Genomic DNA, 288358 nt, shown 5'->3' with positions numbered 1-288358 from the left:
ATATTATTAATAAGACCTTTTTTTCTTTACTTTTATAATGTACAGTAATACAATCTCCTGCAAATCTTCAGTCTACCACAGACATGACAGATCCGTTCTAATTCATGTTTGCCAAAGGATAGCTGCAGAAATGTAATGTGCTGTAATTTCCATAACATTCACTGGAGTATTATTCTCTCTCCCCACCCCCTATCTTCCCTCTTTTTCTCTTTTAGGAAAGGAAACAGGAGTGGACTGCTATCATTCCCAACTCCCAGCTTATTGTTATACCTTACCCACAGAATGAACCACGCAGGTACACACAAGCGCACACAAGTATCAGATCTCTAGTACAAACAGTATTTATGAATTTCCCCACAAATATAACATTTGTCAACACGTTGATTATCAATATCCACCAAACACCAGAGATGCAAATCCACAGATAACAAGCTAATGATAATAAACTTGTTAATTTAATTAAAAGCAGTTTCACACCAGCATAGCATCCATCACTAGACTTAATCAGGGCTGTGAGAAGGTGTTTCCTTAGGCATTAATATTTAATGTGTTTACCAGAGCTGGTGAAATGTATCTTAATGAAGCTGTCCACTAATCTTGATCATTAATATTTGAGCTGCTCACTTGATTTCTCGCTATTCCCCATGCACCATGCTCTGGCTTCGTCAGCTACCGTTTTGCTTTCAAACAATTCATAATCATGAACGGAGTATCTCTCCAGTAAATAAGAGAGCGTTCCATCTGTCTCATGCAATCTCTCCGTCTATTATTTTGTGAAGCTGCTCATTTTGATGTTCTGATGTTTCAGCTCGTTGGAGAGTGCGCGTCAGGGCTGATTATATTTAGCTGTCTCGGGTTCGTTGAGTCATCATATTAAAGCTCCCGAATGAAGTTACAATGTGCTAATAAGAGTTTTCTTCATTGCTGTAAAAACTCCATCTGTCGTTGTTTTGATAGTTTACACAGGTTCACTCAGTGTAATATCTTTATGTGCACTGTCAGATTTCATTTCAGAGTTTGGAGTGATGTTCAAAGTTTTCACTGAACTGAAGAGTCTGTTTTGTACATTTTTCCAAAAGTTGTGAATTATCTCTATTTTCTCTTTCTTTCTGTATCCCCTGCAGTTGGAGTGCAAAGCTCTACTTAACCCCCAGTAATATAGTATTATTGACCGCAATAGCATTGATTGGGGTGTGTGTCTTTATTCTCGTCATCATCGGGATACTGCACTGGCAGGAGAAGGTGAGATCTCTGATTTCTTTCATTTTTCCTTTTAATTTTCAGCTTTATATTCCTCTCACTCATCTTTTGGTTTCACTGATCTAACTAAGCCTAGCTTTCCATCACTCCTTCTACTACATCCCCTGTTTCATCTGTGGATCTGTTTGAAGCATGTATACTCCTGCATCTGTCAATCCTCTCTTCTTCCTCTGCGGCAAATGATTGTGACCTCACAGAGATGCACAAAAACACACACCTCAGTCTTTGCTGTGAACATGTGTGTGAAGATGTGAGCAGATGGGTGTGTCTGTGTGTGGCCCTGCCCTTGGGCTCTCGGAGGGTGCTCACACACACACACTGTTTCTAATTGCTTTGTTCTGTCCTTTCAGCATATCAAATCTGTTCCTCATTATCCCACACAACATGCACTCTAGGGTGTTAAGTGTGAATTTGTGTCTCTTTTTGTGAGAAGTTGACGGTTTCTTATATGCAATCCGTACCTCTGAATATGTGAAGTCTATACAGATCTACAAGTGTAACTAGGATTGCTCTGATACCAACGTTTTTGCTTCAGTACAATACCAGCCTTGGTACCTCTGTATCGATACTAAATCGATACTTTGGCAACAAATAAATAGCCTCAGGCTACTGATGAAATCACACAGAAAAGGACTTGATTCAAATAACTGCATAAAATTTAGCATTTTCCATAAAAAAAAAAAAATCAGTTAAATGTTATTATCAAAACAGTGTTCAAATGAATACAAAAATCTTTAAATCTTTAATCAAATAAAAATATAATAATTATTTTTCAACAAAAACATTTTCACAGTGTGCACTTTCAGTACACTTGTTTTGTGATATTGCTTACACGTAATAATAATAATTATTATTATTATTATAAATAAAAGTTATAATAATAATAAACCATTTGTTATTTTTGTTATTAGTAGAATTATTGCAATTTTTTGTCTTAATTTTTCTGTAATTTCACGCATTTGGTTAAACAGCGCTTTTATTTTGGTGGAACGTTTATTTTGAGTTTCTTTGAATTCTTTGAGTTCCTCTGGTGTGATTGTTTTTAATAGGGTTTTCATTCTAAATGAAATGCTGAAATACTGAAATATTTGCAAGCTGAGATCTCAGACCAGCACCGGAGGAGTTCATGTGAGTGTTCACAGCCGCTTATACACTAAACACGCCGCATTATGTGCATCACATGCAATCTGTTTATGCGTAGCAGCACCTCTCGTTAAATCTAAAGCATTCAGCGCATGCACACAGTATATTATTAAATTAAATTGCATCCTTTCACTGTTTAATGATTACACTTGGCCATATCAAGATTTTAATTTGATTAATTGTCAAATTGTTATTGATTTCATCTAATTAATGTCACATCTTGTAAAATTAGCAACAACAGGATGATATAGTACTGATGAATCTGAATTTATGTATTTTTCCCCGTTGTGAAGTCACGGAGCCTGAACCCAGTTACTGTGCCAAAAAACAACAAATGTATTTATTCTTTTAGTTATCAGACATCAGTGTTGGGTGTAATGTATTACTAAGTAATTCATTACTGTAAATTCTTTTTCATTGAAAAAGTAAAGTAAGGTGTGGCAGGGCGGAGGGCGGGGCCGGGTAGTGATTCTACACACCCGGTCCCTTATAAGGCTAATTAAGCCTCCGAGAGGGATAAAGGCCGACTGCGGAGGATTGTGCGGGAGAGAGACACAAACACACACATGACGGACAGCCCTGCCACATAAGGGATTACTCTTAATTTTTTAGTAATTTAATTGCAGTTACTTCTGACGTAATTGTGTTAAATGCTGTATAGACCATTCTATATAAAACAATAGTGAATTTAAAATCTAAATTTAACGTCTAATGTTAAAATGTACATTTTCTAATTTAGTGAAGCCCCCTTAAATTCGTTTATGGTAGACCTTTCTAGCATTTCAAAGTAAACTCTTTTGACCACAAGCCTGGACGGACTCATTCGATGCTAGCACAGACAACTCTAGGCGCATGCTCAGGTGACATGCCAGATGCACTCAGGTAAGGAAGGCTAAAAAACTGGGCTGCTTGCAGACAGTAAATGTGGACTGTGCTGATGGCGAAATTTGCGGCACCAGAAACTTAATAAAATGAGACGGTTCCCTTATATATTTATGAATTCGAGAAATAATATAGCTGAATATGGTGGCTGTAGGAATGGAAGTCCCACCTTACTGTTAAAAGAGCCAATTACTTTTTTGATGGAAACATTGCCTGTAATTATACTCAAGATCGCACATAGGCATTAACTGGACAAGCCTGAAATATAGCATTTTTTTTGGTGATCTTGGCTAAAGAAGTACAATTTATGAAACAGTTGTTTTCAGATTTGATTAATGATTTAAAATACATGATTTGATCTAGTGCTGCAAAAAGTAATCAATAAAATCGCTAATCGAAAATAATCTGCAAAAAATGTATTATCATTTGAAAATCTGATTAATTGATTGATCAAAGAAATAATCAAAGATTAATCAAATATCAAAATAATTGTTGAAGCCCAAATTTGATTGTGGTCTTGACCAACCGTTTTGGAGATTTCTGTCTTTCCCCATTCAAAGAGATGGAAGCTGTACTTTTATGAACAGAAAATAGCATCCCACAGGCTTTCAGGTGGCGTAGCAAACATGGCCACCGAGTGACCTAACCTTCTTTGAAGGGACTTTGGCAGTATGTGGGAAACCAAAGTATACTTCAGCCTTAAGTGGTACAACTTTACATTTGCATACAATGCATGTAAGGATTTACATCTGTCATTGGTTGCAAATGGCATTGTAATATGCAAATGGCCAAGACCTCCTTCAGGCATTTCCTATTTTTTCCTTTATATTCACTTTGTTAATAAATGCACCTATATATACTCACCAGCTCGCAACCACTCAAGTGTGCATGGAGTGATTTTTGTTTGTTTGTTTGGACACATTTGTGTACCTTTTAAGAGTAATTGTGTGTGTTCATCTCTTTGGAGGTCTCATGGCAGTCCTGGCTCTGCTCTTAGTGTGCATGTGTCTGTGAGAAGAGAAGAGCTGTTCTAGTGTTGGCGTCCTCTCAAAGCCATCTGCTGTGGGTGCCTGATTATGCGTGCTGAAAACCATAATTGCTCTCTGCTCAGGGAAGCGCTTCCCACTACACGACCTTCATTGGAGTTGACACTGCGTTAAAATATCATGCTGGCTCCATACCTCTCTTCTTCAGCTCTGCAATTATATGTTTGACAAAAGCGAAGAGAGAGGAAGAAAGAAAACATAGAGATGGAGCATTTTGCATCTTTGAAATTGATGTGGTTGATGGAGCATAGGGTTTCCTGGTGCACACATTCAGGTCTTGATTAGCATTGCTCACTTACTCTGTTATTAAAAGGTCAGGAAGCAGCTTCGTTCACCTCCGACTGTCTGAGAGGAACAACGCAGCTCTGACTCTCCTGAAGCCTTGAGCTGTGGAAGTTGCAGGAGGTCTAATATCGCAATACCAGACTGAAACACATTATCATTCTCCATTTCTCACAATCCACATGCAGCACAACTCGAAACATGCACTGCTTCTATTCATAGATACAGTTTGATTTGTGGAAATACTTATGCATGAAATTTCAAGATATCTATGACCATATTCCTTTACAAATCTGTGCTGTAGTAATGTCAGCCCCTTTTACACTGCATGACTTCCACACTCATGAGACCTCTCACGAAAATCCATGTTCTAATCAGACATGGCTTAAGACATCAGATATAACCAGTGCTTTCTGTTTCTTGGAGATGCCCTCCATCTTCATTGCTTTGTCCTACATTGTCAGCTTGTAATTGAAGTGGCTTTAGCAGATAAGAGAGGGCAACCTTTAGTGCCTGTGAAAATAGCATTTGGAGGGGACTCGGCAGATTGTTCCATCTTTCTGGACTGTTCCATTTGCATGTCAGCGAGAGGGGCACAATATTACAGAGAGATGAGACACAGTATTTCCTCTTTGCCCATTGATCCTCTATTCTACTTGCTCACAATGTCACAGACACAGGTAGGGTGTTCAACCATTTGCATGTTTGCATGAGGCAGGAACACACCGTGTCTAGCAGCTTACTTCCTGTAGACATCCTCAGTTCAGAAAAGGCATCAATGAAGAGATGAGGAGACTTGCTGCAACTGCTGCTACAACTCTGCACCTATCAACCGCCATTTTAAACCTGCAGCATAATGACAAACGAAATCGACTTTGTCTTTTTTGTTTTTTGTCAGAACATTAGAACAAGAATTAATTTAAGTGCTATTATAATATTATAAGCTTCACATTTCTGCCTTTAAACCTTCAAAAAATTTACACTATTCACTTCCATTGTAAATGCCTCACTGTAACCTCGATTTGTGAGGAGGAACGAATCAAAAAAAAGAATTTGTGCCGTTATGCCACAAATGCTGTCGAGCAAGCTTAACTTGCATTGAACCCGGAATATTCCTGCATAAAAACAATAAACAGTTCAATATTACATACATATAGTTACAGTCAGTTTGTTGTAAACAAACCTCAGCTTCATCATTAGATCAATATGACATCTCAAGCTCATCCTCAAACCGAGAATAAAGGAAAGCATGATTTTGACATGGAAAGGTCTGTTTGAAAATGCTTGAAAGTCAACATGACTGCATCTTATCTTCCATGCAGGAGACTGCGGATGCGTGCAGGTCATGTGAATGTCAGCTTGTCAGTTTATTGATGCTGTACTATAGGTTACCAACAGCTCCATCAGTACTTGAGTTGTGTGTATTCTTGAGCTTCTCAGAGCCTTGAGGTGTGCTTGTTGGAGAGCGTGTGGGCTGTGGGCTTCAGGTTGCATTGGTGCAACGCCACCAAACATCCCAACATAATATAAATGTCTTTTTGTCATCAACCCTGGAAACCGCCCTTTGGACTGTGCTAGAAAATATGTTATTATAAGATGCATCATTATATGTTATTGTTGACAGTCGATCTGACAAAGACCTTACTTATTAGATGCTCTGTGAAGAATTAAAATGTCCAACTGCTTTGAGTCTTGCTTTGTAGTAACAAAGTCCCTTTTAATGCAAGTCAGTCTACTCAGCAGCCATCTTAGGAATGCTCCCAGGCAGCTATTTTCTATGGATACAAGTGGCATAAAAGTACAGCTCCAAACTATTTGAATGGGAAAAGACCAAAATCTCCAAACTTGTTGGTCAAGATTATGATCAAAGGACATATTGCAAATCAGCAGTAAAATCTGACAACAATAAATTGTGTTTTTTTTTTTTGTTTTTTTTTAGCTTAGATTATGCTAAAGAATGCTACTTTTCAGTCTGGTCTAGCTTGAACACATTCTTGAGTTAAGCTCCACTTTGGGCTAAACAGTCTGGTAGTAATCCTGATCTTGAAGGAGCGTAAAAGCCTATTTTTGTCTTTTTGCAATTAAAGTCAAGCACTCATAACAGAAAAATCAATGAGTCTGGTACTTTGCCTAAGACTCAAAGAGTATGTTTCCCAGTTCTTCATGTGCACTAAAACCTCAATTCGCAATGAAAGCCTTCATCGGTGAATAATGATGTTGAAATGAGTCAGCACTGTAAAATATGCTAAATGAGACAAAGTATAGTGTTATACATCATAGAGTAGATATCATCTGGCCACTCAGTCAGTGCCTCGGGTTCCTTTTCCAAGGTCCTGATTCTCTGTGGACATTTAAAATCCCAGAGCACTTCTCATAAAGAGTAGGGGTGAAACCATTGGCCCTTATCAATCATGGCCTCCTTCCCCATCCATAAATTGGCTCTTTAGCTCTGTTCTCTTTTCTCCACCAATAGCTGGTGTGTGGTGGGAGTACTTGTGCACTATGGATGCCGTCGCATCATCTTGGATGCTGCACACTGGTGGTGGTTGAGGAGAGTCCCCTGAAGCGCTTTCAGTGTAGTGTCAGAAAAAGCACTATATAAATGTAACATTCATTCATTCATTCGACTGCTGTCAAATAATTCAAACATTTGTTCAGTAAGCCAGAACCAAAGAATCAAACCACAAGAAATTCCTTAATGTCCGTGTCAAATATGATCTTGCCTGACCCGTTTCAGAAGCTTATGTCACCTCTCTGTTGATTTTTTCTTTCTAAAATAGATATGCCAAAAACATCACCATTAATCTAAATTTAATATAATTTCCCAACAAAAAGTTATTTGTTATTTCTAAAAGTGAGGGGGACATGTTCCCCTCAGTTATAATGATTTCAACACCTCTGATTTTCACAGTTTCAAGGGAAGGAATACGCACCTTCCGCTAAAAATACATCCAGGTGACCCTTACGGAACAGGAGAGCCAATTCACAAGTGCCTCACAGAGGGACCCAGTGTGTGAGTCACTCATGCTAGCTGAGAATAGACACAATTTTTGCCATCACTGAGACTGATAATCACTGTGCACGCACACACTTTCCAGGCTTGGCAGTGTGTTATTATCAGTCTCAGGCAGCAAGTGTCTGGTGTTGGCTCTATCTGTGATCGCACACTGAGGTATTTTGCTGTGGTAAAGTGTGCCATTGTGTGTGTAATGAGATCTCTGTCTGTGTCTCTCTCGCTTTGTGTCTGTCCTTTCCTATAACAATGAATCAAACACCATTGTATTGTGTTGCCATTCAGCTCACCAGCAAGGTTAACATGTGAGACCCAGATTCTCGGGATTGTGAAATTACAGAGAGCATGTAGCCATATCTGATTGTTTCTCGGTTACAGAAAGCAGATGACCGGGAGAAGAGACAGGAGGCCCATCGCTTTCATTTTGATGCCATGTGAGAATTTGGAAAGCATCACAAGTAAACACGGAGAAGATCAGCCCTGCTTTCATTTCATCTAATGGTTACTTTAATTTGCTCCCACACTGGAGCTTTTTATGCATTTATAAATGCATGCAACCAGAGGAATCAAAATGAGTCATTTCTACTGGATGTGTTGATGTCTGAAGAGGTTTTCTTTTTTTTCTTTTTTATTGTCATGATGATGGTTTACATGAACCTAAACACATAAGGATGTTTGCACATTGAGAAGAGGGAAATAATTAGATGTACCTTTCAGTGCCATTTGTATAATTTGGTTTGGCATAAATATGTTGTTAGAATAGTCTTTCTTTTCCCACATTGTTAAAGTAACACTGGTAAATATTATAACGATCGTAAATAACATGTGGGCTGAAATAGAACTGGTTATTTCCTCTTCGTTTCATCTCATGTTTTGGATATGTATATGGTACATTTTGAAGGATTTAAGCACTTGTCTGTCTTTACGTGTAAGGATGTGCCTGTGTGTGATAGATTGTTTATTTCACTGAATTCCTTTACTAAATAAACACTTGGAATCTAGGTGCTACATGTGTAAATTGGCATATTTAGCTACATAGTACCAGGCCCTTTTCTGCATGTTCACAATGTTATTTGCTGTAAACTGATTTTATTTTAACATTTAACTTTAGGGTTTGAAAAAAAAACGCTTGAGATGATAAAAATGGCATCACTCTGCTTCCATAACGTATAGCATTTACAATCAACAGTTTGTGCCAACAACTTTTGAGTGTTTCCCCAGACAATTTAGTGTTAGCTCCTTGCTGTAGCAGCACAATTTACTCGGTTGCCATTAGATAACTAAGAAATGCAACACTCTAAAGCAAGTCAAGCCTAACCTAAGTAGTGTCCATTGCTCGTAGTCAACAAAGCAGGTTTCTCTGTTTCAGCATGAACTGTCCTCTATATTTACTTTCTAGTAATTCCCCTGTGTGTCGTTCATTCCTAGATTGTCTTCTTTCCATTTTATGGCACCATTTGCAATATTAAAACTGGGTTGTTGTTTTTTCCATCATCACTGATGCCTTCATTCAGGTATTTTCCTTGATTTCTAAGTTGTGTTATTTATTTCTTCCTGTTTTTTAAAACATGTGCTACTGAAAAATGTTCAGTGTGAAGCGTTTGTTCTTCCTGTATGTGAATATATCCGACAGATGCTCTGATCCATGCATTGATTTATGCTAATCTCTTTTACCTTTATATGGTGTTATTGTGTCGGAAATTCACGTTAAGTGATATCACTTTCCAAATCAATTGTCGAACCACCAATACCATACAGCTGCATACTAGATCTAGCATGCAATTCTTGCAGATGGTTTGCACAAATTGTTTCTGGTCAGGTGCATATTTGTCCTAACAGGTTCTGCATCTGTGCTCTGTTTTAATTATTAATGAATCACTCTCGACGTGTGTTGAATTGGATTGACATGCTGTTTGTCATTTGGTTCTCTTTAAAATTATGTGTTGAGAATAAACATGACCAAATGCTTTATTACCTTGACTGTTCGTCTCAAGTTGTGACCAGTCAGAAGGTGGTACTAGTCTTCATATGCAATGATTTCAAACCATGCGTTTTAATTCACATAGTTCATACCTTTCACGGTAGATGCTATTGTAAGTAGAATATCAACAGATTATTTATATAAAGTGGTGACTAAGGTAGGGGCTTTGCGAGGAGGAGGCTTCAGGGGCTTAAGCCCCTGATATATTGTCCCAAGCCCCTGATCATTTTTTAAAGATTGTTTCAGAATGTTTTATGACTTTTACTTTGTTCACGCAGTAGTCCGTCTGTCCGTAATTAAAAGCAGTGGGCGATAGCTGTGGTAGATTACAATTTGCTGCAGAAACGACTGTCAGCTGGGTTATAAAGCCCTCACATTTACAGTAAGCTGTTGAACACTACTTGTTCAGGCCATTATTTGGGACTGCTGTCACTCGGCAGGTTTCAAACCATCATTGTTTCAAACCAACAGAGTGTTTCAGACAGAGGGTGAAAAGGGGTGCTACAGCAATGTACCGTATGAGAAAAATAATGTGTTTTTTAACATTAAAGCATGTAAACCTATTCTAGTAGACCCCCAAAATAAAATTATGAACCTGTAAATGAGCAGAATATGGGCTCTTTAATGAAATACGTTATACATTTATAAGCCATATAAATTCCTGTACATCGCAATGGAACATTGTTCTTGTAAATTGTAAAGAGCTACTGTAAATATTTGAAATATTTTATCTAGGTTTGATTTAACCAGTTGGGTCGCTGTCTGATAACATCAGTTATTGTAACATTGTTGCGCAAATTGCATGTTCCTACTTGAGCTCAGCAAGCTAGCCAGATAAATAGATTTCATGAAGCCACAGATAAATCAGAGATTAGTTGGCTAGCTTATGGCACCACAGTTAATTAACCACTTTTCACATATTAATATGCTTGTAGGACATTGCTTGGAGTATGCTACATATATAGGTTGACATTTTAAACCATTTTATAAATTATATTTTCAGATGTGAAGACATACAGAAAATAAATACATTTTTCAAATGTATAACATAATGTAAGTTACGTTATGCAAGTATTCCTGTTAAAACGATTATTTCAGGCATTGTAAGGAAAAACAGTCCCTCGTGTTTTTCAATCCTAGCAATGCCCCTGGACTGAGGGTTGTCGTTTGTCACACATAATGGAAGTCAAAAAGTAGGCTATTCTGCCATATATATAACCCAACTATTCACATAAGTGTAAATTAATAGTTTTGCATCACTACCATCATCCTGATGCTGTCGCCGTAGTGAAACATGCACCTTAACCCTTAAATGGATACCTCAGGTCTTTAGTGTCCCGGGACCTCATTCCATCCCCTGTACCTCATAATTTTTTTGAAGTTGTGCCCACACTTCTTTAGTGTTCTTCAAGTTTACTTATAAGTTTACTAGTATCACATGATATCTATTTCTTTGTTTATTACAGGAAGAATTAGTATAATATTCATACACTCTAAAAAATGCTGGGTTATTTTTTCTACCATTTTGCTGGGTTATATTTTAGAGTATACAAATAAATACTATATCATACATACTATATGAAAATATTGCGAAAATGTTATCACTTTTTGGGCATTTTGTTGATCATTTTGTGATCTATATAAGTACCGGGTCTCTGTAAGTGTGCTTGGTGAGATTCTCAGGCATTTAAAGGTTAACATGACCGCGCGCGCTCTTTTCTCTCGCGCCGAACGGCAGTCGTCCACTCGTGAGTGTGCGCATGCGCACAGGCTGCTCATTCAAGCGAACAGCGCCCGAAGCTCAAATGAGGCTCGTTTAGTGGGATCTCTTCTGTTCAGCTCTAGACTCCCACAGACACGCTCCTCTCTTTGGACTATACGCGCGTTGTCTATTTAATGGCAATACATTGAATATGGATTAGAGCACATTTCTCAACAGGAACATTAAAAGCTCATTCATTTACAACCGCCCACAGGGCTTGAGGTGCGTGTTCTCTTTAAGGAATATAGAGGGTGTTTTTTTCTGCTTGAAGGATGGGATTAAAGAGATCGAGGAAAAGTTGGGATTTTTAAGTCTTGTCGTATTGGATGGCAACGATGGAGAGATAAAGCTCACCACCTACTGATCTCACGAAGGCGGACGCACTGTTAATTACACAGAGAAAGGAAATGCACAGAGGTGAGTTTAAAAAAAAATATTTGTTTATTTGTGTGTTAGACAACAAGGCATACAACGAACTGCAATTTCACTTTTTCTTTAGATAATTTCCCGTGGCAGCCTTGTATTGACATGTCTAACAAGTTGCAGTTTCAGGGCTTATCGTAAAATGCGTCGCCACCTACAGGTGTGTTTTTGTTTATTAGCTATTTAATGCGCGTGATGTGAAGACGAGCAAATCAGTGACAGTGTCCCTTGCATCGTTTGCTTTCTATTCATTAAACCTTTAGTCATTTTTAAAACGGGTAATGAATTTTGTGCTGGCCAGTCATCAAATAATGGGTTCATGGAAGCTATAGGCTGATTTAATACAACAAAAAGCGAGTTGCAGTAGATTTCTGCAGCGTCTCGTGCAGCGTGCATTAATGAGCTCGTGGCATTTGCAGGAGCGGCGCGAGAGTGCTGAAGTGACAGCTCCCGTGCGCGCGCTGCTGCTACTCAGCCTTCAATCCTCTGATGATCCACGTCATACACAATAGGTTTCATTACATGTTTCTTTATTAAATAAGGCCCGCAAAAATAATTGCCTAAGCCCAACCTTGCCATTTGAACATATTGGGTATACGAGAGAATGATGTCCACATTTCGCACAAACCTAAATGTATTCACATACAACTTACAATCCTTATAAGATGCTCTACTATAGTTTAATTACAAGCAAATAAATGTCTATGCCTGCAATGTCTACTGTTGCTACAGTCTTATACCGAGTCGATTAATCCAACTGTAGGTGTCTCGAGACGCGCTTTTAAAAGTTGACGTTCTTTTTTAACGTGACGTAAAGAACGCGGCGCTTCTGCGCGAGGCGCTGCTTTAGGGCATTTTTTGTGCCCTTGAAGAGCGCTTCGAGAAGGAGACGCCACTCGAATGGTCATTCCAAACAAAAGTAATTCTGTCACAAGATTTTAGTGACGGCTACTTTCAAGCTGTAATGTCATGCTCCCTTCAGATTGCACACGTCAAGCGCTTTGTCCTTCGTAGTGAGTAGGGCATAGGGGTGATAACTTTCGATAGGAATGGACTCAAAGCAGCGAGACACAGCACGTAAAAAAGACGGTCAAAGACGTCCGCGCGCATGTTTACTTTGAACAGCTCAGACTGCCGCAAAAACGGGTCTGGTGTGAAAGGCCCCTTCTGCGAACTCCTCCTGTCGTCGGTCGCATTAACATCGACGACATTAAAGCGCCGTTTCATTTAAATGACACTAAACTTTTTTTCTCCACTCTAGTGTATTTATAGGCAAATTTCTAGAAAATGATATTAAAACATGTTTATGTACAGCAGCCTTGCGTCCCATGGGACACATCCCAGATGTCTGTTCATCTGAAACCAGACAGCACGCTTCAGATCATTGAAATTCACAGGCCTTATGTGAGATGCATCTATTTTGAGTAAAATCTTGATTTAATTAGCCTATACGGCAGTAGTTCTCCACCAGGGGGTCGGGTCCCACTAGGGGGCCTCAACACACTTCAAATGACTTAAAATGAGGTAGATTAATATATCATTTTTATATAATTATTATAATTCAGCTTTGTAATGTAATAACTCCCTTTAACAGCTTGATTTTTATGAAGAACATACAGTTCTAGACATTTCTGGAATCACAAAATGTATCATGATTAATTATTTTAATCTATATATGCCAGTCATTTCTTACGTTAAAAAACGTCGAAAGTATGCTTTGTCATCTTTACAGTAGAAGTATCTGAGGAAATATCATATAATATGAATATCAGTAAGGGGCCTTCTTATTTGTTGTGCGACAACGCAGTGGGCCTTAGAGTCAGAAATAGGGCTGGGACGATTCATCGACGTCATCGATTACAGAAATACGTCGATTTGCATAACATGGAATAATTAAAATGGCAGCACCTGGTTTAAGCATGGATTTCCCAAAGAACAAACTGCAGCTAAACAAAACTTGCCCACGGTGATCTAAATCATGGGAGTATTTTAGCCGGCGACCCAACGATGTGATGCTGTGTAAGATATGCAAATTGGAAATGGCTTATCACAGCCGTACAACCGCCATGAACGAACACTTGAAGCAAAAGCATCCTGGAGCGCTTGTCATGACGGCAGCACCGTAAGTCCTGTTTACTTTAACGGCCATGTATGAGTGAGAAAACTGTTGCTCCAATTGCACTAATGTTACTGTAAGATGAGGGGGAGGGAAAGAAGGATTGTGTGTATGTGGTAAGTTGTCTGTTTGTATTACTGAGAGTTGATTACAAATGCACAAGTTTTAGTTATTCCTGTTAGAAAAACATAAAAAACACAAGTAAATGTAGATTTTCCTTTTACTCGACTTGAACAAGTTCTTACTTAAAATCACTCTAAAATAAAATTAAAGTAATCTACATTTAGCAATCCAACAACAAAATAAATTAAACAAATGGAATATCAAAACATTGTGGAACCTCGAGTTTAGCAGTCCAACATAAAATCTCTCCAAATAAAATTAATGTTGGACTGTAAAATGGAGATTACCAGTTAAAACAGGGCTATTTTTGTTGCAGAATAATGCCCTGCACCGCACGCTTTGTTTCTTGTACATTTGTTTGTGTTTAAGAGAAGATCATTTATTAAAATATTGAAATATTAATGAGACAAGTTTTTTATATTTATTTTGGGTTAATTGATTGTTATATTAATCAAGTAATAATAATTTAAAAAATCGTTAGAAAAATCGCCAAATTATTAGTTAGATTAATCGACTAATCGAAAACAAAATCGTTAGATTTATCGATAAAAAATAATCATTAGGTGCGGCCCTAGTCAGAAAGCTTGAGAACCGCTGCTGTACACTAAAAACATGTTTGCATTTTTCACTCGTTGTACATTTATGCTCAAGGGGTGGGATTTGTAAATCTCATAATGTACAGTATATCACATCAGCTATATAAATAATCATTTTTTATTTGTATTTGTCTGACATCAAGACGTATGAAGGAGCTGTTTAAACAAGAGCGTGGTGTTTTATCAGACAGGATTATATGTTCGCCTTTTCTTCACCAGACAGGCAGTTCAGTTTATCATAAACGGATTAATGTAAGCCAACGTCAATTTATTTAAAGTCGAGATAAAGTGAAAGTATAAATGTAAAAAAAGTGCCGTCTGTTAGCTGAGGAGCTGTCCTCGCCTTTATTTTATTATACTAAATGACTGGTAACTGCAAGGGTACCAGTAACTGTTGTGGATAGAAATTGTATTTACAGAATTCAGGTTACAGAAACAACTCATTATATCTTTCATAAATTTCCTTTTTGCTTGCTAGGTATTAAATGATCACTAAATGTGCTTGGTTATAAATATATATTGAATCCAAATTAAATCAATGATGTTTGTGGCTGATATTTTGTCAACTAATCACACATTTAGAGGCTGCCTTTCACCAACTGGCCTTATGTCAAAGAGGGGCGTCAAGTTCAAGACGTGTTATGACTTGACATGGATCGGAAAACAATTGATCAGTGTGTTAGATTTATTTCTGCCTTGGTACAGGGCCAGGAGAGAGATAGAGGAGTTTGGGGTGATCAATGTCCTAGTGTTTCCGAGCCCGCATCGCTCCTAGCCTTTGCCTCCATGCCATGAATCAGTGCTGGGCTAGTGCAGTCGTTTTCAGACAGAGAGAGGCTAGATTTATGGATTCTCCGTACTGCGCAATAGTTTCTAAGATTCGCACAAGCACACCAGTGTTATCTGAATCAGAGTTTACGGAGACCTTTTGTGGCCAACAGCAAATGCAATTTTGGGTGCATGCAAGCAACACTGCTGACAAGCATAGCCATGCTTTTCACCAGCAAAACTTAGCTGTTGAAGCTGATCGACCAGTATGGAGGTCCTACTGGTTCAGCTTGTCAAAAAGCCCTTTTGGAAAATGTTGTGGGCAAGCATTTAAAAGGCAAAATGTTCTTGTGACCATCTATGCAGGTTTGTGTTTTGTTTTTAGCAGAGATGTCATTCTAAACATGGTCATCTCTGGTATTTTAATTTTGTAGCTGCTTCTCATAGTGTTTTTTCCAGACTTTTATATCATCCCGAACATGGTGTCAAGTAAAGGACAGTTGCTGCAGGAATTTCATGTCACATGCCTATTTTTGTCCACTAACATTTGACATACTGTTGCTCACTCTTCATTGCAGCCTGGGTTCTCCTCATTGTAATAGAAGAGGGATTTGCCCTGGCGCAGAAAATTAAAGGTATGACTCACACATTTCAGTGCTCATATCTGATTTGTCAACTGTGACAGTTCTATGATATTCTGTATGCTTTTTAAGCACAGAGGGGTTCCCTTCAGTGCTGTTATGTGGCTCATGCAGCTTATTTTGCCTTCTGTCTTAATAGATTTTGTGGGTAATCTGGTCAAGATATTAGTTTTAAACAAAACAAAAATGCATAATCCCTCTTTCCATCTTTCTTAGTGAACACAAAATATGTCAAAAGTCTTACTTAAAGTGATAGTTTACCCAAAAATTTAATTTCTGTCATCATTTACTCACCCTCATGTCATTACAGATGTATGTGACTTTCTTCCTTTTGCAGAACACAAATGAAGATTTTTAGAAGAATATTTCAGCTTTGTAGGTCCAAAAAATACAAGTGAATGGTGACCAGATCCTTCAAGCTCCAAAAATCACATAAAGGCAGCATAAAAGTAAGCCATACAAATCCAGTGTTTAAATCTATGTATTCAGAAGCATGTGGGTAGGAAACAGATCAATGTTTAAGTCATTTTTACTATAAATCCCTGTAAAAATGTAAAGAACTTAAATATTGATCTGTTTCTCACCCAAAATGATAACATCGCTTCAGAAGGCATATTAAATCACTGGAGTTATATGGATTAATTTTATGCTGCCTTTATATGCTTTTTTGTGCTTCAAAGGTTTGAAAGGACTTACAGAGCTGAGCATAGGTGGAGCATGTGTAAGGCTGGGCAATGCTTAGACTTCCCTTGGCCATGGGCATGATATATGTATTAATGCTTATCAGGTATTGATCGGAATTACAAATGGCCACTCTAGGATAACACTGCGCATAGCTGCACCAGTAAACTGTCTAGGATCAGTTTCCCCACCTCATATACAAACTTACTAGTTACTAGTGGGAAGGGAAAGCTGAATCTAGATCAGTGGCTATGGCCAAATTCATTTTAAAATGAAAATCTCTGGATCTCTTGTTACGTTAAATGAGATCAAACGACTATTAATAATTTTTTTAATGACTCCACACAGTTTTTCATGATTTCTATGAATTAGAATTCGGGCCACAGAAAAAATAGTGAAGTGGAACGTGTGTCTGGATGAGGGGAAACGCAGTCTCACGCCGTTCTTGAATAGCTGTCTCTACCAGCATGCGGAACTGACTAGAGAGAAGGATAATGAACTTGAAAAGTTTCTGAGCATGTATACTTGTGACATGGAGCCAGAAAGTGTAAAATGTGTCAAACTAAAGCAGTGTCAGAACATAAAATAAACAGAATATATTTACAAACTAGGAAAGGTGCCGGACCGTTGCAGCCCAATTTAAGCCCTGTCTGAATATGGTTCCAGATGGCAATAACTGTATTTAAATAAAGTAAGCCTATAACTCTATTATATTATTATTATTATTATTATTTTTACCCTCCGCCTCTTTGTTTTTATACAGCAGAAGAAATAAACAAAACCAAAAAAATCTGGTATGACATGAAAGTGAGTAAATGATTAGAGAATTTTCATTTTGGGTGAACTATCCCTTTTAAACCATTATCCGATTGTATTGTCAAGGACATTGTTCAAGCACTGGTGACTCAGTCTCCTCACTCTTGTTTGTTGAGATTCAGTTTTTGTTCTGCTTTAGTTTATTTCAGTCACAAGTTCTCTTAAAGGTGCACTCAAAATTAAAGGCAATTTTTTTGGTTTATGTTGTCTTGGACAGTGATACACAGAGGTTTGGATGCAGCATGATTCAAACAAAAGAGTTTTAAGTTAAATTAATCTGAGATTAATCGAGTAGTATTTGGCTGGTCATGTGATCATAACATGATCATAGAGGGGATCCTCTATTGTACAAGAAAACAGCTTTTATTGAAGATATGCTGATATGTTACTGATATAACTGTAGTCTTAAACTCATGTGAGTGGTCTTGATTTTATACATATATTTCAAAATTAGAAATAATTTATAGAGGAGTCAAATTTAAAAACAGTCAAATTACTGAGTGCACCTTTAAATGTCAGTTTTTAATTTCCTCTATGTAATTTTTATGTCCTTTAGCCTCTATTTCATCTATTTCCTGTCACAGAGATTCAGAATGAGGGCGAATCTCCATCTCCTACAGAGCAGTGCGGCCAGTGGACCCGGAATATCAACGGAGGGCTGTTTACATCTCCAAACTACCCAAACACTTATCCACCCAACAAGGAGTGTATGTACATCCTGGAAGGTAACTTACCTAAAAATACAAAGAAACCAAGTTTCCAAGTGTACGATTTTCTGGCCATTGTTCAGCTAATAGATGACAGCGTGACAGAAACAGTTAATGACAACGTGATTGATGTCTGCCTCAAGTAAACGATGGTTACTAATATAAGAGTGTCACATCTTCTTGCCTCTAAGTGCTTTTTCCTATTATGATAGTTGATGAAAACTAATTATCCTTATATTCTCCAAACCACATAAAATAGATGCCATCTCTTACCAGAATAGCACTTTAAAAGTCTGTTTTCCCATAGCAGTATTTCAAGAAGTACAATAGCGCCCCCTGTGGGGAAAAGACATACTTGAAAATATGAAAATGCCTCGAAAAAAATGAAAGACATAAAATCATCTTCCCTTGAAATATAATTATCATCTGATATATTTTTTATCGTATAATAAGTGTTTATCTTTTTGATTGACAGAACTGAATATCTGGATAACAATTATAAGCCTTTGCACTCGTATGTGAAGAACACAAAAAGCTTTTCTTCTTGATAAATGATTTTAGAATGTGCAGAGTCTGTGGTTTTGATGCAAGCTGCAGGAAATACAGCTGATGAAATGGATTCAATAGAACAAACCTAAATCACCAGTGACATCATGTTTGTTTCATAGACTGACGTGATTAAGGTTGTTGTGCCTCAAGCAGGTGACCTAAATTCACTCAATATATACTGTGTATAATTTAGTTTTATTGTACTACAAGCTTGTGTGTTTGCTGTGCATCAGAGGTTGGATATTAATTTGGACATGTCAGCATTCTTTTTGTTATAAATAAAAATAAACATGAAATTAACTCTGCAATGTAATGGTCTATTAAGTACCTACAACATTGCATATTTCCTTTGTGTGTGTATGTAAGGAGTCAAAAACGAGTTTTATTTTTGCAGCATAGACAATGAGTTTCCTCAGCACATGTTACCATTCATCATTCTGTACAGTTATAAACTAAAAATAACTTTCACTCCTTCAACAAGTAAAGAAGCATATTCTTGATTCCCTTTCCCCTGCAGCTCTCCCTCGCCAGAGAATTCAGCTGGCCTTTGACAAAACCTACTATATTGAGCCATCCTTCGAGTGCCGCTTTGACCACATTGAGATAAGAGATGGTCCCTTTGGTTTCTCCCCTCTTATTGATCGCTTCTGTGGGCCAAAGAGTCCAGGTGTGGTCACCTCCACAGGCCGCTTCATGTGGATCAAATTCATCAGTGACGAAGAGCTTGAAGGCTTAGGTTTCCGTGTCAAGTACACTTTTATAGCAGGTAACCTTCGCAATTGCATAAAATACAGTATGTGCAGGCAATTTGGTATTTTAAAATTGATATCTAAACTCAATGCATTCTGAATTTAAAAAGATGTCCTTGGTGTTGTAGACCTTCACAAAAAAGTGATTTTTGTAGTGAAATAAATACAGTATAGCAGAAAAATTAAGTACATTCTACATTGAATAAGTTAAAGCGTGAACTTGAAAATATTGATTAAATACTACATTTGTTTTTAATTCAAACATTTAAAAAATAAGTAAATATTATTTATGATTATTTGTTACTTTACAAATGTGTCACCTTGTATCAACCCTAAAGTAGAAAACCTTGTCATATTTATTTGCTAATTTGAATGCATTTCAGTAGAAAATATATGTAAAGGTTTACTTAACCTTTTGAAGCTGTTGTTTCCAGCATTCACCGGGCCTGAATCACTAATGAGCTTGCATGGTTTCACTGTTAAGTGTACCACCATCCTTTTTTGTGCACCAAGTGTTGAGGTCTGCATGCACAGCTCTGGATCTTGTCTCTATCACCATTAAAGTAAGGTGATGTTGTATCATAGATTACATAGCATGCATGGAGCTTTCCTGTGTAAAGCCTCTGTATGTCATGTGGTACATTATTTAACGTGTTAATAATAATAATAAGGTATTTAAATAATAAGACTATTTAAATACCATGTACATCAGATTTGTAAGTGACAGTTATTGAGATGTTGAAATTTGATTTACTCTTCCACCTCAATTGATATTATGTCATGACTTTAAGTACATTTTACTCTTAATTTTTCTTCAGTGTTGTAAAGAGTGAGAATAAGTCCTTGGTTGTCTCTTGAAACTTAATACTTGAAATACACTTCTAGTTGATTCAGTGGATTTTCAGGCATGAAAATGTACTGCTCAGATGTTGTGGCTTCATGCGTTTCTCAATGTTTTTCTTGTTCTTTGTGTTTAAGAGGTCAAATAAGACAAACACTAAATGCTGCCTATTAGATCAAACAGCAGACCTTCACTCTGCAGCACCCACGGCTCTTTAAACTTGAGCATGGGTTTTCCACCTGCGCACTATCTGGGCAATGTGATACCTGTCTTATCATTTCAGACCCAGATTTTCATTTGCACGTCGGTGGATTGCTCAATCCAATTCCAGGTAAGCAATTCAATATTTCGCCCCCCCACTTCAATTCCATCTCAAGTGCTTTCTATCTCTGCGGCAGACTGCAGGCTATCTTTTACTGGCACCCTCCATTCCTCCCTCTATCTGTTGGCCTCATGCTTTCCTCTTTTTTTTCTCAAAAACATGTTTCTTCATCTCACCACTCCTGTATTTGTGTCCAATTTGCACTCAGTGCTTCATATTCCATCCTTTTTGTTTTCCTAATTTTACTTTCCCAATGTATTTTCCTGCTTCCAACCTACTCGTCCCGCAGATTGCCAGTTTGAGATCAGTGGTTCAGACGGAATCATCCGCTCCAGTCAAGTGGATGAGGAGGATAAGATCAAAAATGGAGACGCACTGGACTGCATCTGGACCATCCGTGCACCTCCTCAGTCCAAGGTGACCCTCTTTCCCACAGTTCATCAAATGAGATTACCCTGCTATTCTGCCATGGGCAGATATATGACTACCTAAAACCAGGGCTCGATGAGACCACTGGAGGCTATCGGGGCCTGACCCTTTTACTGCTGAGAAAACTTTTCAAGGAGAGCTCAAATTAGCAATGCAGCAAGTATTAGGCCAATGATGCAGAAATGGCTATAGAGCAGAATCAGCAGTACTAGGAATAAGACTGAGGGAGGAAAACGGCATTAAGTTGGCCCAGGGATTACACGCTCACCTGCACTAAGCAGACTGGAACACTTAGCATGCTAAAAAAAACATCCCTAAAGAACTACGCAAAAAAAATATCTGTTTACGAAGCATAAAGATAAGTAAATAGAGTTGTGAGAGTAGCTCTTTAGTTTTTCATGGATTTCTTACCTTCCATTTTTAAAGAATTTGAATGCATTCCCAGAAGAGTTCTTTTTTGTTTTGTTTTGCAAATTGCTGTATTCTTCCTGTTACTGTTCAAATCAGCATTTTGCTGAATCAAGTTAATGCATTTGTTGTTTTATCCCTGCAGATATACCTTCGCTTCCTGGAGTACCAAATGGAACACTCAAATGAGTGTAAGAAGAACTTTGTGGCTGTGTATGACGGGAGCAGTGCCATAGAGAACCTGAAAGCCAAGTTCTGCAGCACTGTAGCTAATGATGTGATGCTGGATACTGGCGTTGGTGTCGTCCGCATGTGGGCTGATGAGAACAGCAGACTCAGCCGTTTCCGAATGCTCTTCACATCATTTGTGGATCGTGAGTATAGAAATAAAGTGTTACTACTTCTAAGGCCTTGTTGCATGTCCCCAAGCCTGTTTAGGAAAAAGCATCTGTAATACATTATTTATTTCTGAGATTGTGTGGGTTTGTTTTGTGTGGGCATACGGTATTCATTTTATATGTTCAGGTCTTAAAAAAATCTTAACTTTGATAATTTTGTTTTTTGTCCCTAATTTGGAATGCTCAATTCCCAATGGGCTCTAAGTCCTCATGGTGGCGCAGTGACTCGCCTCAATCTGGGTGGCGGAGGACAAATCTCAGTTGCCTCCGTGTCTGAGACCGTCAATCCGAGCATTTTATCACATGGCTTGTTGAGCGAGTTACCGCAGAGACCACGCACGTGTGGAGGCTTCACACTATTCTCCGCGGCATCCACACACAACTCACCACACGCACCCCACCACTTTATAGTGACCATGAGGAGGTTACCCCATCTGTCTCTACCCTCCCTAGCAACTGGGCCAATTTGGTTGCTTAGGAGACCTGGCTGGAATCACTCAGCACGCCCTGGATTCAAACTCGCAACTCCAGGGGTGGTAGTCAGCGTCAAAACTCGCTGAGCTACCCAGGCCCCCCTTAACTTTGATTTTAAAAACTCAGAGTGAACCCTAGGTAACCACAAGAGGCTCTGCGTAAAATTTGAGAACATTTTTTTTTTTACAAAATATATTTTTATAGGGGGCAGTTAAAGTTTACTTGTTAACTTGAGATATTATATAAATGTTTATTTAACGTTTGAATGTACATTTACAGAATTTGACAATATCTCTGTTTCATTTTGCTTTATAAAGACTGGTCAATAATCATTAGATTAATCTTGATTTGTTTGTTTTACCAAATATGCATATAGCTGTGCTGTTTATGGAGCAATATTTATTGTGAAAAAGGCTATAAAAATAATTTAGAAAATATCACTTTTCAGGTCTGTACATCAAAAATGACTCTTAAAGTGGGTGGAATAAAGAAAAAAAAATTATTTAAAAAAGTAAAGATTTTCCAGATAATATTTTCTTTTAATTAGCTTTTGCTTTAGTACAATGACAATATAAAAGCTAACTAGTTAATTATGCAAACAACATGTTTTCTTTATAATATCATGTTTACTTCTTTTCTTAAACAGCATTTATAGGTCTTTCTTAAACAGCATTTATAGGTCTTATATATGAAAATAAATCGTTTCCTCGCAACGGCATTGGCATCAAACAGATTGAAAACCCCTGCACTATCATAACTTAATAACAAAAGCAAGTACTTTACAACAGATCATTACAACACATAACAGTGAAAGAACATTATTAGTGCCAACTTGTATTATTGTATTAAGAAGCCACTAGTCCCATTTATATTTCTTGGCCAAATACGTGGCAAGAAAATTTGTATGTATGGATGTGACCTTTGGAGAAGGCAATGCCATGTCAGCTCACAAAAAAAAAAAAAAAAGCAAAAAAGCAAAAGCCAGCAGGCTGGGCAAAAACTTCATTTATATTTCATTTTGTAATGTGCTTTAGGCTGAGTCTGCCTTTCCAGGATAGCATGTCTACTGCAGTATGAAAAAAGCACAAACAAAGTTGGCAGGACAGTTTCCCAGATTATGATGTGCCAAATTTCATTAAGGAAATTTATAAAACATATTAGATGCCATTAAGATGACTTATACTGCGAGAAAATGAAGTATTTAAGCAATATCACACGAGCAAGTGCGATATTGTGCGATATTGCCCTACATCAGTGCATAAAGTTGGCACTGCTGTGATTCATTTGTAATCTGGTAAGCTGATTTAGGGCCATATCGCGCTCTTGCTCGTGTGATATTGCTTATATACAACAGTTCAATGAACAAGTAAATAAAAAAGTACGGTCATAAAAACGCATTTGTGCATGAAACTACTTTCTTATGTGATGATCAGAATCTGCCGTTGCTGGTTCAAACCAAATCATGCGTCCAAGCATTCATTAGTAATTAAAAAATGTCACTTCAGAAACAGTATCACGGCTTGTAGTGTTTCGAACAAGTTATTGGATAAACAAGAATGGATGTGTGTGTTTGTGAGAGAGAGCGAGAGAAAGAGAGACGGAGTATGTGCAATCATGTGTTGCCACACCCAAGCAGAGATGCTGTCATCTTTCTGAAGATCAGCATTCTCAGTGGAAAAATAACCGGCCAAGCGGGGGTATTCCTCTCTATTCCATGGTAGCCTTTGCGCAAGAGTCATTCACTAAAGAAACTGCAATGTCCTCCATTTTAAACAGTGTGTCCGCTCCAATGTGGAAAGTCTGATAAGAAGTAAGCGCCTTCAGTTTGTGTAATTAATCAGTCTGTTGTGTCTCTCTGCTGTAAAAGCTCTTCGTTTATAGCTATTTCCTAGCTTTAGTAGTAGTAATACATGCGATCACGAAGAGCTGTTGTATGTAAACGGCTGAAGCAGATTCACTTCACGTCACATAACTGGCTCTTATTACACACAAAAAAAAGATCTTTTGCCACCACCTGCTGGCTCACATATTTAATGTCAAAAAAGAAAATACATGTAAAATCTGCAAAGATCTGCACTGCTCTTACACTTTAGTTTAGGATGACAAACACAAGTGGAGTGATACACACACATTGAAGCGTCGGAGTGCAAATGGTGTCAGACCATCAGTGCTCATGGAACGTCTCTCGTCCAGTCAGATTCGAGGACCCGAACTAACTGTTGTATATTGTTATCTATCGGCACTCGTAGTCTTCAAATTTGAAATCTAAGGAGGTTTCACCTTTTTATCCAATATACATTTTGAATACAGAAAAGGAATTCTGCTCTTTTGAGGCTTGTAACTTTATCACAAATGTTGTTTAAAATGTCTGGGAAAAAATATGTTGAATAATAAAATGAAATACACTATGATCCATGTGAACTGACTCAAAGAACCTGGCATTTATTTAAAAAGTGTGAAGTTAATTAAAGTAATCTCTGTAGAAAGCAGCAATATCAAAAAGCCAATTACTCCCCACAGCCTTTGCATAGGAAATCAAATAGCAGAACAACTTAATAAGATGACTATAGTGTTGCACATTTTCCGTGCTAATGGGTCAGTCATAAAAAAAAAATTAGAATGTATTGTGTGCTGCTGTAATGAAAAGGAAAAAAACTAAATGAGGCTGTACTTTGTGAGTTAGACTTTGGTATGTGAACAAAATATCCCATTTTCTCTCCCTTTAGCTTTTCAGGACAGTTTAAAGGTTGTATGCAAATTGCTGATAATTACCATGGAGCAAACAGTCTTTCTTTCTCTAGTCTGTAATACTTTATTAATAAATGGAAGAATAATCAGAGGTATTAATTGCAGCATTCAGTGTCAACTCCATGTGAATACTAATCTTACTCACACGGCAAAAGACAAAAATGCAAATGGGTTTTCATCCCAGTTCCAGTGGAGCACACCTAGAACAGGTTGACATAGCCTTTTTGTGTTTGGTTTTGTTGGTTAATGTATTGATTTCACTGATCAAACTGGCTATGAACACACTCAGAATATCATAGTAGCTCTCACCAATGGATATCAGATTTGTCCTTTTCCCATCTGAATATTAACTAACCATTAATATTTTGTTACTTTACAATTATAGATATTTTAGTCAGAAGTTGAGCTAACCAACATGTGTTTGTCAGTTACCAAATTTTACACTTTAAAATCTAATTAGTTGACCTTACTTAGATTTTTTAAGGCAATTGATTTGCATGCTTTTTCTAAGTACAGAAAATTTAACTCATCTGTGATTAAATGATCAACATTTAATAATTAAAATTCAGTTATAAGATGTCTTAAACACAGTATAAGGGAAATTATGACTGGAAACTAGGTTACCCATATGACACATTGGATTCACGTCAGTACTTCTTAATGCACATCAATTTACAATTTTGTAAAGTACAATTTAATAGAGAAGAACGACTTAATTTACCAAAATCTACGTTCACCACAGGTATCATCTTAATGGTGACTTCACACAAATTACAACTATCAGCCAGCTACAACAACAACTATAGTCATACAAATTAAAACTATATTAATTTTTAAATAAAAATAATTATTTTCCTACATAAATTCCCTTGTCTTGACCAAACAGTTTATTCAAGTGCAAGGGTTTATGGGTATCCCGCATAGCTGCAATTTTGTACTTGTAATTTTGAGTTAGTAGTACTCGAAGCTTAAGTTGAAAGAACGTATATATTCGAGTTATGATTCAAATATTTAACATTTCTTGTACTATTTATTTAGGACAACTTAAGGGTTTATAGAGTAATGGTAACTTAATTAAAACTAGTAAGAATAGTATAAAATAAAGCTTAAATTGAGTCAACTCTTTTTATTATTATTATTATTATTATTTGAGATAACTACTAGTATTTACAGTGTACAAACATTTGACGGAGAATTCAAAATTCTTTCCATCATTTGGACAGGTAAAAAATATTGGGAGGACAAACTAGAGATTTCAAGTGTAGTCAAGTGGAATAATTCATGGGTTATTGTTCATTACATCAGGTCACTAGATCACTGTTATCTTTTTAAAAAAAATTGCAAGAGCAAAATATAATGAAAAAGACAAAAACCTGCAACACAGTACTTGGTAAGATTAAAGGTTCTTGTGATAATGTCTAAAAATATATTGTACTGAAAAATGGCATGGTAACATGAAGTCTGTTATTAGTTTATGGTGCATATAGTTTAATGTAACAATGTTGTGCAGTTTCAGATGCAAACATTTATGCTTTTTTAACTTTCAAATCAAATGTTTTTGTGATTGAATTAGTAAATAATAAAGAAATCAATTTCACTGAATTCGTGCTTTTATGAAATTAGTCATTTAAATGTTTTTTTTCAAATTCAGGTCAGTATAGACCTAAACTGTTTATTTATTTATAAATTTTTTGGGAAAATGTGAACAATGATGGATAAAACAGAGCATAATGGATAAAGTAAAAACCAGTCCATCAAAGTGAGAAAAAATGATCATATATACCGCAACCACTGGTGGTAGCTTGTTGGACCAGGACTTAGATTTGAGACGTGTTTCACTGCATTTGGGTTTTCTCTGCGATGGGAGCCAAGTCCAGTCAGAGCATGGCACTTTCTTTGTACAGCTGTGCAGCAGTGCATCCTGTCCTGGATTGTCATTTTGAATGTGTCTCCCCTAACCAGAAAGGAAACACATGCAATTGGCATATCACTCTGTTTTTTACCCTCCTCTAATGAGTGATAATCTGTCAGGAGTTGTTTGGCAGCCATCAGTGCAGCACTCGCCGTTGTTGGAAGGCAAGAAATGTCTAACAATTTTGGAAATGAACAAAGACTAGTGGGAGCATGACAGTGTTGCCAGGAAATGTAGTCACAACCTCTTCAACCCCCCCCCCCACCACAAGAAGCACTTAGCACCAGAGAATGTTCCCTCCCTCGCAGGTTTTAGCATTGCAGATGTACTGAGGGCGGCAGTTGGGAACGGTTTGCAAAGAATGGTGAAAGAGGGATGAAGTTGCTTTCAGGCTTATCAGGGAATTTTAAAATGGTGTTTGCCAGGACTGAAAAAGTCATGGAATTAATTAAAATCTTATAGGGCATAGTTCTTATAAGGCACCCAAAAATTAAAATTCTGTCTCATTTACTCATCCTCATGTTGTTCCAAACCCATTTTCTACACAAAAGTAGAATGTGCAGTCTCGGTCACCATTCACTTTCATTGAATGTAAACAAAGATCAATGACCAGTCACTAATTGGATGGTCACTGAGACTTAAGCCTAGTGTACACTACATGACTCAAGCTCGTATCCTTTGATGTTTTGAATCAGTGACTGGTCTGCGACGAGAAGACTGAGATCTCACAACCAACAGTCTTATAGTATGCGCACTCCTGCGACAATCCCCATTGGAGACGTTATGACAGATATGAAACCATCTTAATATCTAAATATCTTGTCGTCAGGTGTGTGTAGAGTCCCGACAAGCAAGAGACCCACAATGAGCCGCCAGTGAAATACGGAAAGAGCAAGAGAGCAAAATTAGAAAAGAAAATAAAGCATCACCCATATCTCCCTGCACACTGTCTTTATTATAATTCAGCTGTTTTGTTTTTTCTTTCTTTTTTCCTTTGCAAATCCTAAGCACAAAAACTGGCATGAGCTGGTCTTTCATGTTTGTTGATTTTGCTCCACAAAAGAAGGTTGTATGGTTTTGAAACAACATAGAGGTCAGTAAATGACTTATAAGTCATGGAAATTTCTAAAATGAATGTACATCTTTCCAAGTATGTTCTACTCAGGCTGAATATTGCTCTTGTGTACAGCAAAACTTGCTCACAAGCCATAGTGATGTCTGATTTGTGAGCGATAGCTGAACAAGACAGAGGAGGGGATGAGTGTCAGGGTTTGTAGGAGCAGCCTGAAGGATTCACCCCTAGAGATCAGCACTTACTTTAAATTAATAGCTTATCTCCCCCTCTCCCTCTCTTTCCATTGTGCATTACCCTCTGCTCTCACTAGCACGCTAAGCGTTTGCTCAGTCAAGAGCTTTGTAGCCACCTGGACAGATGGGCATGGCGATGGCTGTTAGATTTGATATATAGTGTTGTGCTCGACACCCACTACACAGCCCCTGGCATGAGCATGAGGCGCACCTATCTACAGACAGCTGCTATGAATATGAAGAGCTCTGTTTTTACAAGATTTTATATATATATTTTCTATCTGTTGTGTGTTTTTCAGCTCCATGCTCCAGCAACACCTTTTTCTGTCATAGCAACATGTGCATCAACAACTCATTGGTGTGCAACGGCATTCAAAACTGTGTCTACCCCTGGGATGAGAACCACTGCAAGGGTGAGTAAGAGCATAACCACTAGTTTCCTGAGTCACCTATGACTGGAACAGGATGAACCAGGACTTGTAACGAAGGTTTTCCCCAAGCTAAATAATGCTACACATGAAATGGTTCTAACTACGTACTAAAATAAAAAAAATACTATTTTCGTAACATATTTGAATGTTTATTGAAATAATATTTATTACAACAAAACTATTTTGAATATGTATCTTTAGCTTCAGATATAGTAGTACAGTAACCCTCTATCATTACTCAGCAAGTAACTAGTTAGACTGATTTAAACTGATAACTTGTGAGAGTCTTTTTGACTGATTCATTAAAAAAACAGGCTCAGAATCATTTCCTGGTGAATTGGACTTCACTGGTTGGGCTGTATGTTTGTTGTTGTAACCTGTGAACACAAAGCAGTAGAGTAATGTCTAGTTTATTAATGGTCTTGACTCTTTCTAACACATTCACTTCTATGGAAGCCCATTTCCGCCATGTCAAATTAAAATCCAGCACAAAAGTCATTATTTTGAGTTAGCATATCTTTATTTTGAGATTTCTGAACCCTAGTCTGAAGTAGACCTTGATGATTATACTCATTGTCACACAGGAGATACAACCCCTTTATACTAATTCAATAATTTGAGATATTATGTCATTATATTCCAAAACAGTCTGTTCCAAAACGTAGCTGTCTTCTGTGGCAGCATCCTAACTGATAATGAGCCTCATAAGAGAGCAATCTGGATTGCTCTACAAAGGCAGCAACTCCATGTGTCACACGCGCAGCACACGGGACACTCAACTCGCTACTGATTTCAAAACAGGTGACTCAAGAGGAACGACGCGATACTCTAATGAGCATAAATAAACATAGCACACACACATTTTGGGACAAATAGTCAATTTTCTACCACATTAAACAATTTTTTATTGCTACCTTTCAGTATTAAATTATAAGTGTGAATAATTAAATTGTCTCTCGCTTCGTCCACCATCTTGGTTTTATTTTTCCACCAAGCTCATCATGGTGCATTATGGGATTGCCTAAATGGGGAAGGATACATGATAATACCTTACAATTTGACCAAAATAAGGCATCTTAGGAGATAGCATAATTGAGATATATATTACATTTTAGAACAGCCTTCATGTCAGGTGCGCACCTATGATACATACCTACAAGGTTTTGGAACAGACCCAATATTTCAAAATAATGAGATACTAACTAAAAAATTTAATAGTATCTCAAAATAATGAGATACTAACTTAAAAAAACAAAATTATATTTACTAAAAATAATTAGAGACCATCGTAAAATAATGAGTGTAATGGGATTAATGGAAAGGAGGAGGCGAGAACCGGCTTGAAAATATAAATTATATTTAATTAAGAAACCAAACGAAAAGACTCAAACACACACATATGATGGACAGCTGCCCGTAAACGCTCTCTCTCTCTGTCGCACCACTGTCCGCAGTTGGCCTTTATCCCTCTCGGAGGCTTGATTAGCCTGATAAGGGACCGGGTGTGTAGAATCACGATCCGGCCTCGCCCTCTGCCCTGTCACAATGAGATACTAACTAAATTTGTTCCCTTCTCACTCAAAGTGCTCGTGCTTGTTAAAGAGTGGTGTGCTGTCATAGCAACCATAAGTTCTGTTTCCCTTTTGTCCTACGAAGGACTTCTCGTTTAAACCAGACTTGTTTAAAGTAGGACACTCTGTATACCGCAGCCTTCAAAGGACGCATCCTAGCTAGCACGCAGTCTTCCAAAGGAGACACCGATATTGCTGGCGCCATGCTCTACCAGTTGAGCTACAGGAACTACAAACAATGAGATACTAACTCAAAATAATGAGATATTGCAATAATAATTTGAGTATCTTTTTTTCTCTCCCCTTTTCTCCTCAATTTGGAATGCCCAATTCCCAATGGGCTCTAAGTCCTCGTGGTGGCGTAGTGACTCGCCTCAATCCGGGTGGCGGAGAATAAACCTCTGTTGCCTCAGTGTCTGAGGCCGTCAATCTGCGCAACTGATCACGTGGCTTGTTCAGCGTGTTACCGCGGAGACATTCTTCACAATATTCTCTGTGGCATCCACACACAACTCACCACACACTCTACTGTGATCGAACCACATTATAGCAACAATGAGGAGGTTAAACCATGTGACTCTACCCTCCCTAGCAACCGGGCACTTTTGGCTGCTTAGGAGACCTGGCTAGTCACTCAGAATTAGAGAATATCTTAAAATAATGAGATATTCAAAATAATAATTTGCGTGCTTAGTTTCTTTATAATTATTTTATTTGATGTAGCAGAAAACAGGGTTCCATACAATTCAGATGGCTCACAACTTACTGTGGCGCTGTAGATTCAGCATGAATGTCTTTATGCCTAATTATGGTTTAAAATGTGTTTGGTTAAAAAATCATTCCCTTATGTCTTTACATCAGAGAGGAAATCCAAGGGACTCTTTCACCAAATCACAAAGACGCACGGCACCGTGATCGGCATTTCTGCCGGTGTGGTTCTGGCTTTGCTAATCATCTCCATCCTGGTGCAAATAAAGCAACCTCGCAAGAAGGTAGTGGCCCGTCGACCAGCTGTCATCAATAAAGGTGGCTTCCAAGAGGTCTTCGACCCTCCAAACTATGAGCTCTTCTCCCTTCGCGACAAGGAGATGTCATCAGACCTGGCTGAGCTGTCAGATGAGCTAGACGGATACCACAAGCTGCGGCGTTCCTCTACCATGTCTCGATGCATCCATGAGCACCACTGCGGTACCCAAGCCTCCTCTGGAGGCAGCATGAAGCAGAGCCGCACCACACTCAGCTCAATGGAGCTCTCATACCACAATGATTTCTCCAAGCCACCTCCCATGAAGACCTTCAATAGCAGCAGCAGCAGCACCGGCACCTACAAGAAGAGCTGCTATGGCTACAAACAGACTCATGACTGTGCTGAGCAGGTGATCGAGGATCGCGTCATGGAGGAGATCCCCTGTGAGATCTATGTGAGGGGTGGGAGTGTAGGAGGGGCTGCAGGCAGCATTGGCAGCGGTTGCGGGAGCATTACCATCCGTAACCATGGCTGCGCTCGCAGCAACAACACCACCACCACCACTGTAGTGGACACGGGACCGCGTTCCATATCCATGGACTTCTGAAATAAAGAGGAAGGAAAAGGGAGAACAAGAGCCCTGATTTTTACCACTTTTTTCAGTGTCCTTCATTACTGATTTTCATGCACAGGGGTTTCAGTGCAATATAGAGAAACGTGGAGCACACTAATTGGATAGACTTACGTTTACAGGAAGATAACATGTGGGTGGCTATTTTAATCTATGTATACTAAAAAAGAAAGAGTATGTAGGTTTTGTGTTGTTGCTTGGCATTAACTTACTTTTTGCATCATTTGACTCTGTGGATAACTCAAATTATACTGAAATGAAATTACTTTCATGGTTATAAATTTAAATCATGTAGTGATCTCAGCGATCCCCTTCAATACACTTGCAGTGTCCGAACTAGGTGACTTTTCTGTCCTAAATTGGTGCGTGATGCAACAAAATCAGCCAGTCAGATAATTGATGATTTAAACAGCATTATATAACATACAATATAGATATGCAGCAGGATTTTGGATTGTGGGTGGGGCTTCCCAATACAGCAGAAAAGAAAACTAAGCGACTGGCAAAAAGTGTTGCTTCTCATCATTTTGCACTGTCATGACTGGTTAGAAGAAAAACTTAACATGGAAGACAAAGGATTGATCGCTTGTGGCTGTATCACATTGTGCATGCTTAGGGCACGGTGTTAAGAGGGACACACATTTGGATTGGAAAGGCTACTAGATCAAATATTCCCACAGCATACATAAACACTGACCTGATTTTTTTTTAACATTTTGTCATTGGTTTTAATAGTTGGTTTTTAACTGAGATTTGTCTTAAAAGATTACTATGTAGGCAGTATGCATCATTGCATCTGAGTGGCCATAAAAGGCCACAAAACATACATATTGATATTATGTTTTTTTAACCTATAAACATAAAAGTGTTTGCATTTTTTGAGGAGCAACCAGTCCATTATAAGCTTCAAATAAAGACAATTGTAAATTATGCTTACACTTTTTGTATAGAAATTAATAATTTTTGTTGTTAAATAAGTCAAAATTAACAGGAATATATTTTCTAATCAATATATGTTGTATAATAAATTATACTGCGCTTCCATTTTAGTCATGACATGAATAATTATAAAGATATTGATGTAAGAAATGTCCTATTACATTTGAATAAAATGATGTCACCTTAAGTATTTTTGAATGATGTATTACTTAACAAATAATAAGGTAGGATTGTTTTTGTTGTTTTGATTGTTTATCTTATGAACCACAAAAATCATCCAGCATGCATGTTTGATCTTATGTCCATTAACGTCTAGATTACTCTACTTTATTCAGTTAAGTAAAGCAAAAAAATATTTTATTATTGTCATAACTTGACACTAACTAGCAACAATGCACTCTCTTAAGCTGCTCCCTTGCTTTCATCTTCACTGTCATTTCATTTTCTGTTCACCACTTATTTTCCTCTAGTCCTCTCGGATTGTCCATCTCACTGATCTGTCGTGTTGAATTAGACCACGGAAGTGCTCAAGGCCTCATATGTCTTGAAAAGACAGAGGGCAGACTCATTGCAGGTCACAGCCTCCATAAAACCCAGAGGCCTCAGCCACCCCAGGTGCTTGTCACTGAGGTTAAAGTCAACATGAAATCAAATTGACCCTATTTAGGCAAAGTCCACATTAATCCAGATATTATTCATTTTTTAAACGCTTTCCATCCACATTGCCGTTTTCAAGCATTTTTAGCAAAAGTTGCTCATTCACACTGAAATGTGGTCTGTAACACTGTTGTCCTCGTGTTCCATCACCGGACAGCAATTTCAAGTAAACATCCCATCACCTTTGAAGGAATATTATGTGAAGGTTACAAAGTAACATTTATCTTTAACATTGCTCTTAAAGCAGGCACAACAACGGCACCACAATATGGGCTGCCATCTTGATTGTTTTGGGTTGAATGGATCACATGACTACATCACATGACATCTTTTTTAAATATCTCTGTTTCCCCTATCCTCACTACAATGCAAAGACGCCATTTTCATATTTATCCAGTTGGGAGAGCGCTTATAAAAATCTCTGTTTACTCTATCCAAAAGGTGTCTCAGTGTGGACGGAAGGCCAAAACTTAGGGAAAGATGCGTTTTCAAACGAAAAATAGTAGTGTGCAGTAAAGTTTCACCAACATAAAGTGAATTCACAATAAAATAAAATTAAAAAAAAATATTTTCAAATATATTTTTTAGCTCACAAACACAACTCTGTCCAGCATGTATTTGTGGATCGCTTCCTGTGCATTTGCGGATCACTACATGCATTTTAAACAAATCTAACATCAAGATGTGCACACAGATCTATAAATAGGTGGACTCCAACCATTGTCTACTCAAGCCAATCAGATAATGGCCACATTACTCTGACCAATCGTAGCATGTTCTATCTTCAACCAATCATGCTTCGTTTTACTATCAGGGCGGGATCAGAGTCACAGCGCTCTCATGAGCGTGGAATAACGATACCTCTATTAAATTGAATTTTTAAGAAATTTGATTGTTTTGATGACACAGTTCAGTCAAGAAACTTGGTTAAAATAACAGACTCATACAGTCAGCCAGGTTAGCTATAAAGTTAATGATCATAACTCTACAAATGGGCAATTTTCATCTGTCGACATTTAACAAAACACTACAAGCGTTTATTACAGAGAGAAAATTATACAAACCTTAAATCACAGTATTCCTCTGATGACGTCCGTTTCTTTAAAAGTTTGTGGCCTTGGAGCTTATCTGTATGTGCTTGATTCCATGCTCATGAGAGCGCTGTGACTCTGGACCCACTCTGATGTGATAGTAAAACAATTGCTATTGTTTGAACTTTAATCAAATTCAATTAACTCTATTAACAACAGCAGAAATAACAATATTTAAATAGCAAATCTGAGTTAAAATCTACTTACATCTAGTTACCTTAACCAAAATAGTTAAGTTAATTCTATATGAACACCAAGTTAAGTGAACTTAATTACATAAGTTTTGGAGATGCCATTACTCAATTCAATTGAGAGAACAAGTTTACTCAATCAAATGAGTAGTCAACTTATTAGGGTTTTCAATGTACTAACTGGGGTGTCATACAGTTATCATATGTGTCAATAGATTGTATGCTATATCAAACTAATACTGGTTATTTATTATGTATTTACATTTCACATAATATGCTTCTTTTTGCAACTTATGTTCACCAACAGTAGCGTAGCTGTCAGGTTAACCATAAAATACCTGCTTAGATATAACCCCCCATGAACTTATCATATTAAATATTTTATTAAAATTAAAAAAATGTTTTACATGTAAAGAAATTAAAGCCCTTTGACAAAGTATGATTAAAATAGTAGTTTACCCAAGAATGACAGTTCTGTCATTATTTACTCACCCCAAGTTTGACCGTCAAGTCATTTTTATTTGTATAACACTTTTCACAACACACATCGTTTCAAAGCAGCTTTATAGAAAATCATGCATTAACAAAAAAATTAAATTGTAATATCTATAAAGTCTTAGAGTGATCATTGTGTAGTTTGAGTAAATATGATTGTAAAATGTGTATAAAAATGTAATAATTAAATAATAATTGCATTTATAACCCCAGTGAGCAAGCTGTAGGCGACTGTGGCAAAGAACACGAAACTCCATAAGATGTTTGTTAATAGAGAAAAATAACCTTGGAATATAGCATGTCAAAAAGTCACTTAAGGACTGTGGAGCTTGACCATTCAAAGCTTTGTATATAGTTAACAGATTTTTTTAATTAATATGAAATTTTACAGGTAACTGCCAATGTAATGATGATAAAATGGGGCTAATATGATCACATTTCTTGGTTCTAGTCAGCACTCTGGCAGCTGCATTTTGAACTATTTGAACTTGCTGGACATCCTCCCAGTAATGCATTACAATAATCTAGTCTTGAGGTCATGAACGCATTAATTAGTTTTTCGGCATCAGCAACAGAGAGCATGAGTCGTAACTTCTGAGGTGGAAGAAACATTGGAAATTTGATTTTCAAAGGAAAACTGGTATCAAATGAAACACTCAAGTTCTTCGACGTAGAAGACAACGTGACAGTACATCCATCAAGAGTCAAATAATATTTTAGAGTCTTATTTTTAGAGGTTTTTGGTCCAATAATTAGTACCTCTGTTTTGTTGGAACTGAGTAGAATTACATTTCTGTATCGTCGGCATAACATTGGAAACTTATTCCATGATTCCTGATCATATCTCCCAGGGGAAGCATGTATAAGGAGAAAACCAAAGGCCCTAAAACTGATCCCTGTGGCACTCCATACTTTTGTTTAATTTGACAATTCCTTGTTTACACATACAAAGTGGTAGCGGTCTGATAAATAGGACATAAACCATGCTAATGCAAATCCACTAATGCCAACATAATTCTACAGCCAATTCAAGAGAATGTCGTGATCTATGGTGTCAAATGCAGCACTAAGATCTAAAAGCACTAGAAGTGAAATGCAGCCGCTATCAGATGATAAGAGCAAGTAATTTGTAACTCAGATAGGTGCAGTCTCTGTTCTGTGATTGGGCCTAAATCCTGACTGAAATTGTTCATATATACTATTTCTCTGTAGAAATTAACATAGTTTGGAGGACAATACTTTTTCTTGTATTTTCGTCATAAATGGAAGATTTGAAATCGGTCTGTAATTAGCCAATTCTCTAGGATCAAGCTGTGGCTTCTTAATAAGCTTTTTGGTAAGTATATCCCAAGTATAGTGAGGAGTTAATAGTATTAAGAAGAGGTTCTGAGATTACAGGGAACACCTCTTTTAAGATCTTAGTTGGTACTGGATCTAACATACACTACCGTTCAATAGTTTAGGGTCACTTACTCATTCTTTATTTACATTTTTTTTCACATTTTAGAATAATAGTAAAGTCATCACAACTATGGAATAATAGAAATGGAAATATGGGAATTATGTTGTGACTAAAAAAAAAATCTAAATTAAATCAAAACTATCAATTTCAAAAATGTTTTTTTAAATAACCTTTAATGTAATTAAATAAAATAATATGTTGGCACAATTATATTTTTGTCTACAAAACAAATTTCAAACATTTAAGCATTCACCTTCAGATCAAAAGATTTTTAAGATCATGAGAAACTTTTCAGGCAAGTGACCCTGTACATGTTGTGGCTTTTGATTTTTTTTAAATAATTTTGTTAGCACTTCATGACCTATTACAGTGAAGTTGCTTGTGAGGGAAATTAGGATACTGTTTTCTGAGGTGCTGTGACTGTTGATTCATAGTTCCCATTTTATTTCTGATAATTTTATCAGTAAATAAATTAATTAAGTCATTACTATTGTGCTGCAATGGAATATCTAGTTCAGTCAATGCTTTATTCCTAGCCACAGTACTGAATTAGGATTGTTGTTGTTATTTTCTAAGAGTTTGCTAAAATATGCTGACCTGGCAGATTTTAGTGCCTGTCTGTAGCTACAGACACTATCCTTCCATGCACTGCGAAATACCTCTAATTTTGTATTTTTCCACTTGCGCTCCATTTTCCGAGCTGTTCTCTTGAGAGCATGAGTGAGATCATTGTACCATGGTGTGGGGCTTTTTTATTTAATTGTCTTTAATCGAAGGGGTGAACACTATCAACAGTGCTAGAGAACACTGTATTTATATTTTCTGCTATTACATACAAGTTCTTCTAGGCATTTTGGCTTACTGAGTATGTGAGACAATTCTGGAAGATTATTAGTGAAGCTATCTTTAGTGGTCGAAAGAATAGTTCCTCCTGAATAATATCGTGGTGTAGATTGAGTGACATTAGCTGATTGCAGCAAACAAGAGGTAATGATCTGAGATGTCATCGCTCTGTGGAAGAATTTCTATAGGATCAACAAATAAATCTAGCATATGATTAAGGTGATGAGTTGGTACCGTCACATTTTGTATGACTCCAAGAGAGTTGAGAATATTGATAAATGCTAATCCAAATGAGTTATTTTCACTATCTATATGTTGAAGTCACTAACAACTAAAGCACTATCTACATTAACTACTATATCTGATAGAAAATTTGCAAATTCACCAAGGAAATCAGAATAAGGCCCGGGTGATCTATACATTGTTGCAAGGACAAAAGACGACAGAGATTTTTTATTTATATCTGACGGTGTCACATGAAGCATAATTAGTTCAAAATACTTAAATTTATATTCTGTCCTCTGATTAACACCAAAAACTTCATTGTAAAATTTAGCAACACCTCCTTCTCGACCCTTCAGGTAAGGCTCATGTTTATAATGATAACCTAAAGGGAGTAGAATCATTTAAACTAATATATTCGGTTTAAGACAGGTTTCAGTCAAACAGAGTGCATCCAAACTATGATCTGTAATCATTTCATTTACAATTTGTGTTTTGGTAGAAAGAGATCTAATGTTTAATAGCCCTAAATTTATATTATGTTTATCTTAATTTTTTTTTCAGGTTTGACTTTAATAAAAAAAATTCTAAATGATTTAGTGAGGGGTTTGTTTTAGGTAGTTTGGGGAACAGTCTCTATATGTTGTAGTTTATATGACCTGTGTGACATCTCAAGGCAGCTAGTGGAAGAACCAGTTTGTCTGCTTCCGGACATGGGTCCCAGTTAGTCAAATATTATCTTTATTAAGACTATGAGAGGAGAGTGGAACTTTCCCTGGAGGGATGGAGTCCATCTCTCTTTAGCAGGTCAGGTCTACCCCAAAAACTCTTCCAATTGTCTATACCGTAAATCCTATGCTATTCACCGGACACCACTCATACATCCAGCCATTCAGTGACACTAATCTACTATAAACCTCATCACCACGATGAGCAGGGAGGGGGTTAGAGCATATTAAAGTGTCTGACATCATTTTGGCAAGTTCACACACCTCTGTAATATTATATTTAGCGATCTCTGACTGGCGAAGATGGACATCGTATGTCTAAGAAGACCAGCACTGGTAAATCTAATGTCAGATGCTCGAGCCTCACAAATGCATTTAACAATGGTGGCTGGAGTCCATATTTCCACATTCCTTACAATAAACTCACCAATTATTAAGGCTCTTTCAACACGATTCACAGGGAGTGCATCACTGTGTGGAGAGAATAAACTGGAAAGCCTTACAGGAACAGGAGAGTGGTGTCTCTTTGCTGAGCAAGTATGCCACCAAGACATCACCCAAATGGCCTGCTGAGGGGTCTCTACAGCTTGAACCAAAGTGTGTGTGTTGCTTGCTGTACTGCCCTCATCCGAAACAGTATCTACTGGCTTCTCATTCTCTCTGTCTTCCACTAGCATTCGGATGCGTGTCTCTAATTCTTTAACCTTCTCCATCAGCCTTACTAATTCCTTACCTTTAACACATGTAAATGCCTCACTGCTGACGGTAAGCTATAGTAAACTTGTGGCATCTAATGCAGGAAGAAATACATGAGAGGATACCATGACTTACCGCAATTGTTTGTTGTTGTTGTTATGGTTGTTCTTGAGTGGCGAGGGTTTGAGATCGATGTGGTTCCTGATCAGTAGATGTTTGAGATTTATGCGATAATCCGTGTAAAACTGTGGAATAATGAAGGCCTCTTTTAAACTTCTTTTGTTGGTGTAGCTGCAGCTGCTCCTTGTTCAAAAGATGTTTCTATAGGAATGTGTTTCCTGTCTCTACTCTCACGTTTCACACATAGCTCAGACATGTATTTCACCCCCATATAAGGTGGGGGTCCAGTGGAATGTGGTTTTTCTGGACCATATAACGAAGTGCTGAACAATAAACTTGGAAGAAGGATTTGATAGCATTGGGTCTCTGTGTCATTTCTTTCTTCCCTCAGCTGAGCCGCATCGAGACGGGGATTGCAGATCAAGAAAATAAATTAAATACATTGAATGACAAAATTATCTAACAAAAACACAGTGAAGAAAACGAATCCACGCAGTCAAGACGCGAAATGTAGACAAGCGAGAAAAGAAAAAAAGAGAGAAAACCAGGTGCGTGTGGTAAAATACACTCAGTTGAAACAGTAGAAAAGAGGAAAAACCTGAAGCATATGGTAAAATGGCAAAGGATAAAACATTGACCGTATAAGAATAAGCAACGCTAAGCAGGCTAGCAAGCTAAAAACAGTCGTGCCGCGTGCCGGCAATACCGCCAATTAGGTAGCTGGTGAGGTAGTAGAGTAGTTCTAGAAATAGATTAAATACATGTAAGAATAGAACAGTTGAGGGAACAAATAATACCACAAAGTCGGAGTGGGAATGTATACTCCATATGCAGAGAGCATATGGATGTTTAAAAAGATCTAGCAGCTTAAAGAATGAGCATTGTGGGTCAGGGACAGATAAATACAACACTGCTAAACCAAAGACAAAAAAGTGCAGACATCATAACAAACAACATAAACAGAAAACTGTCATCTTTCAAGCTGATGTTATGTTGAAGAAATGAAAATATCTGTTCAGAGGCTGTGCAGTCAATGACACACTTGTAAAACATGAGGGGGATAGAAGTGGAGACATTGCTGTGCTTTTTCTGTGGTCTGATGTGAAATGCACGGCCAGAAACGGTGTTATACCACCATTGTCATTTGCTGCCATCCAGTGGTGGTACACAGTATGTGACGTATCTTTCTGCTAATAAAGAACCGAAGTCAGAGGAATTTTTCTGTTATGAAAAGCACAAGTCCAAAGATATCAATGGATTTCTCACTGGTAAAATTATAACACTGCTACGGCCAGTTCACACTGCACCAACAGACACCGACCAACGCCAACAGACACGTGTTAACCCTGTCGGCAGGGCTGGGCTGGTAATCTGGCATACTGGGCATTTTCCCGGTGGGCCGACGCACTTTGGGGCCGATCAGGGGAGGACTGGCCATTGGGAGAACCGAGCGGGCCGGTGGGTCGGCCGCGAAAGGGGCTGCGATAGGCAGAAAAGGACAGCGAACCCCCCCTGTTCAACCCTGTTCAATCATGTTCAATCGGTGGTTGTCGGGTCGTGGAATGTCTGAGCAGTGTGGTATGATTTTATGTGGTATACAAACTGATGTAATCTGACATGGCCATGGCCGTTGCCATGACGATGAAGGAAGCATCACTGAAAATTCCATGGAAAGAAAGCGTGTGAGCTAGGTGCTAGCAGGCGTTCTAAATCGCTGTTGTTTTGTTCCCAAACACATAATATGTCAACTGTAAAATTGTGTTAATAGCACAAAGGAATGAACCTTTTGGTTACAGCATTTGGAACTATGGCGCCCTTTCTTGCCAAGTGTACAGCTGACATTTCTTTCTTATGAAGTCCTTATGGCGATATCGCGTGTAATCACATATTTCTGTGCGTAGAATAGCACAAACACTATTATTAAACTAGATAGTGCTGAAAGCTTTGACCTTGTTTATTTGAGAAAAGGTCATTAGGCCTATGTATCAATGTGTTATTTAAATAAATGTGTTTATTTTGGCCCCTGGTGAAAATCGTCTACCCTTGCGTTTTGGTATCAATCGGGATCTTCCACTTAACCGTATGCCATTTTTAGTGTTCTGTTGTATGAAGTAAGAAACATGTTCTCGGAGAACATAGTAGACGGCTCTACATGTTTCGGGAATAAGCTCAGTTAAAGTTGAGCATCCCATTGGAAACAAATAGTGCAGGTTACAAAAAGTTTCTTCTTTCTTCTAAATTAATTTGGTGTTAAATGTTGCTAATATGCATGTTGTGAAAACATGCCATAATAAAATACTTAGAGGAGTGTCAAATTAGGTGTTATTATTATTATTATTTATTATACTCCTAAAATTCCAATATCATCAGATTTTTGTAATGGCTCTTGGGTGAACAAATGAATATTTACTGACATACTACAGCAGGTTCCCATTGAGACATCTTAACCCACAGTGTTTCAACATGCCATGCTTATTAAAAGAAATGTATATTTTTTTTTGGGGGCAATAAAAGTCTAAATGTTCAGTTGCTTCTTTGTAGTCAAGATATCAAAGTATGTATTCATACAGATATTGACTTTCAGAAATATGAAATATTTGAGCCAGACCTCTCTAATACAGTTTTGGCTATATATATATATATATATATATATATATATATATATATATATATATAGAATATATCACACTATCGCAATCGTGCTATATGGCCCTACATCAGCACTGCTCTGATTTGGCCACAGGCACGAGGCCGCAGGTAATTACAGCAGTGCTGATGTAGGGCCATATAGCACGATTGCGAGTGTGATATTGCTTAAATACAAATTTATTGTATTTAAGAATCTGCCGTTGCTGGTTCAAAACAAATGATGCGTCCAAGCCTCCGTTAGTAATTCAAAATGTTCACTTCAGAAATAGTATCAGGGCTTGTAGTGTTTCTAACAAGTCATTGGATAAACAAGGATGGATGGATGGATGTGTGTGTTTGAAAAAAATAAAGACATTGCAAAATATAACATATGCAGAAGCTACCCGTAAGAAACAAAGGCAAAGCAGAAACAAAGAATAAATGTGCAAGGAATCAATGTGGAATGGGTGTGCACATGTATTAAAGAAAGCCCAGCCAATAGTAATGTAGAATACATAGAAATAATGGGAATGAATGAAGTAATCAGAATTATACATTTGTATAATCCATGTAAAGAAATAAGTAATACTTTTCTAAAAGAGGTGATGGGTGACACACAGGGCAAAATTATTATCTGTGGGGATTTGAATTCACGTAATGGTTTAAGGGGTAGTAAAAACACTGATAATAATGGGGAAATGATAGAAGAATTTATAGAAGAGCATTCACTGGTTTGTTTGAATGATGGGAAGCCAACGGATATAACAAGAGGTAGCACTTCATGCTTAGATCACACAAAAGAGATTTAAACAGGCAAAATGGAAGGAATTTTATATGTTGTGTGAAGAAAATTTCAATAATATGAAATTGGAAGGAAGTGTTGAGGAAAAATATAATAAAATAGTAGAAGGAATTATCTTTGCAGCAAAACAGTCAATTCCTTTAATAAGAGATAATGGAAAGAAAAAGAAAAGTGTACCATGGTGGTCAGTGGCACAGTGGCAATTAGAGAAAGAAATAAGGCATTTCGAAGTCTAAAAAGATTAATAAATCAAGATACAATCGTAGACTATCAGAAGAAAAGTGCGATTGCAAGAAGGGTAATTAAAAATGCAGAAAGAAAAGCGTGGCAAGAGTTCCGCAGTACAATTGGGAGAGAGACTGAAATGCATGTGGTTTGGAGAATGATTAGGAAAATGAATGGTATTAATAACTATAAGCAGATCCCTGTAATAGAAGAGAAAGGGAAAATGGCCATTACAAATAAGGAATAAGAAGAATTCTTAGCTACAACCTTTGCTAAAATCCACAGTTTTTAAAGTTTTTTTTAAAAAAAGACAAGAAATAAGCATAATATATATGAATGTCCGTATGAAAGGAGTAGATTGCAATATGGATTAAGATTTTAATTATTTTGAGTTAAAAATATCTATTAACAATTCAAAGAATACAACACCAGGGAGAGACATGATCAGTTACAGTAAAAAAAACTTACCAGAGATAGCAATAAAGCATTATTTAATTTTATAATCATGTATGAAAGTACTTTACCTAAAGATTGGAAAAGTGCAATAGAGATACCAATAGTTAAACCTGGGAAAGATGCAACAAAATCTAACAGCTATAGACCAATTGCACTCACATCTACATTGTGCAAAATAATGGAGAAACATATAGTTAGAAGAATATTTCAAGAAATGAAATATTATCACCAGATCAGAGGGGTTTTAGGAAAAAGAGATCTACAATGGATGCTCTGATCTTATTTGAAAATGATGCAAAGAAATCACTTCTAATGAGAGAATATCTTGTTGCTTTGATATTGAAAAAGCATATGACACTTTATGGAGGGAAGGACTTTTAAATAAATGAAATAAACTTGGAATAGTAAATGTCTATTTGTATCTAATGTATAATTGGATATTAGATTTCCTATTTGAACGTACATTCCAGGTAAGAATAGGGGAAGAAATGTCAGCACTGTATGATATTATGAATGGGACTCCACAAGGAAGTGTCATCAGTCCAATTTGATTTCATTTAATGATTAATGATATATATGAAAAAGTTAATCCAAATATTGGAAAGGCATTATATGCTGATGACGGAGCAGTATGGAAAATAGAAATGTAGTTAAAGGAATACAAGAAACAATAAGTGAAGTTGAAGAATGGTCAATATATTGGGGATTCAAATTTTCAGTACCAAAGACTCAATATCTGATTTTTACAAAGAAATAGAAAAAGAAACAAATGATTCTGAAATTATATGATCAACCACTAGAAAGAGTGACAGAATTCAAGTATCTAGGATTAATCTTTGATGAGAAATTTACATGGAAGAGACATATTAAGAAAATTGAAAACAATAAATAGTATGTATTCAATAGCCAAGTATGGATGGGGAGCCAGCAAGAGTTCACTGTTACATGTATATCAAGCTTTAATATGTTCTTGTATAGACTATGGATGTGTATGGGGCTGGATCTAAATCAGAACTGAATAAATTGGATAATTGACAGTCTAGAGCACTTAGAATCTGTTGTGGAGCAATAAGATCAACCCCTTTAGATGCCATCAGTGTATTATGTATTGGGTTAACTTGCAAGGAAGCGACAACAATCATCGCACACGCAGTTTTAAAAGAGTGCTGGGAATATAAAAATAATGGAGGAAATAGCTTTGGATGAACGGTGGGTCAAGGATTGTTGTCTGGAGAGTGAAGTCATCTGCCCTAATATGCCAATACATGGAAATTTCCTGAACCTATTGTTGAAAAGAGATTATTAACAAACTGCATCACAGTGTGGTATGGCAACTGCACTGTCTCAGATCAGAAGGCACTCCAGCGGGTGGTGAAAACCGCCCAATACATCACTGGTGTCAGCTACCCTCCATCAATGACATTCACAATAAACGCTGCCTATTAGGAGGGTGAGAAGCATTATCAAATACACCTCTCACCCCAGCCATGGTCTGTTTACTCCTCTCCCATCTGGGAGACACTATAGGAGTCTTTGCTGTCGCACCAGCAGACTCAGGAACAGTTTCTTTCCCTCAGCTGTCAGCCTACTGAACTCTAAACTCAGGCGCTGAACACTACATCCCACCCGAACTTCATATTTTTATTTTTATTTTATTAATTTATATATATTTATATAATTTTTAATTGTTTGCACATTTCTTGCATCGACCTCCTGATGCTGCTTGCACTGTTATGGCCACCGGCCATATACATATATTTACTAATTTACATACTTATACTTCATTCTGTACAATGCACCTTCAGTTTATGCTTCTTCATTTGCACCTTGTACTGTATTATAGACATTTGCATTGAGCTGGTCTCTGCTCCTCTACATCATAACTTTGCACTCAAAAACCCATATTGTATATACTTATATATATATATACAGGTGAAACTCGAAAAATTAGAATATCGTGCAAAAGTTCATTAATTTCAGTAATTCAACTTAAAAGGTGAAACTAATATATTATATAGACTCATTACAAGCAAAGTAAGATATTTCAAGCCTTTATTTGATATAATTTTGATGATTATGGCTTACAGCTTATGAAAACCCCAAATTCAGAATCTCAGAAAATTAGAATATTGTGAAAATGTTCAGTATTGTAGGCTCAAAGTGTCACACTCTAATCATCTAAACACCTGCAAAGGGTTCCTGAGCCTTTAAATGGTCTCTCAGTCTGGTTCAGTTGAATTCACAATCATGGGGAAGACTGCTGACCTGACAGTTGTGCAGAAAACATCACTGACACTCTCCACAAGGAGGGAAAGCCTCAAAAGGTAATTGCAAAAGAAGTTGGATGTTCTCAAAGTGCTGTATCAAAGCACATTAATAGAAAGTTAAGTGGAAGGGAAAAGTGTGGAAGAAAAAGGTGCACAAGCAGCAGGGATGACCGTAGCCTGGAGAGGATTGTCAGGAAAAGGCCATTCAAATGTGTGGGGAGCTTCACAAGGAGTGGACTGAGGCTGGAGTTACTGCATCAAGAGCCACCACACACAGACGGGTCCTGGACATGGGCTTCAAATGTCAAACGTCTTACCTGGGCTAAAGAAAAGAAGAACTGGTCTGTTGCTCAGTGGTCCAAAGTCCTCTTTTCTGATGAGAGCAAATTTTGCATCTCATTTGGAAACCAAGGTCCCAGAGTCTGGAGGAAGAATGGAGAGGCACACAATCCAAGATGCTTGAAGTCCAGTGTGAAGTTTCCACAGTCTGTGTTGGTTTGGGGAGCCATGTCATCGGCTGGTGTTGGTCCACTGTGCTTTATTAAGTCCAGAGTCAACGCAGCCGTCTACCGGACATTTTAGAGCACTTCATGCTTCCTTCAGCAGACAAACTTTATGGAGATGCTGACTTCATTTTCCAGCAGGACTTGGCACCTGCCCACACTGCCAAAAGTACCAAAACCTGGTTCAATGACCATGGTATTACTGTGCTTGATTGGCCAGCAAACTCGCCTGACCTGAACCCCATAGAGAATCTATGGGGCATTGCCAAGAGAAAGATGAGAGACATGAGACCAAACAATGCAGAAGAGCTGAAGGCCGCTATTGAAGCATCTTGGTCTTCCATAACACCTCAGCAGTGCCACAGGCTGATAGCATCCATGCCACGCGCATTGAGGCACTAATTAATGCAAAAGGGCCCAAACCAAGTACTGAGCACATATGCATGATTATAATTTTCAGAGGGCCGACATTTCTGTATTTAAAATCCTTTTTTTTATTGATTTCATGTAATATTCTAATTTTCTGAGATTCTGAATTTGGGGTTTTCATAAGCTGTAAGCCATAATCATCAAAATGATATCAAATAAAGGCTTGAAATATCTTACTTTGCTTGTAATGAGTCTATATAATATATTAGTTTCACCTTTTAAGTTGAATTACTGAAATTAATGAACTTTTGCACAATATTCTAATTTTTCGAGTTTCACCTGTATATATATTGCTATTTGCACTTCTGGTTAGATGCTAACTGCATTACATTGGCTCTGTACTTGTATTTTGCACAATGACAATAAAGTTGAATCTAATCTAATCTAAATTAGAGGCCCAGGAAAAAGCAGAAGAAGGGTATAATAGAAGTAATGACATCAATGTGTTTATGAGAGAAACATTTACTCTTTTATGCAGATGTTTACAAAGAAGCATGTTTAAAGCATGTTTACAGATGGATCTAAAGATCCATTTAATCGAAAAGTTGGTATAGGAGTATATATTCAGAGTTTTAAAACAAAAAATAATTCTTAGAATAACTGATAAATTGTCTGTATATTCCACAGAGTTAATTGCTACCATAGTAGGGCTACAAAGGATCAAACAGACTAAACCAATTAGGACTGTAATTTGTTCAGATTCGTCATCAGCTCTTAAAAGTATAATGTATACAAGAACTGACAGAGAAGATCTACTGATGGAAATCTATACATTATTGTACAGATTGAAAGCAGAGGGTATAACAGTGTAGCCTACTTTTATTGGATACCGGCAAACATTGGGATAGCAGGGAATGAAATAGCTGATAAGTTAGCAAAAAAAGCATTAAAGAAAAACTTGGTGGATATTAAAGTACCCCTGGGGAGAAGTGAGGTAAAATCAGTGATTAAATAGAAACTAGTAAACTTATGGCAACAAAGATGGGAAAATAGCAGCACATGGAGATGGTATTATAATATTGCAAAATTAGTAGGAAAAGAACAATTTTATGGAAGGAATAGAAAGGAAGAAGTAATGATTTCTAGATTAAGACTGGGACACACAGGATTCAATTCAACACTTGTAATAATGGGGAAGCATGAAAATGGTATGTGTGATGAATGTGATGTTTTAGAAACTGTAGAGCATGTATACTTTAAATGTAACAAATATGATGTTCAACGCAGTAGTCTTTTTAATAACATAAAGGATAGACCAGTTAATGTCACGGACCTCTTGGGAAAGGGTTTGAGAGATTCTCAGACATATAGGTCTGTTTTAACCTTTTTAAAGAATACAGGACTAGAGCACAGGATATAATGTATGGGGATTGTGGTGCTTCTGCCCATCCTGGTGGTTGGGGAGCCCAGCGTGGAAGCTGGAGGAGCTGAACATGCAGTGCCAGCTGAAGCGTGGGCTCTGATCCTCTGGGGTGGGAAGGGTATTACATCCTGGTGTATGTATATGTGCATATGTATATAGGGTAGTATATATGTGTGTGTGAATAATAATAAAAACAAAACAATAGAAATACAGATGCATCACCCATATAAGCTATACAGTAGGTGGCGGTAATACTCCTAAAGAGTGAACGGCCATTAACAAGTAGAAGAAGAAGAATCATGATGACACGTGCTCGTCCTGTGAGAGGAGGCGCATGTTGGAGAGGTTAAAGTTGACACTTCCGGCCGGTTTCTCCCTTCAGCTCTCTCCGCTTCCCCGCAGACAGTCCTTCACTCAGCACAGCCATGTCCAACGTCGCCGATACCAAACTATACGACATTCTCGGGGTCTCCCCCTCGGCCTCAGAAAACGAACTGAAAAAGGTAACGATTTATTTGCCTCGTCTTTAAATAAAGAGGATGGTCTCGCTGTTCGAGCGTGTAAACCTGGTGGGTTTTGAGTGTGTGTGAATCAGGAAGAGGGAGAGAGAGGATTAGCACTGAGCTAAAGCTCGTCGTGAGGTTGGCCTACTGACTAAATCACCAGATAAACGGGCGAAACGGCTCAAATGGAGGTCTGTTTTGAGGGGATTAATAAAGCATGTCCGCTGTCTCTTTCCCCATCCATTTACCTCTTAATCCGGGTAATTTATTCTGTGGACAAGGACACTAAATGGAGTCATCATGTGTCATGTAGTAGCTGAAAACACAGTTAGCATCAGCTCATCGTGTGGCCGGTGTCAAGGCCTTGGTTCTGGACTTGTTTCCTTTATATGTCATAGTGCCAAGGAGCACTATGACATACGTATCTAAATACGGACTTTGGCATATGACTGTGCTGTAGTAGTTTTATATACAAGGTGTATCGCCATTAGTCATGCTGTGTATTATGTGTTTGGCACAGAGGGGCTTCCGCTCAGGCGCAGAACAGACAGGATCTCGTCTGATAACTGTTTAAAGTGACCATTATCTCTTGTTTAATCAGGGTCAGTAGTGTTCGGTAGTTGCGCTGTTCAAGGCCACACGGGGTTCATATGAATATGACGCACAAGGCTCCATGTTAAACACAAGTTGAGCTCAGTAGAAAGTGTTTGTGGCATAATGTTTGATTACAGCAGAAAATGAATTCGACTCGTCCCTCGTTCATTTAACAACAACACCACACAAAAAAGGCAGCAAAAATGCTGGTTATTGTAAGGCAGTTACATAAACACTGAAATACACAAAAGCATAGACGTAAACAATTTATGCGTTAACAGTAATTTAGTGGCATTAACTCAGGGATTTGACAGCGCTGACAACATTACAAGGTGTTTTACGTCGTCATGACAACTACGTTGTAATATTGTATATAACGTCACCCAGCTGAGGTTCAAAAAGTGATTTTATCACACTATAAGTGTTCACATTATTTTAATTGCATGTTCTGGCTATACTTTTGTGTATTGGTGTTTATGGATTGGCCCCATTCACTTCCATTGTAAATGCCTCACTGGAACCACCAGTTTTGCTGCTGTTCATGCCAAAATTATTTGTGGTAATTGGCAAGTTGTCACACATGCTCCCGATTCAGATAGTTCTCAAATCATATCTTGGTTCATCTTGAGAGACCGGTTAGTCAGTCCTGTTTTACATAAAAAGGCTCATGTTCCTTTGGTAAGGGAATATTTTATGTTATCTGAAGCAAGTATGGTCTGATGACACTAATCTTTCAATACCCTACATATTTATATTTCAGGCTTATCGAAAATTAGCAAAGGAATATCACCCTGACAAAAACCCAAATGCTGGAGACAAGGTAAGAACTGTATTTTTGTTTTGCATGTGTCCGAATATTGAGCATGTTAATATGTCAAGTCACTTTTTTTAGAAAGTTGGAAGGCTGTATTTCTTGTTGTGGGACTGTTATGTCTGTGAACACTTTTTTTTTTTTTTTTTTTTTTTCAGGTTGAAATTATTCAAATTACATTTTTATCCCTTTTCTCCACAATTGGGGAATGCCCAATTCTCGCTACTTACTAATTCCTCGTGGTTGCGTGGTTTACTTAAAAGTCTCAGTTGCATCCACTTCTGAGACCGTCAATCCATGCATCTTTTCACGTAGCTCATTGTGCATGACACCGCGGAGACCCTGCATGTGGAGGCTCATGCTACTCTCCGCGATTCACGCACAACTTCCCACGTGGCCCACCAAGAGCAATCCACATTATAGCGACCACGAGGAGGTTACCCCATGTGACTAACCCTCCCTAGCAACAGGTCCAATTTTGGTTGCTTAGGAGACCTGGCTGGAGTCACTCGGCACACCCTGGATTCGAACTCGCAAATCCAGGGGTGGTAGTCGGTGTCAATACTCGCTGAGTATTTAACAGCATAATCCAAATTAAAACTGTTGTGGTGGTGTAGTGGTCTAAGTACATAACTGATAATCTGGTAATCAGAAGGACGTTTTTTCAAGCCCCACAGCCACCATCATTGTGTCCTTGAGCAAGGCACTTAAATCCAGGTTGCTCCAGGGGGATTGTCCCTGTAATAAGGGATCTGTAAGTCGCTTTGGATAAAAGCATCTGCCAAATGCATAAATGTAAATGTAAAACATTGGAGTTATTTTTGTCAAATAAAGTGCTGAACAACAGAGCATCACAGATGTGAGATATTGCTTACAAATAAGAAATTATTGATTTTTTGTTTATTTATTATTTTTATTGGTAGTAGTAGCAGCATTACAGTGAATATTACATGACTATATAAAGTAGTGATATTTCAGTTGTAAACTTTTTTTCATTGAGCTTATTTATTTATTTTTTTTATTAAATCCCTTTTTCGTTTCTGTGTGTTCTTGGTGGAAGCTTCTCGACTCTGGAAAAGCAGGTCGCTACATGACCCAGTGTTATAATTTAACCGCAAAAGGCTACTATTTAATTGAATAAATATTTAGCCTGTATGTGCTGCACGCTACAAACAATGTGATTTAGTGCTCCGCTCGCTGTCATTTGCTACAAACTGTGCATGTGATGCTCATGATGGTGTTTCAGATCTCCTGGGTACGAGCAGCCAGCATCACATACATAATGTACAAGTACATGAGCACAGTATCGGACCCAGAACTGGCATCATGACATCCCTAGTTCAAATGAAATATTTGGAAGATTTAATGAATACTTTTTACATTATTCATGTTTAAAAGGACAATATTTTTCAGAGGTCAAATTTGACTTCTCCGTTGTATCTACTTGAAGCACACTATTATTATTATTTTTTTTTTATTCTTTTCAGTTCAAAGAGATTAGCTTTGCATATGAAGTACTAACTAACCCAGAGAAGAAGGAATTGTACGATCGTTATGGGGAGCAGGGTCTGCGAGAAGGGGGCTGTGGAGGAAGTGGGATGGATGACATCTTTTCCCATATCTTTGGTGGAGGCCTATTTGGCTTCATGGGTGGACAGAGCCGGAGCAGGAATGGAGGACGGCGGAGAGGGGAGGATATGGTCCACCCCCTAAAGTGAGTGAAGTTCACAAGGCTTGTGGTTTGAGGAATTTCCTTATGTAAAGAGATGTGTGTAGAAATGGTGTTTGTACTGTTCTCAGCTGTCACTAAATGGTCACACTGATCTCATTCTATTTCATTACTGTCCTCGAGTCCTATTTTCTGTCACTGTTGCTAAGCATGTATAAAGTCATATTTTGAAGATAAACTTTAAATATCTGCATTTACAGTTTTAACCAGGATTGCATCAAATAAAACATGGATTAACAGTTTTAATTTTTGAATATTCTGGAAGAACTTTTGTAACTACTTTGTTCCTCATAGGGTGTCTCTTGAAGACTTGTACAATGGAAAAACAACCAAATTACAACTGAGCAAGAATGTTCTGTGTAGCGCTTGTAATGGGTGAGTAATATTTCTTTATACTTCTTAAGTGTAAGGGTGGTTTCATGACAATTAAAGAAAATTTGCTTGGTAATTGTGAGTATTCTCTCTCCGTCCAACCACACCCTATCAATTCAGTGTAATCATGCTTTTATAAGCCTGGTATCAGTCTGGCATTGTGGTTATTTTTAAATGATCTGAACTGACCACCAAGGCTTTTATATTTTTTGAAACTTTCCCCTGGGTTAATAAGCCTATATGTGTTCATGCTTTCTGCTGTTTTTCCGTCTCTTCAGCCAGGGAGGAAAGTCCGGTGCAGTCCAGAAGTGTACAGCCTGCAAGGGGCGTGGTATGCGCATAATGATCAGACAGCTTGCACCTGGTATGGTCCAACAGATGCAGTCAGTGTGTACTGATTGTAATGGTGAAGGTAAGCCACTAGACTCTCTGCATCCGAATGTACTCTGATGATTAGTAGTAGTAGTTATTATATCAGTTCTGAACAGCTGCAGGTTAATTATGTAGAGAAAACCCCTCAATAGAAACATCTCTTTGATCCAGGTGAGGTGATCAGTGAGAAGGACCGCTGCAAAAAGTGTGAGGGCAAAAAGGTGATTAAAGAGGTGAAGATTCTGGAAGTGCACGTGGATAAAGGTATGAAGCATGGACAAAAGATCACCTTTGGTGGAGAGGCTGACCAGGCACCTGGTGTAGAACCTGGAGACATTGTCTTGGTCCTGCAAGAAAAGGAGCATGAGGTGAGCAGCTAAATTTCTAGCTGGCCAAAAGCTTTAGCCTGTATTTTTAAGCCCAAATTCATTCACAATGGCCTTTGCCACTTGAGCTTTATTTCCGCAGTATTTGCTTTCTTCGCAATATATGAACTATGATGTTAATTGTTAGTAATATTAAGTTGTAATCATCTGCTTTGAGATTCAAAATGAATATAAGAAATGTCTTGTACCCAGAGTGTTTAGAGTTTAAATGGCCTTCAATTTAAGGCTATTTAAGAAGATTAATTATCAGCGACAGAGCATGTTTTTGGTGCAGTGAGCCAAAGTTCTCATTCTCTAGTGCTGCGGTTTGTCATACAAATGGCCTGGCTTTGGTGCTCTCTTGAATGCTAAGCTGCTGCAGGACAATGAAGCAGATTGCAGTGACTGTGTGTCATAAACATTCTGTTGTACAGGTTCTGGATTCAACCATTTCTCTATCCTTCAGATGCCCTCAAGTGTGTACAAGGCCTTCTGGATTTGTAAAAAAAAAAAAAAGGAACATGTTAGATTTGAGAAGGGAAATATTTAAGAATGTAAAGGTGCACTCAGTAATTTATTGCTCTAAGATAATTTTAACTTCTGAAGAGTTTAAATTAATTTTGTAATGTGGGATAATAATGAGCACTCACATTAAAATGAAGACTCCAGTCATATCAGTAACTTTATTCTACATGGCAGCCCCCATGTGTGGACCCTCCATGTTAGAATCACATGACTAGCCAAATACTACTCAATCTCGGTAACCGTCCCGTTATTTAACACTTTCACTCATTTATTAACATAATTATGGCTGACTCTAAATACAAAAGTTCTTCAATGACATCTGACACTGAAATCCATTTTTTTTTTTTATTATGCTGCATCCAAGCCACTACAGGTGTCACTGTATGTCCAAGATGACACTTAAGACAAGTTACTGGGTGCACCTTTAACAATCCCAATTTTGATTCCTTATGTTTACATTTAATGATTAATTATTTTGGGAATTAAATATTTAGAAGTGCCTTTTTTTTTTTTATTGCAGTTACTGCCAAATGTTGAGATCATTTCAGATTTCATCAGAGTAGATGCATCAAATTAGGGCTGATTATACAATCAAATATCGAGATGTATAGCAATACTTTTTCTTACGATATCATATCGATACTTTAGATCCATGTATCGATATTTATATTCAGGTTGTCTAAAGTGTAAACTCAAAGCGTCCTCAATATGAGACAGAAAACATGCACTTTTCTCCCATGGACACGCTGGGACACACTCATGCATTTGGCTCTAGGGCCAGGCAAAAATATATATTTTCCACCTGATTGCCATCTTCATTTGAAGGATCTGTTTATTCTTAAAATCCCAAGATCGCCCTTTCTTTCTGTCCACAACCCTCACCCTAAATCACTTGCATATGCAACAAAAATGTGTGATTAGCCACTGACCCCAGGTCTCCTAAGTAACCAAATTGGCCCGGTTGAATGGAGGGTAGAGTCACATGGGGTAACCTCTTCATAGTCGCTATAATGTGGTTCTCGCTCTCGGTGGGGCACGTGGGGAGTTGTGCGTGGATGCTGCAAAGAATAGCGTGAAGCCTCTACACGCACTATGTCTCCGTGGTAACAAGCCACGTGATAGTCAATCCACAAATCTTATCTCGGATGTGGAGGCAACTGTGATTCGTCCTCCGCCACCCAGATTGAGGCGAGTCAAGGACTTGGAGCGCAATGGGAATTGGAAATTCCAAATCGGGGAGAAAATAAAAAATTAATAATTGTATGTTAAATGTGACATGATGGAAAAACGAATGGTGAAATAAAAAATAAATAATATTTCCATAATTTAAAGTTAGAAGATCCTCTGTATAATTAATAAAAGCATTAGCTGAAAGACCATTTCTTTCATACCTAAAATGATCCTTATAACTATAAAATATACCCAAATGAATTGAAAGCTTGTGAATCGGATTCAAATCATGGTATCGCAATGTGTCATGATGTATCTGGTTGTGACATGTATCGCAATGCGTATTGTGAGGTGGCTGGCAAGACCCAGCCCTACATCAATTTAATACAATTATTGCTAACATGACTTTAAATTTCTTTTCAAAATCAATTTTAGAGGCATAAATGCAGTATCCAATATCCAAATATCCGAAAACATATTAAATTCTAAAACCAAAAATGACATTTTTATTTTAAAGTTCCACTAATGATAACACATGTAATGTGTAAGTCTTTAACTACCAATGGTCGTATGAACAAACCATAAAAGCATGGCTTGATTTATGTGTCAGGAGCTCAAAGTAAAAAAATTACATAACACTTTCAGTTCTTGGTTTATTTTTGAGGTGGACATGTTGGAAGTCAGATCACTAAAAATAACCGGCTCATGGAGGTGTGTGTGTGTGTGTGTGTGTGTGTGTGTGTGTGTGTGTGTGTGTGTGTGTGTGTGTGTGTGTGTGTGTGTGTGTGTGTGTGTGTGTGTGTGTGAGCGTGTATTTATCACTTTGTGGGGACCAAATGTCCCCATAAGGATAGTAAAACCCGAAATTTTTGACCTTGTGGGGACATTTTGTCGGTCCCCATGAGGAAAACAGCTTATAAATCATACTAAATTATGTTTTTTGAAAAGATAAAAATGCAGAAAGTTTTCTGTGAGGTTTAGGGGTAGGGTTAGGTTTAGGGGATAGAATATAAAGTTTGTACAGTATAAAAACCATTATGTCTATGGAAAGTCCCCATAAAACATGGAAACACAACATGTGTGTGTGTGTGTGTGTGTGTGTGTGAGCGTGTGTGTGTGAGCGTGTATTTATCACTTTGTGGGGACCAAATGTCCCCATAAGGATAGTAAAACCCGAAATTTTTGACCTTGTGGGGACATATTGTCGGTCCCCATGAGGAAAACAGCTTATAAATCATACTAAATTATGTTTATTGAAAATGTAAAAAGCAGAAAGTTTAATGTGAGGTTTAGGTTTAGGGGTAGGGTTAGGTTTAGGGGATAGAATATATAGTTTGTACAGTATAAAAACCATTATGTCTATGGAAAGTCCCCATAAAACATGGAAACACAACGTGTGTGTGTGTGTGTGTGTGTGTGTGTGTGTGTGTTTTTTTTTGTTTAAACTGCTCTTAAGAACTTCAGTAGAGGCTCAGCGCTGCGGAGTAGCAAAAAAATGCACATTCAAGAACATTTAACGGAACCGAAATTCATAAAAATCAGACAGTTTCTTTTCTTTCTTTTTGTTGGTTTGCAGTGGAACCAGTTTACTGTTCTTATCCCTAGTCAGATTTTGACTGCTGAGATCAAGAAAGCATCAGCTGAATGAGTTGTTTGTTCAAATGTATAATTTCAGGAAAGCTAAAGCTTAACCTCTTTCAACAGACGTACAGAAGAGAGGCCAATGACTTGCACATGACCCATAAGATTGGCCTTGTTGAATCACTTTGTGGATTCCATTTCACGTTGAAGCACTTAGATGATAGACAGATTGTGGTGAAGTACCCAGCTGGCAAAGTCATTGAACCAGGTGAGTCCTCTCTAAATGAAATCTACATTTTTATATAGAGGTTTTAATGATTAATTCATTGACTGGCTGAAAATGTTGTCCTGTGCAGGATCAATCAGAGTTGTTAGAGGAGAGGGCATGCCACAGTACCGTAACCCCTTTGAGAAAGGAGATTTGTTCATCAAATTTGATGTGAAGTTCCCAGACAACAACTGGTTAAGCCTAGAGAGACTGTCGGTAAGGTTTGCACACAAGATTCAATGCAGTGATCCTTAAAGGGATAGTTCACCAAAAAAGGAACGGTGTCATTACTTACACTCTTAACCTCATGCTGTTTCCAAATATTTCCAAAATGTTTTAACTTATTGAAATGTTTTATTATAAAGGTTTTTATTTATCCTTTGGTGCTGAAATGTATGAATTTATTTAGTCCTTGCAAAACAAAAAGAGATGTAAGGCAGAAGTTTAGCCTTAGCTACCATTCACTTTCATTATGGAAAAAAGATTCAATGAAAGTGAATGGTGACTGAGGCTAACATTCTGCCTTACATCTCCTTTTGTGTCTCATGGTAAAAAAGTAATCTTGGTTTTGAACATCATGGTGATTGTGATCATTGAGCACATACATCATCATCATCCTAATGTCTCCCTTTCTATTTTGCAGGAATTGGAGGACTTGCTGCCTACACGGGCTGATGCGCCAGTAATATCTGGAGATGCAGAAGAGGTAGACCTGCAGGATTTTGACATAAGCACGAGCTCTTCTGGTGGCCACCGCCGCGAGGCATACAACGACAGCTCGGATGACGAAGGAGGACACCACGGCCCAGGAGTGCAGTGTGCCCACCAGTAAACCTGGCTACTACATGCATCTTTCCAGCTCCCAACAATGAGGATAACACATTTTTTTCTAGTTGCACAACAAATAAACGTGTGTTTCAGAATCTGATTCGGGGCTGCCTTAAATGAAATTATGAATGGCAATTCCTCACCACCTGATTCCCTTGTAGTAAACGCACAGATGAACCTGCATCTAGTAATCCTTTCTTGGCCCTCCTCTCCCAGCCTGCCCCGCTAGAGGCAACCCCAGTTCTAAGAGAAAAGGGTAATTGCTCCGTACTCTGTGTAACTTGCATTTTTTGTTGTTGTTGTTGTCGTCATAGTATTCACAAGTTTAAAACTCAATGTAAAATGCTGTTTTGACCCTGTACTCAAGACTTTTGGTTGGAGAGGTGTGACTAACGGAGTTAGGAGAGACCATCCTAAAACAAAAAAGCAAGAAAAATAGAAATTCCACAATGGGACTTCATCACAATCCATTTTTAGGTTTGTTTGTTTGTATGTATCTGTGCTCAGTTTTTACCACTTTATTTTATTTGTAGATTTGTTTTTTCCTTTCTTTTGATATTTTAAGATTTGGAACAAGAGACTATAACATGTATAAAATGAAAGTGATTGTCATTTAAGCTTTGTATCAGCTACTGTCACATTTGAGCGTGTGATTTGTTTTGAACTAGTTGAAATAAAATCTTTGATTGCCTATATTTGTCAGTAATCCAGGTGCATGTTAAGATCATTTTGGTCCCTTCTCTTAGTGAAACATCTGTATTCAAGAAACAATGAAATATGAGGAAAATTAAGCATCTTTAGGCTTGCATCTTCTGTGAAAAGTTTGAGTTAAATAAAATGTGCTTCAGTATCTCTTAAAAATATTAAAAAGTCTGCTTTATTTGATGCTTGTCATTACATGGCAATGGTTACAGAGTTTTAATACATCGTTTTTGGAAAGCTGAAGTTGAAGCCATTTAGGATTGCTTGCACTCAGGACTAGGTTAAAGGAATAGTTCACCCAAAAATGAAAATGTCTCATTTACTCATCCTCATGCCATTCCAGATACGTTTTACTTTCTTCTGCTGAACACCAAGATTTTTAAAGGATGTTTCAGCTCTGTAGGTCAATACAATGCAAGTGAATGATGATCAGGCCTTTGAAACTCAAATGCACAAAGGCGTTAAAGTGATCTTTGTGACTCCAGTGGTTAAATCCATGTCTTTAGAAGCGATGTGATGGATGTATGTGAGAAACGGGTCAATATTTAAGTCCTGAAGATATGGATTACTTTTATGCTGCCTTTATGTGCTTTTTGGACCGTCACTTGCATTGTAAGGACCTACAGAGCTGAGATATTCTAAAAAGTTTGTGTTCAGCAGAAGAAAGACAAACACATCTGGATTAGCATGAGTGATTAAATAATGAGAGCATTTTCATTTTTGGGTGAACTATCCCTTTAACTATTCAGAATTTCACTAAAACTGGTTCATAAACCAATTATATATTTGCAGAGAAGCTGAGTAAAGTGCAAGAATCTTAAAAAGGAGTGGCCTGGGTAGCTCAGCGAGTATTGACGCTGACTACCGCCCCATGAGTCGCAAGTTTGAATCAAGGATGTGCTGAGTGACTCTAGCCAGGTCTTCTATGCAACCAAAATTGGCCCGGTTGCTAGGGAGGGTAGTTTCACATGGGGTAACCTCCTCCTGGTCACAATTAGTGGTTCTAGCTCTCAATGGGTATTGTGCTAAGTTGATCGTGGGGAGTAGCTTTAGCCTCCACATGCTGCGAGTCTCTGCGGTGTCATGCACGACGAGTATAAGATGTGCGGATTGATGTCTCAAAGAGGAGGCAACTGAAACTTGTCCTCCGCAACCTGGATTGATGCAACCATGAGGACCTACAAAGTAGTGGAAATTGGGCATTCCAAAATGGGGAGAAAGGAGGATATAAGACTCTTCAAAAGCTTAAAGCTGACCTGAAGCATAAAACTATTATGGCAAGTACGCGTGCTAGAGAAAACAATTGTGGGAATATACACTGCCATAGAGCAGACTCACTTGGGTTAACAAAAGTCTACATTACCATCTAGAGTACACAAATATAGTTTTACATGCCATTTTACTCATGATCACTTTGAAACAGTTTATTAGCATATATAAATTGTTTAATCAGGGTTCCCACATCTTTTTCCAATCAGTTTCAATGACTTTCCCAGTTCAGGATTTGTAATATTTACATAGTTGCATTCAAAAAGAGCAACTTCTTGCCAGTGAATGCTGAATAGAAATTTCAGACTTTTCCTACATGAAAATCAATTTTAAAATTCTCTTGTATTCCCAAGTTTTTCGTGACTGAGAACCCTGTTGCATACTGACTGAATTGAACTGTAGGGCTAAATAAAAGCATTGCTGTTGATTGATTAAAAATACTTTGTAAATCCCCACAGAAAAACTGTTTGGCAAACATGGACAAATTATACACAAAAGTGATTAATGACCCAATTGTGTCATCTTTATTAAAAACAAAAGGTCAAAACTTAACTTTGAACAGATGCAACCAATTTAATTAGTGCAACTGCAATTAGTATTTACATTTTGTAAACACTGGGCCAGTTCTCAAAAACCTGTAAACAAAAACTATATTTAGAAAAATCTTTACATTTTTACAAGCTATGTTACTGCACATAGAGAAAAAGAAATCAATTCATTAAAACTCACAGGCATGAGTGAAGGCACCTCACATGAAGTGACATGATGATCACTTGATTAAGCTTAAAAGAACAGTGCTGCATTAACAATATTCATTCACCATTAATGGCTTTGATATAAAAGTGCAATGACAGATGAGGAGACTTTGACACAAATATATCTGGCCTAATGGCTTGCGTTTAAATTGTAAATATTGAAGAAAAGAAAAAAAGGAAATTAACTGGTTTCTTTCAAAGAGGTCTGCAGTGATTATTTTCACATTTCTTTCATGGCTAAAGCAGTGTCATAAATACAGGCATAAACATTAATTATACACCAGAACCTGGACTTTTTATGTTATCCACAAGCCATACTGCCAAACATCTACAGCGTTCACCATAAATCATGTTATTCACAATCTTCAACAGAAGCTTCTCTTTCATTTAAACAATGTAATATTATTTTAAATAAAAAGTTTGGCATGTACTTTGCATGCCAATGAGTACAACTATGGTCAGGGCAACATAAAAAATCAAATAATACCCTCCTTGTAAACTGTCCAGAACTATAACATGTACCTTCACAAAACAACCCCTTCCCCTCTTAAATATACAATGGCAAAGGTGAAAAATGCAAATTTGCATCAGCCAAAATAGTTTTGTATAATTCATAAATGTGCAAATACAAATGACAGGAATATGTTTTCAGGGGCTGTATTTTGGTGCAAATAACAGCCAAAGTGTCCTGGATTTGGAAACTTTTAAATATTTTTTGTTGAATCTCATTTATGATAAAGGGTGTCTGATCAGGTTGATTGTGCACCCTGTTTAAGAATTGATGATTTAAATGTAACATAAACACCTCCCAAAAACAGATCGACCAAATGTATCAGTAAACAAGGCAGTAGTTTCTATAAATCCCTTAAATCAAGTTTTAAAATGAAGATTAAAAACCCAGCAAGATATTTACCACTATCTTTACAGTTTTAATGAAGGGTTAGTGTGTTAAGTAGCCATGTGCTGGAGCTGGCAAGCTTATGCTTTCCAGATCAGGGCAGATCTCATCTCTGTAGCTGCTCCAGAGCAGAGTATTCTTTCAGGAACTTGATATGGAAATCTTGCACTTTGCCAAGCAGTACCTTTAGCTTCTCTGTAGGTGGTAGGATTGTCATTCTGAAACAAAGACAATGACACCAAACATTAAAAAATGTTAGAATGTTTCTCATTGCTTAACCATGTAAAGTATAAAATACAGATGACTGTTTCATGTGGTCAGATCTACTGTTCATGTTCCCCACATATTTATTAACAAGGCACGTTACATAGTTACAAGGCAAGAAGCAGATCCCAAAATACATCATATGTATATAGTGCTATTATATCTGAGGGTAATGCCAGTTAGTGCTGAGGTTTAATGCTGAAGTAAGCGTGTGAGAGCCATGAATTGCCAAGATATAAATATTTGTTATTTCTTTATATAGATTTCTATAGATTTAGATTTAGAGAACTAAAACCACTAATCATGACCACAAGAAAGTTACACCATGTGATTCTTCACTCTCTAGCAACTGGACCAAATTTGGTTACTTAGGAGACCTGACTGGAGTCACTCAGCACGCCCTGGATTTTAACACACGACTCCAGGGGTGGTAGTCAGCGTCAATAATCGCTGAGCTACCAGCCCCCAATAATTTGATATTAAAGTATAAATATGTTTACATAAACAGAATATAGGCATTTAAATTTGAATGTTAAAGAACTGAATAATGAATTATATATTTAATATATATTTCATATATTTTCTGTCCAATGTTGGTGCGCTACTTTCAATAAAAATGTGATCACTTTATTGGTTTGTAGTTTTTCAATTCAGATTAATTAAATTCATGAAATTAATTAAAAAGTACAATATTAATACAATTTAATATTAATACAATTACAAAAAAAAAAAGTAATTTTTGGTTTCGGCCCAGAATTTTCATTTCGGTGCATCACTAGTTAAAATGTGAATTAAAAACTTTTTAACATGATGGGAAAAATCACTATATGCATATTTAAGCAGCCTCTGAACTTCGACCTTAAAAAATATTTCCCACAACTTTTTGTATTTAACAAACTATTAAAACATAAAAAAGGTTTTAACACTGATAACACCAATGCCATGAAATCAAGGGACAAATATTATTTTTAAATCATTAATAATAATTTTGTTTTGTTTGCACACTTGTTTGGCCTCGCATTTATACCTGTGTTAAATATAAGAATAAACACATAAATAACTTAACCTTTCGTAGAAGTGGTGTACCAGATGAAGGGAACAAGGATTTTATTTCAGGCAATTGACAATTTCAAATATATTTTCTAAATGTGCAGAACAGAGTCAAGCCATTTCATATCATTAAAGTTTAGGTTATAGAAGGATACTTTTTGTGGCTATTTGAAAACTTCTTCAGCATTGGTAGATATTTTTCACTTGTTTTGACTATAAAAAACTGCCAGTACAGTTAGACAAAATACACATGTTAAAAATGCATTCTCTTTTTACAGGAAAACAATACAAAAATTATCATCAAGAATATGATTTGAGTAAGGTCTTACTCGAAAAAAGAAATTATGATCCAACGTGAATTTTCTTGATATAAAATATGATTGTGTCTGGCTATAAAATAGCATTTTAGCTTAGCGTAAAGCTGACAATTTACAGAAGGTTTATTTCTATTTCTTCTGCTCCAAACTTACTTCAAACTTACTCTCTGTCTGCTCGTATGAATGTAACACATCATAAGAAAATGTTTCACTGCTGTTCAGATGCACTTTGAATCGCATCATTTATATCAGGGGTGCCCAATACGTCGATCGCGATCTACCAGTCGATCGCAAAGGCAATGCTGGTAGATCGCACAAAATGTAAATGTACTTTCGTTAAATTTTAATACAAATAAATATAATGTCTTTCCTTCTTTTAGTTTCTGTCTGACTTGCACTTGACAAGTAAATATTGACCAGGCAAGGTTTTGTTTATTCAGTAGACATGACAACTAGGTTTGCGCATACGCGCCTTCCAAGGACTTCTGAGAACAGAGCGCGAAATTGCGATGTTACCGCCCGGATTAGGCAAAACTGTCTGATTCCATTCAGTGCAAGTCATCAGAATAAGGTAAATGCCCTGTCTATTGTAATCTATTGTGCTGTAGGTGTTTTGGGTTTAGTTTTAAAACTGAATGATATCAACATTGAACATTATTATATATTTTTATATTAATTAGAAGATGAATTCCATGTAGGGATACATGAAGTAGTCCCAACAAGCATTTTCTTATTTTAAATGAAACTGTGTTTTTTTTAGTTGGTAGATCTTATTGAGTTGGTCATTTAAAAGTAGATCATCACACAAAAAAGTGTGGGCACCCCTGGTTTATATGTATAAATGTTTTCATCTGAAAGGAATAAATATTAAATTAAACAAATGACAATAAAATGTAAAGTAATCTCTTCAGTAATCAAAATATATGTTGAATGTAACTGTATTCTAAATATCAATGATTTAAATTGTAACTGTAGTGGAATACAGTTACTTATATTTTAAATACGTAATCCCATTACATGTATTCCGTTAATCCCCAAATTTGTATATAAAATATATATTTTTTAAATCCTGCAGTAACACTTGATTGTGATTGGCCCATTCTGTACAGCGCTGCCAAAAGTAACAGGTGCCACATGACAGCGCCGTCTATGTGCTGCTTCAGCAGTGGTCTAGTGGCCTGTCGTCGTGTTTTTCCAAAAATAAATAAATATATTTAATTTATTAAATGATTTAAGCATCATATTTTCCGATTTTCTATAATTCAAGAACTTTTAAGCACATCTTGGTAAAAATAGCTCTTTCATTTTCAAGGGTTTTCCAGGACTTACATTTGAAAAAGCACTTCTCCAGAACTTCAAGCACTTGTACGAACCCTGATATTATGTGTAATATACTATGCACATTTGTACATTTTCACTTTTAAATTTGAACGTCATCTCTAGAGGACTGATGTGTGCAAGACAACATTTTCTAGAACTGTTTGCTTAAATAAATGTTCTTAAAATAAGTTTTTGGACTTCTGTCACTCGCATGCTTGCAATCCAATGTGGTACACAAGGAAGTAGAAGAATTAGATGGAGATATTCCACAAAGTTTTTGATTGCAAATTCAACTGTTGTTTAATATGCAGATAAAAGCTGAAAGGTGACTTGTCCGTGTTAAAATATGCCGACACAAAGATAAGTTAGCCATCTGTGAAGTTTAAACACTGTAGCACTAGCAAAACATTGCTCTGTTTGTTTTGGTATCCCAACCAGTCTGAAATGTAGGAAAGGCATTTGAGTAATTTTGTTGTCGAAGACTCTAACTTTTCTTTTTTTTTTTTTTTTTATTAATTACGTCAATTAAAAATATATTGTATAACACGTGCGTGCAATTTATATTTTGTTTTACACACAAACATTACCAAGAACGATTTCAAAATAAGCTAGCTTCAACAAACTATGCTTTCATTTTGAAAGAAATTAAATGAATATGCATAATATTTTTTAATTAATAATAAATAAATAAATAAAAAAATGTGCACTCACCAGGAGTTTACTTAAAACAATAACAATACTGATGGCATTAGGGTAATGCACATAAACTCTGAATCTACATATAGGCTAAAGTTTCTCGTACCGCTTTGTATTTACATTCCACCAGAAAAAACAGATCCTTGTCCATTTGTATGCTTGACTCTAACAAGAACCCAATTTTAATAGATTAGAATTGAATAAGAATCTAAATATTACAAGCATTGCCAGACTTGGCTTTGCTTAAAAACACACAAAGATGGCATCAATTCTCCATCTCATTTCCATCACCTCGACAACACACATCCACAGCTCCCTCCAATGGACCTAGTGTTGTTTTATATAGTCGACTAGCTGAATGATTAGTCCATTACTCGTGCACATCCCTATCTGAAATAGCAACATTGGCTCAACCAATGGTGTGCGTTTACGCCGGGACTACCCGTTTTGATGGGAGGGAATGTTCAAAAAATCTGTTGAAAATAGTCATTATTTTGGCAATTTCATGCTTCAAAACTTGTGCAAAGAAATCATCTGAAATCAAATGAAAATGGTTTACGTTTGTTTGATAATCAACAAGAGCAGGTTTACCTGAAATGGTATGTGCCATCTTTCTGCCCAAAGCCACTACCAGGTATGACACAGATTCCTGTCTCCTCCAGCAACCTCAGGCAGTAGAGCATGTCAGGCTGCATTCCTAGGGCCTGCCTAGCCAAAACAGTCAAATCAATCAACATTTTGAGTTGTAAAATACAAAGGTTTGAAGACTTTTGAAAGGATAGTTAATAATTAAAGATAGTTAATTATCATTTCTGAAAACGAATATAGATTAAATTCTGAACAGCTTTAGGATTTATTTGAGCAGGAATATCAGTGTATGTTTGAAATGGCTTTTCATTCATGAAATCAAGTAGCGGAAATGTCTGCGCTTCATGGCTAACATCAAAAGAGATTTTCATTTGGGTTAGGAGATAAAGTAAACTGGTTTTACTGGATACACCTTGTCAGCAAGGACGTAACAAGCTATGAGGTAACCGAGGTCCGGACCTTGGTCAATTTTTCATATTCAAAAGTACAATTTGAAGCTAAAACTGAACAACACAACACACCTATGGTCTGGTCTGGTCATATCTGATAGGTTCACAATACAGTGCTTTAAGTCAATATTTATTCAAATAGTTGAAGGTTCAAAAAAGCACATAAAGGCAGAATAACAGTAATCCATATGACTCTAGTGGTTAAATCTATATCATCAGAAGCAATATGAAAGGTGTGGATATTTTTTTTAATATATTTTTTTACAATAAATCTCCACTCTCCCTTTCACATTCTGAAAGTGGAAGTGAAAATGGAGATTTAAAATGGATTTAAACATTGATCTGTTACTCACTCAAAATTATTGCATTGCTTCAGAAGACATTTATTAAACCACTGGAGTCATATGCGTTCATTTTATGCTGCCTTTATGTGCTTTTTGGACCTTCAAACGGCTGGTCAACCTTTACTTGCATTGTAAGGACCTACAGAGTTGAGATATTCTTCTAAAAATCTTTTGTGTTCTGCAGAAGAAAGAAAGTCATGCACATCTGGGATGACATGAGTGTGAATGAATGATGAGAATTTTCATTTTTGGGTGATCTATCCCTATAACTTTTTGGAGGATTCAGTTTTGAGACGTCAAGTACCAATGAAAACAGTTTTGTAATTTCGGTTCGTTCCTCACACACACAGCCATTGTATGACTTTAGAAAACATGGAAAATATCACACGAGTCACTGATGAAAAAAACAAATGTCTTATATCTTCTATAAGAAAACTGAAATATCTTCATGCCCAGGGGAACTAAGGCATCTTAATCTGGCATCTTATCTTTAAAACAGTAGCACACTACACTAGTAAACCATCTTTAGTACAGACTCCAGTATGAAATATGTCAAATATGCAAACACTGGCCATGGCTAGGCAGTTTCATAAATTTTAGTAGCTAACGTTTCACAACAGCATTGGTAAAAACATAACTGTCATTTTGGTACAATTCTTAGCACCCCACCCTAGACCTCACTAATTTTCAAACCCTGGCTACCAAATGCAATAGGACTACACAAGCAAGCCGAAGTAGGAGCACTTGCATTGGCTTTCTCCACTGCCTTAGGAGGGATAAAGATGTGGGGGAAGGCGTACATGGCCCCCTGGACAGGATTACATTTGATTCCTGGAACTGCATTCAGGATTTGCTCAGTTAGCTTTGCTTTCTCTGCTAAAGCACCCAGCACAGCGGATTTCTCCTACGAGAGATCAAACAAACACAAACACGCCCAGTTAAAGCCAAAGTATGCTTCTGGAATGCCTAAATGATTCCAATTACATTTACATACCAAAAAACGCAAAACAATGAAGTTGTTGTCCCATGCATTGTTATAGGACTGCTCTAGAAACTACACTACATGACTGACCTGGTGGAATTGGTTGAACGAGGGCTCTTCTGGTTGCGGAGGGTTGACAATGACATCCATTGCAACCTGTCCAGCCAAGGGTGGACATAGTCTCACTGATAAAAGTTTCTCCAGCTGGACCTTGATTTCAGGATCCAAGTTGACCACCTCCATATATCCACCCCTGAAGCCACACCTTGTGGAAGGACATGTAGAATTAGTTCTCCGAATCGTAGGTGATGTTTCCATAGCCATATTCAATAGCCAAAGGCCTAATTCTTTGGGCTCGTCACAGAAACAATGACAGACGTTTTTATACCAATCAGAACACATTCTGCATGGTGTTACAACTTTATTAAACCCTGTTGAAATGGATGAACCATACTTTGAATTGTCTTGAACAGAGGAATTGTAGTTACTCTTTTAACAAATATTGGATTTAATGTCTTAAGTTCCTGGGCTGCTTCTAAAATTGCCTTACAAATGGCAATAACCAGACTGTTATTCGTACATTACAAAGCCAGATGACTTCTAAATATATTTCAGGATATTGTGGTTATGCCATGTGAATATGTCCCAGTGAAAGTTGATCTTGTAGAGGCCATATCGGATTAATCAGGCATATGCGGACCTCAGCAAAGGGTCATAGATAGGGATACTCACTCTCCTGTGTACCCTTTGGAGGTGGAATGGAAGGAGACGAGCTCCACACTGTTAAAGTACTCCGCACCCATCTCATATAGCACCTTCTTGAAGGAGTGAAACTGACAGTCAGGAGCGTACACATTGTCCTGATACACCTGCCAGTAACAGCACAACAAACACAGAGAACATGGTGGTCATGTAGAAGTCATGCATTTCAAATTAGAGCAGAATTTAGGTAGTTGAGGCACGTGTACATTAAATGTGTTTGAAGAGAAGTATGACTAAGAGCAGAGCTGGGGGATATAGCAAAAAATGCTCAATATTGTCCTCCCTTTTGATTAGGGATACAAGAAACTAAATTTGTGTTCAGAGAGCAATAGTTCGTGGTTCTTCTTTTCTATACCAATCAGCCACAACATTAAAACCACCTGCCTAATATTGTGTAGGTCCCCCTCATGCTGCCAAATCAGCACCAACCATCATCTCAGAATAGCATTCAAAGATGATTCTCTTTTCACCCCAATTGTACTTATCGGAGTTACCATAGACTGGGACAGTTTGAACCAGTCTGGCCATTCTCTGTTGACCTCTCTCATCAACAAGGCATTTCCATCCACAGAACTGCTACTCACTGTTTGTTTTAGGCACCATTCAGCTTAAATTCTAGAGATGTGTGTGAAAATCCCAGGAGATCAGCAGTTACAGAAATACTCAAAACAGCCCATCTAGCACCAACAATCATCCATGCAATTATCTAATCAGCCAATCGTGTGGCAGAAGTGCAGTGCATAAAATCATGCAGATATGGCATGATTGTTGTTGTCAGATGGGCTGGTTTGAGTATTTCTGTAACTGCTGATCTCCTGGGATTTTCACACACATCTCTAGAATTTACTCAGAATGGTACAAAAATCATACAGTAAGCGGCAGTTCTGTGGATGGAAACGCCTTGTTGATGAGAGGTCAACAGAAAATGGTCAGACTGGTTCGAACTGACAAAGTCTACAGTAACTCAGATAACCGCTCTGTACAATTGTAGTGAGAAGAATATCATCACAGAATGCTATTCTGAGGTACGGGTTGGCACTGTTTTGGCAGGACAAGGGGGACCTACACAATATTAGGCAGGTGGTTTTAATGTTGTTGCTGATTGGTGTATGCTACTTTAATGCAAATGACTGATAATTAATAAACCAACTTCAAAAGAAATGTAAATAAATGTATTCTCTTTCTCTCTACATGTCTTCCATGTTTCAGAGTAAGCGGTCTCAGTTAAAAGCAAAACACTCAAAATAAAAGCACATTATTAGCTCACATTAACTGAATTCTCAACCGTCTCCTATCAGACTCACATTAAATTGATTAGAATTCTGAATGTTCTTAACTAACATTAAATTAATATTGGAAGTTGTGTTAAAAGTTTTAACAGTAGTTCCACCTGAAATTCTAGCAGTGCAAAGCTTCCAAATTGCAATTCTGCTGTCATTTTCACCCAATCCAAAGTAATTCCACACAAGAGACATTTTCTTTCACACACTGCTCAAGTTGTGGGTCAATTTTCTGACTGGTTTTTCAGCCACTCTTTTGACAGGAAATAAACGGTCCTGATCATTGACTGTTTTTAAACAATCGACGGATGTAAGTAATTAATGTAAGCAACTAAAATAAATAAAAAATGTAGTTATGCATAATAACTAAAGTTTTCCACACGGTTTAAAACTAAATGAACTAAAGAAAGAATATTTATTCATTTTAATTTATATGCTCCAATATAACAGTACTAAACTGCAACATACTATATTTTATATTAAACATTTTAATAGATGAAAAATGCCACATTGAGACTTCCGTGTACATTTTTAGAGTGCTGACACAAACAAATCACTAAATCAGAAATCTGAATCAATTAATTGTAAATGGACAGAACCGATTCACAGAGATCAAACTTTGAAAAATCACTTACTGGGATTGAGGTTTACTGGCATTGCATCATCATAAACATGGAGTTGGAAATAACTTTACACAGATAAGATTTTCAATACATCACCCAGCCCTGAATAAGAGCAATATGTAATAAAGCTCAGTTGTTAAATACAAAAGAGCACAGATGGTGATTACCTCATCTGACATAACAAAGAGATTCTCCTCATAGGCAAAGTGCAAGACTTCTTCAATGCACTTTTTACTCTGGACCTGACCTGTGAAAGGTTAAAGAGGGGTGGAAGGAAAAAGGGCAACAGAAATTTAACACCTTCACCAGTCTGCCTGCACTACACTGTATTATGACGAGATACAGCATTCTCTAAACCAGTGTTTCCCAACCTTTTTTCTGCCACGGCACACTTTTTACGACTAAAAATGTATACGGCACACCACTATCCCACATAGGCTAACCATTGTCAATAGTTTTCCTATTCAAGAACTTGTCCATGTTTTCTGTCCATCTTAGTAGTGTGTTTACTTGTAATGTTTGAAATTCGGCTATGCAAAAAACAAAACAAGTCACATAGGTAGGCTATGCTGTGTGAGGTCACAGGTGGAAGAGCGCTAAGTGGGTAATAAAAAAACAACAAATTTGCTTCTTTTATAATCTGTAAATTTGTTCTTGCAATGCCACAACAAATTACAGGGATGCAAACTCATGAGGGTGAAAAAGTTAAGACAATCACTGGTCCACAAAAAACAAATTCTGGGGATATTTCTTTTAAAAGAATAAGCTAAAAGCACCAATTCCAGCTATTTTAGTGATTCAAGTTTATTCAAGTTTACAATTGTGCAGAATTAGCAGCAAAATAAAGAGTATTTTGGTGAGGCTTGCTTCTGTTTCACAAATGTGTTCAATTTTGTTAACTGATAAGTTCAGTGAGTGACCCCTTCAGGAAATATCACTAGGTGGCAACAAATGAGCGTCTTATGTGCTATGAGTGAGTCAATGAATCATTTTGAGTCGTTCATGACCGAAATCTACCAAAGGACTTTATTGTGTTTAAGCATTAAAAGAACAAAGCAGATATATAGTCTTCCTTCAGTCTGAGCATTATTTTTCAACCAAAAAGACAACAATAATGGTCTAATAATAGTGAGTTTCAATAACGTCCTTACCTTCTCCTTTATTAAAACTTGCATGAAGCTACTGACTTCAGTATAAGAATTATGAACAGAAAGCTGATCTACGGTATCATTTTCCTACAGTAGCATATTTAAACTGCTGAGCATGGCTTTTATCAGAACAGACCATAATAATAGACAAATAATAATCATTTTGAGTTTCAATAATGTTATTTCGTCATTGTAAAGTGCATTTCACGTGAGTTGTGTCGAGGCATCAATGCTCCGTTCAACACCAGCATCAAGCGCCACATTGCCCTCCATGTGACAAGAGTTGCAGAAAGCATCACAGAGGGGCAATTTTACGAGTTTGCCACGTAAAAAGCGGGAGGTGTGCACAATAAACTTTGAAAACATGTATTTGGAAGAGCGAAAAAAAGCTTGCAGTTGCTTTGATAGCAGAAAGTAATAAAAGGACTCGTTTATGTTTAGGTCGAAGCATTTTCTTGGTGAATTTAAATTAGTTCAATAACACTCTGATATTCGTAAACAATAAGGTAATATTTAGTTAATACTTATTATGAGACATTCAATGTCTCTTCAAAAATCTGGAAAGTTTTTAAATAGTTCTTGTTGCTTAGTTCTCTCAAAGACATTATTGGTGAAGCAGAAACGTGTGTGTGAAAAACACTTGTGTAAAGTCACTTCATAGACTTCAATGTATTCTGCAGCGCTGACAGCGCAGACCCTTAAACAGCGTATAAATATCACTCACTTTTGCACATTAATCATTGCTCGTAACAATCACAAAAGTGACCGATAAAGCTTTCAGAATTTCTCCGAAAGTTGAGGACTTTGGATCCCTGAAATATTTTTTTTTAATGCATTTATTTATTTTGTGGAATTTTATAGTTTTCCACGACACACGTGACAATCTTTCAGCACAGTGGTTGGGAAACACCGCTCTAAACACCACCAAATGATCATTTATAATTACGCATAGGGTCAAAGATCTGGCACTTGCATAACAAATTTCAGAGAAAGTTCTTGATTGCATGACCCAAAGTCTTTCAAAATCAGTTGACGCATTTGAATCTTTCCAGTGCACATGCTATTGGATCTAAATAACCATGTGGTATAATCTTTCCAAGCACACATGATTAGAAAGAGTAATAATGTTCCTACCAGTAGGGTTGCCAGGGTTGATGATGCAAATGACTCGTGGCTGGCAGTGCTGTTTGGCAGCCTGATAGGCTCTATGAAGTTCAGTGATGTCCAGAGCCCAGCAGTTGTCCTCATCCAAGTAGTAGTTGATCTGTACGGAGTTGATCTCTGAGATGGCAGCGGAGTAGAGAGGGTACTGAGGGATGGGGATCATTACACCAGTCCGAGAAGAGCCTTTCCCAGACACCAGCAGTCGCAGAATAGTCTTCAAAATAAAATCAACATACATCTATGCAGACCTAATCACCCTAGTGAAAAGTAATATACCAAATTATATTTTAAATACATTTATTTCATGATAGGTATACTTCAAATACATTAACATATATATGTACTAACTGAAAGTACCATGTAGTTGCACTTATTTCATGCTTTCTTCATATGCACACAGAGAAACTTTGATCATTACAAATTAAGTGGTAAAGTAGTATAGCTTTTACAAATGCACATTACACTAATGCTGCGTTCCATTCAAGTCGGATGTGGGATATTCTTGCTTGATATCTCCGATCTTCAACCATAAATGCATTCCAGATGCTCGCAAGATGGCGTTTAAGGAAACAAAACTGTAATGATCCCGTTATCTTAGCAGGTGTTTGACCAGAGCCATTCTAAAGGGGAGCCTACAAGGTTAGCATTAAAACGCATAATGCTGCGGTACACAGGCGAGGAGACAAGAGGCCGTTTTTTAAATGGATGTCTTTGGAGGAGATGCTTCAGTGTGCTGAATAAACTGCTTTTGTGAGGAAACAGCTCACCACTTATTGAACAGACCGCCCGTCCACTAATCTTCAACATGTTTTACTCTAAATTATCATTTTGAGCGAAAATTTGTGTGGAGTTTACTATGATATAATAGCTGTTTTATAAGAGAAGTCTTGTATGACTTGTATGACGCGAAATGTATGACTAATTTACAGCAATAACACCAGCCTACAGAGATTCTTTTATGTACTGTCTCAAGCTCGCAAAATGATTATCGATGAATTAAAAAAAGTGTTTAGTATTAAAATATGATACATTTTGAACAAAATTGTATATTATCTAATAAAAAGAAAAATTATTTGATATATGTCTGTTAATTCCTTTGGCTTTTAGGATTCAACAATTAAATTAGACTTAATCTTTACTGATTAATATACTATATATGTAATTATATAATTGTAATGACTATTATGACAGCTGTGTGTGCCCAATGATGCTGGTATAAAATCATATATATAAATAGATTAAGACTCTCATGCCGAAATCTGCTGCAGAAAAAGCACACTCTTTTTCCCTGCTCACTGAAAAATATTCCTCAAAAATTACATTTCCAAAAACCTGTTAACTAACATAGATATATCTGAAAATTTACCACATGAAAAAGTGCAATGAAAACTGTAAAAAAAAAAAAAAAAAGTCGTAAAACCACGATCCATTGACATCAGCCGTTATACGATTGCCAGAGAAGACTCATGTGATCCAAGTTGACGTTACACTCTCTACAATGGTAAAAGCGTGGAGGTTGATATCTGTCACAATTCCCTGGTTGTCTGCCCCGTGTTTTCCGTGTCACCGTCACCATGTTTCTCCGTCACGATTCCCTGGTTGTCTGCCCCGTGTTTTTCATGTCACCGTCACCATTCCCTGGTACTCTGCCCCGTGTTTTTCATGTCACCGTCACCATGGTTCCCGATCCTCACATTGTGTTATTGTTCGCACCTGTTTGTTATTTGTGTTCATCCTGTGTGTGTATATTAACCCTGTTTGTTCTCCACTCCTTGTCTTTCGTTGAATGTTGATGAAGGTTAATGTTTCCACTGTTCCTATGTTTGCTTCGTTGCCTGTCCTGCCGTGTTTTCTTAGTTCCGTGTTCCTCCGTGGTTGTTTCTTATGTTTACATTTTTGTTATCCCCTCGTGGATGTTTTGTTTGTTCCCAGTGTTTTGTTTTATTCTGTGTTTTCTTGTTTATTTAATAAAAGAACCCACATTTAGATCCCACTTCTTGTCTGCCCTCGTCTGCACTCACAACAGAACGATCGACCACAATGGATCTAGCTGTTCAACAGGCAAACTTCAAACTCCTCTGCCTCAAACAAGAGGACCGTCCGGTGGAAGAACACATCCGCGATTTCCTCGAGCTGGCGAGTGTCGCGGACTTCCCGGACTCCTCCCTGGTGGTCTTTTTCCGGGGCAACCTGACCAGTTCACTCATGGAGCGGTTGCCACCGGCGACGCGCGGCTGGAAGCTCCACGATTTTGTGGAGGAGACGCTTCTGGCATGTGGCTCGCCGTTCACTGTGGGTGTTGTTGAGGAGGATCCTGCCTCTCCTCCCACAGTGGTGACCCTCCAGTCGTCCATGGCTCGTCCTGTTTCGCCTGCCCCACCTGCCAGCAGGCCAACCCCCACGCCTGTCTTGATCAACGAGCCAGCGCTGCCAACTTCCTCCGCCCGGAGGAAGAGGAGGAGAAGAAAGGCGTCCGCTTCCCAGCCTACGCCTGCCGCGGTCAGCGAGCCAGCGCCTACGCCTGCCACAGTCAGCGAGCCAGCGCCTGCAACTCCTACCGTCAGCGAGCCAGCGCCTGCAGCCCCTACCGTCAGCGAGCCAGCGCCTGCAGCCTCGACCGTCCCAGAGCCAGCGCCTGCAGCCTCGACCGTCCCAGAGCCAGCGCCTGCAGCCTCGACCGTCCCAGAGCCAGCGCCTGTAGCCTCGACTGTCCCAGAGCCTGTAGCCATGACCGTCCAAGACCCAGCGCCTCCCGAGCCTCCCAGGGCTCCGCCTCTCGAGCCTCCCAGGGCTACGTCTCTCGAGCCTCCCAGGGCTCCACCTCTCAAGCCACCTGAGCCTCCCAGGGCTCCGCCTCTCGAGCCACCCAAGCCTCCCAGGGCTCTGCCTCTCGAGCCACCCGAGCCTCCCAGGGCTCCGCCTCCCAGGGCTCTGCCTCCCGAGCCTCCTACGGCTCCGCCTCCCAAGCTTCCTACGGCTCCACTTCTAGAGCCTCCTACGGCGCCACCTCCCTCGGCTCCATCTCCAGAGCCTTCTAGGCCTCCGCCTCTAGAACCTCCTACGGCGCCACCTCCCTCGGCTCCGCCTCCAGAGCCTTCCAGGCCTCCGCCTCTAGAGCCTCCTACGGCGCTTCCTCCCTCGGCTCCGCCTCCAGAGCCTCATCCAGCTCCGCCTCCAGAGCCATCCAGGGCTCCGCCTCTAGAGCTTCCTACTGCTCCACCTCCCTCGGCTCTGCCTCCCGAGCCTTCGCCTTCCACGGCTCTGTCCCCTGAGCCTCCCTCAGCTGTAGCCATGTGGTCTTTTTCCGCATGGCTACAGCTGAGCCTCCCTCAGCTCCGCCTCCCGAGCCTCCCTCAGCTCTGTCTCCACAGCCTCCCTCAGCTCTGCCTCCTGAGCCTCCCAGGACTCCGAATCCAGAGCCTTCTACGGTTCCACCTCCTGAGCCACCCATGGCTCTGCCACCTGGGTCTTCCACGGCTCCGCCCTCCATGGCTCCGCTACCAGAAACTTCCATGGCCCCGCCTACCTCGGCTCCGCCCTCGGAGTTCCCCATGGCTGTGGTCCTGAGGCCGACTCCCAGGCCTCCTGAACCTGTCCCTGTCCTGTGGCCAGCTCCCAGGCCACCTGACCCAGTCCCCGTCTTTTGCTCCCCGGGGACTGCCAGTCTGCTCCCTGTACCCCCTTGGACTTCCTGTCTGCCCCCTGTGGCCCCTTGGACTGTCTGTCTGCCCCTTGTGCCCCCTTGGACTGTCTGCCTGCCCTCGGTGCCCCCTTAGACTGCCTTCTTGCCCTCTGTACCCCCTTGGACTGCCTGTCTGCCCCTTCGTGCCCCTTGGCCTGTCTCTTTGTTTGTCTCTTTTTTTTTAGGATCATCTGGAATCCGATCCTTTTGAGGGGGGATTCTGTCACGATTCCCTGGTTGTCTGCCCCGTGTTTTCCGTGTCACCGTCACCATGTTTCTCTGTCACGATTCCCTGGTAGTCTGCCCGTGTTTTTCATGTCACCGTCACCATGGTTCCCGATCCTCAAATTGTGTTATTGTTCGCACCTGTTTGTTATTTGTGTTCATCCTGTGTGTATATATTAACCCTGTTTGTTCTCCACTCCTTGTCGTTCGTTGAATGTTGATGAAGGTTAATGTTTCCACTGTTCCTATGTTTGCTTCGTTGCCTGTCCTGCCGTGTTTTCTTAGTTCAGTGTTCCTCCGTGGTTGTTTCTTATGTTTACATTTTTGTTATCCCCTCGTGGATGTTTTGTTTGTTCCCAGTGTTTTGTTTTATTCTGTGTTTTCTTGTTTATTTAATAAAAGAACCCGCATTTAGATCCCACTCCTTGTCTGCCCTCGTCTGCACTCACAACAATATCTCTGTATAGAATAATTCTGGTTTGACTGTCACTAGAGATGTCTCCTAGTAACCCAATTCATTAACAATTCTGCAACACTAGCATTTGTGCTAGGTGTACGATTGTCAAAAGATAGTATCATTGACCATGTTTTTAGCACCTGTCTTTGCTGATGTTTGTTAAACAAGCTTTAATATCATGTAATGTGAGAACTTTGACTCGTTTATAGATATTATTTAATAAAAGTGAATGTTTACCACTTATTTTGTACATCTTCCAACATGTTTGTGTTAAGTGTGTCGCACCAGCATCTCCGACTTCGACTTCAATTGGCATTCCATTGCACTTTTATTAGTAGGAAGTTGGAATATCCTACTTTCCCAGTTGAATGGAACACAGCATAAGTTCAAATATAGTGTACTTAAAGAAAGTACACTGGTCAGGTGCTTGTTACCATCTACAATGCAACTGTCATAATAATGTTCTTCAAGCACAAAAAATATTAGTGATATGAGTTAGAAATATTTTCCTAATATATAATATACTGTATACTCTATATTTTAAATAATGCCATGTCTGTTCAAGGAACTTTTAAGAGTGCATATTTAATTTGCATTTCAACATCCTGTTATCAGAACAAACTCTTTGTCTGTCTTATAACTCGGATGTCTTATAACAAGTCTACTTACGCTGGAAACGTACTAATTTATAAAATGATAATTCAAAAATTATTTTGAGTACGTTTTTTAATTGCACAATGCACATTCCTTAAAACACAAGAGTGATTCTAAATTTACATGTGCTGCAGTCACCACACCATAACCAGGGTTGAAATAGGAGGCCACAAGCTGGCTGATTGTGACATCATCACAACAACATTAAGTAGTATTCAATATACACAGTGTGTTGTACACCCAATTTATACCAGACCAGCTTCCAAGATTGTCAAAAGCATGGTGATTAGTTATTTATCTACACAGTTCCAATGTTGACGGAATCTAACTAAAAATATCTAAATCCAAATTAACATGTATTTATGCTAAAGTAATAAAAAAATTACAACAAAAGATTTAGAAGTGAGTAGTTTTTCAAGATTTACGATTATATTGTAAATCACTTTCATGAATCAGCCCCCAAATATATGTTTTCGCTATACTGTCCTTGGTAGCGGCGTTCAAAGTCCAGTATATCCTGATGGAAGCGCTCGCCTTGCTCTTCTGAGTACGCTCCCATGTTCTCCTTGAATTTATCAAGATGAGCATCAAGGATATGGACTTTGAGGGATTTCAGAGGTGGAGCTGAGGAGATAAACCCACACTACCCCAACCAAAAAGACTTCAACGGCTTGATTAGAGATCTTGGTCTCACCAAGTCCAATGCCTAGCTTTTGACATCTAGGCTCAAGCAGTGGAACTTGTTGGATGAAAGTGTGCAAGTTGCAGATCAAAGGACGTGTCACCAACATTTTTCCAGCTTCTTCACCCGTCAAGATGGGCTCTGCTTCTGATACAATGTGACCAGTCTGTTTGAGGCAATCAGAATCACTTGTAACCAGAATGAGTAGTGCCTCTACATTGACAGCTCATCCAGGAGCCTCAAAGCCGTGCTGCTCCATAATGGTAACAAGTAACAAGATGGTCCCCTGGCTCAATCGGTGCACCTCAAAGAGGATTGCAACAGCATCAAGACCTTGCTGGATGCCTTGAAGTATGATGTGTATGGCTGAGGTCATTGGAGACTTCAAAATGGTGGCATTCCTGATGGGTCTCTAAGGTGGTTTTACCAAGTTTCCCTGCTATCTTTGCCTTTGGGACAGCAGGGACATAGGACCAAGGCATAACTCCATAGGAGGTTCTGGCCACAGCGGACCAAGTGTGGGGAGGAACAACGTCAAGTGGGAGCCACTGGTGGACCCCCGGAAGGTGCGGATGCCACCACTGCTCATCAAATTGGTTAAAATTAGTGGTTAAAATTAGTAAACTAAGTAAGTGTTGTGGGTCATTGATTAAACAAAATTATTTTATATGAAATATAAGTGTTAGTGTTAAAGTCCTTGAAGTCATCCCGAATGAATCGAAGAAATATACATAGATGCATTGTCCTTTGATTTTGGCTGACAAAGGCTTTTGTTAGTGGTTAATTCATTTTCTATGCAGTGTTATCCCTCCTCTGTGAAGTCTGTCTTAGTAGACTGAAGAAAAATGTGGCTGGCACATGCAGCAGTTGGTCATCATCACTCAGCACTAACTATCTAACTATCTATCTATCTACTTGTAACGTGTAAGGATGGGCAAGGAGGCGGGAACCAGCAGAACAGTCAACAGTCAACTTAACGTAAACAACATAAAACTTGAGACACACACACTCACTTACAGTGGCTGCATGTGTCTATCTCTCTCTCGAACTGTTGTCTCCAGCTCCCCTTTATCTCACCCTACTGCTGATCTGCGCCGGCCATGCACCCTCACGGCCCGGCCATGCCCTCATCCTCGTCACACTCCTTCCCTGCCCGATTCAGGCCGGGTACCACCTGGACTGACCATTTTCAGTGTTATCATTGTTGATTAACAGTGGTTTAAGACTCACAATGCTTGTTCCCCCAACTTCCTTCCCAGAAATATCCACACGCTATAATACTATAAATGCTAGAAGTAGATATATTAATGCCAGGCGAAATTCAGTTGTGGTGTGGGAAAGCAGTATATTATCAGTATAACATTTATGTATATCCAGCACTTTTCCAGTGTAATGGATTTGCAGTTGTAATGGCACCAAAATACATTATAAGTTAGCGTGAGTAAATTATGTGTATTTCAAAAATTAAATACAAGGGTAGATATTTAAAGTGTGCTGAAGTATACTTGTAATAGTTCCATTTCAGCACAAACTAAAGTGCATTAAGTACAAAATTAGTTGTTCTAATTTAGCAGACTTTAAGTATACCAATTTATAGTCTGCCATTAATACACTTTAGTACACTGAAGCACCAAAGATTAAGGTGTGATTAAGTATATCATTTTTTTCCACTAGGGCAGCCAAGTAACCTGGCTGGATCAAGTCTCCGTTTGCAAATATAATGGCCCCAAAAAGTATTGGCCAATTTTGAGCACATAAGCCACACGTAAATCATTTCTGACTGTCATTGCATTTGATCCAAAATATCCATGCAAGTGGCCTCTGCAAACATAAAATGGAATGATGGATCTTTTCTCAGAACTACTTCTGAAACATTGTTTACAAATACTTTTAATCAACTGGTCCCAAAGTGATTTTTATTGGACGTATAAAATCAGGTACCCTCAAGTTGACACAGGTGCTCTAGCAGAGTAACCACAGGATCTATGGTAAATCACGTTAACTATGGACATGTCATACAAAATTTGACTTTTATAAAAGGTTTATTCCTGTTTCATTGCCATGTCATGTGATCCTGTTTCCCTCCATGTTCATGTGTATTGTTTTCATTGGTTTATTGTCTTGTTTTAGAATTTCAAGCCACACAAACTTTGTTCTGTGATGTGTTTTTTTAATGTAAATACATGTTTAAGTGTGGTTTAAGTGTCAAAATACTTTTTGGGTCCACTGAATACCATAACTTACCATAATGCCATCACTTGCTCCAGTGGTGAGGTAAATGTTTTCCCAGTTAGAAGGCACTCCCTCATCTCTTTGTTCAATGTAAGCAGCAATATCTTTGCGTATGTACTCTACGCCTGGGCTTGTACTATATGACCCTGTGACCGAAACATGAGTTAGCACTCATAAAGCACTTACATAAACGTATTTGTTACAGTTCTTTTGTCCTCCAGCTTCCTGAGAGTTGTGCGATTTTCATCACTACAAAGCCATGCAGAAAATATTATTTATATTTTATTTCTAATTTATACTCAAACTAAAAAGCTACATAGCAAACCATTTAATGTAATAACAAGGTCTTCACTAGTTTTAACAATACATCCTCAGGAGCAAATGCACACACCAAGACTGTGTCCCCCGCAGCCCTGCAGGATACGCCGTGCTCTCCATTTCGCATCCTCTGGGAAACTGGGGCTGTCCATCAGCTCTGGGAAAATGCAGAGTGCCACCACCTGAAATGAAATGGCAATGGTGAATCAGTAACAAATAAATTCATTGTAAACATACTGTATTGTTCCATTGACCCCAAAGAGGCATGGGTATAATGTGTGCTTCTGTAAATGTCTGTGCACATGGAAGGGGGAGTGATCCGAACTTGGAGAAGGAATTTTGTTTCCTAGCAAAACAGACAGCAGATGTCAGGTCGAATTTATTTCACCTCTCAAGTTTCTGAATAAACCATGCAGGCCAGAGACTACTTCCCTTTACAGTCACACATTGGTCACACTGACTATAGACTATTACAACCATGCTAGCATGCAAAGCAAAGTCACATTGCAAATGTATTTCCATGACACAAGCTGCTGCTACATTGGCGCAGAGACAGGATCGGTCCATCACACAAGCTTTTGTTCAGCTCATAATAAAAAGCTAGATCAACTCTGACTAAACTAGGCCAATCATATGATGCCATTTTCCACAGTAATTTGCAGTGTTTCAAATTTGTAAGGGGTTAACTAAAGCTTATTTCATGACATACTATGAGAACAACCTTCAATTGTAAACATGGACTGAGAAATTTAATTTAGATATTGCATTAACCAGAAACAACTATTCATGCTTAAAGAAGGCTAAGATTTTCTTTTACCTTGTTTCCAGGATACCAATGTTTTTTTTACAGGCTAATGATAGCCCTGTCATTTTAGACAAAATTAGTTGAATAATCTGTTCTACAGTTGCAGATGATTAAAATAAAACAATGATTTGTTTACACAATTTGACTCGGGCAATAAACAGTTCAGGGAAATTTGCATGTTGGAGATTTTTCATTACCTGTCTGAGGAAAGTGATTGGTTGCTGTCCCATGGCGTGTGCATCACCAATATTGGCTTTGATGACCTCTGAGAAAGGTTTTGTGCCACCCTGTATGACAAAGAGAGATGTGTCCAATATATGATTAACAATATCATGTTCCACAGAACACAGCAAATATTTTGCACGCATTACACTGCTGTAGGAAAACAAATTATTATGTCCACCTATTTGAGCCAAACCAGACATTTGTCTGAATCCACATTAATAGGTTTTTGTAACTAAATACAGGTGTATCAGCTTAGATGTTACTATCATATTTAATTGTGATGTTAGGAAACAGGATATATGTTAGGATATATTTCTCAAATTATTTTGTGGACGTTCAGGACATACCATCCTGTCATGTGCTGAGGGCATGACAGTGCTCAGTCCCACCATCACTGAAGGTCAGTTTATGACCACACTAAAGGGGTTCAAAGAAGGTCCAGAAGGCACCTGTTCATGGGCTATATTTAAAGCTTTTTTCTAAGTGCTTAACTGTCAAGACAAAGTCTGCAAGCTCAATCAATCTTCTATGTCATGGTAATGAGAGTTATATAACATTACTGCTGAATGGTCAGTTTTGTAGGAATTAGACTATTATGTTGAATTGCTTTGATAATGGCACTGAAAGCAGGTCAAAACCAGCAATTACTTTCCCATGGACCAAGTCAACTGTTCACATTCTATACCCTTTTGGAAGGGTAAAAAAAAGAGAGAGAGAGAGAAATGTGTGAGGTAATCGTTTTGATATTACTTCCAACAGTAGGCACAGCAGAATGTCATCTAACGCAACAAACAATAACTACGTTATTTTAGAGTATGTTTGAATATTTCTGTAGTTATTCAATTAGTTATTATCTCTTTTAGTTTGGATTGGCCCTCCAGAACAATAATGATCATTATTTGAATAACTACATTCTTGACCAACACAAAATAGGTATTGTTTTAAAGCATAGAGGCTGTACTTTCCAATGCATACAGGCATCAGGAACAAAACTGAACAAGTACTTTGAAAAAAGTGTTCGGTTTTGATAATTTATTAAACATTTTGCACTGTATATATTATTGTAATTAGTAAAAACATCAACTGATCAAATACCCATGTGTAATATACATTTAAAAGCTCTCAAAGAAAATAGTAAAGAAACTATTTGTTTTACTCACCGACAAAAATATAGAATAGCAAAGTATATGTCTTTGGCATACATATTACATATAAACAGGTGTTGCTTATAAGCAGGGGCATAGATTTCTGGTCATTATTGAAAACAATATTGTCCAATAATCAAAACAATATTTATACCATGATCAATAGAAACATGTAAATGCTTCATGCTGCATCTACACCCTTCTAGCCAAATCTACACCCTTGCTTATAAGCCACAATTTTTGCTTATAACATCACGAAAAATAAACAGAGCATAACCTATATGTACAATGTAATTGTATGCATAGATCATTAGATAATCCACACAGAGGATGGAAATGGAAACAGAGCTGAGAAATTCTTCTAAAAATCTTCATCTGAGTTCAGCAGATGAAAGTCATACACATCTGGGGTTGCATGAGGGTGAGTAAATAATGAGAATTAAAATTTTGCGGTGAACTAACCCTTTAAGGGCTCTTGTCAGATCTGGATGAATTTGTCTATAAGAAGAGAGGTTTGGAAACATTTCTAGTAATTATTATGGAGAAAATGTGAAAATGTCCCACAAGGTTATTATATATAATGCTGAAATATAAACCAAAGCCACGTCATTTTTTATTAATGCCTACTTTTGCTATTTCATAGCTTTTAAAGTCCTGTGTGGATCCTTATTTCAGTGAAGTTACAGTTTTCAGTGTTGAAAGAATTTAGATCATTAGTTCTGTACAGCAGTACTGCCGCTCTCTGAATGTAGAATATGCAGCCTGCGTAGGGCACCAACCCCGGTCGTGGAACACTCGCTGTGTCTGAAACCGCCCCATCCACTATATAGTGCACTATTTCGGGTGCACTATTTCGGGTGTCTGCCATTTTGTAGGAGTGTCTGAATTCTGAGTGAGCCACTCGTTCCCTACGTTTGTTCACTCAATATTACCCACAATGCACTTTAATTTTGAGTGTACATTTGATGTACAGAATGAAGATTTACTGTATGTATTAATATATTACTTAATAAGAATAACAAATAAGGCCCAAGTATTTTAATATTTCATATGTGATGTTGTTTCTGAGACAGCCCCAGAGCTCCGACTCTCGGTGGACACATCAGCGTCCGAATTAGAGGATGGATACCCAAACCGAGCCCGACGGGACCCGACGGGCCGGGTTCGGACACATATTTTGAAATGACGTTCGGGTTCGGTCACGTCGGCGCGATAAGGCATTGAACATTTGAAATTTAAAACAGCTTATTATAATGTTTAACTGGATGCAAATGTTTATTTTTGTGATTAAAATAAATTTAAAATATTACCCTAACATCCATCTTCATGTGTGCGGAAATTTGTTTATGTTGCTGTGACAACGCGCAACACGTGCGTGCATAATATTGCATATTTGGCTACATGTGGCTGGCAGCGCAACGATGGAAGACGTTAAAAAGAGGTTGATGGATTATGTGAATAGATCCCATGTTACAGTTTTATTAGCCACACAGTTTTCGAGAAAAATGGTAAGAGTGATTTTCATTTCAATAAGCTGCATTTGTTTTACGTTAATGTTTTGTTCTGTTAGCTTGGGCAATTTTTGGTAGACCTAGCTTTGTTCATTTAATTTCAATTGGCTATTTTTTTGGGCCTCTTGTGCACGCCTGTGTTAACATGCGCTTTGTTGGCCGTGTGCGGCGCACGCTGATGCGTTGCGCACATCTGTAAACATTACCGAATGCCTTCCAGTTGCTAAATAAAAGCGGGCTTTCTACACAAACAAACGTACGTGTCATTAGTATGAGAAAAAAAACGAGATTTTTAACTGTGTCGGGCTCGGACATATATCTTAATGATGTTCGGGTTTGGGTCGGGTTCGGTTACTGCCCTGTCGGACGCGGGCCGGGCTCGGACAGAAAAATGCGGCCCGATCCGCACTCTAGTCCGAATCACTTATTTCGTTCACTAACTGCCATTCACTATATAGGAACTAGTGAATGAGTGAACGATTTCAGACACAGTCATTCTTCACCATATGATAGCCTTGTGCCCGCACATATCTCATGCTCTAATGTCTTCTAGTATCTAATGAATAAGTTCTAGTATCTAATGAATAAGTTCTAGTATCTAATGAATAGGGCTGGGATAAACGATTATTTTTTAAACGATTAATCTAGCGATTATTTTTTCGATGCATCGATTAATCTAACGATTCATTTTTTTCAGTCCGATTCGATTTCGATTCGATTAATCGACTTGTGACAACACCGGTAATACCCGTTTCATCGGGGGTAGGGGTGTATAAAATGTAAAAAAAAAAAAAACATTTGCCGGGAGTTTGATTGACTGGCGATCTGATCAATCAATCATAATACGCCATTTTTGTCCGACAAAGTAGTCAGGAGAGAGAAGATTAACGTCGGTGGATTTGAATTTGAATAATGGATTGTAGGCTACTGTACTGACATCTTTCCGCGGTTAAAACAACAGTCCTTCTGATGTAGGCTACATTCATGTTTAGCCTGATTTGATGCTATAAATTAACCAAGGAAAAGATGATCGGTTCACGAGCAGCTTTAACTGAGGCAATCTGTCACGACACATTAAAGAGCCACAAAATAGTAGGCCTATTTATGGTTTAATTTTCTTTGAATGACCAAATTTGAAAGTTGAGACTTTATTAAATGTTACCTGCTTGGACCTGTCTGTCAGCGCGTTGTCAGTGTCCTCTATGTATTTTTCACGACATTCATAGCTATAAGCGCATTATTAATAGCTATAGGCTGAAAACTTTAGGTGTCGACAACGTATTATAGCCTACTCCAACATCGAGTGCAAAGTGGGGAGTTGAAAAAAACTTACGGTGCTCTGTCATCTGCGGCTGCTCCCGGTGGCGCTAGAATGGAAGGCCATCTCCATTTTGCAAAGATGACATATCACGGAATTTTTTCCTTTTAAATTAAATAATTCCCATACTTTAGAGGAACGAGTGCATGCCGCCTTGCACTTCTGATAGTCTGAGGAGCCACTCGTGTTGGCGTCGGCGCCGCCATCTTTGTTTTGGGTCTGACAATTCGACGCGCATATTTTGCGTCGACGTATTTTTTGCGTCAACGTCATCCCAGCCCTAGTGCTGGTGCATTGCCGTGGTGCTAGAATGGAAAGCCATCTCCATTTTGCAAAGACGATATATCACATAATTTTTTCCTTTTAAATTAAAGAATTCCCACACTTTAGATGAACGAGTGCGTGCCGCCTTGCACTTCTGGTAGTCTGAGGAGCCACTCGTTTTGCTTCTTCTTCTTCTTCTTCTTCTTCTAGTGTTTAATGGCGGATTGGCAGACCAACATAAATGGTGCATTCCCGCCACCTACTGATCTGGAGTGTGGAGTATACTTGGCTTTGAAAGAAACGAGAGGAGAGAGAAAAAAAAATAATAATAATTTAAATTCTATTTATTATTCCTGTTTTATTTAAATATCTAAATATTAATTCGTGAATTCTTGATTGTCTTGACCCATTTCCTAACAATACTCTTATTGAAATTGTATCAACTCCCATCCATTGTAGCTCTTGAATTAACTGTTGTCTCTCCCATTCGTATGCAGCACATTCTAAAAGAATATGCTGCACTGTTTCTAAATCCCCACACTTATCACAGTTTCCTGTATCATGCTTCCCTATTTTATAAAGACTATAATTCAATGCAGTGTGACCAATTCTTAACCTTGTAATAATGACATCTTTTTTCCTATTTCCATATCTTTTCCTCTCATTTCCAACCTGTTCTTGAATTTGATAAAGATGTCTTCCTTTAGAGTCACTATTCCATATCTTTTGCCATCTTTTATTAATTTCAATTGCTATTAATCTCTTGATTTCTGATTTACTTAATGATACATTCATTTCTATTTGTGCATGATTTAATGCTTTCTTTGCCAACCGGTCTACCTCCTCATTACCATCCACACCCACATGTGCAGGCACCCAGAGAAAAAATACCAGTATCCCTAACTGCCTTGCTCTAAATAAACATTGCAAAACTTCAAATATTAAATCTTGCCAAGATTCAGATTTTCCACTCATAAGACTAGTAAGAGCAGCCATTGAATCCGTACATATCACGGTTCTAGCTGGTTGAACTTCTTCAATCCACTGTAGTGCTAATATGATAGCAATTAATTCAGTAGTAAATACCGATACATGATCCGATATTCTTTTTGTAATTTTTAAATTAAATGTAGGAATGAATACTGCTGCTGCAGTTCTTCCAGACTCTGGTTCCTTTGACCCATCTGTAAATACCTGTAATACTGAATAGTACTCTCGATTTACATACTGTTTAACTACTAATTCAGTTGATATGCTAATTGGTTTATTTATTTCTTTATGTATTTGTAAGTCAATTAATGGCATGGGATACATCCAAGGAGGAATTGCTGGTATTGGAACAGAGGGGCTATTAAATAATCTTTCAATCCCAAGCTGTTTGCCTCCTTCCCTACTAACCAACCAAAGCTTGCTATTTCTTTGTATTCATACTCCCAACATTCCTTCAACAATATTTTTACTGGATGACTTTCCAGATGTCCACATACACCTGACCAGTATCTCATCCTCAATTGAAGTCTGCGTTGTTCCAACGGTAATTCTCCCAATTCAACTTGTAGTGATACTACCGGAGAAGATTTAAATGCTCCACAACAAATTCGTAAGGCCTGATTTTGTATAACTTGTATTTTTTAAGTAAAGTTTTCTTCGCAGAACTGTATACCATACTTCCATAGTCTATATTTGACCTGATCACTGCATAATAAATTATTTTCAGTGACTGGCAACTTGCCCCCAATCAGCACCTGACAAGCATCTTAAAACATTTATTCCTTTTTACACTTTTCTATCAATTTCTGAATATGGACTCCAAAATTTAATTTAGAATCCATCCACATACCTAGAAATCTCACTACTTTAACTTGTTCCAGCTGATGACCATACATTTTAATATTTAACTTAGGAATATTTTTCTTATTAGAAAAACAAATTACTTGTGTCTTTACCACAGAAAACCGAAAACCCCAACTATTCGCCCATTTCTCCACCTCCTTCACTGCTTTTTGCATTTTATTTTCTACAAACAGCATATTACGTCCCCTTTTCCACAATGCCCCGTCGTCTGCATACAATGATCTTCCTATTCCAGTTTCAATATTACTAAATATGTCACTAATCATTAAGTTAAAAAGAATAGGGCTGCTCACACTTCCCTGAGGAGTTCCATTCTCAATTGAGAGAATCCTAGAGTATTCAGACCCCACTCTAACTTGAATCGTTCTTCCAAACAAAAAACTTGAAATCCAGTTATACATTTTTCCCTCAATTCCCAAACTTTCTAATTTCATTAACAGCCCTTCTTTCCACAACATATCATAAGCCTTTTCAACATCGAAAAATACTCCCATCAACATTTCTTTATTAATTTGAGCTTTTCGAATTTCCGCCTCCAAACTCAGAATTGAGTCCATCATATTTCTCCCTTTTCTAAATCCGCTTTGACATGCTGACAGAATGTTTTTACTCTCCATTTCATACGTTAACCTATTCATAACCATCCGTTCCATAAGTTTGCATAAATTAGATGTCAACGCAATGGGTCTATAACTAACTGGCTGAGAATCGTCTTCTCCAGGTTTAGCGATTGGAACTATTACTCCATGTTTCCAATTCACAGGAATATTCCCTAAATCCCAAATTTTATTAAAAAGTCTTAAAATTATATTCAATGATATATTTGACAATTGCGTAATCATCTCATAACATATTTCATCCTTTCCTGGTGAAGTATGTTTAACCCCTACAAGTGCTCTCTTTAACTCATATAAGGTAAATTTTGAGTCTAACCTACTTCCTGATGTAATCTTCTTTTCATATATATGCTCATTCTCTTTCACTTTCTGTTCCCTATACTTCTTCATATTATCTGTAATATTATCATTACTATGCACCTTAACAAATGCTTCCACTATCTTTTATCGCTATTTTCCCCTTTCCTACTAAAACTGGAATATTATTATTTCTCTGGATCCCTCCCATCTTTCTAATCATGTTCCAAACTTCATTTATTTCAATGTCTTCCCCTATTCTATTACAGTATTCCCTCCAGAACATTCTTTTTGCTATTCTTATTTCTCTCCTTACCATAGCCTGAGCTCTCTTAAAAATAATGTAATCAGTAAACAATATCGATTTTCTGGCTTTCTTCATTGCTTTATTTCTTTCCCTTACTGCCTTACTACATTTTTCGTTCCACCATGGGACTTCTTTTCTACTACTTTTAGTTTTCTTTTTTCCTATTACTTCCTCTGCCGTATTTCTTAACGCTTTAGTTATTTCCATACTTAACTCTTCTATTTCTTCAATTTCTCCCATTTCATTCATTTTGTTATTACACAGTTCTTTAAAAAGCTCCCAATTAGCTGCCTTAAATTTCCATCTTGGCATTCTCTCCACCACAGTTTGTACAATATCCATACCAATTTGACAACATACTGGATAGTGATCACTTCCCAATGAACTTTTCTTGTTTACATTCCATTCACATTTTCTAGCTAGATTTTCTGAAACTAGCGTTATATCTAACGCTGAATTACGCCCATTACTCACATCTATTCTTGTTATATTTCCATTATTAATACATACTAACCGTCCCCAATCTAGCATTTCTTCCACTATCCTCCCATTATAATCTGTTTTAACACTCCCCCATAATGTATTAGGCTATGTGCATTACAAAATCTCCACACCATACTACCTTCTGATTAGGATTACCTCTTATTTTTTCCATCTCATTCTTACATAACCTTTCACATGGATTATAAAAATTTATTATTTTAATACTTTGATTCCCTTCCCATACCTCCATCATCAACACCTCTTGATCCTCACTCACTTCTATATTCCTGTATCCCACCCCATGTTTTATAAATGTTGCTACTCCACCTCCATTACCTTTTTTCCTATCTTTCCTAATTAATTGATATCATGTAAAAACAAAATTCAACTGAGGTTTGAGCCAAGTCTCCTGTATACATATAATATCTGGTCTTTTCTCCAGATCAGAGATGAATTTTTTAAACTCTTGTCCATTAGCAATTAGGCTTCTCGTATTCCACTGGAAAATTAAAAACACCATTATGAACCACCACATCCTGCTTGCGTATTTGTTAACTGCACCTTTAACTTCTCATTAATCATTTCCACAGATATTCCCTCAATCTCTAGGTATTTTTCAGCTGCTTTTATTATTATTCTAATTCTTTCAGTCTGGCTTTCTGTTTGTGCAGAACAATTTACCACTTCAGCTATAAAGGTAACAAATGCCACATTACTCTTAATCCCGAAGTTCTCTTTAGTTTTTTCCTGAGCCGTTTCCATCTTTTGTTGAGGAATTCCTTTACCATTATCCCCTGATTCTAAAGTCTTTCCTACTTTCTTTACCGCCGCCGAATATGACAATCCTTCTTTTATTCTTACATTTTGCACTTGAACTGCATTTTTCCTCACCTCACATCCTCCATATCCCGCACTATGTTCCCCTCCACAATTACAACACATGGGATCCACTCCTTGCTCACATTTGCCATATTCATGCTCTCCTCCGCATCTCACGCACCTTTGTTTACCTCTGCATACAGCCGCTACATGTCCAAACTTTTGGCATTTGTAACATCTTAGAGGAGGGGGTACGTAAAGCCTAACCGGAAAACTCATAAATCCTAAGAAGACTTTACTTGGCAGTTTATCTTCATTAAAATGAATCATCACCGAGAGGCTATCTCCCCTTTCATTGTTTCTATTACATTTCAGTCTTTTTACGCCAATTACTTCGCCTCCGTAAGGCCTTTCTTAATCTTTTCCTCAGTTACATCAGTGGGGATCCCTGTAATTACTCCTTTAACCCATTTCTTTTCTTCTTGAACTGAACAAGTCACACCTTGTCCCATGATCGTTTTAATTTCTAGAGCCTTTTTCTGTTGTCTACTGTCCTTACAAAAAATAATCAATCTACCATCCCTCAACTTCTTCACACTTTCAACCAGTCCAATTTTTTCTTTAATCGCTTTCGATAATTTCAATGGGTTAATGACACTGAAAGATCCAGCAACAAATGTCAACAATATCTTAAACTCTTCTTTCTTTCTCCTTGTCACTTGTAATCCATTCTCACTTTCAGTTTCAGATTCATTACCTCTATTTTTCTTCCTTTTCCGATTTCCTACTGTACTCCATTCACTATTTCCAATCCCTCCACGTCAAAATTTTCATCCTCCATTTCCGGATCGCTTCCGGTTCCACTTCCTGCCATGCACACTCCAGTCACAGATCAGCTGTCTCCCAATCCGCCTCCCCAGAGTACCCAGCCCGTTTTTTTTTTCGTCGAGCGCATATTTTGCGTCGACGTATTTTTTGCGTCGACGTCATCGATTACGTCGACGCGTCGTCCCAGCCCTACTAATGAATAAGTACTAGTATCTAATGTAATAGTTACTAGTCACTAAACAAAATAAGTACTAGTAACATAAAAATAGATACTAGTCAATTTTAAGGAATAAATGTCAAAACAGCTTGCCATAGATATGCTCTATCACAGCCAACACTCCATTGATATAGCCTCGCGCTTCAGTCAGACTTTACTATCTAAGCCAAAGCGCCTCGTGATTCAAATAATTGCAGCATTGGCTGCAGCTGTTTAAAACACTTATGTGCTTATTGCAATGTAACATATTTTAAGGGGGGCAGATGCCCTCTTCAAAAGAGTCTAGTAACACCGACGATGACTTTCAGAAATAAATGACAAAATGGTATAACTATCTTGTGATGCAGGTACACTGTTAGACAAATTAAACTAGTGAGATTGTGAAATGTTTTAAAGAGACTTTACTTTCCAAAAGTCTACAATGCTGTGCGAAGTTTAAGAAACATCATCTATAAAACTGTTGGTTATTTCTACTTAAATGACCCCATGTGATTTTCTCACCTCCTTTAAGTATCTCTCTATTTCTCCAGCTTTGGTGACGATGGGTCCTCTCACGGCGTACTCCACAGCCTTCACCTGCGGGTTCAGTGTGTTCATAGTCAGAGTCTTCTCCCTTATTTTACCAGTCAGACGCCCAGCAGCCACTTTCGCCTCGGCGGAGCTGAAGCGCTTCTGCCCGTACTTCTCTACGGACGGACCATGAGATTTGTGTCTCACCCCGGTCAGCGTCAAGGCGGTGTATTGATCAAGAGCCCCAGCGATCAATGGCCGAGCTGCAAACGATTGCATGCGATGCATATCGGTACAGTGAGGAAGTACAGGTATGATGAACCTGTCAAAAAGCCGAAACAAGGATGCGCGTGAAGATACTGTAGTTCAATCCCGCGTTTGATCGCTGGTTAGTCACGTCAGAAATGTCCTCTTCTGTAGGAGGCCGATCGGCATGATAGTGTTTGACAGAATCGCTCTCAAGAGAGCCACCTCATCATCGCCTACTATCATCCACCCGCCAATTCTCTCTCTCTCTCTCTCTCTCTCTTCAGTTCGCGATGGGTATTGTTGTTCTCACGCAGCCGCCCGATTCAATGTCACCATTCGACGCTTAAATGATAAAACTACAATATCCAGCGAGTAGGCGTTTTCGCAGGGTGTGTGTGTGTGTGTGTGTGTGTGTGTGTGTGTGTGTGTGTGTGTGTGTGGAGGAGATTTGGCGACAGTGTCACAGCCGGCTAGAATTCCATCAGAACAGAAGTCATATTCAAGGCTGATTGAAAGTAGCAGCAAGACGTTGTGTTAATGTTTGAGGTCTCTGAATGTTTGAGCAGAGCTCAAAGGTACTGACTCTGACTTGGTTGTCACAGGTGTTTTCTACAAATCATAATACTCATTTTGTAACAATACATTTAGTTAAGCAAACATAAACCATTGAATCCAGCGTCCCCATCACTTACCTATTTTTAAAGCACACAAACAGCAGCTCATTAGTCATTTGAAATGAATATAGATAGAAAAATCAGCAAACTGCTATTTGCCTTACAAAACAAACAACAACAAAAACAAACAAAAAAACAAAACAAAAATTTACTAAAAATTATACAGCTTTTGGAGAAACACACTTTAGGCCAAAAGTTTGGAATAATGTACAGATTTTGCTGTTTCGGAAGGAAATTGGTACTTTAATTCACCAAAGTGACATTCAACTGATCACAAAGTATAGTCAGGACATTACTGATGTAAAAACATCATCACTATTTGAAAAATGTCATTTTTGATCAAATCTAGACAGGTCCCATTTCCATCAGCATCACTCCAACACCATATCCTTTTTTTTTTTTTTTTCTTCAATTAATTTTTTTTATTGATTCAAACAAAATAACACAAAAGAGAAAAACACAACACATACACACCGAATCAACATTTAACATTTAACCCTCACTAATACACCTCCCCAAACACCAACCCCACCCTACCCCCAACGAACACACCCATGGTCACATAAAATAACAAACAAGCCAAAAATAAAGCAATAAATAAAATGTATAATAAACATACATAATTAAAATTAACTTACCATCCAATTAATATACCAAATATAACAAAACCACCAAATACCTACCCCACTTCCTAAAATACAAGCCCCCCAACCCCACCCTTCTGCTTGACATCTCCTCAAAAGCCACCATCCTCCCCATCTCCGCACACCACTCCGGAAATGGTGGCGCCCCGTCCGACTTCCAACCCCTGAAAATAATTTGTCTGCCAATCATAATGTTAGTCAGGATCCAATTTTTTATATGTTTGTCTCCCAAATTTAAAACTGCCCCATCGCCCATAATACAAAGTCTGGGACAAAGTAAAATTTGTGCCCAAAACGTCACGCAAATAATTCTGAACCTTTAACCAAAAATCTTGGATCTTAACACACCCCCAAAAGACATGGGTTGTCACCAACTTCTGATTGGCATTGCCAGCAAGTGGGTGTGTCTTTAAGACCAACATTATACAATCTATACGGGGTCCAATAAAATCTATGTAAAATCTTAAATTGCGTAAGGCGCACCCTTAAATCTGTAGATGCAGACTTGATATTTTTTAGAATCCTAGCCCAAACTCTCTCCTCCAATAATAAGTTCAACTCTTTCTCCCATAATATCTTGATAGAAGTTAAAGCTTCATCCCCCAGACACTGAATTAGCAGGGAGTAATACACTGATGCCTCTCCCAAAATGATGACCCAAAATCTCAAAAGATCTCAACACTCCATTCTCATACAGGTCGCCGAGTGTAGTAACCCCCTCACAATCCACTCTGACTTGTTGATACATAATTTGGTGTTCAGCCATATGCTTGAGGCAACAATTAAATAAATGTCTGAATTAAATACTCTGGTCAAAATCACATGCAAATGTGAAATAACGGGGTGTGACTTAACTGCTCTGGTTAGTTTGATAGAAAGGCTTTGCAATGGCAAAATAAGGGCAAGGACTTCCTGTTTAATAGAAAACCAGGTAGGGGCTCTTTCAGGTGGAAGCGACCAATGAGCTAAATGTCTGAGACCGAATGCATAATAATAAAACAAGATCTTGGGTAGGCCTAGCCCACCTTTGTGAATCGGCCTATGTTATTTATTGAAATGTAGTCTGGGACGTTTGCCATTCCAAATGAAGGACTTCACTATGCTATCATATTGCTTGAAATAAGAGAGGGGGAAATCTACAGGGAGTGACTGTAGCAGGTAGTTGAATTTTGGAATACAGTTAATTTTAATAACATTAATGTGACAACGGAGTGTGGGGCCGGATCGTGATGCTACACACACAGTCCCTAATCAGGCTAATCAAGCCTCAGAGAGGGATAAAGGTTGACTGGAGACTGCAGTGGGATGGAAAGAGAGATTTATGGGCAGCTGTCCAACACTTTGTGTGTTTGTCTTTTTGTTTCGTTTTTCATTAAAATATTATTTCTATCTTCAAGCCGGTTCTCGCCTCCTCCTTTCCATTAATCCCTTCAGAATTACCCTTCCCAATCATCGATAAATGTAATGAAGCCCACCTGCCCACATCACTCGAAAAGCTTTTTATTAAAGGGTCAAAATTAGCTCTGACTAAATCAGACAAATTTGCTGGGAATAAAATGCCCAAATACTTAATGCCCTATTTGGGCCACTGGAAGGTGCCCAGCTGGAAAGCTGTTACTAGACAGTATGCTGTTAGAGTCAAAGCTTCAGATTTAGACCAATTGACTTTCTATCCTGAGAACTTGGAAAAGGAATTAATAATTCTGTGGAGGCAAGACCTAGATCTAGTGGGGTCAGAGACGAATAATAAAATATCATCTGCGTGAAGCAAAAGCTTATGCGCCACACCAACTGCAATCACTCCTGGAAAATCATCCTCCTTTCTTATCGCAGCAGCTAATGGTTACAGGGAAAGACAGAACAATAACTGGGAAAGACGGCAACCCTGCCTGGTGCCCTTATTCAGAGTAAAATAATCTGAAATTAATCCATTTTTTGTACTGCTGCTATCGATCCTGTGAAGCATCAGTGTTGCTTTAGGGGACTTACACACTTTTGCTTCACTGTGATCAAGGACTGAGTCCATCAATAGATTAAAGTCTTCTCCCAGTATTATATCATGAGAGGTGCCAGTGGCTTGCAACATCCCTTCAAGATCAATAAAAAACCCTGATCATCAATGTTAGGCACGTAAATATTAGTCAAAATAAGTCTCTCTACAATCTCTCTAAACTCAAAAGATCCATGTACACCTACGAGAGCCCAAGCGACAAATTTGTCATCGGATTGCTCAAGATTGCTTCTGCACAAATTTTGTGAGGCAAAACGACTTAACAAAAAAATACTCCACAAAACAATCTCCATCCAACAGGAGGCATAAGCACAAGGAACGATCAGATTCATCCACAACTGTCCCGAAGCGGTGTTATTCCACAAACTCCAGACGATAGGTGGAACCAGCACCAAAACAAACAAAACAGGTGTCAAAGAGTCAAATTAACTTGGATGTCGCATGATAAAATACACCTACATACAGGTACAACAGATAATTGGAAAAGAGTGTTATGGATCTTAACCCCATTGAGCTTTTGTGGGATCAGCTAGACTCCTAGAAACAGCTAGACTAAGGTGCGTGAGAAGTGCTCGACAAGACAGACACATCTATGGCAAGTGCTACAGGAAGTGTGGGGTGAAATGTCACCTGAGTATCTGGACAAACTGACAACTAGAATGCCAAAGATCTGCAAAGCTGTCATTGCTGAATGTGGAGGTGTATTTGATGAGACCTTTTTGAAGTAGTTTAAATTTTCAAATTGTAAAAGTAATTTTTGACATCAGTAATGTCCTGACTATATATTGTGATCAGTTGAATGCCACTTTGGTGAATAAAAGTACCAATTTCTTTCCATAAGAGCAAAATCTGTACATTATTCCAAACTTTTGGAATGGTCACTTTCAGTTTTTATTAAACACTTTTATTTTGGGGACATTTTATATTCATAAATGTAAGTGTATTTTGCAAGGAGATCCTGCTACATATTTATATATTTATTTGTATATGGGATCTAGTTTTGGGAATATTTATTTTTGTAGTGCCATATTGTAATTGTGGTTTAGGAGTAAATTAAAGTAATCAATAAAAAACATAAATATGGGGAATATGCTACATGTTAAACCATGTTTAAAATAATAATAAAACAAGAACAGAAGGGTCTGCATTCAGTTTGGGCTTTTGGCAAGATCAGCTGTGTAGACTTCTCCATATAATTTGAATCATGAAGGCATTCTGTCAATATAAATAATCTGAATGAAATGCTGCCATCTGTTGGAAACAAGTCTGTAGAATCCCATTTTATAAAGGACACACTTCAGAAATATGTAGAATGCCCAACAAAATCTATCACTGGCACCACAGTATTTGTTTTTCAGGTTTACTTTTTATTTAAAAGCTAAGGCAAAAACATTGAATTGAGGTTGTCATATTGCAAATGCTGGCAAGAAAGTGAAATATATTCACACATATATCAACGAAAATTCATCCAGAAAATATACTCTTTCAGTCAGGCCAAATTCAAATTTTCTCTGAAAGACTCATTAACACTTTATGTGCCAACAGGTTTGGGGAGTAACAGATTACATGTAACAGGATTAAGTATTTAAAATACAAAATATAAGTAACTGTATTTCACTACAGTTACAATTTAAATCATTGCTAATTAGAATACAGTTACATTAAAAAAGTATTTTGATTACTGAAGAGATTATTTTGCATTTTATTGTGATTTGTTTAATTTAATATTTATTCCTTTCAGATGAAAACATTTATACATATAAATGATGTGATTCAAAGTGCATCTGAACAGTGGTGAAACACTTTCTTATGATGTTACATTCATGAGCAGACAGAGAAGTGAGTTTGAAGTAAGTTTGGAGCAACAGAAATAGAAATAAATCTTGTCTAAATTGTCAGCTTTACGCTAATCTAAAATGCTATTTCTAGCCACTTTACATTCACATGTTACCAGTCATGTCCTTTTATAGTAAGACCTTTGATATTAGGGCAAAAATCATATTCTTGATCATTTTTGTATTTTTTTTCATGTAAAATATCTAATAATCCTTAAATTGATTGATATTGTTTTAGAAACAACACTATTTAGTTTTTTAGTAAATGTATTTGTAACATGTGTATTTTGTCCTACTGTACTGTCAGAGTTTTTATAGAAAAAAACAAATCTGCCAGTGCTGAAGAAGTAATCATAAGCATTTATTTTTGTGAAACTACTTACATGTTGTTTCACAATTTATTTGTGAACCAACATTCTATTTGTGAATCTTTTACTATTTGTATGTTAATATGCAACCATTCTATCTCCATAGGGTCGTGTCCTAACCAGATGCGACAAGATGCCGCGACACATGATAAAAGATATCTTTTCAATGCTAAACAGAGGTTTTGTCCTAACCAGTCGTGACACACTACAAGCGACATGTCTTTCTATTTTTGGAATGGTTTCTATTTCTGCAATGTCACCAGCCAGTGCTGTCAACAAATGGTCTAAAATTATTCTAATTGCAGTATATTAAGGTCGGCATCTCACTAGATGTTCAGAACAACTTGATTTTGGCCGAGGGTGTCACACAACTACAAAATGTTGTGCTTGAGGTCTCGCTTCAGCCGGAGCTCTGACACACACACACACCGGTTCAGAATGGCAGTGGGGAGACATACCAGTGTTCTGAAAATCTGCGCTACCTGCTCAGGATGTGCTATCAGCAGTAAAAACAGTGATCTGTAAAGTTAAAACATGGGTAGCACATGTCGGGAGGCATGGGAGAACCTGTCGGTATGTGCTAAAACAGCAATAAATGTGTTAAAAACCTATGTAGCACATCTTGACCTATCAGGATGTGCTACCAGCATACCTATCAGATGTGTGATATGGTGTGAGGCTGTACTAAGCCATTACCCTAACCCCAACCCTAAAACTATGTGAATATTGGTCGAGTATCCTGATAGATAGCATATATTTTCAGGACACCGGCTCGTTCTTACTTTCTCTTGGCTTCCCTGTTACGTTGAGATCTGCGAAATAACAACATATTCATGAACATAAATAATCGTAACAGACTGAATAAGGATGCGATTCAATTTATAAAGTAACTTTGCAATGTGTGTGTGTGTGTGTGTGTGTGTGATTTATCCCTTCTGGGTTTGCGGTACATTTTATTGTCAATTATCCTCTTTTTAGTGTATTAATATTGCGGTGTCACATCGCGCCTGGTGTGGACAGACAGATTGAGTGTTGCTGGAATCTTATTGTGTTGTGTCTGGTTAGGAAAAGGTGTAAGAGGAGCTGAGTTTAAACAAAGGATAAATGCAGAACTAGTTACTGCAGCATAAAAGGAAGTAGGGGAAATGTAAGAAAATGTCAGTAAAGCAAATCAATGCAGAGATCTTTTAAGGCAAGCTTGTCAGAAACAGTCTAAAAATTGACACAATACAAAACCTGTTCAAATGAGACAGATGTGACAAAGCACATATCTTTGTCTTAATAAGCATATGATGAAGAGAGGTCAGAGCCTAAGTATTGATTCAATATAATATGAGAAACATTTAATGCAAAGTCCAGAATACTCCTGCCAAATATTTCATTATTAGCAGGGATCAGTTTGCCAGGTGGTTGGGAATATTGTTTAGAAGAATTTTAGTTTTTACTTTAGTAATTAAAGGGTAATCAGATCCTTTTGCTGCACATTAACTTTACTCAGCGTGCTAAAATGCTTATTATGCGAATTCTGATGCACTTTGTAGAGGTTATTACATAAAAAAGTGGCACTATTATGCAACTTACAGAACTGGGCTTATGAAACACCATTCTCACTAAAGTATCTAGTGCTCTCTCTTCGCTAACACACACACAAACATTAACCAATACAGCTGCAGACTTACATAACAGCCTTAATGTTATTATAAAGGGTACATTTAAATTCCATTTATTTCACATGGTGCCATCCAGTAGAATTTTTGTATGAGGGAATCATATTACTAGACATATTATTCATATAAACCGTTATTTTTCCTCACATCACACATCAGCTATTCAATTTCAAATATTAATTTGAACAACATTAAAATGTGATGGCAGTTTCTCGATCAGCAGCATATCTATTTCACCTACATCAGCAGTTATTGTTCTTCAGCCATGTGTCTGTCGTGCTGTACAGCGCATGCTCCGTAGTGCGGAATAGATAGAGAACATATCGTTACTCCTATATTTATCGTTGCCGCTCATTCTGTCAAAGCGGCTTGACGCATAATGTATAAATTTATAGTGTATACACAAAAAAATCGACCCATTCTCTTTATGGATGGCAGCAGCTCACGTGATCTGCGAGCCAGGGAAAGAGGCTCGTGTTTAGAAAGGAACCCTCGATCTGGAGAAGTCTCGCGAGAGTCATAGTTGCTGTTAATACGGTTAGGTTTATGGTTAGATTTAGTGGTACGGATGACGTTAGAGCAACGTTTGTGGGTAGGAGTTGGTGTATGGTGTCTGTGGGACTCCAAATAAACATAGTTTGTGAACGTCGTGTACGGCTCTCGCGAGACTTTCGGCAGCCGGGGTGTTACCTTCCAGAACTCTAAATCGCGCATGCGTACTGTGCGTAGTGTGATTGTCCGCTGGCGCGTGTGTGCTTGAGCTCCCGCGAACCCAATCAGCTGCACTTCTAGCCAGTGTGTGTGTTAGTTAGTGCAGCTAGACGTTTCATCGCCGAGGTCGACGGATATCATATTAATAAGGCTCCGCGTTATAATAAAAATGTCTACAAATAAAGTGAAGAAAGTAAAAATGGCTACCAAATCATGCCCCGAGTGTGACCAACAGGTGAGGTGTTGTTTAAGATGCATTGATAAATATGCGTGTCTTTCTGAAGTTCTCAGTCGTTGCCTTGTTTTGTTTAGTACGCTGTGTTTCAATGAGACAAAGTTATTTCATGATTGCGAGTTAAAAACAACGTTGGGCTACGTGATCTAAAATATGCTGGGAAGCTTTTCACATATTTGTGGGTTGAAGTGATATTATCGATATTATTCATCGTATCAAATGATAAGCAACTGAACTTAGTTTTGAGAGATTACCCTTTTCTTAACGGATTTAGTTTATTTGTTGTTGCAATAAATACTTGTTGGGAATTCCAGCTTGCTGTATTTAAACAATGCACTTCTTCATAGGATTCACGCGGTTTGTGTTCACCCTATTAAACATCAAGGAGAGACCTGATATCTGAGATTACACTGCTTAGGCATAATAGCTAACACTTCTAATGATGGAGGCATTATATGCTCGCGCCGATTATGATAATACTATTGCCATTATAAATGACGAGGTATCGATGTTTATTTTGCCCTTGGACGTACAGGATTCACGTCATTGCGAATCATTTCACAAGAATGCATTTAGAGATGTGATGTTGATAAAGGCAATATTTACCCCCTCTGAATGCTAAACATCGAAGAGTTTTTCTTTGTCAGTCATTTTTTCTATTAATGTCTGTGTATATTGAAGACACACACTCAGTTCTGCCTCTCTGTTTCTCTCAGATCCCTGTGGCTTGTAAATCCTGTCCTTGTGGTTATGTCTTCATCAGCCGAAAGCTTCTCAATGCTAAATTAAATGAGAGGTCAAATCCAGTGATGGGTAAATTGTGCATTTTATATATTTTATGCCCATAAATATCCCATACATCTACACCTATGCCACATTGTTTAATTATGTTTTGCAATGTTGTTTATCAAGTTGCATTTGTGAATCTAATTTATTTTAATTTGTTGTAATATTTGCCTATTGACTTTGCAAATGTGTCCCTTTTCCTCTGGTTTTAATCATGAATCACAATTTTTTTTATTTTATTTTTTTTAACTGCCGGTTTGTGTTTGACTCGATGGGGCTAGTGAATGGAAATAAATAGCTGACAAGTTTCCTATCGGTGGGATGCGTTGCGAATTCTGAAATGTGTTGCAGTGGTTGGTGGCTGTTTGCTTGAATGAGTAGTGCTAAGAGGAATGGAGGGGTTGGGCAAACTAGCCTAATTCCTGTCTAAAAAGCTTGTTCCTGCTGCCTCTCCACCCCCTTCCCTGTACTACTACCGTCTTATTAACTAGAAACTAGTCACAATATATCAATTGACACTTTTTCAAAATGCATAAGATTCAAATGAATGAAACAATCATTAAGATTATCAAATTAACCTATATGGATTCTTCAGCTTTTAACTGGAATTTTGATGGAATTTTAACAGTGAAAGTTTAGGAAGTGATGCCTCAAATAAAACCCTTGGAAAATTAAAAAAGCATGTTATATAAGGGATAAGAGGCCAGCTTGGGTTAGTGATTTACTTTGTGAATTTTTCTGGCCATTCTCCATTAACCTCTCACATCAACAAGGCGTTTCCTTCCACAGACCTGCTGCTCACTGGAGCTTTTGTTTGTTTGTTTTTGGCACCATTCAGAGAAAATCTAGAGGCTGTTGTGTATGAAAATCCCAGGAGATCAGCAGTTACAGAAATACTCAAACCAGCCCGTCTGTCACCAACAATCATGCCACAGTTGAAATCACTTCCCCATTCTGATGGTTGATGTGAACATTAACTGAAGCTCCTGACCCATATCTGCATGATTTTATGGACTACTGCCACACGATTGGCTGATTAGATAACTGCATGGATGATTGTGAATTTATTCTGAATGGTGCCAATAAACAAAAAACATCCAGTGAGCGGCAGTTCTGCAGAAGGAAACGCCCTGTTGATAAGAGAGGTCAACAGAAAATGTCCAGACTGGTTTGAACTGACAAAGTCTATGTTAACTCCGATAACCTCTCCGTACAATTGAACGGGTTGGTGCTGATTTGGCGGCACGAGGGGGACCTACACAATATTAGGCAGGTGGTTTTAATGTGTCTGAGCAGTGTATATTATATTATGTCTATTTATACTCTTACCCTTTTTTATGCTCTCTGTGCACTTGTTTCTCCTATCACCAAAAACAATTCCTTGTGTACTTGATAACACTTGGCAGTAAAGCTCATTCTGATTATATATTTTTATCGTAAACATAAATTAAAGGCTTAAAATGAACACTTTTGTTTTTTTGCATTAATTTGTTTATCTGCTTTGCATCAAATGATCACGAGCTTAAGAGTAAGTTGTAGGTCAGCTTAGAGCACTATTGATATTAAAAAAAAAATAGTCTGGTTCACCCACAAATTGTAAATTCTCTCATTATTTACTCACTCTCATGTCATCCCAGATGTGTATGACTTTTTTTCTTCTGCAGAACACAAAAGATTTTTAGGATAATATTTTAGCACTGTAGGCTCATTCAATGTAAGTGAATGGTGACCAAAACATTGAAGCTGCAAAAATGGAGCCTGAAAGTAATCTATAAGACTAATGGGTTACTCTATTTTGGGTGAGAATGGACCAAAACGTAACTCCTTTTTCAAATTTGCCATTGCAGTCCTAGTTGCATCCTAGTGCTTGACACATGTACAGAGCGCTAGATGGTGCTAGGAAATGTAATTAAGCTTGAAATCATGATCACTAAGGAGACTGCTGATGTCAAGATTTATTGTGAAAATTTTGATGCATTCTGTTCTGTTCTCACGCAAAATTGATTAGATCACTTCAGAAAACATTGATTAAACCATAGGAGTCATATAGATCACTTTTATGTTGCCTTTATATGTTTTTTTGGGAGCTTCTTAGTTTTGAACCCCATTGACTTGCATTGTATGGACCTACAAAGCTGAAATATTCTTCTAAAAATATTTGTGTTCAGCAGAAGAAATTAAGTCATACACATCTGGGATGACATGAGGGTGAGTAAATGATGAGACAATTTTCATATTTGGGTGAACTATTCCTTTAACAGTTGTGAAACCTAGTAAACAGCCACTCATTCTGAACACATTTGTGATTTGTGTTGTTCAAAGCCCAGCTGGCTTGTGCATTGCATTTTTCTGGCAGTGCAGACTCATGTGTGATTGTTGCATTGCTTTCAGTTATGATTGGAATGCTCTGCACAAATATTGTATATTAATGTTTCATAGTTGGATGAAGTATACATTTGATATAACCACTTCTTTCTGTACAAAATAAATTAGAGCTTTCATAAGGCCCTCGAAAGTCACATAAGGAATTTGTTAATGTGGGGGTCATGTGAGATCTTACCTATATGATGTTTAATGTTGGGTGGGGTCATTTTTCCTTTGGTAAATGGCTGAATATGTGTCTTCTAAAATGTCTCTTCCCTTGCATCATTCTGCTTCCATTTTAGTCTCTTGTCTCAACCTGTTTTTATTTTTATTTTTTTCTTCTCAGGGTTTACTATTAACTCTGCTATGAATAATGAGCCTCAATTTGAAACTGCCTCTGCTGGGTAAATTTGACTGGCATTGTAATTCAAGCGAAATGTCGAATGAAATCTTAAATTATATGTGTGTGGGTTCTTTTAGTTGTATGAAATGTATTTTACAGCCAGATATTGTGCAGTAATATTTACACAGGATGCCCCTATCCCAAACTTATGAATTTGTTATTGTTCTAGAGAAGTACAGTTGCTCATTCTTAATTGGTTGTAGAACTGAGCTCTTCTTGTTAGGGCAGGTTATTGACAGGGCCTGGATTCCTGAGTTAATATTATTGCAGTCGTATAGCAGGGCTGTGAAGGGAAGGAACAGACGAATATCTTTACACAGCGTTGAGAATTGAATGGCTGCTGTGGAAATGCTGGCTTCTATAAATATTTAGACAGAAATATTAAAGATGAACAGAATTCTGTTACACTGCTAAGGTGATTGAAACTATTTAATAAAGATTTATAGATTGTTTTAAATATTTTTTTTACATTTAACTCAATTAGATCCTTGACCAGTGGTAGGTCAGCAGATAAGGCTCTGGGTTACTTGACCCTATCTGCTCCAGGGGTGCTGTTTCATGGCTAACCCTGCACTCTGACCCCAGCTTAGTTGGGATATGCAAAAACAACTGCATTTCATTGGCTCTGTACCTTTACTCTGCACAATGACAATAAAGTTGAATCTTAATCTTGACAAATTATCTTGCTTATTCAAAACTTGATAATTTCTCTTAAAGATTTACATTTCTAAGATAGTCTCTTATTATTATAGTCTTCACTCAGATGAGGTCTCTTTGCACAAGTTTGTGAGAACCTGTTTTCCAGGATGTATATTTGAAGGGGAAGAGCCCTATAAATAAACTCCCTTTGAGAAATGCAGGCCTACTTCCTGTAGTAATTAGTCCTTAATGGTCTGATTGTAGTGATTTCTTATGACTGTGTTTTCTAACCATATTTGCATGATGATTGACAGTTTCTCTTTGGGGGGGGCCCTAATGCGGATGTGTTTGAGACTACTACCAACCCCAATAATGTACACACTGTCTATTATTTTATTACTCTGTAGAATTTTAATTGAATCTTTTGTATACATCTTATTTCATTGTGTTTCAGACAAATTGGATCCCAAGAGAAGACGAACAGAAAGAATCAGAAAAGAGAAGATAAACTTAACGTCTGCCAATGATATGGAAAATAGGAGACAATCCCGTTCAAACAGTCAATCAGATCCAATTCGTAGAGGGCGTGGTAGACCAAAAACTGTTGGTCTGAAGAAGCAGGAGGAAGAAAAAGGTATCTGAGGGCATTATAATGTAATTATAAATTGAAAACGGTTAATCACATTTATAAAAAATCGAAACAAAATTGTCTTATTCAAGAGATGGGAAAAGTAGTCTCCTTTAAATAGAATTGGTGTTTTGGCATGTCCTTTTCTCAATTAGCCTAATTAAATGATTCTGAATGAATGTGCTTTAGATAGTTCTTGTGGATAATGCTTGACTACAGGGGGTTTCCCCCCTTTGCAAACAACTTTTATGGGGATTATCAGTGTGACATTTCTCCTTAAATTTCGTTGCCATTTTAGTCATTGTTTTCTCCATTCTGAGTCATCCAAAAGAGGACTCTGCTCTTTTTCATTTCCTACCTCAGTTTTATAATGACTCCTCTTTTGGGTCAAAGCACTTTAGGAGTCATTTCAAGATTGAAAGAGATACAAGGGCTTTTGTGTGTTACATTTAGAAAGCTTTTATCAAGTTCTCGGGCATTCATTTCTAAAAATTGCTCTGAAACATATGGCTACTCATTGGAAAGCAACCTTGTTCTGATGTTTAATGAGGTCCCACGTTTGAACCTCATTGGAAATCTGGGCCCGTATTCATAAATATTTTTGTTTTACTAGGATTACTCCAAAAAGTTCCTACCTAGGAGTGTGTGTATGTATGTATGTATATATATATGTATGTGTATGTATATATATATATGTATATATATATATATATATATATATATATATATTATTATTATTATTATTATTATTATTATTATTATTAAAAATACTCATTTCACACATACTCACATAATGCTTGTTATAGATGGATAGTTTTTTCAAAACCGAACGAAGGTCTCTCCAGGAATCAAATGCCCTGCCGATGTTCACTCATGTTCCCGCTTAGTCAGATGGGATTCAGTAGATAAATGTCTTTTTTTTTGGCTTACTCTGAGTTTGTGTAGGAGTCGGTGTTGTGCTGGGAGCTGGTCGTTTGCTGGATTCCATCTCTTAAGATAACGTTACCTAGTGTTGCAGACTGTTGTCTCTGTTGAATAGCGGAAGATAAGCTATTACTGTCTGAGGCAAGGCTCTCAGGAGAGCGTATAAACGTCACATCCTTTGGATTTTCCTGACAAAAGTGACCCACTCCCTTCGCATGAAAATCAGTCTACAGGCTTTAATAGGCAACCATAGGAAGTCGAGGAAGGGCTCATTTTTTAAGTTGCATTACAAGCTGTTCACACATTGGCAAAAAAAAATTACATATTGGACCTTTTAAGCATAAAATATGATTTGTAATTATAACATTGTTTTAGTTTATAAAAGTGCAGAAGCATTTTTACTAGTGGTCTTAGACTTTTGGTCCCTACTGTTTTTGACAAAGGATCCATCTCTTCCCAAAATATCATCAGCTATCCCTCCTTTATCTGCCCCATGTCCAAACTCACTGCAGGACTGTGCAGCCAAGAGGAGTATGACAATATTGGCTATGTGTGGTGATGCTAATTGTGTCCTTGAGTTCAATGTTGCAAACAGCCGCTAATACAATGACTGGACCTACCTACCACCCCTCTCCTTTAAACTGACCTTCATACCCACCATGCCATTCTCTGATTTCACTGTCTAACTAGAGAATTCTCTTTTTTTTATTTGAGAAGAAAATCCTCTCTCTGGCATGTCACCCCTGATCCAACTGCATATGTCTCATTCTCTGCCACACCTAGCTTTAAAACAAAGTGTTTTCTTTTCATTTAAGCCCTCTGTTGAGAAATCCAGTATGTTGCAAGTAAAGCTTTATTTAATAAAGTTTTAAATAAAAATTATTTAAAATGAAGAATTCTGCACTTTTCAAGGCTACTAATTTAACAAATGCATTACATTTATCATGTTACCTCCTTTGTACAAAAATTATGATTTAAAACTATGACATTTTTTAAATTCTGCACTTTTTCTAGGTTAATAATTAAGCAATTTTATAACATTCAGAATCACGCTGAGAAAACCTGGATTATCATGTTTTGTGCAAATTGTTGAGATCATGCCAGCTTTAGTTCATGCTGTCATTTAAACTAAATGTGACATACCAAGCACTTAATTGAAATGTTTTCATGTTATGCTAATAATGTAATTTGTTATAAAAATATGAATTTGAAAAATGAAAATGGAAGCATTATCACAAATGCATTGAACGGCACTGCATCTCCCGAAGCAAAATGTAGGGGGGGAAATCTTCAGTATTCAACTGTCATCGGGCTGGCATGCGGTTCATTGTGCACAGGTTCCAAATGCAAGGCTTTTGTATTGTGGTTTAATGATTTACGTACACGGTCCTTTCTTTGCTCTCTGCTGAATAAATCATTGTTGTGTCGGAAGCATCTATGCATTATCAGCTTTTTCACAGAGGAGTGACCTTTTTTTATTTTTTTTCTGTTCACTGCAGATCTGCTGTGCTTCTTATTTTTAAAGGATAACCTGTTTATTACTAACAGGTCTAACGTAGTTGTTTTTTTTTTTGTTTTGTTTTTTTGCAGAAAAACAGGAAAAGGAGATTGACATTTATGCCAACCTCTCAGATGAGAAGGCTTTTGTGTTCTCTGTGGCCTTGGCTGAGATTAACCGCAAAATTCTGGGCCAGAGACTCATCCTATAGCAGGGGGTGGTGGAAACAATTGCAGCTGAAACTCAGGACTCTCAGGACTCTCACGACGTGGGTGTGCGGGTGTCCCATATATCTGATGGAAAAGAGGGTGTAAAACTGTGACCCAGAAATGCTTATGACTGTGGCTTAAACCTGCATTTGTGGCCAAAGCCCAGTGGTGCTACCTCAGATAGGTGGGAATTCAGACACCTGCTCTGCAGATCTGTATGAGGGAAAAATGACTGTTGCTCTACAAGAGTGTAAAACTAGTAAATGTTAGTGATGTAGGATTCTATTTATATTTTAATCAATTTTATGAAATGTATGAAGTGTTGCTTAAGTAATTTCCTAAAAAAATGAAGCTGTTTCTTGGTGAACAGTGAGGGCATTGTGCACATTAAAAGAGCAATATATGTGCATTATATGGTACCATTGAGTAAAACGTGTAAGCTGATATATAACACTGTTTATTTAGGTGCCAGTGAGCCATATGAAATTAAGTAATCTAGTAGGTTTTAAACCCAGGGAATGCTTAATAAATGGTTATTTATTATGTCTCTACCATGCAAATTTAAGTGCATATTTTATTTTTCCCTTTTGTTATTATTTCACAAATGGTAACAATGTGTAACATTCACCCTGTATGTAAATGTATTAAAATCAAGTGAGAATTCTCTGTATTTTTAACTGCTTTTTTTGAAGAAGTAAATTACAACCATTCCTTCTCTTACATAGTTCCCCTCTTTAAAAATGGATTTGGGGCAAGAAAAAAATGCCTGGGGTTACTCTCAGTAGAGCTCATATTTCAGTTGTGCTCTGCATCAGTTTGTTACAAGCAATGTTTCACAGTAGAAAAAAGGGACTGGATGCTATTTAGCTAAATAAATAAAATACATGAGGATTTAAAAAAAAAAAGCTAAGACAGAAACGTATATAAAACGAGTGTAGGCATGGTATTTATCATTTTGACCATGATCCTTTTGATATCTCTATAGTTTTGTCACCAGTTTGGAACTTGTTACTTTCCCTAGGAGACAGCTGCAGCAGCCTGTCTTTTACTTTTATTTTTTTACTTTCGAAAAGCTTGATCACCAAGCAACAAGCTTACCTCAGATAATCCTGTGTGCTTTGGTTTCCACAGAGATGATGGATCTCTGGGACCGTATTCCATTTTACAGTAACTGACTTGATTCTGAAAGGGCATATTAATGAATTATTCACAATGTCAACATGTCTACCTAAAACAATGATACAGTTTGCTTCTGCAGTCAATATATTCTACCTTCGTATAGCTATCAGGGTGCAGTGGATGTAAAATACTTCTATCAGTAATGGATATTTAAATAGGCCATTGTGTCTGAGGGGATTATCAGTCATCCAGGTCAATGCAAAATGTCTGGTAGAAATGTATTTAGCTTAAGTTGTAGTCTGGTGGACCTGAATTTAGTTTTTTTTTGGTAATATGCTTTCCAGAAGCTTGGCTTGGTGTACCTCTGTGGATCTCCTTTTGTTTGCAGGTTACAGTGTCTACCGAGGGATGCCATGTTCTTCCTCTCTTGGATTAAAAATGTATGCAGCTCCTTTTATAGATGTCATAACCTGTCCAGATGCTCCTAAATTAATTTCATAGTGAATCACAAGTCATTTTACATGAGCCGTTATGTTCACATTAATGAAAATGTGTTCTCAAAGTGTGACCAATGACTAGATTTAGCCTCCCAATGCATTTTTTGCACAAGAAAAACATGGTTGCAAAGCAATTACTTCTGTGTATGCGGTGGCTTGGTAGCTCTTCATAAAAACAAGGAAATGAAGGTGTATGAGAAGAAAAAGGGCCAAAGTAGAGTTGTTGCGAAAATTTAAAAACAAAGTGGAAATTTGTGTCAATGATCCTATTCTACATGCAAAATTATTACCTCTTTATAAAATTTGGGATGAGAGATGAAACAAAGACATGTTAAAATCTAAATGCAAATGCAAACATTGAAATGCAAACCAAAGTGTCAATACTTTAAAGTGGCCAATAAAGTAGAAACAAGTCAAGAATAAAATGAAAGGGCAGTTGTTTCGTTACACAAGGGCATTTTCCAATTTATGCATTGTTTTATTTGCATTTGGTTGCCACCAGCAGCACTAGAACGGTAGGCTGTTACAGCACCTTTTGTTCTTGATAATGTGACTGAGCAATTTTCTAAACATGCCCTTTGCCAAAACCAATGGCTATATATATCTGTGCAATTATTTTAAAAACTGAAACTGTTTTTGTGGCACAGGGAAGTGATGACTGTAAACTATGCCATGAGGATGAGTCACTGGACAGTTGGCTTCTGAAGAGGTTTTTAGTTGAAATGTTTGTAAGGTCAAAGGCAGATGGAATATCTGATGATCAGGTGCTGATCTTGTCTGGCTCTTGCCTAACCTCCCATTAGAACCTTCCTCTGTGTGAATCACAGGCTCTGGCGCTTTGCCTGGAGGTTAGGAAAGAAATGTTCCTGCCTTAATATCTTCGGTAACAGGAAATGGAGAAGCTGAATGGTAACATGCGGAAATACCACAATTCTGTCTAAAGAAAAACAGTATTTGTATGCATTTACATTTATTCATTTGGCAGATTTTGAATGCTTTGAATTCATAAATAATAATACACATTTCCTCACATTATCACATCTTGAGACATTTTGGAAAATGAAAATCAAATAGGACATAACACAAAAAGCATTAATGAAAGAAAAACCAGAGTGACAAAGCAACTACATTTGTGCACCAGACTGTCAGGCCTAAAGTCTAAGAGCCTCTTTGTATTTTGCCGCATACAAAACTCACAGAAGTTGACAGATGTCTACAGTACATTGACATTTATAAAATGATGCCGCCTTAAAAAGAGCACATGTTCTTTTTAAACATATGAAACCAAAATGTGCATAGTCATTGAAAAGCAATGTACCCTGATATAATTTTATGTGCTCCTGTCCTTCAGTTTATTGAAATGAACTGTGCAAGTTGTGCTTTATATCAGATGAGCTTGTGATGCTTAAAAGAAACCCATGAATAACTTTAACCTTTAACACTGGAGTGCGCATGACCCCTTGTGCCCTTGATAGTGCATGCATCATTTAAAATGTTATTTGCTGTGTGCAGATGTTATTGTCAGCCATGGAAAACCATTTAGGTAGCTAATGGAAACTCCTCAGTGTGAATCACAGGCCCTGGCTCTTTGCCTGAGGCTGTGGAATAAAACAGATTAGTGCTTATATATATATATAAAAGTATGTGAACCCTTTGGAATTAGCTGGTTTTCTGCATTAATTGATCATAAAATGTGATCATCTTTATCAAAGTCACAAGTATAGACAAACACAATGTGCTTAAGCTAACAACATACAAACAATTATAATCTTTCATGGCTTTATTGATCACATCCCTATAAATATTCACAGTGCTGTGGGAAAAGTAAGTGAATCCTTGGATTTTATAACTGGTCAATCCTCTTTTGGCAGCCATTACCTCAACCAAGCATTTCCAGAAGGTGCAGCTTAGACCTGCACAATGTTGTACCATTCTTCCTTACAGAACTGCTTCAGCTCTGCCATATTTTGAGGATGTCTGGTGTAAACGGCTCTCGAGGTCATTCCACAGCATCTCTTTTGGGTTAAGGTCTGGGCTCTGACTGGGCCTCTCCAAAAGGTGGATTTCTTTTTTTGAAGCCATTCTGTATTGGATTTACTTCAGTGTTTATGGTCATTGTCCTGCTGCATCACCCAACCTCTACTGAGCTTCAGCTGGCACACAGCAACCCTGACATTATCCTGTAGGATATCTTGATAAACTTGGAATTAAAATTTTCCCACGATGATAGCAAGCGGTCCAGGTCCCGAAGCAGCAAAGCAGCTCCAAATCATGATGCTCCCTCCACCGTACTTTACATTTGGGATGATGTTTTCATGTTGGTATGCAGTGCCGTTTTTACGTAGAGCTGCTTGTTCTTCCCAAATAATTCAACCTTAGTTTTTGTCAGTCCAAAACATTTTCTCAGTGTTGTGGAGTGTCATGGTGATCTTTGGCCAACTTCAGGCACAGATCAATGTTTTTGTTGGAAAACAGCGGCTTCCTTCATGGTGTTTTGCCATGGACAGTTTGTTTAATGTTTTCCATATAGTAGACTCATGAACAGAGATGTTCACCAGTTCCAATGATTCCTTCAAGTCTTTAGCTGTCATTCTAGGGTTCCTTTTTCTTTTAGCATTCTGCATTTTGAGTAATTTGGCTGGACAGCCTCTTCTAGTGAGAGTAGCCCAAGGAATTACTGTCCATATATGCAAGGTAAGCAGTGCTTATCTAACAGATGGGTGAAAAGAAAAAATACACTATGAAATATAATTCACTATAAATATAATATGAAGTAAATATAATTCTTAATATAAACTACTGTTTTCTTTTTTTCAAAATATGAGCAATATTACTGTCCTGAATTTCAAACAACTTGATCAAAAAGTTTGCCACTGTAACATAGTTGTTTCCATTGACTGGTGGGTTTTAGGGCAACAATTTACATCAATAAATTTCTGCGATATTACACTCACCCGAACAATGTGTTTTGGGCACAGTGTTTAATAAAGTGTATTAAAAATCTTTGGTGCTTGCCAGTTTCAAAGCTCACAGCACTTGCCTGGAGTAGCCACAAAACTAAATCGTCTCCATTAATAGACAATTTCTGTAATTGTGGACAGATGATTATTGAAGCTCTTCAAGATAACTTAACCCTTTCCAGCTTTATGCAAAGCAACAATTATTGATCGTCATCTTAGATCTCTTTTTTGCGAGGCATAGTCCACGTCAGCAGATGCTTCTTGTGAATAACAAACTCCAAATGTTTGATTGCTTTTTGTAATTCAAAGTAGATCTAACCCACACCTCCAATCTCGTTTCATTAATTGGATGCCAGGGTTGCAAACTCATCACTCTTATTAGCTTTTGTTGATTTCATTAACCTAGGGGGTCACATGGTTTTTCCAATCTACACTGTGAATATGTGAATGATGTATTCAATATGTACAAGAACAATACAATAATTTGTGTTATTAGTTTAAACAGATTGTGTTTGTTCATTATTGTAACTAGATGAATCAAACCAGATATTAAGGCAAATTTATACATAAATGCAGGTAATTTCCAAAGGTTTACATAACTTTTCTTGCCACTGTATGCATGTATGTAAGTGTGTATATATATATATATATATATATATATAGACATGAAACTACCCCACACACACAGATAGTTTCATGTCTGTTTTTCGAGGGGGTAGTTTGATTGTTAGGTCTTTTTATATCCTGAGAGGGGGCTATTTTGTCAATTATACATTGGGATTTCTTTGAGAACCACTAGATGGCAGTGAAACACAATGCTCCACTATAAATACAACTGGAGTTTTCAAACAAGAATTACAGAAGCTTACTGCGTCTGCTGTATGTTCCAAGATGATTGAGGAAGCAATATCGCTTTTTAAAATGTTTAAATTCACACTTCAGAAAGAAAATATTGAAAAATGCTCATTCAAATGTTGTCATAGCTTTGTGAAAGTGTTTCCTAAAGTTCAATGTTTTACATTATACCACACTTTCCCTTGTAAGAATGGATCATGGTTCCTGACAAATAGTTCCTAGTTATTGCTACTACTCTTTCATGCTTGATTTTCTTTTTTTTAAAGATAGTGGTAGCCAATGCCAGCATTTTAGTGTTTTTGCTTATACAACTGGTCAGCCCAGGCTAGTCAGTTGTCTGGATTTACAGCGTTCTACACCTTTAAGCTGGTCAGGATATGGGACACACTTAAACCATATAAAACCAGTCAACAAGCTTACCAATTTTAGAAGCTATGCTATTTTGGAAGATATAATGATAACATTTTGACACATATATATAACACACAGTATTTCCCTCTCTGTTTAACATTACCTATTACGTCATTTACATGTAGTTTGTTTAGAAGTCATGTTGATGAAGGTCAGTATAGGCTGTGGTGTGGTGCATATTGAGTCAATGAAGTCATATAATAGAGCATTGCGATGACAAAAGTGTGTGTGAGTCATGTTAGATGCCATGCTTGATGCCACCTGTCCCGTTACTAACAGGAACAACAGCCCCGTCACAGAATCACATTATTGTTTTAACATTCAAGCATTTTCAGTACCATCTGGAGCACCACCCAAATAATTCAACATGCCCTTTGCACAAATCATAGGATGACGATGTTTGGTCAGCCTCTAATAACAATTTAGAGCATTTTGACTTTTTCTAGTGAAGCCTGCAGTGAAAACTGAAGCTTATATCATGTTTATGCAGAGAAGTTAGATCACAATATTTTTTTTCTCCAGAATATCCTTTATTAGCATCATATTATCAACCATTGACATTTTCTTTTACATAAACTTCACTGATATGCTTATAATGGCCCAGTCTTACTGGTGTTACTAGCAATAGTAGCCATATCCCCAGATAATCCTTTACAGACTTGGAATAATGCCACCAATCAGAGTTGCATTTTCTTCCATCAGCCTCCTGAGGCTTTATTTCTTTCTAAAACCAGAGCCAGCTTACAAAATATCCAGCATGGTGGACTTGTACTTTGGATTGCCATATGGTCTGGCACTGGGCTGTTACAAACCCAGATGGATGTATACTCACTTTCTCTCCCTGCTTGGACTCTTAAATTCCTTATCAGGAAAGACTTAAGCTAGCTACTCAGTGCCCGTTGCCACATCTGAGTGTGACTGACTCACTCATCTCAAATTGGGTCAGTGCATGAGATCAGGGCCCGTAATCACAAAGATTTTTATCTTACCACTAGGAGATATCCAAAGAGTTCCTAGCTAGGAGATTTTGCTTAAAACCTATTCACAAAACTACTAAGAGCAAGTTTGAGTAAGGAAACCATAAGATAAGTGTAAGGCGGAGTTGACCTTATTGCTATTGATGACGTTCGTCCACAGTTTCTGTGTTAGGAGCTACTTTTAGCCTTAAGATATTCTTGTGAATATTGGCCCAGATCCCTCACAGGTTTAAGCACACAAAATCTTTCGTTCCTGTATTTTATATCAGTAAAAGGGAGACAGAACTCTTGCAAGACCCCAGGATACTCATCATATCACCATCCATCCATTCTGGCTGTGTAGCGAGGAGGCCAGATTGGGGCCTCCCATGGGGACCTTCCCAAAACAAAAAGACAAATCTGAGCCCTATTAATAAAACAGGACACTCACATTTCCAGCATACTGGTACTAATCTAGGGCAGCTGCTATCTTGTGCTTTCTGGGCCCACTGCCGTGCTGACGGGGCTCCACAATCAGGAGGGGCGCGTACCCAGTAAACGAGCTAAAAGAGATAAGATAGTTAGTGTTTAAGGGGCAATCAGTCCACTCCTGAATGTTACAGAACCCCGAGAGTCCAGGTCTGCGGAATAATAGTTTGCTTGTGGCAGCACACTTTGCGAATGGAGTACACTGAATCCTACTAATCCAGAGGGCAATGATGATGGGGACCTCACTGTACAGATCTTCTCTTCTCAACACAGGTGGCTTCAGTGTGTCTGATTACATTCGCAAGTTCACGGTAAGGTCCTGATTTCTTGCAGAGTTGAAACTCCAGAGATGGGATGTAGACAAGGAAAGAGAGTAGTTGTAGCATCCGTGTGTAAAAGCCATGGAACTATGATTGCAAAAACTTGCTAATATGTTTTAATTTGAGAATATACTGTATGTAGAAAACAGCAGACATCTTAAGTGGCGTGAAACATTTTTGGTATGCCGTTTCTTCTGAGGCTATTGGGACGTTGCATATTTGAATAAACTTCAAGGAGCTAAATTAATCTTTTGATTCCAACTGCACTTATCTAAGTGAATATGAATTAAACAGCAGGTTCCAAATCACGATAAATATAATTTTTGTTTTAGTCACTTTGGTGTAGGAATGCCTCAAGTTGAAGCACTTTGTGATCTGAGAAGGTGGTGCAACTTATCAAAATTATGTGTCGAGTTCATCAATAATTTGATTACTTTAATAACTTTAACTGCTTTGATCTTTTATTAGCTTCATTCCAGTGCTACTGTCAAAATGGTGTTCTCTTAGTCTTATACTTTTCCTTCTTTTGGTACATTTTCACAGCATTTTGTTTTTATTAATGAATGTGTTCTTGAAATGTAATGTCTTTTGGGCAAACTTTGGTCATTTGGCCCATTGTCTATAACATTTTCAAGATTTTCTACAATAGTCTGCACAATCTCATGTCTTTTCTCTTAACAAAGAAGAAACATGAATTGCAATTAGCTTGTGTGGGAGAGTGAAAGAGAGAAACAATTTATATTTAGAGGAAGCATAAACACAATTTCAGTTATTATGTCTATTGAAGTCATGTGATTAATCATTCATCCCCACACTTCATAACACTCAAAGTGAATATATATTGGGAAAAGTCCGATTGTTGGTCAAATTTGTAAACCTTCACCCTGAATCCACACCGAATGCTTTTGTCAAAGAGAAAAGTGGGAAACACTATTTTGCTTTTTCAGCCTTTAAATTCAAGAGTCCCTGCCATGTCAAACAGGGTGCAGAAGGGTCTGCACAATGACACTACAATTTAAACAATCCCTTCGCATAGGGCAAAGCTAAACAGCACTTTAAATAACAGAATGCACCGATCAGCCACAACATTAAAACCACCTGCCTAATATTGTGTAGGTCCCCCTCGTGCCGCCAAAACAGCACCAACCCGTACCTCAGAATAGCATTCTGTGATGATATTCTTCTCACCACAATTGTACAGAGCGGTTATCTGAGTTACTGTAGACTTTGTCAGTTTAAACCATTTTAGCCATTCTCTGTTGTCCTCTCTCATCAACAAGACATTTCCATCCGCAGAACTGCCGCTTACTGGATGATTTTTGTTTTTGCACCATTCTGAGTAAATTCTAGAGATGTGTGTGAAAATCCCAGGAGATCAGCAGTTACAGAAATACTCAAACCAGCCCATCTGACAACAATCATGCCATGGTCCAAATCACTGAGATCACATTTTTCCCTATTCTGATGGTTGATGTGAACATTAACTGAAGCTCCTGACCCATATCTGCCTGATTTTATGCACTGCTATAGGGAATACACAATGTGAATTTCTGATGGTACGATTATTGTCTGATAAAAAAATAAATAAATCACGATTTCGTGATTTCTACGATTATCTGCAAATTTACCTATTATGCAACAATAAAAACCTCCACAAACATATCACAACTTAAGGTTTATTGCAGTATTCATTAGGACATGCAGTGAATTACAGTGAATTCATTCAATTCAAGTGCAAGTTATACATAAAAAAAAAAAAAAAAACTGTAAAATTCATTCACAGAATGTTCTTCCAGAGGACAGACAGACATACAACAGGTGATATTTTATAATATTAAGTATATTATTTTAGAACATATTCACCAAAATTATGTTTTCTCATTTTAAAGGCTGTGGTAACTTCCCTGATGATATATGAACTTACTTACAGGCAAATTATTACAGTATAATCAAATATAAGTACAGTAATCAATTATTTTATAGGGAAAAAATCTAAAAAATTCACAAAAATTATATTTTCTCATTTTAAAGGCTGTGAATTTTTTTCATCTTTTTTTTTTAATTTTAGTGATTAAGTAGTAGGTCCTTCTATCCTCTAAAATTGATTACTTATATAATTTGTCTGTCTGTCCTCTGGAAAGTTATAATAACATTCTGAATGTGAAAATATATTTTACAGTTTTTAATTATAATTTTTTTATCTCCTATGTTTTAGCATAGTGAGTAAAGTTTTCAGATGGTCCCTTGCACCTGCGAAAACGAATAAAATCTAAATCAGTGAGGCCAACTACATCCAGCTGGATTGTGAGTATGGCGCGAAAAGAGTAGGAGAGACGGAAGAGAAAGCTGGCGGCAGCGTCATTGTCGCATAATATTGAACATATGTTCAAAAAGACTGCCAAACAGAGTACGATGTTTTACTTGGTAAGCAATTTGACAATATTGTAGTAAATATTTTCAGTGCATCAAAAAGCGTGCTCGTTAAGATACTAGCAGACAAGATAATCCAGCACAAATGAGTGAATACAAATTCACCAAAAGGAAGTATTTGACCCTCATAATTAAATACAAAATGAGGGGAAAAACTGCAAAAAGTTCCACTTTTTGAAAAAAGCCTGATGCACACTGTGTACTTGATGTGTTTGTGTGAGATTTTAACTGCATATCAGAGATCAAAGAGTTTTCAAAACATTTAGTGGTGATAAAGTTACACTTATCTCTGCCAAGCAGATATTATTTTCCAATTATGTTAGCTATGTTACTGGCCCAAGTCCTGTTGTGGACTTAATATTCAGTTGCTTCTGCCAGCTTGTAATAACAGATCCCCCCACTGTCACCCTCCAAATAGTCAGCATGGAGCCACATTCCTGTGGCTGGACTGACCCTGGGTCTGATTGTTTCGCTATTGCATAATAAGGTTATACCGTATACCTTGTAAATATTGTGTTTTGACATTTGATCATAGCAGAAAGCCATATTTTGGAGAACGATTTAGACAAAAAAACAACAACCCAGGCTTACATATGGGAGCCCATTACACACTGAGGCCTTTAGGGATAGCAAATCCAGTGAGGCCTCCATTACGTTTCACCTCTAGACCTTTCTAGATGCCTCTCTTGTTATACAGAGGAAACATTTGGCATGTTACATTTACATGTGCACCTGTAGATTTCTGTTTTGATAGTCTTTTTCCATTAAAGGAATGTTCCTGGTTTCATACAAGTTAAGCTCAATCGACAGCATTTGTGCCATAATGTTGATTACCACAAAAATTAATTTGGACTTGTCTCTTGTTTATTTAAAATAGCAAAAATTGTGGTTGAGATAAGGCTCTTGCAGTGGTAGAGAATAGGCCAGTCCATAGACATTAAAATACATGCTCAAATGTAAAGCCACAAGACGCAAACATAATATGTTTATATGATTTTAGTGTAATAAAATTGCTTGCTAACATTATCTGTGTAATGTTAAATCCAATATTTTAACTTCGTAGTCATGAAGGCAGAAAAATGGTGAATCTTGTAATCTGGTAAAATGCGGGAAGCTGGTAAATCCCTGATTTTATCACACAAGAAACATTTTATGGTTATTCACCTTTTGCGCCAGAGAAACTAGCATGCAGCCATCTTGAAAATGTTGTCTTTGAACTTCCGTTCTAGTAGTTGCTATATAGATATCTATGGTGTTGATGTTAAAGTGTAATTAGCTAGTGAAGTGTATTTATAGGTTATAGATTTGCAAAAAGTTACCATGAGTATTTTAAAGTGTTCAGGGGATGTCATAACAACTGGAAGCAGACCAGGGAGATTTTAAAACAACAGTACTTTATTCATAAGCACACAAGATCCTACCTTCACGCTGTGTGACTATGTGCTCATTAAACTCCAAGAGACAACACAAAGTCATTAAAATATCTCTGCACAACACCTCTGGCCATCTTCTTGTGTCATTCATCCATCGAGTCGTGGTTAAGGTAAACAGTTTGTTTGAGCGTTAAACCGGGACGGGGGAAGAAATGCCACCATATTCATACCCACACACACACACACACACACATATGCATGTGAAAGTGTAGGCCTACGTTTTGCTTTATTTTCCATTTACAAATATTTTTATCACATTGAACCCTTTTAAAAATGTGGGGTGACAAATACATTTAGTAAAATACAAATGTAATTGCCTTTAAAGTCATGAACTTGCATGTGAAATAATACAAGCTGTCACTGTTTGAAATCTCATGTCAACTACACATTTTAACAATTATACAAAAAAATAAGCAGCATTACACTTATAACAATTAAACACTTGTTTCGTGATAAAGCACATCTCATCGCTGTCTGAATGTGATCTGCTAGGTCCAATTTACCTCTGTGTGTGTTGGAAAAACATTTACAGTGACAGCAAAACATCATTCTAACATGTTCATAGTAAAGGATGCTGTAGACTCACACCATCATTGGTGAAAAATACTTTCTGTGCTCCCACACTTTATCCATTTTGATCAACTCTTCAAACTGGAGGTTAAGAGACGATAGATCATAGATTTATGTTATATTTTGCATGCATGCATTGTTTTAGGAGTTGGTCTGGGCATCTGTCTCTAAATAATTTCCTGATGCCATTTTGGTTGTAAAGAATCAACCCATGGCTTGAAAAAAAAAAGCCAAACAGGACTAAACAGTTTCCCTATCACGCTTTCTTAGCAAATATTTCCTGGCATTAAAGAGCATGTTTGGATTCCTGATGAGTAGAGAGAGAGGACAGTTGTAGCATAACATTCATCATCATACCAGCGTCTACGAAGGTTTATTTTTACTTAAAATGTCAGCCAATGTCATGTCACATTCTGCCCAATAAGGAGGTCATTATATGTGTTTATAGTTATAATAGGTTGCATCCATTGGAGGAAAATGGATGCTTCTGAGCAGCAACAAATAAAAAAAGGAAACAAGACAAAACAAAGGAACATGAAAGAGTGAGTCCTCATCTTTCTTTTCTCTGCTTAATGACTGGCCATTGGGAAAGGTCATTCCTTGCGTTCCTGCCTGTCAGCAGCATCTGCTATTGGAGAGTTTGAATGTTTTAGTGACGTCAAGAGACCCCTGGAACTTTGGCAATCACCAAGGCCTGCTAGGTATTATAAAAGGCCTGTGTAGAGAAGGTAGGAGAGAGAACAGGGAGGGGGAGGAAAAATAGACTGGAGAGATAAGATACCCAATGGAAGTGTTTATTTAAGTGGTGTCATGTCTCTGGCACATACCAACAACAGGGTTGTCGGAGCTGCCTTGTGGGAGGCACACAATAGCGTAGAGACCAGGGGGGATTGGAAGAACTCAAATAGTCGCTTATGTACTCTTGTTCAGTGTCCATACAAAAAGTCCAGACAAAGGGATTATTGGGGCTTCCACTTTTTCTCACCCCTGTGCCACTGTCCTGATTGAGACCAGGGCAAGCCATGAGTAAACAGGAGACTCTGGCAACCTGTATTGCCAGAATGTATGAGGGTGGCAGACTGGAGAACTCTGGAACGCCATCCGGAACAATTAAGAAGTCGAGCACTACTTTGATAGGTAGCCTGAGCAAAGTGGAGGTCAAGTTGAACGTCCTGGAGGGGAAAATGGAACAAATTGAGCATACACAGACAGAGGTGCTCCAAAAGCTGAGCTCACTGTGTCATGGAATGGAATCGTTGGAGAAGAGCCTTATGCAACACAAGCAGGGCAGCCAAGAATCAAATCTGGTCAAAAATGGCCAAGTAGAGGGCAACAAGCTCCCCTTGCTTACTGAGGTCAGATCGCTTTGTGGAGAAACTGTGGATCTGCTTCATAATCTCAAGCAGGAGAGTCAGCAGCAGACGAAGAAAATCAGTGGTATTGAAAGTTCTCTGTCCACACTCGATAAAGTACTAGGGTATGTGGGAGATGCTTTCCGCAACTCAAAGATTGTAGAGTTTATCCTCAGTGGTGTGGTGCCATGGAGGAAGCAAGGCCTTCTGGACACTGTAGAGGAAGAGGTCAGTAAGCTCCCCAATGATAATCAGAGATCTCAGTGCAACTACAAGCTAAACACAAATACAACAAAGGAAACATAACCTCTGGGTATATAAGGTTAAAGGGATTGTTCACCCAAAAATGAAATTTTTTTCATTATTTACTCACATTCATCGTGGTGCACTCCAAACCAGAATGACACAAAAGGAGATGTTATTCAGAATGTTAGCCTCAAACATAATTTCATTTTATTGGATGTTTTTTCATTACATTGAATGTGAATAGTGACTAACATTCTAACTAACCATACGGCCATACAGGTTTAAAATGATGTGAAGGTGAGTAATTGATGTAAGAATTTTTATTTTTGGGTAAACAATCCCTTTAAATCAGAACTGTTTTCAACTTTTATTCTTGTATCTTCTGAAAGCTACTCATGTACGAGTCAACCTGTTGGTTATGAATGCTAAATTCCCAATGCGCTCTAAGTCCTCGTGTTGGCGTTGTGATTTGCCTCAATCTGGGTAGCAGAGGACGAATCTCAGTTGCCTCCGTGTCTGAGACGTGACTTGTGGAGCGCGTCACCACAGAGACATAGCGCGTGTGGAGGCTTCACGCCACGGCATCCATGCTCAACTCACCACGCACCCCACCGAGAGCGAGAACCACATTATAGTGACCACGAAGAGGTTACCCCATGTGACTCTACCCTCCTTAGCAACCGGGCCAATTTGGTTGCTTAGGAGACCTGGATGGAGTCACTCAGCACACCGTGGATTCGAACTCACGACTCCATGAGTGGTAGTCAGCGTCAATGCCCCAAAGCTTTGGGTTGTGTGGGGTTTTAAGGCTTGAAAAGTATCCTCCAGTGTCTTATGGTGCGAATTATCATATTTATGAGTTCAATACACACGAACTACAAAGTCGTGATTACGAGTGGGAACCTCAGAATGTTTTTCGAATCCTGTATTTTCATGGTGGAAGCAAATTCCTATTTTTAATCATTGAGATTTACTTTAGGATTTTGACTGTGCAATTTAGTTTGTTAGCATTTTTTGTACTGTTAATGAACAATAAGGATAAAACTTGCCAGATAATAAGACTCGTTAATGCAGCGAAATACATTTGCAACAAAACTACATTATTCCCATCATTATACAGTATGTGGCCACACAAGAATGATAAAATTAATAGATAAAGCTTTACCAGAAAAAAATCTAGAGTTCTGACATACTGCTGTAAATTTCCCAATCATTATTTTCACATACAAATGAGCTTGCGATTAGCTGCAAATGTTTGCTATAAGTTTTCCGCTATTCACCAGTAGTGGTGAACCTGCTGCAAACCTTTGGCGGCAATGCATGAGCAAATAATGGGTGACAAGTTTGTAGCAAGATATTTAAGGGTAATTATGCACCTAATGCATGGCTTTGATCTTTATTTTGTAACAAAAAGCTTTCTGTATTCTGTAGTAAGTGAAAAAGAGAGAAGGAAATATTACATTACAAAACAGGTTAAAATCACTTTAACGCACTCCACGTTGTACTTCCCAGGAGGACCTGAATGCACCATTTTGTTCATTTAATTTTAAGGTTGATACGCATTCATGCTAGTGAGCATGTTAAATTTATGGGCAAGCTAACCTTTTACCAAGGTTGCTATTTTATCTATGATGTGGCTGAATGGGCCTCATGCTTCAAATTCCTAGACGGGTTATGTGACCAAGCTGATGGTCACTGAGAATTCAGCTGTGAATACATTTACCCTGCTTTTCAATTAGCATAACCAAACACAAACCCAACCCTACTTTTACATATCATTACTAAAAGTAATTGTAATTTTTCCTCTAAAATGCTCTTCCATTTTAGCTGTTTAGTAACATACTGCTGTCCCTCAGGCAAGTTCCATTACTTTTTAATTTTTTAAAAAGTATTTTTACATAGACCAAATCCACACTTATCCACACACACAAGTTTGAAAGCTCTATTTTAAACATTATCATTTTCCAAAGTATGCGCCGTTATGGAGAGTGCTTAGCACTCATAGCAAACATAGCAAAATGAATACAAATTTCAAAAAATAAGTTGGGTGCACGTGCCAATAGACAGCTACATTGTTAAAAATGGTGGAGGGTAAAATAAAATGAAAAGGTATAGTTTTGGTCCTGGATGCTGAATGGTCAATACAGAGTTCCAGCCATGATAAAAACCACAATTAACCCTTGTGGTCAGTGTGAGTGCTCTGGCATATTGAGCTGTAATGCTCATGGGAAACCTGGGACCAGTCTGACCTTGCCATGTTTCCATTCCATTGTCCTCTCTCCCACCCCTTGATTTCCTGTCTCTCTACTAATAATATGCATCATGAAAATGTGGGGAAAAAACACAATATTGTAACTAGAGGCAGACTGATATATCGGGTTTACCAATTATTCAATGCCAATAGTTGGCTTTTGGAACTATCGGTTATCTGCAGAAATCTACTCTGATAGTTTTTTATTACTCCATGTTTCTCTTTGGCTGGCGCTATTTTGATGAGATAATTAAGTAATCTAAATCGAAGTGAAGGCATGCAAAGTAAAATGAGAGTATATGAAAATGTGCCCCATACATTGTGTCTCCAACTTCATATCTTGTGAATAATTATAAACCTTATTCCTAATTAGATGTCATCTAGTGAAATATAGAAACAAAACTTTTCATCTGATGAATATATAGGATATAAAAAAACACTAACACTATATATATTGGTAAACACTAAAATATAGAGCATTGTAATGGAGCCAAGTCTCCGTCATTTCAAAATAAGAGCCCGTTGTGTGTTTCAGACTTGTTTACAGTTAAAAGTCATGCATTATGCACCAAATCTGAATTTTTTATGTTATTATTGGTATTTTGGTGATCTTGAATAAAAAAAAGCGCTTTTTCAATATTGTGCTTAATGCTTCTGAGCATGGTGTGCATCTCTTCCAGAAGCATTTCCACTTGAGCTCGGTTCGGTGTGGCACAATTACAAACCTTGATTTCTCAGCATGGTTCACTATCTATATACAGGAATCTTTAAGGGGATAGTTCACCCAAAAATAACAAATTTGTAAATATTTACTCACGTCATGTTCCAAACCAACTGGAAGTGAGCCTCAGTCACCATTCACTTTCATTGTATGAATAAAGATGCAATAAAAGTGCATGGTGACTGAGCCTCACATTCTGCCTAACATCTATTTTTGAGTTCAGAAGAAGACAGAAGGTAATACAGGTTTGGAACAACATGAGAGTGAATTAATGAAGTGAATTATTTTTTTTATATGACAATTTTTGGGTGAACTATCCCTTTTATTTCTGATATACTATATTAAGATTATGATATAAAAAATGATTAATACTTGAAATGAAAGATACATGTTTTGGGTCACAATTTCTCATTGCAAGAAACACACACACACACACACACACACACACACACACACACACACACACACACACACACACACACACACACACACACACACACACACACAAAGTGTAATATAATTGCATTTGATTCTACAGAAAAACAAAACAGATGACAACAGTATTAAGCCCAAAGACAGTGTGTGCCACCAGAGCACACAGACTTCAGAGGAGGTTCAAGAAGTTTCAGGTATGATTCTTATGAATCACTGCTTCTAGTATATTTTTGTATATCTTTGGTTATCAGCAGATAATGGTCTATAAATATTTATTATCAATGAGTTGTAGCTTATGGTTAAAGTGATTTGTTAGAGCAGTTTCATGTATGAACTTATCAATCTACAGTTTAGCAAGATTCTTTTAAAGGGATGGTTCACCCCAAAATGAAACATTTAAATTTACTCACCCTCATGTTATTCTAAACCCATATCACTTTCTTTCTTCTGTGGACCACAAAGAAGATGTTATGCAAATAAATGTTTGCAAAATGTATTAGGGACAGACAGTCCCCATTTACTTTGATTGCATCTTTTTTCCATAAATGAATGTGAATGATGACTGAGGCTTCTTCCTGATATCTCCTATTATGTTCAGCAAAAGAAAGACATATGAGACAAATGACAGAATTTGCCATTGTGGGTGACATGTCCCTTACGCACCACAGGCATTAGCCTGATTATGTTTTTGTCCACAGTTAAGACTGAGCTCCAGCGGCCAGAGGTCACTGTTTCCACTTTCCCCAGTCTACCTACTCCTGAAACCCTGACAGGATCATCTGAACCTCTGCACACTGTTAGTGGAGGAGAATGGTCCAATAAAGCTTTACGTAAGGCCAAGGAGGTCACCGGGAAAAGCAGAGAGCCGGCACGTGTCCAGACATTTGCTCCTGAAGTCCATCTTGAAGTTGAGGAGACTGAGGTGCATGATGTACCCACACAGGAGACAGATAGACCGGCTGCATTGCCAATTAAAACAGAAGGTGTCACAGTTACAACAGCTAAAGTGGAAGAAGATGTGGCTTTTCAGCCAGAGAGGTGAGATATTGCACAAATTGCTGTCTCATTGATAGTTACAGAACAAAATGCTCTAGAATTGGCACATTTTTGCTTGTCTCGGCTTTTAGAAAGGATTATTTCAATATGTTGCCTTTTGTAAGACTGCAGCAGCATTTGTCAAGAATTACTCTTAGTTTGAAAGGAAATAGATTATAACAGAAGACTGAACAATGTCTCTTCACTTACCACTGGCCACCTTTGTCCTCCGTAATAGTTCTGCAGTAATATTTGATCCTCAGTTTGATTTGAATGGATATAATTACACAGCAGCTGATGTCAGTGAGGAGCACTAATGGTCTTTTATACACTATTATCCAGCAGATGTGAACTAACATAGAAGATTATAGTCTTTATTATCTTACAACGAACTATAATTAACCCTAAGAACAGCTGCAATATGAAATAATTCTTTGATGAAATCCAGTGTTTTATTTGTAAGAATTTCTGAATAAACCAGAAAACCGCTCTATATCAAATAAATGTCACAGTCATCGAGAACATCAATCCACCACTCCTGGTTGAAACTAATCTACATCATATTGAATATATTCTTAAGGCACAATCATGTTTGAAAGGTGGAGTGTTGATAATGCAATTGCAAGAGAAGTGTATTTTCAATGCGTTAACTGTGTGTTCTGTATAGAGGCACAAAAGACCATTTCCTGTAAATAATAGACTGTTTTGCTCACGTGAAAGCATAATTCATCAGACTAATGGCCAATGTCTTGAATTTAGACTACCTCTATCTTATTTTTGTACTATGCAGTGTGGTAACTAGTGACTGAATGCATGTTGCAATGCATTATGGGATTTAGGCCATTGAGGTAATTATAATCACAACACTCCAATTACAGTTAAATTAACAATTAAACATGCTGTTATTGGATTTACAGTTTTTTATATTAGACTTGCATGTGCTGCCCCATAATATATCATTGACCAAACACCCAGTATAATGATGTGTTCCATATGTCTCGGAAGTCGGAGCTCGGGACTCGGATCGATGTCATATCCGTTAAAAAAAAACAAGAAATCCAAGTTGGATGCGTTCCATTTACACACAACATGACAACTTGGAAAAAAGGTGGATGCCTCCAGCTAAGTAATTGTTGCACTAGCTCTTTCGGAGTATAGAGAGCATAAGTATGCCCCTCACCTCAGAGACCTCGAGGAAGATGCCAGAAACTGGAGAAGGTATGTTAATGTTTAATGTAATGTAAACACATTCGCAGGTCCTAACAGCTGTTCTAAACTTTTTAAAAACATTACAATTGTTTTACATTACAATTTCTTTGTAAAAGTTTGTAACTTTGGGAAGTGGGTTTGTAGCAACATCGACCATTGTTCTTGTAGCAGCAGTGACCATTGTTGATGTTAGCAGCAGCGACCTAGCCAAATTTAGCTGTACCATTTTATAAACAACACATTATGCGGTAATTCGCATAACAGGATCATAGCAACATGCCTATAGGCAATGGAAATACAGTATTGTGTATATGGCACAAAAAAGACAAAAGTGCTAAAAAAACCTTTAAACCCACAGCATACTTACAGTCGATGCTCTTTGCAGCCATCTTGCTTTCTGAACTCGGTGTCCTCTGAGTTCGTCAGAGTTTCCAAGTAGGAATTCCGACATCAGGGGGTGTTCCATTTGTCAGTCTCGGAACTCAGAAAATAACTCTGAGCTCCGACTTCTGAGACAAATGGAACACACGATAATGGTGCGTTCCATTTGTACTAGGATGTCGGAAATTCCGAAATCCCAGTAGGAACTTTTAACTGGAATGCCCCTCAAGTCGGAGTTCTGACTCGGAAACTCAGAGGAACCACAACTCAACTTCAGAAATTAAAATGGCTGCTCGGCACATCAACTGTAAGTGAAACAGTGGTAATATATTGTTTATTAGCACTTCTGTTTGTCTGTGTCTCAATTATACTCAATTAATTAATTAATTAATTATCTAATTAACACTTCGGCATTATCTGCGCAAAATAGTGCTTTTTTTATGTGATTTTATCAACTGGTATTGCTAACAATGGCTACTTACCCACCCCGTTTGAATTCTGCAAGTGCAAACACAACAAAGGTTTGCCTGGATGCGTCCATCTTGGTTTTCCAACTTGTGTACTGGAACGCGGTCAACTCGGATGTGATGTCATTCGAGCGAGGTAAATAGAACGCACCATTAATTCACTTACATGGCCTATTATGTAGTAGGGATGTGTGTTACAACTAATTTTACTGTCATTTAAACTGAAGTTTTGTAACTGACTAGTCGACTAGTCTAAAAGTAAGAAAGCCCCAGAAGACAGTTAGAAAATGTTGTGTTTGTATATATGATCCATTTGAAATAATTTATCTATGAATCAAACAGTCAAATCCCATAATTTATGCCGTTAAAATTAGGCCATAAATATGCAGTGCGTTTGCATTGCATTATGATCATTTAACATTTATGCCGGTGTAAAAAAAACAAGCATACACTCAGAGTTAGCCAATATAGGCATATTTATTCAAATCAGTGCAGGACCAATAAGTAAAAAAAATATGAATAGCCTATTATTAACAGAATTCTTCAAATGACGTACTAGCCAACATATTACATCAACATATGTCAAAAACAATTAACAGGTGACTGTTATTCTGTTCAGAATCTTAACAATCATGGAACAGCATAAAATCGGCCTTTGAAAAACGTCATTCATATAGGCTATATATATTGTCCAAAAAAGACAACCATTCTCAGAATAAAAATGTATATGCATTGTATATTAATCAATTTAATAGTGAATTTATTAGCACTTTGTTGAAAGAACTAACTGTAAAAAATTATGTGGAACTGATATTCATATCCACATGGGATTTTTAAAGTCATTAAATTGAGTCTTTTGTAGAAAAAGTTTTAAATGTTTTTCAAAAAATTGGACTCAAAGATTAAATTTGTACGAACTTGACAAATAGACTCTTGTTAACGATGTCCAACAATCCGTTGTTATTGCTACATACTCTATCTTCTCCATGGCCTCTTTCATATTTGCGAGCATGTTCTGATGCACCAGCTCCAAACTTGACGTGATAATTTTCCGCCCTGGTATTGTGTATTCAGGCTCGATGAAGTCTTTCCCTCAACAAAACTGAGTGGTAGCATGTCTCTTGCTGTCATCTCTGAGATAAGCTCAGTTATTTTTTCAGGGTGGACGCGATCGGGATCACAGTGGCGGCAAGTTGAAGTGAATGACGTGATGGTCATTTGCTTGCTTTTGCTAGTCTCTCCAATGCTAACACCTATGTGCTGTGCTGAATATGGTTACGCATGGCTCCATTGGAATTATTATATGCCAGTTTGACATGACATAGCTTACATAAAGTCAAAATACTCCCACAACTTCATCTTTCGAGTCATTTCTGACTCCGCTGCAATCTGAAATATTATAAAAGAACAAAATATATATATACACCTTTCCATTTACCGTCAAGCAATAATCCGTCTAAACATGTAGCCTAGGCGGAAAATTACTTACACAAAAACGAAGACATAAAAACAATTATAAATGAAAAAAATTATAGTTATAATGATGATAATAATCACTGAAATATAAATCATGGTTCGAGGTGAACGTGTTTTTGTATTATTTTATATAGTTTGTATTATTTTACAGGCTGCAGAGTTGCGTTCACAATAAACTGCTCTGTGGAAATAAAGTGAACTGAACTCAAAGCACCTCCTGAACTGAACTGTCATTTACAGTACTCATAGACGATACTGTTCTTGCAAAAAATAAATAAATCAGAGGACAGAAACAAAGGATGAGTGAGTGAGTAAAGAGAGTGTCCTTTTACATGCACGTGTTCCACGAGACTGCACGCCTCAGTGTGCACGCCAAACAGCGTGTCATACACGCGTATCTGTTCTTAATAATATAATAAACTGTGTTAAATTTACACATACTAGTCAACAAGGAAAATCTTTGGTCGGGGGCAGCCCTAGTTACCTGAATACTACTATGTTTGAATGATGCTGCATCAATGCTGCTAGATGTCCAAAACAACATATTTTTTTAACTGATTACAAATGATCTCACATACATGGTTATTTTTGAAAAGTGAACAAATTATATTATGAAGATAAGTCATATTATAGTTATACTGTAGTGAAGCAATATCACATGAGATGAGCAAGAGTGCTGTTGTACTGAACAGGGCCATTTCAAGGCATACATGGTAGAAGAGGCCACTTATGGCCCCTAAGCTATTTTTCAAGCTATTGGTCTATTTCTGTTTCAAACGGGGACCCCCCACTAATTAGAATAGTTGCAAAAATGCAAGTTTTGAATGCTGCAAACAAAGACCTGCGATGTAATACAAACAGTGAAACATTCCAGTGAAATGTTCACAACTAACTATTATATAATATCTCATAGACCACAAACCCGGTACAAAACAAATTACAGTACATGTACCATTGTGCAGTTTTTCTGTTTTTACAATTATTTGTTATTATTATTTAATTGATTGCACATAGCAAAATCTCACATACATTATTACATTTGAATATTGAGCACTTTACCTTTAAAACAAATGACACTGCAGTCATTTCAGTAAGACTTTCTATGAAGCCCATATTTATAATCCATTGTAAAGGCATATTCACCTATAAATGCATTATAATTCATTTGTAATGTCTCATAATACTCCTTTTATAAAATTTTATAATTGATCATAAATAATTGTAACCACAATAATAATACTGAAATTAAAATGCTTACCTATTCATATTTATATTTTATTTTATAAAAAATATTGAATTATATGTAACAAATATTAACATACTTATATTTTTATTGCATTATAACATGACCAACATCAAATTATATCTGCAGAAGTTATAATGTATTACATATATTTTTATTATATACAGTATATTAGGGATGTTTTAAGTATAATGGCAAAAGCAGTGTCTCCTTATAAACAAACTATATTTTTAAGTGATTATAAAACAATGACAGTTATATACCAATGCACAGAACACAAAGTATCACGAATTCTATGTAAAATTTGAGATATTAACCTCCTGAGACATGAGCGTGACTGCTGAGTGCATTTTCCATTTCCTTTTTTAACTAAATATAGTAAATATAGGATTTCTAATGTAAACCTTGTGCTATTGGACACATTAGTGTACATTGTGTTTAGCAGCGGGGCGTTTCACGATAAATCGCTCAAATTGTAAAAATGGCATATCTGATGAAACGAAATCTTTTGACTCAAACAGTCAAAAGCCAAAATAAAACGTGAGAAAAACTTGTGAAGCTACAAACTAAAACATCTCAGTAGGTCTCAAAGAATATGTGTGCTCCTTTGTATATAATTCATTTTCATATAATGTCCATTATATAAGCTTGAATTGTAATGTATTGTGTTACAAGTTATGTTATGGCTTTTTAAAAGACATTGATTTTGTAACTTTACTGTAAATTTACTTGCAGACCACTTATAATGGTATATGATCATGTCATAAAGCCTTATGACTGTTTACACTATGTTGATTTTGCATGACTGCACTTATTAGATATCTAATGCATACTGTATATTACATTACAACTTCTGAGGAAAAAAGAAAATTCTATGTTTCAATAATGCATTGTACTCTTTAAGTTATAACTATGAAGAGGTTAGGTGTAACAGTGTATTATAAATAGTTACAAATGTTAATGAGATGTTGTAATACATTATAAGGCGTATTATGAGACATTGATCATTTACAACGCATTATAATATAGGCTTAATAGAAAGTGTTACAGTGATTTCTATAGTAATGCTTTGGTTATTCCATTAATTAATTTAATGGTTGATTGGATTTCTCTGTAAACACAGGGATCTTGAACAGGCAGGAGTTTCACAGGTTGGTGTGGAGGTTTCAATCAAGCCAACATTTCTTGTAGAGGAAGTTAAGCGGAAGTTGGAGGTTCCTCAAAAACAGACAAAATGTTCACTGTTTGGTGAGAAGGCCTCACCCAAGACAACAGTTATTGGACAACAGCAACTGGAGCAGAATATTTTGGTTCCTCAAAAACAGACAGAACATTCACTAGTTGGTGAGAAGGCCTCACTCAAGACAACAGTTTCTAGAGAAATAGAGAAAAAGTTGGAAGTTCATCAAGAACCTCAGCTTTGCACCAAAGATCTTGTCAACAAGGATTCAGAGACTAAGTCACCACATAAAAAGTCAGCAGAGGTGGTGACACCTGTACCAAAACATAATGAGAACAAGCTGGAAACTGATCCACTTGTGAAGAACTGTGCAGCTCCTAGTCCACAAACAACAGACCATGTTGAAGGAGGAAATGCAACATCAGGACCTCTGAGAAAAGCTGAGTCACATCTGATCATTGGTGAGTTTAAAGGCACAGTACACCCAAAATCTGTCATCATTTACTCACCCTCATTTTGCCGCAAGCCCATATGACATTCTTTCTTCTGTGCAACAATAAAGCAGATGTTAGGCAGAATGACAGCCTCAGACAACATTCACTTTCATTATTTTGAATGAAGATGCAATGAAAGTGAATGGTGACTGAGGCTGTCATTCTGCCTAACATCTGCTGTTGTGTTTCACAAAAAAAAGTGCTCATAAGTTTGGAATAACATGAGGCTGAGTAAATGATGACAGAATTCTAATTTTTGGGTGTACTGTCCTTTTAAGGCTTTAACCATAAATCAATTCATTTCATGTGGTGATGTTGAGTTGATCAATTCTCACTAATAAAACTGGAAATTGGCACATGCATAGGAAACTACAGAATGTATGCATGCATGCCTTGTATTGTGAGCAGTCATGTGACGTGAGCAAATTCGATAACTAAAATGAACAATGGCTTGGCAACCTGTAGACAGCATGTGGCAAAAATACCCTGCCTGTCAACTGCAACACCTAGAAAGTAATGTAGTTGTGGACTAGCACTTCAGTTCAATCAATCACTTGTAATTAAAACTGCAGCCTATAATTTGTCAAAGTCCTTAAGTTCAATGTGAAAACTTACAACTTTGCAAATTGAGTCTCAGATGTCAGCGTTTATCAAATCAGCAAGTCACAATGTTCCAGCTTGTATTTGGCTGGCAGGGAATGTCTCTCACCATGCTGATATTTGTTTTTCCAGATGACAGTCCACCACTTCCAGCCCCATTTGAGCATCGCATCGTCAGTGCCAAGCAGGTTCCCATGAGTTCATATTATGCAGTCAACCCAAATGTGCTGCTGGGCGGGTAAGCCAAAGTGTTAAAAACCTGACACTGACATTTCATTTAATGCTACTCACTTCATTTAACCTATAGGACAAGGTTAATATTCTGAGTGTGTATACAGGCTTCTGTCTTTCTTTCCTATATTGATAATGTTATAGATAAAAGGAATTTTGTCTGCAGGGACTAGTGCCCATTTTGCCCAAAATATAATCAGGTCTACCTTCAGCAACAAGAGGCTACTGACTAACATTTTTATCTTGGTACTATCCATACACTGTCAGCCTTGTATTTACCCAATTACATATGACAATCTGACAACAGTGAACCAGATAAGAATGGAAGTTGGTAACTTTGGCAGATACTGTAAGTACGAGGCCACTGGCTGTGGAACATATAGAATGCACATATTGACCCAATCCATAAACACTCCTCCCCTCCCTCCACAAAGACGCACTGGCTTGTTTTTGACTCATCATGGACAGAGTTTATTTTGGGCAGGTGTTGAGCAGGTCTGTTTGCATGGGACTTATTTTAAGCCAACAGCAGCAACCATCTTGACACAAACAATCTATCTCAACCCATTGAGTAAATAAACAGTAAGGAAGCATTCAAGGAAAAATAGCAAATAGTCAAGGAAAATGTAGCTGCAGTGTGTACATGGACATAGATATCTTTCATATAGGTTTAAATTACTGAATACCCTTTCCACATAAATTAAATGAATGGGAATGGTTCGGATCCCGCAATGAAACCAGGAAGTAATCGTGTTCGCATAATCAGCGACGAGCATGTTTCGGAGGTTGCATTTTTCCCTCTAACGTTACATGTTTACTCTGCTGATGGTCAGGGTAAAGTTTGGGGTTTGGGTTGTGGATAACAGTTTATAAACTATGCATTTCTGTATTACATCCTTTTGAAAGCAACTTGCTTTACAACTCGCTTTTGGCACCTCTCTGAGGACATTAAACCTGGAAAATAGAGCTCCAATGTGGTCATATGCATAGCAACACTTGCTGCTTTGGCCACTGGGGGCAGTGTTTCGAAAATCAGCACAGACTCTCTAAAGAAAGGTCAACCTATTGTTTCCGATTTCACTGTGATAGTAGTCCGGAAATCAACCCTGTGTCTCAGTCAGCTCCCTAGCTCCCTATGTCATGAATCAGTATATCATGAACATGAAATCAGGCACTGGTAAGGGTACTGATCCACTGAACATTGGGACACATACAACTCAATCACCTTTGAGCGCATTGAAGATGTACCATTGCTGTATAAATGACATATCATTAATTTTCCTTGAAGGCATTCAAACGTACAGTGTTATTATAACTGATAAATGCTGTAAATAAAGAAATAAAAATATATAGGAGTGTATTCTTTTAACAAGTTAAAAATGTTTCACTTTCATGGTAATTATGAATACATTTTTTTTTGTTCGGGTTCAGAAGTTCCGCAGCCTCCTTTCCAAAAGGTTACCGGTTAGAACAAAATAAATGAACTGTTAATAACGTTCTTTTAAAAATGACATTACTCTCTGCTAAGGGGTGGGTGAAATACCTATTGCAGTGTTGCCAGATCTCACAAGAGAAACAAGCAACATGTTCTGGAAAAACAAGCACAAAATTAATCACTTGCCTCACCAAAATAAGCCAAAAAAAAGCAATAATTTTTTTTTTTCTGATGTGGTGGATTTATCGGCATAGAAATCACAACAGGCAGTTAATTAAGTAATGTTTTATTTACAGATCTGCTTTCGAGTTAAAACCTGGCAGATTCAAATCTATATTAATGCATCATATCTAACAATAATTCAGTGAATACTTGGAAACAACTGAGAAATGTAATTTTTACCTGTAATAATGTTTTCCTTGTGTCTGGGTTAGCCATGCATGTATTTGCAGTATTTATACCAGTGCAAGTAAGTACAAGTACTAGTTACTTTATGAAAATTATATTTTATATAAAGTATATACGCTTCCATTTTGTACATTTTTGTTCTTGAAAGAAATTGATGCTTCCTTTCACCAAAGATGCATTAAATTGATAAAAAATACTGTAAAAGTCATTCATTGAAAATTATTATTACAGTTTGAAATAATTGTTTTAAGTGGTATTTATTACATTTTTTCTTTACCTGTGATGGCTAACATTTACTGTGTGACCTATTCCTTATAAAAGCGTTCTAAAGAGCTAATTTGGTACTCCAGAAAATGTTCTTATTATTAGAACAATTGAAAATGGTTGCGCTGACATGTGGCAATCACAATACAGTGTTGTTTTTCCCCCATTTGCTGTAAGTTGCTTTACACTTGCAAGTCAGAGTAAATAGGCAAAATCACATTTCTCCTGAAATTCTATTTTCTCCTAAAGTCTACTGTTTTATAGAGATTAAGGCTTTTCCATGCAATACTGTTTTGAAAAAAGAATCTCTAACCATCATAGAGAGGAAAGTGGACGGCCCAGATGTGCAACAAAAAGACAAGTAAATCACAGTCTCTAGCTTGACAAACCGACTCCTCACAGCATTTGGTTACATTGTTTTGTGATTTCTCAAACCTTCTTTATATAACATCCATCCCTTGCACACTTTTGGCCTAGCGGGTGAGACAGGGCAGGGAAATACAGTACAGCACCGTGAGAGTGTGTTACCTGCCAGGACAGTTTTTTTTTAACAAGAGGGGTGAACATTTAAGGAATTTAATGAGGGAGTAAAATACCGAACTGATGCGGATTGATAGAAGCGGAGAGCCTGTCTGTGCACACGATGGTGCAGGAACCGGACGGCAGGAAATAAATAATGTTCAGTGAAAAGTCAGAAGAAGATCGCAATGTATGTAATTGTTACTATATCAGATATTATTAATAAAACACGGGAACACGTTGCATGGGCATTTTTTGCCTCCATATTTTGAATTTCTGGGATAGTTTTGTTAATTTTCCCAGAGTCCCCGTTACTTTCCGGCACTATTGGCATTGTATCTTTCTAAGGTATTTTAAAGTTTGTTTTAGACATATTGTAGCAAGAAAACAAGATATCAGTTAAAGGATAGGCAAGGAGGAGGCAGGAACCGCTGAACAGTCAACATAAATGTTTAATGACAAACTTAACTTAAAGCATAAACACAGACGCACATGCAACGCGGCCGCGTGCGTCTCTCTCACTCTCTCTCAAACTGGCACCTCTTGCTCCCCTTTATCTCGCTCTCCCGCTGATCAGCTGATTCAGCACCAGCTGTACACCATCACGGCCCGGCCACGCATTTCTCCTCATCACATATCCCCTTAAAAACAAATGAAGTTTGATCAGTGGTTAAACATGTTCAGACACTTCCCTTGTACCTGAATGAACGTCTCCTTTCCAGATAAAATGAAATATGCAGAAAATCACCATATTACTGTTCTTGTATAGTGACAGGGCAGAACGTCTTAAAGAAGCTAGAGAAGAGAGGGCAATGGCGGCAGTTTATGCAAGTGCACAGTGCGTTTTAGCTAAACAGGTTTAGCTCTTATAACTTTCTTCTTCCCACAAATTCAGAGATGTTATCTATTTTTTGGTACTTTGTTATTGTGGTGAAAAATAATTGTAGCAAAGTTGAATACTCAAGTACTGTAATGAGAGTACTTGTAATTCGTTTCTTTTCACCTCTGATTTCTACATAGTTCTACAGGTCTTCATTCATAGAATGTGACATGCAGAGTGAGCAATTTGACAATGAAATGTGTGATGCAGCAGTTTCCTTCAGGATCAAAGCACATGTTTAATTTTTGGGGGGCAACAAGAAGTGTTGTAATTCCAAAAATCTACTGTGATAAACATACTTCTGCATTTTGTCATTTAACTTACTGAGAAGATTTGATCAAAATTGATAAAGTGTGGGAGCACAGAAAGTATTTTTCACCAATGATGGTGTGAGTCTACAGCATCCTTTACTATGTGAACATGTTAGTGTGATGTTTTTTTCTGGCACTTTAAATGTGACAGAAAAAAGTTTGAACTCAAACTTTCTCTCTGTTCTCTCAGTTTGAACAGCCCCTTTTCATATGACATAGCACTAGCTGATGTTTCTCAAAATTACCTCTCAAAGTCTTTTTTGTTTCAGTTGATTGTAGGTAAATTTCACTGTATATCCAGCGCTGTTTGTTCTCTGTATTGGTAAATATCCCAATATTGTTTTACTGTGTGAGAAACTGCTCCAAATGATTCAAATGATTCCGCTACAAATGATTCAGTGAGAGAACGCTCTGAACAAATTGTACTGAATCACAAATTGATTCAGACAATTTTGCAAGCCCGTTTGGCCAATTCACTGAAAAGAAACGACTGCAAATAATTATTTATTTGCGAAGTGGTCATCGCTAAAGAAATACGGAACACACTTTATGATTGGTGAAATATTCGGAGATTAAATGTTTCTCATGTCAGCCGGAGTGCTCATGGTATGCACAGTGCGTATGGCCGTAGAGCTGCAGGGGCCACTGTATGTATGTGAGTGTGTATAAATATAGTTGCACCCCTTCCCCCCATCCCGGTTTAACTCTCAAAATATCTTCTCACCTTAACTACGACTAGATGGATGAATGACACAAGAAGATGGCCAGAGGTGTTGTGCAGAGATATTTTAATGACTTTGTGTTGTCTCTTGGAGTTTAATGAGCACATAGTCACACAGCGTGAAGGTAGGATCTTGTGTGCTTATGAATAAAGTACTGTTGTTTTAAAATCTCCCTGGTCTGCTTCCAGTTGTTATGACATCCCCTGAACACTTTAAAATACTCATGGTAACTTTATAACTTATACATTTGTAATTGCACTTTGACATCAACACCATAGATGTCAACACTATATACAACACTGTTCATTTGTGTTTGTGTGTGTGTTTTTTTGTTTTTGCAGAGGCCGTTTTGGACAAGTACATAAGTGCGCTGAGTTGTCATCGGGTCTTACTCTGGCTAGTAAGATGATAAAAGTACGGGGAATGAAAGAGAGGGTAAGTACAAAAAACACATAAACCATTAGCGTCTCTCAATTTCATACATGCACATCAATATGTTTACCCCCTTCTGTCCCTCTCTCTCTCTCTCTCTCTCTCTCTCTCTCTCTCCCTCCTACTCCAATCTGCCCATCACTCTGTTCCTGTTAGATTGTTTATGAGAACATTTCCTTGACAACAGCTGACAGTTCAGCTCATATGAGCATATAAAATATATGCACACACTCACATGAGCTCTACTACACTTGCAAATAACATGTAAGCAGATGTTGTTTCTAGTATCCACATTTTAAAAGAAAGCATTGATTTAAGCATTCAGCCTTTTTCTAAGAGTCTAATTTTGTCATATAGTGAGGAACATTACAAAAACATCTGTGGTACAGATTGAGAAATGCGCAAAGGTATTCAGGCCTCTCTTTCTGTGAACCTCACACAGCCTGCTTCATCAAGTGCCTCTAATTACATCTAATGACAGCTCTCCTGTCAAGAACACTTTCCTGCAATGTAATACAATTCTGAAAGTATGATTATATCACTTTTCTGACACTACACTCAAAGCGCTTTACACATTAAACAGAGGACTCTCCTCAACCACCACCAGTGTGCAGCATTCACCTGGAAGATGCAACGGCAGCTATAGTGCACTCACCACACACCAGTTATTGGTGGAGAAGAGAGAACAGAGTTATAGAGCCAGTTCATGGATGGGGATTATTAGGAGGCCATGATTGAAAAGGGCCAATGGGGGGAATTTGGCTAGGACACCATGGTTACACTCCTACTCTTTACGAGATGTGCCCTGGGATTTTTAATGACCACAGCGAGTCAGGACCTTGGTTTAACGTGTCATCCGAAGGACGGTGTCTTTTTACAGCATAAAGTCCCCGTCACTATACTGGGGCATTAGAACCCACACAAACCACAGGGTGAGCAACCTCTGCTGGCCTTAGTGATAAGGTCTTCTTCAGCAACCTTAGTTTTCACAGGAGGTCTCCCATCCAGGTTCAACCAGGCTCAAACCTGCTTATCTTCAGAGGGTAACCGGTCTAGAGCTACAAGGTGATATGGCTGCTTTGTGATATAAACCACATTTATAGCATAATACCCTTGTAATTACCAGTATGTGACTTAAAAAATGTTCCCAGTAAACCACAAAAACCTGCCCACACACATGTTTGTTTTTTATATTATGGTGGGGACCAAAACCATCCCCCTAACCAGTGTCAGAAATGTACTTCTACATTAAGGGGCAATATTTACCCACTGGATTGGATTTTCATGGACTTTTTTTTTTTTTTATCTTTATGAAGGCGTTTTTTTCTAACCATTTAAAACAAAAGCAGTGTCTCATTCGTGTCAAATACTTCAATTTAATCAGTTCATTTATACAAAGGCACAAGATTGAGAAATTAATACCTCTCACCCTTAAAATTAAATCAACATCAACTCTTTATGTGATGGTGTGAATAACTAGGACTATAATAGAATATTAAGAGCTGAATTGGATCTTACAAATAAATAACAGAAAAATTCATTTCCGGGGCATTTTTTGCCCTCACACTTTGAATTTCAAGGGCATTGAAGATTCCTCCTTATTTTCTGATCCTGTCTCTAACCCTATCCCTACATCTAAACAAAAAAAAATATATTTTTATAATTTATGTAGTATGTTTGTCAAGTTATACAGGGATACTCAGCCTCAATGGCTGCCCAAACTTGAAAAAAGCTTCAATCAACTTCAGAGGACACATGGAATAACTCAAAACATCTGATTCTTCATCACCGAAACAATTTGTTGAATTTTCTTTAGCAATAACTTGATCTTCTTTTGCTTAATTTCAGTGCTTAATTCAGATGTTTAGCTTAATAACCTTTACAGAGAAAACCCAAACCATATATAAATATATATGAGTCACTACACACAGCAATGAGTTCATTTAACCTACAATGTTACTAAAATACTCACAAAAAAAGTATATAATTACATAGCGGTTCAAAAGAAATACTAAATAACTTACCGCACATGGCCAGTTAGCATATTAGATGCTTTGTTAATCCTGCTAGCATTAACAAACAACTTGCAAGACGTACACAACTATCTTTTAAACAGTCTGTAGTCACTAAAGAAATTAGTCTTTATCCTACAGAACACATTGTGGTTTTTCCCAGCTGAGTGAACAAACTCAGCATGTGGATTACTCCAAACTCAATGGCTACAACCATAAAGGTTTTTAGCAATCTTTTTCCTTTGGTTTTATAACCAGCAACAACACCAACTTGGGTAGGAGAAGCACATCCACTTTGCAAACAAAGATCCCTCTGCACGCTGGTAATCACACACACACCTGGTTCTATGTGACATGTGTAGTTTCAATAGTCTTATCAGCTTCCTTGTTTCTTCCAGGTTGCTATGTGACCAATAGTCTCCATTCATTTTGATCTCAAATCTTAACTAATTTGATCTGATGAATCTAATAATTTTATTTCATCCAATTTCAAGTTTAGCTTAACACCTCCCACTTGAGCTCCTGGTCAACTGACCCAAGGTCACACACACTTCTTGGCTGAAATTCGTTTCTCAATGGGAATCAAAAATAGTAGCTGGGATATTGTCACAAAGCTTTTTCATTGGTTTGACATCCCATGCTGTTTCTACTTGGTTAGGTTTAACCATTGAGACAGGATAACTGGGGAATACTCTGACCCTTACATCTCTTACTGTTCCTTTCTTGTCTGCATTTACACTGATGACACTGGTCAACTTGTATTGACCTCTTAGAGCATTCTGGTCAGCCAACCATACCACACCTCCCATGGCAACATTCTGCTCTTTAGTATGCCACTTGTTTCTTACAAATGGGTTAGGACCTGCCAGCTGACACAATCTTTTCCAGAACTTGTTCATTCTTCCTGGATGAATCTTAGTCTTTTTTATAGATAGCCGTCAAACTCAAAACTTCCTTGATCCCCTTTTTTCCAGTACGTTCCAGAAGAAGTGAGACGTATTCCATGCAGTCTTCCCAACTTTGTGTCCTGGCATTGATTGGTCTTTCATTGACCAAATTAGCTGCAGTGTAAAGAAAGGTTTGGAATTTCCCCCATGACATAACTCCATTAAAACCCAGATTCTGAAAGGCTCACTTAACCAGATGAACAGCTGCTTCTGCTGCTCCATTTTTGTGAGGGGAATCTGCAGGATGAATTTTCCAAGACCACTCTGTGCCATACTTCGCTGCTTCAATTTCTAACTTCACCCTGAGTTGTCATTCTAGGAACTTGTGAAGATCTTCAAGAACAGACTTTACCCCTATAAAATTTGATCCTGAGTCTGACCACAATCCTTGGATGTCCCCTTAAAGTTGTAAATCTTTGGTATGCTGGCAGAAATCCTTCAGTTGATAGGTTACTGACAATATCAGTATGGATAGCTCTTGATGCCATACAACAGAAATTCCCCAAACTTTAAGTCCTACCCTCTTCTTTACCTCATCTTTTACCACATAAGGTCCAAACAAATCCAGGGTTGTGAATTCAAATGGTGCAGCTGGTTCAGACCGCTCTGGTGGAAGGTCTCCCATAATCTGTTGGCATTGCTTCACCCTTGCCTTTCTGCAAGTCACACAGCAGTCTACGGCTTTCTTAGCTAGTCTGTGGCCTTTTACCACCCAAGCTTTTCTTCTGATTCTCAACAAAGTTCCATCCACTCCTTTATGGTTTACTTGATGAGCTTCCTGAGCCAGCAGCATAGACACATTTGCATTATATGGTAAGATTGTAACTGCAGTTTTGTCCTCATTGAAAATTTGAATTCTACCTCCACAAAAAACAGTCCAGAATTTTCATCCTTGTACACTGCCAACAGTCATCTGCCTTTGGTTAGACTTCTGGTTAGTACTACAGAGAATGCTTTTCTCTGGAGTTTGTTAATACTTTCTCTTTCAGCAGTTGCAACCTCAGCAGCTGACTTTATTGGCCAAACCTCCACTGGCAACTTTAAGAAAACTGTCCCTCTCTACCATGCAGAATCTTCATTTAGGCCTTCTGGACTACCTCCCCTTGTGATAATATCAGCAATGTTTAAGTCGCCTGGGATCCACCACCTTTCTTTAATAGGCATAGTTCTCTGGATCTCTCCCTGATGGAACCATTCTCCACTTGGCAATATTTCTTAATGTACTTTCTAAGCCTGGCTGCATAAACTGCACCACATATTTCAGTCTTGACTGCTTCCCCTTTTTGAGCCAAATGAGTCAATTTGGCCTTTGATTCAACTAGCCTCACCTCAATGCCTTGGTCTGTTTCCCACCTGAAATATGTTACAGCTCCATAGGTCTTATCACTTCCATAAGAGAATGTTATTCCCAATGGTTTTCCTTTCCAGCCTGCAGGTGTTAAGCATCTGAGAAGCTGCTCCTCAAACACTTTAATGGCTTCTTCTCTGAGGTTATCTGACAGTGGTTTATTCCATGTATCTTTGGTCAAATTTCCACGTCCTGGCTCCTGAAATGCCTTTCGTACAAGGATAGCTCTTTTTTGCTTAACAGGTGTGACCAGGCCAATTGGATCATACAGTCCAGCCACCTGACTCAGTAGCTCTCTTCTAGTCAGAGGATTAGGAGTCTTGGCCCTGACCTCCACTTTAAGGAGGTTTTGTCCTACTCTCATTTATTTTTCAGCTTGGAAATATTTACTGATGTCATAATGTAAAGTTTATCCTCTTCTGCCAGATACCCAACTCCAAGGGCCTTGTAGTCTTTATCCTTCAACTGGTTTGGAAGTTTCAGGATTCTGTCTTCTACGATGACTTTACTGAATCACCATCACCAGGCTTCCAACTTTGTTCTGACCGAACCTAGTGCTTCAAGAAAAACCCTCTTAGGTTCTCCTAGTTCTTAGGATCTCTTCAGCACCTTCGGTTATTTTATTCAGCCTTTTCTGATATAATGGGAAGTTTGAATATCATCTACATAACTATCCTTTTCGATAACTTTGCACTCTTCATGTAGATGAGAGAACTTTGTCAGTTTTGCAGTTTCTCACATGGCTTACTGTGCAGTGCATCCTGCTGGTCGGTCACAGATGTTAACTTTGGTGATTGCATATTCTTCAATTTCTTTATTCTGATCATCTCTCCATAGAAACCTATGTAGATGCATTTTTCTTTCCTCCTGCCATACAGTGTTATACATCTTCCTGATATCTCCTAGGACAGCATAAACTCCTCTAATCAACATCTGGGCCTTTCAGAAGAAGATCATTCATACTCACTCCTTTAAATTTCTGACTGCTGTTCCATACCAAGCGCACTGGAGTAGTAACTGAATGAGGATTTGGTGCAATTAGGTGACTCACATACCACACTGGTCCATTCCAGCAATTAATTATATCCGCAGTGAGCTTTATTGCTGCTCCTCGCTCCACCATTTCATGAATTTGAGGTGCATAAGCGACTTGACACTCTGGCTCCCTCTTGAGCTGCTTTTCTGTTCTCAGAAATATTGCCTCTACTCCACTTCTATTATTAGGAAAGGAAGCTGGATCTTCAGTCCAGGATATTTTGCATGCCAATGAGGAGACTTGCTGTGAACATCTTCTTCTACATAGACACTCTTTTATAATCTCGAGTACTCTTTCCTCTGCCAATGTCATCTCCTTACCAACTGACTTACAGTTTCCACCGCAACAGGCTCCACACATCGGTTCATAAGCTGCCCAGATGCTATCCCATTTCCACCATTCCAAGAACTCACGGTTGCTAGCAGCTGCAATGTTTGTCTCAGCTCTAATTTCTTGAAGTAGTTGGACTGACTTAGACATCACTTGCATTTCAACTTTATCTTCATATTTTGCTGCGGCTGTTCTCATTGAGCGAGCAAAATGTGTTTTGAACTCATATGCAGCTATGTTTTTTTCTTCAAATATGTCTGGATGAGCTGTGCCTACTGTCTTTCCCAAAGGACTGTCCTATAAGACAAGATCCCCCACAATCTTCAAGCTTTGTGGGGCTAATCTCCCTTTTTGTTGGCTAATTAGAAATTCAATCTTTTTAGGTCTTACCAGCTCTTCAGGTTTGATATCTGGGACGAATCTCTGCAATTTCTTAGGTTTAATGACTTTATGCACTTTAGCAATTTCATCCAAGCCATAACAGAGAAGGTCATGTGCTCTCTCTTTGTCCTCATCAGTCTTGACTCTGACTCTAAGAAGATATCATTTAGTTTTCATCTTGATGGTCATTCCAGCAACTCCATGCCACTATCAGAGTGACATCTTTAATCCAAAACCTTAATCTTTCTGCAGCCTTATGGGTTATATAGTTGGTATCTGACGCAAGGTCTACTAAAGATCCAATCTTCTGCCCTGCATTAGCTGTAACCATGAGCATCTTGATGACAGGTAGTTCTTGTACCCCACTTTCCTTTAAAAGTACAACTTGGGTTTTTCCAGTGCAAGTCACTGTTGCTGCTTTGTTAGTGAAGGCATTTCTGCATCGCTCAGCCAACTCTGGGGAAAGTTCAGCTAAATAAAATTCCTCTTGCTCTGCTGTTAGCACATTTACCTTCCTACTATCCTTTAGATACCTTTTCTCACTGCCATTCGTGGATTCTCTTCTTGGACAGAGAAAATAATGATGATAGGTGCATTTTCTTTTCTGCAGTCTCTATTTTTACACAAGAATGTGTCTCTGCAGTCGGTGTCACCCTCATGACGTCCAATACACTTTTTACATGCCCCAATCTTTCTCACAGCAGCTTTCATTTCAGCTAGCTTTAACTCCTTAAACTTCCAAGCTCCACACACAGCACACCCACCGTCAGTATCTTTCTTTGTGGTCCCTGTAGATGCATGCCTCTTTTCAAATCTATTTTCCGATTTATCTAGTCTTTCTACCTTGTCAGTGATTCTGAGCTGTTCGAGTTTATCAAGAACATCTTCCTGTTTCCTTAAAAATTTCAGCAGGAAGTCAAAGTGATTATCTGGAGTTACACCATTATCAGGGTCAATCATGAAGATAAGCCAGCCTCTTTTGACAAATTCAGGCAGTTTACTCTCAGTAGACCTCATTACGAGGGGTGTTGCACCAGTGTTCCCAAGATCTGTCAGGTCAGATAGAGCTTTCTCAACAGTTTGGATCAAGTCTATAACTTTTCTGGGTTGATTGCCTTTACAGCAGGAATTCTTTCCAGTTCTTCAATAATTTCCATGGCGATTGTTACCTTATCAATTTTCCAACACATCCTCAGCAGTGCTATAACATGACAGCCTCAGGTCCTTAACAATTCTGTCATCCAAGCTGTCCAGGAGCTGGATTTTCTTGACCTCTGCTGATCCAGTTGGTTCCCCTTGTTTTCTCTTTATTTAACAATTATGTAATTGTATTTTTTTTTTTTTTCAATTTTAAGTTTAGCTTAACAATGTTTATTAAGTTTTTTTCCTTGTGGGGATCGTTGGCTGGCCCCCACTATGTAGATTATTTCAGGTTTTGCTATTCTTGTGGGTACCATACCACTTACAAACTTAAAGAAATAGTTCACCCAAAAATGAAAATTCTCTCATCACTTACTCACCCTCATGCCATCCAGATGTGGAGGACTTTCTGTTTTCTGCAGAACACAAACAAAGATTATTTTTTTAATGTCTCAGCTCTGAGGGTTCATACAATGCAAGTGAATGGTGTCCAGAAATCTGAAGGTTCAAATAGCACATAAAGGCAGCATAAAAATAAGTCAAAAAAAATCTCCACTTTTTCAGATGTGAAAGTGAAATTGAAAATGGAGATTTATAGCAAAAAAGGACTTAAATATTGATCTGTTTCTCATCCACACTTATTATACCACTATTGGATTTAACCACTGGAGTCTTATTGATTACTTTTATGGTGCTTTTATCAGCTTTTTGGACCTTCAGATTTCTGACCATCATTCACTTGGATTGTGTGGACCAACAGAGCTTAAATATTTTAAAACTCTTCATTTGTGTCTAGAAGATCAAAGAAAGTCATACACTTCTGGGATGGTATGAGGGTGAGTAAGTGATGAGACATTTTTCATTTTTGTGTAAACTATCCCTTTAACTTCTCTGAGCTCCATTTCTGTAATATAACATTTTGAAATGCTGCTTTTCTAGTGACAGCACATAGGGGATATTGTGCCATTCTTGCTACATGCGCTATCTAGTGAAAAATATGCCAGAGAGAGAGAGAAAGATAGAGAGAGATCTTCATATGGTATAACTGAACACATTTCCTGGGTCAGTAGAGAAAATAGCAGATGGGAAGAGCCAGAATGAGTAGGGTAGATAGTTACATGGTTGGCTGTCAAGCCCCCATTTCTGAATCTGTTTAAACTGTTGTTTTTGCTGCCCTGTGCAATCATTGTAAATCCATTTCCAACTATTTAACTGTGTAATCTGAAATAGCCTCTCTCTGTTTTTCAAATGATCTCATTTAATGTTCCTGCCTTTATTCTTTAACGGCTTTAACAACAGCCTTTAAAATATTAAAATATAGGCTTTAGGTATGTCTTTGAAAAGGACTGCATTGTACATGATGATTTACTTGCTCTGGCATTGTTTCTTTTAATTCTAGGATGAAGTTAAGAATGAAATTGGAGTTATGAACCAGTTAAACCACGTGAATCTGATTCAGCTGTATGATGCCTTTGAGTCTCGGACTAACCTCACTCTCATTATGGAATAGTGAGTACACTACCAACTGAGAGAGACTTGACTTTGTATCAGTACCAGAAAGATTATTTTAAAATAAAATGCATTCATTTATCTAAAATAAACAAGTGTAGGAAATGACACAATTAGTGATTACTGTTCAAATGTCTTTTTTTCTGGCTGATTATGACACAGTGGCTTTGGACAGTATTCATCAGGCCTAATTTGCAAAGCAAATTTTCTCTTCTGGCCTGATCGTCACATTCTGTCGCAAGAACACAGAATTCCCACACATGCTACTTTACACTGCCATGATGGTGTGTCATCATCCTGTTCTGTCCACAGATTTAATTCACCATTTTTTGATGGTGTAGAATTGACAACAAAAGCATTCAAGTGAATGATTTAGAAACAGTTAGTAAATGTTTTTATAATATGTGACATAAGTAAAAATGAAAGAGTACATTTCAGTCAACACTGATTCTTTACTTATATACTGTATGTGAAGCGAACACTTACAAGGAAAGAATCCAAGAGAATACAGGCACCCACATGGCCCAACCCAATTAATGTCCTTATAAAAGTCCAAATAAACTGAACTAAAAAAAGAGGAGTTAATTTGTGATGGTTAATTTTAAAATATCTTCCCATGGTTTGTCATTTCAGTGTGGAGGGAGGTGAATTATTTGAACGAATTGTTGATGAGAATTACCAGCTGACGGAGCTGGATGCCATCGTGTTTACCAGGCAGATTTGTGAGGGGGTACAGTACCTTCACCAGCAGTACATTCTTCATTTAGATCTTAAGGTAAAACCCCACGCACTGCACTGAATGTTATAATGTGATACTGACGGGATTAGCAGTACATAGTGTAAGGTGTCTCCATGGAAAAAGCAACTAATGAATCACCCAAGGATGTCAACATTAGCAGCTGTATGCCATATATATTAATTAGCTTACTACCAAGAGACTTGTGTCTTGCTTTGCTGATAACATGTTGAGTAGCATATGATCATAATAAATGGATACGATGCAATAGTAACAACATACCAAATAGCTTTCATTGGTAGATCCATAGTCAAAAATCACTAGCCTGTCAACTATCCTTCATAATAAACAATAAACTCTGGATTGTGGATTCATTTTCAAATTCTTTTAAGTAGGACACTGTTATGCATGTTGTTATTATTATTTATGTGTGCATCAATCACATATTCATCATGCTCAAATATCTGTTTAATTTTTATTATCTGCAATTTAGCCAGAAAACATATTATGTGTGAACAGCACTGGGAATCAGATCAAGATCATTGACTTTGGACTCGCCAGAAAGTAAGTGAAAAAAACTCATTAAGTTCTATTTTAATTAAATGTATAGAAACAAATACTGACATCTTTTCATATTATTAAGGGTATGAAAGAAAGAGCTTTCAATTTTTCCTAGTCTGTGGTAATGTTGTCTCCTCTCAAGGTTTGGGAGAGTTACTTTTTAAAAGTATTTCACTACAGATTACAGATTACATGCTGAAAAATGTAATTTGTAACATATTTCATTAGATTACTCAAGATCATTAACATATTCTAAATACTTTGGATTACTTCTGCAGCAATGTTTTAAGAATTTTAGATATTTTTACAGGAAACAAATACATGAATTATTAAGAAAACAATTTTTGCCCTAATATCAAAGGTCTTACTAGAAAAAATAAATTATGTAAATTAACATAAATGTTCTTGATAAAAATTATGATCGTGTCTGGAAACATGTGATTGTAAAATGGCTATAAATAGCATTTTAGCTTAGCATAAAGATGACAATTTACACAAGGTTTATTTCTATTTCTTCTGCTCCAAACTTCAAACTCAATTCTCTGTCTGCTCGTATGAATGTAACACATCATCAGAAAGTGTTTCACTGCTGTTCAGATGCACTTTGGATCGCATCTTTTATATGTATAAATGTTTTCCATCTGAAAGGACTAAATATTAAATGAAACAAATGACAATAAAATGCAAATTAATCTCTTCAGTAATCAAAATACTTTTTGAATGTAACTTTATTCTGATTACCAATGATTTGTATACAGATAATAATATTTTGTATTTTTTAAATGTTATACCGTTACTCCCCAACCCTGTCCCCTCTTCCACACATAATGTACAATGAAAGAACGTGTTTTTAGCTGACATCTACCACATGTTGGCTTATTCACACCATTGACACAAGCTCTCTCTCAGTGCACATGGTCTCCATGACAACAGTCATGTCAAAAAAGTTGTTATTTCTCAGGATCTTGGTTCCCTTTGTGCCCTTTAAAAACATTTCAACCATCCAAAGTCATTACACAGTCATCAACATGTACAGTAACTGGTAGTCACATATGAAACTTGATTTAGCTAAGTTAAGGTAAGAGGCTTTATGTCTGAGTTTAAAGCACTGGTGTGGGATTTAGGGTTTATATTTACATTACTTATTCAGCAGACACTATTATCCAAAGTGCCTTACAAAGGAGGAATACTACAACAAGTGATTAATCCTAGGGAGTCAGTAAAGTGCTGCAATACAAAGTTCCAGAATTGCTCAGAATTGTATTAATATACAGGCTAGTACGAAGATGTAGGTGAGGCACTGTGGAACAACAACTAAAAAGAGAAAAGAAGAAATTTTTACTTTTTCTTTTTTATAAAGAGTAAGTGCATTTACAGTTGTTAGGCAAGTGCTATCAAGAGAGTTGTGTCTTTAGGCATTTGTTTTTTTTTTTTTTTTTTTAATGGTAAAGAGAGATTTTGCTGTTCTGATGGAGTAGGGAAGATCATTCTACCATCAAAGTACACTGAATGTGAAGGTTCGGAAAACTGATTTTGATCCGTGAGGCACCACTTACTAAATTTCTTTGACATTTCTGGAGTGAATGTACATTTTCAAAAGTGAGATAAGGTAGGAGGGTACAGATCCGGTGACTGTTTAGTATGCAAGCATCAGTGCCTTAAACTTGATGCAGTCAGGGCACTGGCAGCCAGTGGACTGAGATAAAGTGAGGTTTAACTGGCCATTTCAAAGGTTTTAGTGAGGTAAAGTGAGGTGTAACTGGCCATTTCAAAGGTTTTAGTGAGATAAAGTGAGGTGTAACTGGCCATTTCTAAGGTTTTAGTGAGATAAAGTGAAGTGTAACTGGCCATTTCTAAGGTTTTAGTGAGATAAATTGAGGTGTAACTGGCCATTTCTAAGGTTTTAGTGAGATAAAGTGAGGTTTAACTGGCCATTTCTAAGGTTTTAGTGAGATAAAGTGAGGTGTAACTGGCCATTTCTAAGGTTTTAGTGAGATAAAGTGAGGTTTAACTGGCCATTTCTAAAGTTTTAGTGAGATAAAGTGAGGTGTAACTGGCCATTTCTAAGGTTTTCGTGAGATAAAGTGAGGTGTAACTGGCCATTTCTAAGGTTTTAGTGAGATAAAGTGAGGTTTAACTGGCCATTTCTAAGGTTTTAGTGAGATAAAGTGAGGTGTAACTGGCCATTTCTAAGGTTTTAGTGAGATAAAGTGAGGTTTAACTGGCCATTTCTAAGGTTTCTGGGTGACGACCTAATGTGCCGATGCATTCTGAATCAGTTGCAGATCAGTTGACAGCTGGAGCATTGTAGCAGTCCAGGTTAGAGATAACAAGAGCCTGGATAAGGATTTGTGCAGTATGCACCAAGAGGAAGGGTGTGATTTTCATGATGCTGTAGAGCAAAATTATTATTTGCATAACTGGCATTATCTTTGACAAGCCTAGCTGAATAGGTTCAAATTTGGTAGTTAGAAAGGGTCTGTTTTTTCATATAGACTATTTTACAGACATAAATACCAAAATATACAGGTGAAACTCGAAAAATTAGAATATCGTGCAAAAGTTCATTAATTTCAGTAATTCAACTTAAAAGGTGAAACTAATATATTATATAGACTCATTACAAGCAAAGTAAGATATTTCAAGCCTTTATTTGATATAATTTTTATGATTATGGCTTACAGCTTATGAAAACCCCAAAAAGAATCTCAGAAAATTAGAATATTGTGAAAAGGTTCAGTATTGTAGGCTCAAAGTGTCACACTCTAATCAGCTAAACACCTGCAAAGGGTTCCTGAGCCTTTAAATGGTCTCTCAGTCTGGTTCAGTTGAATTCACAATCATGGGGAAGACTGCTGACCTGACAGTTGTGCAGAAAACCATCATTGACACCCTCCACAAGGAGGGAAAGCCTCAAAAGGTAATTGCAAAAGAAGTTGGATGTTCTCAAAGTGCTGTATCAAAGCACATTAATAGAAAGTTAAGTGGAAGGGAAAAGTGTGGAAGAAAAAGCTGCACAAGCAGCAGGGATGACCGTAGCCTGGAGAGGATTGTCAGGAAAAGGCCATTCAAATGTGTGGGGAGCTTCACAAGGAGTGGACTGAGGCTGGAGTTACTGCATCAAGAGCCACCACACACAGACGGGTCCTGGACATGGGCTTCAAATGTCAAGCGTCTTACCTGGGCTAAAGAAAAAAAGAACTGGTCTGTTGCTCAGTGGTCCAAAGTCCTCTTTTCTGATGAGAGCAAATTTTGCATCTCATTTGGAAACCAAGGTCCCAGAGTCTGGAGGAAGAATGGAGAGGCACACAATCCAAGATGCTTGAAGTCCAGTGTGAAGTTTCCACAGTCTGTGTTGGTTTGGGGAGCCATGTCATCGGCTGGTGTTGGTCCACTGTGCTTTATTAAGTCCAGAGTCAACGCAGCCGTCTACCGGGACATTTTAGAGCACTTCATGCTTCCTTCAGCAGACAAGCTTTATGGAGATGCTGACTTTATTTTCCAGCAGGACTTGGCACCTGCCCACACTGCCAAAAGTACCAAAACCTGGTTCAATGACCATGGTATTACTGTGCTTGATTGGCCAGCAAACTCGCTTGACCTGAACCCCATAGAGAATCTATGGGGCATTGCCAAGAGAAAGATGAGAGACATGAGACCAAACAATGCAGAAGAGCTGAAGGCCGCTATTGAAGCATCTTGGTCTTCCATAACACCTCAGCAGTGCCACAGGCTGATAGCATCCATGCCACGCCGCATTGAGGCAGTAATTAATGCAAAAGGGGCCCAAACCAAGTACCGAGTACATATGCATGATTATACTTTTCAGAGGGCCGACATTTCTGTATTTAAAATCCTTTTTTTTTTATTGATTTCATGTAATATTCTAATTTTCTGAGATTCTGAATTTGGGGTTTTCATAAGCTGTAAGCCATAATCATCAAAATGATATCAAATAAAGGCTTGAAATATCTTACTTTGCTTGTAATGAGTCTATATAATATATTAGTTTCACCTTTTAAGTTGAATTACTGAAAATAATGAACTTTTGCACGATATTCTAATTTTTCGAGTTTCACCTGTATTTATATAACCCAGAACTGCCAGAGCAAAATGACTAACATGTTATTTTTGAATCTAGCTAAAACATAACAAATCATATATATACAAAAACAATGAAGTGTCATTACGGATCCTTTAAATAAGACTTTGAGGCAACAACTTTTCTCAAAGGATGTTAAAAGTTTACCTGAAGTGGTGTATCTAGATGTGTACCATTATCTTGTTGACACTGAGTGCATCTACACGACTGAGCTGATTAAAGCGCATCGTAGTGCTTAAGTTATTTCTTCAACGAAAAGGTCTGGAATTTTTAATCTCTCCCACTATAATCAATGAAGCTGTTATCACTGCAAGTGCATGATTTGCAGCTTCATTTATAGTGCTGGTTAGATTACTTCTGAATTGCAATCTAGTACTGATTACAAATTACAAATTTTAAATTGCAATCAGTAATCTAAATTCTTAGGTAATGCAATTTGATTTCTTTTGAAATGATCAAATTCTTGCTTATTTGATCATATGTATTTGAGTATGATAGTCTAAACCATTTTAACATAATGCTTGTTTTAATGCATTAAAAAAAACTTAATGAATAAAAAAATTAGAATTAAATAATTTTTTTCATCCATTAACACCATGCCCTCAGAAATTTGTCTTTTACTGAGTAAATTAAAAAAGGCACTTAAAGCTTAAAGTGTTATTAAACAATTTTTTTTGTTTTGTTTTAGTTATATTTATGTTTTGTCCAAGATGGCAGAAAAAGATGGTGTAAATTGTTCTTATTAAGAAGGGAAAAAATTACATTTTCTTAAACTATTGTCTTCCAGGTTTTATTTTTTGTCCAGACTACCATCATCAATAAAGAGTGAAGGTCACTGGATATAGACATGTAGTATTTCACACCTTTACATCAGCAGTGTTTAGTTACTTGCATAATTATTTGGTATGAGAAGGCACGATCTAATCGTTGGAGTGGTGCATTTTTCTACAAATTCAAAATATATTTGCATGATGTAAAAAATACGAAGTTGCATGTTTTATCCCGTGATGCTGATAGACCTCTAGCACTCCATTAATGACAGACTCATAGCAACACATGTTTATATGGCACAGTGATAATTCAAATAATCTTCAAATGTATTTGCCAGGAGTTTGTTAGATATGCAATGTAAAGTTGAGAAAACATACCTCCAAATGCCTCTTTTGATTTGATGTGGAATCGTTTGCAATGGAAAGGATATTACGTTTTGAAAGGATTGATCTGGCTTGGATGCTTCTGTATCTTTCTCCAGAAGGTTGTGAAGAAAATAATCTACGTAAGGGATGGGAGGGGTGATGGGCAATACTGGTAGCTTTGCGAATGCAGTGTTTCTGGTAGAGATCATGGATTGTGGGGAGAGGTTCTGATGATGAGCACAGATGTCTTGATTATACGTTGCAGGGATCTGCGATCTGAGGCTTTGCAGTTTCCATACCATGTATTTATGCAGCTGGTCAGCACACTCTCTGTGGTGTCCCTGAAAAAATGATTTTCCCTTCTTCCAGGTATAGGCCCAGAGAAAAGCTGAAGGTCAACTTTGGGACCCCAGAGTTCCTGGCACCAGAAGTTGTCAACTATGACTTTGTGTCATTTCCTACAGATATGTGGAGCGTTGGTGTCATTACATACATGCTGTGAGTACACAACTAGAGCAATAAGGCAAGTGTGATCAAACGATAAGACTGTTGGGCACAAAGCGGGGCACATTTCTGTAAATGGTGTGATACCCTAATAGGTATATAGAAGCAATATACATACAGTAGCTCACACATCGCAAAAATGAGTCCCTAAATATTTATTTCATGATTTAAAAGATTAAAATACTTAAAACAAGCTACATTTATTTAGAAGCAACTCTGCATAAAACACATACCTGTATTTAGACTTAATATTTAGTCATTTATGGTTTTTTGACATCACATCGTCATGGCAACAAAGTTATAAAATTGGATATAACTTTATGCAGAAAAGGTTAGTGTAAATGTGTTCAATGGAAAGGAAGAGGCGAGAACCGGCTTGACAATATAAATAATATTTTAATGAAGAAATAAACCTAAAGACACAAACACACACATAGCACATTATTGTGGACAGTTGTTTGTACACATAATAATAATAATAATAATAATAATAATAATAATAATAATGTACACATAGTTACATTATTGTGGATTATTATGGACAGCTGCCCATAAACGTTCTTCTGCAGTCGGCCTTTATCCCTATTGGAGGCTTGATTAGCCTGATAAGAGACCAGGTGTGTAAAATCAGGATCCGGCAGACCTATGCCCTATCACACTAAAATCATGACATATTTTTTATTTCTTGTGGCTATACTTTTGAAATATTTTAACATTTACAGATTGGCCCCCATTCAGTTCCATTGTAAGTGCATCAAAATAAATGTGTTGCTTTTTTATTTTTAAGAAAAGGAGGGGCAATTCGAAATACATTTTTGTGGTAATCAACATTATAAAATAAATACGGTCTTTCCAGCTTAACTTGTATTGAACCCGTAATATTGCTTTAAGCTAAGTTGTGGAAAAAGTGATAAAAAAATCTGCCAGTGCAGGTAGAAAAAAGGTGCATCCCATACCGCACACTTCTGCGCTATTCTACGCCATTTTGAGTGCAAGTAGTGCGAGCAGTATGTTTATACTGAAAATGCATCAAAAAGAAGTGTAATTTAAGTACATGGATGATGCACTTTTTCACGCGGCTTGCTGTACATAGTGGAAGGGGCGGAGTTACCTGGCTGCTCTGATAAAACAATTGTAAGAAATGGAGAAATGTAGCACAGGTGAAACCTCAGTAGAGACAGCACCATACAAATGTAAGTTGAATGTTTTGTCATCACGCCACACTGTGTGAATATGTGTGTTGTTTGAGATACAAGTGTTGAACTGAGGTTGGCTGAGGCGCTTAAGTTAGCAGCAACACATCGCGTGCGTTTGAAATGTCACTTCCATCAGCTGTTAAAAGGCGAACGCTTCCTTGTAATAAAGAGTGTTAATTGTAACATTTGGGACAGTACAACACTTTGAAAATTCATACACTACATGGCTGAGTGCATAGTACATTTTGTAAGTGCATAATGTATAGTGTGTCGTTTGGGACACAGCTTAACACATTCTATGCCATGTCTTATGCCGTCTGCTTCTCAAGAAAATGTTGCTTTTTTTTAGGATTTTATCTACTGAAAAACATGACAAAAAGAATTTTTTTTTTCATTGCACATATACTGTGTAAATCAGTAATTTGTACTTTTTTTATCAACAATTTTTGGTATTGAAAAAGTTAGAAATATATTTATTATCAACGTTTCTCATTCACAACCTCGGATATATGTTTTTCACTGAGCTTGTCCCAATGCGTTTGGGATTGCATTTTATGTAAAGGATACTTGCAATGCTGCCTTAGAATTTGGCCAAAACAAGGGATCTTATTGGGAAACATAAATAAGTTGCCTATGATGTCCTAAAAATGCTGCCTGTACAGGAAGCTCACTAGGTTTTGAAACAGCACGAATATTTCTCAAATAATAGTAATGGCGTTATGCTGACTTGCAAAAGTTTATGACAAAAGTCATAAAACAGTCAACCATTCAAAAAGTATTTATTAATGTATTTATGTGCATATACATTCTTGATTTATGCCTTAAATGGAGAACAGTTCCTACTTTCTTCCTACACTAAATTGCATAGTGGACTTTGTGACTGTCATATCAGAGAGATCATAAGCAAAATGCAAATGTGATGCTCATTTAAAGGGCTCAGCAAAGAGCATTAAATAAAGCCCTGATTAAAGGGCTTCAGCCCCTTACAACACAGAAAGCATGCTACTAAGTCTTCTTTGGTGCAGTCAACACAACAACAACAACAACCAGTATGCACACACTGTGCCCAGAGATGGCCCCAGATGACCCACTGTGGTGACCGGACCTCAATGATTAAATCAATGCTAATTGCCTGACAGCTGTTGGTGTAGATTTAGGAGGGCTTGCCCATTTATAGAATGTGTTTCACCTACTTCACGCTTCGCTCAGAACAGAATGTCCCACACGATTCCAGGCTTCAAGTGCATTAATTCGGTTTCTGCTTTCTATTTAAAATACACACCATCACAAATGTGTAATTGTGTTAGCGATCATTTCTGCTGCCATGTTGCCCTCACTTTAACTGCTGTTATGGTTGCATATTCATGTACATTTACATATATTCAATTAGAAGATGCTTTTATCCAAAGTGACTAACAAATGTGGAACAATGCAAACACAAATGCTTAATCACGAAAAGCAGTCAATGTGATTTCTGTGATTTCTTTTTCAGTTTGAGTGGCCTTTCTCCATTCCTGGGTGACAACGACACAGAGACAATGAACAACATTCTGCATGCCCAGTGGTACTTTGACACAGAGGCATTTGAGAACGTGTCCGAGGAAGCCAAAGACTTTATCACCAGACTTCTTATACCTGCCAAATGGTATTCATCCACCCAACTAACCAATGCAACACCTTAGAATACAGATTATAAGCCATGCTTACTATTGCACATACATCAGTATCGCCTATTATTTCTCCAGCTTTCTGGCCACCTGTTTTATAGATGAAAGAGCCTCACTTTTCCATTCCATCTTTCAGTCATAGCCCTACATTGACCTGAACACATTCCCTTAATGCATCCTGATGTCAAAACTAAAACCTCTGAAAATGATGTGCTCTACACCAAAAATGGGACAAATGACATATATAATTGGCCTGTTACGTATTACATCCTGGGGCATTGCATTTAGAGCATTTGGCGGTCGCCCTCACATCACAACGCTTTTAGACAGATAACCTCTCCCACACAAAGGCTGGCCTGCTCAGCTGGCATGACATAATAGCAGGCTGACATAGTACGTGGCATGAGAGGGCACATTGTCTTTTGCTCACCATATTACCACTGTGTGCGCAGTAAACATGATGATTAATGATCCAGTGGGCTTTGACAAGGTGCATTTAAATGCAGCATGACACCCACCCTGGCCTTTATCTCTTCCCTGTAACTGTGGTGACAAAATGTAGTGTCACCCCTTCACATTCATGCTTTTAGCTGATATATACTAATTAATTATTGGGATGATGATGTATCATAATCAGCTGGATTACATATTCTTTCCTACTGGTGAAGATGCACACATGCATGCAGAACCCGTTGGTGACAGAAGAGGTGATTAGTGTCACCGCTTTGTCCATTTGTTGCATTTTACTTCTTTTAAAGAAATAGTTCACCCAAGAATGAAAATTCTCTCATTATTTACTCACCCTCATCCCACCCCAGATGTGTATGACTTTCTTTCTTCTGCTGAACACAAACAAAGATTTTTAGAAAATATTTCAGCTCTGTTTGTCCATACATTGCAAGTGAATGGTGGCCAGAAATTTGAAGCTCCAACAATCACATAAAGGAAACATAAAAGTAATTCTTAAGACTCTAGTTGTTGAATCTATGTCTTCAGAAGCGATATGATAGGTGTGGGTGAGAAACAGATCAAAAGTGAAGCCCTTTTTTTACCCTAAATCTCCACATTCACTTTCACTTCTGAAAGTCACATGTGGTGCCCGTTTAGTTTCACTTTCACAACTGAAGTGAATGTAAAAGTAGAGATTTATAGTAAAAAAAATATTGATCTGTTTCTCACCCACACTTATATCTCTTCTGAAGATTTAACCACTGGAGTCTTTTGGGTTACATTTATGTGCTTTGTGGAGCTCAAGTTCTGGCCATCATTCACTTGCATTGTACGGTCAAACAGAGTTAAAATATTCTTCTAAAAATCTTTGCTTATCAGCAGAATAAAGAAAGTCATGCACATCAGGGATGGTATTAGGGTGAGTAAATGATGAGAATTTTCATTTTTGGGTGAACTATCCCTTTAACTTCTCTCCTCAGTTATTTGAAAAGATTTGTTTTGTTTGCTTAGTTTTACCTTTTACCTGTATTACTAAACCCAATCAGCTTTCTGTAAAAGGGTTGAAAACAACCTTCCTAGATTATTACACAAAAGATATTGAACTTCGTACTGCACCTTTAAAAAATATTTAATGGACCTGTTTGTTCCCTTGAGGACAGGATGTTTTTAAAACCTTTGTTTGTGTGTGTGGTCTTCATGGCAGTAGCCGTCTGAGTGCATCAGGGTGTATGAAGCATAGCTGGTTGAATAACCTGGAGGACAAGGCAAAAATGTACAAAGTTCGCCTAAAGTCTCAACTGAGTCTGCAGCGTTACCTCACCGCTCACCGTCAGTGGAAGGTATGGAATCTGAAATCAGTGCATGAGTTTGATTCTAAATGTAATTATGACATATGGTGTTCTAAGACTCTGCTGCATGCCAGCATAATAAGTGATCATACACTTATGGTAACTGTTTGTTTTTTCAGAAACACTTCTATGCAGTTGCAGCCGCTAACAGGTTGAAGAGATTTCAGAAGAACAGATCAGTCAGTACGCCAAATTAGCTATTAACCTAGAGGGTAATGTCAGTAGCAAATACATCACACATTGGGAAAGCATCCTGTTATTTATCAGTTTCTGATGTAAAGAATTTGTATAAAGCGTTTTATCTCGCCTTGTTTGTAGTCAGTTTCCTTTTTTGCTTTTTTAAGTATCTCGTTTAAAAATGTCACATTTCTTAATTTACCTTGTTTGGAACACCATTGCATTTAATTTACACTTCGTTATCATGCTTTCACACCAAGAGTGTAGAGCATGGATTACAGGGTTTGCTTTTGAATCACATGAAAAAGATTTTGTCCCTTCTGTGAAGGTTTTTCTTGGGCTCTACTGCCTTGTCCTAGTACAAACCCTAGCAAAAAAATGTTTACTTCATAGCAAATAAACAAATCACAGATATGACACAAAAAATTGTTAAATAGCTGAAAATGAAATTGCTTTGTGAAACATTCCTCAAACTAATTAAATTACATTATTTTAATTAATTGCATATTTGTTAGTAGAGGAAAAAATTATGGAATCATCATAAAAAAAAAATCACAATTAGAAATGTGTTGCTCCTCCTCTGGCTTTTATGACAGCCTGAATTATTTGAGGCATGGACTTCAACACAATATTCTCCATCAAGCTGGTTCCAACTTTCTCAAGTAGCGGTTGACAGATCAGCTTTACATGAAGTCTTGTCATGAACCAATTTTTTCAATTTCCACCATACATTTTAAATCGGATTTCCTGAAGAAAAGCTTTAACACTCTTTGCTCTGTGGCAAGATGCATTATCATCCTGAAAAATGACTTCTAACTTATTTTCTATCGATGAAATGAGAAAAGTGTCCAAAAGTTCAATGTACACCGTGCATTGTCTGTTGAGGTAGTGATTGCCATCTCCCATGGTCCTTTACCTGATATGCAACCCCATATCATAAATGACTGGGGAAATTTGATTTGTTTTTTCAAGCATCTTTATTATTAGAACGGTACCAGACAAAAGTTCCAGCATCATCGCCTTGGCCAGTGCAGATTCGTGATTCATAGCTGAATATCACTTTCACCCAATCATCCACACTCCATGATTGCTTCTCTTTAGCCAACTGTTGCCTTGTTTTCTTCCATTCAGGTGTTAGTGCTGTTTTTTGTTTGGCTTTTCTTTATGTAAATCCCATTTCATTCAGCCGATTTCTTACAATTCTGTCACAAACACTGACTTCTGTTTCCACCCATTTGTTTTTAAATTTGTTTTGTTGAACATTTTCTATTTTCACGGCATATTGCTTTGAGTTTTCTATCCTGATGCTTTGACGTCTTCCTTGATCTACCCGTATGTTTTCCTTTTATAACCTCCCGATTTTGTTTATACTCTATATTATATGCACACTCCATATTATATTTCCTATATATATATATTTCCATATTTAATTTTCCATTTTTACCTTCTACTTGATCTGGGAAAAAAATATGCCATTAATTAAAAACAATGCAATTTCATTTGTTTGAGGAATGTTACATGAAGCCAGATGTTCGGCTATTAAACAAACTAACATTGTGTCATATCTGTGATTTTTATTTGCTACGAAGTAAAAAAAGCTGGGTGAACATCTTAATTTTTGCCAGGGGTTGTTTTTGAAAGAACATTTTCTTTCATATTGTTTGAAAGTATTTTTTATTAGTAAAAACTTAGAAGCAGGATTTTATATAGAGACACAGCGGACATCCAACATTGCTAACCTTTATTGAGCATTTAGTTAACAGGAAAACTCAAATCAAAAACTCAATAGGAGATTGACTAGCATGATATATCATTTTCTTTTTTCCAAATTCTCATTTAAAACAATTTCACTGCTTGTTCTGGGATTTTTTTGTAATATTAATACTGTGACAAAGAATTCATTGCATTGATCTTCATTTGCATTTCGTAGCATAAATGACAAGATGTAAACATTCATATGGTGAGAGCATAAATCACAAATATATGCACATATGGTTCTGCTGTTGGCATGGTAACTGGCATATAAGGGCACAGACATTAGGACTCTTTATAGGGCAGTTCTGTTTGGCTATTTCTCTGTTAGAGATTGTTTGTAGAGTGTGCTTGTACAAAAACCTTTTTCAATTGCAATATTGATGGTCACAAACATCTGTACTTTGCTTCTGTTGTAAATGCATGCATGTATGTTTTTGAAGACATTTATAAATGTGCCCGAACACAATAGTAATACAATAAAATTTTGTCATGACTACATAAACACTCATGAGACATGTCTTACTGAAACAAATGGATAACACATCAGAAGCTCTTGAATACTTGACATCAATACACTAACATTTTTGTTAAGGTGATTCAAACCCACGTCACAAAAACTGTTAAATTAAGTCACATTGTCACTAGACATAATTATCTAATCATGATGCATTAAACAGATGACTGATTTAACACAAGTTCAAAGTTCATTCACACGTACTGTATACCAACCCCACAACTAAATGAACAATTATAAAATCCTGCCATTACAAGACATTTAAGTTAGGGACTCAAAATGGTATGGTAATGAACTGATTCATTAAATCTGTCACTTCACTGGCAAAAAGTAATAAAGTGACCAAAGTGCTTTTAAAATGTCCATATTTCAATGGAAGTGAATTTAAAAAAAAGAAGCTAAAAGGGGGCAGACGACTAGTCTTGGTAACAACATATCAAATCCTCCCACAAGTAGGGTCCAGCCGACATAATACAGAAGCATAATTAAATAAAATGGAGACATCATAACAGAGTTTATGAATCTACAGCCTTTGCTTTTAGTGCATTTTCAAGGATTTTTCTTTTCCACTTCATAATTTTGTGTCTTCTCAATACACAGTTCCTTAGGGGGTAGAAAATTATCTTTGTCATTGAATATGACAGATATGATAGAGTGTGGTGGTGGCGGCGTAGTGGGCTAAAGCACTATACTGTTAAGCAGAAGGTTGTTGGTTCGACCCCCACAGCCACCACCATTGTGTCCTTGAGCAAGGTACTTAACTCCACAGGGGATTGTCCCTGTAATAAGGGCTCTGTAAGTCGCTTTCGATAAAAGCATCTGCTAAATGCATATGCTTTGTCCCTTATTAGATTAAACAGCTAGAAGTAGGGCTGCACGATATGTAGGAAAAATGCGATAAGTTGTTGGAAAACGTGATACGATAATCCTATCATGACATCATCGGAGCATTCGGAACATCAGAACCCCCACCGCCCAAATAAACTGAAGTACATTTTACAAGCCCTTGTAAAATGCATATGTACATTTGCGATATTTCAATAAATTTGATGTATCCTGCAGCCCTAATTAGAAGTATTACTTATGTTAGTATTTGGAGGAAATGTTCATTCCTACAGCTTGGAGACAGACTAAAGGATAGTTCACCCAAAAATTATACCATAAATTTACTCACCCTCATGTCCTTTCAAATCTATATAACTTTCTTCCGTGGAACTTAATAGGAGATGTAAGGCAGAATGTTTAGCTTCAGTCACCATGCACCTTCATTGTATGGAATAATGATGAAGGCCAACAAACGTAACATCTCCTTTAGTGTTTTACAGAAGAGAGATGTCATGTTGATGACAATGATGATACAATTTTTATATTTGGGGAAACTATTCCTATAAGAACAGAAAAGCTTACAATGAGATTAAATTCTTAAGAACTTGCATTGTTTAGAAGTACATTGATATAAAATTATAGTTACATATATTCATCTACTGTAGCAAGTAATTGTAGCTAGAAGTAGAAGATATAATTTACCATTATTGTTTTGTATTTTTTGTAAGTAGTTTTTTGTCTTACCATCGTCTTCCATTTCAGTAAGAGTCTTCAGCCTCTTTTGAGCTTTTTTGATTGGATCCTCCATAGAGGATGCCTCATCTGAAGGGAGACGGAGAGATTCAAGAAAATTAATCTGCTTGAGCAGAAAAACCTGCTGGTCTTTGATGTTCAACTAAACACAAAATATACATTGTCTAATTGTGATATGTCTGTATCCATGGTAACCAGTGAAAACTCTCTCTTTGAAGTAAAGTTTTTCTTCTTCAATTACAACATCTTTGTTAAACTTCAAAGTCTGTCCAAGACCAAAACTTCCCACACTTAATGCTTTTATGCCTTTATTCATGTTAATGAAGCAAACTGTCATATTCAAAAAAGTTCTTGTTTGAAGGATTTATACTCACGGCAGATCTGCGGTCCAAATTTTCTGTCAGTTCTGATTTTCATGCACCTTCAAACAGAAGGACATAACCTATTTTTAGTTGATAACTGTAAACCAGGTGCTGTTTTATTAGAGGATCCTGTGGCTTGTTGGCATGCTTAAAATCATTCGGACACATCTGGGGGCCCAAGCTGTTTATTTTTGTATATTGAATTTGGTTGGTCAACAGCTGCGAGTCTCACAGTGTAGAAATCTGCTTAAATCACACAAGAAAAACTGATTTAGTCCCTTTTCTTATTTGCATATAGCCAGTCATACACCATCACTATTTCCTTGTGCACGCATTACTTGTTCATGTGTTATTACAGCAGAAATCTGAGCTTAAAAAAAACACTTACTTGAACGCTGTATATAGGGCGGCTGTGGTAAAGAGAGGTTTTGATAAATCAAGTTTGAGCTGCAGGTAAGCGGTCCTCATACCTTAAATAAATACATAGGTTTACATCATGATATTCCTTTTCAGCACGTATTCAAGGTTATTACACTGTCATGATGCAAAGACATGCAACTCACTGCTGAAGGATCAGAGAAGCCGGATTCCAAACAGCCATAGTGCACTGCAAGATCTCTGAGACCCAGGTTCGACTGCGGGCCCAGCATGCACTCCATAGCTTTCAAATTACTCTGGTAAACCTTAGAACTCAGTCCAGATAGTTCTATGGGATACTCCTATTCAGAAGACATTTTTAATAATAAAAGTACATCCCATAATCACAATAAGTTTATAATTGTACACACATAAGGTGTATACACTTACATGACACATTTGCAATACTGTAATTATTCATGTGTAACATATTGCACACACACACACACACACACACACACACACACACACACACACACACACACACACATATATATAAAAAAAACACAAGTCGATCACATTTGAGCAAATGGTTCTGTCAGTACGTTCAGATGGACACCAGAATAGCGGGTTATTGTGAGAATGTTGCTTACTGTGCAAAAGCCGGGTTCCTGTCTAAATATACTGGATCATACACTTTGCTTTCGTAATCTCCGCAACGTAATCTCCGCAGTGCTTCTGTAAACAACAATGGCATCCGAGATAGACTTTGCTAGCTGAGGTAAGAGACATCCCATCATTTAAACTGGTGTGTATAAATGAGTAATTTACTCAGCACGTGAGAAAAACATGATAGAATATAAACATAACTACTATATGTACTATAGGTGATGCAACCTTTATGACTACAAAAAAAATATTTTACGACATCTCTCATTAATTACCTTCATTTAAATAGTTTGAGCTTAAATATTCGAATAGCAAATTATTGATGAATGCCCATCCATACATATACAGTTGAAGATAGAAGTTTACATACACCTTAGCCAAATACATTTAACCTGTTAACCTGCACCCCCACTCAGGGGCTCACAGCTGAAAATGACATACCTGAATTAAAATAAATATAGCTCCTGAGAACAGTGTACCACAGGCACAATTAAGGTCTCTTTGGAAAGAAGACACTTGGCACTCTACTAACAATAAATCAGAGTTGATAATGCTCAAACAAATAAAAAGTTATAAAAGTTGAAGTGCCTCATAAATAATGTGAACTTCAAAAAATGTTTTATTATTTCATGTACAAATATATAAAAATAGACCTGGAGGAATCCAATTAGGTAAAGGATTGAAAGCCACAAGTCTCATCAGTTTATATTTCAAATTTGAGGAAGATATAATGAAAAATGGGGTTCCTGCAAGCTTTTTTCCAAGACTATGTCAGTTCCCTTTCTCCCTCCCCTGCCCGAGGCACATCCCCAGAAATGACATCCCCAAACTAAAATAATTGTAGTTACTGAACAATTTGCTCTACATGCACAATTTAGACATATTTAAAAAGAAGACACTTTGGAGTTTATTACCCAAATGTAAAAGTTGAAAAAACTTACACCGAAAAACATTTATAGAATTTAAAGTGTCTTGAAGATAATTTGTACTGCAAGTAACATTGCATTATTTTATGAAAAAATAAATGAAAACAAACCTGGAGGAATCCAGTTAGGTAATTGATTGAAAGCCACAAGTCTCATCAGTTTATATTTCACATTTGAGGAAGATATTATGAAAAATGAGATTTCTGCAATATTTTTCCAAGACTATGTCCAGGTACCAAGAAGCCTCCTTGGATACCTCAAAAAGCAACCTAATGACCAAATGTTATGAAGGGTACTGCAAGCTATTTTAGTCATCATATACACTGTTCCATGCTTTTTCAGTTATAAAATAATCCACACAGCTGTTGCATGGGAAAGAATGGAAAGATAATTAGCACCGCATGTCAAGTAAATAATTCTGTATAGTTTTTATGTGGCTGGCCATTCAATCAACAATCAAACTGATGGGCAGTCGTTTAGACAGCATTCATACTAAAGGTCGTCCATACAATCAAACTGATGGGCAGTCGTTTAGACAGCATTCATACTAAAGGTCGTCCATACAATCAAACTGATGGGCAGTCGTTTAGACAGCATTCATACTAAAGGTCGTCCATACAATCAAACTGATGGGCAGTCGTTTAGACAGCATTCATACTAAAGGTCGTCCATACAATCAAACTGATGGGCAGTCGTTTAGACACGTATAATGTGTGCATGTTACATAGCAACTCACCGATGTAAAATTGGACCATCTTTTCCGTCCTCAAGCATATCACCCTCGACGCTGTCTTCACTCTCCTCAATTTCGTCATCGCTGCTTCGAGTGATCGCAAATAAAACATCTTCAGCAGAAAAAACTTCTTTTGACGATCCATTTGATGAGATAATCCGTCCAGTAAGTAAGACGCGAAAACAGATGTTGACTGGGGAACCGTCTTTTTACTATGGCTTGTTTGTTGTCAAATGACGGGGTGTGGTCACAGCCTACGTCGCAGGTTAGCTCCTCAATAGAGAGTGGCTGATTCAAATAAATAAAAAACATCTTGTTCGCGAGGAATTTAGACTTCCGGGTATCGTTGGAATCGTGCACTGCTTGGCTACATTTTCTATCAGTCATATAATTTCAATTCTTTCATTGGCTTTCGTTGTAAAGACAAAATAATAGGATCAGCATATCATGACATCAAAAAAACTGACCGCAGTGTTTGGATATTTTGACCTATATATTGCCTATCTTTGTATTTGTGTGTGTGTGTGCGGTCTTAATTTGTTCATTACACTCTAAGCAACACACCCATATAACGTTCGGCTACCGGAGTCTGTTTTTATGCATAATTTTATTGCATAACCGACAAGTATGATACTTCACCCTGAAGAAACTTCGATGTAAACAAAGGAATAACCATCGATGTTACAACGTTATTGTTTCTTTGGACTAAAAATGCTCTATGGGATGTTATTCAGTGGACCCTCACCTTTCCATTCAATCTGGAACTTTTAGCAGTGGATGCGTGTGTGGCTCGTTATTACGACACTACTGGTATGTACTCCGTTTTTGATTACGTGTGTTTTGATCTGTACTGCTTACATAAATGCAAGAAATACATTCGTTATAAGCTTTTCATCGAAAAACAGAGCTCTATCATCGATGCTTGAGGCTTACACCTTTAAAATGATATATAGTTTGCCAAGATTAATGATGTTCTTTCACGTTAAATCTATTCATAAACATTAAACTTGTGGGGGGAAAAAACTCTTCCGTGCGCTGGCGCTCTGGCAAAGGTTAACAGGTTAAACAAAGTTTTTCACAATTCCCTGACATTTAATCGTAGAAAACATTCCCTGTCTTCGGTCAGTTAGAATCAAAGCTTTATTTTAAGAATGTGAAATGTCAGAATAATAGTAGAGAGAATGATTTATTTAAGCTTTTATTTATTTCATCACATTCCTAGTGGGTCAGAAGTTTACATACACTTTGTTAGTATTTAGTAGCATTGCCTTTACATTGATTAACTTGGGTCAAATGTTTTGGGTAGCCTTCCACAAGCTTCTCACAATACGTTTTTTTGGCCCATTCCTCCAGACAGAACTGGTGTGACTGAGTCAGGTTTGTAGGACTCCTTGTTTGCACATGTTTTTTCAGTTCTGCCCACAAATCAGATTGAGGTCAGGGCTTTGTTTGATCGCCACTCCAGTACCTTGACTTTGTTGTCCTTAAGCCATTTTTCCACAAATTTGGAGGTATGCTTGTGGTCATTCTCCATTTTGAAGACCCATTTGTGATCGAGCTTGTCTTGGCTGATGTCTTGAGAAGTTCCTTCAATATATACACATAATTTTCCTTCCTCATGATGCCATCTATTTTGTGAAGTGCACCAGTCCCTCCTGCAGCAGAACATCCCCACAACATGATGTTGCCACCCCCATGCTTCTCGGTTGGGATGGTGTTCTTCGGCGTGCAAGACTCACCCTTTTCCCTCCAAACATAACAATGGTCATTATGGCCAAACAGTAAAATTTTTGTTTCATCAGACCAGAGGACATTTCTCCAAAAAGATCTTTGTCCCCACTTGCAAACTGTAGTCTGACTTTTTTTTATGGCGGTTTTGGAGAAAGCAAACAACAGAATGCATCACCTTCCTGAGCGGTATGATGGTTGCGTGGTCCCATGGTGTTTATACTTCCATACAATTGTTTGTACAGATGAATGTGGTTCCTTCAGGCATTTGGAAATTGCTCCCAAGGATGAATCAGACTTGTGGAGGTCCACAATTGTTTTCTGAGGTCTTGGCTGATTTGTTTGATTATCTCATGGTTTCAAGAAGAGGCACTGAGTTTGAAGGTTGGCCTTAAAATACATCTACATGTACACCTCCAAATAACTCCAATTAGCCTATCAGAAGCTAATTGGATAATTGCCTAAAGGCTTGACATAATTCTGGAATTTTAAAGGTACAGTTAACTTGATGTAAAATGTAAAATTCTGACCCACTGGAATTGTGATAGTCAATTAAAAGTGAAACAATCTTTCTGTAATCAATTGTTGGAAAAATTATATGAAAAATATATATATATATATATTAGTGTATATATGTGCACATGTATGTGTATATACATACATGCATGCATGCATGCATGCATACACACACGTATGTGAACCCTTTGTAATTAGCTGGTTTTCAGCATCAATTGGTGATAAAATGTGATATCTTCATCAGTCACAAGTATTAACAAACAACAATCTGCTTACGCCAAAACCACAATTATAATAGTTGATGTCTTTATGAACACATCCCATTAAACATTCACAGTGCTGTAGAAAACAAACCATAGGCTAATGATGTCAACAAAAGCTAATTGGAGTCAGGAGTTGGAAAACCTGTTCTCCAATTACTCCAATGATATGAGATTGGAGATTTACTCCAATGATATGAGATTGGAGATGTGGGTTAGACCTTCTTTGAGTTATAATAAGCACTCAAACATTGAGTTTGCTATTAACAAGAAGCACCTGCTGACGTTGGGGGGGAAAAAAAAAGATCTCATAAATAATGATGGGCATTAATCAATTTGGTATTCCAATATTTAAGCTCGAAAAAACTAATATTCGGATATTCTATTATTTAAATGAAGGTAATTAATGAGAGAGACTTTGTAAAATATTTTTTTTTGTCATAAAGATTGCATCACCATTAAAAAAAAAAAACAAGCATCTAATTATAATCAAAACAAGCTAATCTCATGTCCAGTGTTTTGTTTTTTATATTTACAGGACGCAAATAAACACTCGGCATATAATAGTTATCATGTTTATATTGTATCTCACATCATGTTTTTGTTGAGAAAAACAAGCATATCCATGTGCTCAGCAACTCAGCTAGCAAAGTCTTCTAACAGTTCTCGGATGCCATGTTTGTTGTTTACAGAAGAGTCTGAACGACTGACAGAACCATTTGCTCAACCAATGTGATCAACTTGTGTCCACACTCAACTTGCTTACATTTCTGTCCATAAGTCTACTATCCAGTAAATATTAAACATGCAGGACACCATGAAGGAAGCTGCTTTCAAACAAAAAAAAATTGCAGTTTTAGTGGTTTGATTGAGTGAACCACACTTTTGTATCCAGTTTCCTTTTCAAAAGAGTTTATAGAAAGTACATGTTACATCCAGCTTAAATGTCCCTGATTGTTTGGACAATCTTATTTTCATGAAAATGTGTATGTTCTTATTTACTGTTCTATTTTATTTAGGTGTAATATTGAGAAGATATTATTGAATTTTGTAAAAATATTTTAATTTGAAAACACTGCATTTATAGTTGTTGTTGTTGCTAGTTTGTATGTTTGAGTTGTAAAATACACATTTCAGCATTATCAGTAATCTATTTGTGCATTTTCCTTGATAACCAAGCAAGTTGACTCATGATACTATTTGTTTATTTTATCGCGAAATCGCATATCGCAATATTACTTTTTTCCCAAATCGTGCATTCCTAATTAAACACACACACACACACACACACAGTATTCAGAAAATATTCCAACTCCTTCCTTTTGTTGCAGCCTTATGCTAAAATATTTTTCACATCAGTCTATACTCCATATCCCATAATAACAACACAAATAATTTTACAAATCTATATCTAATATAAGAAATATCATACTGACGCAAGTATTCAGACCCTTAACTCTGTACTTAGTTGAAGTACCTTTGGCATTGATTACAGCCTCAAGTATTTTTGGGTATGATGCGACAATCTTTGCACAACTTGATCGAAGGACTTTCTTCCATTTGTCTCTGCAGATCCTCTCAAGCTCTGTCAGGTGTGATGGGGACTGTCAGTGAACAGCCATTTTCAGATCTCTCCAGAGATGTTTGATTGGGTTCAAGTCCAGGCTCTGGCTGGGCCATTCACATAGTTGTCCCATAGCCACTTGCATTGTCTTGGCTGTGTGCATAGGGTCATTGTCCTTTCTGAAAAACACACCCACAACATGATGCTAACACCACCATTGCTTCACCGTTGGGATGATATTGAACTGGTGATGGGCGGTGCCTGGTTTCCTCCAGACATGATGCTTGGAATTGAGGCCAAACAGTTCAATCTTCAATTCCTCAGACTGTGAGAAACAAGTGATGCGAAGAGCAAAAGGAACATAATGGAACAGATTTATTATCGTGCTTTAGAAGCAGACAACAGGAGATTCAATATCTGTACTGCCAAAGTAGTGAAAAAGGTCAGAAGCAAGAAGACAGAAAGACCAACAAAGGCAAGACACTAGAGTAATAATCTGTATGGCATTCACAAGGTGGAATGCTTTGATGACGGAGAAAAACACGAGTAGTGATGAGCGAGTAGTCTTTTTTGTTGGACAGTGAGATGCAAATAATTGTTTAGACCACTGTCTAAAATAGTATCTGTGGAATTTACAGAAAACTGTTTTCAGTGGTGTTTATAAACGCAACATGTCATTTTATTTTCTTTATCACAGCTGTAGTAAGGCCCCCCCCCCCCCATCTACCTCCACCTCTATGAATGTCTTCATTCGTTTAGTAGCTTGACACAGTGATTGTTGTGGATTTGATGTAAAGCATGACTTTGGTTGCTTGGAAACAACATGAGCACATTTAAATACAGTATTCATGAACACGCTAAATTTGATAAATATAATTTTTTTTTTCATGCTAAGCAGTTCTTTGTCTGATAAGAATGCTGCATGTCAAAGCGTCGGCATACAGTCAAAAATTCACGTGTGATCACGTTTATTTCAAGCTAAGCGATACAAAAGTGTGGTTCACTCAATCAAACCACTAAATAAAGGTGATAAATGTCTTAAAAAATAATGTGAAATGTAGACGGTCTCCAAAGATTGTTGATATGAGGGACAATAATGATTTGTTCTTAACAGTTGAAGCATGTTCGCTTGATTTCTGATGTTTGTTTTTAGGCAAATCAATTATATTGTAGTAGTAATAAATAACTTTAAAAATTACTTCGAACTACGACATTTTACAGATGCAAATGATATTCCAGAGCTGGCGGGACAGCAGAGACATTAATGCTTATCCACATTGATAGATGGCAGTACAGCGTCCAACACAACTACCATATCAGTACTTAAAAGTACACGAAGAAGAGCAATGCTAATGCTAGCTAGAGAACTACTGAATGTCCCTTTAAGGATTATGGAGGCCACTGTGCTCTTGAGAACCTTCAATACAGCCGACATTGTTTGTAGCCTTCCCCAGATCTGTGCCTCGACACAATCCTGTCTCTGAGCGCTACAGGCAGTTCCTTTGACCTCATGGCTTGGTTTTTGCTCTGATATGCAGTGAGATCTTATATAGACAGGTGTGTGCCTTTCCAAATCATGTCCAATCAATTGAATTTGTCACAGGTGAACTCCAATCAAAGTATAGAAACATCTCAAAGATGATCCAGAGAAATGGGATGCACCTGAGCTAAATTTCAAGCGTCATAGCAAAGGGTCTGAATACTTATATCAAAGTGATTTTTCACATTTCTTTTTGATAAATTTGCAAAGTTATCCAAAATCTTTTTTGCTTTGTCATTATGGTGGTATTGAGTATAGATTCATGTGATTTAAAAAAAAAAAAACTGCATTTTAACATAAGGCTGCAACATAAAATGTGAAATAAAGGTGTCTGAATGCACTGCATGTACTCGCACACACTTAAATACATGTAAAGTGTGTGTGTACATACACACACAATATACGTGTGTGTGTGTTTATTAATTTGTTAGATAAATAGAATGATATAATGACACATTTCAAATATATATGAAAAAATACCTTGTCTAAAGAAAATGTCATTGTTGTCGCTGCCTTGCTGGTGGCTGTCACAGAGCCCAGTCCAACACACTTCACTTGGGATAATCGCATGTACTCCTCGACTTGGCTGAAAATAAATATTCAGAGACATCAGTTCTGTTGTTCAGCCATGTCGAAACTGGCTATGATCTCGAAACTATTTGAAAACACTCACCTCAATATTTTAATCGATGCTATCACAATCTTCGACGCAAGCTTGCGAAATAACTCTTTATCCATTTGTAAAGCGGTTCCATTCCTCGTTCAACCTGCTACACACTGACAAGTGTCACACCCGAAATAAACGTCCCGCCCTGTGATTGGTGGAGCTAAAAATGGGCGTAAATACGGCAAAAAATATACGTAAACATTTATCAAATTCTGACAAAATATATATTTATTAAAATCATGGAATTATAGAAGTACTAAAATAGTTCGATGGAATTATAAATTATTAAAATATTCAGTGCAATAAAAAGTGGTTCAGGAGAAGAGAAAATTGATAAATGGATGTTTCTTAATAAATAGAATGTTGTGCGGAGAAGTCTCTACAACTTATCACTGTCTATCGGTGTAAATACATTTGTAATGTTATTTCTACTGAGTTGTATAAGTCAAAAAAGCTTTCAATCTCGTCGTGAGGCGGAACAGCAGCAGCAGTCACATGACTGGATACATTCACAGGGGGTGATCCAGTGTTTCCTCTAACATACCTGATAATCATGGTGAGATATTACAATAATCGTACTCATACAATGTGCGATACATGCTTTATATATGGTGTTTTAAAGCGTTTACAGTTGTAATGGTGGCAGTTGGGCAGCGAGAGCTCCTGTTTTGCCTATGGGCAAGGTAGCCATTAGCATTAGCATAAGAGATGCGGAGGCCGAACTACTACATTATTATTTGTATTTGATCAGTTTTGTTTTATTCCTCAATTGCTTAACATTCAGCCTGCTGTTTTTCGTCAATTATATTCAGTGGGGTTTACTGTCATTAAGATTCACAGGTCTTGAGTAAAATGCAAATTCAGCTAGCGTTGGCTTTATTCAATTTACAGGTATATTTATTTAAGCGGTTATGATTTATATTAATCCAATTGCTAAAATACGCTTGTATGCTGTTCTTGATTACATGGGCATTATATTAATTTGATATAAAAATAATTTGTATTGAAAGCATAGTGTATGTGGAACAGCTGATGGTTCATATCACTCACTTACTGTCTTGAGTTATATAAACTAACGGGTTCATTCATTTTAGTTGAAACCAGGTTTCAATCTCTTAGGATTTCTGTTCACTTTAACAGTCTTTAATGTGAGTTGTGACCGTTTATTATTGACAAAAGGGTTCATTTGGAGGAGGGGGTATTTACATCTGTCAAGCCCCTTCAATTCCCAGCCTGCAGAACACTGATACTTCTATTATATTTACTCATAATTTAATATTTACTGAACACAGTCACTGGTAATATCTGTGAACATATACTCTCAATTACTTTAAGTAAGCAGTGACATTACTTTTAACTGTAAAAGTGTAGATGACATGGCATTTCAAGCAGTGACATTGTGATGCATAAAGTGCAACATGCCATACAGTCTAAAACTATTTTAAAAAATTTTCAATTTGAAAATGCATTTGTCACCCTGCAGGACCATTTTATGAACTGCAAAACGGCTAAGTGATTAGAAATATTGAAAGAAAACTTAGTTTCACCTGTCACAGGGAGAGTGTTTGAAAATACACTTTCCTGTGTACATGCATACACATTTTAAGCAAAAAAACATAACACACGAGTTGACAATGTGGCCATGAACAATTTTTGTTTTTATTAACATTAAGATTTGAGGTTAAAATGTATATTAATGTATAAGCAATAATTGTATATAATATATTAGGTCCTGTAACTTTTCACCATTTACACAAGGGTTTTCACACTACCAAGCTTTCAGTAGTCAGTATCGATACACATGATTCTGTAGATCAATTTCGATACCAGAGCAAAAATACATAATATTCTATGCTGTTGAGCACGCTTTTTTTAGTCTATTTAAAAAGTTAAATATCAATGTAAATAATAAAGTAAAACAAATCGAAATCTTTTTTTTGTTTTCCCCCAAATCCCATGTTTTCTGTTTTAGTTTTTCTGATTTCCATGTTTTAAAGTTTAATTTCATCATCAAAATGGTGTCTAATTAAATTAATTGAGAGAACTTTGAACAAATGAAAATAGAACAATTACTGTTTCCTCTAACCTACCTTCAACATACCATTGCATTTTGTACCAAGTGAAGTGCTTCAGTAAATATCCTCACTGCATAATCTATAACACAACATTTATTTCTTATTTTGGCTTTTATTTTGACATCAAGGCTTTTTGGTTTCTGGGTGTTTTTGATGGAAATGTGGTTGATTATGTTGCCAAGTGAGATTATTAAATGCTTCAATTTAATTAGATAAATATACACTCACCGAGCACTTTATTAGAAACATTATAAAGTGCCCGACACGGTCTTCTGCTGTTTTAGCCCATCTGCCTCAAGGTCCGACGTGGTTATCTTAGTTACTGTAGCGTTTTCTTGAACCAGTCTGGCCATTCTCCATTAACCACTCTTATCAACAAGGCATTTCCATCCGCAGAACTGACGCTTTCTGGATGTTTTTTTGTTTTTGGCACAATTCTGAATAAACCCTTGAGACTGTTCTGCGTGAAGATCAGTAGTCAAAGAAATATTATACCATCCCATCTGGCACGAACAATCATGTCAAATTTGTGTGTGAGCATTTGAAAGTAGTTGTGTGTCAGTCAGACAGTGCGTGGATATCGAAATTAGTTGGTATACTGGCTTTACTGAAGAAACAGTGGTATCATGACATCCATTGTGTGTTTTTTTTATTTATTTTTTTTATTATATTTTTTACTAATTAATAGTAATTTGTCACATAAGATCCTGTTTTGTTTGTCTGAGTCCACTGTGTTCTCATTTTCCCAGCCTACCACACAGCAAACCCCCCAGGATGAGCAGGAGAAGCTTTTGGATGAAGCTGTGCAGGCTGTGAAGGTTCAGTCATTTCAAATGAAGCGCTGTTTGGTGAGTTGAGTACATGCATGTTTTCAGTGTTGTGCTGCTAACCTACACCCTGAGGCCTTATAAAGATGTTAATATTCATAGCAATGTGATGCCTCTTGCTTTGAACATTCTGGAAGATAAGTTGTGTTTTTTATTTTTGGCCATCACTTTATTCTCATGGTACTGTGTAAGCTTGATTTTACTTTTATGTTCTCCATCCAGGACAAGAGTAAGCTGATGGATGCCCTGAAACATGCCTCAAATATGTTGGGGGAGTTGAGGACTTCTATGCTTTCTCCCAAGAGCTACTATGAACTCTGTATGTGTTTTATTTAATATCATAGACTTTATGTATAAAAAAATACAAAATAACACCAAATATATGTTTAAGGGTAAAAATGCATTAAAAATAATTAAGTCATGTTTGAAAATGAAAGCACAATTAATTAATTAATTAATTCTTCGGTGCTATAAAAAAAGGATTCCAGAACTGCCTTTAGCCATGTTATCTGTATTATTTTATTTATGTATTTTATTTGACTAAATTCCTGTTGTAGACATGGCCATCTCAGATGAGCTGCATTACCTGGAGGTCTATTTGACCGATGAGTTTACGAAAGGCCGTAAGGTGGCTGACCTCTATGAGCTTGTTCAGTATGCAGGGAACATCATTCCTAGACTGTGAGTATCTCAGCAATCTCTTGAGACAATAAGAAACTTTCAAGAGGTTGGAATGTATTGAATTGACACATTTTGAACATTAAATATAACATTAGATCTAGAAAAAATAGTTTAAAAGAGAAACTGCTTTGAAAACATTAAGTGCATTTTCTTTCAACTTTTATGTCTTTTGTTTCTGTTTAATACTAAAAAAGGGTTTTATTGAAAACAGACAATTACAACATAATCTGCATTTATTCTGCTAAATGTTACTGTTTTGTTGAATAATAAAAGAAGGCAAGCTGCATCATTGAAGAAAAGTTGCAAATACTTTTTACACACTTTTTATATTTAAAGTTTTTGGGGGTCTTCTGTGGAACAGTTTTGTCCCTGAAAAAGAACAAGTAAAATCAAACAAGTAAAAAGTTGTGTAAATGGTCGGAAAGGCGTTTTTATGTAAATTTTCGGATTCATGGAAGTTTTTTGTTTTGCTTTTTAAATGTTAGTTGGTACCAACAACTTTTTGTACAGCTTTTTTTATTTGATATGAACTCTATAATTTAGGTTTCATAATTGAATAGGCATCGGTAAATCGTGTTCAGTTAATTAAGTATGGTTAATGCTAATGCTGTTAAACCCATAAATATACACATCGCGGGCAGGTGTGTACACAATACAATGGGTAAAATAAAAAAAAAAAATAGCTAATCTGTAATATCTTACAGTGTTTCGGTCAAAGATCTTTTTCAGGCATTCTATTAATATCTCTGAAGATTCTTCCAGTTGCAAGTATATCAGAGTTATCATCAGGGTTTCGAGAAGTTTCACATATGATGCTGGGGATGTGCTGCGAACTGAACCACAGAAGGTTAATGATGGTGGACATTCTCCTGCTGGCATGAACTGAATTTATTTTACACTCATGTCAAACCATTTCTATTGACTTCTTGCACTGTTTGATTCACAAAAGAGCCTCAGATGGCAGCAAAAACATGTGATGACCGTAACTGTCTATCTTTGAGACTCTGTTGTGCTTGCTAAATCAAAATACATTTTATGATGTGAATGCACTTAATTCATAATGATTTCATTACTGGAAGATGTTAACAGCATTTACTAGCGAGTCTGGCACCTTCTTATATGGTGTTTTCATATATATATATATATTTACGAATGTTTCATGAATGAGGCCCAAAGAGCTTGAGATCACTGCATCATATATAAATCCATCCATCACTTTTGATTGGTTTTAAAGTTTGCTGATCTGTCCTTAAAGGTGTATTCAGTAACTTTTGTCTTTGTGTCATCTTGGACTTGCACTGACACCTAGTGCTGTGGATGCAGCATCATTTAAAATCAATAGTCTTCAGTTTCAGATGTTATTGTAGAAATTTAATATTCACAGTCAGTCACGATTACTTTAATCAGTGAGTGAAAGTGTCAAATAACAGGATGGTTGCTGAAATTGAGCGAGTTGTATTCAGCTGGTCATGTGATTCTAACTTTTTTAAACAATTTCAGTAGATTGATTTATAACAATATTGGCCAAAGAAACCTTTATCAGCTCCAAAAACTTATTATTGATATCAGCAAAATCCACTATGAATCGACCTGTAATTTGTATGTATTAATATATTGGTACTAGTGTTGTCAAAATTACAAGTACTTCGGAACCAAGTCGATACTGAAATAAAAAAGATGTCACAAGATCAGTGTTTCTGCATTACCGCGCGTATGACTGACACACGATTGCTTTCAAATGCTCACATGCTTATTTTGAACGTGTGCTCTGTTAGTCCTTTTACACTGAAATGCACAATGAATCAAATAAAAATCGTGATATGTTCAGTGTGATTATTACACCACTGAGCTGCATGAGCTTTAGATTAATGTGTGAAGTTATAGATAAAAAATAAAAAACATATTTTTTGAGATAAAAAACAGAGCACTAATCCAATGTGAAGCACATGTAGACTATATATTTATATAATTAAATCACAGCATTGGGCCATGTAGTGAACTGTTTATCCGTCAGAAGAAGAAAGTTACGCTACCGGCAAACCACACGTCAAAATAAAAGCACGATTAAAAATAAAAACTAGACGCCTGAAATTGAAACCAAAATATATTACAACTGTATTGTAAAATGTAATATTCATTGTAGTAATATTAATAATAAGTAACAGTGATAATAATAATTAATCATTATATCACAAACGAGTACTATTGTACTGAATAATTTTTTTTTTTAAATGTAATTGTTCTGTTTTACTTTTTAAAAGTTTTTAACATGTAAAAATTTTATTAGACACCATTTTGATGATTCAACTTTCTAGTTCTAGAATAATAAAGGAATAATTTGGGAACATTTTTTAAACAAATCTTAAAAACACAATGAGAAACACTTGAAGAAACTTTCATTTATTATTTACATTGAAATTAAACTTTAAATAGGCTAAAGGATTGTGTTTAAAAGCATGTTACCATAATAGCATATTTTTGTTGTGGTATTGAAATTGGTATTGAGAATCGTGAAATTTCACTGGTATCGGTACAGACTACTGAAATTTTGGTATCTTGACAACACTAATTGGAAATTAAATCACATATATATTAGGGCTGCCCCCTGATAGTCGACCAAAGGTTAGTCGATCAGAAGAGTCTTGGTCGAACAAGTTTTGATTTGTCGGTTGATCACAGAAAAAAAAAAAACTCCAAGAAGCCGATGAACACCGGTATTAGCACTGGTTGGATGCTAGGATACAATGGAGTAATTTTTGTTAAGTGGTATATATATTTTACAATTAGCCCAACAAATGTTTACAGTCAGATTGTTTCACTTTTAATTGACTATATCACAATTAAAGTGGGTCAGAAGTTTACATTCACTAAGTTAACTGGACCTTTAAGCAGCTTGGAAAATTCCAGAAAATGATATCAAGCCTTTGGGCAAGTCTGTCTTATCCTTGGGAGCAATTTTGAAATGACTGAAAGTACCACATTCATCTGCACAAACAATAGTATGCAAGTATATATTGCTCAGGAAGGAGATGCATTCTGTCTATTAGAGATGGATGCAGATTGGTGTGAAAAGTGCAAATCAATTTCAGAACAACAGCAAAAGACCTTGTGAAGATGCTGGAGGAAACAGTTTGATATCCACAGTAAATCAAGTCCTATATCGACATAACCTGAAAGGCTGCTCAGCAAGGAAGAAGCCAATGATCTAAAACTTTTTGGCCATAATGGCCATTGTTACAAGACACATGAAAAAGGGTGATGCTTGCAAGCCGAAGAACACCATCCCAACCGTGAAGCATGGGGGTGGCATCATTATGTTGTGGGGGTGCTTTGCTGCAGGAGGGACTGGTGCACTTCCTGAAAGAGATGGCATCATGAGGAAGGAAAATGATGTGGATATATTAAAGTAACATCTCAAGACATCAGCCATGAAGTTAAGCTCTGTCGCAAATGGGTCTTCCAAATGGACACTGACCACAAGCATACCTCCAAAGTTGTGGAAAAATGGCTTAAGCACAACAAATTCAATTTATTGGAGTGGTCATCACAAAGCCCTGATCTCAATCCGATAGAAAATTTGTGGGCAGAACTGAAAAAGTGTGTGCGAGCAAGGAGGCCTACAAACCTGACTCGGTTACACCAGTTCTGTCTGGAGGAATGGGCCAAAATTTCAGCAACTTATTGTGAGAAGCTTGTGGAAGGCTACCCAAAGCATTTGACCAAAGTTAATCAATGTAAAGGCAATGCTACCAAATAATAACAAAGTGTATGTACACTTCTGACCTACTGGGAATGTGATGAAATAAATAAAATCTGAAATAAATCATTCTCTCTATTATTAATCTGATATTTCACATTCTTAAAATAAAGCTGTGATTCTAACTGACATAAGACAGGGAATGTTTTCTACGATTAAATGTCAGGAATTGTGAAAAACTTTGTTTAAATGTATTTGACCATGGTGTATGTAAACTTCTGACTTCAACTGTATATGTGTAATAATATTTTCTAATAATGCAACGGCAATATACACTTACGTTTGTCTTGCCAGTAAAGCTTCATATGATTTGAATCTGCCCATCTGATCCTATTATTAAAAAAGCCCACTGGAAAATGCCAGAAGATTTTGCCCAACTTTTAATTACATCTTGTCACTGGCATGTGGCATTTTATGGCATGTACAGATATACTTGAATCAAAGATTTATACCTGTGAAAATGTGTCTAATAAACTGTGAAATTATCTCTTATCTTATGAAACGTGTCTTTAACGTTTAGACTTGCAGATACAATTTTAAAGCCTTGTTATTCCTGCCTGTTTAAGTAAGAATCTGTGAGGATTTATTTTAATGTTGTGCGGGTTTGTCCTAAGTTTCATTTTATTTGTTGAGGTCTTAAAAAGGTCTTTAAAAAGTGCAGCAACCCTCTCCCATTGTTTACTTCTCTCCCATTTTCTCTCTCCTCTCACAGGTACCTGTTGATAACCGTCGGAGTAGTGTACGTTCGCTCTTTCCCCCAGTCTCGCAAAGACATTCTGAAGGACCTGGTGGAGATGTGTCGTGGAGTGCAGCATCCTCTCCGGGGCCTGTTCCTCAGGAACTACCTCTTGCAGTGCACACGAAACATCCTGCCTGATGATGGAGAGCAGGCTGAGTAAGACACTTAGTATCTAATGGCAGTGATTGCATCTCAAGAGCGTTGTGAATCACGCAGAGCAATTTAAAAGCTATCGTAGCTTAATCCTATCTGCTGATATACAATTTCACCCATTGCTAGAAAAGGCTGATTTTCCTTGATTATTGCTTTCGGAACACTTGGCCAGCTTTTCACAGAATGAAGTAGGCAAATCCCTACTAAGTCACATTATCTGGTAAGGTTAAATCCAGTGCCGTTCTCTCCTGTTTTATTTAGGGAAGAGATGACTGGTGACATTAATGACTCCATTGACTTTGTTCTGCTGAATTTCGCCGAGATGAATAAACTGTGGGTGCGAATGCAGCATCAGGGACACAGTCGGGACAGAGAAAAGAGAGAGAAGGAAAGACAGGAGCTGCGTATCCTTGTTGGGACCAATCTGGTACGACTGAGCCAGCTGGAAGGAGTCAATGTGGAAAAGTACAAACAGGTGCATTTCAGTTTCAATCCTCCAATGCAGACTTCATTGAAATAAGTAAATATTCTGTCTCTCTGAGCTCTATGATGACCTGTTTATTTGTTGTCAACATAGGATGCTCAAATTAGCATAATCAGTTGGTAAATGAGCATTGATGGCATGAATTGATATTGAGAGGTATTGAGATATTGTGTCAATATTGAGAGGTTACAGCATCTTTTGATGGTTCTTTTAAAGCTGTTAAAGCACTCGATGTTCACGTTCATAAATTAACAGTGATGTGCTCTATAATCTGATTTGATATTTAAATTCAGGTTCCCATAAATATTGTTTTAACTGAGCCAACAGAGAAGCTTTTTTTAAGTATTAGCATACTTAAGATGTACTCTTAAGTATGCTAATGAGAGGAACAAAAAGTAAAAGGTTTTAGCTTGATACAGCCAAATCAAAATTCTGTAATACACTTTTTATTAGGGATGCACCGAAATTAAAATTCTGGGCCGAAACTGAAACCGAAAATCCAGGATGCATTGGCCGAAAACCGAAACCGAAATGTACTTTTTTTTCCATCCATCCATCCATCTTCAACCGCTTATCCGAAGTCTTAAGAAAAAAATATATATCATTTTTGTGTATAATTGTATTAACATTATAGTTTTTCATTAATTTCATGAATTTAATGAATCTGAATTTAAAAACTACAAACCAATAAAATAAATCACACTTTTATTGAAAGTATCACCAAAATTGGACAAAAAATATATTAAAACTATATTAAATATTCTTCTTCTTTCAGTTCTGTAAAAATTAAGTTTTACAGATTTTATTAACAATTATCCAAATAATGTAAAGTTTTAGAAAACTATTATATGCACAACAACAGTCAAGTAATGAACTTAGCTAGCATCTTTCAAAAAGTTTAAATATGCAACAGTAATTTTAATTAAAACAACAGGCAGAACACAGAATGTCAGAGGACCTCTATTCCACTGATCTATAACTATAATATATATAATTATATATATAGATCAGTGCTCTATTCTGTTTATGTAAACGTATGTACACTTTAAGTGAAAATGATTGTGCAAAACAGCAGTAATTGAACTAAATCCAACCTCAACTGTAAACGACAGATGTATCCTCAAGTGAAGAACAAGTGTAATGTAATTGCTATACACATCAAATTGGACCGCTTTCTATTTAACTACAAGTGACAGGTTTCTCTTCAAGAACAAAAGTTGCTAAATTTTCTGACAGTCTCTCCTGTCAGAAAGCTCATCAAGAACATGAGATGCTGCACTGAACAGTCTCTCACTCCCTGTGCTGGTGCTTGGGCAGATAAATACGTGTGCGCAATCCGCTCAAGCAAATGAAAGTGGTCTTTGTTTATGCGACCGTAGTCAAGGGGATTGAGCTATTCAGCTAGATACGTCTCAAGTTGTGTTGTAGCAGCGCTAGTTGTGGCACTGCTGTGGATCGGGGGCTTTCCTGTAGAATCTCTTGCTGTACTCTGTGTATATATATATATCTTGAAAGTTCTGCTGAACAAACACTGCAGATTGCAAATGTGATGTCCTTATCAGAAACTTTGAAGAACTTCCACGCCGCTGACATGATCGGCCTTTGTTTGGTAGCGCCGTGATAAAGGCTAGATCGATCCAGAGTGAAATCAGAGCACTGAGGGGCGGGGCGAGGAGGTATATATTTTCGGCCTTTTTCTCTTTCGGCCGAAAACCGAAAGTGCCATATTCGGCGGCCGAAATTTCGGTGCATCCCTACATTTTATACCTCCATTGAAAGATTTAATTACCAGTATTGGGAAAATTTAGCTGAACAAAATGAATGCAAGTATCTTATTTCTATATTATATCTTAAAAGTTTGTAACTAAGTCACCCACAATAAGCCATTTGTAAAGTAAAGCCAATTATATACTGTATAATCTACAGATTATGTGGTATCCAAAGCATCTGTTCTAATGGCAAATAGTCATCAATCTGTAGATTTATGCTATGATTTGCATTTAACTTGGTTTGCAAGTGGATTTGGCTGCACAAAAGTTGCACACATTAAGCATGTGTTGGCTCCCCACAGGTTGTGCTGTCTGGGATCTTGGAGCAGGTGGTGAACTGTAGAGATTCTCTAGCGCAGGAATACCTCATGGAGTGCATCATACAGGTACAGAAATAACAGACATGATTTACCATATTTTTACATTTTAAATGTGTCTTCTGTTTCATCATGGAATAAATTTCACATGCAAAAGGGGCATTTCTTAAAGGTGTTCTATAGGCCTATTCAGACCAAGACTGAAAATCTATTGTGAAAAGATTTTGAATTGAAACAATAGATTCCTATGAAACTTTGGTATTCATCTGCTGACATGCCAATTGTTTTTTTTTGTTGTTGTTTTTTTAAGTATGTCGAAGTGGCCTGGATGCTGCATCATTCAAACACAGTTGTTTTTAGTTACCAATGCCATTGTAGAAATTCACTATGCACAGTAAATCAGGATTGATTTAATCCATGAATGAAAGTGTCCAACAACAGGGCAGTTACTGAGATTAAGTGAGTATATTTAGATATGCCTGATGCTAACATGGCTGCCCCCTTGAGGTGCCCCTGCCTATGCAGAATGAAAGAGCTTTTATAAGCTTACTGATATGACTGAACTCTTCATCTCACATGATTTTATACATATGTTTCATAATTACTATTAATTTCTTTAGAAGTAAAAGTTTTTAAATTATGAAAAAAAATGACTCTGTGAACCTTTAACCAGTTGATACGCAATCGCCCGTACGTGGTGGTGACATCACTCTGCTTACATTTAATATATCATTTAACATCTATAAATGTAATTAATGTTAACAAATTATACATCTTTTCAAAGGTCTAAGGGTTCAACATTGATATCCGATCTCTGTTTCACAATAGCAATGCTCCAGAAACAGAAATGTAGTTATTTGTGCCAGGAGTACAAATGAAAACATGCAATATCAAAACGGGACTTCTCACATTTGTTATGAAAACATGATCGCCAGATGAATCCAGTTTGCCACACTTGAGTCAATTGTCCATGACAAGGGTTCATTGAAGAACATCCAATAGCACTTTTAGCACAATATATTTGAGAAATATTGATCAGTTTACATGAGATCTCGCCTGAAAGAATTACCCTTTGTCATCGTTCTTCAACAAACAATCTGATCAGCATTCATGTTGTAAAACAGTAAATTATCTTATATATTAGGGTCTTAAACAAAAAGAGCCCATCTCCGAAGTAAATTTTTTAAAATGCAGCGTAGTTTTATTCATAATAGCCAAGCAATGCAGTCAGATTTTGTGTCGTCTTGAAAGGCGGAGTCTTAATTTTACTCTGTATACCGGCAGCGATTTTCAGAGATAAAAGCTTGCAGGAACATAATTTTTTGAAATTTGAAACGTAACATCTTTAGACTTGTGGCTTTGAGAACATTGTATTTCTGGGTTGTCTTGGTACTTTTATTATTGTTTTTTTAGATTATAAAAAATTACTTTTCCATTACTATAAACTTCAGTTTCTCTAACTTTAAGAAATAACAACATATATTAATTCTGATATATGTTGTAATGTATAACTTGGAAAATAAAGCCCAAAGTGTCTTCTTTCAAAAGATACTACAACTGTGTCCATACTCCAAAGAGTCCAGTAAATACAACATTTAAGTTCAGGTATGTCATTTTCATGGTTTGTGCTCAAGGGGGTGTGTATCAACAGGTTAAAGAGCAGTTAGTTCTTTTTTTGGTTGTTAATCTTGACACAAGAATCTGGACCATCCATTGAACATATAGGAACTTTTTGTCCCCTTTTTCTACCAATTTGGAATGCCCAATTCTCACTACTTTCTTATGTCCTCATGGTGGCGTAGTTACTCGCCTCAATCGGGTGGCCGAGAACAAGTCTCTGTTGCCTCCGATCCTGAGACCTTCAATCCGTGCATCTTGTCACGTGTCTCGCTGTGCATGGCACCGCGGAGACTCCCAACATGTGGAGGCTCATGCTACTCTACGCGATAAATGCACAAGTTACCACGTGCCCACTGAGAGCTAGAACCACTAATCGCAACCTTGAGGAGGTTACCCCATGTGACTTTACCCTCCCTTGCAACCGGGACAATTTGCTTGCTTAGGAGACCTGGCTGGAGTCACGCAGCACACCCTGGATTTGAACTTGTGACTCCAGGGGTGGTAGTCAGCATCAATACTTGCTGAGCTACCCAGGCCCCGATATAGGAGCTTTTTGATAGCTTTATACAGTGCATATCATTGAAGAGATGGTATAGTATTAAATTCAGTCTTTGTGTGAATAGCCCTTTAGTCTCCAATTTGTTTTGCATTTTTATTTTGCATTTAGTATGAATAGGGATGAAAGCAAATAGAGTTGGTTAAAAATGGTCATGAAAAACATTATGTTTGATGTTGGCACAAAAACCTAAACTAATATTAGAAATGGACATCGGGGAAACAATTAAGTAATAAAAAAATGCATGATATGACTGCACTTTCTGCAGGTCTTTCCAGATGAGTTCCACCTGCAGACGCTGAACCTGTTTCTTCGCTCATGTGCCGATCTGCACCAAAACGTGAATGTGAAGAACATTATCATTGCTCTTATTGACAGGTGGCTTGTTTTTCCACTCATCTGCTACTCTGCTTAGACAAATACCTATTATTTATTGGTGTACATTTAAAACCTATTTTGTGTGTTTTTTTTTTTTTAATTTGTTCTAGTTTTTGTTTAGCTATTATTATTTAAAGTTACATTTATATAAAGCATTAATCAGCAAAGCCTCAGAAATCACCACAAGTGTAATGATGGCTATAATTTAACAGAGCTGAGTGGTGTGTTTCCTATTAATTACTTATTATTACTCTTTCCCCGCCAAACACGGAATTTTCCGGGTTTTATGAAAAAACGCTTCCCCGCCAAACACAGAATTTTCCGGGTATCCGTGTTTTAGGTGGTATACGGTAAGGAAGACCCGCGCGCATGTTTTGAAAGAGTACGCAACTCTTTGATCAAAGAAACAGACTGCGATCGTCTCAAATGTGAAGTGGAACACCATACTAATACTAAAGCACTTGTTTGATAAAAATGCCTTTTTCTCAGCTTTTTGTCCGAAATGTTGTTTTTGACAAAACCTACCTCTGTTCAAGTGGCAATAAAAAAGAACAAATGAAGATAAAATAAAATCTTTTTTTTTTGCCTAAAAGCAGAGGCTCAGATCTTTATTTTGATATATAGCATCTTCATATATTCATGGAAGAAAATATTCTGCGGGCCATTAAAATTTAGCGAAAATCGTCAAAAACCCTGGCGGTGGCTGGCAACTTTTTTTAAAAACGCTAGCGGGGAAAGAGTTGACATTGGTGTTGCTAGCACCATTCTCTACCAGTTGAACTACAGGAAATAAGGACTGGTTGCAAACGTGATAGGCTGCATTTTTTAGGACCTCTTTGAAAATGTAGGTAAAAGAGATGTTGCGTCCCTCATAAAATATATCCACTGGTGTCACTGTTGGACATTTAGTTTTTTCTGTACTGTCAATCATTTTTTTTTTCATCTAAATGTTTTAGAGGGCACTGCCTACCTTCCCTTCTCAATGAAAACGCCCCTGGTTCTCGTATAGATTTTTATTGATTCCTCTCATCCTGTAGATTGGCCTTGTTTGCTCACAGAGAAGATGGACCAGGAATCCCTGCTGAAATCAAGTTATTTGACATTTTCTCACAGCAAGTGGCTACTGTCATACAGGTGGGCTCTGGCTTATAAAGGTTTATTATTATTATAATGCATGATGCGAATTGAGCCTAACATTGCAAGGGTTCAAATATAAATGTTTCATGTTTCCACCTTTACTCTTCCCATTAGTCTCGTCAGGACATGCCATCCGAAGATGTTGTTTCACTCCAAGTGTCTCTCATCAATCTGGCCATGAAGTGCTACCCTCAGCGTGTGGACTATGTGGATAAAGTGTTGGAGAGTACTGTGGAGATCTTTAATAAACTGAACCTGGAGCAGTGAGTTTTAACTATACTGTTTTTCTCACACTGTTCAGCAGATCACAGAGCAGATATTTTCACTATTTTATGCCCTAAAATTGTGGTAGCGTGGTGATGGTGCCTTTACACCTCCAGAAGAAAATACATTTTCAATAATTCAATGATAGATGTTGGCATATACCACGGTTACCATACAGCAGGGAGGGCGCGTTGCAGAGAACATGGACAGAATCGCAGAATTCTGTCATTAAAATGGCAAAATGCAGAATTTCATGGAATTTGACATATTTTAGATTAAAATGTATGTTTTAATGCACAGTTAATGAAATTTAAAATAGTGATATTTCTCAGTGTGAATATTAAATCACAAATGGCTGCCAATTATTTATACATTTAATCTACATGTGCTGCGTGCTTCAGAATAAACGATCATCTAAAACACACAGAAACGGCAAAATAAAAGCTTGATGGGGGGATGTAATATATTACTATTATGCTTACTGTAATTAAAATAATAAACATAATTTATAAAAGGAATTATCCTGTTTCAAGTTTAGCTCAATCGACAGCATTTGTGGCATAATGATGATTACCACAAAAATACATTTTGACTTGTCCCTTAGGAAAAAGGAAAAATCAGGATTACAGTGAGGCACTTACAATGGAAGTGAATGGGGCCAATCCATGAACTGTTTTAAAAGTACAGTCACAAGACAATATGCGTGTTAACATGATTTTTGTGTGATAAAATCACTTATTAACCTTTTCTGTGTAAACTTGTATACGATTGTTAAACTTAGTTACTATGACAACGCAATGGTGTAAATTTTATGGTTCATAAACTTTATGGCTCAAATAATACACTGACGTTTTTAAAGAAGAATTCATGTGCTTTTGTGAAATAATGATTTGTGGTATGTGACATTAACTATGTTTTGATCCAAGGATTTTTAGCGAAAAAAGGGTTTGCGCATCAAAATAAAGCTGATCGCTAAAATTTCAAAAGTGTTGACATAAAGGTTTTCTATTTAACTTAAGCCAAGATGATACGGCAAATGTTTGGAAAAACAAGTTTGTTTGTTTTGTCGAGAAAAATGGCATTACTGCAAAAAATGTAGTGTCACATGACAGAATTTACATCACATTTGTCCTCACAACAAAGAGCAAAGCGGAGAGGAATACTTTGAGGAAATCATAAGTCTCCTCATCACTCCAAATACAACGACATTACCTTTATTCTTGATGAAAGTTTTTCCAGACTTTTTATAGACTGTGCGTCCCCGTGCCGGTAGAGTTACGGCGTCTTTTACCAAAATGCCCAGTAAGAATAAACCCCAGGTTATATTAATCCCATGCGATGACATGCTGGTAAAATATATAAATGATAATAATACATTTAAAAAAAACTGTGAATCTGTGCTGTCCAGCCTGTGCACCCATTATTTACAGTTATCTGAAGTGAATTGTGGCCAATGAGAAAACACCAGAAAAATTGTGCTCCTTTTTTAATGTATTGCAAAGTCATACATGAGATTTCAGAACAGAAAAGGAAAAAATATTAATTAAATTCAGTGCCAACGAGATTAAACCAAAATATACAGATAAAAATAGACAAAAGAGAAAAACATTATGGAGGGAGTAATTAACTTAAATAAAGAAAATGAATCATAACAAGTGTACAGAGACAGATAAAAAAATTATAAATAACAGAACTCTGGGTCAAATTATACCAGAAGGTGTATAAAGACACTGAAATTCATTCACACATTTCAAGTATTGATTTATTTGTATTTTTTTGTGAAAGAGGTGGACAGGGGAGTCACGGGTTGGTCGCTTAAAGCTGCATACTGTTATGTATTGATTGGTTAATGTCATGTATATTTATAGGCTCACCTCAAGGATATTGTTGTTCTCCAGTGGTCCATTCAGATCAGACCGCTGCTGATTCCTTGGCTGTTCTGCACTATTAGACACCTTGGAAGAATTTAAATTGAGAGAGAACTGTGTGAAAAATGGAGAGAGAGAGATGTGAAATGTACAGCGGACAAAAGACTCCATCAATACAGATGATGGGTTACAGCAGTACTCTCTGAACAGCATCAACAATGTGTGGCAATTCAGAACCAAAGACTGAAGCAAAGGGGAACAGAGAATAATCTTTTCATCACAGAGTAAATTGAAAATATGTTTTAAACACAACATATTAAAACACTGATAGCACTTTACAATAAGGTTGTATTTGTTAACATTAGTTATAGTAATATTTAACATGATCATACAATGAAAAATAAATCAAATTAAAAATGTAAAAACATGATCAAAACATAAAATAAATGATCAACATTTAAATAACTACAGTCTTGACCAACACAAAATAGGCATCGTGTATGTAGGCATTATGATCAAAACTGAACAATTGCTTAGCAATTTGCTGACAAATCAGAAGTGTTCCATTTTGATAATTTGTTTTTTACAATTTTGCACTGCACATATTATTGTGATCAGTAAAAACATCAAACTGATCAAATAGTCATGTGTTGTTGGAATGCTCTCAAAGAGTACAATACGACCACTATTTGTTTTACTCGCAGACAAAAATATAGTGAGTAATGCCTATATGTCTTTGACATTCATGTTTCACGTGAACAGGTGTTGCTCATATGCCGCGTTTTTGCTTATAAATTCATGAAAAATAAACAGAACATAAAATATCACATACCATTACTTATAGAGGTGATTAACTGTAGTAGTCCACTCACAATATAGATCATTAGATCATAATATGCATAGATCATCAGATAACCCACACAAAGCAAAATGTTACACAGTATCTGGTTACAAACATGTTAGCTTTCCTGGACCAGATTGCATCATTGGAAAAGCTGTAGCGTCTTGGAACGCTAAACTAATGGTATGTGATATTAAACAACTTTGCTACAATTATCATTTTTAGCAGTTTTCACCAGTGAGAACTGTAATAGTTTTGTTTGTTAAACTGTGTTGGGAGGGCAGGATGTCAAAAAATTTGAAATCGTCGGCCTGTGGAGACATTAAAATGCACTTGCGCTCTCACGCGTCAGACGCCTTGCAGGATTAAGATGGCAGAGGTCCAGTTGTGATAGCAGCGTGCTTTGTGACATTGGTCAGGATATCTTGAATATGTATGCAGCGCTTACAAAAACTCTCAACCAACATGGAGGGCCTCGCAGAAATACGTCAAGTGATCACATCTATGAAGGCGAAAACTTTCCACCCTGATCCTAAGAATGGACGATGTTGAAAACAGGTCAAGTTTCTGGAGTCGGCCGAAAGAGAGCTACAAGCTAACCCACCTGCTTCCAAGGCTGATGTGGAGTGGTGTGGGAAAAACTAGAGGGTATGGAAAATCAGAGCAGATGAAATGATATTTGATTCATTGGAAGCCCTGAGGGAAAGGAAGATCAGGTATGGTGACGGCCAAGTTTTTGGACGGCCTATTCCGAATTTGATCGACACAGCTGCCCGCCGGCTCGAGAGCTCTTGGTCAGTTTCCCGGGGCGGGCGACAGACCCTGGTCTATCCTGGCAAGATTCTTGTGGTCGACTGACAGAGAAGTGTTCCAAGTAACTTTGTTCTTAAAGTGGCGAGGAGTAAAGGTAATTTGTGCACGGAGTTCCACAACATCATGGTTTTTCCGGACTTTGCTAGATAGACTCAAGCGAAGCGGGAATGATTAAAAAAATTGCTGCACCAACAAAAGGTAAGCATCACACTGCTCTAGTGTGGTTAAGCTGAGAATTGACTGCAAGGATGGGCTTAAGACTTTTACATGCCCACATCAAGCTATGGCCTTCATTAAATCAATAGAGTCTGAGAGGTTTGTTTTTCTGTTTTCTGCCCACTGATTTTTTATTATTATTTTTTTTCTCCCTTCGTTAACTTGATGTAGAGCTCATTTGCTCACGTTGTGGGTTTGATGTTATTGTTTACTGGGGCCTATTTTATTTTTTTATTTTAATTAATATAATGGCATGGTTTATGTTAAGAATAAAGGGGGGAAAATCAACAAAACAAACCAAAAATAATATATATATATATATATACATAGAGTATAGATGTAAAAATCACCGGACTTGAGCAATCTGGTAGCAATAGTTTCACGGAAGATCTCGTGGGCGTGCATGGACCATCGGATATCCGAGCAATGGACACCAGTTGGGACTGTAATGCGTGAGGTTGAAGCACATTTTTTTTCAGCCTTCGGTGCACAATTTATATTTACATGTACATTTTTCACACTTTATTATAGGTCAAATGTTTCTCTCCATGTGGAATATTAATGGGCTGGGGCACCCTATAAAAAGAGGGAAAGTTGAATCTTTTCTTGAGCGTACATTTTTTTATATAGTGTTCCTTCAAGAACCGCACCTTTCTACACAGAAAGCTGAAAATCTTGGCAGGGCATGGGGTGGGCATGTGTTTTGCAGTGCTGGTTCAAGGAAGAGCAGGGGAGTCATCACATTCATAAGTAAGCATTTACAATTTAAATGTCTCGATTATGATTCTCAAGGTCTTCCTACTTTTCCCAGATGCACAGCAAATCTGCCTTTGACGCTAGCGGGTTAGCAGCTAATTCCCTCTCTGATGACTCCAGATAATCGAACCATTTGTCGACGTCCCCCTTTCTTGTAACCAACTCAGTGAATTTAGTCTCCATGGCCGTAATTGATCAATGTATTACAGCAGGATCCCCGAAGTCCGCTATGACCTTCATCAGCATCACCGATATACTCGACAGTTGACGCTGAATCTCTCCCACTGCACTGTCAAATCTGAGTCCTTGTTCTGCGGCCCTGTCAGGGGTATCAGCTTGAGCACGTAAGTGTTTTTTAATGTCACCAGAGTCCGAGGATTTTGAATTCTTTGACATATTAACTTCTTAGAACAGTTATGGAACAGGGTGTATCAAATCTCACCGGTTTATGAAACAAAATATGAAAATATTAACTAAAAACTAGCAAAGTGCGCAGAGCTCACTGTTAACACACGTCTGACCGTTGCATGGTGCCACACAACTTCAGAATATTCCTTTTAAAGCAATATCACACATCTGTGATGTTAGGTTGTGCAGCACTTCATTTGACAAATATATCTCCAGTGTTGTTTCGAATTGTGCTGTGAAGGTTTTGTATAAAAGGACTTAATTTGATAAAAATATTGCAGTGTTAGATTGAAAATGTATGTAAATGTAATTAGTCATTAGTAGTTGCTGCATCATGTTGCTCCTCATTTAAATAAAGTTAAACTTTTAGCTGTAAAATGCCAATGGTCATTGTAGCACATAATTGCACAATTTTGCCTCGATTTTACAAAAAAATAAGGTGTGTAGTTACTGAATAAATAGGCTGAAATTCCTTTTTGAGTATATGCCACCTACGTTTTAAAATATCATTGGCCAAAGCTGTTCCCTCACAGTAGTCAGACCACTCATAGCTACTGTTTCTGTTTTTGACTGGTTGACTTCTTTCATGTCTTTTCATTCAGCATTGCCACTAGCAGCGCAGTATCTAAGGAGCTGACCAGGCTCCTAAAGATCCCCGTGGACACATACAATAACATCCTCACAGTGCTCCAGCTCAAGCATTTTCCACCTCTCTTTGAATACTTCGATTATGAGTCACGCAAAAGCATGAGCTGCTACGTGCTTAGCAACATACTGGACTACAACACCACCATAGTGGCCCAAGATCAGGTATTATATCACATACAGTATTTTGAGAAGAATATGGTTGTATGTCATGTGTTTGCGCATCTTAACAGGAATCGAAATATGTCTTTTCAAAAATGGGATTGTTTAACCTACATTTGCTCTGATTTGCTCCTTTAATAAAAGGGGACTACATAGTTAACATGTAATGGTGTCAGTGTGTTATTACACTGCGTGCCGTGTGTTTAAAGCACCGCTGATGTTTTTGAATGCTTTTGGCTTTAAATGCTGTTTCAAACCAGCCCAGACGTTCTCTCCAACTGTAATTTAAAGGAGCATTGTAATGTCTCCTTAAAAGCTGTGACTCTTTAGGGGTCAGCTGGTACTCGGATAAGCACAATTTGGTTCTGGCCATCACACAGAGGGAGGAATGTATTGATATTCCTCTAGTCCAGTAATGATGGAATTGCTTTGGCCTTTCCAAATGACTGTGCCAAAACACAGTTTCTTTCACCCACTCATTTTGTGAGCAGTTAAAAAGAGAGCACTGACTACATAACAGTGAGGAACCATTTAAAGCCATTTGTTTGCTTTAGTCAAAGTAGAGCACTGTTTGAATAACTGGCAATGTAAAACATCTAGTTATATGACACTTGTTATATTGATAATAACAGTAATATTGTTTAATTTATGTAGCACCTTTCTAAAAACCCATGGCTGCCTTACAGAGCATAATAAATAACAAAACATCATGAAGAGCAATTAGATGCAAAGAACAAGATCGAAAGACAGTAAGTGGATACAGCATGGAAACAACATGAATCAGAGGGAGAGATAAATAACAAAGCAAATGCTATAGTTTATATATATTTTAGGTGTCATTGGCATTGCAATTATTTCATGAATTCATTGATCTAATTTGTCGAAATGGAAGCATGGGAGTGTCGAACCACTCCGTAAAGTCTTCTCCAGCATATCCCAAAGACTTTCAATGGGGTTAAGCTCAGGACTATGTGGTGGCCAATTCATGTGTGAAAATGATTCCTCATGCTCCCTGAACCACTCTATCACAATTTGAGCCTGTTGAATCTTGGCATTGTCATCCTGAAATATGCCTTTGCTGTATTGATGGGATAACCTGGTCATTCAGTACATTCAGGTAGTCAGCTGACTTCATTTTATTGCTGTATTATGTTGCTGAGCCTATACCTGACTGATTGAAGCAAACCCAGATCATAACACTGCCTCCAGAGACTTGTAATCGCTTTGGAATAGTGTAAATCTGACCTCATCACTCCACATGACCTTTTTCCATTTCTCAACAGTCCAATATTTATAGCAAATTAAAAAAAGTATTTTTTATTTTTTTGGATTAGCAACAAGTGGCTTTTTTGTGGCCACACAGCTTTTTAGTCCCAATCCTGTAAGTTTTTGGCACATTGTTCGTCGGGAAATGCTCATACTTTCACTATTAAACATAGCTGTGAGTTGTACTGTCTTTTTTAAATTTTTTTTTATTTTTTATTTATATTGTGACTTCACCAAGCATTTTAGTTATCTCCGAACACATTCATTCAAGATTTGTTTCAGCAAAGCTGATAGTTCACCACTATCCTTCCAGGTTTTAATAATGCATTGGACAGTTTGTAACCCAATTCAATTTCCTTTGTTGTTTTCTTTGCTTGAACCATGACTACGGTATACATATTTTGACCTGGTTGTTTAAGGGGTTGTTTAAGAGATGAAGCTGCACACTGCATCAGTTAGGGTTAAAATAATTGTTGCCAGCTGAAACATATTTATCACTGCAACAATGATCCAATCAAAGGCTCTTAGGTTTCTGCTTATTTAAATCCAAACGGGAACTTTGTACATCATATCATGAACAAGATGGATGATTATTCATGCATGAATCAAACTCATTCAAACCATCGAGTGAGTCAATTTCTTACAATATCCTTTTTTATTTTATTTTGGTGAGTGGACAGAGACAAAAATATATTACAGTGAACCTCAGTCTTGCTTACAATCCACTACTGCATCTCAAAGAACAAGTAATTCTGTGAGCTCCACTGTCTTCATAAATAAGAAAGCATGAAGAGCAATCATTTACAGAAAGCAAGAAAAATCAAAAGCAAATAAATTGGTTCGAAAGCAAATAGATGCATGTGGACTATAAAAAGAAGCGGACCGAGAGTGTGCCTTTTACTTATATTGTGAATGGCTGAAAGGCAAGTGAAAGGTATTTTGTAGCAGATGCTGTCAATTGTAGAGTTTAGATCTAGAAGGAGAACAATATTAAGTTTGCCGGAGTCGGCGAGAAGGTGGTTGTTGAGGACACTAAGAAGAGCTGTTTCAGTGCTGCAGTATATAGAGGATGGAAGCCAGACTAAAAGGTTTCATACATTTTTCTATTATTAACAACTAAGTTAGACTTTGAGATTGAAGCTTGAAAGCAACAACTTTTCTAACACCATTGATATATTATAACTTGGAGAATCCATCTTCTATTACTGGCACCTGAATTCAGATCTCTACAATGGATGTGAAAGATAAGTATTTCGGTCCTTTGGTGTCATTTTAGGGGCAGTAAAATACTAAGATGTTGACAATGAATAGCATTTCACTATTTGCCCCCTGCATTTCAGGCAAGATCTCATTTGTCTCTTCTCACAGGTTGATGTGATCCTGAACCTGGTTTCTACGCTGATCCAGGACCAACCAGATCAACCAGCTGAGGATCCTGACCCTGAGGACTTTGCTGAGGAACAGAGTCTAGTGGGCCGATTTATTCATCTGTTGCATTCAGACGACCCTGACCAGCAGTACCTGGTACGTGGCCTTTCCTCTTACCTCCTCCTTTCATTAGATAACAGAGCAGAACATTGTTAGACTACTCAAGGAGCTGCTGTGCTCTGTAAAAATAAACTGCGGTTAAGTGCTCCTTATTTGGGGGGGAAGGGGGACAACATATTTCTTAGATCATTTCAATTGTGCTGCATACTAAACAGAAATAATCCCCTTGATGGAACATCACAAACAAATGATTGACAATGCTATGATTTTTTAACATCAGTAATTGACATCAGAAAAGCCAGAGCTGGTCTAATTAGCTTCCAGTGAAAGTTGATTAATTTAGCGTTCAATCAGTTGATGAGGTCATCATGCTGCTCAATGAATTATTCAAATAGATTAATCTATTCTTTTGGATTCATGTCTCCCACAGATTTTAAACACAGCCAGGAAACACTTTGGTGCTGGGGGGAACCAGAGAATTCGGCACACTCTGCCCCCACTGGTGTTCGCTGCTTATCAACTGGCTTTCCGTTACAAAGAGAACTCCTCCTCGGTATGTCCCACATTCAATCAGGAAACATCCATCTGCCATAACACAACACCTATTGAGCTGCCTTGCTTTTTACTGTCCTTTACAGCAACCTTTACAGACATCATCCTAACTGAAATGGAACCTGATAAGTTAATGATTTGAAACGCTCTTCATGGGCTCTCAGCAACGGCACAGAGAACAGTACAAACGGAAGCAAGTGATGGTGTTATCTTATTTTTTTTCTCCCCAGTTGGGCAGTTTGGAATGCCCAATTCCCAATGCGCTCTAAGTCCTCGTGGTGGCGTAATAACGCTCCTCAATCTGGGTGGCGGAAGACGATTCTCAGTTGCATCCATATCTGAGACTGTCAATCTGCGCATCTTATCACGTGGCTTGTAGAGCTTCCCTCTATTCTCCACAGCATCCATGCACAACTCACCACGCACCCCACTGAGAGCGAGAAACACTTTATAGTGACCACGAGGAGGTTATCCCATGTGACCCTACCCTCCCTGGCAACCGGGTCATTTTGGTTGCTTAGGAGACCTGGCTAGAGTCACTCAGCACGCCCTTGATTCGAACTCGTGACTCCAGGGGTGGTAGTCAGCATCTTTACACGCTGAGCTACCCAGGCCCCCAGATAATGTTATCTTTTAATTAAAAATTAATTACCGTAATTTATGGAAACTGTGACAAGCATTTGTATTAATCTTGCAATTTTTGGTGCAGATATGGTTAAACTATAATAATTTGTTCTTTCGGAAAAGCTTAAAAAAAATCTATTCTGCTACAAATTAAAAGCTTTTAAATGAATTATTTTGGCAGATGTGGATGATACATATTCAGGAAATGAAAATTGTATCCATATTCAGGGATTGAAAATGCACTTCTAATTCTCATGGAAGTATATTTAAGTATATCTCTCACTTCCTGTTACGGTTGCTGCTGGCACGCTGCACGAGTCTGTGTAGCTTGCTAGTCTGCTTAGCATTGCTTATCCTTCTTATACGTTCATTGCTTTATCCTTTACTATTTTACTATGTGTTTTTCCCACCGCTTTTTTACTGTTTCAACTGTGTATATTTTACTTGTATTTGTGTATTTGCTCCCGTTTTCTTTTTTCTTTTTTTTCCGCTTGTCTACATCTCACGTCTCGACTGCGTGCATTCGTTTTCTCCTCTGTGGTTTGCACTGATTATTGCATCAATTTCAAACCTCTGCTGATCAGGAACAACATCGAACATCAAGAAAAACCATAACAACAACAAAAAAAATTCATGGCATCTGCTCATGTTATTTTTTCTACATTATATGCAGCATGTTTACTATAGCTTCTTTCAGCAGTGTAGCATTTAAATGTGATAAATGTAAGAAATTAGTAAGGCTGACAGAGAAGTTTAGTGAGTTAGAGGCACACATCCAAATGCTAGTGGAGGTCAGTGAGAAAGAGAAGCCGGTAGATACTGTTTCCAATGTTGGTTGTACAGTGAGCAACACACACACCAGCTGTAGAGCCCCAGCAGCAGGGCATTTGGGAGACATCTTGGCAGCATACTCACTCAGCAAAATGACATCATTCTCCCATTCCTCATAGGGCTTCCAATCGATTGATGTACCCACTGAGAATCATGTTGAAAGTGCCCTTGTTATAGGAGATTATTTTGTAAGGAACTTGGAAATAGAGTCTATAGCCACTATTGTTAAATGTATTTCGGGGGCTTAGGCATCTGATATCCGATAAAAATTGTATTCATGTTGGCACTAACGATGTCCACCTTCGCCAGTCAGAGATCACTAGAGATAATGTTAATGAGGTGTGTGAACTTGCAAAAACAATGTCAGACACTGTAATGTCCTCTGGCCCCCTCCCTGATCATCGTGGTGATGAGGTTTATAATAGATTAGTGTCACTGAATGGCTGGATGTATGAGTGGTGTCTGGAGAATAGCATAGGATTTAGAAGTTTTTGGGGTAGACCTGACCTTCTAAAGAGAGACAGACTACATCGCTCCAGGAAAGGTGCCTCTCTTCTCTCTAATATTTTCTCATAGGCTCATTGTCTTAATAGTGATCGTATTTTAATAACTGGGGCCCAGGTGAGGAAGCAGACACACTGGTGTATCCGAATGTCTGCTAGCTGCCTTGAGACGTCACTTAGGTCACATAAACTACAACATATAGAGACTGTATCACCTAGATATCATATTGAGATTGTGTCTGTTCCCAAACACAAACCCCTCACTAAATCATTTAGGAAAATTTTTATTTTGGTCAAACTTGTTGAAAACAAAATAATTTAAGATAAACATCATATAAAGCTAGGGCTACTAAACATCTCTTTCAACCAAAGCACTAATTGTAAATGAAATAATTACAGTTCATAGATTGGATGGGCTCTGTTTGACTAAATCCTGGTTTAAAGTACTTTTGCACTTGCTACAGTATATAGATCACCCGGGCCATATTTTGATTTCCTTGGTGAATTTGCAAATTTTTTATCAGATCTAGTAGTTACTGTAGATAGAGCTTTAATTGTTGGTGACTTCAACATTCACATAGATAATGAAAATTACACATTTGGATTAGAATCTTTCGATATTCTCAACTCTCTTGGAGGCAGCATATTTTAGCAAACTCATAGAAAATAACCACAACAATCCTAGGTGTTTATTCAGTACAGTGGCTAAATTGGTTAGGAACAAAGCCTCGACTGAACCAGATATTCCTTCGCAGCACAATAATAATGACTTCATTAATGTTTTTACTGATGAAATAGAAATCATCAGAAGTAAAATTGGAATTATGCAGTTAACTGTCACAGCACCTGAGAAAACAGTCTCATAATTTTCCTCATGAGCAACTTCAATCCTTCGCTGTCATAGGTCATGAAGAGCTAACAAAACTAATTAAAAAAATCAAAAGTCAAACATGTATGTTAGATACAATATCAACTAAGCTCTTAAAAGAGGTGTTCCCTGTAATCTCAGAACCTCTTCTTAATATTATTAAGCTATCCACGCTATCCTTAGGGCATGTCCCAAGAAACTTTAAAATGGCAGTTATTATACCGCTTATTAAGAAGCCTGATCCTGGAGATTTTGCTAATTATAAACCAATTTCAAATCTACCATTTATGTCGAAATACTAGAAAAAGTATTGTCCTCCCAACTACATTAATTTCTACAGAGAAATATATGAACAATTTCAGTCAGGATTTAGGCCTCATCACAGTACAGAGACTGCACTTATCAGAGTTACAAATGACATGCTCTTATCATCTGATCGCGGCTGCTTTTCTCTTCTAGTGGTTTTAGATCTTAGTGCTGCATTTGACACCATAGATCACGACATTCTCTTGAATAGGCTGGAGAATTATGTTGCCTTTTGTGGACTTGCATGGTTTAGGTCCTATTTAACAGACCGCTACCACTTTATATGTTTAAACAAGGAATTGTCAAATCAAACAAAAGTTAAGTATGGAGTGCCACAGGGATCAGTTTAAGGGCCTCTGCCTTTCTCCTTATATATGATTCCCCTATGAGATATTATCAGGAACCATGGAATAAGTTTCCACTGTTATGCCAATGATACCCAACTTTATATTTCTTCTAAACCCAACAAAATTTCACAATTCTCCAAATTAGTGTATATCAATGAAATCAAAGATTGGATGGCCAGAAATGTCCCTCTACTCAATTCCGACAAAACAGAGGTACTAATTAATGTACCAAAAACCTCTAAATAAGACATTAAAATATAATTTGACTCTTGATGGATGTACTGTTACGTCCTGGCCTGTTCCTAGAATATCAAAATCCACAAAAGTAGGTAGATTCTTTTCCTATTTGGTTCCTAAACAATGTAATAGTCTCCTTAATACCGTTCGGGACATAGACACACTCACATTCATCAACTCACAATTAGGCTGCTTTAGTTAGGTCTGCCATAACCAGAAACATTTCTCAGAAACATTTCTAATAATCTATAATTCTGCAATAAATTGAGTGGCATCTACGCTAATATCAGTCAATTTGTTTACATGTGTTATGTTAGGCTATTTGTTTTCATTTGATTCATATCCCGAGGTTACCAGAGCCGGCCAGATCCAGCTCCGTTCCTGCTTGGTGTCGGACTCCACTGCTACGTGTTGCTGAGTGGTGATGACAAACTACAGCTGGTACTAGATAGACATCACTTCAGATTTTATGATGGACTTTAGAGGATGAACTGATGCCAACTCCAATTATAAGAAATCGGATACTTCATATACTTCGGATACCTCCCTGAACCTTGGACTTAAAATGGACCTCACCGAACCTCACCAAAATTACCTGCCAGTTGAACTGCAATGCACCTCATTGATCTCTCCCTATATCACCTTTGTCTGTTGATGGACTACACTCTTGAAAAAGAAGATTATCAGATTATGATTATCAGTTCATTGTCAACAAAAACCTTCATCAGCCAACTAACAAAGGACAATGCATCTATGTGAACATCTGCAGCTAATCCAGGATGGACTTCAAAGACATTAGTCATTAATCTTACAGGTCATGAAAACAAATTTAAACACTGGACCTTAACACTTAATTTACAAATTTTAAACCATGACTTGCGCTGCAAAAAATAACTAATATTGACAGTATATTCATGTTGTTTAGCCAGAGAGGAACTGGCCCCACAGTGAGTCTGGTTTCTCCCAAGGTTATTTTTCTCCATTAACCAACATCTTATGGAGTTTTTGTTCCTTGCCACAGTCGCCTTCGGCTTGCTCACTGCGCGGTTCTAAATACAATTATTATTTAATTATTTATTTTTATACTCCATTTACAATTATATTTAATCAAACTACACAATGATCACTCTAAGACTTTATAGATATAACAGTTTTATTTTCTGCTAAAGCATGATTTTCTGTAAAGTTGCTTTGAAATGATGTGTGTTGTGAAAAGTGCTATACAAATAAAAATGACTGACTGACTGATTTGCACAGCCGTCATCTGTCATATTTTCACACTTACTCAAATGCACTCACATGTGAATCACAGTTTATTATAAAAGAGATGTCAATCTTTATCTTCCACAGGATGATAAATGGGAAAAGAAATGTCAGAAGATTTTCTCATTCGCCCATCAGACCATCAGCGCTCTGATCAAAGCAGAGCTGGCTGAGTTACCCTTGAGGCTCTTTCTCCAGGGGGCTCTAGCAGCTGGAGAGATTGGCTTTGAGAACCATGAAACCATTGCCTATGAGTTCATGTCTCAGGTAGAAAAGCATTTTGATTACATGCCAGATAGGTCTCTATCGAGATGTCTAATGTGTGTGAATTCTTAATTTGTTTCTTTAATATTTTTTACTTTTCATAATACAATAATAGCCTGAGAGGAAGAATAGATGAGAAAATAATTACTTTGTAATGTCTCATTCTTGCACGAAAACATTTGTTCTGGAAAGGTGCTATTTCATTTGTGTGTTTGTGTGTCTCAAGGCTTTCTCACTGTATGAGGATGAGATTAGCGACTCAAAGGCTCAGCTGGCCGCCATAACCCTTATCATTGGCACGTTTGAGCGTACACGGTGCTTCAGCGAAGAGAACCACGAGCCCCTGCGTACTCAGTGTGCGCTTGCTGCTTCAAAACTGCTGAAAAAACCTGACCAGTGTCGTGCTGTCAGTATCTGTGCCCACCTCTTCTGGTCTGGACGCAACACTGACAAGGGCGGAGAAGAGGTCAGTACACATTTTAAGAAGGGCCAATGTGAAATATCGAATTAGACTAGTTGTTCCTGTGTGGCTGTGAATCAGAATGACCTTAAGTTGTAATTGGATTGCAGATTACATAGGTTTCAGTGAATAGTCTTGAACAAAGTATGAATGATGTCACCTTAACCATGATTTGGCAAATGTAGTTTTTTCAATTTTTTTTTTATCTTGGGGATGTATTCATGTCTTTTAGTGAGTACGGTTACAACAATGTTGACGTTTAAGTCAGACAAAAGAGCTCATTCTCTTATAAATGATTTTCATTTCGATTTGGGCCAATCATCATGTTCGTGTCTTCATGTTTGTGGAAGCATGTCATTTTAAAATTTAAAAACGTCTCTACCTGTGTTATCTCTGTATCATAGGCATTTTGGAAATGAAATGTGCCATTTTAGAAAGAGACTCTGAACATAATTTCTGAAGCTTAAAGCATTTATATAGCGATTATCATTTAAAAGATGCTTTGGGTGAAAGATGCTCTTCTGAGTCATTTGTATTGAAGGAGTTTCTCTGTGTTGTCTAGATTTTTTTATTTTAACATTTAAGAATGTTTTATGTTAAACTGCATATTTCTACTTACCTTAGCTGTGACTAGAGCTGGGCTTATATAACATTATAAGTGATTTTATATTATGGTAACATATGTATCACATGTATCAACATGTATCACATATTTATCAAACAGTTACAGTATGTGCGTCATGTGGCTAATTTATTAGCCCAAATCAATTAAATTATTCAAAAACACATAAAAAAGCGCAATTCACACAAAACAGTTACTTGAATACACCTCTTCTATGATTTTTTTCTTTATTCAGTTTCTTAGTTAATTTGTACATTCTGACTTTTAGTTTTTGGGGGGGGGTCTTTATTTTTTATAGGACAGTAGAGTTTGACTGGAAAGTAGGGTTGAGAGGGGGGGGTTGGATCAGGATATGACCCAGGTCGTACTCGAAACTGTGTCCCCGTGATTAAAGAGCTCCTATATGTCCTGAGCACCGCAGCACAGCCCACTGCACATATTGAAAAATCAATAAAGAAACTAAAAACAGAAATTCTTAAAAAAAGAAATGTTGGCATGAGTAATGCAGAATATTCTTTTATTAATATTTTGTGAAATAAACAGTTGAACAATTGTATTTTAAAATAAGATTCATATTTGAAAAACTTTTTGTCATGTGGTGTAACCAACATGTTGACAAAAACCATATAATAAAGATGACCACTTTAACCCTCAAGACTGTTTTAACAAAATATCTGATATTTTGACTTTATTTTTATGAAAAGAAACTTGATGTGTTTTTTTAAACTAGATTTTAAAATATATCTATTTTTATACCTTTTTTTTTACCTCAAACAACCGTATTTGTAAATTACCCATGTATCAATTGTTTATTTATTAAATACCCATATGGTAATGCCTGTTTTTGTATAGATAAAACTATTTTACCCCATTGAGCAATAATTATGTGCAATACACAGCTTAGTCTTTTTATATTATCCAACATATCCACTTCTGCCATCACATTCCCTTGCATTAATTATTGCTCAATGGGGTAAAATAGTTTTATCTGTTCATGAGATGGATATCCTGAGGGGAAAAAACTGTTCCTGTCCCTGACAGTTCTGGTGCTCAGTGCTCGTTGGCCAGAAGGAAACAATTCAAAGAGGTAGTGGGCTGGGTGAGTGGGGTCCAGAGGGATTTTACAGCCTTTTTCCTCATTCTGGAAGTGTACAGTTCTTGAAGGAGGGGGGCAACCAATAATCCTCTCAGCAGTCCGAACTGTCCTCTGTAGTCTTCTGATATCCAATTTTGTAGCTGAACCCAACCAGACAGTTATTGAAGTGCAGAGGACAGATTAAATGACTGCTGAGTAGAACTGTTTCAGCAGCCTCAAAAACACTCCAATCAATGCAGTCAAAACTATTTTGTAATTCCAGCTCTGCTTCATTGGTCCTTAATACAGGTTTAGCAGATTTTAGTTTCTGTGTGTACGTTGGAAGAAGATGAACCAGGCAATGATCATAGAGTCCTAAAGCTGCTCTAGGGACAGCGTGATATGCATCCTTTATTGTTGTGTAGCAATGATCCAGTATTTTCCTGTCTCTGGTTGGGCATGTAATGTGCTGTTTGTATGTGGGCAGTTCACATGAGTGGTTTACTTTGTTAAAATCCCAAAGAATAATAATAGGTGAATCTGGGTATTGTTAAATAGTTCTGGCATCAGTGCAACTTCATGTTATGCATTATACAAATTATAAACAAAAGACTGAAACAGATAATATTAAAATCTAATTGGATGAGCCACATTTTGAGCCTTATAAATAGTCATGATATGCATACATTTGATCGTGCATCAGTTGAATTCTCCATTATGTGGCAAGTTGTGACCTTGCTCTGCAACTTCAAATAACTAAACTCAGCTTTGGGTTGTGCCTACAGAACCCCTTAATAGCATGTAGTGTGGGGCAATCTTTTGTGTTTAGAAGATGAAGTGCATAATAACTGACATTAGCCGCCATTTCACTGTCTCTGACATTCGCATACAATGGTTGTATTTCTCGTTATGCCAATTTGTTAGCAATGGATTTTACTGAGATCCAAGTATCCATATTTATATTAAACTGTTCATATCATGTAAACACACAACAAAGTTGGCACACTTGCTTCCAAATCAATTTAATGAGCTCACCAAGAGACTAAGACTTGATTCATCAGACATCAATATATAACTGAAATATATCCAAATTAATTGGAATTGAAATTGGAATGGATTCGTAATCAAATCAAATTATGATATCGTGATGTATCACAGTATATTGAATCATGACGTGTATTGCCATATGTATTGTGTGGTGTCAGGCGATACCAGCCCTAGATGTGATTTTAAATAGGTTTTGCATGTGCCGCAATAAATGTACACAATTAATCACACATTTATTGTCATTAAAAAATCCTTTTGTGAAATATTTGCAATGTAAATGATTATTTATGACTTATATTTATAATGTCCAATATACAGAAATGGCAGGCATTTAGAATAAAGTTTAGGACAAAATCAGTTGATTTTTCTCACTTGGCACTCAAAGTTTTGCATGAATACATCACATAAAATATGAGAGAATTCCACATCTGCAGATGGTCAGAACTCCACACAGTTTTCTTTTAGTTAGGATCAATAGAGATTGTTGTTGTGAACCATAAATGCATGTGGAGAGATATGCTGTTTTCCTTTTCTCGACTACAGAGCATGGTCTAGGGAGGTGTGTGTTGCCTAACAACAAGGCTTCCAATCCAATTCTTAACCCCATACACTGAAGCACACAGAGCTTGCTTCAGTGATTTCGCCAAGATGAAATGATATCATTTTGGCAGTTCACTGTAATCTCAAGTGAAACCTCTTTGAATGTGTTTTTCTGCTGTTGTCAGATCCGTGATGGGAGAAGAGTGATGGAATGCTTGAAGAAGGCTCTGAAGATCGCCAACCAGTGCATGGACCCGTCCTTGCAAGTTCAACTCTTCATTGAGATCCTCAACAGATACATCTGCTTCTATGAGCGAGAGAATGATGCGGTATGACCCGAGATGATCTTTTACCCCTCATTCTCCTTCACTCTATTCACCTCTTGCTGTACATTAACCTGTGTTCTTTGCTCTGTCACTCCTCTGATCTCTCTTCTCGTCTCTCACTCATTCGCACTCTCGGTTCCACAGTTTTGTCTGGCATAGGCAGGACTAGATTATACATAAATCATACTCCTCGTTGAGGAAGCATTTGTATAAATTTTCAATTTGGGGAGATTGAGTCAGGACTTGCTTGAGCACATCAGGGGCACAGGGTACATTCGTGTGCTTCCGGGCTAAGATGAATCACAAGCCCACATGCACACAGAGAAACCCAAGATCTGTCATCTTACTCTCATTACAGAGGTCGTGCTTGACATTTGCGGTGTATCCAAGGACAAGGACCTCTATGTATGGAAATAAATAGAACAAAACAAAAACAAATTCTTGCACTGCATTTCCATAATTTCTATCCATGTGTGACCTGTCATTATCGGACCATTATAAATAGGGTATTATTTATTAAATAGTGTCTTTTTCCAATCATCTTTCTTAATTGCTTTCTGTCTCTCTGGTCCTATTTACACCTGATTATATGATCCGTCTCAGGCATCCTGATTCTGAAATCTTGGTTGACAGCACAAAACATTATTTTGACTTCTCAGTAACAATCTGGGTTACAGTGAGGCACTTACAATGGAAATGACTGGCCAATCTGTAAACATTAAAACACTTGGACAGATTCACTAAGAATAAATTGCGCCTGTTAAAATTGATGTTTTTTGGCATGCACTAACTGCACTCGATTCACTAAAGGAATTGTGCAGATCAGGCAACGGCGCAAACGCTCCCCCAAAATCGTTGTTGAATGCAATTTTCACATGCAATTCTGATCTTGTGGTCCGATTCTGAGCGCAAAATAGCCGAGGATGCCGCAGACCACCGTATCTAGCCCACCCTTCCTGGACTGAACAGCATCACTTTGATCCAGACACCTGGATCTTCTCTTAAACATGCAGAATGTGCACTTCTGGATATATGCCAGATTATAACACTCTTCAGCATCATTTGGTGAGTATTTGATTAATTACTGCTGAAGTGATCGGTTGAAAATGTACACAAACATCTCTTTTAACTAAAATAATTTTTTCTGCCTACTTTTATTTGGCTGTAATAGCACAATGTAAATTGTGAGTTTTGTGAATGAAGGCTTTAATGAGCCTAATTTACATAGAAAGGAGGCGTGTTTGCACAGAAAGGGACGACAATGACTTCATTTAAATATTGAAGACGCAGCGCAATTTCAGCACCGATTGCACCCACTAAACGTGATTTGCAGGTGGTTAATGAATACGACGCAGATATTTGCGCTGAAATACCATGCGCAAAAGTGCCTCAACTGTTAAGTGAATCTGCCCCTCACAGTTTCAGAAGTAAAACCACAAGACCGGTGTTAACATGATTTTATTATGATAAAATTGCTTACTAAACTTTTTTGTGTAAAGTTATAGCCAATTTTACAACTTCATTGCCATTACAATATTATGCTCAAATAATACATAAGTTTTAACTGAAGAATTAATAAAAGTGATTTTATAAAATTGTAAACTTCACATTTCTACCTTTAAACCCTCCAATTTAGACCCCATTCACTTCCATTGTAAGTGCCTTGTTGTAACCCAGATATTTGCTTTTTCTTAAAGAAGGGACGAGACAAATGCTGTCAATTTAGCTTTACTTGTATTGAATCCGGATTATGTGCTTTTATACTGGTACGCTACTAAAATAACTGAGAATTGTGCTCGAAATGTCACGTTTGCGCTTGGATTCAAGTGTAATATGAAGAAACACTGATTTTGTTTCCTTTTTGTTTTCAATTTATCATAATGCAGGAACACACTGACGTGGTGAAATCAGAGACCCTCCCTTGAAAATCTTAACGCAAGTCTTAATACGAATTGTAATACCAGGTGTAAACGGGGCCCCTGGAAGTAATTTAAAGCCAGTATCTGACAACATGTTAATATCTGTTTTTTTTTATAGGTGACGGTTCAAGTCCTGAATCAGCTGATCCAGAAGATCCGTGAGGATCTCCCAAACCTGGAGGCCAGCGAGGAGACAGAGCAGATTAACAAACACTTCCACAATTCACTGGAGCACCTGCGCCTGCAGAGAGAGTCACCCGAGTCTGAGGGACCTGCTTACGAGGGACTGGTGCTGTAGGAGCCTCACGTCTACATTTATATTTGTGTACACACATATAGAGAGAGATATGTATATGCCCACTTGTGCGCACCAGGGGATTCCAGCCAGGGGACAAATAAAGTCAGACCCACTCATTCCTCTTACTGCTCATACTTTCTCTTGATTTCTTCCTCTGCCTGTCTGTCTTCTCTCAGATCTTGTGAGGAGTTTCCATGTAAATTCTCTAGAGAACAGTGTATGCATTGCACTTACTTTGCGCTTTCTTCAGATTGCCATTCCCTTTTCATGCCATGCTCTACAGAATTGAGTTAAAATAATAAAGAATTAATTAAAAAATAAATTTTAGTGTTGCTTCACAACTACCCTGCCTCGCAGGCCAAACAGGAGAAAAAGTCAGAGCTTAATTGAGCCATGCGTTGTAACGGTCTTTGTTCAGAGGACCTACGATTAAATCTACTTTTTTTTTTCAGCATTATTATTTGAAATACCGTGCCGAGTTAAGAGACATTTGTATAACTAATGAATTGTCTTGTTTCTCACTTCTCTCTCTATTTGTTTCAAACATGCCTTCTTTACTGTATGGCAGACACTTTGGTGGAGTGTTAACTAATACATGGAATGGGTGAACATGTGTATAGACTCTGTTAATGAATGAGTAGCTGTGGGGCTGTGAATCTAAATGTCAGAAACCTTGTTATTTGAACCACTTCTTGCATCTTGGATATTTTTTTTTATTATTATTATGATCCTCCCCCTCCCTTCATATATTGTATGTATAATCTAATTGTAAATCAGTTCAAACAAAATCTCATTGATTTCATGACATTTGCACAAATAAAATATGATATTAACCCCACGTCTGTAGAATTATTATTATTATTAATTATGGTATTAAACATACATTTAGCACTGAATGCTGAAATGGTCTGTTATTATAGAGATTTTGGTATATAGCGCTATTTCTTATTTACACAAGTCATGTTTATAATATTTGATACATGATTTTCTAAAGCCTTTACATCAACATGATGAATAATTTACAGAAAATCCTGTTGTATGCAATGTACTAGATGTCTACTGCCTTCTGGTAAAGTTTCTGTGCTCTTCTGAAAGCAGAAGACCATGTAATAATATTTTCAAAATGGCCACCTCTGTACTGTGATGCGCATGTCTTTTTGCTGTGAAATTTCTGCTGATTTTGAATAAAAGTAACAATATTTATATTGTTACTGATATTTCAAAATGAGTATTTACTTGGTTATAAGTTTGGTTAAACAGGCTTTTGAGGTATATCTCTCAATCATTCTATTCATGTCTATTACTATTAAAAACACAGAGCTTTGAAAACGCATACATATACTGTATTTTTTATCAGATATATTTAAAGTGGGAACTGATATTTATATGTATACTGTATGTAGCCTAACCTGATCTGTCATTCTAAAGATCTCATTGTTTTACATTACAAGCTATTATGTCATCTACCTATAACCACCTGAGACCCAGCTAAATAAAATAAAAAAAAACTGCTTTTGCAATTTTCTTTTTTTTAAAGGTCAATATAGTGTTTGGTGCAAAAAAGCATATGATCATTTTTGTCTACTTTAACTTTTTGTTTGGATGTGCTGAATTGTAATGTCATACATATCTACATATTTCTATAGACCAAGGAGAGGAATTTGTCATAGCAAAAAATCTGATGTCTCTGAAAAGCTCTTAAGATACCCCAAGATGTATAACTGTGGCATACAGTAAATGTATGGGCTAAGAAACACTCAAATAACAATAGTTCTATATACAATGAATTGCTGTCTCAGAAGGATAATATCCTTTAAAGCCTGATGTTTCAAATATTATACAGAAAATAAAAAATCCCATATTCAAAATGTTTTTCTACAAGTTCAAAAAACATCTCCATTGAAAAATATTTGTATTTTCTGACTATTATTTCATATGTCTGGCTTAATAGGATTAAGAGTGTGTCCATTGGTTTTCTGACTCATTTGTCTTTTCATTTCAACCAAGCTGCTCACTGCATTGAAGATCTTATTAGAGTTAATTTGCTATTATCTGAAATAATCTGGTATAATTTAAGCAATGAGTCACGTTTCTCCATATTTCGTCTTTTCCCCAATTGATAGGAGAACTACAGCCTTCTCCTGCAAATGCTGTACATCTGATATTTAGAATCAATATACAATTAAAACGAACAGCAGATTCTGTGATCATCTTAGAGCATTCTCACTGCAGACTGGTATGAAAAGGTATAACAATCCATAATGACCACAGTATCACCAATACTTTATTTTCACATCATCTGAATTAAACATAAATTACCACGGCAAACATGGCAATGCATCTAAAGACACTTCCAGGTATTTGTACATAATAAATGAAACATCTATAACGTCACTAGTGGCTTGAACAAAATCTAATTTAAAAGAAATATATCTATGCCATTGCTTCATACAAAAATGTGAGACTCTGAATAAGTACATAAAAAGCATGGTTCAAACAATATAAGCAAAGCAAATGATTAGAGTTCCTGTGCAAGCACATTATAAAAGTCTTGCCCCATTTGAAATTATTTGAATCCATTTTTAGTAAAGAAGTTTAGTACTTCTGGTCCATGTTCTGAGGTTGTATTTTTGTCTTGGTTGGACACAGTAGTTTGCTGAAGGCTCTTTTAAAGCTGCTGTGACACAGAGGATACAAGACTGGATTGATAGATGAATTGATCCACAGCAGCCAAAACGAGATCTCATAAAGGTAGTGCTGGACACACTGACCATGACATGCTGCCCGAATGATCATCAATAGGGTGTAGGGTGCCCAACAAAGCCCAAATACACAAACTATCACAGCTAGAGACTTTGCAACTTTTTTATCTCTAGATAGGCGAAAGCGGCTGGCCAGACTGCCAACCATATCTGGACGGTGTCTATGTGATCCGGACGAGTGATCCACGTAATGAAACTGCGCCTCGGTAGATGTCAGGAGCCTGTCTCCAACCTGCAGAGGAGGCAGGTCCGCAATTGTGCTGTCTCTTCGTTTAGTCTGTCTGCCATTGCCAAACTCGGTGGTGGACACCTTTGCTGTCGAAGCTAACTGGCAACACCGAGACCTGGAGTGTAACACTCTAACCCCACTTTCCTCGACAGGCCTTACATAAAACACACGCTGCACATCACCAGCTCCAAGCGGCCTCATCTTAAAACTCCTGAGTCGAATATAAGATGGCTGTTCTTCCCTCACAGCACATCTGTTGCGTATGTTTATGTAAATGCTGAGATTAAAATATGTGACACTTATAAAAGGAGTGAAGAACTCAACAGCAGAGGCAGTCATAAGAAAATACCAGTTGAAATAGAACTCGGCATAGCACTCTCCATCTGGCACTATGCTTCCTCCAGCGATGTGTTCCCAAATGATAATAGCTGGACCATAAAGAAGAAAAGCTGCCAGCCACACGTAGAGCATCTTCAAAACAGCCTCCCTAGTGATCCCTTTTTGGCAGTGGTAACTCACCTGAAACATAGATTACTAATTGAATTAATATGCATTATATATAGGATGCCCTGCGATGGACTGGCGACCTGTCCAGGGTGTCCCCCGCCTTTCGCCCAATGTTAGCTGGGATAGGCTCCAGCCCCCCGCGACCCTGTACACAGGATAAGTGGTTGACGATGGATGGATGGATATATATAGGATTTAGATAGAAGCCATACAAATGTAACTGTAGAAGTCCCAAGTCATGTCCTCTTTTCCCTACCAACAGAAATTATAAAATATTATTATAATAGGATGTCACAGTGCACTCATTTCAGAGGCAGAAGCAGTGGTTTCTTTGTTCATCACTGTACTGGGATGTAAATAAATGCTGATGCATGATAGTTAAATATGAAATTGAACATGACATTTGCCTACACAGTTATTTTTGCACCCGCTGTGTCTGTCTAAATAATTATGCCTGTACATGTAATGGTATATAATAACATATCTAAGTTGTAATGATTCACCTTTTTATGACCAGTTGAGGAAAAATATAAGCACTGCATATGTTAACCAGAATAGGGATGGCTCTGATGCCTGTAATTATCAAAAGGTGGATTTTTTAATTGCAGCCTACCAATTATTTCCACAAATATTCTAATATTGTGGTCTTGTTGTTTACAGTTACAATTTACTGTTATAATGTACTAAATTGTATTTATTTGTGTGGAAAGGCATATAGGTTTTAAAAATGCATCGCCTATAATTGACAAATTCAATATTATCTCATTGTAACTGTTGTGACCGTACAGTACTCAACTATGTTACTGTAGTGACTGCCCTGTGCTAATTGTAATAACTGTACTTTGCTAATCTCTGTTATTGAAATAAATGCACTTTTCTTATCTCTGTGTTACTGCAATAACTGTACAGTGCTAATCTCTGTGTTATTGCAATAAATGTACTGTGCTAATCTCTGTATTATTGTAATAACTGTGCAGTGCTAATCTCTGTGTTATTGCAATAAATGTACAGTGCTTATCTCTGTATTATTGTAATAACTGTACAGTGCTAATCTCTGTGTTACTACAATAACTCTACTGTGCAATTCTCTGTTATTGTAATAACTATTGTGCTAATCTCTGTGATATTGTAATAACTGTACAGTGCTAATATCTGTTATTGTAGTAACTGTAGAGTGCTAGTCTCTGTGTTATTACAATAACTGTACATTGTTAATCCCTGTGTTGTTGCAATAACTGTAATGTGCTTATCCCTGTTATTGCAATAATTGCACTGTGATAATCTCTGTGTTATTGTAATAACTGTACAGTGCTAATCGCTGTGTTACTACAATAACTCTACTGTGCAATTCTCTGTTATTGTAATAACTATTGTGCTAATCTCTGTGATATTGTAATAAATGTAGAGTGCTAGTCTCTGTGTTATTACAATAACTGTACATTGCTAATCCCTGTGTTGTTGCAATAACTGTAATGTGCTAATCTCTGTGTTACTGCAATAACTGTAGCATGCTAGTCTCTGTGTTATTACAATAACTGTACATTGCTAATCCCTGTGTTGTTGTAATAACTGCAATGTGCTAATCTCTGTGTTATTGCAATAACTGTACAGTGCTAATCTCTGTGTTACTACAATAACTGTACTGTGCAATTCTCTGTTATTGTAATAACTATTGTGCTAATATCTGTGATATTGTAATAACTGTACAGTGCTAATCTCTGTGTTACTGCAATAACTGTACAGTGCTAATCTCTGTGTTATTGAAATAACGGTATTTTGCTTATCTCTGTTATTATAATAAATGTACATGGCTAATCTCTGTATTATTGCAATAACTGTACAGTGCTAATCTCTGTGTTACTACAATAACTGAACTGTGCTAATCTCTGTGTTATTGTAATAACTGTACAGTGCTTATCTCTGTGTTATTGCAATAACTTTACAGTGCTAATCTCTGTGTTACTAAAATAACTTTACAGAATTACAACAACACAGAGATTAGCAGCACTGTAAAGTACTAATCTATGTGTAATTGCAATAACTGCACTGTACTATTCACTGTTATTGTAATAACTGTAAAGTACTAATCTCTGTGTTACTGCAATAACTGTACAGTGCTGCTAATCTCTGTGATATTGTAATAACTGTACAGTGCTAATATCTGTTATTGTAGTAACTGTAGAGTGCTAATCTCTGTGTTATTGAAATAACTGTACTTTGCTAATCTCGGTGTTATTGCAATAACTCGACTGTGCAATTCTCTGTTATTGTAATAACTACTGTGCTAATCTCTGTGATATTGTAAAAACTGCACAGTGCTAATATCTGTTATTGTAGTAACTGTAGAGTGCTAGTCTCTGTGTTGTTGCAATAACTGTAATGTGCTAATCTCTGTGTTATTGCAATAACTGTAGAGTGCTAGTCTCTGTGTTGTTGCAATAACTGTAATGTGCTAATCTCTGTGTTATTGCAATAACTGTACTGTGCAATTCTCTGTTATTGCAATAACTTTACAGTGCTGTACAGTGCTAATCTCAGTGTTACTACAATAATTTTACAGTATTACAACAACACAGAGATTAGCAGCACTGTAAAGTACTAATCTATGTGTTATTGCAATAACTGCACTGTACTATTCACTGTTATTGTAATAACTGTAATGTGCTAATCTCTGTGTTATTGCAATAACTGTACTGTGCAATTCTCTGTTATTGCAATAACTTTACAGTGCTGTACAGTGCTAATCTCAGTGTTACTACAATAATTTTACAGTATTACAACAACACAGAGATTAGCAGCACTGTAAAGTACTAATCTATGTGTAATTGCAATAACTGCACTGTACTATTCACTGTTATTGTAATAACTGTAAAGTACTAATCTCTGTGTTATTGCAATAACTGTACTGTAGTATTCTCTGTGTTGTTGTAAAAACTGCACTGTACTAATCTCTTTTATTGCAATAACTATACTGTGCTAATCTGTGTTATTGTAATAATTGTACTGTGTTCATCTCTGTGGTTCTGTAACTTTAGTTTACTGTGCTCATCTGTTGTTGCACACAAGTAATTATTGGGTAAAAAGGGGCATAACCAAACAAATATTTTTAATATAAGTGGTGGTTCAAACTGTTTAAATTCTGATTCTCCAAAAAAGACTTTGACAAATTATGATCTTTTCAAAAGGGGTTTTCGCCAAAATCTTTTAAAGGAATATTCTATGTTCAAAACAAGTTTAGCTCAATAGACACTGTGAGACACTTACAATGGAAGTGAATGGGGTCAAACCATAAATGTTAAAATACTCATTGTTTCAAAAGTATAACCACAAGACATAAACAATATGTGTGTTAACATGATTTAAGTGTGAAAAAATTGCTCACAAATCTTTTCTGTGTAAAGTTATATAAAATGTGTACAAATTTGTTGGCATGACGACACAACGCTTTAAACCCTAAAATGTTATTTAAAATTGTTGTTATTTTAAGTATACTTCTCAGCAGCATCGTAGCTTTTCCAATGCTAAACAAATGTTCAATGCACGCATCAAATTCAAGGCTTTGACTCTGTCTTTCAGGACAGCCAATGGAACTGCACCCTCTTACTTCAATTAACTTCTTCGGGTCTATACTTCAACTCGCTCTATGCGGTCAATGAATGAGCAGCGCATGGGGCCTGAGTAGCTCAGCGAGTATTGACGCTGATTACCACCCCTGGAGTCGTGAGTTCAAATTCAGCAAGGTCTCCTAAGCAACCAAATTGGCCCAGTTGCTAGGGAGGGTAGAGTCACATGGGGTAACCTCCTCATTCAATGGGGCGCGTGGTAAGTTGTGTGTGGATCGCAGAGAGTAGCATGAGCCTCCAAATGCTGGAAGTCTCCGTGGAATGAGCCACGTGATAAGATGCGTGGATTGACTGTCTCAGAAGTGGAGGCAACTGAGACTTGTCCTCCGCTGCCCGGGCTGAGGTGAGTAACCACGCCACCACGAGGACCTACTTAGTAGTGGGAATTTGACATTCCAAATTTGGGATAAAAAAAATGAATTAAATAAAAATTAATGAGCGGCGCATGTTGGTCCCATCACAAAGAGGCTCAAAGTCTATTTCACGATCGTTCACTTTCTCTGCTCCTCTGTAGTGGAATAAACTTCCAACCTTCACACGATCTTCTGTTACCTTCTCAACATTCAAGAACCAGCTAAAAACACATCTGTTCCACAAGCACTTAACATCCCACACTAATTGCACTTACGAATGCACTTAACCTGCACTTAATGTACAGAAGAAGAAAAAATCCTGTCTCTCTTTCTTCTGTGCTAGTATCTTTATTACTCCAGCCACTGAGAACTTGGCAGTCCTATACTGCAGATGTTGTTAAACTTTGTGTGACAAATTACTTGCTATGTGTCTCATTTTTAAGTTGCTTTGGATAAAGCCTCTGCTAAATGACTAAATGTAAAATGTCTAAATGTTTTATTGATTTACATGGGTCCATTGGCATCAAAGCTTTGTGTCTTGTTCGCGAGTGTCTATGTGTGCTTATGTGTGTGTTAGGGTTGCAGCGGTATTCCGGTTTCACTGTATACCATGGTATGAAAATTGACGGTTATCATACCATGTACATTTGCTTATCCACGGTATTGAGAACAAAAATGCAACCGGACAGAGAATCTCACCTGCGCGTGCGCATCTCCTTTCCACCTCGGACTGCCTGTCAGGTCTATTCGGACTGGGTCACAGACAGTGTGGAAAGAACAATGCCACGGTTCTCTCATAGAAGATATTTCGGCAGCTGCCCAAGTGATCGACTATGTAGGACTGATAGTGAGACTTTTCTAGTTCAAAGTGTTATGGAGAAAGTCAAGTCAAACCTATCAAACAGTAGGTAGCTCTGACATGCCAAACAGCACTGAGGATCAAAAGAGCAACACTGTGGCAATTGTTTTTTTAATTATACATCATCACCTTTACAAAATTGTTTCACAATTTTACATGAGCAAAATTTACTGTTATATTTTGACAAAATGTGTATAGTTTCTTATGAAATAATCTAAAAGTAGAATCTATTAGACCTCATTTTTATATCAACAGTGGCATTTGTAGTTAAAGTTTCAAGATGTGTTTCAGCTAGTACTTATTTTTTCATAAATACTATAATTTATTATTATTATTATTATTTGATTATTTATATATGTTGACGTCAACAACAAAAATAATGTCACTTGATGCATGTCCTTGTACTGGAAAACCATGAACAAAACTATGCAACATAAAAGGAAATGCGACCCAGGATACATTAAATACAGGTTATGTTTAATCTATGGCAGGTCGACACTTGATGTCCAATGTAAAATCTGTCCTGAAGCAAAACCAGTTGAGAACCAGTGAGTTAACATAACACCTGCTGTATATGTTAACTGTTAATAATAATAGGACATTACTTTAAAAGCTCACACAGCTGAAGTTATTATTCATTTAGTAATTCATTTATATACTAACATGTACACTAACATGCTTTAGTTATATAACATTATAGTTTAGTTATACATTTAGTTATATAATTATAGTTACATGCTATTTTTTTATCATGTTTATAATTTTATTTATACATTTATTATTATAATTCTGTTATCTAATTTATTTATTTACTTTCAAAATGGAGACTTTTTTTTACACATACTTACATAAAAAAAAAAAAGTTTCAAATATAATAAAGCATTTGTTCAACCAAAAAAATTATAATAATTGGGTAATACCATATACTGTGACATTTTCTGAGACGGTTATCATACCGTGAACATGTCATACTGTTGCAACCCTAGTGTGGTATGTAGCCTACGTGTGTCTGTGGGTGAGAGCAAAAGAGAGAGAGGGGGGGGGTGGGGGGTGGGGGGTACTTTCCACAGATATTAAAAATGATTCTGGACAATATAGAAACTGATCAAGTCACGGGGTTGATGAGCTTGATGTTCACATCAAGGCTCTGTATGTTTCTCACGAGTCTCTATGTGCGAGTGTGGGTGAGAGTGAGAAAGAGAGCGTGAGCGTGCTTTCCACAGAAATTGAAATAAATGTAGGATATAATAGAAACTGTTTGTCATTAATATCCGATGTATTTAACCAATTTCTTTGTTTAATTTTGATATTTTGCTATGGTAGACTGTACAGCTCTATGAAAAATGTTGCGGTCAAGACATGGAACTACTTCATAGCTGTGCTTTTACTGAAAAATAATTGCACACCTTAGAACGTCCGTCAACCAATCAGAATCAAGCATTCAAAGGACCTCTGGTATAAAGCTAAAAAAAAAAATACAAGATTTACGTTTTAACAGAAGAATTAATTTGTGCATTTTATAAAATTATACGCTTCACAGTTCTGCATCAAAACCCTTCCATTGTAAGTGCCTCAATGTAACTTCAATTTATTTATTTTTTAGATAAGGAGGGACAAGGCGAAATTATTTTTGTGGTAATAAACAGTGTGTCTTAAATGCTGTCGATTGAGCTTAACTTGTATTGAACCCGGAATATTCCTTTAAGTCTTAAATAATGTATGAACAGCACAGTTGGTGATTTTGCTTTGCACTCACCGCTTTAGTGACTGATTGAAACCTGTCGAAACTGATGAGCACGATGTTGAACACTGAGGCGGTGCACAACATATAATCCACCACTAGCCACAGTTTACACAGACCTCTGCCCAGTCTCCACTCACCCGTCAGGACATATGGGATATACACGGGGATACAAAACCCACCTGAAAACCCATTCAAAACACACAGACCATTAAACAACACTACAGTTAATAATACTAACACTGAGAAACAAACCGTCATCAACAACACTTACCGACAAGAAAGTCAGCAATGGCCAAATTTAAAAAGAAAAAGTTGCCTTGTGTACGTAAACTTTTCTCAACCACAAAAGCTAAAATGACAAGCGCGTTCCCGAGAACCGTGGCGAACACCAGCAGCGTCATGAGCACAGTCAGGAATATAGAGGTGGACGAAGAAAACTGGCCATACTGTGCGCGCCGGTTACCAAATGTGTCCAAGTCACCGACTGGCGTCCCATTTTCTCTCTCCAACACGGTCCAGTTGGACGACTGAGGATTTCCTGATTTCCACATTAATGAAACAGCTGTAGGTATCCCTGGAGTGTGTGCGACGGAAAATAAAGACTGCATGGTGTTGCTGCTGATCTCCTCCGTCAACAAACCTCTGGTATAAAGCTAAATACTATGCATGATAGTCGCCGCCGCGCCATACGCGCGCGCTCTGACAGCTCCTCGATCACAGCTCGGCGAGTGGCGGTCGGTCACAGGTTTTTATAGCACCGAGGAACCGCGCGTTCATTGGCTGATTATACAGTGCTGTTTGGTCTGATGTCCATGATGACTGGGATAGAAGTGTATAGTATTCCCGGTCACAAAATGTATCAAGATTTAGAAGAAAAAAAAAAAAAAAAAATATATATATATATATATATATATATTATTGAATATTGATGGAGCAATACAATTTGTGTAAAAAGAAACAATAACGGAAGGAGGCTTTGATCAAAAATTTACTAACAACAATAATACAAAAAACAGGTGCCGTCTATAATTACACTATAATGTGGGGATACCCAACATTTGCGGGTAAAAGCCCCAGTGGTTTTAGTGATTATGGTGTAAATATAGGGGCAATAGTTAATGGGCAAAATTTGTCAACTAAGGCAAATACATTTGAGATAGCAAGATGCATTTTTGGGTTACAAATTAAGATAATTCTTATTCAAATTAACCCCTTCAGAAAAGGGTTAAACAGTTTCTGTTAATTTCAATCACTTTTGGTGTTTCATTACATCTCAAGTATTCTATAAACAAATGGATCTCCATTGTGACTGGATCAGTCACTTTAAAGATTTTATCTATTCGCTCCGCCCACTTAAGAAAAACGTCTAGGTTATGGATGTAACCTCAGTTCCCTGATGGAGTGAACGAGACGTTGTGTTGAAGAAGCGACACTAGGGGTCTCTCTTGAGTCCCTTTTGCATTTCTGATCTATGAGAAAAGGCCAATGAGAAATTGGCAGACAGAATTTGCATGTTCCGCCCCCGGACATACGGGTAGGAGGAGAAATGCGTCTGTTTCATTCAGGATTTTTCTGAGGAGCCGACAATGGTTTGGCCGCAACAGTGGCTCGGTTCAGCGATGTGGCCGGGAGGACACAACGTCTCGTTCCCTCGATCAGGGTACGGGGGTTACATCCCACCTAGCTCACTGCGACGTTGTGTCGAAGAAGCGACACTAGGGGTCCAATTTAAATAACGCCATGCACTGAGCCGTGTACGTGTACTGCTGACGCAGGAGCGGGCAGGTAATTTAAGTGCCAAAGCGACCAGCTGTGTCAGACTGCACATACCCTTCCCCCATGCCCCATAAAATCATCAGAGCCCTCTGGTTAACCAGATAGCAAAAAATATCCGCACAGCTTCTTTTTGCCGCCGTCCCTAAGCTGTCGGCTATAGGTGCATCCCACTGGCGGGGATGAAACGTTTGCCGCCAAATTCGTCACTCCCATTTCTTGTGAGATGCCACCCGCGAAAAGCTGGCGGGCCGCCTGCTTCATTTTCTCTGGCGTTTGCCTCGGGCTGATCGACCGCGGGCGGCTGGCGGCAAGCCACTTTGAAATACAAGGATTTCTACTCTCAAAATCGACCAGCCATGTTGGCTATTATTATTTTTTGCTCCAAAGCCATTAGGGTTTATAACAGGGTTTATAAGAGTCTTGACTCTTGATTCCATGATAAAGTAAGGTTTAGGAAATTACATTTAAATTACTTTGAAACTCTGAAGCGATTATACAGTAATATATGTAAAATATATTGAATTATTTTATGCACTTGAAAATTGTTTACATTTCTTTGATTGCTGCGCATTTGAGACATGCACCAATAAACCAAAAATAATTCCTTTTGTAAAACTTACTTGGCAATAAATATCTTTATGGTTCTGATTCGGTTTTAAAATAGATATTTAATACAGGGTATGAACAATTTAGCAGAATAAATTGATGAAGTTAGACTTTTCACGAGTGCCTGACTATCAGTGAACAGTGAAAGACATCTGCAACATGGCCAAAATCTCGGGTATACTTTAATTTTTTTTATTAATTTGCAACCATGGTGATATCTGTCATAAACATGAAAATCCCTGTTTTGGATAAACTCAATGAAAAAGCGAAATTATCCTCTGGTTTCACAGTTGCGCAGAAATTTCGTTTATGTCTACATTTTTTCCAACCTCGATTTTATTTTGTTATTTTACCTTTTACAGGTTTTGCAATTATTACCTGTACAAATATTTAAGAAAGTGTTAAAGTCCCTGTAAAGGCAATAAAAAAAATCTAAATGCATTATAAATGTTAAAAATGTATTGCTAAAACACATGGCAAAAACTGAACAGTGAAGTTCCGCTGTCGTCATATCTGTTTCCGGTTTACTTGCGCGTCGCCCAAAATGTCTGTTTTTACTCGATGTCTCCAGAATCTTCCGAAAATACGCGTCAGCGATGTTCATCGCATTGTTGATGCCTGGTCCCCTGCTCCGACAAGCAAGAGGGACAAGGGCTTTAAACTCTACATATCGAGTTATCTGCACAACTACAAGGGTAAGTATTTTAATTTAATGTGGTGTGCCGGCAGATAGCGGCTAAGCTAGTTCGCCACGTGTTCATTTTTAATGTAAGGTTAGTATAGAAGCTTGTTTTTTCTTAGTTTTAAAGCAGACTGTTTGTTAATTTTTGTGATAATTGTAATATAAATTATATTAACTTGCTCTCCTCTCAGTTTCTAATAAAGATCAGGGCACAGGTGAAGTCACTGTCAGGGCATTGTGCTACAGGTCCACGAGGAAAACAGATAAACCTCACAGTTTGAGTGTATGGTGAAGCTAGAATTAATAAGACCGCAGTTACAGGCTTGTTACTTTAATAGCCCGATGTTCCTGGGGACTCGGCTAAGGTTATTCGTGTTTAATGTAACTCAAATCAAATGAAAACAGTTATTGTAGGCAGGTAAGTTTCCCTAGCTGGTCCCCTCTGTGTAAAATGCGTTCTTATTCAAGTTTTCAACTCAGTCATTCGTTTAAGATGCAATCTTGTGTTATAAGTATTAGGCTATCATGATTATACAGTGAGCAAGCTATATAAATAAGTATTTAATATAATAAAAGTGTAGAGCAACAACCGAGGGTGTAAGGTAAAGGCTGAATATTGTAGATTTATTACAATATGTTGCATGTTTGAATTAAAATACCTGTGGATATGCAGGAGCACACACTCTACAAAGGCCTGACTGGAGATTTGCCTGATCTATCCGGTCCTTCAGGTGAGTAGGGATACAACAATAGCAAATTTCACTGTACAGTATGATATATCAACCAAAATCTGTATACCAATATTTCATTATTTTCTTTTTCCTCCCTTTTACAAACAAATATTCTGCTTCAAAGAAAAAAAATGAAATTGATGTTATCATAAGGGTTCTTCATTATGAACATGTATGCCATGCATAACATACTGTGGATAGAAATTACAGGGAATGTTACTGGTATGATAATTGGGGTTATATTATATTACTATTATATTTAGTGTATTGCTAATCAATATATTGTTACTTCCCAGGTGACAGCTGCTCACTTCAAGAGCAGGTGAAGCAAGTTGGGACAATGTTGAAGACATTTGCTCGCACTGGGCAATCAGGTACAACTTGCAAACGACACCTGTGGTTGTTGGTTTAATTCCCACTGGGGCCACCTGTACATGTAGTAGACCTAGATATAAATGTCATAGTTTAGTAGTTGAAGGACCAGGACTGACTACTTTATTCTATTATTCTGGGAACCCCTGTAGGTGCAGATCAAACCCTAATGCTGCGACGTCTTGGAGTTTGGCGATGTTGTGCGTAGCATGGAGGACAAAATGCTATGCTGCAACATTTCAGTGCCAATGTGTCTGTTGGAGAGTTATCCCTGCCAGGGGATCTGTTACTCCCCCCTAGACACCCAGGAAGATTTGGCGTTGCTTGACAACAGTTTGAGGCAGGATAAAGAGCTCCAGCAACGATTTGTAAGTGTGCCGATTTCGTTTATAACGGTATAGGGTAATCTAAAAAGTAAAATTAAGATCGTACACTGCATATTCTACAGTCTGAATCCACAGCCTGTCACATTTTAAATTTATGAGAAGCTTCAGAGAAATGTAATTTGTAACATGTTTTTTTTGTATTTTCAGCTTCGGTTTTTGACAATCAAATGTGACTAAAGACAACCGTGTGGCGAATGCTTCAGAGTATCTTCTCTAATCACCTTTCCATCAATACAACCTGGACTGGTGTAGGGGATAAAGCATGTTTTAGAGACATGTTCCTGAAGACCATTGTTCAAAGTAAGTTGGATATTTGTTTTATATTTAAGTAGATGTGTATGACCTTATGCCATTCAAATGGAATGACAGATCTTTATTTTCTACAGGAGCCATCTGGAAGAACCCGGCAACCCAGGATGCCACTGATGAGGCGATCCAGGTTAACGCTACCTGAAAGGAGCATCTGAACATGAAGGTGGAAAAAGCGCCGCGACAGCTGAGAGGGACCCACAGCCGACCCCTTAAACCTAGGCTGACTACTGACACCCCAGCATCACTGACAACTGGAACCCTTTCTTTATCCTGCAGTCAGTAAAATCAAGACCCCTAAAAAAGCCTGCTAAAAGTGTCAGACTACACTCACCCAATCCACGCTGTTCACTGTGGAAATTGCTCTTTTTTTTTTCTTCTTCTTTTCTCTCGTGACCCTGCTTTGAGGGCAGCTCCTTGGATGAATATGGGATGGTTTGTCCTTTTATACAGGCACACGAGGAATCACTGAAGATATGCCAATTTGCACTGCCTCATTCTGGAGGTCGGGGAAAACCGGTGATTCTTAGCCCACTACGCCACGCAGTCCCCGACCTCTCCAGACATTCTGATTGGCTGTGTTCTCTACAGCCAGATTTTCTGCTGTTAATTGTATTTGGTCCCACTTGTTGTCATGTGTAAGTTGAATGTCAAAATGTATATTATACCTGTTATCCTGCACATTCCTTGATACCAAAGATCTCAATTATTTCATATACAATTTGCTGCTTATTTCATTGTTACAGTGCTTAACTATTCTATTTTTAAATATAGCTTGTAAATCCTAGATTATACATCTAATACTTGATATTTGCACATTATCTGGTATCAAATATTCTACTTACCGTGACTTTAGTATTGGCTTATTTCATTCCGTCAGTGCTTAACAATTCTATTATAGTTTGTAAATCCTATTTCATACCTCTGATACTTGATATTGCACATTAACTAGTACCAAAAATTCTACTTTCATTCCGTCACAGTGCTTAACTGTTATTGTATTGTTAAATATAGCTTGTAAATCCTTGTGCCACAGGTCAGCATTGCAGTTATAATGGTATATTCTACTCCAGACCTTTACTCTAAATTATTACCACTTAACCTATTGTTAGAAATGACTTGTAAATATGATGTTAGACCTCAATTTATTTGTATCCTGCACTTTCTTTGGTACCAAATATCCTCATTGCTTGTGTTTACTGGTAATTCCTTTCATCCCAGAGCTGCCCTCTTTATATTATTACCAATTATTGTAAGTGTTACAATAGTGTTTTTTAAAATAGTTTTTTTTTTTTTTACCAAAATTGAATTGGAAACCTGCATGTTCTTTGCATGTTTGTGTGTGTGTGTGTGTGTGTGTGTGTGTGTGTGTGTGTGTGTGTGTGTGTATATATGTGAGCGTGTATTTATCACTTTGTGGGGACCAAATGTCCCCATAAGGATAGTAAAACCCGAAATTTTTGAACTTGTTGGGACATTTTGTCGGTCCCCATGAGGAAAACAGCTTATAAATCATACTAAATTATGTTTTTTGAAAATGTAAAAATGCAGAAAGTTTTCTGTGAGGGTTAGGTTTAGGGGTAGGGTTAGGTTTAAGGGATAGAATATATAGTTTGTACAGTATAAAAACCATTATGTCTCTGGAAAGTCCCCATAAAACATGGAAACACAACGTGTGTGTGTGTGTGTGTGTGTGTGTGTGTGTGTGTGTGTGTGTATAATGTTTGTATTTTTCTGTTATTTATATTTCAGTGATCTGACGTCTTGTTTCAATGACAGTTACTGTACTTTGAAATGTGGAATTAAAACACCAAATGGAAATTTGTCTGGTTTGATCAATCATTATTCTTGATAAACTGCATGCTATAAATATATATATATAAAATATATATATATATATAAATATATATATATATATATATATATATATATAAAATATATATATATATATATATATATCGAGGGAACGCTTTTTCGAGCGATCACCGAAAAGCGTTTGCCTCCGACGCTCCACGGAAGGTCCGCCTTCGATATAACGGCGGCGGAACGGAGGCGGTAGGAAGGCGGCTGCCGCTTTTAAAAAGCGGCTGCCGCCGGCGGTGCGCCGTCAAACGTGTTTGCGATATCGCCATTCTGCCGCTTCTACTGCCGCCGGAGCACCGCCAGCGGCCCGCCGACTTATTGCTATCTGGGTATTTACCCCCGAGAGGGGGGAACAAGGCGACGTGCCAAGCATGGGAGCAGGCCGCGTCAGCCGCGCCTTTTCTCTCTCTAAGTTTCTTGCATAGAGTTAAAGCGGCTGGGGCCATCTTAACGCTATCATACGCATCAGGCAAGGCAGTTACCCAGTTCCTATACTTTCAGGGGGAAAAGACCCTGTGGAGACCACACCTGCCCAGACTGGGGGAGGTAAAGAGTGGTGAAATACATCACATGGGCTTTTAGGTCACATGTGGAGAATGGCGCGGTGGTAGATCCTACCTCATTGGGAGGAAGGAGTTGCTACAAACACGGCTACCGGGGGTCCGTGAGGACTGCCCAAGGTTGCAAGGGGACCGTTCCGTGGAAAATACACACAGGGGGATAAGTCCACATAGGGGCCCGTCCTGTGGAGCACCTATTCCAGTACAGGGTAGATTGAGTACCCGCATTGGATTCAGTCTGCGAATTCCTCCGCTGAATTTGCGGACCAGAGGGCTAGGGAGGAGTCATCCAGGGAGCCGAGTTAGTGGGATCTCCTGGGATAAGAGCACATGATTTTACCTCAATGGAGGGAAAGGGCGCTAGGAGCAAGCGATCCACCCAGTCAGTTGTCAGCGCGTTACCGAGTTCTACCAGCTCGGACCTGAGAAAACACAGGACGAAACTGACTCAACCCTGAGATTGTAAAATCTCGTAAAGGTATTGGGTGTTGCCCAACCCGCTGCTCTGAATATGTCTGCTAGGGAGGTGCCTCTGGGCAGTGCCCACGAGGACGCAACACTTCTCGTTGAGTGTGCTCGGAAAATGGCCAATGTAATGCCATCAACTACCCAGTGGGAAAGCCTCTGTTTGGAGACAGCGTTCCCTTTCCGCTGTCTACCAAAGCAGACAAAGAGCTGCTTAGAACGTCCAAAGCTCTGCGTGCGGTCCAAGTAGGTACGCAAAGCACATACCGGACACAGCAATGAAGGGGCTTGGCCTACCTCCTCCCGGGGCAGCGCTTGCAGTTTCACTACCTGGTCCCTGAAGGGAATGGTAGGAACCTTGGGCACGTAGCCCGGTCGCGGTCTTATGGCCGTTTCACACATACTCCGTTTGCAGTGCGTATGCGGTGTGTATTTTTTTCCGTAACCATGTTAACAGGTTAGAGCTTTTACACTGCATGCGGATGCAGTCCGCCGATCCGTTCCAGTTGCGGTGCGTATACAGCAGTGCAGCGATGGTTTACGCACTGAGTCTATTTTTGCTGTGCTGCACCGCACTGAATTAAAGTGACAGCACATTGTTCACATTAAAATAGACATAGATTGACAAGAAACTGTAATAATTTCATCATATACGCATAATTACAGTTAATGTGTTCTACAGTTACTAAATTACAGGGTCAAGAAAAACAAAAAGTATGATTATAGTCCCAAAATTTGCAAAATGCCATCACATATGATTTTTTTACCCTAAAAAAAGACAGAGTGAACCCAAATGCGTCTCATTCTTCTCCTTATTAGCAACAGATATAGCGCGATAGATTTTCTTCTGTCAACAACTCAAACTACATGTAAAACAAAGAATCACAATGATTAAAATTAATTTTCATACTGTTTCAATGCCTTAACGTTTGGATTTAAAATAAAAATTCCTTACAGATTTTTGATTTTGTCGCACACAGAAACTGCGGATCAGTAGCGGACTGCAAACGCAGCATATGTGAAAGCACTATAGCGCGTGCTGCTGCTATACGCATACGCACTACACACGGAGTATGTGTGAAACGGGCGTTAGGATCACATAAGTGTCTGCCGGACTGAACTCCAGGCAGGTGTCGCTGACAGAGAACGCTTGCAGGTCCCCAACCCTCTTGATGGAGGCGATTCTTAAACATTATATCAAACTACCTCAAGATCAAATTTTAGTTTAGACATTACATGCAAAGATCTCATGAATCAGAAATATTTTACAGTGTAAAGTGACAAACAGTTATTAAGGTAAATACTGAGGTAGCTTTTGTTGCTGTTTAGGGTTTTAGGAGAAAATAAATTCAAAAATGCCTTTTACCATGGGGGGCCTTTAGCCCTGATGTACCCTACTTACAGGATTACTTAAGAGTATCAAACTCTCAGCTCTCATTATAATCTGTGTTCTGTCTCGCTGTGATAAAAGCCCAGTCTGCAGTATTCCCCCACTTATACAAACGTACCCAGACTTTGAAAAGTCAATCATAAAATTAAATTCAATAGAGTGGGTTGTTAAAGGTGCACTCAGTAATATTTCTATTATATTTCTTCTATTTATAAAATGATGACCACTCACATTAAAATGAAGACTAAATGAAACATGGAGAGGGTCCGCACATGGGGGCTGCTAAGTTAGAATCACATGACCAGCCGAATACAACTCACTTAATCTCATTTCTACAATGACATCTGAACCTGAAAACTATAGATTTTAAATTATGCTGCATCCACAACACTAGGTGTCATTGTAAGTCCAAGATGACACAAACAAAAATTGCACCTTTAATATCAACAACTAAATGTAATCATAGATCGTTGCATGCCATTATTTGTAATCCATTAATTGAATCTGTTTTAAGGAAAAGCACATATTCACCATAACCCTGGTTTTAACCGTTTCAGCTGCGAAAAAGAATACTTTATAATGTTCATCTGATCATTATAATGTGTTTTGGCTGCAAATCACCGTGACCTCAATTATTGTCTATCAAACACCTGTCTGCAACGTATATGAAAAAAAATAATATTTTACCCCAAAAAATAAATAATGAAATTATGAAAATAATAATAATTAAACATATAATGGAAAAATATTCTCTGAAATAAAACCTACATTTATTTATAAGTTCGTATTAGGTTAATATCACACAAAAATCTCTTTGCAATGTTCTGTGAAGGTTAGTTTATGATTATTGTTTATCATCATGTTAAGATAGAGGATTTATAATAGGCAAAGACAAAGTAAATGTAGAACCGATCAATGCCGGGAATGATGATTGTTTTTAGGCCTTTAAAGCGAACTTCCTATGTGTAGAGCTAGGACATCATGATTTTGTCAAACTCCTGGATTTTTCGTTCTATATTCATATACTTGACAACACAAAAGCATATCTGTGGAAACACCTTATGTGGTCTTTCAGTGAAAGAGTAATGAGAGACTTGCAGTGAGAGTGAAAGAGATTCATGCAAAAAGCGTGTTTCTTTGCAGATAATACACACAAAAGGAACTGAACTCAAATGAAATTAACAATATGTACAGATACAGTTCATATTTATGAATTGTAAATCTGATGCCAAACTTGAGGTCTCTTGTTAATGCATCCATGTTCATTTTATCAATCATCTTTTTGACCATCAGTATGAAACATCTGGGTATGATGAATGGTATTATGGGAATGAAGACAATGACATAGTGGTATAAAACCTACTTGAATTCACTAAAATAGATCATCATAATCATGGTGCTTGTGTGTTGAGCCAAACAGTAACAGATGTTTTTCCTCCCCACCTGCTTACATCAAGACTCACACTCTCTCTCTCTCTCTCTCTGATCATCTCAATTCACAAACACTCACTAATTCATGTAATTGCAAGAAGTGGGGGGCATAGGCTTATCATATGAATGACGGACAGTTTGGATACAGCGCATAATTATAAGCTTATGTTTTTGGTCTTCCTGCTTATCAGTTTCACTTGGCTTTCACATGTTTCCACACAGGAAGCAGACGTTCTTCTCACAAAAGAGAGAAAGATGACTTTGTCAAAACTGAAAAAACATTTTATCTAAACCACTTTTCTTTCTTTACTTTTTTCTGTGTGGGAAAGAAAGAAATAGATAAAAGAGAAATAAATGAAGAAAAACGGAAGAAAGAAAGACAAAGTAAAGAAAGAAGAAGAGAAAGAAAGAAAAATAAAGAGAAAAGAAAGTAAAGAAAGACAGTACAGAAATAAAGTAAAAAGTAAAGACAGAAAGAAAGAATAAGAAACAAGGAAAAAAACAAAAAGAAAAGAAGAATAAGAAAGTAAAGAAAGAAAGAAAAAAGAAAGAGGTAAAGAAAAGAAAAAAGAGGTAAGGAAAAAAAGAAAGAAAGATAGAGGTAAAGAAAAGAAAAAAGAGGTAAGGAAAAAAAGAAAGAAAGATAGAGGTAAAGAAAAGAAAGATAAAGGTAAAGAACAGAAAGAAAGAGGTAAAGAAAAGAAAGATAAAGGTAAAGAACAGAAAGGAAGAAAGAGGTAAAAAAAGAAAGAGGTAAAGAAAAGAAAGAAAGATAGAGGAAAAGAAAAGAAAGATAGAGGTAAAGAAAAGAAAGAGGTAAAGAAAAGAAAGATAGAGGTAAAAAAGGAAGAAAGAGGTACAGAAAAGAAAGATAGAGGTAAAAAAGAAAAAAGAGGTAAAGAAAAGAAAGAGGTAAAAAAGAAAGAAAGAGGTACAGAAAATAAAAAAGAGGTAAAGAAAAGAAAAGAAAGAAAGAGGTAAAAAGAAAGAGGTACAGAAAAGAAAGATAGAGGTAAAGAAAATAAAAAAGAGGTAAAGAAAATAAAGAAAGAGGTAAACAAAAGTAATGAAAGATAGAGGTAAAGAAAAGAAAGATAAACGTAAAGAAAATAAAGAAAGAAAGATGTAAACAGAGAAAGAGGTAAAGAAAAGAAAGGAAGAAAGTATGAAAGAAAGGAGAATATAAAAAGAAAATTAAGAAAAAAGAAAAGAAAGAAAGATAGAGTTAAAGAAAGATAGAGGATAAGAAAGATAAGAAAAAATAAAGAAAGTGGTAAAGAAAAGAAAAGAAAGATAGAGGTAAAGAAAGAAGTAAAGAAAAAAATAAAGTAAAGAAAGAAGTAAAGAAAGTAAAGAAAGAAGAAAGAAAGTAAAGAAAGAAGTAAAGAAAGTAAGGAAAGAAGTAAAGAAAGAAAAGAAAGAGGTAAAGAAAGTAAAGAAAGAAGTAAAGAAAGTAAAGAAAGAAGTAAAGAAAGTAAAAAAGTAAGAAAGAAGTAAAGAAAGTAAAGAAAGAAGTAAAGAAAGAAAAGAAAGTAAAGAAAGAAGTAAAGAAAGTAAAGAAAGAAGTAAAGAAAGTAAGGAAAGAAGTAAAGAAAGTAAAGAAAGTAAGAAAGTAAGGAAAGAAGTAAAGAAAGTAAAAAGTAAGAAAGAAGTAAAGAAAGTAAAGAAAGAAGTAAAGAAAGTAAGGAAAGAAGTAAAGAAAGTAAAGAAAGAAGTAAAGAAAGTAAGAAAGTAAAGAAAGAAGTAAAGAAAGTAAAAAGTAAGAAAGAAGTAAAGAAAGTAAAGAAAGAAGTAAAGAAAGTAAAGAAAGAAGTAAAGAAAGTAAAGAAAGAAGTAAAGAAAGTAAAGAAAGAAGTAAAAAAAGTAAAGAAAAAGTAAAGAAAGTAAGAAAGTAAGGAAAGAAGTAAAGAAAAATAAAGAAAGAAGTAAAGAAAGTAAAGAAAGAAGTAAAGAAAGTAAAGAAAGTAAAGAAAGTAAGGAAAGAAGTAAAGAAAGTAAAGAAAGTAAAGAAAGAAGTAAAGAAAGTAAGAAAGTAAAGAAAGTAAGGAAAGAAGTAAAGAAAGTAAAGAAAGAAGTAAAGAAAGTAAGGAAAGAAGTAAAGAAAAGTAAAGAAAGTAAGAAAGAAAGTAAAGAAAGAAGTAAAGAAAGAAGAAGTAAAGAAAGTAAAGAAAGAAGTAAAGAAAGTAAGGAAAGAAGTAAAGAAAGTAAAGAAAGAAGTAAAGAAAGAAGTAAAGAAAGTAAAGAAAGAAGTAAAGAAAGTAAGGAAAGAAGTAAAGAAAAGAAAGTAAAGAAAGAAGTAAAGAAAGTAAGAAAGTAAAGAAAGAAGTAAAGAAAGTAAAGAAAGAAGTAAAGAAAGTAAAAGAAAGTAAAGAAAGAAGTAAAGAAAGTAAAAAGTAAGAAAGAAGTAAAGAAAGTAAAGAAAGAGGTAAAGAAAGTAAAAAGTAAGAAAGAAGTAAAGAAAGAAAAGAAAGAGGTAAAGAAAGTAAAAAGAAAGAAAGAAGTAAAGAAAGTAAGGAAAGAAGTAAAGAAAGTAAGGAAAGAAAGAAGTAAAGAAAGAAAAGAAAGTAAGGAAAGAAGTAAAGAAAATAAGAAAGTAAAGAAAGAAGTAAAGAAAGAAAAGAAAATAAGAAAGTAAGGAAAGAAGTAAAGAAAGTAAAGAAAGTAAGTAAAGAAGTAAAGAAAGAAGTAAAGAAAATAAGGAAAGAAGTAAAGAAAGTAAGAAAGTAAGGAAAGAAGTAAAGAGAGTAAAGAAAGAAGTAAAGAAAATAAGGAAAGAAGTAAAGAAAGAAGTAAAGAAAGTAAAGAAAGAAGTAAAGAAAGTAAGAAAACAGTAAAGAAAAAATAAAGAAAGTAAGAAAGAAGTAAAGAAAGTAAGGAAAGAAGTAAAGAAAGAAGTAAAGAAAGTAAGGAAAGAAAGAAGTAAAGAAAGTAAGGAAAGAAGTAAAGAAAGAAGTAAGGAAAGAAGTAAAGAAAGTAAGGAAAGAAGTAAAGAAAGAAGTAAAGAAAGTAAGAAAGTAAAGAAAGAAGTAAAGAAAGTAAGAAAGTAAAGAAAGTAGGGAAAGAAGTAAAGAAAATAAGGAAAGAAGTAAAGAAAGTAAGAAAGTAAAGAAAGTGAAAGAAAGTAAGGAAAGAAGTAAAGAAAGAAGTAAAGTAAGTAAAGAAAGAAGTAAAGAAAGTAAGGAAAGAAGTAAAGAAAGTAAAGAAAGAAAGTAAAGAAAAGAAGTAAAGAAAGTAAAGAAAGAAGTAAAGAAAGTAAGGAAAGAAGTAAAGAAAGAAGTAAAGGAAAGAAGTAAAGAAAGTAAAGAAAGTAAAGAAAGTAAAGAAGTAAGAAAAGAAAGTAAAGAAAGAAGTAAAGAAAGTAAGGAAAGAAGTAAAGAAAGAAGAAGTAAAGAAAGAAGTAAAGAAAGTAAAGAAAGAAGTAAAGAAAGTAAGGAAAGAAGTAAAGAAAGTAAGGAAAGAAGTAAAGAAAGAAGTAAAGAAAGTAAGGAAAGAAGTAAAGAAAGAAGTAAAGTAAGTAAAGAAAGAAGTAAAGAAAGTAAAGAAAGAAAGTAAAGAAAGTAAGGAAAGAAGTAAAGAGAAGAAGTAAAGTAAGTAAAGAAAGAAGTAAAGAAAGTAAGGAAAGAAGTAAGAAAGAAGTAAAGTGAGAAAGAAAGAAGTAAAGAAAGTAAGGAAAGAAGTAAAGAAAGTAAGGAAAGTAAAGTAAAGAAAGAAGTAAAGAAAGTAAGGAAAGAAGTAAAGAAAGAAGTAAAGTGAGTAAAGAAAGAAGTAAAGAAAGTAAGGAAAGAAGTAAAGAAAGTAAGGAAAGAAGTAAAGAAAGAAGTAAAGTAAGAAAGTAAAGAAAGAAGTAAAGAAAGTAAGGAAAGAAGTAAAGAAAGAAGTAAAGTGAGTAAAGAAAGAAGTAAAGAAAATAAGAAAGTAAAGAAAGTAAAGAAAGTAAGGAAAGAAGTAAAGAAAGAAGTAAAGTGAGTAAAGAAAGAAGTAAAGAAAATAAGAAAGTAAAGAAAGTAAGGAAAGAAGTAAAGAAAGAAGTAAAGTGAGTAAAGAAAGAGGTAAAGAAAGTAAGGAAAGAAGTAAAGAAAGTAAGAAAGTAAAGAAAGTGGAAGAAGTAAAGAAAGTAAAGAAAGAAGTAAAGAAAGTAAGGAAAGAAGTAAAGAAAGTAAGAAAGTAAAGAAAGTGGAAGAAGTAAAGAAAGTAAAGAAAGAAGTAAAGAAAGTAAGGAAAGAAGTAAAGAAAGTAAGGAAAGAAGTAAAGAAAGAAGTAAAGAAACTAAGGAAAGAAGTAAAGAAAGAAGTAAAGTGAGTAAAGAAAGAAGTAAAGAAAGTAAGGAAAGAAGTAAAGAAAGAAGTAAAGTGAGTAAAGAAAGAGGTAAAGAAAGTAAGGAAAGAAGTAAAGAAAATAAGAAAGTAAAGAAAGTGGAAGAAGTAAAGAAAGTAAAGAAAGAAGTAAAGAAAGTAAGGAAAGAAGTAAAGAAAGAAGTAAAGAAAGTAAAGAAAGAAGTAAAGAAAGTAAGGAAAGAAGTAAAGAAAGTAAGAAAGTAAAGAAAGTGGAAGAAGTAAAGAAAGTAAAGAAAGAAGTAAAGAAAGTAAGGAAAGAAGTAAAGAAAGAAGTAAAGAAAGTAAAGAAAGAAGTAAAGAAAGTAAGGAAAGAAGTAAAGAAAGTAAGGAAAGAAGTAAAGAAAGAAGTAAAGAAAGTAAGAAAGTAAGAAAGTAAGAAAGAAGTAAAGAAAGAAGTAAAGAAAGTAAGGAAAGAAGTAAAGAAAGTAAGAAAGTAAAGAAAGTGGAAGAAGTAAAGAAAGTAAAGAAAGAAGTAAAGAAAGTAAGGAAAGAAGTAAAGAAAGAAGTAAAGTGAGTAAAGAAAGAGGTAAAGAAAGTAAGGAAAGAAGTAAAGAAAATAAGAAAGTAAAGAAAGTGGAAGAAGAAGAAAGTAAAGAAAGAAGTAAAGAAAGTAAGGAAAGAAGTAAAGAAAGAAGGAAAGAAGTAAAGAAAGTAAAGAAAGAAGTAAAGAAAGTAAGGAAAGAAGTAAAGAAAGTAAGAAAGAAGTAAAGAAAAGTGAAAGAAGTAAAGAAAGTAAAGAAAGAAGTAAAGAAAGTAAGGAAAGAAGTAAAGAAAGAAGTAAAGAAACTAAGGAAAGAAGTAAAGAAAGAAGTAAAGTGAGTAAAGAAAGAAGTAAAGAAAGTAAGGAAAGAAGTAAAGAAAGTAAGAAAGTAAAGAAAGTGGAAGAAGTAAAGAAAGTAAAGAAAGAAGTAAAGAAAGTAAGGAAAGAAGTAAAGAAAGAAGTAAAGAAAGTAAAGAAAGAAGTAAAGAAAGTAAAGAAAGAAGTAAAGAAAGTAAGGAAAGAAGTAAAGAAAGAAGTAAAGTGAGTAAAGAAAGAAGTAAAGAAAGTAAGGAAAGAAGTAAAGAAAGTAAGTAAAGAAAGTAAAGAAAGAAGTAAAGAAAGTAAAGAAAGAAGTAAAGAAAGTAAGGAAAGAAGTAAAGAAAGAAGTAAAGTGAGTAAAGAAAGAAGTAAAGAAAGTAAGGAAAGAAGTAGAAGTGAGTAAAGAAGTAAAGAAAGTGGAAGAAGTAAAGAAAGTAAAGAAAGAAGTAAAGAAAGTAAGGAAAGAAGTAAAGAAAGTAAGAAAGTAAAGAAAGTGGAAGAAGTAAAGAAAGTAAAGAAAGAAGTAAAGAAAGTAAGGAAAGAAGTAAAGAAAGAAGTAAAGAGAGTAAAGAAAGAAGTAAAGAAAGTAAGGAAAGAAGTAAAGAAAGAAGTAAAGAAAGTAAAGAAAGAAGTAAAGAAAGTAAAGAAAGAAGTAAAGAAAGTAAGGAAAGAAGTAAAGAAAGAAGTAAAGTGAGTAAAGAAAGAAGTAAAGAAAGTAAGGAAAGAAGTAAAGAAAGTAAAGAAAGAAGTAAAGAAAGTAAGGAAAGAAGTAAAGAAAGAAGTAAAGAAAGAAGTAAAGAAAGAAAGTAAAGAAAGTAAAGAAAGGAAAGAAGTAAAGTGAGTAAAGAAAGAAGTAAAGAAAGTAAGGAAAGAAGTAAAGAAAGTAAGAAAGAAAGAAGTAAAGAAAGAAAAGAAAGTAAGGAAAGAAGTAAAGAAAAGTAAAGAAAGTAAGGAAAGAAGTAAAGAAAGTAAAGAAAGAAGTAAAGAAAGTAAGGAAAGAAGTAAAGAAAGAAGTAAAGAAAGTAAGGAAAGAAGTAAAGAAAGTAAAGAAAGAAGTAAAGAAAGTAAAGAAGTAAAGAAAGTAAGGAAAGAAGTAAAGAAAGAAGTAAAGAAAGAAGTAAAGAAAGTAAGGAAAGAAGTAAAGAAAGTAAGGAAAGAAGTAAAGAAAGAAGTAAAGTGAGTAAAGAAAGAAGTAAAGAAAGTAAGGAAAGAAGTAAAGAAAGTAAAGAAAGTGGAAGAAGTAAAGAAAGTAAAGAAGTAAAGAAAGTAAGGAAAGAAGTAAGAAAGTAAAGAAAGTAAGAAAGAAGTAAAGAAAGTAAAGAAAGAAGTAAAGAAAGTAAGGAAAGAAGTAAAGAAAGTAAGAAAGTAAAGAAAGTAAGGAAAGAAGTAAAGAAAGTAAGGAAAGAAGTAAAGAAAGTGGAAGAAGTAAAGAAAGTAAAGAAAGAAGTAAAGAAAGTAAGGAAAGAAGTAAAGAAAGTAAGGAAAGAAGTAAAGAAAGTAAGGAAAGAAGTAAAGAAAGTAAGGAAAGAAGTAAAGAAAGAAGTAAAGAAGTAAAGAAAGAAGTAAAGAAAGTAAGGAAAGAAGTAAAGAAAGAAGTAAAGAAGTAAGGAAAGAAGTAAAGAAAGTAAAGAAAGAAGTAAAGAAAGTGAAAGAAGTAAAGAAAGTAAGGAAAGAAGTAAAGAAAGTAAGGAAAGAAGTAAAGAAAGTGGAAGAAGTAAAGAAAGTAAAGAAGTAAAGAAAGTAAGGAAAGAAGTAAAGAAAGTAAGAAAGTAAAGAAAGTGGAAGAAGTAAAGAAAGTAAAGAAAGAAGTAAAGAAAGTAAGGAAAGAAGTAAAGAAAGAAGTAAAGTGAGTAAAGAAAGAGGTAAAGAAAGTAAGGAAAGAAGTAAAGAAAGTAAGAAGTAAAGAAGAAGAAGTAAAGAAAGTAAAGAAAGAAGTAAAGAAAGTAAGGAAAGAAGTAAAGAAAGTAAAGAAAGAAGTAAAGAAGTAAAGAAAGAAGTAAAGAAAGTAAGGAAAGAAGTAAAGAAAGTAAGAAAGTAAAGAAAGTAAGGAAAGAAGTAAAGAAAGTAAAGAGTAAGAAAGAAGTAAAGAAAGTAAGGAAAGAAGTAAAGAAAGAAGTAAAGTGAGTAAAGAAAGAGGTAAAGAAAGTAAGGAAAGAAGTAAGAAAGTAAGAAAGTAAAGAAAGTGGAAGAAGTAAAGAAAGTAAGGAAAGAAGTAAAGAAAGTAAGGAGTGAAGGAAGAAAGTAAAGAAAGAAGTAAAGAAAGTAAGGAAAGAAGTAAAGAAAGTAAAGAGAGTAAAGAAAGAAGTAAAGAAAGTAAGGAAAGAAGTAAAGAAAGAAGTAAAGAAAGTAAGAAAGTAAAGAAAGTGGAAGGAGTAAAGAAAGTAAAGAAAGAAGTAAAGAAAGAAGTAAAGAGTAAAGAAAGAAGTAAAGAAAGTAAGGAAAGAAGTAAAGAAAGTAAGAAAGTAAAGAAAGTGGAAGAAGTAAAGAAAGTAAAGAAAGAAGTAAAGAAAGTAAGGAAAGAAGTAAAGAGAAGTAAAGAAAGTAAAGAAAGTAAGGAAAGAAGTAAGGAAAGAAGTAAAAGAAAGTAAGAAAGTAAAGTAAAGAAAGAAGTAAAGAAAGTAAGGAAAGAAGTAAAGAAAGTAAAGAAAGAAGTAAAGAAAGTAAGGAAAGAAGTAAAGAAAGTGAAGGAGAAGAAGTGAAAGAAAGTAAGGAAAGAAGTAAAGAGAAAGAAGTAAAGAGAGTAAAGAAAGAAGTAAAGAAAGTAAGGAAAGAAGTAAAGAAAGTAAGAAAGAAGAAAGTGAAGAAGTAAAGAAAGTAAAGAAAGAAGTAAAGAAAGTAAGGAAAGAAGTAAAGAAAGTAAGAAAGTAAAGAAAGTAAGGAAAGAAGTAAGGAAAGAAGTAAAGAAACTAAGGAAAGAAGTAAAGAAAGAAGTAAAGTGAGTAAAGAAAGAAGTAAAGAAAGTAAGGAAAGAAGTAAAGAAAGAAGTAAAGAAAGTAAGAAAGTAAAGAAAGTGGAAGAAGTAAAGAAAGAAGTAAAGAAAGTAAGGAAAGAAGTAAAGAAAGTAAGGAAAGAAGTAAAGAAAGAAGTAAAGAAAGTAAAGAAAGTAAGGAAAGAAGTAAAGAAAGTAAGGAAAGAAGTAAAGAAAGTAAGGAAAGAAGTAAAGAAAGAAGTAAAGAAAGTAAGGAAAGAAGTAAAGAAAGTAAGGAAAGAAGTAAAGAAAGAAGTAAAGAAACTAAGGAAAGAAGTAAAGAAAGAAGTAAAGTGAGTAAAGAAAGAAGTAAAGAAAGTAAGGAAAGAAGTAAAGAAAGTAAGAAAGTAAAGAAAGTGGAAGAAGTAAAGAAAGTAAAGAAAGAAGTAAAGAAAGTAAGGAAAGAAGTAAAGAAAGAAGTAAAGAAAGTAAGGAAAGAAGTAAAGATAGAGTAAAGAAAGAAGTAAAGAAAGTAAAGAAAGTAAGAAGTAAAGAAAGTAAAGAAAGAAGTAAAGAAAGTAAGGAAAGAAGTAAAGAAAGAAGTAAAGAAAGAAGTAAAGAAACTAAGGAAAGAAATAAAGAAAGTAAGGAAAGAAGTAAGGAAAGAAGTAAAGTGAGTAAAGAAAGAAGTAAAGAAAGTAAGAAAGTAAAGAAAGTGAAGAAGTAAAGAAAGTAAAGAAAGAAGTAAAGAAAGTAAAGAAAGAAGAGAGAAGTAAAGAAAGAAGTAAAGAAAGAAGTAAAGAAGTAAAGAAAGAAGTAAAGAAAGTAAGGAAAGAAGTAAAGAAAGTAAGTAAAGTAGAGTAAAGAAAGAAGTAAAGAAAGTAAAGAAAGAAGTAAAGAAAGTAAGGAAAGAAGTAAAGAAAGTAAGAAAGTAAAGAAAGTAAGAAAGTAAGGAAAGAAGTAAAGAAAGAAGTAAAGAAAGTAAGGAAAGAAGTAAAGAAAGAAGTAAAGTGAGTAAAGAAAGAAGTAAAGAAAGTAAGGAAAGAAGTAAAGAAAATAAGAAAGTAAAGAAAGTGGAAGAAGTAAAGAAAGTAAAGAAAGAAGTAAAGAAAGTAAGGAAAGAAGTAAAGAAAGAAGTAAAGTGAGTAAAGAAAGAGGTAAAGAAAGTAAGGAAAGAAGTAAAGAAAGAAGTAAAGAAACTAAGGAAAGAAGTAAAGAAAGTGAAAGCTAAAGAAAGTAAGAAAGAAGTAAAGAAAGAAGTAAAGAGTAAAGAAAGAGGTAAAGAAAGTAAGGAAAGAAGTAAAGAAAGAAGTAAAGAAAGTAAAGAAAGAAGTAAAGAAAGTAAGGAAAGAAGTAAAGAAAGAAGTAAAGAAAGTAAAGAAAGTAAGGAAAGAAGTAAAGAAAGTAAGGAAAGAAGTAAAGAAAGTAAGGAAAGAAGTAAGGAAGAAAGTAAAGAAAGAAGTAAAGAAAGTAAAGAAAGAAGTAAAGAAAGTAAGGAAAGAAGTAAAGAAAGAAGTAAAGTGAGTAAAGAAAGAAGTAAAGAAAGTAAGGAAAGAAGTAAAGAAAATAAGAAAGTAAAGAAAGTGGAAGAAGTAAAGAAAGTAAAGAAAGAAGTAAAGAAAGTAAGGAAAGAAGTAAAGAAAGTAAGGAAAGAAAGTAAAGAAAGAAGTAAAGAAAGTAAAGAAAGAAGTAAAGAAAGTAAGGAAGAAAAGAAGAAAGTAAAGAAAGAAGTAAAGAAAGTAAGGAAAGAAGTAAAGAAAGAAGTAAGAAGTAGAAGTAAAGAAAGAAGTAAAGAAAGTAAGGAAAGAAGTAAAGAAAGTAAGGAAAGAAGTAAAGAAAGTAAGGAAAGTAAAGAAAGTAAAGAAAGAAGTAAAGAAAGTAAGGAAAGAAGTAAAGAAAGTAAGGAAAGAAGTAAAGAAAGTAAGAAAGTAAAGAAAGTAAGGAAAGAAAGTAGAAGAAAGAAGTAAAGAAAGTAAGAGAAAGAAGTAAAGAAAGTAAAGAAAGAAGTAAAGAAAGTAAGGAAAGAAGTAAAGAAAGTAAGGAAAGAAGTAAAGAAAGTAAGAAAGTAAAGAAAGTAAGAAAGAAGTAAAGAAAGTAAAGAAAGAAGTAAAGAAAGTAAGAAAGAAGTAAAGAAAGTAAAGAAAGAAGTAAAGAAAGAAGTAAAGAAAGAAGAGAAGTAAGGAAGAAAGTAAAGAAAGAAGTGAAAGAAAGTAAGAAAGTAAGGAAAGAAGTAAAGAAAGTAAAGAAAGAAGTAAAGAAAGTAAGGAAAGAAGTAAAGAAAGAAGTAAAGGAGTAAAGAAAGAAGTAAAGAAAGTAAGAGAGTAAAGAAAGAAGTAAAGAAAGTAGGAGAAAGTAAAGAAAGTAGAAAGAAAGTAAGGAAAGGTAAAGAAAGTAAGGAAAGAAGTAAAGAAAGTAAGTGAGGAAGAAGTAAAGAGAGTAAAGAAAGAAGTAAAGAGAAGTAAAGAAGTAAAGAAAGAAGTAAAGAAAGAAGTAAAGAAGTAAAGAAAGTAAGGAAAGAAGTAAAGAAAGAAGTAAAGAAGAAGAAAGAAGTAAAGAAAGTAAAGAAGTAAAGAAAGCAGAAAGAAGTAAAGAAAGTAAGGAAAGAAGTAAAGAAAGTAAGAAGTAAAGAAGTGGAAGAAGTAAAGAAAGTAAAGAAAGAGTAAGGAAAGAAGTAAAGAAGTAAGAAAGAAGTAAAGAAAGTAAGAAAGAAGAAAGTAAAGAAAGAAGTAAAGAAAGTAAGGAAAGAAGTAAAGAAAGAAGTAAAGTGAGAAGAAAGAGTAAAGAAAGTAAGGAAAGAAGTAAAGAAAGTAAGGAAGAGAGTAAAGAAAGTAAAGAAAGAAGTAAAGAAAGTGAAAGAAGAAAGAAAGTAAAGAAAGAAGTAAAGAAGTAAGGAAAGAAGTAAAGAAAGAAGTAAAGTGAAGGAAAGAAGTAAAGAAAGTAAGGAAAGAAGAAGAAAGTAAGAAGAAGTAAAGAAAGTAAAGAAAGAAGTAAAGAAAGTAAAGAAAGAAGTAAAGAAAGTAAGGAAAGAAGTAAAGAAAGAAGTAAAGTGAGTAAAGAAAGAGGTAAAGAAAGTAAGAAAGAAGAAGAAAGAAGTAAAGAAAGTAAGAAAGAAGTAAAGAAAGAAGTAAAGAAAGTAAGAAAGAAGTAAAGAAAGAAGTAAAGAAAGAAGTAAAGAGAAGAAAGTAAAGAAAGTAAGGAAAGAAGTAAAGAAAGTAAGAAAGTAAAGAAAGTGGAAGAAGTAAAGAAAGTAAAGAAAGAAGTAAAGAAAGTAAGGAAAGAAGTAAAGAGTAAGAAGTAAAAGTAAGGAAAGAATAAAGAAGTAAAGAAACTAAGGAAAGAAGTAAAGAAAGAAGTAAAGAAAGTAAGGAAAGAAGTAAAGAAAGTAAGAAAGTAAAGAAAGTGGAAGAAGTAAAGAAAGTAAAGAAAGAAGTAAAGAAAGTAAGGAAAGAAGTAAAGAAAGAAGTAAAGGAGTAAAGAAAGAAGTAAAGAAAGTAAGGAAAGAAGTAAAGAAAGAAGTAAAGAAAGTAAAGAAAGTAAAGAAAGAAGTAAAGAAAGTAAAGAAAGAAGTAAAGAAAGTAAGGAGAAGAAAGAAGTAAAGAAAGTAAGGAAAGAAGTAAAGAAAGTAAGGAAAGAAGTAAAGAAAGAAGTAAAGAAAGTAAAGAAAGTAAGGAAAGAAGTAAAGAAAGTAAAGAAAGAAGTAAAGAAAGTAAGGAAAGAAGTAAAGAAAGAAGTAAAGTGAGTAAAGAAAGAAGTAAAGAAAGTAAGGAAAGAAGTAAAGAAAGAAGTAAAGTGAGTAAAGAAAGAAGTAAAGAAAGTAAGGAAAGAAGTAAAGAAAGAAGTAAAGAAAGTAAAGAAGTAAAGAAAGTAAGGAAAGAAGTAAAGAAAGAAGTAAAGAAAGTAAGGAAAGAAGTAAAGAAAGTAAGGAAAGAAGTAAAGAAAGAAGTAAAGAAAGTAAGGAAAGAAGTAAAGAAAGTAAAGAAAGAAGTAAGAGAAAGAAGTAAAGAAAGTAAGAAAGTAGAAGAAAGTAAGGAAAGAAGTAAAGAAAGATAGTAAAGAAAGAAGTAAAGAAAGTAAGGAAAGAAGTAAAGAAAGAAGTAAAGAAGTAAGGAACAGAAAGAAGTAAAGGAAGTAAGAAGAAAGAAGTAAAGAAAGAAGTAAAGAAGAAAGAAAGAAGTAAAGAAAGTAAAGAAAGAAGTAAAGAAAGTAAGGAAAGAAGTAAAGAAGAAGTAAAGAAAGTAAGGAAAGTAAAGAAAGAAGTAAAGAAAGTAAGTAAAGAAAGTAAAGAAAGAAGTAAAGAAAGTAAGGAAAGAAGTAAAGAAAGTAAGGAAAGAAGTAAAGAAAGTAAGGAAAGAAGTAAAGAAAGTAAGAAAGGAAAGAAAGTAAGGAAAGAAGTAAAGAAGAGTAAAGAAAGAAGTAAAGAAAGTAAGGAAAGAAGTAAAGAAAGTAAAGAAAGAAGTAAAAGAAACTAAGGAAAGAAGTAAAGAAAGAAGTAAAGAAGTAAGAGAAGTAAAGAAAGTGGTAAGGAGTAAAGAAAGTAAAGAAAGAAGTAAAGAGAGTAAGGAAGTAGAAAGTAAAGAAAGTAAAGGAAAGAAGTAAAGAAAGTAAGGAAAGAAGTAAAGAAAGTAAGGAAAGAAGTAAGGAAAGAAGTAAAGTGAGTAAAGAAAGAAGTAAAGAAAGTAAGGAAAGAAGTAAAGAAAGAAGTAAAGTGAGTAAAGAAAGAAGTAAAGAAAGTAAGGAAAGAAGTAGGAAGTAAAGTAAGTAAAGAAAGTAAAGAAAGAAGTAAAGAAAGTAAGGAAAGAAGTAAAGAGAGTAAAGAAAGAAGTAAAGAAAGTAAGGAAAGAAGTAAAGAAAGTAAGAAAGTAAAGAAAGTGGAAGAAGTAAAGAAAGTAAAGAAAGAAGTAAAGAAAGTAAAGAAGTAAAGAAAGTAAGGAAAGAAGTAAAGAGAAGTAGAAGAAAGAAGTAAAGAAAGTAAGGAAAGAAGTAAAGAAAGTAAGAAAGTAAAGAAAGTGGAAGAAGTAAAGAAAGTAAAGAAAGAAGTAAAGAAAGTAAGGAAAGAAGTAAAGAAAGAAGTAAAGTGAGTAAAGAAAGAAGTAAAGAAACTAAGGAAAGAAGTAAAGAAAGAAGTAAAGAAGTAAAGAAAGAAGTAAAGAAACTAAGGAAAGAAGTAAAGAAAGTAAGAAAGTAAGAAAGAGAGTAAAGAAAAGAAGTAAAGAAAGTAAGGAAAGAAGTAAAGAAAGTAAGAAAGTAAAGAAAGTGGAAGAAGTAAAGAAAGTAAAGAAAGAAGTAAAGAAAGTAAGGAAAGAAGTAAAGAAAGTAAGGAAAGAAGTAAAGAAAGTAAAGAAAGTAAAGAAAGTAAGGAAAGAAGTAAAGAAAGTAAGAAAGAAGTAAAGAAAGTAAGGAAAGAAGTAAAGAAAGAAGTAAGGAAAGTAAGAAGTAAAGAGAAGAAAGAAGTAAAGAAAGTAAGGAAAGAAGTAAAGAAAGTAAGTGAGTAAAGAAAGAAGTAAAGAAAGAAGTAAGAAGAAAGAAGTAAAGAAAGTAAGGAAAGAAGTAAAGAAAGAAGTAAAGTGAGTAAAGAAAGAAGTAAAGAAAGTAAGGAAAGAAGTAAAGAAAGAAGTAAAGAAAGTAAAGAAAGAAGTAAAGAAAGAAGTAAAGAAAGTAAAGAAAGAAGTAAAGAAACTAAGGAAAGAAGTAAAGTGAGTAAAGAAAGAAGTAAAGAAAGTAAGGAAAGAAGTAAAGAAAGTAAGAAAGAAAGTAAGGGAAGAAGTAAAGAAGAGAAAGTAAAGAAAGAAGTAAAGAAAGTAAGGAAAGAAGTAAAGAAAGTAAGGAAAGAAGTAAAGAAAGTAAAGAAAGAAGTAAAGAAAGTAAGGAAAGAAGTAAAGAAAGTAAGGAAAGAAGTAAAGAAAGTAAGGAAAGAAGTAAAGAAAGTAAAGAAAGTAAAGAAAGAAGTAAAGAAAGTAAGGAAAGAAGTAAAGAAAGTAAGAAAGTAAAGAAAGTGGAAGAAGTAAAGAAAGTAAAGAAAGAAGTAAAGAAAGTAAGGAAAGAAGTAAAGAAAGTAAAGAAAGAAGTAAAGAAAGTAAGGAAAGAAGTAAAGAAAATAAGAAAGTAAAGAAAGTGGAAGAAGTAAAGAAAGTAAAGAAAGAAGTAAAGAAAGTAAGGAAAGAAGTAAGGAGAAGTAAGTAAAGAAAGAGTAAAGAAAGTAAGGAAAGAAGTAAAGAAAGTAAGGAAAGGAGAAGTGAAAGAAGTAAAGAGAAGTAAGAAGTAAAGAAAGTAAGGAAAGAAGTAAAGAAAGTAAAGAAAGAAGTAAAGAAAGTAAGGAAAGAAGTAAAGAAAGTAAGGAAAGAAGTAAAGAAAGTAAGAAAGTAAAGAGAAGAAGTAAAGAAAGTAAAGAAAGAAGTAAAGAAAGTAAGGAAAGAAGTAAAGAAAGTAAGGAAAGAAGTAAAGAAAGTAAGAAAGTAAAGAAAGTGAAAGAAGTAAAGAAAGTAAGGAAAGAAGTAAAGAAAGTAAGAAAGTAAAGAAAGTGGAAGAAGTAAAGAAAGTAAAGAAAGAAGTAAAGAAAGTAAGGAAAGAAGTAAAGAAAGTAAGAAGTAAAGAAAGTAAAGAAAGTAAAGAAAGTAAAGAAAGAGGAAAGTAAAGAAGAAAGAAGTAAAGAAAGAAGTAAAGAAAGTAAGGAAAGAAGTAAAGAAAGTAAGAAAGTAAAGAAAGTAAGGAAAGAAGTAAAGAAGTAAAGAAAGAAGTAAAGAAAGTAAGGAAAGAAGTAAAGAAAGTAAAGAAAGAAGTAAAGAAAGAAGAAGAAGAAAGAAGTAAAGAAAGAAGTAAAGAAAGTAAGAAAGTAAAGAAAGTGGAAGAAGTAAAGAAAGTAAAGAAAGAAGTAAAGAAAGTAAGGAAAGAAGTAAAGAAAGAAGTAAAGAAACTAAGGAAAGAAGTAAAGAAAGAAGTAAAGTGAGTAAAGAAAGAAGTAAAGAAAGTAAGGAAAGAAGTAAAGAAAGTAAGAAAGTAAAGAAAGTGGAAGAAGTAAAGAAAGTAAGGAAAGAAGTAAAGAAAGTAAGGAAAGAAGTAAAGAAAGTAAGAAGTAAAGAAGTAAAGAAAGTAAAGAAAGAAGTAAAGAAAGTAAGGAAAGAAGTAAAGAAAGTAAGAAAGTAAGTAAAGAAAGAAGTAAAGAAAGTAAGGAAAGAAGTAAAGAAAGTAAGAAAGTAAAGAAAGTGGAAGAAGTAAGAAAGTAAGGAAAGAAAGAAAGAAGTAAAGAAAGTAAAGAAAGAAGTAAAGAAAGTAAGGAAAGAAGTAAAGAAAGAAGTAAAGAAAGTAAAGAAAGAAGTAAAGAAAGTAAGGAAAGAAGTAAAGAAAGTAAGAAAGTAAAGAAAGTGGAAGAAGTAAAGAAAGTAAAGAAAGAAGTAAAGAAAGTAAGGAAAGAAGTAAGGAAAGAAGTAAAGTGAGTAAAGAAAGAAGTAAAGAAACTAAGGAAAGAAGTAAAGAAAGAAGTAGAAGAAAGTAAAGAAAGAAGAAAGAAAGTAAGAAGAAGAGTAAAGAAAGAAGTAAAGAAAGTAAGGAAAGAAGTAAAGAAAGTAAGAAAGTAAAGAAAGTAAGGAAAGAAGTAAAGAAAGTAAGGAAAGAAGTAAAGAAAGTAAGGAAAGAAGTAAAGAAAGTAAGGAAAGAAGTAAAGAAAGTAAGGAAAGAAGTAAAGAAAGTAAGGAAAGAAGTAAAGAAAGTAAGGAAAGAAGTAAAGAAAGAAGTAAAGAAAGTAAGGAAAGAAGTAAAGAAAGTAAAGTAAGAAGTAAAGAAAGTAAGGAAAGAAGTAAAGAAAGTAAGAAAGAAGTAAAGAAAGAAGTAAAGAAAGTAAAGAAAGAAGAAGAAAGTAAGGAAAGTAAAGAAAGTAAAGAAAGTAAGAAAGTAAAGAAAGTAAGGAAAGAAGAAAGTAAAGAAAGAAGTAAAGAAAGTAAGGAAAGAAGTAAAGAAAGTAAGGAAAGAAGTAAAGAAAGTAAGAGAGTAAAGAAAGAAGTAAAGAAAGTAAGGAAAGAAGTAAAGAAAGTAAGGAAAGAAGTAAAGAAAGTAAGGAAAGAAGTAAAGAAAGTAAAGAAAGTAAGAAAGAAGTAAAGAAAGTAAGGAAAGAAAGTAAAGAAAGAAGTAAAGAAAGTAAAGAAAGAAGTAAAGAAAGTAAGGAAAGAAGTAAAGAAAGTAAGGAAAGAAGTAAAGAAAGAAGTAAAGAAAGTAAGGAAAGAAGTAAAGAAAGAAGTAAAGAAAGTAAGAAAGAAGTAAAGAGTAAGGAAAGAAGTAAAGAAAGAAGTAAAGAAGTAAAGAAAGAAGTAAAGAAAGTAAGAAAGAAGTAAAGAAAGTAAAGAAGTAAAGAAAGAAGTAAAGAGTAAGGAAAGAAGTAAAGGAGTAAAGAAAGAAGTAAAGAAAGTAAGAAAGAAGTAAAGAAAGTAAGAAAGTAAAGAAAGTGGAAGAAGTAAAGAAAGTAAAGAAAGAAGTAAAGAAAGTAAGGAAAGAAGTAAAGAAAGAAGTAAAGTGAGTAAAGAAAGAAGTAAAGAAAGTAAGGAAAGAAGTAAAGAAAGAAGTAAAGAAAGTAAAGAAAGAAGTAAAGAAACTAAGGAAAGAAGTAAAGAAAGAAGTAAAGTGAGTAAAGAAAGAAGTAAAGAAAGTAAGGAAAGAAGTAAAGAAAGTAAGAAGTAAAGAAAGTAAAGAAAGTAAGGAAAGAAGTAAAGAAAGAAGTAAAGAAAGTAAGGAAAGAAGTAAAGAAAGTAAAGAAAGAAGTAAAGAAAGTAAAGAAAGTAAAGAAAGAAGTAAAGAAACTAAGGAAAGAAGTAAAGAAAGAAGTAAAGTGAGTAAAGAAAGAAGTAAAGAAAGTAAGGAAAGAAGTAAAGAAAGAAGTAAAGTGAGTAAAGAAAGAAGTAAAGAAAGTAAGGAAAGAAGTAAAGAAAGAAGTAAAGAAAGTAAAGAAAGAAGTAAAGAAAGAAAGAGTAAAGGAGAAGAGAAGTAAAGAAAGAAGTAAAGTGAGTAAAGAAAGAAGTAAAGAAACTAAGGAAAGAAGTAAAGAAAGAAGTAAAGTGAGTAAAGAAAGAAGTAAAGAAAGTAAGGAAAGAAGTAAAGAAAGTAAGAAAGTAAAGAAAGTGGAAGAAGTAAAGAAAGTAAGAAAGAAGTAAAGAAAGTAAGGAAAGAAGTAAAGAAAGTAAAGAAAGAAGTAAAGAAACTGGAAGAAGTAAAGAAAGAAGTAAAGTGAGTAAAGAAAGAAGTAAAGAAACTAAGGAAAGAAGTAAAGAAAGAAGTAAAGAAAGTAAGAAAGTAAAGAAAGTGGAAGGAGTAAAGAAAGTAAAGAAAGAAGTAAAGAAAGTAAGGAAAGAAGTAAAGAAAGTAAGGAAAGAAGTAAAGAAAGTAAGGAAAGAAGTAAAGAAAGTAAGGAAAGAAGTAAAGAAAGTAAGGAAAGAAGTAAAGAAAGTAAGGAAAGAAGTAAAGAAAGTAAGGAAAGAAGTAAAGAAAGTAAGGAAAGAAGTAAAGAAAGTAAGGAAAGAAGTAAAAAGTAAGAAGTAAGAGTAAAGAAAGTAAAGAAAGAAGTAAAGAAAGTAAAGAAAGAAGTAAAGAAAGAAGGAAAGAAGTAAAGAAAGAAGTAAAGAAAGTAAGGAAAGAAGTAAAGAAAGTAAAGAAAGAAGTAAAGAAACTAAGGAAAGAAGTAAAGAAAGAAGTAAAGAAAGTAAGGAAAGAAGTAAAGAAAGTAAAGAAAGTAAAGAAAGTAAAGAAAGAAGTAAAGAAAGTAAGGAAAGAAGTAAAGAAAGTAAGGAAAGAAGTAAAGAAAGTAAGAAAGTAAAGAAAGTAAGGAAAGAAGTAAAGAAAGTAAGAAAGTAAAGAAAGTGGAAGAAGTAAAGAAAGTAAAGAAAGAAGTAAAGAAAGTAAGGAAAGAAGTAAAGAAAGTAAAGAAAGAAGTAAAGAAACTAAGGAAAGAAGTAAAGAAAGAAGTAAAGAAAGTAAGGAAAGAAGTAAAGAAAGTAAAGAAAGTAAGAGTAAAGAAAGTAAAGAAAGAAGTAAAGAAAGTAAGGAAAGAAGTAAAGAAAGTAAGGAAAGAAGTAAAGAAAGTAAGGAAAGAAGTAAAGAAAGTAAGAAAGTAAAGAAAGTGGAAGAAGTAAAGAAAGTAAAGAAAGAAGTAAAGAAAGTAAGGAAGTAAGAAAGAAGTAAAGAAAGAAGTAAAGAAACTAAGGAAAGAAGTAAAGAAAGAAGAAGTGAGAAGAAAGAAGTAAAGAAAGTAAGGAAAGAAGTAAAGAAAGAAGTAAAGAAAGTAAGAAGAAAGTAAAGAAAGAAGTAAAGAAAGTAAAGAAGTAAAGAAAGTAAGGAAAGAAGTAAAGAAAGTAAGGAAAGAAGTAAAGAAAGTAAAGAAAGAAGTAAAGAAAGTAAGGAAAGAAGTAAAGAAAGTAAGGAAAGAAGTAAAGAAAGTAAAGAAAGTGGAAGAAGTAAAGAAAGTAAAGAAAGAAGTAAAGAAAGTAAGGAAAGAAGTAAAGAAAGAAGTAAAGTGAGTAAAGAAAGAGGTAAAGAAAGTAAGGAAAGAAGTAAAGAAAATAAGAAAGTAAAGAAAGTGGAAGAAGTAAAGAAAGTAAAGAAAGAAGTAAAGAAAGTAAGGAAAGAAGTAAAGAAAGTAAGAAAGTAAAGAAAGTAAGGAAAGAAGTAAGGAAAGAAGTAAAGAAACTAAGGAAAGAAGTAAAGAAAGAAGTAAAGTGAGTAAAGAAAGAAGTAAAGAAACTAAGGAAAGAAGTAAAGAAAGAAGTAAAGAAAGTAAGAAAGTAAAGAAAGTGGAAGGAGTAAAGAAAGTAAAGAAAGAAGTAAAGAAAGTAAGGAAAGAAGTAAAGAAAGTAAGGAAAGAAGTAAAGAAAGTAAGAAAGTAAAGAAAGTGGAAGAAGTAAAGAAAGTAAAGAAAGAAGTAAAGAAAGTAAGGAAAGAAGTAAAGAAAGTAAAGAAAGAAGTAAAGAAAGTAAGGAAAGAAGTAAAGAAAGTAAGGAAAGAAGTAAAGAAAGAAGTAAAGAAAGAAGTAAAGAAAGTAAGGAAAGAAGTAAAGAAAGAAGTAAAGTGAGTAAAGAAAGAAGTAAAGAAAGTAAGGAAAGAAGTAAAGAAAGTAAGGAAAGAAGTAAAGAAAGTAAGAAAGTAAAGAAAGTGGAAGAAGTAAAGAAAGTAAAGAAAGAAGAAAGAAGTAAAGAAAGTAAGGAAAGAAGTAAAGAAAGAAGTAAAGTGAGTAAAGAAAGAAGTAAAGAAAGTAAGGAAAGAAGTAAAGAAAGAAGTAAAGAAAGTAAGGAAAGAAGTAAAGAAAGTAAAGAAAGAAGTAAAGAAAGTAAGGAAAGAAGTAAAGAAAGTAAGAAAGTAAAGAAAGAAGTAAAGAAAGTAAAGAAAGAAGTAAAGAAAGTAAGGAAAGAAGTAAAGAAAGTAAAGAAAGAAGTAAAGAAAGTAAGGAAAGAAGTAAAGAAAATAAAGAAAGAAGTAAAGAAAGTAAAGAAGTAAAGAAAGTAAAGAAGTAAAGAAAGTAAAGAAAGAAGTAAAGAAAGTAAAGAAAGAAGTAAAGAAAGTAAAGAAAGAAGTAAAGAAAGTAAGGAAAGAAGTAAAGAAAGTAAAGGAAAGAAGTAAAGAAAGTAAGGAAAGAAGTAAAGAAAGAAGTAAAGAAAGTAAAGAAAGAAGTAAAGAAAGTAAGGAAAGAAGTAAAGAAAGAAGTAAAGAAAGTAAAGAAAGAAGTAAAGAAAGTAAGGAAAGAAGTAAAGAAAGAAGTAAAGTGAGTAAAGAAAGAAGTAAAGAAAGTAAGGAAAGAAGTAAAGAAAGTAAGAAAGTAAAGAAAGTGGAAGAAGTAAAGAAAGTAAAGAAAGAAGTAAAGAAAGTAAGGAAAGAAGTAAAGAAAGTAAAGAAAGAAGTAAAGAAACTAAGGAAAGAAGTAAAGAAAGAAGTAAAGTGAGTAAAGAAAGAAGTAAAGAAACTAAGGAAAGAAGTAAAGAAAGTAAGAAAGTAAAGAAAGTAAGGAAAGAAGTAAAGAAAGAAGTAAAGAAAGTAAGGAAAGAAGTAAAGAAAGTAAGGAAAGAAGTAAAGAAAGTAAGAAAGTAAAGAAAGTGGAAGAAGTAAAGAAAGTAAAGAAAGAAGTAAAGAAAGTAAGGAAAGAAGTAAAGAAAGAAGTAAAGTGAGTAAAGAAAGAAGTAAAGAAAGTAAGGAAAGAAGTAAAGAAAGTAAGAAAGTAAAGAAAGTGGAAGAAGTAAAGAAAGTAAAGAAAGAAGTAAAGAAAGTAAGGAAAGAAGTAAAGAAAGAAGTAAAGAAAGAAGAAAGAAGTAAAGAAAGAAGGTAAAGAAAGTAAGGAAAGAAGTAAAGAAAGTAAGGAAAGAAGTAAAGAAAGTAAGGAAAGAAGTAAGGAAAGAAGTAAAGAAAGTAAGGAAAGAAGGAAAGTAAAGAAAGAAGTAAAGAAAGTAAAGAAAGAAGTAAAGAAAGTAAGGAAAGAAGTAAAGAAAGTAAGGAAAGAAGTAAAGAAAGTAAGAAAGTAAAGAAAGTGGAAGAAGTAAAGAAAGTAAAGAAAGAAGTAAAGAAAGTAAGGAAAGAAGTAAAGAAAGTAAGGAAAGAAGTAAAGAAAGAAGTAAAGTGAGTAAAGAAAGAGGTAAAGAAAGTAAGGAAAGAAGTAAAGAAAATAAGAAAGTAAAGAAAGTGGAAGAAGTAAAGAAAGTAAAGAAAGAAGTAAAGAAAGTAAGGAAAGAAGTAAAGAAAGAAGTAAAGAAAGTAAAGAAAGTAAAGAAAGAAGTAAAGAAACTAAGGAAAGAAGTAAAGAAAGAAGTAAGGAAAGTAAGAAAGAGAAAGAAGTAAAGAAAGTAAGGAAAGAAGTAAAGAAAGTAAGGAAAGAAGTAAAGAAAGAAGTAAAGTAAAGAAAGAAGTAAAGAAGTAAAGAAAGAAGTAAAGAAACTAAGGAAAGAAGTAAAGAGAAGTAAAGTAAGAGTAAAGAAAGAAGTAAAGAAAGAAGCTAAGGAAAGAAGTAAAGAAAGAAGTAGAAGTAAGAAAGTAAGAAAGTAAAGAAAGTGGAAGAAGTAAAGAAAGTAAAGAAAGAAGTAAAGAAAGTAAGGAAAGAAGTAAAGAAAGTAAAGAAAGTAAGAAAGTAAAGAAAGAAGTAAAGAAAGAAGTAAAGAAAGTAAGGAAAGAAGTAAAGAAAGTAAGGAAAGAAGTAAAGAAAGTAAGGAAAGAAGTAAAGAAAGAAGTAAAGTGAGTAAAGAAAGAAGTAAAGAAAGTAAGGAAAGAAGTAAAGAAAGAAGTAAAGAAAGTAAAGAAAGAAGTAAAGAAAGTAAGGAAAGAAGTAAAGAAAGTAAAGAAAGAAGTAAAGAAGTAAAGAAAGAAGTAAAGAAAGTAAAGAAAGAAGTAAAGGAGTAAAGAAAGAAGTAAAGAAAGTAAGGAAAGAAGTAAAGAAAGTAAGGAAAGAAAGTAAAGAAAGTAAAGAAAGAAGTAAAGAAAGTAAGGAAAGAAGTAAAGAAAGTAAAGAAAGAAGTAAAGAAAGTAAGGAAAGAAGTAAAGAAAGAAGAAAGAAGTAAAGTAAAGAAGTAAAGAAAGTAAAGAAAGAAGTAAAGAAAGTAAGAAAGAAGTAAAGAAAGAAGAAGTGGAAGAAGAAAGTAAAGAAAGTAAGGAAAGAAAGTAAAGAAAGAAGTAAAGAAAGTAAAGAAAGTGGAAGAAGTAAAGAAAGTAAAGAAAGAAGTAAAGAAAGTAAGGAAAGAAGTAAAGAAAGTAAGGAAAGAAGTAAAGAAAGTAAGGAAAGAAGTAAAGAAAGTAAGAAAGTAAAGAAAGTGGAAGAAGTAAAGAAAGTAAAGAAAGAAGTAAAGAAAGTAAGGAAGAAGTAAAGAAAGTAAGGAAAGAAAGAAGTAAGAAAGTAAAGAAAGAAGTAAAGAAAGAAGTAAAGAAAGTAAAGAAAGAAGTAAAGAAAGAAGTAAAGAAAGTAAGGAAAGAAGTAAAGAAAGAAGAAAGAAAGTAAAGAAAGAAGTAAAGAAAGAAGGAAAGAAAGTAAAGAAAGAAGTAAAGAAAGTAAGGAAAGAAGTAAAGAAAGTAAGGAAAGAAGTAAAGAAAGTAAGGAAAGAAGTAAAGAAAGTAAAGAAAGAAGTAAAGAAAGTAAGGAAAGAAGTAAAGAAAGTAAAGAAAGAAGTAAAGAAAGTAAGGAAAGAAGTAAAGAAAGAAGTAAAGAAAGTAAGGAAAGAAGTAAAGAAAGAAGTAAAGAAAGTAAAGAAAGAAGTAAAGAAAGAAGTAAAGAAAGAAGTAAAGAAAGTAAGGAAAGAAGTAAAGAAAGTAAGGAAAGAAGTAAAGAAAATAAGAAAGTAAAGAAAGTGGAAGAAGTAAAGAAAGTAAAGAAAGAAGTAAAGAAAGTAAGGAAAGAAGTAAGGAAAGAAGTAAAGTGAGTAAAGAAAGAAGTAAAGAAACTAAGGAAAGAAGTAAAGAAAGAAGTAAAGTGAGTAAAGAAAGAAGTAAAGAAAGTAAGGAAAGAAGTAAAGAAAGTAAGAAAGTAAAGAAAGTGGAAGAAGTAAAGAAAGAAGTAAAGAAAGTAAGTAAAGAAAGTAAGGAAAGAAGTAAGGAAAGTAAGTAAAGAAAGAAGGTAAAGAAAGTAAAGAAAGAAGTAAAGAAAGAAGTAAAGTGAGTAAAGAAAGAAGTAAAGAAAGTAAGGAAAGAAGTAAAGAAAGTAAGAAAGTAAAGAAAGTGGAAGAAGTAAAGAAAGTAAAGAAAGAAGTAAAGAAAGTAAGGAAAGAAGTAAAGAAAGAAGTAAAGTGAGTAAAGAAAGAGGTAAAGAAAGTAAGGAAAGAAGTAAAGAAAATAAGAAAGTAAAGAAAGTGGAAGAAGTAAAGAAAGTAAAGAAAGAAGTAAAGAAAGTAAGGAAAGAAGTAAGGAAAGTAAGTAAAAGTAAAGTAAGAAAGAAGTAAAGAAACTAAGGAAAGAAGTAAAGAAAGAAGTAAAGTAAAGTAAAGAAAGAAGTAAAGAAACTAAGGAAAGAAGTAAAGAAAGAAGTGAAAGAAGTAAAGAAAGAAGTAAAGAAAGTAAAGAAAGTAAGGAAAGAAGTAAAGAAAGTAAGGAAAGAAGTAAAGAAAGTAAGGAAAGAAGTAAAGAAAGTAAGAAAGTAAAGAAAGTGGAAGAAGTAAAGAAAGTAAAGAAAGAAGTAAAGAAAGTAAGGAAAGAAGTAAAGAAAGTAAAGAAAGAAGTAAAGAAAGTAAGGAAAGAAGTAAAGAAAGTAAGGAAAGAAGTAAAGAAAGTAAGAAAGTAAAGAAAGAAGTAAAGAAAGTAAGGAGTAAGAAAAAGAAAGAGTAAGTAAGAAAGTAAGAAGTAAAGAAGTAAGAAGAAAGTAAGAAGTAAGAAGTAAAGAAAGTAGGAAAGAGAAGAAAGTAAGAAGTAAAGAAGTAAGAAGTAAAGAAGAAGAAAGAAGTAAAGAAAGTAAGGAAAGAAGTAAAGAAAGTAAGGAAAGAGTAAAGAAAGTAAGGAAAGAAGTAAAGAAAGAAGTAAAGAAAGTAAGGAGTAAAAGAAAGTAAAGAAGTAAAGAAAGTAAGGAAAGAAGTAAAGAAAGTAAGAAAGTAAAGAAAGTGGAAGAAGTAAAGAAAGTAAAGAAAGAAGTAAAGAAAGTAAGGAAAGAAGTAAAGAAAGTAAGGAAAGAAGTAAAGAAAGTAAAGAAAGAAAGTAGAAAGAAAGTAAAGAAAGAAGTAAAGAAAGTAAGGAAAGAAGTAAAGAAAGTAAGTAAAGAAGTAAAGAAAGAAGTAAAGAAAGTAAGAAAGTAAAGATAAGTAGAAGAAAGTAAAGAAAGAAGTAAAGAAAAGTAAGGTAAAGAAGTAAGAAAGTAAAGAAAGAAGTAAAGAAAGTAAGGAAAGAAGTAAAGAGAAGTAAAGAAAGAAAGTAAAGAAACTAAAGAGAAAGAAGTACAAGAAAGTAAGAAGAAAGTAGGAAGAAGTAAGAAGTAAGGAAAAAGTAAAAGTAAAGAAAGAAGTAAAGAAAGAAGTAAAGAAAGTAAAGAAAAGTAAAAGCAAAGTAAAGAAAGTAAAGAAAGTAAGGAAAGAAGTAAAGTAAAGTAAAAGTAAAGGAAGTGAAGAGTAGAAGGTAAGGAAAGAAAAGTAAAGAAGTAAAAGAAAGTAAGGAAAGAAAGTGAAAGTAAAGAGTAAAGAAAAGTAAAGAAATAAGTAAAAAGTAAAAGAAAGAAGTAAAGAAAGTAAGGAAAGAAGTAAAGAAAGTAAGAGATAAGAAGTAAAAAGAGAAAAGTAAGAGTAAAGAAAGTAAAGGAAGAAGAAAGAAAGTAAGAGAAAGAAGTAAAAGTAAAGTAAAGAAAGAAGTAAAGAAAGTAAGGAAAGAAGTAAAGAAAGTAAGAAAGTAAAGAAAGTGGAAGAAGTAAAGAAAGTAAGGAAAGAAGTAAAGAAAAGTAAGGAAAAGTAAAGAAATAAAGAAAGTAAAGAAAGTAAGAAAGTAAAGAAAGTGGAAGAAGTAAAGAAAGTAAAAGAAGTAAAGAAAGTAAGGAAAGAAGTAAAGAAAGTAAGAAAGAGTAAAAGAAAAGTAAGAAGTAAAGAAAGTAAAGAAAGTAAGTAAAGAAAGTAAGGAAAGAAGTAAAGAAAGTAAAAAGTAAAGAAGTGAAAGTAAGAAAGTAAAGAAAGAAGTAAAAGAAAGTAAAGAGAAAGAAGTAAAGAAAAATAAGAAAGTAAAGAAAAGTAAGGAAGAAGTAAAAGAAAGTAAAGAAAGAAGTAAAGAAAAGTAAAGAAAGTAAAGTAAAGAAAAGTAAGAAAGTAAAGAAAGTGAAAGAAGTAAAGTAAGTAAAGAAAGAAGTAAAGAAAGTAAGGAAAAGAAGTAAAGAAAGTAAGAAAGTAAAGAAAGTGGAAGAAGTAAAGAAAGTAAAGAAAGAAGTAAAGAAAGTAAGGAAAGAAGTAAAGAAAGTAAAGAAAGTAAGGAAAGAAGTAAAGAAAGTAAGGTAAAGAAAGTAAGAAAAGAAAGTAAAGTGAAAGAAATAAAGAAAGTAAAGAAAGAAGTAAAGTAAAGAAAGAAGTAAAGAAAGTAAGAAGTAAAGAAACTAAGGAAAGAAAGTAAAAGAAAGAAGTAAAGTAAGTAAAGAAAGAAGTAAAGAAAGTAAAGAAAGAAGTAAAGAAAAGAAGTAAAGAAGTAAAAGAAAGAAGTAAAGAAAAGTAAAGGAAAGAAAGTAAAGAAAGAAGTAAAGAAGAAAGTAAAGAAAGAAGTAAAGAAACTAAGGAAAGAAGTAAAGAAAGTAAGAAAGTAAAGAAAGTGGAAGAAGTAAAGAAAGTAAAGAAAGAAGTAAAGAAAGTAAGGAAAGAAGTAAAGAAAGTAAGGAAAGAAGTAAAGAAAGAAGTAAAGTAAAGAAGTAAAGAAAGAAGTAAAGAAAGTAAGAAGTAAAAGAAGAAGAAACTAAGAAAAGAAGTAAAAGAAAGAAAGTAAGGAAAGAAGTAAAGAAAGTAAAGAAAGTAAGAAAGTAAAGAAAGAAGTAAAAAACTAAGAAAGAAGTAAAGAAAGAAGTAAAGTGAGTAAAAAGTAAAAAGTAAGGAAAGAAGTAAAGAAAAGTAAAGTAGTAAAAAAGTAAAGAAAGAAGGAAAGAAGTAAAGAAAGAAGTAAAGAGAAAAGTAAAGAAATAAGGAAAGAAGTAAAGAAAGTAAGAAAGTAAAGAAGTGAAGTAAAAGTAAAGAAAAGTAAAGAAAGTAAGGAAAGAAGTAAAGAAAGTAAAAGAAAGTAAGAAAGTAAAGAAAGAAGTAAAAGAAAGTAAAGAAACTAAGGAAAAGTAAAGAAAGAAGTAAAGTGAGTAAAGAAAGAAGTAAAGAAAGTAAGGAAAGAAGTAAAGAAAGTAAGAAAGTAAAAGAAAGAAGTAAGAAGAAAGAAAAGTAAAGAAAGAAGTAAAGAAAGTAAAGGAAAGAAGTAAAGAAAATAAGAAAGAAGTAAAGAAAGAAAGTAAAGAAAGTGAAAGAAGTAAAGAAAGTAAAGAAAGAAGTAAAGAAAGTAAGGAAAGAAGTAAAGAAAGTAAGAAAGTAAGAAAGTAAAGAAAGAAGTAAAGAAAGTAAGGAAAGAAGTAAAGAAAGTAAGGAAAGAAGTAAAGAAAGTAAAGGAAAGAAGTAAAGAAAAGAAAGTGAAAGAAAGTAAAGAAAGTAAAAGAAGTAAAGAAAGTAAGGAAAGAAGTAAAGAAACTAAGGAAAGAAGTAAAGAAAGAAGTAAAGAAAGTAAGGAAAGAAGTAAAGAAAGTAAAGAAAGTAAGAAAGTAAAGAAAGAAGTAAAGAAACTAAGGAAAGAAGTAAAGAAAGAAGTAAATTGAGTAAAGAAGAAGTAAAGAAAGTAAGGATAGAAGTAAAGAAAGTAAGAAAGTAAAAGTAAAAGTAAAAGTAAGAAATAAAAAGTAAGAAAGAAGTAAAGAACTAAGGAAAGAAGTAAAGAAATAAGAAAAGTAAAGAAAGTAAAAGTAAAAAGTAAAGAAAAAGTAAAGTAGAGAAAGTAAAAAGAAAGAAAAAGTAAAAGAAAAAGTAAAGTGAAAGAAAAAGTAAAGAAAGTAAGAGAAAGAAGTAAAAGAAAAGTAAAGAAAGTAAGAAGAAACTAAGGAAAGAAGAAAGTAAAGTAGTAAAGAAAAGTAAAAGAAAGTAAGGAAAAGTAAAAGAAAGTAAAATGAGTAAAAGAAAAGTAAAGAAAATAAGGAAAGAAGTAAAAGTAAAGAAAGTAAAAGAAAAGTAAAGAAACTAAGGAAAGAAGTAAAGAAAGAAGTAAAGTGAGTAAAGAAAAAGTAAAGAAAGTAAGGAAAGAAGTAAAGAAAGAAGTAAAGTGAAGTAAAGAAAGAAGTAAAGAAAGTAAGGAAAAGTAAAGAAAGAAGTAAAGAAAGTAAAGAAAGAAGTAAAGAAAGTAAGGAAAAGTAAAGAAAGAAGTAAGAAAGTAAAAAAAAGTAAAAGAAACTAAGGAAGAAGTAAAAGAAAAGTAAAAGTAAGGAAAGAAGTAAAGAAAGAAGTAAAGTAAGTAAAGAAAAAGTAAAGAAAGTAAGGAAAAAGTAAAGAAAATAAGAAAGTAAAGAAAGTGGAAAAGTAAAGAAAGTAAAGAAAAGTAAAGAAAGTAAGGAAAGAAGTAAAGGAAAAGTAAAGTGAGTAAAGAAAGAAGTAAAGAAACTAAGGAAAAAGTAAAAGAAAGAAGTAAAGTGAGTAAAGAAAAGTAAAGAAATAAGAAAAGTAAAGAAAGAAGTAAAGAAAGTAAAAGAAAGTAGAAGAAAAGTAAAAGAAAGTAAAGAAAGTAAAAGAAAGTAAGGAAAAGTAAAGAAAGTAAAGAAGTAAAGAAAGTAAGGAAAGAAGTAAAAGAAAGTAAAAAAGTAAAGAAAAGTAAAGAAGTAAAAGAGAAGTAAAGAAAGTAAAGAAAGAAGTAAAGAAAGTAAGGAAAGAAGTAAAGAAAGTAAGAAAGAAGTAAAGAAAGTAAAAGAAAAGAAAGTAAGAAGTAAAGAAGTAAGAAGTAAAGTAAGTAAGAAAGTAAAGAAAGTAAAAGAAAGTAAAGAAAGTAAAAGTAAGAAAGTAAAAGTAAAAGTAAAAGTAAAGAAAGAAAAGAAATAAAAGAAAGTAAAGGAAAAGTAAAAGAAAGTAAGAAAGTAAAGAAAGTAAGAAAAGTAAAGAAAGTAAAGAAAGAAGTAAAAGAAAGTAAAGGAAAGAAGTAAAAGAAAGTAAAGAAAGTAAAAGAAAGTAAAGAAAGTAAAGAAAGAAGTAAAAGAAAGTAAGGAAAGAAGTAAAGAAAGTAAAGAAAAAGTAAAGAAAGTAAAGAAAGTAAAGAAAGTAAGAAAGTAAAGAAAGTAAGAAAGAAGTAAAGTAAAAGTAAGAAGAAGAAAGTAAAGAAAAAGTAAAGAAAGTAAGAGTAAAAGAAAGTAAAAGAAAGAAGTAAAGAAACTAAGAAAGAAAAGTAAAGAAAGTAAGAAGTAAAAGTAAAGAAGTAAAGAAAAGTAAAAGAAAGAAGTAAAAGTAAGAAGTAAAAGAAACTAAGCAAAGAAGTAAAGAAAGAAGTAAAGTGAGTAAAGAAAGAAGTAAAGAAAGTAAGAAAGTAAAGAAAGTAAGAAAGTAAAGAAAGTGAAAGAAGTAAAGAAAGTAAGGAAAGAAGTAAAGAAACTAAGGAAAGAAGTAAAGAAAGTAAGGAAAGAAGTAAGGAAAGAAGTAAAGTGAGTAAAGAAAGTAAGAAAGTAAAGAAAGAAGTAAAGAAAGTAAGAAAGTAAAGAAAGTAAAGAAAGAAGTAAAGAAAGAAGTAAAGTGAGTAAAGAAAGTAAGAAAGTAAAGAAAGAAGTAAAGAAAGAAGTAAAAGAAAGTAAGAAAGAAAGAAAGAAGTAAAGAAAGTAAGAAAGTAAAGAAAGTAAGAAAGTAAAGAAAGAAGTAAAGAAAGTAAAAAGAATGTATAGAAAGTAAAGCAAGAGTCAAGAAAGAAGTAAAGAACTTAAGAAAGAAAGAAAGAAAAAAAGAGGGGGCCTGGGTTGCTCAGCAAGTAAAGACACTGACTACCGCACCTGGAGTCGCGAGTTCGAATCCAGGACGAAGAAAGAAGAAAGAAGAAGAACTTTCAGTTTCAGAAATACAAGATACAAATATAGCTGCAAGCAGCGATGGCGGGCCCAAGCCGGTGGCACCGCCACCCCCGTGCCCTTAGGGTTGCTGTGCACGATGGGCAAAAACGTAACCTCACTTTGACCGTCGAGAAGATGTGTGCTGTAGAGCTTGCATCAGTGTGGGCTCTTCAAAAGTGCGCATCGAGGGCACATATCAACCACAAAGTATGCGCGAGCACCCTTCTGATATCTAAAATGAAAAATGACACACCCTACAGTCTCATGGAGTTAATGGACACATGAAATATGTACACAAGACTGAAAATTCATATGAAGTGTGCCATTTGGGACTAGGGATGGGCGATATCTTATCGTTTGCGATATATCGTTGAAAATTCTCCTCACGATAAAACTGTGTCTCCTCACGATAATAATGATAAGTCTAGTTGATGGCGTAGTTTTGTGCATGTGCGCGATTCACTGTTCACGTCGCGGACATTCTCTGTCGCGGAGTGAAAACAAGCATGGCGGAACGCAGCCGTTCCACAACAAATCCGTATCTGGTATTGAAGGGCGGCAGAGCACGGATCCGACGCGCAGCGGAGCCGATCCGCGGTTGGTGGAAATCCGGGGTAAGAGTGTGTTTCACTCTGAACTTCTTTACTTTATCAGGATTTATTTGCAGTTGTACTCTGTTGTAATTTTGAAACACAACTGAAGACATGGTTGGTGATTGTTACTTTTGCTGTTTGCTTTGCACTATTTTTCCACCATGAGAGTATAAATAAATGAAGAATCTGTGTTTACATTTTAAACTTGTAATTGATTTGAATTATTATTATTGTGTAATTGTTGTTGTGTGATGTTTTTCAGCACAGTCACTGGAACACAACTTAAACATAACATAATCTGATATTTTACAGAAGAAAATAATTTATACGTCATTTGTATCGTTATACGTAATAAATCCCTGAAATTATCGTGATAAATTTTTTTGGCCATATCGCCCATCCCTATTTGGGACAGGGCCTATGACCGTGAACCACAATAGTCACATCTATGAGGTAATTCAAATGTAGAATAATTTTTTATGTCATAGGTCAATATCTTTTGCAGCACTTAAATGTGTTAATCCAGAAGGCCAGTATTTATCTGGAGGTCTTTGTACAGGTTTATTAATGTAATTATAATTTACGCTTATGTGTTCCTATGATATGCAATGGAAGTACATTTTTATGTTTAACATGGGTGTATTCACAATACATAGCATACAATATAATATTTTAAGATTATTTATCATTATGTTAAGTACATCATTAAAGTTAAGATAGTAAATGTATTTATATATTTTGTAGTAGCTAATATAACAAGCAAGTACACTGCGGGAATTATGAATTATACCAATGGAGTATGGATTGCTTTTATGCTGCCTTTATGTGCTTTCTGGAGCTTCAAAGATTAATTTGCAATGTGTTCCACATTCAAACCAAAATATCTGACTGTCTGTTGGTCGGAGCTAATGACTGTAAATTAGAAAGTTGTTCGGCTTGACGAGAACAATATACACGCCGAGTTTTGTAACTGTAGATAGAACTAAGTTATAACACACTTCATGTGTCCTTTTTAGTCATAAATTAATTTCCTCGCCACGGCCAAAACGTTAGAGATATCAAAAATCCGTCGGCAATGTAGCATCCTCAATGTCTTGACTTCATGCTGACCGAGTTTGGTGGCGATTGGATTAATTCTCTAGGAGGAATATATATAATTCCAGAGCATGTGTTTCCAAACAACCCATAATATCCGACTTCCTGTTGGGCTGGCGTAAAACTTAGAGCACGAAAGTTGTTCGGCCCGATGAGATATAGAAGTGTACCGAGTTTCATATTATTACATGCAAGCATGTTTGATATATGGACCAAGTTTTCAGACCCCATTCAAGGGGCGCTGTCGAAACCCCTGCCACGCCCGAGTACCAGCTTCAGCCCGGCCCGATGGCCATGGGTTCTGACCTGTGTGCAAAGTTTCAAGAGTTTTTGAGTACGTTAAGGGCCCCAAAAGTCCCAGAAACCTTGAAAAACAATATCTTAATGCAAATCTTACCCAACAGAGAAATCCCTCTCCCTCCCCTCCCCTCCCCTCCCCTCCACACACACACACACACACACACACAGAATCGCAGGTCTGTCTGTCAGAGAGAGAAAATTCAGAGAAATCCACATTCAAACCACAATATCTGACTTTCTGTTGGTCGGAGCTAATGACTGTAAATTAGAAAGTTGTTCAGCTTGATGAGAACAATATACACGCCGAGTTTTGTAACTGTAGATAGAACTAACTAAGTTATAACACACTTCATGTGTCCTTTTTAGTCCTAAATCAATTTCCTCGCCACGGCCAAACCGTTCGAGATATCAAAAATCCGTCCGAATGTAGCATCCTCAATGTCTTGACTTCATGCCGACCGAGTTTGGTGGCAATTGGATTCATTCTCTAGGAGAAATATATATAATTCCAGAGCATGTGTTTCCAAACAACCCATAATAGCCGACTTCCTGTTGGGCTGGCGTAAAACTTAGAGCACGAAAGTTGTTCGGCCCGATGAGATCTACAAGTGTACAGAGTTTCATATTATTACATGCAAGCGTGTTTGATATCACGGACAAGTGTTCGAATCCCATTCCAGGGGCGCTGTCGAGCCCCCTGCCACGCTCCAGGTACCATCTTCGGCCCAGCCCTGATGGCCGCGGGTTCCGACCCGTGTGCAAAGTTTCAAGAGTTTTCGAGCACGTTAAGGGCCCCCAAAACCTTGAAAACAAAAATAAAAGCATTTCACTCATCAGCAAAATCAGCCCCCTCCCCCAGACACAGAGAGACGTAGGGTCAGTGAGAGAGGCAGAGAAAATTCTCCAAAAATCCACATTCAAACCAAAATATCTGACTTTCTGTTGGTCTGAGCTAATGACTGTAAATTAGAAAGTTGTCCGGCTCGATGAGATCAATATAATTACTGAGTTTTGTGACTGTGGGTCAAAGTATAAAACCAACCCCTCACTTTTGTCAAAAGGTGGCGCTACTGAGCCCCTGCACCACGCCCGTTTCTGAAACTTTGCACATGTCTACTGGCTAATAAATGTGATGTGTCTGTCGAGTTTCATGAAATTTCAAGTATGCTAAGAGTGTCAAAAGCATCAAAAAGAATATTCGAGTTTGAAGCATTGCCGCGGCAACAGTATCCAAGATATCAATAATCCTTTCCCATGTCTACATCTGCCGTGTGTTTACATTACACACCAAAAGTTTTAAGTAAATCGGGTAAAAATAAGAGGGTGATTTCAAAGCATTTTGAAAGTGACACACTTCCTTCTGCCAGTTGGTGGCGCTATAACTTTGACTCACAATAGTCACATCCATGCGATCGGCCTGTTACAGCGAACACACTGCTGAAGTTTCATCGAGATCAATTAATGTATGCAGAAGTTATAACACACTTCCTGTTTCTCTTTTCACGCCATCATTTCGTTTCCTCGCCACGGCCAAACCGTTCGACATATCAAAATTCCGCCGGCAATTTTTCATCCTCAATGTCTTGACTTCATGCTGACCGAGTTTACGTGGCGATTGGTGGAATTCTCCAGGAGGAGTATTTCAAATTCCATTGCATGCGTTTTCCAAAAACCCTAAATAGACAATTTCCTGTTGGGCTGAGGTAAAAAGTAAAAGTATGAAGGATATATGAAACGATGAGATCTATATGTGTACCGAGTTTCATATTATTACATGCAAGCGTGTTTGATTTATGGACCAAGTTTTGGACCCGTTCCAGGGGCGCCGTCGAAACCCCTGCCACGCCCGGTACCAGCTTCAGCCCGGCCCTAATGGCCTCGGGTTCTGACCCGTGTGCAAAGTTTCAAGAGTTTTCGAGCACGTTAAGAGCCCCAAAAGTGCCCCAATAGTCGTAAAAAAAATAATAATCATAGTCATCCTAACGAAAACAATAGGGCCTTGCCTTTTCAAGGCTTGGGCCCTAATTAGGTCAATGAAGTGTGGAAAGGCCCCTGTCCCTGATGAGTACCCTAGTGAATTAAAATGTTTTACAAAGAATTCAGTGATCTTTTCTCACCTTATTTGTTTAAAATGTATACTCGTGCAAATACTGTTGCCGTTTTGCCTTCTACTTTAAATGAGGCTACCATAACAGTATCACTTAAAAAGGGGAAAGATCCAGAAGAAATAAGTTGCTATAGGCCAATTTCACTTCTGACATGTGACCAAAACATTTTGGCTAAAGGTTTGTCCATCAGGCTTAGGTCTGTAATTCATAAGCGTATTCACCTGGATCAGACAGGATTTATATCAAATAAGCACTCCTTTTCAAATCTTACACATCTTTTCAATATAATCTACTCCCTCAACACACTTACAGATGATTTGGTAAACGTTTCTCTTGATGCAGAGAAGGCTTTTGACCAATTGGTGTGGCCTTATTTATTTGCAGTTTTGAGAAAATATGATATTGGTGATAGTTTTGAAATGTGGATAAAAATGATTTACCGTAAGCCCAGTGCAAGAATTCTTACTAATAAAGATGCCTGCTTCAACGTTTCAATTACGTAGAGGTTTCAGACAGGTTTGCACTTTATCTCCCTTACTCTTTGCTTTGGCACTTGATCCATTAGCCCACTTTAGTCATTCTGATCCCAATATACATGGATATAGCACAATGAATACATTAAGTAAAATGTAATTGTATGCTGAAGATATCCTGTTATATATTACTAGAGGTAGAGGTTTACTGTCGCAGAAATTATCTCTCATTTTGGTACATTCTCAGGGTACAGGATAAACTGGTTTAAGAGTGAATCAATGCCTATAAAGGTACGAGATCTTTCTGTTCTATGAAAATTCCCTTTTAAAATAACACATCATAAATTTACTTATTTAGGAATTGAGGTTACAAAGGATTTTCAGTCATTGTTCAAAGCTAACTTTCCCCCTCTAGTGGCCAAATTGCAAAAATAATATTCAGTTTTGGAGATCCCTCCTTATTTCCTTGATAGGAAGGGTTAATGTTATTTAAATGATTTTTCTTCCTCAAATTCCTTGTCTTTTTCAAAAAAGTCCAATATTTTTACCTAAGATTTTTTTCAAGCAACTGGACCCAATAATTATTCATTTTTGTGGGATTATAAAGCAGATAGAATAAGTAAAGCTAACCTTTGTAATCTTAAAGCTGAAGGCGGACTGACACTCCCCAACATCTCTCTTTATTATTATGCTTGTGCTCTTCATACTATCATAATGTGGTTTGATCCCACCTTTACACACACCACTTGGATCCAATTAGAAAGAGAAGCATGTAGCCCATATGATATTGGGGCAGAGATCTTGTCTCCTACAAAGATAGCCAAATTGGCCTACAATCATAACTGTATAGTCCACAGTACTATTCGCATTTGGAAGCAGATCAAAACAAATTTGTTATAAAGTCCTTATCTTTCCTCTTACCAATTGGAGGAACCCCTCATTTACCCCCTACTTTGGACTCTGTTTTAATAAAGTGGAGAGACTTGGGTAGTCAAACTATTGGTGACCTATTCATAGTTGTTTTTTGCCTCCTTTAGTCAGCTGCAGGGCACAATAAGGTTTGCATAAATAAAATAAAATCAGATATTTGCAGATCAGGGATTATGTGAGAAGCCATTTACCTTGTCTTGAAGAGGCTTGTTTTGCTAAATTTGATGAAATTTTAGGGCTTGAATATGGGGTTAGTCACTTGATTTCTCTACTCTACTGTATACTTCACTACTATCCACAACTTCACCTTCTACACAAGGTATAAGATTACAGTGGGAGCAGGAAGTAGGGGGAGGAGATAAGTGACAAGGTATGGGTTAATGCATTAGAGAATATTCATAAATGCTCCATTAACTCTCGGCAATGCCTTATTCGATTTAAGATTATTCATTGACTTCATTACACTCAAATTTTTTCAGACATTTCCCCAATAAGTGATAAATGTCAGACAGAGCAAGCCACTCTCCTGCATACTTATGTTCTTTGCTCCAAGTTAATTCCATTCTGGACTAATATTTTTCAAATTCTGTCAGAAATGTTACATGTTGAGTTGATCCACTTGTGGTGATATTTGGAATCACAGATAACCTCACTTCTTTAAAAAAAACAAAAAACAAAGTTGATGTCCTATGGGCTTATTATTGCAAAGAAACTAATAAAGTTTTGGAAGAACACCAAATTCCCTTCTGTTAAATTGTGGTTGGATGAAATGGTAAGGTTATTACATCTGGAATGTACATCTTTTTTTTGTTAAAAAAACTGGATCAGTTTGATAAGATTTGGTTTCCCCTTCTCCGTTATCTAGATAGCGTAGTTTGAGTAAGTGTGTAGCACTGACTGTCTCATTAGTGTGGTATGATTAAATCCCTAGGATGGGGAGTGTGGTATGGAAATAGTTTTGTTTTTCTCATTTTTTGTATGTTTTGCTTTGTTTGGTTTTTTATTTTGTTTAGTTTTGATCTTTGTTTCTTCCTTATGTTTATAATGAGGATTCATAAAAGCTATGTAACAATGATTGTCAAATTGTTGGATTCCCTAATAAAAAGATTTTAAAACCAGGAATCACATGACATGGCAGGGAAGGAGGAAATAACATGACATGGAAATACTTTTCAAAATAAAAGACATACACATAACATGAACTCATCTAGATGCAGGCTGAGGCGTTGCTGTGACATGGCATGGAGCAGACTCTGGCATGGCTGTGACATGGCATAGAGCAGGCTGAGGCATTGTTGTGACATGGCATGGAGCAGGCTGAGGCATTGCTGTGACATGGAGCAGATTCTGGCATGGTTGTGACATGGCATGGAGCAGACTCTGCATCGAGAGGCTGAGGCATGGGAGGCTCAGGAGGCGAAGCCCTGGAAGGCTCTGGAGGCGGAGCCGAGGGAGGTGGCGCCATAGGAGGATTTAGAGTCTCTGGGAGCAGAGCTGTAGGAGGCTCGGGAGGCGGAGCCCTAAAAAGCTCGGGAGGCGGAGCCCTAGAAGGCTCGGGGAGAAGGGCCGTGGAAGACTCGAGAGGCTCTGGAGGCGGAGCCCTGGAAGGCTTGAGAGGCGGAGCCCTGGGAGGCTCGAGAGGCTTGAGGGGCGGAGCCCTGGGAGGCTCGAGAGGCGGAGCCCTGGAAGGCTCGAGAGGCGGAGCCCTGGAAGGCTCGAGAGACTTGAGGCGGAGTCCTGGAAGTCTCAGGAGGCGGAGCTCTGGGAGGCTCGAGAGGAGCCCTGCAAGACTCGGTAGGCGGAGCTCTGGAAAGCTCGGAAGGCGGAGCTCTGGAAAGCTCGGGAGGCTCGGAAGACGCTGACTCTTGGACGGACATGACCACTGGCGCTGGCTCTTGGACGGTCGAGGCTACAGGCGCTGGCTCAGGGACGGTCGAGGCTACAGGCGCTGGCTCACTGACCTCCGAGGCGACAGGCACTGGCTCACTGACCTCCGAGGCGACAGGCACTGGCTCACTGACCTCCGAGGCGACAGGCACTGGTTCACTGACATCGGAGGCTACAGGCTCGCTCACCGTGATATGCGTGGGCACTGGTTCGCTCACAGTGATATGCGTGGGCGCTGGTTCGCTCACCGTTATCGGCGTGAGCGCGGAAAGCCTGTCTTCTCCTCCTCCGGGCAGACAAAGTAGACCGTACTGGCTCTCTGGCCGTGGCAGGCATGAAGGGACGAACCACGGGCGAATGGAGTACCAACACTGTGGGAGGAGTGGCAGGGCTCTCCTCGATGACCTCCACAGTGTATGGTGAAGCACAGACCAGCAGAGTCTCCTCAATGAAGTCTTGGAGCATCCAGCCGTGCGTCGTCGATGGCAACCGTTCCTGGAGCGCACAACTCAGGTTGGCCCGAAAAAACACCAGCAGGTCGGAGTCTGGGAAGTCAGTGGCACCTGCAATTGCGAGGAAATCGCGGGTGTAGTCCTCCACCGGACGGTTTTCCTGCATGAGGCTAAGCAGTTTGCAGCTTGCTCGTAACACCGCTGGATCCATGTTTATGGTCTATTACATTTACATTACATTACATTTATTCATTTGGCAGACGCTTTTATCCAAAGCGACTTACAAAAGAGGAAGAACATCAGCGAATCATCTTAGGGAGACAGTGGTACAAAAAGTGCCATATTACAAAGTTTCACTATCATCATAATAGTATACAAAACAGATTTAAGTGCAACAAGAAATGTAAATATATATATATATATATATATATATATATATATATATATATATATATATATTTTTGTATTTATTTTTTATTGACCGGTTAAGTGCTTTTGGAAAAGATGTGTTTTTAGCCGTTTTTTGAAGATAGAGAGTGAGTTAGCTTCCGGATTGAGTTGGGAAGGTCATTCCACCACCGTGGTATGATGAAACCGAAAGTCCGGGAAAGTGTTTTGGTGCCTCTTTGTTTTGGTACGACAAGGCGACGTTCCTTAGCCGACCGCAGGCTTCTGGTGGGAGCGTAGCTCTGCATAAATGTTTTTAGGTATGCTGGAGCAGACCCAGTGACTGTTTTATATGCCAGCATCAGGGCCTTGAATTTAAAGCGTGCATGAACCGGCAGCCAGTGGAGAGAGACAAAGAGTGGTGTAACATGTGCTCTCTTAGGTTCATTAAAGACCAGACGTGCTGCTGCATTCTGGATCATTTGGAGAGGTCTAATAGCACATGCAGGAAGGCCTGCTATGAGAGCGTTACAGTAGTCCAGTCTAGTTATGACAAGGGACTGAGCGAGCAGTTGTGTGGCATGTACAGAGAGGAAGGGTCTTATCTTCCTGATATTGTAGAGTGTAAATCTACAAGATCTTGCAGTTTTGAAATGTGGTCTGTGAAATTTAGTTCATCATCAATGGTTACCCCTAGATTTCTGACCGTTTTGGAAGGCGAAACTGTAGTTGGACCCAGCTGCACGGTGATGTTGTGTTCAACAGCCGGGTTGGCTGGAAAGACAAGGAGTTCGGTCTTGGCAGGGTTGAGTTGAAGGTGGTGTTCCTTCATCCAGGCCGAGATGTCTGCCAAACAGGCAGCGATTCGAACGGTCACTGTGGTGTCGTTGGGCTGGAAAGACAAGTAGAGTTAGCGTGTCATCAGCGTAGCAGTGGTAAGAGAAACCATGTGACTGGATGATGGGTCCCAGTGATGTTGTGTATATGGAGAAGAGAAGTGGCCCAAGCACTGATCACTGAGGTACCCCAGTAAGTAACTTGTGTGGCTTGGATACTTCCCCTCTCCATGCTACCTCAAAGGACCTTTCTGAGAGATAAGAGTTGAACCAGTCAAGCACAGTTCCAGTGATACCCAGTTTAGAGAGGGTGGAGAGTAGGATCTGATGGTTGACTGTGTCAAAGGCAGCAGAAAGGTCCAGCAAAATCAGAGTGTTAAATGTTCTAAACAAGCTAAGAGTGTCTGTGGTGCTGTTGATCTTGGTCTGGTAATATGAAGTTTTTGCAGTTTTAACGTTATTTGAAAAAGTTGCGAGCAGAAGCTGATATTTACCTAGATCAGCTGGATCTTTATATTTCCGCCATCTCCTCTCAGCTGCCCTGAGATCAGTCCGATGTTCACGAAGGACGTCAGACAGCCAGGGGCTGGGTGGTGTAGTCCGTGCTGGTCTAGAGGAGAGAGGACAGATGTTGTCTAGACTATTGTTCTAGATTATTGTTCTGTCACGAATGTAAGGCAATGAAGGCAGACGAAGGTTGAGGATCCAAATGCAGCTTACTTTATTACTAACAAAATACAAAGAAAAGCCCTCAATGGGGAAATAAACAAGAACAGAGAACTCGGGCAGGGAACACAGACCAGGCTAACTACATTCACAAACATTCAACAATAGACAAGGACTGAACCAAAAACCGGGGTATAAATACATGAACAAGGGACAAAGGGGCCAATGAACAAACAGAACTCAAAACAAGATAACAAGATGATAACAGAAGCAAATGGCAAACTAATCAGGACAGGTGAAAACAATAACAGAAAACTCGAATGCTAACAAGACTGTGGAGCTACAAAAGGGACAACAGAGAAAACTATGGAATAACAAAAGGGACAAAAATGGAAAACAAAGGGGCAATGGAAAACAAGGTCATACATAACAGGTAAAAATAAGTAAAGAATGAAAGAAAGAAAAAACTAAAAGAAACAAAGAAATAAAGAATGAAAAAGAACAAAAAGAAAAACTAAAGAAAGAATAAATTAAGAAAGAAAGAAAATAAAAATAAAGAAGAAAAATAAAGAGGTAAACAAAGAAAGAAATAAAGAAACAAAGAAAGAAGAAAGTAAGAAGTAAAGAAAGAAAGAAGAAAAAAGAACAAAAGAAAAAAGTAAAGAAAGAAAAAGAAGAAAAAAGAAAGAAGAAAGTAAAGAAAGAAGTAAAGCAAGAAAGAAGAAATAAGTAAAGAAAGAAAGAAAGAAAAAAGAGCAATAGAAAGAAAAAAAGAGAAAGAAAGTAAAAGAAAGAAACAGAAAGAAGAAAAAAGAGAAATAAAAAGAAAGAAAGAAATACAGAAAAAGTAAGGAATAGAAAGAAAATGAAAGAAAGAAAGAATTGAATTCGTAAAGGAAAATAAAAATTAGGTAAAAAGAAGTAAGAAAGAAAGAAAAAACTAAAAGAAAGAAGAAATAGAAACAAGGAAAGAAAGAAGAAAAAAGAACAAAAGAAAAAGTAAAGAAAGAAAGAAGTAAAGAAAGAAACAAAGAAAGAAGTAAAGAAAGTAAAGAAGTAATGAAAGAAGAAAAAAGAACAAAAGAAAAATGTAAAGAAAGTAAAGAAGTAATGAAAGAAGAAAAAAGAACAAAAGAAAAATGTAAAGAAAGAAGAAAAAAGAGAAAAAAAAGAAAGAAGAAAAAGAGAAAGAAATACAGAAAAAGAAAGGAATAGAAAGAAAATGAAAGAAAGAAAGAGTTGAATTCGTAAAGGATCTTTACAATAAAAGGATTCTATGGGAAATCATATATCAGAATCAGAATCAGCTTTATTGTCAGGTATGTGTACACATACGAGGAATTTGACTCAGGATTGTACATTGCTCACGGTATGCTTACTCATACAAAAATACAATAACACAATAATAAAATAAAATCAGACACAAAAATCAGGCTACTGTAGACAACACAAATATACACACTATGAACAAAAACAATATAGACATATTGACAAATAGTGCAGTGATCCGAGTGCAAAGGATGCAGGAGTAAAATTATTATTATAATTATTATGTACATGTCGGAGGTGGATGTGATATACAGGTACACATACACGTATACATGTACACAGTGCGATGAAGCATAGTGCAAAGAATGCTGGAATAAACAGTATAGGTATTTTGTGCAGGAGTTGTGACTTGAGGTGGGTGGATTGGTACACAGTATATACAATATGACAATATAACAATAACAATATGAACAGTATGAACAGCTCTGAAATAGAGAATGGTGAATAAATAATAAGTAGTAACTAGTAAACAGGTGGCTGGGTTATTGCACAGCAATTGTTCCTGACACTGTGAGTCAGAAATCAGCTGTTCATCAGAGTGATGGTTTGTGGGAAGATTCTGTGTCTGTTGGTTTTGGCGTACATTGCTCTGTAGCACCTACCAGAGGGGAGAAGCTGGAACAGGTTGTGTCCCGGGTGAGATGGATCTGCAGTGATGTTTCCTGCCCGTTTCCTGAGGTTGGCACCAATGATCTTTTATGCAGTCCTCTGTTGTAGTCTGCTCCTGTCCTTTTTGGTGGCAGGTCCAAACCAGACAGTGATGGAGGTGCAGAGAACAGACTGGATGATGGCTGTGTAAAAGTGGATCAGCAGCTCCTTAGGTAGGTTGAGCTTCCTAAGCTGGCGCGGGAAGTACATCCACTGCTGGGCCTTCTTGTTGATGGTGTCAGTGTTGGGTTTCCACTTCAGGTCCTGGGATATAGTGGAACCCAGAAACCTGAAGGATTCCACAGCAGACACAGGGCTGTTGAGTATGGTGATGGGGGGGGGCAGAGTGGGGGGCTCCTCCTGAAGTCCACGGTCATCTCCACAGTTTTGAGCATGTTAAGCTCCAGGCTGTTCTAACCGCACCAGAGAGCCAGCTGATCAACCTCCCGTCTGAAGGCCAACTCATCACCGTCCCGGATGAGGCCGATGACTGTTGTGTCGTCAGCGAACTTCAGGAATTTGACAGATGGGTCTCCTGAGGTGCAGTCGTTGGTGTAGAGGGAGAAGAGCAGTGGGGAGAGCACACACCCCTGGGGGGGCGCCAGTGCTGATAGTTCGGGTGCTGGATGTGATGTTCCGCAGTCTCACCTGCTGATTCCTATATATAACAGATTTACAACTTTAGCAAAATAATCTTATACAACTAAAACAAATTTAAGAAAAATAATTCACCCTCAGTATCAACACACAAAGCCTCTTTGTTACACCATATTAATATTATTATTATCCACTGATTTGACATAAAGTCATGAAAAACATTCTCTCTTTCAAAACAAAATGGACAACCAGGATCAACATCAGTTTTTAAAATGCAAATAAAAGCATTAACTGCAATCTCACCATGAGGTGTGACTCCATTGTATATCCATGCCCATTTTGACAATGGTGGCTTTTACAAGACGCTCCATTCTGGTTTGATTTTATTACTTAACCCAAGTACAGAACACCAGGGTGTCAATTTTCTTGTCTATCAGCCCAGTTCAGGTGGGATTAGACCTTTTGTAGCCGGAAGAATACTGCATCATTCCCTCCAACATGAGGTCAGTATATTCGGTCTGGCCCGAGAGATGTCAGTGCTGCCGGTGGTTATAAGGGAGGAGTTGGAGATTGGTAGCTGTGTGCACTAAATGAGTGAGTTATTATTCAAGGGTTGTATCTATAGACAACCATGGCAGTCGGTAGGGAGATGTTGACATGCAGCTGTGAGTGGTGGTGGAGAAATGGGTGATGAATCACAAGAGGGTTTGTGCTGAACCCATGCTGGTCTTCTCAAGGTTCCTCCTGTAAAATTATTTTGATTTCTCTTAAATGTAGTTCCCTCTGAACACTTAACTGTCCTATCAGAGTATTTTACATCAACAGTCACACTTTAGCAGTTTATCAGTCTTGCTTGATGGTGTTTGCTTATGAATAGACATAAGGTCAACATGAAAGCAAGAGTGCTTATGTTCCAGTGCCCTTCAAATGCTTTGAATAATCCTGCAGCTCATGAAACAGGTGCCTTTGTGACCCAATTAGAGGAAAAGACAAGTGACCATTGAGTCATCAATTAATGGATAATATATTATGAGGCTCAGGCAAAATTCTCTAGCTAGTGACGCCATACTGACCCAATATAACCCAATCACATTTTACATTAGTGCTCCTACTGCAGAGTAATTGCATATTTACATATGCAGCAATACTAATGAACAACATGTCATTATTTTCTGAAGCTGCTTATAATTACACAAAATTATTGTTATTCAAATTGTAGTTAATTATATGGTCATAAAATAAATGTAAGATTAACACAGTAATGCAAAGCATTAATTCTAAAGTGAGTGCTTATTTTAAAGTCAGTGCTTTTAAAATAATACTAACTGCCTTTTCAAAAGCGAGAGCATCCATTCTGTTCTTTTGCTGTGTTAAAAGTCAGCACCTTTTTGGTCTCTAAAATTGAAGTGAGCAGTAGTAATGGCTACAGCTGACAAGGGGAGAAGATAGTTAACTTGTTCCCTTGCAGCCATAAGCTCACCATCTGTCTTTTGTTAATTTCCTCCAAACATATGCTGAAAACAATCACATTATTCCTTGAATATCATGCTCCAATATACTGTCAGTGTTTGATCGGTGGTGACTTTTTAAGCGTAGTGGTGATGGATGTAAGGTGTCTAATAGAGTTAACACACATACTCTTTCTTCCTCTGCAGGGATTTTTCTCAGTCTTGGAAGCCCATGAGTTCTTTCTGCTCAAATGAACAATTTGTATCTCTTTTTTGAAAACATTAAGGTTAGTTAGAGGTTTATTTTTTTAAAGGGTATGTTGTTTAGAACTTTTCACATTTTTACACAAGAAAGATGGATGGAATAAAAATAGGGGAAAATACAAGCCTTTGACTTGATCTCTAGAGAATGCATGTAACCCTTACAGTTCATAAAGCTGTAACTGCCTTATTAAAAAACAGTTGAAGGGCTAATGTAGCTACCTCCAATGGGCCAAACAATGGCAGTTCTAGAGGGAATGCTTTTTAGCTAATCTGCCAGCTTGCTTTGTTTGATAAATGGTCCAAATATTGCTACTATAATATGTATAACCGTAACAAAGATTCAGGTTGGGCAGATAAAGGAGGAAGCAGGAACCAGTTTCCACAGTTCACGTGAGTCCGTTTTATTCACAAATAACCAGCAATTGCTTTAAAGCTTCACTCAAATAAACAGTCTGCTTTTCAGCTGCACACAACACAAGACTCTCTCTCAGGGGTCAGACACGAAGACTCTGGTCTGTCTGTCTCTCTCCTCTCTCTGTGAAGTGGCCATCTTTTTACCTCCCCCGACTCTCACTGTGAACATAGATATGGTAATTAGTTAAAATTAATCTCAGGTGGATGTACTTACCGCTCTCTCTCTCTCCCCAGATGGGCGCTCGACCGTGCCCTCACTTCCACAATAATATAAAAAAAAAATTTTAAAAACCTGTTCCGGACTACATTAGATTACACCAACAAAAGTAAGTAAGGGTCAGCACAGGTAGAATAATAATAATAATTTGTATTTATATATAATGCCTTTCAAGGACGCTTCACAAGGCATAGAGAAAAGGTAGAAATAAACATATAAAGCGTGACCAAAACACAAAAATGAAAGATGTATGATATTACAGAGATAACAGCATTAAATGAGCTACTCCCTGAAAGGCCTTAAGGACTAAGGCCTTTATTTTGAAGTCTATGCGACCTATGCAGTCGTCAAAGGATCGGTTGATGTGAGCAGAATTCTTATGTTTTTTGCAATAAAAATGTTCTATTAATTCCAAACACCAACCCCACCCAACCCCAAAGAACACCCCTGTGATCACATAAAATAATACACACACAAAAAAATAAAATTATAATATTACATATATAATAAACAAACATAATTAAACTAAACTTCTCTCTCCTCATCCCTTCCCTGAGAGTCCCCCAGACTTGACGTTTTTTATAATCCTAGCCCAAACTCTCTCCTCCAATAATAAGTTCAAATCTTTCTCCCATAATATCTTGATAGAAGTTAAAGCTCCATCCCCCAGACACTGAATTAGCAGGGAGTAATACACTGATGCCACTCACAAAACAGTACAGACCAGGTGGCACAGCTGTAAATACCTATAAAACTGAGATCTGGGAATCCCAAAATGATGACTCAAAATCTCAAAAGATCTCAACACTCCATTCTCATACAGGTCGCCGAGTGTAGTAACCCCCTCACAATCCACTCTGACCAACAGAAGGGGGACTTGTTGATACATAATTTGGTGTTCAGCCATATGATTGAGGCAACATTTAAATAAATGTCTGAATTAAATACTCTGGTCAAAATCACATGCAAATGTGAAATAACGGGGTGTGACTTAACTGCTCTGGTTAGTTTGATAGAAAGGCTTTGCAATGGCAAAATAGGGGCAAGGACTTCCTGTTTAATAGAAAACCAGGTAGGGGCTCTTTCAGGTGGAAGCGACCAATGAGCTAAATGTCTGAGACCGAATGCATAATAATAAAACAAGATCTTGGGTAGGCCTAGCCCACCTTTGTGAATCGGCCTATGTTATTTATTGAAATGTAGTCTGGGATGTTTACAATTACAGTAACTCAAAAGGTCCATGTACACCTACGAGAGCCCCTGCGACAAATTTGTCATCTGATTGCTCAAGTCCGGTGCTTCTGCAAAAATTACATAACAGAAAATACTCTATAAAACAAACCCCAGCCAACAGGCAGAATAAACACAAAGAACATGTAGATTCATTCACAGAACTGTCTCAAAGGTGTCTTCCTCCACAAAACATGTTACAACCGATATAAAGCCATTCAGTTTCCTCATTCAGACAAACAAGTGTTTAGTGAGCCGGCAGTTTATGAGTGCAGCAGATGATGTAATCAATCTAATGTCCCACAAAAATACTCCACAAAACAGACTCCAGCCAACAGGAGGCATAAGCAAAACAGATTAAACCACAACTGTCCCAAAGCTAGGCAGAACCAGCACTAAAATTAACAAAACAAGTGTTCCGGTTCCTTTGATGGTCAAGAGTCAAATTCACTTGGAGGATGCATGAAAAATACACTGTGACTTACTCAGTGCGGCAACGTTATAAAAGACATCCTTTGTGTGGGCATGTAGATATTTTGCGGCCATCCCCAGCATCTACTCTTAATCTGGCTGCAGTGAAAAAGCGATCCTCCGTCAATGCAAAAGTTTCTTGAAGGAGAAGTGTTATTCCACAAAACAAACTCCAGTTGCTAGGTGGAACCAACACAAACAGAAACAAAAATGGCACCCAGCTTCTTCAGACAGTCGAGTGTATGTTCAGCTTGTCAATCCACTCACATGAGAAACACCAAAACATCAAGTCAAAAGCAATCTACCGTTGACGCAAGAGTTTCTTACTGTCCTTGAATCGATCGCGTTTCTCTCTTGTCGAATTCGGAAAATTCGGAAAATTCAGGAACAAGAAAATATTGTGATTCTTCCAAGAAAGCTTTCCTTTGCTCCTTTGCTCCAGCAGACCTTGTGAGGTCCTTCAGGGACTCTGTGAGCTCACTCAATTTCCAGCTTATTGCCTGTTATGTCGAGCAGACTCGAGAAGAGCTCATCTAGGAATTTCACCATATCTCTACCTTCTTCATGCTCCGGAATTCCAACAATCTGTTTTATTCGGCTCTTATTTTCTAGCACTTCCAGTTTTTCCAAAAATTGCTCCATGTCTATTTTGGTCACAGGCAGATTAGCAGATAATTCCCTTTCTGATGACTCCATGTAATCGATCCATCTCTCAACATCTGCCACTCTTGTAACCGACTCATTACAGTGAGATCTTCCAAGTCAGTATTAAACTTCGTCAGCATCACAGACATGTTGGACAGGTGATGCTGGATTTCTTCTCTCGCCACGCCATCCAAATCGAGTTCGCGGTCTGCAGGCCTGTCAGAGGATTCAGCTTCTGCACGTACGTGTCTTTTAATGTCTCCAGAGCCTGAAGATTTTGACTTCTTTGCCATGTTTACCTCTAAGAACAAATATGTAACTAGGTGTAACGAATCTCACCTGATTATAACATGATAATTATTAAAAAAAAGCTCATTGCTCACACATCTTCTCCTCGCATGACATCCCTGTCTGCTCCAGGAATTCTTGTCATGTGGGAGAAAATGGACAGCAGAATTTTGAACAAGTTGTAAGCAATGAAGCACTTTTGTAGGTAAACCAGCATAAAGAGAGTTAAAATATTCTAAACGAGAGGTTATGAAAGCATGGATGACAGTTTCAGCATCTTTAAAGCTTAGAGAAGCTTAAGGAGTGGTGGTGGAGTAGTGGGCTAAAGCACTAAACTGTTAACCAGAAGGTTGTCAGTTCAATCCCCACAACCACCACCATTGTGTCCTTGAGCAAGGCATTAACTCAGGTTGCTCCGGGGGGATTGTTCCTGTAATACCTCTTTTGTAAGTCACTTTGGATAAAAGCGTCTGCCAAATGCATAAATGTAAATGTAAATATAAATGTAACGTAATAATTGCACTGTAAGTCTCTTTGGATAAAAGCGTCTGCCAAATGCATAAATGTAAATGTATATATAAATGTAACGTAATAATTGCACTGTAAGTCTCTTTGGATAAAAGCGTCTGCCAAATGCATAAATGTAAATGTAAGAGTAATTGTTCAGTATAACTGAGATGAAAAAAAAAACAGGATTGAACAAGTTGGCATGCCCAGGTTGTAAATAATTGGTGATGGCCTAACCAGAACATTATCAATGTCAAGGGAGAGTTCACATTGGATAGAAATAAGGGATTTTGGACCGACTAACAACATTTCTGTGTTGTCTGTTTAGTTTTAGAAAATTTGCTGACTTTAAAGACTTTAAGGTTTAAGGCGAGCAATAATGGATGTGGGTGGAAAAGAAGTTCTGGACTGGGAAGCGATGTCAATTTGAGTATCATCAGCGTAAATAAAACTAAGGCCATGGCGACAGATGATCTGGCCAAGTGGAATCATATAAATTAGAAAAAGAAGCGGACCGAGAACTGATCCATGTGGTACACCAAGTGAGACAGAGTCAGAGCGTGATTTGTGTACCAGTAGCAGTTAAAGTTAAGGAGTAAGGAATAGCAGACTGTACCAAATGCTGCAATAAGGTCTAAGAGGACTAGGAGACTGATGGCACCTGAGTCAGATGAGAGGAGGTCGTTTACTGCCCTTAGGAAGGCAGTTTCAGTATGCGGAGGGGACAGAAAGTGGATTTATAAGATTCATAATGTTTGTTATTTTCCAGGTGAGACTGTAACTGAGAGGCAATCACCTTTTCCAATACCTTTGTCAAAAAAGGCAGGTTGGAGATAGGCAGGAAGTTGCTCAAAACTTTGTGATCTAGATTTGGATTCTTGAGTGCGGGAGTGATAGGAGCTAAGTTTTAGTCTTAGTGGTTACATTACCAGTAACATGAGATTGTTTAATCATGTGGGTGATAGGTGAAATTATAGCAGACAAGGAGTTTTTAATTAGATTAATTGGTACCGGATCAAGCTGACAAGAAGAGGAGTTTGATTTACTAATCAGACCAGCTACCAAAGATGGATTAGTAGGTGAAAAGGCCATGAGCCATGAGAAAAACGGGTAACATTGTTAAAACGTTTTCTAGGAAAATAGAAAAATATCTAATTTCAGTAACAGCTGCACATGTTAAGTTTTTACAGTGTAAGCAAGTGTTTATGTTTACAGTTAATCTGAATATTACACAAAAAAAATCATCATGTAGACCTAGCATAAAATAAATGTGGAATATTCCTCACATTAAGCCACCAAAAGAATATGTGAAAAACAAATTGAGGTGAAATTTCACTTCATTGACACTTGTGAATAACTTGTGTTGTTTGTGACAGATATGCAAAGAAATGAAATCATTCCACTTTTATAGGGACAAAAATAAATTCAAAAATGTATTTTGCATTATATTATTGTTTTATGTTTAATTGCTGCTGTTACTGGAAAACCTTAAGCACTATTTGCTCTGTTCACTATTTTATTACTTTCTCTTGAATAAATGCTTTAAAAGCTTGAAGCAATGTTTCCTTAAGAAACACTTGAAGGCTACATTGTTTTTATTTAATTTGTTAATATCAATAGTAAGCTTTTTAAATTAAGTAGTGAATAGCATATTTGGTTATTTATTTATTTTTCAGTGGTTGGTGTATTGTGGGGGGAAAACACTATAAAGAGATGCTGTAGTTTAAAAACTTTTGGGAACCACTGAATTAAAAATAATGTTTGTATAATATATTACCCTTTCCATAAACCCAAATTATTTAGAGGGGCCTAAAATAGTTATTTGCCCAGTCCCAACAGTTGGTGCTATGCCCCTGTAAGAATATCATAAATCCATATACATTTTAATTTGGTCACACTCTCTCTCTCTCTCTCTCTCTCTCTCTCTCTCTCTCTCTCTCTCTCTCTCTCTCTCTCTCTCTCTCTCTCTCTCATAGCTTTCCCATCAGTGCCATCTCTTGGCTATTTGAAGAGGCTCCATAAATAGTGGGTAGGCCTATACATTAGGGTACAACGGGGCTAAAGACACCCGTTTAAAGAAAAATCATTAATTTCTGGTAGCATCATGTATCAACATTGAAAAAATATATATATATTTCTTTTTTATGAGCAACATTTTATGTGAAAAGACGTAATCACGGTTTCTGCAGGTTTTACAAAGCTACCGGAAATTTAAGAAAACACAATGTCATCACATCGCTCTCTAAATGTAAATGCCTAGGGAGCACAAGAACAGTCATATATACTATATACAGAAGTAAAATCTCTATGTTTAAAAATGCATCTTAACAGATCTCCATTACTTTTTCATTCATTTTTCAAAAAGTAACACAATAAGGCTTGAATACCCCTGCCTCTAACCACCAGAATGTGGAAATAACCTTTACCTTCTGATCAGACCCATTGCTATATTCCCCTATGACACTCCTGGTTTCACTTGAATAGTGTTTAATCAACACCCAAAAATAGACTTCAAAGCTCTGGAATAAAATATGTTATCACCACCAAACATGTATAAACAAGATTTAATTAAAATACATTTAGTCATTAAATCTAGAAGCTCAACAAAAAGAGCATTTATGTTTTGTTTTTTCTTTTGATATAAGAACCTCCCTGTGATTCTGCAATCTTAATCCCTTGTCCTAGATTAGCCGATTATAAATACATTTTCTGAAATGTACACACTGTGCCACTCAGTTGACATGATTGGCTAATGGAAAAAAGGCATACCAAGGTTGGAGTCAGCACACTTAACTTTTTGATAAAAATCACTGATATAGATATACTTGAAATCCTCATGACCCAAGGAATCTATAGACACCATGATTTTAGGACATACAGTTCAAATGTTATGGGCAAACTTAGCCATTTTTCACATTTATTGACCCATATGTGGCGCTGAGGTTATAGTAAATTGTGTAGATATAGGGGCAATAGTTATAGGGCAAAATTTACTAACCTATGCAATTACTTTTGAGACAGCAAAATGCTTTTTTAAGTAACAAATTAAGTATCTATGGAGGTGGGATAAGAGACAATGTCAGAGGGTGTCCTAGGCCAGCTGCAAGGTTTTGGTCATGATGGATTGGAGCCTCCTGCTGGAGGGGAGTGTCTCAAAGAGATTGTGTTCTGGGTGGGAGGGGTCGGCCACAATCTTTTCTGCCTGCCTCAGGTTCCTGGAGGCATACAGGTCCTGGAGAGTTGGCAGATTGCAGCCAATCACCTTCTCGGCAGAACGAATGACATGCTGCTGTCTCCTTTTGTCCTTGGCAGTGGCAGCAGTGTACCAGATGGTGATGGAGGAGGTGAGGATGGATTCAATGATGGAGGTGTAGAAGCGCACTATCATTGTCTTCGGCAGGTTGAACAGGTTGAGGCAGGTAGAAGTACATCCTCTGCTGTGCTTTTTTAATTAGAGAGCTGATGTTCAGCTCCCACTTGAGGTCCTGGGAGATTATGGTTCCCAGGAAGCGGAAGGACTCCACAATGTCAACAAAAAGAGTCAAACAGGATGATGGGGTGGATGGGCCTGGGTTCTTCCTTAAATCTACAACCATCTCCACTGTCTTCACAGCACTGAGCTCCAAGTTGTTCTGACTGCATAAGGTCACCAGATGATCAATCTCCCACCTGTTGGCGGACTCATCCCCACCAGAGATGAGCCCAATGAGGGTAGTGTCATCCACAAACTTCAGGAGCTTAACAGACTGGTGACTGGAGGTGCAGCTGTTAGTTTACATGGAGAAAAGTAGATGGGAAAGAACACAGCCTTGAGGGGAACCAGTGCTGATGGTCTGGGAGTCAGAGACATGTTTTCCTAGCATCACATGCTGCCTCCTATCAGTCAGGAAGCCTGTGATCCACCTGCATGTGGATTCAGGCACACTCAGCTGGGAGAGCTTGTCCTGCAGCCGAGCCGGGTGATGGTGTTGAAGAATCCACAAAATCCACAAACAAGATCCTGGCGTAAGATCCTAAGGAGTCCAAGTGCTGGAGGATGAAGTGAAGGGCCATGTTAACTGCATCATCTACTGACCTGTTAGCTTTGTAGGCAAAAGGGGGTCCAGGACAGGATCAGTGATGGCTTTGAGGTGGGACAGCACAAGGCACTCAAATGACTTAATTACCACAGAGGTCAGGGCGACAGGTCTGAAGTCATTAAGTCCTGTGGTCCTTGTTTTGTTTAGGGATGGGATGATGGTGGAAGTCTTGAAGCAGGCTGGCACATGGCATGTCTCCAGTGAGGTGTTAAAGATGTCTGTGAACACCGGAGACAGCTGATCAGCACAGTGCTTCAAGGTGGATGGAGAGACAGAGTCTGGCCCTGCTGCTCTGCGGGGGTTCTGTCTCTTGAATAGTCTGTTTAAGTCTCTCTCCATGATGAAGAGAGTTGTCATTGTGGTGGGGGAAGAGGGGGCCTCTGAGGTAAGAAGCTGTGGAGAGGACCAGGCCCCTGATGTGATAGAGGAGGTGGAGCATGGCTGGTGCTGGGTGAGCTGTAGCTGATCGATGGTGTCACGGGGATGTGTCAGGAATGTCCCGTTGTCTTCAATGCGACAGTAAAACTAATTCAGGCTGTTGGCCAGGCGCAAGTCGTTAGTGGAGTGGGGGGCTTTAGGCTTGCAGTTTGTGATCTGTCTGAGCCCTTTCCAGACAGAAAAGTCGTTGGCTGAGAACTGCTGTTGTAGTTTCTCAGAGAACAGCTGTTTGGCATCACTCACCGCCTTACTAAACCTGTACTTTGACTTTCTGAACCTGTCTATTTCTCTAACCTTAGCTGTTTAAGTTTGGCTGTGAACCAGGGTTTGGTTTGTCATTGTTGTAACTCACCCTGGTGCGTAATGGTACACATCAGTCCTAACAGAAGCTGATGTATGATGTCACAGCCTCTGTGTACTCATCCAGACTGTTAGTATCTGTCCTGAAAACATCCCAATCAGTACAGTCCAAGCATGCCTGCAGAACCTCCACAGCCCCACTTCTTTGATGGCCTCACAACAGGTTTAGATATTTTTAATTTCTGCCTGTATGCAGGAATCAGTGACCCAGTGCAGCGCGGGAGACGGCGTGATAGGTACTGCTTACTGTAGTGTAACAGTGATCCAGAATGTTCTCCTCTCTGGTTGGGCATTTAATAAACTGTCTGTATTTGGGGAGTTCATGAGTGAGATTACCTTTGTTAAAGTCGCTGAGGACAATAACTAAGGAGTCCAGGGTTGTCCGCTCCACACCCAGTATCTGGTCAGCAAGCATGCGCTGCACATCCTGCACATTGGCATTTTATAAAATCTAAAGTAGTCTATAAAAAAAATTATTTCCCTTGTGATTGGATGAGCCAATATGAACCCTTTTTGAAAAATTTTCATAACAAAAATCTATTCGCCCCACATAAGTGAAACAATGTTTTATAGTGGCTTTTGCCCCAAATATTATCCTTTCACTTTTTGGACAGATATAAAAGTAAAAACTTTAATTTAATCACCTTCTACAAAACTACAAAATGAAAAATAATTATTTTGTCTCATAATGAATATGACAATTTCAGTGTTTCTCATTAGCAAAATAAATTTGCAACATTTTAAAAGTTTTTAAATGTTCGATCAAATTACCTCAAAATTAAACTTTAGACCTTGTCAATCAGGAACATTTTTGCAGTACATAATGACAAACAGGTGTTTAGGAAAGTACTGTGGTAGTTTTTTGTTTTGGGAAACAAAAACAAAAACAGAAAAGTGCCATCTACCCAAGGAGACCTTTAGCCCTGTTGTACCTAATAGAGATGAGGCATGCATTTGTAGAATTGTAGAATTGTAGAAAAGTTGTAGAATTTTCTAAAAAACTGGAAGGGCTGAAGCAAAGAAGTCTGTTAGAGAATTTTTCCAAGGATTTTGGAATATACATAAATTAGTAGTTGGGTTGTGCTTACATCAATACCTATTAATGCATTAATATAAAAACTGTAAAAAAAAAAAAAAATGATATAATCCTCAATCAAGTTGTTTAGCTGTTGCTAACATATCATTTAAAAATAGTAAAACTCTGTGAAAATGAAGAAACTATGCCACAGCGTTAATTTAAGTCTACTTTTATTGTTATTTGTTAGTCTACATAGAGTTGGGAGTAAATAAATACTGCTAAAACTTGTGCATTTGTACAAAATTAAATAAAGTTTGGTCAGCTTCCACTCTCTAGTTTAGACCCCCTGCGACACCTAGCGTTCCACAGTGTAATAGTGGAACTAACATCGGCAGCTTAAAATAAATAAATTACTGCTTAAATTATTGAATGAAAGAAAGGGAAAATATAACAGATTGGAAATGCTGAAGGTAAGTGTGACATAAATTGATGCCTGTGTTGTGACCGCTTTATATTAGCCTAAAGGGACATGGTTTTGAAATAGCCTATAATCAGTCAACATGCAAGTGCAATTGAATGATTTGTCTACATGCTTGTCAGTTGTAACAAGGTAATACATTTCTGTTTAGCATATTAAAATTACAGATAGCCACAAATATCTCACAATGTATGATGTTAAAATTCACAGTGCTTTTGCAGGTCTAAAGATTATTCAATCACAAGCTTTTCTTGAAAAGGAGAGTAATTATACTTGATAATGCAGTCTGCTTAAAAGAGTACTAGAAAAGAAAGACAAAACAGCAAACAGAGAAAAAAGTGATCTTTTCAGACGGTCATATAGTGGAAATCTCAATCTTTTTGTTCCATGTATTAAAAGTCTTTCTGATGTGGAGTCTCTTTGTATTAAGTAATATTTCAGTAAATTGTGACTGTGAGGACAAACAATGATGTGTTAGATTTCTTGATATTTCATTACCATAATCTCACATTAAGTGTGATATTTTTCAGCATTCTTAATAACTGTGATGGAAACGGTATAGGCCATCTTAGGCACACAATCTGTCCTTGCCTTTGCCAAGAAAAAATACAAAATACTTCTCTCCGAGATTGGCAGTGACCCTGTTGATGGGCTAAATGTCAGTAAGTTAAATAGTCATAGTCAAGAGCCCAGTGGAAAGAGAGTCGCCTTTGTCAAAAAAATAATATATATATATATATATATATATATATATATATATATATATATATATATATATATATATATATATACTCACCTAAAGGATTATTAGGAACACCATACTAGTGGTGATGGACATGGTCAGAAACAATGCTCAGGTAGGCTGTGGCATTTACACGATGCCCAATTGGCACTAAGGGGCCTAAAGTGTGCCAAGAAAACATCCCCCACACCATTACACCACCACCACCAGCCTGCACAGTGGTAACAAGGCATGATGGATCCATGTTCTCATTCTGTTTACGCCAAATTCTGACTCTACCATCTGAATGTCTCAACAGAAATCGAGACTCATCAGACCAGGCAACATTTTTCCAGTCTTCAACTGTCCAATTTTGGTGAGCTCTTGCAAATTGTAGCCTCTTTTTCCTATTTGTAGTGGAGATGAGTGGTACCCGGTGGGGTCTTCTGCTGTTGTAGCCCATCCACCTCAAGGTTGTGCGTGTTGTGGCTTCACAAATGCTTTGCTGCATACCTCGGTTGTAACGAGTGGTTATTTCAGGCAAAGTTGCTCTTCTATCAGCTTGAATCAGTCGGCCCATTCTCCTCTGACCTCTAGCATCAACAAGGCATTTTCGCCCACAGGACTGCCGCATACTGGATGTTTTTCCCTTTTCACACCATTCTTTGTAAACCCTAGAAATGGTTGTGCGTGAAAATCAGACCGGCCCGTCTGGCACCAACAACCATGCCACGCTCAAAATTGCTTAAATCACCTTTCTTTCCCATTCTGACATTCAGTTTGGAGTTCAGGAGATTGTCTTGACCAGGACCACACCCCTAAATGCATTGAAGCAACTGCCATGTGATTGGTTGATTAGATAATTGCATTAATGAGAAATTGAACAGGTGTTCCTAATAATCCTTTAGGTGAGTGTATATAAAACACTCAAATTCTCAATTTCAAAAGTGTTCCAGGTGAAAATTGATTTGTACCACCAGTGAGACTGTAGGCCTGGACAAGTTAATTTAACTTTAAACTTTAGCTTTATTTAAAGGGACAGCAATATTTTATGGAATCTCATTGCCAAAAAAGTTTATTTTTCTGAGGTAAAGAATTTGTGTTGACTCTTAACTTAGATGTGTTATCTTTCTGCTTTGACTCAAGTTACATTAGTAAATAAGTATAAATTTTTTCAACTTAATAAATCTTGTTGAGACAACAGATCAAACAATTGACAAAACTGTTTGGTTTAATTTAAGTAATGTGGACGTAACCGGTTTAGTTCAAATAACTAATAAGTCAATATAATTAAAAAAATAGTTAAACTTGTTTTTAGTACGGTTGTACTTTATCTGAATATGTAATGTTAAGTAAACAGTACAAAATTTGCAACTTAATGCATGAGAATCTTGTAAGTAGGCACATAGACCTCAACACTTGACACACAAACCTCAGTAATAGTTACAATCACAAACATCATTAAGTAAATAGATGAGCTCTGAACATCACCACACATTAAGTAACAGTAATGATGAAAACAACAACAGCAAATAGAAAGTCTATAAATTGCAAAAAATAAGCCTATAATACTAACCATGAAAATGTATTCAAGATAGAAACATTGTTTAACCATTTAAACTATGAAGGTGTTTTTAAAATATTCCCTGTTTCAGTGGCATAACCAAACTTAAAGGCTAATAAAAAAAAAAAAAAACATAAATAATAAAAATAAAAAAACAAGGAGGGTTAAGTGTTTTGGTATCATTGCAAAGAAAACTTTTCAAATCTGTAATGATATTTAGTTTTTAATATTTTTAATATTTAACATTATATATATCTGGGTGTAAATAAGGTGCTTGTGAAATGTGGGTGAGAAACAGATCAATATCTAAAGGTGCATTTTTTCCTCATTAAAAAAGTTTAACTCCTAAAGATATGGATTGTAAATTTGCAGTATACAGTATGTGGGAAATCACGACCACTCAGATTAAAATGAAGACTCCAGTCATTTCAGTAATGTTATAAAAGCTGTTTTATTTGACATGGAGAGGGTCCACACATGGGGGCTGCCATGTTAGAATCACATGACCAGCCGAATACTACTCAATCTCAGTAACCGTCCCGTTATTTGACACATTCACTCACTGATTAAAGTAATCATGGCTGACTGTGAACTACATTTCTACAATTGCATCTGAAACTGAAAACTATAGATTTTAAATTATACTGCATCCAAGCCACTAGGTGTCATTGTAAGTCCAAGATGACACAAAGACAAAAGTTACTAAGTGCACCTTTAAGTTTGTTTTTTAATATACATTTTTCTCCCTGTACAGTATGTGTCGATATGCATGAGGAATGGGAATCTAAACTAAAAAACTAAAAACGAAGAATGTGAATGTGGATATTTATAGTAAAAAAGGTCTTAAATACTGATCTGTTTCACACCTACACTATGGTGAAAAACAGCATAGCTCTTGTAAGGCGGGTGCCAGTGAGTCTGGGCTACTCCTCTAGAAAACAAAAGGCTCTCATGGGAATTAACATCTGAACTCTCTCTTGCATATGTAACAGCAACATCCGAGATGCAACAAACTGTGCAGCAGTACTAAAAGTCTCTTCATCTAACTAAAAACCTATGCAATGTGAAGTGTGTACAAAAAAGTCACTATAACATGTTTGGTACCATTTAAAGTGTCTCAATGCACCTGGTAACCTGGTCTCATCCTCCCAGCCATAATGAAAAGCTAAAATAAGTTATAAAATATGAGAACTGTGGCGTGCCCCTTAAAGGTGTGCCCTCCACCAGATCCTCCATACAAACTACCTCCTGTATGTAAATCTACAGGAACCCCCTCAACAGGGGACCAAAATCTAATTATAATGACAGACACCACCATTTGGTTAGCATATTGAATTATCTGCGTATTTAAGGAGATGTGGCACATTGTTCATGGTTCTCTGTAGTCAGACGATCCAACACAGTTTACTGTGTGTAATTTATATCAGGTGATTGCAATTCGAATTTCTTTGGTTTTGATAAAATGTCTAAATTTGACTTAACACTGTCTAATTGGAATTGATGAATTGATTATGTTACCTGGTCAATAAATTGTCAACATTTGATTTTATTCTGACTGACTCTGACATTGTTTTCCCCAAACAGATTAAACGATTCGTATGTTACCGCAAGTCTGCATCAGATTAGTGACGACTAATATTTGGCATCGAATCAAGTGTACTTGGTTTGCAAAGACAAAAAGGGAATTTCCATTTAGAACAGCAAACGCTGCTTGACCAATCTAAATTCGGGTGTGTCTTACCTCTGTTTTGATTTGATGTTTCTCCAGGTAAGTGTACGCGGGAAACCACGCATGGCCAATCCAAAGCTATTACAAGAGAAGTTATGTTGGTCAATTTATATCTGTAATAGTGGCCGTGACCTCTACTAAAGAAAACGTTAAGTTACATTCAAGTGTATGCAATTCCATGGGGGCTATACTGAAGTATCTTTGATTGTGTGAACGGGAACGTGACCATTCTCAGGTATATAACAATTACCTCTGTTTGATGATCCAATACTGATGAGCTTGTGATCGTGAGACCCGCGGTGTAGAGAAAAACACGCAAGGACCTCAAAGCGACATAGTTTCCTAATCTGAATGGGTAAAATATAATTAAAGAGTTAAAAAGAATAATCAAACATTCGCTCATTTTTAATGATGCTCAGATATCATTAAAACCTTTTTCATTTATGGAGTCAGATGAAATAACGAGGTAATACATAAGAGAAAATGGATTCATTTAATCTTGTGTTGTTGCGTGAAAGGAAAGAGAGTAACGCGCAGAGACCTTCACCCGTATTATTGGAGACCGCCATTGGACCGATAAATGGGTTTACACTCTTCAGAAGACATGGACTAAACCACTGGAGTCGTATGGATTACTTTTATGCAGACATGGAGTTTCTACATTTAGGTAACAATTCACTTGCATTGTATGGACCAACACAGCTGAAATATTCTTCTAAAAATATTTGTTTGTGTTCAGCAGAAGAAAGAAAGTCATACACATCTGGGGTGGCATGAGGGTGTGTAAAGGATTTTCAGTTTTGGGTGAACTATCCCTTTATCAACAACTTATTTGCAAATTAATAAAATAGGCCTATTTTAAAAATGTTTTATCAAATATGGTTTACATATATATTTGTGGTTATAAAAACTTTTGGCAGTTGAATCACATAATGAGCCAAGAAAGAAATGTTAAAAAAAATGCAGTTGAATGATATTTATTCTGGTTTATTCGTCACAATGAAAAAGGAGGTCATGTCAAGAACATTGTCTTGATATCCAGTCCCTAGCAGTGTACTCTGGTTGGCAAACTCAGAAACTTTACACACTGTACACAATTTGCACAATATGCACACTGCAAACAGTATAATTATGGCAGTATGCCCTTCTGGAAACACCCAATGTTTGCATCAGGTTAACATGGAGAAAACTCCACCCACAGGAATATCATCTTTAACACACAACTAGAAGTTTGTCAACCAAGGAAAGTTGTCTCACATCAAAAGAACGATTTAGACAACTTTACAACTCAAACAGACATGGTCAATAGAGCTTAAGTTGCAGTTAACAAGAAATATACATTAAAATGTGGAATCAGATTCATCAGATTTCTGATTACTGTGATAAAGAGATTTAAGGTCAGATTATGCCATACAGTAACAGTTGGCAATCTGAAATATTGTGCTGCCATGACAGAGTGCAGATATGTTACAGATGTTTGTTGTAGTCATAATTTATCTGACACAATTCTTGCGTAAAGGCTTCATTCTCCTTTATCACAGAGACTTCACACTGTTGTCATTATGCAAATGAAATCAGCCCTGTTGCAAGACTGAACTTGTGGTTCAGGCAAACCAGTTTCCTCTCAATTGTCAAAAGTTCAAACTTTTAACAATACAAGTGCTGTGGTTTTTGGTCTACCACTTCAGAAAATAAAAGAAGGAAATACTTTGCAATGAAAAAAGCATTTTGGTACTGGATGTAAAGCAAAGGCACTGACCAAAGACAACGAGACTGATTAGAGTCAACTGCCTGGCCAAAAATTTTTTATAAAAAAAGTCACATACTCTTTATTTAATTGGACCACCTTAAGCTTTGATTAAGATTTGATTTGATTAAGCTACAGTACAGTGTGCACTATACATGATGGTTGCATCGCTTTATGTGCTTCTCTTCTTACCGTGATCGCTCATCGCTTTGGAATAGGCTAAATCTGGACTCATCAGACCACATTAACTTTTTCCATTTCCAATTAGCCTCACTAACAAGTGGCCACACAGCTGTTCAGTCCCAATCCTGTAAGTTCTTGTTGCATAGTGCATGTGGAAATGCTCTTACTTTCACTATTAAACATAGCCGAGAGTTCTACTCTCCATTTTTTACAATGTGACCAAGCGATTTTGTGATCTCGGATCACGATCATTCAAGATTTCTTCCGTGAAGCTGATGGTTCACCACTATCCTTCCAGGTTTGAATAATGCATTGGACAGTTTTTAACTTGATGCCAGTGATTTCAGAAACCTCCTTAGATGTTTTCTTTTCTTTTTTTCTTTTTTAATTTCTCCCCTTTTCTCCCCATTTTGGAATGTCCAATTCCCAATGTGCTCCAAGTCCTCATGGTCATGTAGTGACTCGCCTAAATCTGGATGGCGGAGAACGAATCTCAGTTGCCTCCATGTCTGAGACCGTCAATCTGCCCATCTTATCGCGTGGCTTGTTGAGTGTGTTACTGTGGAGACATAGCACATGTGGAGGCTTCACGCTATTCTCTGCAGCATCCACGCACAACTCACTATGCAACCCACTGAGAGTGAGAACCACATTATAGTGGAGGTTACCCCCTTGTGACTATACCCTCCTTAGCAACCGGGCCAATTTGGTTGCTTAGGAGAACTGGCTGGAGTCACTCAGCACGCCCTGGATTCGAACTTGCATCAATATGTTTTCTTTGCTTGTTGCAGGCCAATAATGTGCCCTTTCTGAAACACAGTAACACCTTTTCCATGTCCACAGGATACGTCTTCCGACATGGTTGTTTAAGAAATTAGACTGCATCAATTTGGGTTAAAATAATTGTTGCCAGCTGAAACATATTAATCACTGCAACAATGATCCAATCATAGTCTCTTAAGTTTCTGCTTATTTAAATCCAAACTGCGACTTTTTTAGCTAGGCAGTGCATATAGTATGCAAAGATTTGTAAAATAATTACATATACACACACACACACGTTGTGTTTCCATGTTTTATTGGGACTTTCCATAGACATAATGGTTTTTATACTGTACAAACTTTATATTCTATCCCCTAAACCTAACCCTACCCCTAAACCTAAACCTCACAGAAAACTTTCTGCATTTTTACATTTTCAAAAAACATAATTTAGTATGATTTATAAGCTGTTTTCCTCATGGGAACCGACAAAATGTCCCCACAAGTCAAAAAATTCGGGTTTCACTATCCTTATGGGGACATTTGGTTCCCACAAAGTGATAAATACACGCTCACACACACACACACACACACACACACACACACACACACACACACACACACACACACACACACACACACACACACACACACACACAGACAGAATACATGCTGAAAAATGTCATTTGTAACATATTCTACACAAGGTTCTATTAGAATACTCAATCAGTAATGTATTTTTACTTCGGATTACTTCTTCAGCACTGGTGGATTTTTTTCACTTGTTTTGACTATAAAAACTGCCAAAAAGACAAAATACACATGTTAAAAATACATTCCCTGAAAAACCCAAATATATTATGCAGTGCTGTTTCTAAAACAAGATCAATCAAATTGATCTTGGTTTAAGGATTTTTTTTTAAATATTTTTACAGGAAAACAATACATAAATTATTATTAAGAAAACGATTTTTGAAAGAATTTTTATTTTATACATATATATATATATATATATATATATATATATATATATATATAATAGCTTAGCACAAAGCGCAATTTACACAAGGTTTATTTATATTTCTTGTTATTATTATTACATGTGATCTCCACTGCTTTCCATTTGATCGATTCAATGCCTAAAATAGGAACTTTTCCTAAAATTCTAAGTAAATGGAAAACTGCACAGATGTGATACTTGGGCTGGATGTGTGTTCACACTTGTAACTTGACACTAATGGGGGATGGCGCGTGTGTGTGTGCGAAACACAACAGAGAGCGAGCGCTTATCCAGCAGCACTCACACTGTTGTGGACTCCGTGTGCCACAAGTTTACTCCTTTGAGCTCCTTTGAGCTCTTCCTGGCCAAATACACGTGTGCAGCTACACAAAGAGACCTGCCGTGCTGTTTTTTGCTCTATGGGGAAAGTGTGGATAAGATCAGAGTGATTTGGGAAGTGAAGAGATTGTCTTTGGAGAGCGATGTATCCGCTATACTCGCATCTGTCGCACACTTGATCTGACCGGACAAAAGAAGTGAAATATCTGGGAGCTAGTTTTCTGTGTTAACACGGTAAACACGGCGTGTGTTCATTTACAGTGATCCGCACGGTACGAGCGGATTTATGAAGAAATAACGGACCGCTGTAGGCCTCTCCGCTAAACTCGCGCTCACTAGCCACACGCTTTTACTTCAGTTTATCTATTTATTTTAGGAGAAATGGGTCTTATTTTCGCCAAACTGTGGAGTTTCTTTTGTAATCAAGGTAAGAGATGGTGTCCTGCTTGGTTTACAGTGAGTGTTTTGGACTGTTGTC

The 288358-nt window shown here is 36.6% G+C and overlaps 10 protein-coding genes across 13 annotated transcripts in view; 7 read left to right on the top strand and 3 right to left on the bottom strand.

Annotated features, from left to right (window-relative positions):
- The window catches only part of itfg1 (integrin alpha FG-GAP repeat containing 1), a 186089-nt gene extending 176163 nt beyond the window's left edge, over nucleotides 1–9926 (top strand). The window contains exons 16-18 of the mRNA XM_052149066.1: nucleotides 216–295; nucleotides 1125–1242; nucleotides 8005–9926. Of these exons, the coding sequence (XP_052005026.1) occupies nucleotides 216–295; nucleotides 1125–1242; nucleotides 8005–8064 (258 nt within the window). The 3' untranslated portion in view covers nucleotides 8065–9926. The remainder of the gene's footprint in view (nucleotides 1–215; nucleotides 296–1124; nucleotides 1243–8004) is intronic.
- A 1478-nt stretch (nucleotides 9927–11404) lies between these two features.
- LOC127659311 (neuropilin and tolloid-like protein 2) lies at nucleotides 11405–33094 on the top strand. 2 transcript variants are annotated; one of them, XM_052149079.1, is made up of 9 exons: nucleotides 11405–11786; nucleotides 15974–16030; nucleotides 18118–18258; nucleotides 19307–19555; nucleotides 20663–20710; nucleotides 20991–21118; nucleotides 21684–21912; nucleotides 28678–28791; nucleotides 31242–33094. In XM_052149079.1, exons 1-9 carry the CDS (start codon nucleotides 11777–11779, stop codon nucleotides 31952–31954), a joined length of 1689 nt encoding a protein of 562 aa, XP_052005039.1. In that variant the 5' UTR covers nucleotides 11405–11776; the 3' UTR covers nucleotides 31955–33094. The 2 variants fall into 2 exon arrangements, with proteins under 2 accessions (XP_052005039.1, XP_052005048.1); XM_052149088.1 differs by having other exon boundaries at nucleotides 18090–18258.
- A 15336-nt stretch (nucleotides 33095–48430) lies between these two features.
- On the top strand, nucleotides 48431–58080 carry dnaja2a (DnaJ heat shock protein family (Hsp40) member A2a). Its single transcript, XM_052149137.1, has 9 exons — nucleotides 48431–48598; nucleotides 49953–50012; nucleotides 51491–51717; nucleotides 52027–52107; nucleotides 52383–52516; nucleotides 52648–52844; nucleotides 56241–56385; nucleotides 56474–56601; nucleotides 57029–58080. The coding sequence occupies exons 1-9, from the start codon at nucleotides 48521–48523 to the stop codon at nucleotides 57215–57217; spliced, it is 1239 nt and encodes a 412-aa protein (XP_052005097.1). The 5' UTR covers nucleotides 48431–48520; the 3' UTR covers nucleotides 57218–58080.
- Nucleotides 58081–59697: 1617 nt separating this feature from the next.
- gpt2 (glutamic pyruvate transaminase (alanine aminotransferase) 2) lies at nucleotides 59698–91862 on the bottom strand. Of its 2 annotated transcripts, none has more exons than XM_052149099.1 (11): nucleotides 91266–91862; nucleotides 81077–81166; nucleotides 80148–80256; nucleotides 79769–79902; nucleotides 71795–72038; nucleotides 69680–69759; nucleotides 67580–67716; nucleotides 66938–67112; nucleotides 66614–66769; nucleotides 65076–65188; nucleotides 59698–61055 (listed from the first exon to the last, which is right to left on the bottom strand). In XM_052149099.1, exons 1-11 carry the CDS (start codon nucleotides 91560–91562, stop codon nucleotides 60944–60946), a joined length of 1647 nt encoding a protein of 548 aa, XP_052005059.1. In that variant the 5' UTR covers nucleotides 91563–91862; the 3' UTR covers nucleotides 59698–60943. The 2 variants fall into 2 exon arrangements, with proteins under 2 accessions (XP_052005059.1, XP_052005064.1); XM_052149104.1 differs by lacking the exon at nucleotides 91266–91862 and adding an exon at nucleotides 85094–85212.
- Nucleotides 91863–99473: 7611 nt separating this feature from the next.
- Nucleotides 99474–107772, top strand: c2h16orf87 (chromosome 2 C16orf87 homolog). Its single transcript, XM_052149156.1, has 4 exons — nucleotides 99474–99668; nucleotides 100385–100481; nucleotides 104315–104494; nucleotides 107003–107772. The coding sequence occupies exons 1-4, from the start codon at nucleotides 99603–99605 to the stop codon at nucleotides 107119–107121; spliced, it is 462 nt and encodes a 153-aa protein (XP_052005116.1). The 5' UTR covers nucleotides 99474–99602; the 3' UTR covers nucleotides 107122–107772.
- Nucleotides 107773–114472: 6700 nt separating this feature from the next.
- On the top strand, nucleotides 114473–161683 carry mylk3 (myosin light chain kinase 3). 2 transcript variants are annotated; one of them, XM_052149041.1, is made up of 13 exons: nucleotides 114473–114717; nucleotides 124268–124358; nucleotides 124863–125202; nucleotides 131099–131616; nucleotides 132382–132487; nucleotides 137361–137454; nucleotides 146045–146154; nucleotides 146788–146929; nucleotides 147384–147454; nucleotides 153059–153187; nucleotides 155882–156034; nucleotides 157711–157846; nucleotides 157975–161683. In XM_052149041.1, exons 1-13 carry the CDS (start codon nucleotides 114634–114636, stop codon nucleotides 158050–158052), a joined length of 2052 nt encoding a protein of 683 aa, XP_052005001.1. In that variant the 5' UTR covers nucleotides 114473–114633; the 3' UTR covers nucleotides 158053–161683. The 2 variants fall into 2 exon arrangements, with proteins under 2 accessions (XP_052005001.1, XP_052004994.1); XM_052149034.1 differs by lacking the exon at nucleotides 114473–114717 and adding an exon at nucleotides 120055–120739.
- Nucleotides 161637–171316, bottom strand: orc6 (origin recognition complex, subunit 6). Its single transcript, XM_052143129.1, is given in 9 exon segments — nucleotides 161637–161686; nucleotides 161871–161948; nucleotides 162254–162300; nucleotides 162630–162683; nucleotides 162685–162711; nucleotides 162805–162825; nucleotides 162827–162960; nucleotides 171015–171120; nucleotides 171208–171316. Coding segments are annotated over 9 exon segments (582 nt in total). The 5' UTR covers nucleotides 171273–171316.
- Nucleotides 171317–171643: 327 nt separating this feature from the next.
- vps35 (VPS35 retromer complex component) lies at nucleotides 171644–208008 on the top strand. The gene is made up of 17 exons (XM_052149055.1): nucleotides 171644–171757; nucleotides 174026–174124; nucleotides 174326–174422; nucleotides 174661–174784; nucleotides 179254–179436; nucleotides 179695–179908; nucleotides 181989–182072; nucleotides 184448–184557; nucleotides 185595–185691; nucleotides 185809–185957; nucleotides 191463–191670; nucleotides 194302–194457; nucleotides 194852–194974; nucleotides 200040–200219; nucleotides 200443–200682; nucleotides 204146–204289; nucleotides 206324–208008. The coding sequence occupies exons 1-17, from the start codon at nucleotides 171755–171757 to the stop codon at nucleotides 206501–206503; spliced, it is 2391 nt and encodes a 796-aa protein (XP_052005015.1). The 5' UTR covers nucleotides 171644–171754; the 3' UTR covers nucleotides 206504–208008.
- A 953-nt stretch (nucleotides 208009–208961) lies between these two features.
- hrh3 (histamine receptor H3) lies at nucleotides 208962–217197 on the bottom strand. The gene is made up of 3 exons (XM_052149124.1): nucleotides 216852–217197; nucleotides 216593–216759; nucleotides 208962–210013 (listed from the first exon to the last, which is right to left on the bottom strand). The coding sequence occupies exons 1-3, from the start codon at nucleotides 217186–217188 to the stop codon at nucleotides 209099–209101; spliced, it is 1419 nt and encodes a 472-aa protein (XP_052005084.1). The 5' UTR covers nucleotides 217189–217197; the 3' UTR covers nucleotides 208962–209098.
- Nucleotides 217198–287830: 70633 nt separating this feature from the next.
- The window catches only part of arl8 (ADP-ribosylation factor-like 8), a 13399-nt gene continuing 12871 nt past the window's right edge, over nucleotides 287831–288358 (top strand). The window contains exon 1 of the mRNA XM_052149149.1: nucleotides 287831–288307. Within this exon, the coding sequence (XP_052005109.1) occupies nucleotides 288262–288307 (46 nt within the window). The 5' untranslated portion in view covers nucleotides 287831–288261. The remainder of the gene's footprint in view (nucleotides 288308–288358) is intronic.

This window comes from Xyrauchen texanus, chromosome 2, assembly GCF_025860055.1.
Source record: "Xyrauchen texanus isolate HMW12.3.18 chromosome 2, RBS_HiC_50CHRs, whole genome shotgun sequence".
In the NCBI taxonomy this organism is placed as follows: Eukaryota; Metazoa; Chordata; class Actinopteri; order Cypriniformes; family Catostomidae; genus Xyrauchen; species Xyrauchen texanus.
The sequence above is the reverse complement of the archived record's forward strand: the minus strand, read 5'-3'. Positions and strand labels throughout refer to the sequence as shown.

What these genes read in the sequence shown, in the direction of transcription:
- hrh3 (XM_052149124.1), bottom strand. Translation starts at nt 217,188, where the DNA reads ATGCAGTCTTTATTTTCCGTCGCACACACTCCAGGGATACCTACAGCT. An exon ending in CATTGCTGACTTTCTTGTCG is followed by an intron (nt 216,760 to 216,851) that starts GTAAGTGTTGTT and finishes ATGGGTTTTCAG; the next exon opens with GTGGGTTTTGTATCCCCGTG. An exon ending in TTCAATCAGTCACTAAAGCG is followed by an intron (nt 210,014 to 216,592) that starts GTGAGTGCAAAG and finishes TCTATGTTTCAG; the next exon opens with GTGAGTTACCACTGCCAAAA.
- dnaja2a (XM_052149137.1), top strand. Translation starts at nt 48,521, where the DNA reads ATGTCCAACGTCGCCGATACCAAACTATACGACATTCTCGGGGTCTCC. An exon ending in ACCCAAATGCTGGAGACAAG is followed by an intron (nt 50,013 to 51,490) that starts GTAAGAACTGTA and finishes TATTCTTTTCAG; the next exon opens with TTCAAAGAGATTAGCTTTGC. An exon ending in TACTGATTGTAATGGTGAAG is followed by an intron (nt 52,517 to 52,647) that starts GTAAGCCACTAG and finishes TCTTTGATCCAG; the next exon opens with GTGAGGTGATCAGTGAGAAG.
- gpt2 (XM_052149099.1), bottom strand. Translation starts at nt 91,562, where the DNA reads ATGCATCGCATGCAATCGTTTGCAGCTCGGCCATTGATCGCTGGGGCT. An exon ending in CAACCCTGGCAACCCTACTG is followed by an intron (nt 69,760 to 71,794) that starts GTAGGAACATTA and finishes AACCTTTCACAG; the next exon opens with GTCAGGTCCAGAGTAAAAAG. An exon ending in GATGGCACATACCATTTCAG is followed by an intron (nt 61,056 to 65,075) that starts GTAAACCTGCTC and finishes TCTTTGTTTCAG; the next exon opens with AATGACAATCCTACCACCTA.
- LOC127659311 (XM_052149079.1), top strand. An exon ending in GTGTATGTACATCCTGGAAG is followed by an intron (nt 18,259 to 19,306) that starts GTAACTTACCTA and finishes TTTCCCCTGCAG; the next exon opens with CTCTCCCTCGCCAGAGAATT. An exon ending in CAAGTACACTTTTATAGCAG is followed by an intron (nt 19,556 to 20,662) that starts GTAACCTTCGCA and finishes TTATCATTTCAG; the next exon opens with ACCCAGATTTTCATTTGCAC.
- c2h16orf87 (XM_052149156.1), top strand. Translation starts at nt 99,603, where the DNA reads ATGTCTACAAATAAAGTGAAGAAAGTAAAAATGGCTACCAAATCATGC. An exon ending in GAGGTCAAATCCAGTGATGG is followed by an intron (nt 100,482 to 104,314) that starts GTAAATTGTGCA and finishes ATTGTGTTTCAG; the next exon opens with ACAAATTGGATCCCAAGAGA. An exon ending in GAAGCAGGAGGAAGAAAAAG is followed by an intron (nt 104,495 to 107,002) that starts GTATCTGAGGGC and finishes GTTTTTTTGCAG; the next exon opens with AAAAACAGGAAAAGGAGATT.
- mylk3 (XM_052149034.1), top strand. Translation starts at nt 120,182, where the DNA reads ATGAGTAAACAGGAGACTCTGGCAACCTGTATTGCCAGAATGTATGAG. An exon ending in TGGACACTGTAGAGGAAGAG is followed by an intron (nt 120,740 to 124,267) that starts GTCAGTAAGCTC and finishes TTGATTCTACAG; the next exon opens with AAAAACAAAACAGATGACAA. An exon ending in CTTCTTATACCTGCCAAATG is followed by an intron (nt 156,035 to 157,710) that starts GTATTCATCCAC and finishes TCTTCATGGCAG; the next exon opens with TAGCCGTCTGAGTGCATCAG.
- vps35 (XM_052149055.1), top strand. An exon ending in GGGAACATCATTCCTAGACT is followed by an intron (nt 174,785 to 179,253) that starts GTGAGTATCTCA and finishes CTCCTCTCACAG; the next exon opens with GTACCTGTTGATAACCGTCG. An exon ending in ATGAGCGAGAGAATGATGCG is followed by an intron (nt 204,290 to 206,323) that starts GTATGACCCGAG and finishes TTTTTTTTATAG; the next exon opens with GTGACGGTTCAAGTCCTGAA.